The sequence below is a fragment of the Xiphophorus hellerii genome, chromosome 5 (genome assembly GCF_003331165.1).
Source record: "Xiphophorus hellerii strain 12219 chromosome 5, Xiphophorus_hellerii-4.1, whole genome shotgun sequence".
NCBI lineage: Eukaryota > Metazoa > Chordata > Actinopteri > Cyprinodontiformes > Poeciliidae > Xiphophorus > Xiphophorus hellerii.
The window spans coordinates 23800213-24087673 of NC_045676.1; the positions used below are offsets into that span (position 1 = coordinate 23800213).

At 40.1% G+C, this 287461-nt stretch overlaps 12 protein-coding genes across 24 annotated transcripts; 7 read left to right on the forward strand and 5 right to left on the reverse strand.

Annotated features, from left to right (window-relative positions):
* Window positions 1–3519: 3519 nt before the first annotated feature.
* sid4 (secreted immunoglobulin domain 4) lies at window positions 3520–8737 on the reverse strand. Its single transcript, XM_032561913.1, has 8 exons — window positions 8631–8737; window positions 7899–8045; window positions 7674–7808; window positions 6070–6242; window positions 5787–5973; window positions 5541–5720; window positions 4613–4879; window positions 3520–4514 (listed from the first exon to the last, which is right to left on the reverse strand). Exons 1-8 carry the CDS (start codon window positions 8677–8679, stop codon window positions 4510–4512), a joined length of 1143 nt encoding a protein of 380 aa, XP_032417804.1. The 5' UTR covers window positions 8680–8737; the 3' UTR covers window positions 3520–4509.
* Window positions 8738–9483: 746 nt separating this feature from the next.
* On the forward strand, window positions 9484–15421 carry mvb12a (multivesicular body subunit 12A). Its single transcript, XM_032564180.1, has 10 exons — window positions 9484–9616; window positions 11146–11235; window positions 11525–11608; window positions 11712–11811; window positions 11904–12033; window positions 13330–13473; window positions 13551–13660; window positions 14345–14403; window positions 14480–14542; window positions 14629–15421. The coding sequence occupies exons 2-10, from the start codon at window positions 11146–11148 to the stop codon at window positions 14692–14694; spliced, it is 846 nt and encodes a 281-aa protein (XP_032420071.1). The 5' UTR covers window positions 9484–9616; the 3' UTR covers window positions 14695–15421.
* A 1316-nt stretch (window positions 15422–16737) lies between these two features.
* LOC116720424 (transcription factor AP-4-like) lies at window positions 16738–25927 on the forward strand. Of its 3 annotated transcripts, none has more exons than XM_032563687.1 (7): window positions 16738–17114; window positions 20371–20536; window positions 20661–20759; window positions 21983–22153; window positions 23176–23328; window positions 23439–23603; window positions 24372–25927. In XM_032563687.1, the coding sequence occupies exons 1-7, from the start codon at window positions 17026–17028 to the stop codon at window positions 24525–24527; spliced, it is 999 nt and encodes a 332-aa protein (XP_032419578.1). In that variant the 5' UTR covers window positions 16738–17025; the 3' UTR covers window positions 24528–25927. The 3 variants fall into 3 exon arrangements, with proteins under 3 accessions (XP_032419578.1, XP_032419577.1, XP_032419579.1); XM_032563686.1 differs by having other exon boundaries at window positions 16739–17114; window positions 21983–22165; XM_032563688.1 differs by lacking the exon at window positions 16738–17114 and adding an exon at window positions 17239–19388 and having other exon boundaries at window positions 21983–22165.
* A 9329-nt stretch (window positions 25928–35256) lies between these two features.
* Window positions 35257–51485, forward strand: LOC116719356 (sarcalumenin). The gene is made up of 9 exons (XM_032561854.1): window positions 35257–35281; window positions 38180–38326; window positions 43634–44476; window positions 45402–45494; window positions 46217–46312; window positions 47046–47162; window positions 47245–47478; window positions 47614–47963; window positions 48914–51485. Exons 1-9 carry the CDS (start codon window positions 35257–35259, stop codon window positions 49412–49414), a joined length of 2406 nt encoding a protein of 801 aa, XP_032417745.1. The 3' UTR covers window positions 49415–51485.
* Window positions 51486–59280: 7795 nt separating this feature from the next.
* Window positions 59281–104795, forward strand: LOC116719875 (adenylate cyclase 9). The gene is made up of 11 exons (XM_032562637.1): window positions 59281–63363; window positions 87380–87570; window positions 90325–90432; window positions 90554–90831; window positions 91622–91724; window positions 93107–93324; window positions 94575–94728; window positions 96458–96600; window positions 96892–96921; window positions 98101–98374; window positions 98493–104795. Exons 1-11 carry the CDS (start codon window positions 61491–61493, stop codon window positions 99453–99455), a joined length of 4335 nt encoding a protein of 1444 aa, XP_032418528.1. The 5' UTR covers window positions 59281–61490; the 3' UTR covers window positions 99456–104795.
* Window positions 104796–106737: 1942 nt separating this feature from the next.
* crebbpa (CREB binding lysine acetyltransferase a) lies at window positions 106738–145259 on the forward strand. Of its 8 annotated transcripts, none has more exons than XM_032562414.1 (31): window positions 106738–107659; window positions 113777–114492; window positions 119226–119405; window positions 120324–120588; window positions 123048–123161; window positions 123969–124238; window positions 125937–126036; window positions 126188–126325; window positions 126403–126520; window positions 126628–126799; window positions 126964–127026; window positions 127662–127774; window positions 129269–129475; window positions 129757–130068; window positions 131654–131833; window positions 132427–132598; window positions 133125–133243; window positions 133343–133582; window positions 134409–134497; window positions 135128–135208; window positions 135445–135501; window positions 136208–136285; window positions 136373–136440; window positions 136640–136790; window positions 137625–137771; window positions 138686–138799; window positions 138904–139069; window positions 139171–139338; window positions 139714–139875; window positions 140470–140751; window positions 141570–143852. In XM_032562414.1, the coding sequence occupies exons 1-31, from the start codon at window positions 107572–107574 to the stop codon at window positions 143850–143852; spliced, it is 7413 nt and encodes a 2470-aa protein (XP_032418305.1). In that variant the 5' UTR covers window positions 106738–107571. The 8 variants fall into 8 exon arrangements, with proteins under 8 accessions (XP_032418305.1, XP_032418303.1, XP_032418301.1 ...); XM_032562412.1 differs by having other exon boundaries at window positions 106739–107659; window positions 129754–130068; window positions 141570–145259; XM_032562410.1 differs by having other exon boundaries at window positions 106740–107659; window positions 120321–120588; window positions 129754–130068; window positions 141570–145259.
* Window positions 145260–147513: 2254 nt separating this feature from the next.
* slx4 (SLX4 structure-specific endonuclease subunit homolog (S. cerevisiae)) lies at window positions 147514–172612 on the forward strand. Of its 4 annotated transcripts, none has more exons than XM_032562747.1 (14): window positions 147514–148276; window positions 150796–150991; window positions 153081–153299; window positions 153390–153604; window positions 154569–154861; window positions 156117–156312; window positions 156443–156582; window positions 156774–156920; window positions 159452–159621; window positions 160442–162072; window positions 162731–162830; window positions 164196–164471; window positions 165212–165595; window positions 171231–172612. In XM_032562747.1, the coding sequence occupies exons 1-13, from the start codon at window positions 147871–147873 to the stop codon at window positions 165570–165572; spliced, it is 4350 nt and encodes a 1449-aa protein (XP_032418638.1). In that variant the 5' UTR covers window positions 147514–147870; the 3' UTR covers window positions 165573–165595; window positions 171231–172612. The 4 variants fall into 4 exon arrangements, with proteins under 4 accessions (XP_032418638.1, XP_032418637.1, XP_032418636.1 ...); XM_032562746.1 differs by lacking the exon at window positions 171231–172612 and having other exon boundaries at window positions 147514–147669; window positions 147758–148276; window positions 165212–170071; XM_032562745.1 differs by lacking the exon at window positions 171231–172612 and having other exon boundaries at window positions 165212–170071.
* mcrip2 (MAPK regulated corepressor interacting protein 2) lies at window positions 169183–184374 on the reverse strand. The gene is made up of 5 exons (XM_032562750.1): window positions 183875–184374; window positions 183680–183749; window positions 172763–172899; window positions 170475–170576; window positions 169183–169639 (listed from the first exon to the last, which is right to left on the reverse strand). Exons 1-5 carry the CDS (start codon window positions 183927–183929, stop codon window positions 169569–169571), a joined length of 435 nt encoding a protein of 144 aa, XP_032418641.1. The 5' UTR covers window positions 183930–184374; the 3' UTR covers window positions 169183–169568.
* A 4201-nt stretch (window positions 184375–188575) lies between these two features.
* Window positions 188576–195443, reverse strand: gde1 (glycerophosphodiester phosphodiesterase 1). The gene is made up of 6 exons (XM_032563253.1): window positions 194949–195443; window positions 193786–193961; window positions 193433–193538; window positions 192489–192581; window positions 191371–191582; window positions 188576–191216 (listed from the first exon to the last, which is right to left on the reverse strand). Exons 1-6 carry the CDS (start codon window positions 195201–195203, stop codon window positions 191069–191071), a joined length of 990 nt encoding a protein of 329 aa, XP_032419144.1. The 5' UTR covers window positions 195204–195443; the 3' UTR covers window positions 188576–191068.
* A 66-nt stretch (window positions 195444–195509) lies between these two features.
* On the forward strand, window positions 195510–197006 carry tmem186 (transmembrane protein 186). The gene is made up of 2 exons (XM_032563255.1): window positions 195510–195822; window positions 196227–197006. The coding sequence occupies exons 1-2, from the start codon at window positions 195811–195813 to the stop codon at window positions 196875–196877; spliced, it is 663 nt and encodes a 220-aa protein (XP_032419146.1). The 5' UTR covers window positions 195510–195810; the 3' UTR covers window positions 196878–197006.
* A 55-nt stretch (window positions 197007–197061) lies between these two features.
* Window positions 197062–201518, reverse strand: hmox2a (heme oxygenase 2a). The gene is made up of 7 exons (XM_032563254.1): window positions 201453–201518; window positions 200775–200891; window positions 200572–200689; window positions 199572–199739; window positions 199104–199427; window positions 198892–199024; window positions 197062–197592 (listed from the first exon to the last, which is right to left on the reverse strand). Exons 2-7 carry the CDS (start codon window positions 200864–200866, stop codon window positions 197465–197467), a joined length of 963 nt encoding a protein of 320 aa, XP_032419145.1. The 5' UTR covers window positions 200867–200891; window positions 201453–201518; the 3' UTR covers window positions 197062–197464.
* Window positions 201519–242033: 40515 nt separating this feature from the next.
* On the reverse strand, window positions 242034–254775 carry cxcl12b (chemokine (C-X-C motif) ligand 12b (stromal cell-derived factor 1)). Its single transcript, XM_032563795.1, has 4 exons — window positions 254636–254775; window positions 252355–252472; window positions 246680–246763; window positions 242034–245223 (listed from the first exon to the last, which is right to left on the reverse strand). Exons 1-4 carry the CDS (start codon window positions 254700–254702, stop codon window positions 245184–245186), a joined length of 309 nt encoding a protein of 102 aa, XP_032419686.1. The 5' UTR covers window positions 254703–254775; the 3' UTR covers window positions 242034–245183.
* Between the last annotated feature and the right edge of the window lie 32686 nt (window positions 254776–287461).

The following is a 287461-nucleotide window of genomic DNA, read 5'->3' on the forward strand; positions in this document are numbered from 1 at the left end:
GGGGGAGGAGATCGATCTTTTCACAGATTATCTGTCTCAAAGCATACTGTCATGATATCCTCCTGAGACCCAGCAATACATTTTTGTCCTCTGTGGAGGACATAGGTTTTTTTGTTCATAACTCTGAAACCATACATGCCACTGTGTTAAATCCTGTTGGTCCTTAGAGAGGACATCCTGGGCCTCAAAATGTGTTCATATTTGACACAAGAGAGTCCCGATGTCCTCTCCAAAGGACATACTGTAATAAATAAATAATAACATGTTTTGAAACTTTTTCAATTGTAGTGATGTTTTTTCACCCCAAAGAGTCATGTAGTGAAAAAAAAAAAAAATTCAAAAACTTTTTTTTTTCTGGGTCTCAGGAGGTTATGGTGACATGTAAAATAACATATTTTGTATAAAAGTCACATAAAAAAATACAATATGTGACAGAAAAGTGAAAAGTGTCCAGCAGAACAATAACAGTAAACGTATGATCAGAGTTACAATGAAACGTTTTAGCCCAAAGCATGTTCATGTGTTTCAGTGGCCTAGTCCAGACCCGGTGTCCGGTCAGGTGTGCCACATGAATCAGATGAGAACAAGAACAGGCCTAAAACTTGAAGGACGCTGACCTTTGACAACTGGAGTTGGACAGCATGGTCAAAGTCCAGACCTAAGCCCAGATAAAAATCTGCAGCAAGACAGAAGAATTTACATCCCGACTTCCTGCCCATCGAATATGATTGAGCTAAACATTTTAGTCTGCAGATGTGCAAACAGAGACATAACCCAAAAGACTGACTGCTCACCACATTTGAGCATCAACCATCATTTTAGCTTTTAAATCTAAATCCTTTTAATTCATAAAGCACATTAAGAAAACTATTTGATTCACTAACGTGCTGCACAGTACGAAAACAGATCAAAATACCGCACTGTATTATTTATAACCACTTAAAAAAAAAACTCAATTCAATTATGCAAGACTTTTGAACAGCACTGTCCAATAAATTCAGCTCCTGTATTTTCCCTTCATCCCCGGCTTTCCTCCCCTCCCTCGGCCTCTCTGTGAAGTGAGGGGGTGGCTTAAAGGTGACAGAGGGCAGATGTTTCCTCTCTCTAGTTTTGAAGTGCTTTGTAAAGGTGGAGATAGTGGAAAGGGATAAATCCACGGAGGCTTTTTTACGAGGGAGGCCACAGTCACACGTTAGGCCCTGCCGTCTTTGCTCTGGCAGCAGCACTGGAAAGCGCGGCTCCGCCGTTCCAAGTGGTGCTGCGATTACGAAACCTGAGCTTTCACCTTAAACCTAATATAATCAAAGCTACTTCCAGCAGCCGAACCAGTGGGGGCTTGCCTGTTGCAACATATTGGTCTGGTCAAATAAAACTTTGTTCAGTGGGCGGATATAATCCCCATGTAGACAGACAGCTGGGAAGACAAGAGAAAGCGCTCTGTCTTTTGTAAACGTTAGCATTAAGTCAAGTCATCTGGAGAATCATGCCTCATCTGTCCAGTGCATCTGTCCCTCCATTTATTAACTGTTAACAGCTAGGATAGTTTCTTTGGCCTGCGGGTATATGACTGCAAGTGTCAGCTCCCTACTGCCACCGTGTGGTTAGATTTAGTCATGCCGAGATTTTAGGTGATTTCAAAAACAGTCATTAAAATAAAAATAAAAGCGAATTGATTGTTCCATCAAATATTCTGACGATTAATCGATTAATTGGATAACAAGTTAGCAGATTTTTCATTTAACCCCTTAAGCTGTTGTTGTGCAAAATTTGGAATATATTAAAAGATGCGAATAAACAAATAATGGAGTCCCTTTATAAGTAGGAAAATTAACGTGTTACTGTATGAAATGCAATAATATATTATTCCTTCACTGTATGGAAAGGATCTGTCTGCAGATAATTTTTAAAAAATCAGCAGTGTGATAAGCTCAACCCTTTCAGTTTGACTACCACTACAGTGCAGGGCATGGATTTTCTGGTTCTTTTTTTAATTAACCTATCAATAATTGAACAGAAGAAGGTGTTTAGTAAATTTTTGTCTGCAGAATTTGAGCCATGTGAAGCTTAAACTAGGCCACTTGAGGAGTTTTGGGTAAAACATATTTACACGCAAAAAAAGTAAGTTCTTTATCGTAAAGGCAAAATGGATTTTTTTGGTTTGTTTTTTACAGTTTTGTAAAAAAAAACTGTGTGTGAGTCTATGCTCTTGTTAACAGTTAGTCGATTACTAGTTGACTATTACTTCAACAATCGATTAATCACAATCAATACGATTAATCTTTTCAGCCCTAATTAAGACACTGTAAGTCACTTTTCTTTTTTTTTTTGCGTAACCCCGAACAGAGAGAAATTGAAAGCAACAAGCCCCATGCGGTTACAGTCTGAAGTTATGATAACTGAAACATGCTGCAGTGTCTTGTTAACTCTTGCTAATGGGGAGAGCACATCTGTTTCTATGCTAAATGAGCTGATCGGCTCATTTTGACCTTTTGACTGCTTATGCAGACTAAATGAAACCAGGCACAGAACTACCACAAGACGGGTGTGACATTTGTCATGTACATGGTGTGCACTTCTCTGTGTTGTGAGAACTGTCAGAAGTGTTTCCTGGAATGGGAAGATACCAAGAAACAATGAAGTTACAGGAAAAAGAAAGCAGACTCTCTCTCAAGTGTGAAACAATAAAAATTACCCAATCTTTTACAAGGTTGTAAAATTATTTTAATCTAACCTCGTGTGTACAAAAAAGAAAGTTGGATTAAGTTGCTCAGAAGTTCTTCTAGAAGCTGTGACAAGTAATTATTTAGCCTAAGACTTCATCTGTCTCACTTTAGGTCTTTGTATCAATCAATCAATCAACCAAATTTTATTTGTACAGCACATTTCAGCAGCAAGGCATTTCAAAGTGCTTTACATCATATCAAACACAGAAACACAACGCAACATAGAATCAACAATCAAAACACGACATTAAGTCAGGTTCCATCAATAAATTTGTAATTGATTACATTTCAAATACAATTCTAAACAGGTGGGTTTTTAGTTGAGATTTAAAGGAACTCAGTGTTTCAGCTGTTTTACAGTTTTCTGGAAGTTTGTTCCAAATTTGTGGTGCATAGATGCTGAAAGCTGCTTCTCCTCATTTGGTTCTGGTTCTGGGGATGCAGAGCAGACCAGAACCGGATGAAGACGTTTTGATCAACTCTTTGTTTGTAGCATTTCCTCAGTTCCAGCAGCGTTGTTGTCAGGTTGAGGGCTGAGTGAACATTGCAACGTCTTGATTCTCTTCCCTTTTTAACCTTTCTTCTGCAGACTGGCTTCTGTATCTGAGATGACTTCAGGAGCCGTGGCCAAGTTTTCAGTAGAAACACAGGGAGATGTACTAGCATTTCTGGGTTGTTAATTTATGCACCTTATTGATTATTCAATAATAAATTAAATATCCAATATACTCTTCCCTTTCACATCTTGTATTAGCATTTAGCTTTTTTCATGTTTGATTTATTTCATTTTCTGTCATTCCTTTGGCTTTTTATTCCTTTTTTTTTTTTGAGCAGGCATGTTTTCATCACGCTGCCCTGAACCTTTACCCCGTCGAACTTAGCCACTCTGAACTTTCAGTCTCCCCCTGGGCTGTTTGTTGTTTGCATTTCAGTCTGATCAAGATAACAACCTGGTGCGTTTACAGCCACAAGGAGGAAACATATATTTAGTCTGTTTCTCTCTTTTGGATGTATTTTTTGTCTCATTCCAGAATATTTTTAAAATAGCTATGTTTTATTATTGCCCTTTTACATGTGTTTGGATTATATTTCCTTTATATGTTTGCTGCAAAATGTCTTCCTTTTTGGTCCTGTCTATGTCCTTTATATTAAGGGGCTACAAACTTCTCCGTAGTATAAAATTTTAAGCACTGCTATACATAGCATACTGCTGTCTCTGTCATATAAACACTCATGCAGTGCGTGAGTGACAAAAGTTTCGTTTTTTCTTGTTTTGTCACACCTAAATGTTTCAGATGATCAAAATAAATTTTGCAACCAGACAAATAATCAGAGTAAACAAAGAATGTATATTTTAATATGGAAATATAGAAGTGATATATTTCCAATATTTTCTCACATCACAAAGTAGATCTAAAAATTTTTTTTGTTATTATTATTTCAGTCTTATCATTATGTTACTACTTTGGAAAATTAACATGTATCAGATGGTTTTTCTCATACAGTGCACTTATGTTTGTCTCAATTAATTTCCTTTAATAGATGATTTTAAGTTGAATTTTGTCCTGAATCCTGTACAATCAGAAGGAAGAACCTACTGTACTACATAATGTTCAACCCCATTCAGCTTTAGTTCTCAATAAGAGCACAAAATCAAACTGATGTTGTAATTGTTGGATGAGGATTACAAAACAAATGTTGGCTTTTATTCTCCACAATACATGGATATATTAAATAGAATCTTTGCTGCAGGCAATTTTTATGCCGCCTGTCGGTCCACGCTTACTCAGGCTGTTGTGACAAACAACAAAAAGAGAAATCGGGAGATTAGAAATATAACAAGCGAAGCAAGTTATTAATTTGGTAGCTTCTCCAAAAGACCAGCTCACCTTTTATGATGACTTTCGCCACGGCCTCGCTCGAACCAACGTGGTTGGTGGCCACACACTTATACGTTCCTCCGTCGCTCTGTTTAACACTGGCTATCATCAGCTTCCCCTCCCTGGTGGTTTCTGCTCCAACCGGCAGACTGCCTCTTCCCACCCGGCTCCAGGTGAACTGGATTGGGTGAGAGCCGTGGGCCAGGCACTGCAAGACCAGAGAGTTTCCAGGCTGGAGCCGGACCTGGTCGGGCATGCAGGTGGCGTACGGAGGAGCTGCATGTGGACGACAGCCATTAAAGGGATAGTTCAAGATTTTTTAAATGAGGGTCTGTTGAAAGGAAGGAAGCTGTGCAGACAACTTTATTGGTGCCTTAATTTAGTCAAAATCCAGCTAGTTGGAGAGACAACAAACAACGTTTTTACCATCTTACTTGGCCTGGAAAAGGTTTCCATATTTCATGTTCTGTAAATGTTTCACACAGGAAGATCATACTGGCCAAACGGCCTCAAGCTGCCAATTTCCTGCTTATTATCTTACTTTTCAGTGCAAATGACAGGATGAAAAATTATACAAGAGCTTCAAGGACATCAGAAAATATTGATGGATTATTGGTGAATATTGCACTAATTAATCAGCTATGATAAGTACGCACTTTTCTTACTCTAGTTTTTTGTTAATCTGCCTTTGCCCGTTAACATCTGGTGTAAATTGATGGTGTAATTTATCATGTATCTGCTCAAGTGAGATTGAATAGTACAGGCTATCTTTTTGGAGTGCTTAAGACACTTGCAGTGTATCGGCCAATAATTATTACATTCCAAAACAGCCATTTGTGATGTTAATGTTGCAATAATAGCCATAATATATTCTATTGCAAACTGGATCCCTCGTCAAAATTAGCAACAGCAAGCACACCCATCATGCACTACTCACTGTCCACCTCCATGTCAGTGTACGCCTCGCTGTAGCCGTGTATGTTGGTCGCGTTGCATATGTATTGTCCCGAGTCTTGGCGCCCCACGTCGGTCAGCGTCAGGATGCCATCAGCTACTGCGTGCTTCCATGGCAGTGGTGCTCTTAGCTTGGACCAGGTGATGACAGGGGTAGGGGAGCCTGGAGGGAAAAAATACATTAACGATGGAATCACAATTGGGGGATTTTCAGGAAAAACAGGCTTACCCGTAGCCTTGCACTCGATGGTAACTGTTTGTCCCTCGATCGCTGTCATCTCTTCGATGTTAACCGAAGCCACTGGTGTTCCAGGTGGACCCACCACGACGAGCTCGACCTCTGCCTCGGATTTCCCCACGTTGTTGTCAGCCTGGCAGACATACACTCCGGAGTCCTCTGGGCGTACGGAAGGCCACTGAGAAAACAGTCAAACATTTTGTTCCGCTTATCTGAAGTGTATAAAAACAAAAAAGATTTAAGTCTGACACCCTTTCTTTCGCTAGTCTTTCACCTTTATAATGTGGGCGTCGTTTATCTCCTGAGTTACCAGCTGAAGGGTGGAGCCTCTGCGTTTCCAGGTGACCGTGGGGCGTGGCCTACCGGTGACATGACACTCCACTGCCACAGACTCTCCTGTTCTGATAAGCAGGGGTCCTGCTGGTGTCAGCTGTACTTTAGAAGGAGCTACGAGAGAGATGGATGCACATAACCACACTAAACTATGGAATTTACCAAGGGGCGACACAAAAAACATATATATCTAAAATTGCTTCCAAAATGAATTTCAGGTCAATCTGGCATTGGTTAAGGTCAGAGCACTCGCTACGTCAATCACTTCTTGGTCTTTTCTTACCAAATCTTTTTAGGGTACAAAACTGTATTTAATAGAAGCCATTATTAAATTTGCATCTACCAGTTTGAAGTGTTTGGAGTGTACTTTTCTAACTCATGACAATTTAATAATTGTTCTTTAAAACCTACAGTCTACTGTGAAGACATAAATTGACTTGATTCCAATAAATATGATCTACCACCAGGAGGGATCTTAAAGGTCTTTTGAATTTGTAAATGGGTCTTAATCTTACCCTCTTGTATTATGAATCATAATAAGTAAGAATACAAATAAAGATTAATACAATGTTTTCCCATGGCAAAATGTGATTTAAATAGATTATACATCTGATCTGAGTATTTTCATAAGCATTAAACCATATACTGTGGTTTAGTGGTTTGCTTACAGAGAGGGAGCTCAATGCATAAGTAAGAAATGGGTGTAGGAAGGAGCAAACCAAACCAAAGTTGGGATGGGCTCAATTTAGCAGAGACAGAGAGAAGTCTACATGATATCGAAAGTGTAAGAATACTTACAGACTATCTACAGCTCAAAAAATCTGGCAGTAATATTTAATGACCTGTTCAGTCGTGACTGTGTTATCTCCAAAATCACATCAGACATTTAACGGAGGACGTCCAACCTTTGAATGTCCTCCGTTGATGTTATTCTGCACTGTGCAGATATATGTCCTTTCTCCTTAACAGTGTAATAGATGAAATGAGGTTGTACTGTATATTTACAGTACATTTATTGCTTTGACTCTGGGACCACCTGCATGTAGACTGGTACAGTCTGCTAGACTGTAATCCCGGACAAGCCCCCAAAATTTGTTGTTTCAAAAGAATCACTAACACAAAAGAAAAACCCAACTTGTTTAAATTTGAGAACTTAATATGAATAGTAGGACATGAGAATTATTGTTTTTAAGAGTTTGTTAATTTTATCTTTAAACAACAACAATTGTATTGACAACTCCTGAGAGTCACTGGGTAAAGATTTACAGATCACTGCCAACCTAAAATTCAACAAAAATATTTAACTAAGCTTTAGTCAGTTCCAAATTGTGAATGGATGTAATCTTTTTCCAACAACATTGTGCAGTATAAAACAACATTAAAAAATTGACCACTTACATATTAATCAATATTTGGTAAATATTGATTAAATGGAGGTTGGCTTCTTAGAAAATGCAGCTTCTCTTTCAATAAGAATTGGATCTACTTTATCTTATTTTAGGGGAATCTCATTTTCCAAATCTGAAGTGTAAAGACAAAACTCACATTTGACATTCAGCACAACGTTGGCAAAGCTGCGTCCAGCGGCGCTGATGGCCACACAGCGGTACTGGCCGTGGTTTCCAGGTCGAGCGTTTGCAACCGTCAGCACAGACCCATCTGGACCAATCTTTACATTGTCTGTATGGGAAAAAAGACATTTCAGAGAATATTTGCAGGTATTTTTTTTTTTTTACAAGACAAACAGTTTTAAGTGTAATTCCTCCTGACCTGGCAAGGCCTGATTATTGGCTCTTCTCCACTCCAGCTGAACGGGTTGGACATTGCTCTTCACCTGGCACCTGTAGCTGACAGACTCTCCCTGGCGGATGGTTGCGGTCCGAGGCTCCACGGTAACGACTGGAGCCTGAGCTGCCACTGATGACGGATACACAGAGGGACAGAGGTGTTACATGTGAGGACAAACACAAGTACGAATCAACTGTGTGAACCTTTAAACAGGCCCTGAGTGACACTAAGAGTAAACAAATGACCACTCCAAAGCAAATATATCATGATGTGTGTGGTGACAAAGTAGAAATTTAAACCAAAAAAACTGTCAGTAACAGCGCATTACAAACTTTGTTTCATCTGATTTTGAAATGCCTGTCTCCAGACCAGTTTAAAGGGGAAGGAGCTGTGGACTATAAAAAGAAACATATATTTTTAATCATCTTGTTTCCCCTCCCCTTTTTTTTCTATAATGTTTTGCTCTTTGTTGTCTGTGTAAAATATGTTGCAATACAATTGGGACACCCCCTAAAGTGGTTAAAATTATCCCTTTTTGCGCAGTTTGAATCTGAACTTGTGTCAAAAGTATGGTTTTGTCTCAACTAAGATATTCGGCAAACAAGTAAAAAAGTAAGGTTACTGTCCTTCACAAAGGACAGGAACCTTTGTAAAGCCTGAGGTAAAATAAAAGGAATATATTTTTTCCTCTCTGAATAAAAACTGAGTTCTTACCTGAGCATATCAGGGAGCAGAAGATCAGAGCTGCAGCATATGAACCCATGATGAGCAAAAAGCAGTTCCACTGTCTCTGCTCTGCACTACTTTCTCCGTTATCACTTTGGCCTTTAACCCGTCCTCTGTGCTGACCCCTTTTCCAAATAGTGTCTGTGGGTGCCAGTCACGTATTAAAAGCTGTTTATTATATATTCTGTCTGTTTTTGAGCTAATGACAAAAGTGTTTATAAAATAGTTTTATAAACACTTTACACAAATGGAGCTTGTGAATGAAAAACAAAATGCTATTTGTATCTTGAAAGTCAACATTTCCCATCAAAAATAAATGCAAATAAAATAGTTTTGTTGCACTGACATTTGAAAATGAAAGACTTGTAAAGACGTTAGCTAGCTAGCACTAATATGTTTCTGGCTGGTAGTTGTTAATATTTAACATTGCAAGTTCGATTGGAATCCATTCTTTCCTTAAAGTATTTTTCTTCAGAGATCTAAAATGTTCGTTTGAGATAGAAAAAAATGTACTCATGAAAACCTGGAGGTTAAATTTTAACATCCACAAGAGTTGTTGAAAGAGTGACATTTGTCCTTTCCAGAAGAAAGCTTAAATTGTGTTTTGTGTTTGTAGTTCTGAGAGGAATTTAATTATATGACAAATCAGCTTGCCAAAAAAAGGTGAGTACCATGTAAGGTAAAATGTGTTAATATATTTTTCTTACTTGTGTAAACACCCGGCTATTCGTCTTTTGTTAAAACTGTGTGCCGCGGTAATAAAAATACCGCTGCTGCCACCTTGCGGTTCACTTCGCAAACTTGCTCTCTCGTCATGACGTAATGCCTCGGGGTCTGACGGGAGTTGTAGTTGGGATGACCTGAGAACTTCCTGCTTCCACGACTACGACCGAGATATTTCGGCTAGTAGCTGAGAAGTTCTTTATTCTCCATAAAAGCCGCCGGAAAAAAATAGAAACGGATTCACAGACAAGGTAAGTGTTTCCACCTTTGTTGCTTGTATGTCACTTTATGAAACAAGCAGCGTTTGTGCCTTTTGGGCTGGAAACATCCAGGTTTCCCAGCTGAACAGTCGAGTGTAAGGTTAGTTCAGCTTTTACTGTTTAAATTAGTTTTTTTTGTCTGGATAAATTTGGAAATGTGACACATAGCATTACTATACGATACGTAACTTTATTGGGTAATGTTAAAGGAGAAGGTTGTTGTGAAACCGACTGGTTATCTTTAGAGCTACGTAAAGAAAGAGTTAATGTACCTGAATCTGACGTGTTATTATTGCTCCTTAAAGGCAACACAATGAGAGTACGATCTTTATTTGAAGAAAAAAAAATGTATCTAAAGTATCGCCCGTAACTAAATAGTTGATTAATTACATTTTAATTAATTAAAATTAATTAATGGTTGATATATGGGGGAAATACCTTGTTTTATATTTTTATATGTAGTTTTTTTTTTTTAAAGCTTGCTTCTTTACGTTTTCAAATTACAAGACATACATTGGAGTTTGTTTGGTAACAGAGGTGACGAGGAGAAACGTGTTAATTTTATGAATAAGTCTTGTGTTGAGAAGCAAATTGTGGCCGTCTCCAAATCAATTCATTCCATTTTTAACGCAAATTTAAGCTAAATATAAAAGAGCTTTACAGAGGAATGTATGTAGAATGTAGATCTGATTAATTGCAATACACTTTGATGTAAGGAAGACCAGAGAAATAGACAGACGTTGAACATGTACAGTACGTTTACCCTGAGACAAATAAATTTAGATAAAATACAAAATTATATTTATTTTATGAACTAGAACTAAAAATAATGAAGGCCAGAAAACAACGCTGCTTTAAATCAGCATTGATTTAAAGCAACTCGGTGTTTCAGCATCTTTGCAGTTTTCTGGACGTTTGTTCCAGATTTGTGGTGCACAGAATCTGAAAGCTGCTGGTGTCCTCAGATCTTCAGACTGTGATAGGAGAATGAGCAAAGAATCTAACACAGTTTTTTTTTTTTTTTAAAAAACACATCTCTCTAGCAGCTGTATTTTGTAGCAGCTGTATTTTAAGGAAACCAGAAAGCGCAGCATTTCTGTCTGCACTTCGTTAGTGTCAGTACTGCGTGTTCTAAAAGCATTATTAAAGTCTCTGCTTTGGACTCGAGGAGAAAAGCCACTTCCTTTTGCTGTCAGAGCGACATTTCTTTCTCTGAATAGTTTCTTTCTGTTTGGCATTGTCTACTGAGAACTCTGCAGACTGAATGAGATCTGGTTGTCTGAAACAATGGACTCTGCTGACCTGAGTGATTTCCCACTCGCTGTCACATGGACATAAATAATTCGCTTTCTCGGTGCCAAAACGTCAGGAAGTCACTGCAAACGGGATTTGAACATAAATCCATTGCTAGATTAAGAAAGTGTTGTTATTAATCTGTAAAGTTCTGCAGTTTTTAAGGGTGTTGAGTGTTTTTAAATTAATTAAAGATATAGTTTTCCCTTTTGTTGTTTCTGTCACAGATGTCCTTGATGGAGTCGGGAAAAGTCCTGCCTTTGACGGCGGTGGCTTGGACATCCAACACCGGCTGCTGCCCCAAAGATTTCACCCTGGTAGGAAACGGAAATTTGAGGTGCAGCGTCGACTGGCCTTATTGCTTCAGTACAATTAGTCTCAGAAGGAAAGGTTTTTAATTAGTTTGGCTGGAGAACTGGTCAGCGAGTGACAATAAGCTCAATACTGTAAGGTTAGCATGATTTAAAAAACGAAATTCATCTCTCGCTTCTGCATTTAAAGTTACCCAGAAAATACGATATACATTTTTGTGACTTTAGCAACCGGCTACATGGTAAAAACACAATCTTCTTGTGCAATTTTCTTCATGTTCTCCTCCTCCTGCAGATCAGCATCACAGTAGACGGAGTGGCGGCAAACTTCACGCGTGGCTTTGGCATGAAGTCCGGATATTACCTCTGTTACAGCAAGGTGACTCGCAGAGAGACGTTTACTGCATTTGACGAGTGTTTTAGGTTACGCCACTCTGTGGTCTTTTCTGCTCCATGACTCAACCATATTGCTCTCCTTTTAGGACCTGAAAGGCAGTGTGGTGGTTTCAGACATTCAGGTCATCTCGGACAAAGACTCCATTCCCCACGGCTACAGCTACATTAGAGAGTTCCTCGATTCAAGTGCGTACAGGCTTGCTCAGGTTTGGAATGTTGACGTATTTTCGTTTTTGCTGCGTTCTTGACAAGCGTTTTGTGTGACGCTTTGTGTTCAGAGACCACTGTGTCTAAGAAGAAGCGGGTGGTTGTTCGCACGTCCCCGGTGGCCAACGTAGAAACGGCTGTGTTGGACATCAAACTGACAGCCAAAAGCAAAATGCTGCTGCAGCACTACACTTACGTGGGGTTAGTAGCATCCATTCGGGCAGCTCTTCATCTTGAATCTTCATGAAAAAGTGTGTTTGGACATATATTCCTTTATTTAAAGTGAAATGCTTGTAGATTTGTTACACACACAGTGATACATTTCAAGTGGTTGTATTGATAAGACCAGATGTTTAGAGTGATGTATCTAGGCATCTCAGTGGAAAGTTGAGTGGAAGGAAAAAGTGTGGTAGAAAAAGGTGCGCAAGCCAACAGAATAACTGCAGCTTTTGGAAGGTTAAAGGGAAACTTAAAAGGTGAGGGAAGTCAGCAAATTCAAGAGCCAACACACACAGAAATATCCGACATTTGAGCCACAGCTGCCCTTCTCCTTATGATAAGCCACTCCTGAATAAATGACAATAGCATAACTGTTTATATTGGGATAAACAGAAAAATGCCTCTTTTCTCTTAAGAGTACATCTTTCACTTCATTGGGAACTTAATAGTCTGGAGGAAGAGTGCAGAGTCACACAATTCAAATTGCTTGAGTTGTGGTGTGAAGGTTTTACAGATATTGGTAGGGGCGGGCGACGTGGACTTAAAGTTTTATCACGATATTTTTGCGGTACTATTGTAATGATAAAACTGACTATAAGAAGTATCTATGACGTCTTTTTTGACTGTGTGTGACAGCAATCATTTCCCCACAAACGCAAATATTTCTCTTGAAAAACATTCCTGTTTGCAACATGCTTCTTTAGGACACCAGCCACATAAAAAAGTGTGGTTTGTGTCACTGAACTCCACACAGTAACTGTATTTTCATATTTTTTGGTATTTTTTATTAATGCTTTCATTGAGCAAACAGTGGTAAAACATAGCAAACCTAACAATCCTGATAATACAGACAGTTTTGGGGGATTTTAAACATCATCAATTGGAATTTATCATGACAACGAAGAATCGAAACTCTTATTGTAATAAGAAATTTATCACAATAAATGATAAACGGTACGATAAGTGTAACTTGGGAACTATGGAAACCATCATAAATATGCTTGTATCAGTTTCTGGCCGTGCCTAGTTTACAATGATATCACAGCCCTTGACTATCCAACCATCTGGCCAGACCTAAACGCCACAGAGAATCTTATGTTTCAAGAGGAAAATCAGAGACACAAAACCCAACAAGAAGGCCGAGAACCTCCACGCCATCCCACCTTGATGCAATAAATCATCATCGCCAGAAATAAACACCTGACACACATCATTACTAAAATAACTTTTTAACTTTTCATAAGTAAGTTTTTAACTTGTCAATGACAATCTGTGCAGCGACATCAACGGCTACGTGCTGTGGTGCAGGAAGGGTCCTTTCTCCAGCCCCGCCCCCAAAGCTAAACCTCGTAGCATCAGCTTAGAGATACGCAGTCTCTCTCTGGAGGAACCGTCCGCTCCGGCTCTTCCTCTCCGGCCCAGGTAGGCATCCAGAGTGAGACTCAGAGACATTGTACAGGTTGGATGCCGCACGTGTCAACGTTTGGTTGTTGCTGCAGGGACCTTCCTCCTATACCGCAGCAAAGCCGGCTGAGTAATCGCCGGCACAGCCTGAATGCCGGGGACGTCCAGAACACATCTGCTGACAGCAGTCTTCAGGCAATTACAGGTGACGATGGAACAGGTTTTTTTTTTTATTTTTATTAACGGTTCCCTTTCCACATGACTAGAATGTTTTGTCTTGGATAATCGGGTCGACTGGAATGATGACTGTTCACACCTGAAAGTAAAATGTGTCCTGACTCATCGGACATCAGGTTTTATTTTACAACGTTCATCAAACATTTATGTCTCTGGCGGATGTTTGTCACCTCTTGGAGACAGTTAAATGACTGGAGGTAAGATGATCCCCGGTCGTCTTACATCTTTACTTCACGCTGTACACTTGTGACTTTCTCACCAATTACTGTACGTTAGCATAGGGACTGAACAGAGCAGGTTTTAATGAGAGATTCAGTTCTTCAGACTGAAGGTATACACTTTAGACCAGTAATGTATACAGGCTTTCATTTTGTCCAGGGCCGCAGCTATTTTAGCAATCGATTATTCTACTTATTGTTCTGACGATTAGTCGATTAATCGGATTAAAAACCATTTGCACATTCGGCAGATTTTTCATTTAACCACTTGTGCTTATTTTATATAATTTTAGAAATACGTTTAAAAAATACAAATCAATGAATGATTCCATGCTCTTTTTCAATAAGAAAAAAGCGTTTCAGAAATGTTTTGTAAGTTGCTGTTGTCGTTTTTTTAACTAATCAGGATCCAAATTTCTTATTTTTTTCTGCAGCTTTAGATGGAGTTCCCTTCAGCCTGCACCCGGATTTCGATTTGCAAGCAAATGGCACGGTAAGGTTGTTCTCTTTAGTTTGATGTTTTTGACATTGAATTGCATATTATTTGTTTCTTGCCATGCTTCTCTTAGGCTCTCCAGTTGAATTCCCAACTAAACATCCACATAAAGTCTGTGAGAGACATTGAAAATGAGGTAGGTTCAACTGTGATCCTTGGATTTAAATCACGCGTCCTCAAGCTGGAATTAAAAACGCACTCCTTTGTTTCTTGGCTTTTCAGTACAACTACACGTTTACAGTGGAGGAATCCGCTGCCAAGAGGATCCGACCGTCGGTCTCAACATAAACTGTTCAGTGATCGTTACAATCCCATTATATCGATCAACCATTTCTGTTACTTTACTGTACGTTTCCACGGGGTTTTCCAAGGTAACGGCTTACTAGACGGTGGAAATCAAGAATAATCATGTTCATATTCTAGATTCATTTGTTGAATCTACCATTCAGGAAACCTAAAAGCCATTTATTTGTATGTTAAGTATGTAAAATTGAGGATTTGTAGAATTCAGTTTGCTCCAGGAAACTCCTGGTTGTTTCACTTCACAGGGATAAAGGTGTAACTAGTTTTATAAATCTCTGTATCTGCTAGTTTGAATTGAACATATGTTGCATCAAACCCAAGGTTTATTTGGTTTTACTTGTAGATTTTAAATATTTAGTATTTGTATCCTAAAAAGGAAATGCACTTTGTCACTACAGATGTTTTCTTTGTGCTCTTTTCTGTTTCCTGTAACATTTCTCTGTTCTATAGCTTTAAAGTTTTTTGTTCGGATTTCTACAGAGCTGTAAGCCTCGTTGATGGCGCAAACTTCAGGCCTTGATAGACATGGTCCAGTTTTCTTGAAAGAAAAGCAAACTTCTGTTGATACTTTTGATTTTATATGTGCTTTTGCACAATAAGACGTTGGCATTTTTTTGTTGGGACCAAATATTTGTTGTTGAATTGTATTTTTTTTCCTTAGCTTTACTATAAACTCTGACAGATTTAAAAAATAAAAACCTGCAAAAAATAACTTTTGCACGTCACTTTTACTACCGGTATGTTAAACATAAAGATGTGTGCTCTTTACATAAATCAAGACTTTGCAGAAGTTTGAAACAGCCAATGATTTCCTTGTATGTTGCTTTAAAATAGAAAAATTTAATTAGAACATAATACGTGGTTTTGATAAATAGTACTGCAATTTTTTTCATTAAACTTTTCAGTCCAGTCCTGGTGCCAGACCAAGCTAGCATACTATGAGGAGAGGGGCTTTCTGCTTCTTTTTTTTTTAAAGAAAGTAGCCAGTGTTAAAGTCAGAGTTTTTGAAAACATAAAATTAACAAAGATTGCAAGGAGGACTTTGACACAATATTATATTTGGATAGTTGGAGTTTCTGCCTCGTCAGACATGAATAATGCTTGATAAGCTGCTTCAAGTTGGACTTGATTCAAAGGTGAATCGAGTTCATTTCCACTTTAAAATGATCTTAACCAAATTTAGGGTGTTTCATAAAGCTAAAAGTCAGTTCTGAATTTGTTCACAACAATTTCTCAACACTTGAAAGCGCACCCTGATTGGTTGAAAATATTTCTGTGAAGTACTGCCACCTGCTGGACTAAGCGGGAATATTCACACTTTCTACCTCCGGTCTTCAATGCTGCACTTTTTAAGAGCCTAAACAGAGACAACAAAACAGTCTTAGAAATATCCAGACCAATATAGTTGCTCTTAGTTTTCCTGTCCATCTGTCAAATCATCCCCATCGCATGATGCTGCAACCATTATGCTTCACTAGCAACGGTGACGTGCTTGGTTACGTAAAGGTCAAAGGAAAAAAACAAAAAAAAACATCTAAAGATCAAAACTTTGATGATATATCGATCTTAAATAAAAACTCAGAGGTCTGCAGAGAGCTCTTTGACATTGTGCTTGGCGTTTCAAGGCTGTGAATAGTTAAGCAAATATATTTTGCTGTTTTTAATAAATTTCCAAAACACTCAAAAAGACATCCACACGGGACACAATAAAGTACTTTCTGAGGTGTACTGGATATATATATATATATATATATATATATATATATATATATATATATATATATATATATATATATATAGTGTTTCCCCTTTGTTCTCAGTGCTTTCTTTGTCCCACAGACGGTTTCCCAGTTGTCTCCTGCAGTTCTGATCGGTACTGTTTGTTCAGTCGTGGCTAATTTGTAGAACTGCAGTCCCTGCTGCAGAGCTTCAACAACAGAGCCCTGCTTGTTCGGTTTTCCGGAAAACCAGCTCTGATTCCAACCAGCTGTTTCCCGCCTCACACAGATCAGCTGCGCACACACACACACAGAGTCGTAGTAGGCGGAGGCTGGAAGGCAACACACACACACACACACACGCTGGAGGGAACCCCATCAGCTGTGGAAAGAAACACAGCTCGATTTTACTTTTCGTTTTTTTCCTTCCCTCCTTCTCAGATTGAATTTTAGAGCGGGGTTTTAGGATCTGCGCTGCTGTGGGACGCCTTTGCGGGTTCCGCGATATAGACGAAAAACACAATACTTCAACGAGAGCACACGAGTGGGAAGGGGAAGAGAACAGCAAACACGAACTACAGAAGGTGGTTTTGAAAGCATGGACTATGTCAGGATGCCGACAGAGAAGATAACATCCCTGCAGCACTTCAAGCGGACGGAGAAGGATGTTATCGGCGGGCTTTGCAGGTGTGTAAACCGCGTATTAATAATTTGTGATGCGGCCATACCATGTGCGTGAAGGGCTTTTCATGTGGCCGTAGCGTGTGTGTATGTGTGTGTGGTGCAGAGGGGACTTCAGGTAGCATGCTAGCTGTTAGCTGCTGGCAGCTGGAATGTGCTTGTAGAAATTAGCTGTTTTTGTCACGTTCGTGCCTGCTCTGAACTATTATATATTATTCTAAATTTAACCTGTGTTAGATGCGTTATTTGTGTAGGCGACAGTATGTCGACGGGATCTCCGTGAGACAGCGAGATGGAGCGAATACATTCATGTCCAGATGGACGCCAACCACGTGGTAGTTAACACGGTCGCCGCTGCCGCACCAAATCATGTTTCAAATCACAATAGTTTATTAAAACCCAACTAGTTTCCACTGAGCGCCATTAATAACCACTTTCTGGATGGATGGATGCCCTTTGGATTCGTCCAGCAGGTTTTCGGCGTCGGTATTTGTGTGTTTAAACAGCTGCTCCCTGTAGCGTGCGACGTTGTCATGTGCTAAAATTAGCTTAGCTTGGCTAGCAAGTCATATGTCGCTGCGCACTTTAGTAGCAACCGTGTGGACTGTGATTGGGTTTCTTTAAACCTGTGTTCACGACATTTTTATTATTTAAATATGTCGCTCGACACAAGCGAGGGTGCACACATGAGTATATCTGCCTCTAACTAACAGCAGACAAAGCCTTAGCTCGATGCTAATGGCGTACAGCATTGTTCTCGGTGCCAGGGGGGCCTGCTGCTTCTGCAGGTGGTGTCACATTTCACTAACCGCTACCGTTCGAAGACGCGCCCCCTAGCGGTAGAAATGAAAGGAAGCGCATTTCTCCAGAATGTGACGTCATTCCACAGCTGGCTTGTTGTTTTTAATCTCTTTTCTGAGATTGGTTTCAGCCAAGTTGGTTGTAATGTTTTTGTAGTTATTCTGAACTAAACATGCTTTGTTTATATTAGCAAAACATTATATGAATAAACTGTCTGATCTATTTATGGATGTAAAACCTTTTAAAAGTTGTAATACTGGCAAAATTGCCAACTTTTAACAAAATGTAGGTGTTGCCATAAAGTGTTGGCACAATATGTGAGTCTTATACCTTCGTGGTTAGAGTAAGTCTCAGTTAATTGACCTGGAACTGTTTTCATTGCATTTGTTACTGTAAAATATTCACTGTTTAAAACGACAACAGAAATTGAGTGTGCATTATTTTTCAAATGAAACAGTGTTGTTGCTTTGAGCTACAAAATATTCAAGTTTACTTTTTACACAAGTCAGCCATGTTAGGTTTTGAGGTCAAGGTTGGTAAGAAACCAATTCTTTTTCCACACACAACTTCAAAAATCCAATATTTACTTTTTCAAATGTCATTCAGGGCGATGGTACTTGGCAATCTTATTCTAAAACAATTGAAAAAATGTATGTCGAATATCAATTTTTATGGATTTTGTTGTTGTTGTTTTTTACAGGTATTTGAAAACAATGAACCAACAAACTATGGATGATTTTTCTTTTAAACCCCAAAAGAAACTTAAGCAAGCTTCTGTTGCACCAGAATTCAGAAATTACACAAAAATGCAATTTGCAGCTTTAATTCCCAAGGAATAAAATACAACTCAAAGGTACAAATATAAAAAAATTGCTTATTGAAAGTGTTTTTCACAGAAATTCTCCGGTGAGGAGAGTCTCTTTAATCAGTGAAGGTAAATGATTGTAGGTGGAGCCTGATAACTACAAGTTTGTCACCTGCTCACTCTTCTTTCTGAGGAAAAACCCAAGTTAAAAAACAACAAACAAACTCAAATTCACCTTCAAGTTTTTGTCTAAAACTTTAAGAAATGTTCCTTTTTTTTAAAACAACAAAAAAACGTTTAATTATTCCAGATTTCCCTGCTGTAGAAGCTACTTGATGTCAGTGAAACTGAGGCCTGTATTAAAAACCGACTGAAGTTTCTCACTCAGACAGCAGAGCGCGGCTGCTCGGCGTCGCCCGCGAGCTTTTACAGCCACGTGAACCGTGTCGCTTCTGACCTTCTGACTTCAACTTTGCAGATCCGGTTCTTCAGGTTTGTTGTGACCGTTTATGTCGTTAGTGGTGCCCCCGCCCCCTCACAGTAAATAAGAGCGAGGCTTTTTACTATCCCGGCGCTGTGAGCTCGAGAGGGGCAGCAAGTTCAGCCAAACTCGTGACCTCTGGAGCCAGACGTCAGGAATGTGAAGAGGTCACCATCAAAGTTATAAGTTAAAGGTTCGAAGCATCACATTCAGACTAAGTTTATTATTCCTCTTTCGTAGTTGTGCTTTTTTTTTTTTAGGTAAAACTAATGCATAAATTGGGATATGTACCAAAATGTCTTTTATTTCCCCGCTTTGTTTCAACGTTTTTTCACTTAAAAATATACTTAAACCTTTTTTTAGGCTTACTTTGAAGGGAGATGAAACAAGGCATCAGTTTTAGGACTTACATGGTTTTAATTTGGCCACACTACATCCACAAACATGAGCGTATTAGTTTTTAATGACAGATTCAGCTCCATCTTCATATTCCATCTTCCCACCAGCTGCCCAGCTAAGCTCTAAAGAAAAGTCTGGTCAAGTTGATTCGTACAGCACATTTCAGCAACACATCAGTTCCAAGTGCTTTGCCCCATACAAACATAATTCATGAGACATCACCTTTTGACAAATGGCATCATCAAAACCATCAAGCAAACATGCAACAAATATGTTGATCGATGTTCCATGGACGAGTTTTTCTAAGTCTTGCTGCTGGGACATTAGTTCTCTAATTCTGGAAATGTTCTTCAGGTGACAGAAGGCCGACTTTGTAACTGTCTTTATGTGACACTGGAGGCTCAGGTCTGAGTCCATCCCCACAGCCAGAGTTCGGGTCTGACCTCTAGCTTGTAGCTGTGGCAACTGAAGCTGTGCGCTGATTCTGTAGGTCCAAAGATGATCCCCGCAGTATGATACGGCCACTGCCATGTTTCAAGTGGTGGATTCAGTGATTTACAGTGTTAGGTTTCACACGTGTACTCTGTTGACTAATTAGGGGGCTTCTTGGTTGCACTGTATTGTATTTGGGGGTTACATGAGATGCATGTCATTCTTTGGATTTGTTTTTCTAAAAAAAAAAAAAAAAAGTGCTGAGGGTGTACAGATGTAGATAACTAAGACGTTTTGTCTCTTCACGGGAGAACATTTTTAATTCTCCTTCTGATGTCTTTCAGCCTGGCGAACATCCCCCTCAGTCCGGAGACGGCCCAGGACCAGGAGAGACGGATCCGTCGGGAAATTGCCAACAGCAACGAGCGGCGGCGTATGCAGAGCATCAACGCTGGATTTCAGTCCCTCAAAACACTCCTGCCACACACAGACGGGGAGAAGCTCAGCAAGGTAGATTCTCCTGTGCTATAATGAGCAAATCCGGGTCTTTAAAGTCTCTTTTTATTCCTTTTTCACTGACAATATTTAGAGTTTTTCAAGCCTAATTTGAGCTGCTTGTTTCTCCTCTACCTAGGCCGCCATCCTTCAACAAACAGCGGACTACATCTTTACCTTGGAGCAGGAAAAAACCCAGCTGCTAACCCAGAACAACCAGCTCAAACGCTTCATCCAGGTTAGAACGCTAATTGTGGATTTTTGCATGTGACCGGAAACGTTGTCTCATTGGTTTTAAACCTCCGTCCTCAGTGTTGTTGTATTTTTGCCTCTTTTGACATTTCCTGCATATCGAGTTTTCATGTACATATTTGCTTGCCTCACTGTGTTGCTATATCAGCATCAACATTGATATCGGCCGACGTTAGTCATTTTCTAACACGCTGTTATCCGCCCGATAAGTAAAACTGGGTCAGTGTTAATAATAAGGGTAAGGGTGGCCGCGTATCCTTAAAAAGTTAAAATCATGCATCTAAAATTAAGGCCGTAATGTCTTAAATTAAATTTTTTTTAAATGTCACAGGTCCTAAATTTAGCCTTGGCAGCACTATTCCATCTCGTATCCTTTTTTTTTCTCATAGAAATTTTTTTTATTTTTCCAGGCAAAGATTTGAGACATCCACATTGCGTTCTGTGACACAAGGCAGTTGAGGCTACCGCTAACTAGCTTCTAATATACCCTGTCTTGCTAGCTGGCATTTTTTGGTTTTATAATAAATTATTACAAATTTATGGCCACTTGGCTGAAAGAAGTTTGTACAATTAAGAGGTCTTAAATTCCATTCATAGTGGTCTTTAAAAGTCTTAAATTTGAGTTGGTGAAACCTGCAGAAACCACGAAGCTGAATATGTAACATTGGTAAATGTTGATGTCTGCAACCAGCCCAAGATTTCAGAAGGGCTCCCATCTAAAATGGTGATTAGCAGAATCATTTTATGAATCTTTATATTGATTTCTTTATGTCTTATTTTGATTGAAATCAAAATTAAGACCTAAATTTCCCAGCCTCTTTAAAAATGTGGTATATGACATCTTTGGGTAACTTACTCTATAGATTTTTCTCAGCCGGCATTTTAATTATTACAAAACAAATGGAAGAACTCAGCAGACACCACTAACTAGTCTGACGAGAACTTGGTTGACAAAAATGACGTCCGGTATTTCACCTTGAAAGCAGGTGTTTAACGCCTGAGCAGCATGTGGTGAGGTGTGTTTTATACCTGGAGGTGTTGTTTTGTTTTGTGTTGTTTTGGGCTTTTCTTGGTTATTTAGTTCTGCCTTATAGACGCACTTTCAGCTCATTTTAATTCTTTTATTCTGCCTCCAAGCAGAGTTCTGGTTCAATTCGGTCGCTCAGTTAGGAATTGCGTGCTTACAACGTCACGTTTCGTTTCCTGCAGGAGTTTAGCGGCTCCTCGCCCAAAAGGAGGCGAGCCGAGGAGAAGGACGAAGGCATCGGGTCTCCGGACACGCTGGAGGAGGAGAAGGTGGAGGAGCTGAGGAGGGAGATGATCGAGCTGCGGCAGCAGCTGGACAAGGAGCGCTCGGCTCGCATGCAGCTGGAGGAGCAGGTGATCTCAGCTGTGCGTTTAACTATTATAAACTCTTCCCCATGTATTTGAACGCTGTCCTCGATGTTGAGCCAATAGGGCCCCTAAGCCACGCTTTAGGAGAGCAAACACTCAAACACAGTGCTGATTGTGGCGCCGACACATTTATCAGCCCAGCAGCCAGGTCCTGATTGGGTCACATCCTGGATCTACCTGAACAGCAGGTGCTGCACACAAACAGGAACTCGAACAAGCAGGTTGAACAAGAGGGAGGGGAGGGGGGGGCTAAACACTGACGGCTGCTTGAGCGCAATTATAGACACAGCTGACTCGACCAGAATTTCACCGCCGCAAAGTTGGAGGAGTCGCCAACATCTTGAGAAATAGTTTGATCTCTTTAAAGCGATCTCATTTTGTCACAAATCCAAAGCATTTCTTCCTGTTTGGAGTTTTTACACCATAATTTTTAATGAACTGTGTGTATACTTTAGTGTAAATTTCCTCTTGAGTATGTGAAGCTCAGAGCAGCTCCCAAATGTTTATCTGAACACTATTTAACTATGTTTTAAATTAGGGATGTCCTGATCTATTGTAGACATCAGAAATTTGTTGGATATCAGCATGCATCTTAAACTAACTTAATTACGTGTGATTTTAATTCTATTTCTTATTTAATGGAAACACCACTATTACAAATTTGTGTGTTTTTTGACGTTAGCGAAATATTGCAATAGTTCTGCGGATGTTTGTAGCGGGAATATTAGGGAATGTATTTGCAGGAGTGCTGAGAAAAAGTCTGGTTAATAAAATCTAGCATTTACTGTAGAAATGTCTGGAGGCTCCAAGCAAGCTCTCTGGGTGCTTTTATAGAGCCAGTAAAGAACAAAATTTAGTTAAACACTTTATTGGAAAAACCTTAAATTAGAAGTCCCCTTTTTTTTCCTGTAATTGATGCATGTTGTGGGTAAAATACTGTGCGGTCACAAATACTCCACACCCGTCTTGTAAGGACGTGCTCTAACTGGATTGGTATCTGCTCGTAGGTGCGGTCTCTGGACGGCCAGCTGCACCCAGAGCGTCTGAAGGTGATCACCCAGCAGGTGGAGGAGGAGCAGGCCCTCATCCAGAGCCAGACGCTGCTGCGGCTACAGCAGATCCACGCCGCCGCCGCCGACAGACAAACACACAGTCCTCAGGTCTGAAACGCTCCTCACTCCCGGCGGTCCCTGTGCTCCAGATAGATGAGAATCATTGGAGGGGAAATAAGATCTGGACTCTGGTTTCAATTTGATCTTCTGTCTTTCAGGTGCTGGCTCCGCCCACTCCGCCTGCCCCAACCCACCACCCCACTGTCATCGTCCCAGCTCCAACACTAAACCAACACCATCACGTCACTGTGGTGACCATGAGCCCATCTGTCCACACCAGCACCGTGTCCACTTCCAGACAGAACCTGGACACCATTGTGCAGGTTGGAGCTTGTTCTAATGTGCGCCAACGCTAAAGCGCTAACTATAAACATCGGTTCTGCTAGCTCTAATGCTACCTATAAAAGTTAGTTACGCTAACACTTAAGCACTAACTATAAACATTGGTTCCACTACAGCGCTAACAATAGGCATTAGTTCTGCTAAAACACTAACTATAAAAAATGGTTCTGCTAGCTCTAAAACACAAACTCTAAAATTGTTCTGCTAAAGTGCTAACTATGAACATTAGTTCTGCTAACTCTAAAACACCAACTTTAAACATTAGGTCCACTAACGCTAACCGCTAGTTATAAAAGTTGGTTATGCTAACACTAACCACTGGTTCCGCTACAGTGCTAACAATAGGCATTAGTTCTGATAAAACACTAACTATAAACAATGGTTCTGCTAACGCTAAAGCACTAACTATAAGTATGAGTTCTGCTAAAGCGCTATCTATAAACATTAGTTTTTCTAATGTTGAGGGGTTACACTATCATGGTTTTTAGCCGAAACTAATGCTAAAGTGCTAAATTCAACCACTGAACTTTATTCAATTGAGAGCTTACAAAACAGCCGAGAAAATTATAGCGTTTTACACTTTGTCCAGGGGAATTAATTTAGGGGAAGCTACGCGCGCTAAATGTTTTGAAAACTAGCCAAAATGCTAAACGGCTAAGCAAAAAAAACTAGTTCCGCAGTTAGCAGATTTGCAGAAGTGTGCCCACCTCTGGTAACGATGTTACTGTTTTTTACCCATCCCCTCCCAGGCCATCCAGCACATTGAGCGCACCCAGGAGAGAAGAGGCAGCTCCGAGGACGAGCAGAGGAGAGCAGTCATCGTCAGCCCCACCCACGTCGCCATGGACACCGCCTGCTCGGACACAGACACGGACACGGAGGGTGAAGACTGTTTGATGAACTGACCCGCCCCCACCCTGAACTCCTTCCTATCCCCGCCCCTCCAACACGCACACAAACACTTAAGACACCCTACTCACTGTAAGATTCCCTCCAGGAGCTTGACTACTCATGTTAATCTGTCTTTGGCATTACCTAAACTCCTAAATCCAGTGGTTTAAGCTCTGCGTCAAGTTTTGTACTGTAATTTTTCAGAGTATTGAAGAGGTAGGAAGGTCAGCGTGCAGGATCCGTTGGATCTCTGCAGCTACTTGAATAATCAAACGGTCTACTTGTAGAAAAAAAGAAAAAAAAAAGGCTGTCTGCCCCGTTGTTTCTCGTTTGTGCGTGCTCTCCATATAGTCCCAGAATCATCGTCGCCCTCTTTCTGTCACTCCTGACAGTGCAGCTACAATCTAATGGAGTCAATTTATCAGAAAGATGAATGTAACGACACAATAAGCAAGGAGATCCTTATTCACATGTTTTGTTTGTCGTATATTTCTGGTGGCTGTCAAATCTTAAGCTATTAAATACTAAATTTAAAAATTTGAACCTACACATAAAATCTTTCTTACTTGAAGAAAAGAAAAAAAGCTGTTTTTAAACTCTAAATAAGCCTTTAGAAATAAGCTGAATTCCTTCTCTGGTCTTTCAGTTTAGATGTTTATATATATATATATGTGTTTATATATATATATATAATGTTGTTTTTTTTTAATTAAGTGTCAGGGTCGCCAATCGTTGAAGGTTTTGTCCTAATTTAAAATTAGTCGACTTTTCTTTTACCATTTTTTTGTTTGTTTGTTCTTAACAGGAGGGAGGAGAAAAACGCACCATTACGTTTTTAACTTGATGTCGGCTTGTTGCATGAAAAACATTCAGGTGCCGCATTTTTGTAAATAAGCGATCAACCCGAGACGGTTTGACTGAATCAGACTCTTTGGAATCTACAAATATTTCCATCGAAGTTCTGAAACAGATGGGCATGAATCATGTTTCCAGCATTTCCCCCCAAGGGCCTGAATCCACCATCTGGTCTTGGTGACTATGCACTAGAGATGTTGGGATTTATGCAATTCCATCTTTTGTACATTTATTGTTCTTTTTTTTTTTTTTGTCGCTATCATTTAAACATAGGGTGAAGTTCTCTATGCACCGTGTATGAAACTTGACGTGTTTAAATGGAAGAATGTAGTACTTAAGAGGTGCTTGTTTTAGTCGTCACCGTGGCGATCTGCAGGGGCGCAACGAGCCGAGGCCAAATGTACCTGCAATAAGTCACCTTTCCTTTTGTTTTTGTTTTGTTTTTTCCCCCCAGAGATTTAGTCAGATATTATGTTGAACTCGACAACACAGGAGAAAATTTCTGGTGTCGTGTCTTTTCAACAAAAAAAAAAAGCAAATGCCACAAAGCAAAGTTTAACCAGCAATAGATTCCCATAGTTTGATAACGTTGAGTAAAAATACAACGGTGTCACAGTTTGTGCAGAATGTTTCTTTTTTAAATCTCAAAACAGAACAGCAATCCCTGCTGGTGAAAGGTGCAAAATTAGACTGTTTTATTTTTTTTCTGACCCGAAACAAATGAGGAGTACAAGAGTCTTCTTTAAGCCAGCTGTCCGGCAGAGCACAGCAACGGGTGGAAGGACAGTCGGCCATATATGCGTATTATTATTTTATTTTATTTTATTTTTTTACACGTACTTTGGCTATAGTAGAGAACTTTATTTACAAACGCATCCGGTAACTTCAGCGACTGTGGAGGCACCAGGCACGGAAGAGTTTGTTTGGTAGAAACTGTTTTATGTGCTTCTGTTTACAAAAACAACAGCAGCAAATTATTCCAGCAGCTGCTAAGATAATATATTTATCCGTTATACTTATGATGAATAATTGTTTGTTTTTTGGGGTTAGGGAGTAAATGGAGAGGTTTGTTGGCGATGCAAGCAAGAAGAAAGGGAGCGATTTCCATTTTCATCCGGAGAAAACTCAAGTACTTAACGTGGCAATTTATTAATAATACATCTAAAGCACAGGTTCCGCATATTGGAAGAATTTTCTTGTTTTTAGATGGTAACGCCTCAAACTTAAATATTCCTTTCAACGGATAACCGGCCCATGCCTGGTGCCTCCATTTTCTGAAGTTATTACTTCCAAGAAAACAGGAGTCGGAGTGTTTTTTTTTGGGTTTTTTTCCCAGCTAATGTACAAACATAGACTGTAACTCTTTAATTAATTTAGGGAAACAAATTTACAAAAGAGACAAATTTAACCTTACACGGCTTTAGCGGGAAAACCGAAACCCGAGCATCAGAAACACTAACAGCGAAGTTTTTGACGTTGAAAAGCTGAAGAGAATTGCAGATGTGCCACACATATCCCCCCCACTGCGCCCGCGCAGCCCCATCTCTCCTGGTTTTCTTTTTGAAATGCCCCCGTGCACCTCATGTTACTTTGCTCGTGTTTCTGCTGGGACTCTGACTGGAACCTCCCCCCCCCCCCCCCCCCCCCCCCGCCCCCCGTGCTGCAAAGCCTCTGTCCTGTCATACTCGATTTGAGTCGCTGATTTGATGCTGTAAACATTCCTTCGTTTGGATTCGTTCCTGTCTATTGATGTTGTGTGTTCTTTTGCCAACCAAATGCATCTTATTTTTTTTTTATTTTCTTGTCTTAAAGTAGGTTTTTGTTATGATTTTTTTTTGCATTCTGTGACACTGTCTTGTGTGGGATGTTTGGGTTTTGTTCACTCACTCATCAGCTGGTTAGAGTAGTATTTTCAAGCCAAACATGGTTGGGAAGACAGGGAGGGAGGGGATTACATATTGATTGTGAAGCTTTGTTGAAGGGTTTAGTGTTGCGCTGATCTCAGTTGATCCACAGCCTAAATCTCAGGTGTGGTTATCAGTCGGAAAATCGCTTCACCCTTTCATGTTTCTGTACATTTTGTTGGCAGCGCGGCTGTTCTTTTGATGAATTATATATATATATGTATATATATATATATGAAGCACTTGTTCTGTACTGCCTAAATCATTTTTTTGTTTCTCTTTTGCTGCCTTTTATGTTTTCTAAGCTGTTTTCCGTGATGCAGTTTAACCTCTGTCGTTTGGCTCTTTAGTCTTTTTTCTTTGTCTCCTGTTTTCCATTTATAGTGACAAGACTTTTTTTATATATATTTTGTGTGACTTAAATTTTTTTTCTCATCAGTCCAGGGCGATGCCAAGCTGTTATATTTTGTTTATTAAAAAAATGGATGAACCGGCCTTTGTATAAAAAAAAAAAAAAAGAGTAAAAAAAAATAAATAAAATTTGTACTTTTTTATTACACTCCCTTGTTTCAGTTTTCTTTTTACATATACAACTGTCTGGCCACTAGGTGGCGACATTTTTTGCATTTTTAAGAGTTCTATTAAAGTTGGAATTGATTTTATTGTAGTTATTTGTTGGTAATTTAGCAAAATATGAACCAGTGAATCAAACTGGGACTTATGGAGCTAAAACTGTCTCATAATTCACAAATGCACAGCACGAGATTCACACTTGTATATCTTGATTTACAAGCTGTTTCTGGCCTGTGACTTACGCTGAGACTCCCCTGACGTCTCAATCCACAAATGTCTTTTTTTAATAAATGGTCTATCTGATTGGATGATCAGCAACCAATCAGATAGCCTCCTTGTTTCACCCAATCATATGAACGAAGCCCCACGTTGGGGTAATCTATGTTTCAGCCAATCACATTAACCCATTCCAACAGCGCTGTTGCCATAACTACAGCACCGACAGTTTAGACCTCTGCCTGGCTTCTGGCAGCGACAGAGGAGCTGTAAGTGAAATATCTATGTAATGTATTTAGCTATTTATCCCCACGTTATCATTATTAAAGTTAATCGATTTAATTGTGCAACTATCATCACAAGCTAGCGATCTAAGTGAGTAAGCTGTGCTACCGAGCTATGCTAGCGCATCTGCATGCTAATAGCGTCAGGCTAGTGTCTTTTTGTTTGTTTGTTTCCCTTTAGGGGTTTTTTGTGGGCTCTAGTGTCCCTTATATAAAAGTAGGCTGACAGGAGAGGGGGGAAGACATGCGGTAAATGTCGCCGGTCCGGGAATTGAACCCGCGTCGAGGACTCAAGGCCTCCAAACGTGGGTCGTGCTATCTCCTACGCCAATGGTCCCCAACCACCGGGCCGCGGACCGGTACCGGTCCGTGGACCAATTGGTACCGGGCCACGCAAGAAATAATTAAATACTTCTGTTTTATGTATTGAGTCTGGAGGATCTTTTATTTTGAAAATCCTTTAACCGGATTATGCCGGTTACATCTTGAACCCACAAGCAGCAGAATGATTTAGATACAACAGGTGTGCGCGCAATTTGTGGCTGCAGCAAGTGTGGTTTGAACATGCTCTCAAAAGAAAAAGGCAGTATTTCTGTGATAAGTGGTAGTTCTCATCATCTATCGACAGATAAGGAAACAAAAAGAATTTGGCTAAAAGTTCTAAACTTGATGAGAACCCAAAATACTTTATGTGTGCTCGCTTCATTACGTGGACAAAAAGCCAACAGAAGAAAACCCGCATCTGCAGCCGAAGCAACTGAGTCAATGAAGTAACTAGACATGCTAGTGCAGGTTTCTTGTGGCCACTTTTTTAAGTCACCAACCCACCTCTCTCTAGCTGGAGGTAGCAGTAAAACAATATTGCCACGTTTAAGCTGTGATATCTAGTATTCCTACATATTTTATAGCCTAAAATCTCTGAGGTAAGCCGGTTAGCAAGGTGCTAACATGCAAACAAATGACGGTTCTGTCGCACCCATAATTCACGCAAAGCCTCATGGCGGCTAGGAATAAGGTGGATAGATTTATTTAGCTTGGACTTTCTTTTGTCACACCTAAATGCTTCAGCTCACAAGAAACATTTTAGCGCCATACCTCGTCGGCCTGAAAAATGACCTAATTCAGGTTCCTTCGTTTGGATTTGTACGTTTAAAACAAAACGTAGCTAGCTAGACCACCTGGCTCGGTGAAAACACATTTCCTCATTGGTAAATTATGAATTACACACGATTACCGACATTTTTTGCAAAGCTGGGGTCAATTTTATTGGCACCATGCATCCCTACTGCCAGGTCCAGTTTATTTAAATAGCAGATATCATACACAAAGCAACACAATGTGTTTTCCATCAAAAATAAAAATGCAATTGCAAAGGAAAATTGTTCCTAACATCAAAAGGGTGATAAACTTTGGAAACGTACATTGGCAAAATACACACACTATGACATTTATCAAAAACAAGATGGTCCAAAATGAGATTAAGACAGTGAATTTTGTGAAAAAGCTCGATATGTTTGTCACTTACTACAGAGAGTGATTTACACATGGGATTATATATTTGAAGCCTTTATTTCTTGGCTTACAGATAACTAGTAACTAGGATGCTCATAGAAAACTTAGTGGAACAAATATTTTGGTAGGAAATTCTGCACCAGAAACATTAATATTTCTACTCTTAGGTGGATTATAAAGCAAAATACATTAAATAATTTGGGGAAGCACATAAGCGTAACTTCCTGAAGGACTGCTGTGGACAAGTCCCCACCAACTTTGGCATGACGGGGACAGTCCCCACCAATATTTCATGCACCTTTTTTTCTTTATGTGCCTGCATCTATGTAACTCGGCAGCAGCTGCACGTTGTATTCAAAGCTTTAACAGCCAGGTAATGCGTTTTAAAATTCCTTTGGAAAACGTAAACGGCAAGTCTGCTCAGTGATCTAGTGGATTGGACGTGACTTGCTGTGCGCGCCGTGGCAGTGCGCCACATGCGCTGTTGCTTTGCATTGAGTCAGGAACATCGGTGGTCGGGGAAATGACATAATCACTGACCAATTGTTCCTAGAACAATGGGAAAGATGTGCAGTCAGGGAATAAAATCTCCACATCCTCCATATTTTGTATTTGTATTAATTTACATATATTTGTTTACAAAGTACTCAACAATTTTCACCTTCAATCTGTTTCTCTCTTCAGTCACTGAGCGAAGGTGGGACTTTATCAAAAAGAAGAGGTCTTTATTCAATGTACAAATATTGAGTTATTGCCGACATTTTGATTCTGCTGCAGTACAAGCTGATGACGTCAGTACAGTGCTTTCTACTTAGCCTTGATTTGTGAGATCAGACACTGATGTTTGTCTAGAAAGCCTGGCTTCTACAAGCCAACAGAAAACACAGACTTTATTAAGTTGAGGTCAGGACTTTGTACAAACCAGTCAAGTTCTTTACCACATTTTTCATCCTACTCTTTGTGGACTGTTTTGGGTACTGGTGACCAATGAAGCTAGGCAAAAATTCAAACTGGAAGACTTTCTCCATCTCCCCTGCTCAGCCAATCACATCATCCTTCCCAGCCTATCGGGCCGGTCGTCTGCTCTTCTCCTTCAATCATCAGACATCGCTCCCTTGCTAAGGTCCTGTCTTCACCTACTCCTCGGCTGAGCTTCAACCCTCCTCTACCCCTCTGCCACCTTCAGCTCTCGACTTTTTCCAATATCCCTTCATTCTTTCGGTATTCTCTTCACCACCAGTGTCTGGACACTGGGGGAAGCCCTCTCTAATTTTCATCCACAGCGGCTCATCCGCTCTGACGGCAGTTACTAGCACCAGGGATTAAAATTAGTGCTTGCCAATTAAAGTCGCTAATAGCTACTTTCTTTCTGTGTGAATCTTAACAGGTTGAATTAATGTTGGCAGAGAAAAGGGCAACATCTGAACTGTTGCCAAAAAATTTGGGAGCATAAAATTTCCCAAACTGTCTTGATATGCTGAAGCATTAAGAGTTCTGTTTACTAAATCTAAGAGTCTGAAACCCAGCTGCTAAAAAAACAACAGCACAGCATAATCCACTCTGCACCAAACCTTTTACTTAACACTATGCGATGAGGTAAGTGATTTTCACCTGGTTACTGGTAAACATGTAGCCTGGCCATGGCCTTCCTGTGCAATTTTGCTTGATTCTGATCTCCCTTCAGTGCCCCGTGTGGGCTGTCTTCCATTGATCGAGATTTTTCTGATAGAATTTCTACCAGGCCAGTTAACGGACAGAAGGTGAAGTTATCAACGATAATGTCGATTTTCTGCGCTGTTTTATAATTGCATTTTGCCCGTAGTTTTAGCAATGGCAGTGGAGGAAGTGAAATAACTAAATAATGAATTAACAGCCGCCTCATTCAGCCTGGCTCTTCTCTCTCCACTGTGAGGGTTGGTTGTTTACAGCACAGGCAATTTCTGGTAAGCTCGTACTGGCGCATTTCATATGTAACGACCAAACGTCAGCAATTAGGTAAAATTTAAAACTTCAACAAAGTCAGCAAACAATCGTTTCTCAATAGCCGAGGGTCCTGACCCTCTGTACAAAGTAAAGCATAGAACAAGGGGCAGGTTGTTACCAGGCTAGCAAACCTAGAGTTCTCAGCTGGATAGCCTGGCAGAGAATCCTGATTTGTTACTGAAGTTAACACATTTTAGCTGATCTATGTTCCAGTGGTGGCGTACTTTACACCCATACAGCTTCTGCTGTGCAGTTGTCTTGGTGATGTAGGGCTGGTTAGCCGTGCTCTGTGATTTTACAAAACACTTTAAGGGTAAAAATTTTCCATTGGAGTTATTCCAAAGATGGCATCCTAACACAGTACTAGACTGGAATTCTCTGAGCTAAAGAGCTACCAACGTTTTTACACAAGTTCGTAGAAGCAGACTGTTTATACCGATGTGTTATATTTTAAAAACTCTTGACCCTGGAAGTGGTTGAAAAACCTGAATTCAGCAACATGGAAAGGTTAGTTAGCACTATTGGCACTATAGTGTATTCTATGTTGTAAACACTCTCCAGAATTTGTTGTGCGTCAAAATTACTGACTATCTGCATTAAAAGGCATTGTTCAGAGACGTGTGATCTCTGAGCCGAATTGTAATGTACTGGTAAAATGCAGACAGGTCCTCAACTAGGACCTGTCTGCATTGGTGGAGGTTACTGTTGTCAAGGTTACTGACGGCAAGCAACGTAAATGATAAGACCGAGCAGAAGAAGAGATAGAAGTCCAAAGGCAACTGTGCCAACTTTGTACAGTTGAAGTCCTGTGTATAAACATATGTGATATAAATCACCTCAGAGATATAAACTTCAAATATAACGCATAAAAAAAATTCCTTAGAAAATACATAAAGACAACAAAGCAAAAAATGTTCTAAGGAAATACAAAAGATAAAACGTACAATCTATTCAAAAATTAGAAGAGCCTGCTGATTATTTAAAATTGTAGTTACTGGGCAAATAAATAGGCAAGTTTAAATTTTACTACATTATTAATTTTTCAAGTCTTTATTGCTTTATGGTGTTAATGCTTCACTGAAATAGAAGAGAATAATTTGATGAAATATGGGTTAAAAACATATTTCAAACAAAATATTTGATGCAAAGATTTTCAGCAGCTGGTTTGACATGACCAAGATTTTGCATTACAGCACCAAAACGTTTTAGTCATTTTTTTTATTGGAAAAACATCATATATAATCTGCTTAACAAACACTCCCTCACTTTTCTCCCCTTCTGAATCAACTAAAAGGTTCCTGAATGGTTCTCCATCTCTTTTGTCCAAAAAGACTCTCCAGTTGGCTTCAGAAGAAACTGGTTGACGTCAGCCATTACAAGAAAAGAGGAGAAAGCATGACCTTAAGCTTCATGCACTGCTGCAAGTGCAAGTGAAAATGTATTTATATAGCACCTCAAGAATATAAAAACTGACATAAAAGGCAGCAGTCTAGTCAGCCCCGGCTCCACCAATGTACCCCACCTCCAGACCTGGCTCCAGAGTGGGGTCTGGGCGAGGGAACAACGTCTCCAAGGGTCGTATTCATCATGAGGGGTCTTTGGCCTGCACTTGGTCTGGTTCCTCACCTAGGACCTGTCTGCATTGGGTGACCAAACCAGGGGCATGAAGCCCCAGACAGCATAGCTCCTTGGATCACTGGGACACTCAAACCCTTCCACCATGGTAAGGTGATAGCCCTTGGAAGGGATGTGTAGGTGTGTGCATGTTTATATACAGTATGTATGTGTGTATGCATTTATATGTGTCTATGTACTGTATATATATGTGTGTGTATGTATATATATTAAGTAACTTACCAATTATTTAAGAAAAAGAGAGATAAAGGAACAAAGAGCTGTATTTTTAATTGGTTTTGAACATGAGGAAACGAGTACAATGTTCAAGCTTCAATTTTTTCTTCTTTCCATCACATGTGGATTCAGCGTCTGGATTGTCCAATCTCTCTGGGATGGTTTCTCCTTTGATCTCCTGCGATGTTTTTTGCTTCATTCTCAGCTGTGAGTGTTGGCAGGCTGCAGATCCTCATTTGCTCTTTCCAAATGAACACTTTTCTCACAACTCATCTCCTGCTTGTATTTTTCTGCTCGTTCTTTCAGTGCAGCAAAATCGGTTTCATACCTGCAGTTTAACTCTTGGTACAAACCTTTAATCCTCTCCAGTTTGACTTGTGCATAACTTTCCTTCTCTTGCAGGAGTTTAATCTCTTTACTCGTATTTTCTCGGGGGGGACATTCATCGCTCTCGCGTTGCTGAGAAGCTCCATATCTTCCTTTGACTTCTGCAGATGAGTTTTTTTCTCCTGAGTGATCTGCAGCTGAAGTTGTTCCACCTGTTGCTGCAGAGATTGGCTACATTTTAAATGTTTCGCCATCTCCCTGAATTTCTCCTCCAGCGTCTGGAACTCTTTTAACATTTCTTCAAAGAGACGATCCTTCTCAGCTCTTAGTTCAATTTGCTGGAGGTCCTGGCTTGCTCTCTCCGAATTGGCTTTTCTCTCCCGGTCCAAGATGTTCTGATATGTTTCTACCTCTTGTTTCAGTCCAGAAACTTCTTTTTCATACTTGCTGTTGAGTTGTTTGTATGAAAGTTTGATATGGTCCAGTTGTTCCTGCAGACTTCTCTCAGTGTTTTGCAGAAGTGTGATATCTTGTGACATTTTTTGAAACACATCGTTTGAGATGGTTCTTTGGTTCTCAAGGAAGCTAGCCCTCACTTCACAAAACTTCTGCACCTCGGCCTCCTGCCTCATCAGCGCAACGTCGTCTTCAAACCTTCTGGCTCTCTCCTTTTCCAAAAGAGAACCCAGTCTTTGGATTGCACAGGAGGAACCTGCCTTGGGGAATTTGTTGGATCCCCCTTCTTGCCATCATTCCGTTGCGATATCTTTGAATTTGATTAAACATTTCTCCCTTAAATACTTTCGCCAAAATCTGTCAATTTATAAATTACCTGAAATGTCGATTTCAAAGTTCTTTGCGCAGTGGTATTGTAAGCAATGATACATATGTAGAATTCTGTCAAATAAATATATTTGGTGACATCACACTGACTGCCTCCTTATCTTTGCTGGTGGTGTTACATTATTCCACCACCAAATATACTTTTTATGTTATGTTATGTTATGTGCTTTGGGCACATTATAATTATTTTTGTTTATTTTTTTCTAGATTGTTTTGTATTGACTTTAGTTGAATGACTTTTTGTTTAATATACTTTGGAGTTTGGATAATTCCTTTTTGTAATTAACTTGGTCTCGTTAATTTGTGAAGCTGTTGGACCGCCTATAAATAGGCTGGGTTTTGACATGTTTGAAATCGGCCCTACCGCCCTTCTGCTCGCTCCACCACCAGCTAGGATGCGTCCTGACGCCGTGCGCACACGTCTCCAGTAGCTGTAGGCCGCAGCTGACGTCTATAGCCTACCATGTGGTACTTTTTTGTTAGTCTTTATTTGTTTGCTGTTTTCATTGTGATTTTGGCCTGGTGGGACCGGTTGTCCTGTTTTCGGTTCCTTCTTTGCAGTAGATTATTTTTTGCTATAGTCCGGTACTAGTAAGATGGCCCTGTATAGGGTTGGCCCCCTGCTGTACCATTTTGTTCTTTTTGATCGGCTCACCAGGTTCAACTTTCTGTTAATACTTTTGGGATTTTTGTTTTTTCCTTTCTTTTATTTTTGGGACACAGGGAACTGAGGATATTTAATTCTCTCTCTTTTTTCCTCCACAGAAAATCAAAGCAGCTGAACCAAAACAAAAGTTCAAGAGAGTTTTAAAATAAAATATATATTTTTTTAACCCTCAGTATTGCCTGCGTGTCCTCAAATACTGTATGTTGTGCCTTTGTTGGACGTAGCATTTTATGATGCAGCTCGCACGACCCTCAAGGAAATAACAAGGCCAGGTGATGATTTTCCTGTTCTTTAAAAGAAAGATTCAGCTAACCACTTTCATAGGTGTGTTCAGATAGACTGATGTAGCATATACACTGCCTGGCCAAAAAAAAAGTCGCCACCAAAAAATGGTCACACTCTCTAATATTTTGTTGGATCGCCTTTAGCTTTGATTACAGCCCGCATTCGCTGTGGCATTGTTTCAATAAGCTTCTGCAGTGTCACAAGATTTATTTCCATCCTGTGTTGCATTAATCTTTCACCAAGATCTTGTATTGATGATGGGAGAGTCTGACCACTGCGCAAAGCCTTCTCCAGCACATCCCAAAGATTCTCAATGGGGTTAAGGTCTGGACTCTGTGGTGGCCAATCCATGTGTGAAAAAGATGTCTCATGCTCCTTGAACCACTCTTTCACAATGTGAGCCCGATGAAACCTGGCATTGTCATCTTGGAATATGCCCGTTCCATTTGGGAAGACAAAATCCATTGATGGAATAACCTGGTCAATCAGTATATTCAGGTAGTCAGCTGACCTCATTCTTTGGGCACACAATGTTGCTGAACCTAGACCTGACCAACTGCAGCAACCCCAGATCATAGCACTGCCCCCACAGGCTTGTACAGTAGGCACTAGGCATGATGGGTGCATCACTTCACCTGCCTCTCTTCTTACCCTGATGCGCCCATCACTCTGGAACAGGGTAAATCTGGACTCATCAGACCACATGACCCTCTTCCATTCCTCCAGAGTCCAATCTTTATGCTCCCTAGCAAACTGAAGCCTTTTTTTCTGGTTAGCCTTACTGATTAGAGGTTTTCTTATGGCTACACAGCTGTTCAATCCCAACCCCTTGAGTTCCCTTCGCATTGTGCGTGTGGAAATGCTTTTGCGTTCACAATTAAACATACTCCTGAGTTCTGCTGTTGTTTTTCTTCGATTTGATTTGACCAAACGTTTAAGTAATCGCCGATCACGATCATTCAGGATTTTTTTCCGACCACATTTCTTCCTGGAAGACGATGGTTCCCCACCATCCTTCCAGTATTTAATGATGCGTTGGACAGTTCTTAACCCAATTCTAGTAGTTTCTGCAATCTCCCTAGATGTTTTCTCTGGTTGATGCATGCCAATGATTTGACCCTTCTTAAACAGACTAACGTCTTTTCCACGACCACAGGATGTGTCTTTTGCCATGGTTGTTTAAGAAATGAGGAGTTACTCATTGCATCAGCTGGGGTTAAATAACTTGTTGCCAGCTGAAAGATAATCGCCTATGCAGTACTTATCCAATAGGAGGCTTGTATCTATTTGCTTAGTTAAATCCAGGTGGCGACCTTTTTTTTTGGTCAGGCAGTGTATGTGTGTGTGTGATTCTACAAAAAAAGATAAACAAATGCAAATTACAATCCACCATGTACACCAATTAATAATTTTGTAAGCTACAAACGTATTATAATCACATTACTTGTCTTTTAAGCCTTACCACTAGGCCCAAAGGCCCTTATAACTTAGCTGTATTTGGTAAATAAAATGAAACTTTCTTCTCATTACTCCAGTCTTATCTTTCAGTTGCTAATATAGTTAAATAAAGTAAAAGAGAGCAAGTAAACATAATAAGATTCACAATTTTAGAGTAGAACTTACCGGTAGCTTAGCTATCGCTTGTTCTGGAAAAATTGAGCAAACAGAAAATGTCCAAGGTAATAAAATACACATATTATCCTACTTAAACATAGATAGACGGTAACTTACCAGTCTCTCATAAAACCACAAAACTACCTACTAACACAACTTCTGCTGACCTGCACTGCTTCTTCAACGGCATTTTGAACAAAATATTACTCACAAAACGGTCGCGCCACCTAGTGGCAAAGCTAAGAACTACAATACATTATTCAGAACATTTTATTCTTGTTTATATTCAAGTGTTACAAAGTGTGGACTGACGGTGGATTGGGTGCATCGAGAGCCACACATACTACACGTTTCAGAGACAAATCCTGACAGAATCCTAATTACATTGATTACATTACATTGATTATGTAATCAATGTAAGATCAATGATCTTACATTGATTACATAAGATCAATGTAAGATTACATTGATCTTATGTAAACCAGTACATAAGGTCAATGTACTGGTTTATTGATCTTATGTGATTTTCTAATTTATGAGACATTAAATTTCAGGTTTTCACTGTAACCCATAATCATCCATCCATCGTGCACATCAGTGTCAATGAAGCTAGAGCTAAAGTTTCTGTCTTGGCTGTTTTAGATTGGGGCCTCCAACTCACTTTAAACTACAAGCGTTCAGCCCACCTTTTCCTGCTCCGCTCCTATCAGCACTCCCGATTGGATCGGGCAGCTGTTCTGACACTCAATGAGACCCCACCCCCAACGGCGTGCCCTCTGACCTTCAGCCGCAGTGGTATATATACCCGGAGGGGATAATCTGCAGTCCTCTGGCAGCCAAAATGAAGCTTCTGGCGACTGCGTGCTGCTTGCTGTGTCTCCTGGCTCTGTCGGCTGCAGGTACGGAGGCCGGATGAATGAAATAACCAGATTTAGAAACAAATGAACGTTTGGTTTTTGTTTGTAACGCTCTTGAACAAAAAAAGGACTGATTCAAATGAAATGTCCACTTAATGTGTACGCATGTCACCATTTTGGTAAACTTCCTAACAGTTTTGGTAGAATTTGCTGCTTTAAATCTGAATCAATCAAATCATTTTTTATACTGGCTGCTCAGTGCAGACCTCCAGTCTAATGTGTCAGTCTTCCTGCTTCTGGCTTGGACGAGCTTGAACTGAATTTGTTGTTTAGAACTGCCTGGTCGTTTTGCTCCATCTTATGCCGTTTTGGGGTCTTTATCGACTCTCCCTTAATGTCGAGGCGTCTTGTCCGTCCTTGTGCCGATTCATTTTGACCCCCACTGACCAGGTGTCAGGATATTATCAGACAAAGTCGTCATCAGATACGGTTGTTAGACTGATAATGATCTCTTCCAATCTCTCGGGAATGCACAGACATCACATACCCAAATGCAAAGATTGTTTCTGTGACGTCTTTGTAAGAACAAGACAAACGTCAAGTCATACACTTAGACTTAAATTTCACAGCTACACTCTAAAGGAAATGAATATTAAAAAAATAAAATAAAAAATCCTGGCTGGCAAAAAATTACCAGGACATTTTCTGCTAAGTGTATGAATATTTCCGTCCCAACGCTGAAACTGATTTTTACCGTAACTTAACAGTTTCTCATGGCAAACATCTGTTCATCGCAAACTGAAATGTTCTGGTTTTTTACATCTTACGGGACATTCACAAACATTTGTGTTGTTTAAAAATGTAAATTTTCTCTATTATTGCAGCATATCACTTAGTATATTCACAAACATTTGTGTTATTTAAAAGATGACATTTTTCATGTACACATCTTCTTGTACATTTCCAAAAACTTCCCAAAGACTTCAAGTCTGCATTACATATTGAATATATTGCACTTATACTGTAAAATATATTGTATTATTACGTATTCAATGTGTTAAACACACTTAATTTTGAAACAAACATTAAACTCTGAATGCAATCAGTGCCGAGTCAAACATCTCAGCAGGGCTTCGTCTGCTCCGCCTGCAGAGCCTCTAATCTGTCATGCACTCACACACAATCAGACTCTGTTTCACTCTGGCTGCTATGTTTAATTAATGCCATATGCCGACTTTATGACATCTTGATGTATTTATTGTTCTTGGAGGAGACCCTGAGTCGTTCACGGCTGGAGCTCCTGCAGGAGCCGGAGCTCGGCCTCATGACAATCGCAGAGAGGGCGACGAGCGTCACGCTTCCTGAAAATAGAAGTGGAATTATCCCTCCTTCTTTTCGCCCTCTGACTCATTGTGGGACTATTTCTGGGAGCCCAGCACCCAGGCACCTGTCCCGCTCTGTCCCCACAGGCCTGCGCTCTGCCCAGGCTCCAGCGTCAGGCTGCTGCTGCTGCTGCTGCTGCCTGGGAGTCAGGGAGCATTTCTGGCAACTGATCTGCACCACAGCAACACGTTGCCATTAATTGTATTCCAACGCTCTTGAAGTGAGGATAACCCGCAAACAGAAGACTTAAGGTTTAACGTCTCTCGTTGCAGACTGAGAATGTCCGACATTTTTGCAAAATGACTCCAGGTCCAGTCAGATTGAATGGGAGGATCTGTTAACATCAAATTTCAACTCTTGCCATAAATCCATACTTGGATTTAGGTCTGGGCTTTGAGTGAGTCACTTTACCAGACTGTCATCTTTTTATATATATAAAAAAAAAAAATATATATATATATATATATATATATATATATATATATATATATATATATATATATATATATATATATATATTGTATATATACAATATACAATATATAAATATATATATATATATATATATATATATATATATATATATATATATATATATATATATATATATATATATATATATTTATATATTGTCCTAATTTAGCTAAATATCTCAAGTCAATTAGTTAGTGTCTGTAGAAAAGCATTGCTGCTGAAGATTCTCATTTAGGTTTTGGCCTGGACTTTAACCGAACCAGGACAATTGAGTAACGCCCATCCTGTCTGCTTTAACCTTGTACTGTATGTACCATAAAATAATAATAATAAGCTGACATTAATACTACAGAATAAACTATACATCTTATTTTCTATCAGAGATTAAATTAGGTTTATCAAGAATGGTAGCAAACAATTCTTTGGATGGAAAATATGTTCTTAAATGTTGTTCAAATTTGTGTTTATGATTCCTCAAGAAAGATGCAGTCTGACTTTATGCTGTCATAAACAACACTTAGTTATTTTGTATTTACAAAAATGCAGAAAAAGTGTGATAAAGTCTTGTTATAAATGCTGCAAATGTTAAAGTAGTTACCAGGTATTCTCCAGTTGATGAGTCAGACAGTTATTTAAAATGGATCTGAATGTTTTTCATTCAAACTGGGTAAAGTGTTTTGCAAAAGTATTCACATACCTTGAACATCTCCACATAGTGTCAAGTAACAACAGCAAACATATTTTTAAAGGTTTCCTTTGATAGGTTGTTCTTTGGCTCATGTTAGAACGCAAACGATGCCACTGCACCCGTCTGGATTGTATCCAAAACTCCCACATGACTCAGGCAGATCAGAGTTGAAGCTGTACAGACATGGATCAGATTACTCTTCTTCCTCTCTTGAGTCATTCAATTATAGACACCTACGGTACACGTAAGTCTGCTCAAGATGGGTATTATAAGACCTTGGCCGAGAGAGATTTCTGCTCCGTTACTGTGCCGCTCTTGATATTTTTACACAAAAAGCAAGCAAATCCAAAACAAATAATGTGTGAATGTCTGGGTATCTAGAGAGGCTTAAAAACTGAAAGATGAAGAGATATCTAAAGATGTCCACAGATGTTTAAATGTGGTATAAAAGTTGTTGAGTTTGGTCAAATTACAACCTCTGCAACTTTTGGCTAAAAAAGGTCCACTTTCAATTTTCTTTTCTGACAAACCTTTGAAAACCATTGAAAAAGATGTCATCAAGAGTTTTCATTCTTTGAGTTCAAGAGGTTTTTTATGGCTGACTGATAAACAGAAACAGAGGGATGCAGTTGCCGGCACTGGTTAGAGCAAAAAGGTCTTTGGTATGAATCCGAGCTGGGACATTACTGAATGTTTTCAGGAAAGTGTGTCCTCCAGAAGGTAACATGAAGAGATGAGGGATGGCTTAAGATTTTGATGTAATGCTAAGAATTATTTCTAAAGGTAAACAATGGATAGTGTAACTTGGTAAAACAAAACAAAAATAATAGAAGCTTCACATTTTTCTGCACTGAATGTGTTAAATTTACAGAGTGTTTGCAAACACACTCACAATCGCGGCTATTCAACGTTGGACCTTCCGTGTCTATATGTAACAATTAAATATGGTGTATAACTGGACTTTTCCTGTCTATAGGTTTCAACCAAATTTGGCCTAAACAAAGATGTTGAAAATCAGACGTGGTTGGCCTATTTGATCAATCCCAACCCTCTTTGAGCCCCATCAGGACATCAACAGATTTCTTTTGGCTTTGCACTTTTGTCATTTTTTGTAGCCTGAAGTCAACATCTTTTTTTCTATCTGTTTCCTATGGAAATTTGCTTTCGGGACTCCTCGAACTCTGAAAATTCACTTTTTTTTTCTTCACAGATATTTATTAACATAACAATATGACACTATGTGGCCCCTTAACTGTACTTTGGACTAAATTTTATTTTCACTTTTGGCAAAGTCTGCATAATAACGCTTCATAACATAACAACATTACTGCAGTATTGTATTTTTTTTTTATGCGATCAGTAGCTGTTGAGGCTGACTACCCCACTGGGAGGTGGTAAGCCAAAAACTTAGAGCCCCAAGAGGCGACAACAACATGATGGGAACACGTTGGACATTTCGTAAGTTAGGGTCGGGGACAGTGCTGGACAGTCCTTTGGGGGACTGGAAGGTACATATTGTTCTAATAAATGACCTCTATGACATCTAGGTGAGCATTGGCTCCCCTATAAAAGCTGAAATTATACAATTTCTTAACTAAACGGTATCAGAAGAACCTGATTATATGGACTTTTAAAAGTTGGGCACCTAATAGAAAACAGTTTCCCAACAAGACACTTGATAAAACCCGATAGTTAAGTTTTAGTTTGTGGCACACAAAATGTTAGAAGCTCGTTTATTTATCAGTACACAATTCCACACATCTGATGTTGGCAACAAAAGATCAGACAGTTTGAATACTAACGGTTTGGTAAAATTAGGTTTAGCTAGTAATCTCTTAGACTTAGTCGAGTCTTTAAGTACGAAAATCACAAACAGTAAGAAAATGAAGTTTAATTACCGGAGGTCTACTTGAGTTAACTGCCAAAAGTCAAAACAAATATTTTCAACAGGATTTTCTTTATTAGTGACAAAATACTTAACAAAACATCTGATGTCTTTGACAGCTGCCAAAACCTTTTAATCCTCCTCCCTCGCAGTGAATCCATCTTGTAACATGAACTGTAGGCATCCATTTAAGTGTCTCACATCACACTCTGTACCACAGGCAGTTAAATTTAAATGCAGGTCACAAACCTTTGCTCTTTGTCCATCATGGCAGTCAAGGATATCCAGCGCGTCTCAATCTATTGGGATGCCAAAAGAGTCCCCTGTTGTTAGATATGATTTTATAGAAGTCATGGTAGCTGTATTTGATCCATAAAAGCATGGTAACAAAGTTTAAGTGTAAGAGCAGCACTAAGTGCAGAGAAAGTAATAGTTTAAAAAAAAAAAAGCATTTTAGTCTAAAGGCTGTTCTGTAAAACCTCTGCAGATGGTCCAGAATACCTCAGCGTGTCTGGTCTTCAATAAGCTGCTCTTTGGTTCTCTGCATCCTTTTCAACTTCCTGTTGCCATGGCTACGCATCATAGCAATTGTCCCGAAGTTACAAAATGAGAACAAAAAAAAATCCTTCCAGCTGCACAGCATCCAAAACTAGAGGAAATAATTGCTAAAAAAAAGGCAAGCAGAAGTCTAGAAAAAGAACAAATCAGAAATAACAGAGCCACTCCAAAATGCGGCTACAATATGCTGCGCAATTCTGGAACCATAAACAACTCTAGAAATGGATGCATATGCAGGTCAAGTCTCTCGGGGGCAAAGTTATGATTGATGGCGAGCAGGAAAGGAGATTCATTATTATTATTAGAGCAGCCCTGTGAGCTCATGTTTGATGTTCTTTAACACCTTCATTTCTCCTGACAGAGTCCTCCATCCACGAGGAGGAGCATCGAATGCGTCTTCAGCTCCAGCAGCCAGACGGAGACCTCTTCCCCTGCGGATGTGACACAACTGATGCCAGCCAGACCTCGTCCAATGACACCCCGGCTCCAGAGAGAGCCGTGTGCCACCCCTGCAAGCCCCTGTCGAGTAATGAAGAAGAGCTGGTGGCCGCGTTGGAGCAAGAGGTAGAGGAAGTACATCCAACTGAGGACGATTCTTCTGTTGAGGAAGTTGCAAGTGAAGAAAGGAGCCTGGAGGAGATTGCAGAGGAACATGAAGATGCGACATCTGGTGCTCAAAGCAAGGAAAAGGAAGTACCTGAAGAGATCATTGTTGCTGAGGCAGAAGAGAAGACACCTGAGGAAGAGGAGCGGGAAGCACTAGGAGAATCATCTCAAGTAGAGGAAGAAGACGCGAGTCAGCACACTGCAACTGATGAAGACGAAGTTGGGGACTCAGAGGGCGAAAGTGCAGAGGAGGATGAAATGGTGCCTGAACCAGAGGAAAGACCCCCAGATTTGACAGAAGACCCCAAACCAGAGTCACAAGAGCTACCGGAGGATAGAGTGAAAGAGCCAGAAGTGACAGAACAACCTGAAGCAGAAGCAGAGCAAGAAGTCACTTTAGAGCCTGAGCTGATTACTGAGACTGACCCACAACCAGAAATCACCCATCAGGCTAACCAGAACCCTTCTCTGGAAGGCACTGAGGATGCTGCAGTGGAGGAAACTACAGAGGACACACCAGAGTCTGAACAGGGTTCTGACCAGGAGGTGAAACTGGAGGAGGTACCTGCAGAGGAGCCAACACAGCTTCAAGCTAAAGGTACGAAAAGTTGTTGAAATGTGTAATTAGATTGTTGGACTTGGGAGGGAGAACATTACTGGGTTTTCTCTTCAGTTTTTCAATCCCCTTCAGTAATAGCTGATAAGATTGGACCCTGACACTTTGACAGCTACTTTTTGTATAGTTAGAGATGAGCTAAGAGTATCATGCCTTCATAGAAATGTGATTGCCGATGCTTCGTTGCATGCAGATTGTTGGATATTATTGTGACGATTGGATATATTTGTCTCCATTCTACGTCAGAGTATGAAAATCCTGATAATATGATCTTGTGATGTACAGAAGTGATTTGAGTATTTTGGGTTGCATTTATTTTTGATTAATTAATTGATTCTTACTCTGTTCTTAATTCTTAATTATGTATTTGTTTTTGTTTTATTTATGCCACCCGGAGGGAGGGAGGGTGTTGAATTTCTTTAAATAATAATTTTTTAAAAATACATATTTTCTTAATTAAGCTCTTCTTTAAACTAAAAATGATAAAGTTATTTAAATCTGAAAAGAAAAGATACTCTAATAGTCGTTTTGGCACGCATTCAAATCATTCCATGTGGTGGAAACCCACCCTGAACACTCCACCTACAAAATGTAAGTGGTGGTGACAGAATCATGTTGTGGGGAAGCTTTTTTTTAGCAGGAGGAAATACCTAAATACGAGGCAATTGTGGAAGAAAACCAGATAGAGGTTGCGAAACACTGGAAACTGGAGCTAAAACAAAACAATGAGTTAGATCAATTGTTTACATAGGAACAAATCATGGCAAATCTATGAGGCTAGTACTTTTACTCATATCGCGATATGAGAAAGCTGTTTGGTAGCGAAGCATAGCTTGTTTTGGTCGCATTTAGATTGGCTCTCTTTTATTCACCTGCCGACTCACTACATGTCCATTCACTCTCACAGAGGATGAGGCCATTGGGTCGGGCCTGAGAGACCGCTCCCACATTGAGGAGATGCTGCGACTGGCGACAACTGAACCATCAGCAGAGTTCTCTGGTAAGGAGCAAAATGTCGGCCCGGTCAAACTGACGAGAAGAAATCTTTACAAGGTGCACAAGTTCCCTAAAATAAAACAGAATATTAGGGCCAAAATTACAAGAATAAAGTCATGATATTATGAGAACAAAGTCACAATAATATGAGAATAAAGTCATAAAGTTGGGCCTAATGCTCCACCATACCCGAGAGCTGATGGGAAAGACACTCATCTATTAAACACAGTTAAAACACATTGCCTCTATCCATCATCACCACTGGTTACGTCTGTTGGACCTCTGCTGTGGAAATGAAGTCGTGACTTGAACTACAACAGCGTCTGAATGTTTACACCTATGTTGTCAATGCAAAGGAAACCAGATGGGCTCGCAGGAAAATGTGTGCCTGAGATGGTTTTTTTGCGTCGTCGTGCCGCAGCCATTCTGATGATTGCTTCATGATGTCTGGGCCAAAGTGTGTGCGCATGTACCATACGAGTGCGTGTGTACAAATGAGGGCGATTAATCAGACCAAATGTGATGCTGTCTTGAGCATGAAAGCCTCTACAGTTTGTTGAATCAGAGCGGTTCCTGTTAGAAAAGTTATGAGCTACGGCAGAGCAGGCCTTTTATTGCCTCCGATCTGTACAGTAAATTTTATGGGGTCTTTTCATCATCTACAGCGGAAGCAGGTTTTGGCATTAGCTGTTATGGGTCTGTCTCTCTCTGCTTTTCTCTGTTTAGGCGCCATAAAGAGACTGTTAAACATCTACCATAAGTCCATCAAGCCAATGGAACAAGTCTTTAAGTACAACGAGCTCAGGCAACATGAAGTTACAGGTATGTACTGCTGGCTCTTCCTTTGGAGAACAATGGCGAGACCAAAAGTGACTTAAGCTAACTTTTACCAATCAGATCAATCTGTAGGAGCAGTGCCTTGCAAAAGTGTTCATTACCCTTGAAGTTTTTCACATCTAGTCCCATTACACCTACAAAACTGGAGGATTTATTGGTATTTTATTTAAGAGAAAACACAAAAGTAAAGCATAGTTTTTTTTTTGTTTGTTTTTTAAGGAAAAGGACATGTGGTTTTAATCAAACTTTTCCCTTTTTTCCAGCATCATTCTGTGGAGATGCTTTTCTTTAGGACAGGGAAGCTGATTGGAGTTAATAGAACGATGGAGGAAGTTTATAATGTTTTATAATGTTTATAATGTGTGGCACCATGTATCACACACTAATGAAAGCTCTTGTATCAGTGTTGATATGGGAACCTTACTTAGTGTGTGCCTCTATTTCAGTGTTTTTCTCCATTTTTTGGTCCAGCACTGAATCCAGCTGAGTTTTGGATGCAACTTTCAAGGAATGTACATAAAATTCACCAAATGCTTTAATGGAAATTACGGGCAGGTGGTTTAGGCATGTTCCAGAACAAGTGCCTGTTAACCAACAACTTCTACGCTTGGACTGCATCATGTAGCGGATTAGGGTTAGGGCTGGGGTTAGGATCTGTGGTGGTTTCTTTTTTTTTTCTCAAACCTTCCTCCTACCTTTTATAAACACTCACCTACAGATGGTGAGGTCACCTCAAAGCCAATGGTTCTGTTTCTCGGACCCTGGAGTGTTGGAAAGTCCTCGATGATCAACTACCTTTTGGGTCTCCATGGCACACCCCAGGAACTTTACACAGGTTAGCACAAATAAAACCTGACAGTTTCTGATTTTAGTGCATGCACCGGAAGAAAATCCCTTTCTTTTCATCCCTGCACCAGGTGCTGAGCCCACCACATCTGAGTACACGGTCATCATGCACGGGGAGAGGTTTCGGACCATAGAGGGCATTGTGATGGCAGCAGACAGTTCAAGGTCCTTCTCTCCGCTGGAGAAGTTCGGTCAGGGCTTCCTGGAGCGACTGGTCGGCATCGAGATGCCCCACAAGTTACTGGAGAGGGTCACCTTTGTTGACACACCAGGCATCATTGAAAACCGCAAGCAGCAGGAGAGAGGTAAGGATCAGTCCAAAAATCTGTCCTCCATAGAAAGGTGGATAGAGGAGAGATATTGTTTGAAGAAAGCCATAAAACTTTTAGACTTTTCCATAGAAATTGCACAGCCGAAGCTAACCTAGCTCAAGTTCACAGGTTACCCGTACAACGACGTGTGCCAGTGGTTCATCGACAGAGCCGACCTCATCTTCCTGGTGTTCGACCCCACCAAGCTAGATGTGGGCGGCGAGCTGGAGATGCTCTTCCGCCAGATGAAGGGCCGCGAGTCCCAGATTCGCCTCATCCTCAACAAGGCTGACAGCCTCTCTACGCAGGACCTGATGAGAGTCTACGGGGCCCTCTTCTGGAGCATGGCGCCGCTCGTCAATGTCACAGAGCCACCTCGCGTGTACGTCAGCTCCTTCTGGCCGCAGGACTATGCTCCAGACACCAGCCGAGAGCTCTTCATGAAGGAGGAAATCTCCCTGCTGGAGGATCTCAACCAGGTTAAGATCATTCCTCTCTGTTCAGTAACCTCAAGGTGATTCTGTGAAGGGCTGGTTAGCTGTTGAGGGTCTGTGGGGAGTTTCTCAAAGCTCCATTTTTGGGCCGCTGTTGTTGAATATCTACATTTGAAGCCAGAAGTTTTCAAAAAGACACACAGCTTCCTTTTTTTTTTCTCGCTGTCTCAAGTTAAGACAGACCAAACGTTTTTTGTTTTAGGTCAGTCAGAATCACCAAAATAATTTCTGTTTGCTTAAACAATGAGAGAAAAGCCCAGATGAGGTGGTCATGGCTTTGGGAACTTCTGATAGGTTAATTATTGTGTTTATTTATATCCTTTAATGCAGCGTTTCCCAATTCCGGTCCTCAGGCCCCCTTGCTCTGCATGTTTTAGATGTGCCTCTATTCCAGAGCAGCTGATTCAAATGATTGCATGACCATCAAGTGCTGCAGAAACCTGTTGATCACCCATATATTCAATCCAGGTGTGTAGCAGAAGGGAAACACCTAAAACATGCAGGGCAGGGAGGCCTGAGGACCGGAATTGGGAAACGCTGCTTTAATGTACTTCTCATATTGTATAAAAAAGGCTTAAGTGGTTAAATGAAAAATCTGTGAAATGTGGTAATTTTATTTTAATCAGAATAGTTGATTGCCAAAATAGTTAGTTGTTGCCCTAATTGGCGGGTGTTTTTAATTAGCAAAAGAAAACACAGTGTCAGCGTTTGGGTACAGGTGGAATGATGATATTTATTCTTCCATTCAGTTTCCATACCTGTTTGATCCTTACAGGGTGGTGTTAGGGCTAGTCGTCGTCTCCTACTGCCAATGGCTAAAAGGCAGACTACGCCCTGGACAGACCACCAATCAAAGCTGTATTCTCCTACGAGTTCTTGTTTCTTGCCTTTGCTTTCTTATTTATGTTCCTTAAACTTGCCTTTTGTCCATGCAGGTGGTTGAGAATCAGATAGAAAACAAAATCGCCTTCATCCGCCAGCACGCCATCCGAGTACGCATCCACGCTCTGCTGGTAGACCGCTACCTTCAGACCTACTACGACAAGCTGGGCTGGTTCGGAGACCCCTACGAGGTTTTCCAAGACGTCGTGAACGACCCCGATAAGTACTACATCTTCAAGTCCATTTTGGCCAAGAGCAACGTCAGCAAGTTCGACCTGCCCGACAAGGAGGCTTACCAGGACTTCTTTGGGGTCAACCCCATTTCCAACTTCAAGCAACTCTCCCAGCACTGCAGCTGGACTGACGGATGTCTGCTGGAGAAGATTGAGAAGGCTATCTCGCACGAGCTTCCGGCTCTGCTCAGCAGCATCACCAAAAGCTCAGAGGCACCCACCCCGGCAAAGGCTGCCCCAGCAAACCCGCCGCCTCTCCCCGGTACACGCGAAGGTCCAGAGTGTGAGGAGAAACCCAAAAATCGCTGGAGGAAGCAGTGAGATGGAAAGGAAGAGGACCGGAGGCAGCCAAGAGAGAGATGAGGCAGAGGGCAGCCAGATAGTTTCCTGAAATAATGTCCACTGTCGTGGATTCCAGGAATAGCTCCAGGAAGACTGGAAATGTGCAGAAAACCAGATACAGAATGGACTTCAGGATATTTTGTGTTACTACTTAAATGGAAAGAATATTTGCCATACATGTTCTGTTAGTTGTATTTGAAAGCAGAGGAAAACAATATAGGGCCCTCTACATTTATTAGGACCCTTTATAAAGACGTGTAAAAATCCCTAAATTAATTGTGTATTACTCTACCATACATTTATACAGTTCATTTCATTTACCTTGCCTTTAAATTTAAATACAAATGAGAAAAAACATCTGCTCTTTTTCACCAAATCATTGGTGCCACACTTATTTGCACCCCTACTTCTATTATAATATTTCACAAGTTTTTAGCATACAGACCATATTTTAGACCATTCCTCTTCGCACAAACTCAGTAGATCATCCAGTCTTAAGTTCTCTACTCTCCAGCTCCCCCACCTGGGCATCTATAGGATTTACATCTCAGGAAGTGAAGGAAGGTTGATTTAGTTACTCGTGAGCCATTTCTGCATCCATTTAGCCAAATTGTCCTGCTCATTTTTCACTTTAAAAACCCAATGACAATTCAGTTTTCAGTATTCTAGCAGAGATCCACTGATTTTTATTTGAAAATCTAAAACAGTTCACAGTGCAATGCACTCTAACTAGATTTCCAGACTACTTAGGAGAGATACAAACCTAACACACATCACAGAACCTCCTCCATGCCTAACAGTGAGAATAAGGTACTTTTCTATGGATTAATTCTATGTTACACATCAGACCCAACTCTTTGTTGCACTCATCAAAGCAGCTAGTTGTAGTTAAAGTCCCAGTAGAGTTTGCCAAACGGCTTTTACATGCATGATTGTTAGGGCAGAAAAGGCTTTTTTTCCTGGCATGCTTCCCAAACAACTGGTTGGCATTTAGATAGCGTCTAACAACAGTCGTCCAGCGCCGATGGGTGAATTACCTCCTCAACGCTTCACTAACGTTTTTTTTTTTTGGGAAGTTTAGGGAATCCTGATTGGTGTGGCACCAGTGATTTTTTTTATCTTAATAGAAGGTTTTTCATACAAACCTTCAAACAACCTTTTACCAGAGGTGCCAAGAACTGCTATATTTTGATATTGCTGGTGCAGAATTTTATTTGTTTAGCATTGAGCAAATGACTTCACTAATTGTGGTGATTAAACTGCTCCTTAAATTCTTCTCCGCAACAGTTTTAATTTTCAACCTTTATTGAGTATCTAGAGCATAAATATACTTCAAGGTTTATGTTTTAGAGAAATTATTTTTCAGTTTCTTGTTTATGTTCCTCGTTTGTTTATTTGTTTTAATCAGAGGAGTCATCAGGAAGCGACCACACTGCTCCTGGGATTGAAAAGGAAAGCTCACCTTGTAATATTTAATGTTTTCAGATCTGAAACACTGTAATTCAGACAAACAGCAGAGTTTTGTGATAACTTGTTCTAATAAAATAAGGAGAAGGGTTCTCACTCTGTTTCCAGTTGTATTTTGCACTGTAACTTCCCTCTGAACTATGTTTTGCTCTAATACATATACTTTACTTTTTTTTTAACATTTCCTGAGAAGGTTCGGATAACTGAAAGAAATAAATGTGCTACAATTTCCTAGCTTTGTGAACTGTTGTTTAGTTTCACCTCAGTTCTGCCTTGCACCATATTGGCATTTTCCATTAAAATACACTCTGTCTGCACTCTGTTGGGTCCTTAATCAGTATTTACTCTGTTTAATATTGTCCTTGTTTTGTGTGATTCATTGTCACTAAATAACCAGGATACGAAAACAACAGCAGCACTGTTTCCTTTGTGAAATCCCTTTGACTAAAGCCTAATGTTCTGGTATCAATACTGAACAACACCTGAACATGTTGGGTAATGTGCAGCTTATTGAACTAGAAATTATTTCATTGTTATCAATTTGCCTTACGAAATGTTTTATTAAAATATAATTTAAAAACGATGTAGTTTCTGAAGATTAATTTCGAGGGCGGTTCGGTTTGCTTGAACTTTAACTTGTAGGAGTTTCCCTGCAGGTGTGAAACCCTTCAGGAAAATGACTGTACAAAATTACAAGTCTACAACAAACAGTTGACAATTGTTGGACAGAAGAACCCAGGAGGATTTTCCTTGGACAGATGAAACTGAATTCTATTTCCAGAACTAGCTCGGTGAAAACCAGTCCTTTGTCCTCCGCTTTCCTTCATACACAGGGTCTGGACCCTCGGATGTTGAGAAACGATTGTTTCCTGGAGGCGGGGACTCTGAAGTTTTAAATCTTAACACAATCATTGGCAGAGATGTATATAATGCGCTAGCTCGATGCTATGAAGATAACCGGAAATAGCCTGCCCTGTAAACAATCATTCGCCACTGTGAAGATGAAGCAAAAAATGATGGATATTAATTTAATTCGCTTTAGGAACATGGCCAATACAGACTGAACGGCTGTCTTCACTTCCTGCGTTGAAATTGCTGAAACTACAGGCAGACTGCAGATTCAAAATAGCGCAGAAAATCGTCGTTCTCAACTTCTCTTTCTGTTCTATGTCCCGGTAGACATTCTACCGGAGAAATCCACTTAAATGGCAGAAAGCCCAGACAGAGCTGTGAAGATAAATCAGAATTGAATGGAATTGCTTAGGAAGGCAATGCCTAAGCTAAGGTTTGGTATAAACCAATTGTGAAGCATAGAGGGGCAAGTTTCAGTGTTTGCGGACATTTTGCTGACCTAGCCAGTTCTCCATAACGGAGTCCATCATAGATTCTACCGTGTATCAGAGGGTGTTTGAGAAAAATGTGTCATCAGCTGTAAAAGCATTTAAGCTGAAGTAGAACTGGACCCTGCAACAAAAAAATTATCCAAGCATACCATTAAATCCACGGCTGAGAGTTAGGAAATGAAAAGTCAGTCCTGGATTGATTCAAGCCCAATTGTTGATCTCACTGAGATAATGTGATGTGACTCAATCTAGAGTAAACAGGGGAAAAAATGGTTAAAACATCAAAAAGCTGCAAGTGACGAGTGGACAGAACAGTGGACAAAAAGATGGCTGCAAGAAGTGTTTCGAGAAGTGAAAACATTTTCACCAGTGGGGTTAACACTCACTCTTAGGAGGTAAGGTATACTAACTGTTTTTTTTTCTTACCAACAAATCTAGACATCTAGAAAGAGTAAAATGTTATTTTCAGGGGTGTGGGAGTTGTTTTTTTAGAGATAAATAAAAAATGATAATAATAATGGGTTTGACATTAATGTGAATATTTCTTAATAAAGAACAAATAATAGTTTTCACAGAACTGTAACTGTGTAACAGAAGAATGGTATATATATATATAGCACAGCATATATATGTATATATATATATATATATATATATATATATATATATATATATCCCTATTATTGAAATATAACAGCTATGATTCCTTATAGCTGTTGGTCATTTTCTTCTGCAGTGACTAAAACTTGACACCAGATGGCGCTTCGGTTCAATGCGTCGATTCAAACGATTTACAAAAGTAGAGAATGAAAATAAGTTTGGGATTACTTTTCTTCTTATTTAAATGCAAACAGGAAGTAAAATCTCGAAATAAATAATATATTGTGCAGGGGGAAAAAAGATAAAAGTAGCATGTAGCTGTTTATGCAAATGAACAAAATTTGCGCTGGATTTACACATTCATACCTCCCCACTCTGTTCTGAACATATTTGATGAGCTGGTTATAATCTCTGGATCACTGCAGTTTAGTGAGTCAAAGTTTAATTTTCTCTGAAGATAAAGCTGCATGAGCTGAAACTGATTCAAGCTTTGGAAAAGCTAGAAAAATTGCTGATTTTATGGTCCATATTTTTAGACAATTTACATTTTTTTTGTAGAAATACGTTTTTGTTTTGATATTAAAGGGATTTTCTTTTTGTCGAAAAAAGCTACATTTTATTGATTGTGACTGATTTGCAACAGCAGTAAAAGGGTGAAGCATCCAAGGTGGTGAGTACATTTTATGGGAACTTCATTTCTTCTTTTTGATGCAATATTTTGAGCCAAAATACAGAATGCGTCAAACTCAAGGCCCGTAGCTTTTTGTGTGGCCCTGTAGATTCTAGACTAAACACTAAGTGTCCATAAATATTATGTTTTCAGTCAAATTGAGCCATTTTTTATCTGTTTACTGCCAAATTATATCAATCAGTCCCTCCAGTTTCTTGAGAATTATTGTGGAAATTCACACAAAATCAACAAATCCCCGCTCTTTTTTGCACTAATAATTGGAAGTTTATTGCAGATTTTTCTAAAAAAAATTGTCAAAAACCTTCTTACTTGCACTAAACATCCGATTCAGTCTTAACCTTCTCACATAGGCTGCTCCAGCTCCGCTGTCGTAGGGACAGATACAGGAAATCCTTCCTGCCACATGCCATCTCACTGTACAATAAAAGCTAAATCATTGTTCTGCACAAATCAGTCCAATTTCACACAACTGCACTGTGACACACTTGCTGTACATATATTTACATATACATACTGTATCTGCATTTTGGAATCTTTGAAAGGACTGCTCTAAGCTGCTTTTTATATTGACAGCATGTTATATTTTATTTTTATTTTATCTTGTCTACAATTGCTACTCAGTGGTGGTTGTTGTGTGTCTTGTCTCTATGCTGCTGTAACTGCAAAATAATTTCCCTGCTGGGATGAATAAAGTAATTCTATTCTATTCTATTCTATTCTATTCTAATTGATATCAGATTATAGTCCACTATCCATACAGTGAGTAATAAAAAGCCACATTTACCGTTACAAATAAGCACAAGTATTGCAAATATTTCAAAATTAGTACAACAAATACTTTGATTTTTATTGCAAAAAATCACAAAAAGAATCACAAAATCCTGGAGGGACTGAAAAGATGTTCAATAATAATATTTAATTTTAAGAATTCATTGATTTTTTTTAACAGTTTGTGAACAGGTTTTATACATTCTGCACAACGGGCCCTTTATGAGGATCTATGATCTTGATTTGGCCCAAAACAAAGATGAGTTTGACATCTTCGTTTTAGGTGAAGATGCTGTTACTCTGCAGAGTAACAGGTAAAACTGACATTGAATTGTTCCTTTTTAGTCAGCCAGTCTACAATCAGCTGCTCTGCAGAGAAGACCCTCATAGCAATGCAACTGTAGTTTTTAATATTACCGTACCACGAGTAAAGAGTTTCCAGACTTAATTATAACAGTAAACCAGCTTGGAGGCATGGCCTTCCTTTCCCTTCTGGCTCATTTTCGACTTTACATGACTTCACCTGTGGATTTGTGAATAAAACTTACACCCTCAAACACGTTTGAGCTCTTGTCGTCTGTGTTTGATGAGCTGAGCCACGGCTCTCGAAAGCTCTCGGCACAGTTTCAGAGCAGACCTATCAGACGGGCTTTATCAAATCCCACAACAGTCCTCACTTTGTAAGCTCTCAGCGCACCACCCACATGCCAAGCTCTCTCACAACAACAATGCATAGAGATCACACATCCCTTGTGATTAATATTCAAATTGTACTCCATCTTCCACAGTAAAATGTAATTAGAATAATATATTAACAGAAAGGACTGGCGACCTGTCCAGGGTGTACCCCCGAAATGTCTCGCTGGAGATAGACACCACCAGCACCCCTCCTGACCCCACTAGGGACAAGGTGTTAGAAAATGGATGGATGGATATTAACAGAAAGACCAGAAATCCAAGATCTTAGTGTGCAATGAATGAAAACATCAACTGTGGTCTGAGTCATAAAGGATATCTGTGTGACTTTTTAAAATGTTTTTGTAAATGTTTAAATACTTCTACAGTGCTGTACCTTCTGGGAACTCAGAACTGCTTTGTGTGGCTACAGCGGAAGGCCTGTATGGAGTTAAACTTTGATTTATTTTTTGTTTTCCAGTTTCAAATTGTATTGCTATTATTTTTTTTAGCAGACTTTATGACCCCAGTTGAGCTCCGTATACTTACAACAAGGTTGAGATCAACTTAAATTGCGAGATGAGGTAAATGAGGAGGTTAAGAGACTTGCTAAGAGACATTGCAACAAATGAGGTACATACAGTATGTCTATATATATATGTATGAATATATGTAGCATCAAGAGGTATATATGTAAGCATCTATGGGTCATTATTGAGCTGGTGTTCGTCAGAAAAAATCCATAACAAATGCAAACATTTGCATCAAATTCTTTTTTCTTTTTTTTTAAAAACATAGAATTCCCACATCATATAATCACTTAACCCAGGAGGAACAGGTGAAACAATTAACTAAGAGCCAAAGAGAAGTTTATTCCTTTAATTAGTGTAATTTTTAACCAGAAATGACATGGAGGTCCAGGTCAGGATTAGAAAAGATATGCATGCCAGTGGTTCTACAAATGCCAAACCTTTAGGTCTCTCTGTTTTTTTCTGACATTTTGTGATATAGAAAAGAACAGTGTTCACGAAAAAGCAAGGGAAAAAAACTGAGACGTTTTTTTAGTAGCCGTTGACACTTAATGTAACGTGGGCGATGCAAACTAAAACTAGAAAATTTCGGAAGAAATTTAGCCGGGGCCTGCCAAGGCGCGCCCGTCGGGCTTGGGCCCGGCGTCGTCACGCCACAAATCGGCGTCGACGCTAAAGAACGCCGCGACGTAATCAGTGGCACGCGGAGAACCGCAAGAACGTTAAGCGAGGCGGACGTGCACCATTCAGTATGATTTAAAATGTTGTCAAGGCTTTTATTTTGGAAGTTTTGTTAAACTTCATTTCAAAGGGCCAAACTAATCCCATGCGTAACAGTCATTGGGTTAAAATAGTTATATAATGCTCAAAACACAAGTAGCTGATGTAAAAATATTCAAGGCTTTTATTTTGAAATGTTTGTTAAGCTTCATTTCAAAGCGCCAAACTAATCCTATGTTTATCAGTGCTTTGGATGAAAACGTCAAATAAAGCCAAAAAGAGCAGTTACGTCATGTAAAAATATTCAAGGCTTTTATTTTGAAATTTTCAGTATGCTTCATTTCAAAGGGCCAAACTAATACCATGTGTAACAGTGCTTTGGATGAAAAAGTCAAATAAAGCCAAAAAGAGCAATTACGTCATGTAAAAATATTCAAGGCTTTTATTTTGAAATTTTCATCAAGCTTAATTTTAAATTGCCACACTAATCCCATGTGTAACAATTGCTGGGTTAAATCAGTTATATACAGCTCAAAAGAGCAATTTTCTGATGTAAAAATATTCAAGGCTTTTATTTTGAAATTTTTGTTAAGCTTCATTTCAAAGGGCCAAACTAATCCCATGTGTAACAGTTACTGAGTTAAATCAGTTATATAATGCTGAAAAAGCAAGTAGTTGATGTAAAAATATTCAAGGCTTTTATTTTGAAATGTTCAGTATGCTTCATTTCAGAGGGCCAAACTAATACCACGTGTAACAGTGCTTTGGATGAAAAAGTCACATAAAGCCAAAAAAGAGCAATTACGTCATGTAAAAATATTCAGGGCTTTTATTGTGAAATTTTCAAAATGCTTAATTTTAAAGTTCAAAACTAATCCCATGTGTAACAGTTACTGAGTTAAATCAGTTATATACAGCCCATAGCAGCAATTAGTTGTAAAGGCCAGTTCAGTCAACCTCTGTTTCAACTGAGCGGTCCACTATAGATAGAACTACAGCGATGCGTATTCGTAGTCCAAACCAGCAGCCAATAGCCTCTTGAGATCCGTTGCTATGGCAAATAATGGTCTCAGCAGGGTGTGAGCTCTGAGCTCTGAGCTGTCAAACACACAATTGTGTGTTTGAGCAAACACGTTTTACTGACAAAAAGCATTGGAAACAAATCCTTCTTGTTCGGGAACCGTAATACATATTCGAAAAGCGTTTTAAGCGTATGACAGTTCAATATGTCTTCTGCGATAGTCCCGAGATTCATATCTGTACCTCACTCAGAACATTTACAGCGATGAGAGAAAGAAATGTTGTGCCCAGATCTGAACCGAGATCGGCTGTCACTGTAATTTGAGCAAAAATGAGAAAGTTTGGGTCGCTTAGAGGCAAATTGTGGACAAACCGTAACTGGTATCGACGAGCCGTCTTCACTTTCGAAGAGATCACAGACGTATCTACAAAATGAAATTTGAATGGCATTTCTAGGTGAATTTGTGACGACACAGCAAATCCTCAAAAATAGGGTATTTCTAGGATTTTTCCCATTGAGTTATAATGGGGTTTTTTTCGTAGTTTTTTGCGAATTATGTCGCCACGTTAAGCCCAAATCCCACCAGAAGTAATAGCTCCAATGGCGTGAATTTTCTGCACGTTTTGATACCTCATTTGTAGGTGTGCACCCAGCGGTACGAGCCGCATTAACGGTTACGGAAGAAAAATAAAGATTAAAGAGACGCTTCTCTCCGACAATAGTAATAGGTTCCTGCCATTGCTTTGCATGGCAGGCCCCAACTAAATGCCCAAAGCTGCATTTACAGGTGAGTAATACTGACAACAACCTGTCAAGTCGAACAAAGGGAAGCATATAGAGATCAGAAGTTGAGTTTTGCCTTCAAATTAAAAGCATGTTGCTTTTTAACATTGATTTGAAAGTCGAATAGTAAACACAGTTTAGCTAGCTTATTTTCTTTTTTTTTTTGTTGGTTATACAATTATTTTATTTTTTTACAAACATTTGTTCCTTTGTCTATTGGTTGCTAAACTGGTGGAGTCTGTCGTGGCTTGTAGTTACTTTTTAACCCGATTAGGACTAAAGCAACTTGTACATTCAAGCCCTAGATTTAACATTTAACATTAAACCATTTTATTTTCAATACTCACCACCCTTATTAGCTTCATTTTATATTTCCATATACATCAGTGTAATCGACCATTTATGAGCACAACAGTCCCAAATCTCAGCATTGGCTAATTATAAAGACATTAATTTTATAACTCCATTGGCAGACACAGTATATATATATATATATATATATATATATATATATATATATATATATATATATATATATATATATATATATATTCCTAAAGTATGTTGCATATGTAATCAACCAGTTGTCTTCCTATATAGTAAAGATAAACCCAACTGTTTGCCTTGGAGAATAGTAGTGAACAAACAGAATCATGAAGACCAAGAAAGACAGCAGATAGGTCAGGGAGACAGCTGTGGTTAGTTTTTAACATCTCAGAACAAAGGTCTTGGAAATGAAGTTGGAGGTTTCAGCAGGGCAAAGACAGTCAACGTACAGAGAGAGGTAGAAAGGTCCAGGTCGGAGCATATTTATCGGTTGGGACTGCTCACTGAATGTTTAGACCTAAATCCACTTGAGAATATGTTGAGAGGCAGAAAAACTAAACTGTAATGAAATGAAATGACATGATTTTTTTGTTCTACTATTACCAGTAGAATTTAAATCTGAGGTATGCTATATTTTTAATTGTGAGTCTTCCTTATGATTGTCATGCTCACAAAATAACTTTTCACTCCTCAAGGTAATTTTTTTCATTGGTGTGATGTAATCATCAGGTTTTCTGAGAAACTGAACACTGAAGTTCTCAAGAACAGAACGCCATTACTGAGTCTGTAAGAGATTCTCGTTGTTGAGTTGAACGACTAAAATTAATTTCGATCGCACTGAATTATATGGTGATGCACCAGTAGAAGACCTCCGGTCAAACATGTTATTTCTCTAAATGCACTAATCCTAAATTGTCCTTTTTTTTTTCTTTTTTTTCTTTTATATGTAGGCCCAAAACCGGAAGTAGTGTTCTTGAGGATCACAGTTAACTTCGCAGACTGCCTGGTCTGGCCAACCAGCACCGCCACAACAGCTGGGGAAGGATTTCCGACCCACTTGCAGTGAAGATGGTGGCAGTTACAAGAGTGAGGAGCTTTCTGTCGCCCGGACGAGACGGAGAAACAGACAGCCGTCTGTCTTTTTTGTTTTCATCCAGACCCTAACTACGTCCGAGAGCTAAGACAGGGAGGCGCGGAGGTGTGGAGGTGGGGGGGAAAGGGTGGCAACCAGCCACCGAACGGACGGAAGAGGACACACCACCGCCGGAGCGCACGGCGTTGTGTTTTTTTGGACACATGCATGCCAGCGAAAACTAGACCTGAGGAATTGCGATCTGGAGATAAGGAGAGTGCGTTCTCCCACCTACCCCGTTTCTTTCTGGATAATCCGAACGAGGATCACCAAGAGCCAGAGCCGCTCTGTGGATTTTCTCCCTTCTTTGCTACAAGGGAATGCGAGAGGAGGAAATCCAGCCTCATCTCCAAATAAGCAGAGACTCCTAACTGGGTCTCCGCTCCAAACGCAGGAAATACGGCCTGGAAGCGAGAGAGAGAAAGAAAAGTTCGGGACTTTGGAGGCTTTGGAGGCTTTACCGTAACATTTTTAGCCTAAGCAATCCTCGTGCTTCTGAGAAGAAGTTCAAGAAAAAAAAGCATTCCCTTTTTCTTTTTTTTTTTTTTTACATGCAGCGGGGTGGTGTTATTTGCAAGAGTTTTTATCATCACTATTTATAGCCCAGCCTGGTCCGAAGCGAAGCCGTTCCCCGTAGCTGCATGTATGTTTTGCCAACTGCGCGCAACAAGTTGCAGGCACTCCCAGCAGAGGCAAAACACACGCTAAAAAAAAGAAAAAAAGAAAAAAGAACTGGGGCAGTGCATGGAGAGTTATTATTTTTTCTTTCTTTTACTAGTGCGGATCATGCGTCTGTGAAAAGGGGGAAGTAAGGGAGGGGGCGCAGACCCTGAGACCCTCTCTTTGGGAAAAGCGGAGAGAGAGAAAGAGAGAGAGAGAGAAAGAAAGAGGGGAGGGAATAAACAGAGGAGATCCGGAGCTGGGAGTTCAGGAAAGGACGGGGCTGCATCCGTGGGAATAGGCCTGGCTGTCAGGGGCCTCCTCTGTGAGTCGGGTGTCCAAAAACAAAATAATAATAATTATTATATAAAATGGAGGGGGGCTGCTGCAATAAAGATGACAGGGGAATCTTGGGAATGAGAAATGGAAAGCCTTCGCGTACTGAGCCGTGCATTAGAGTGGATGCAGTGGGAGGTAATTACAGCTCGCACACTTTTTAATTAACTGCTTTAAGACTTTTCATCCGTTTGAGGTCGCCGTTCTCTTTTGATAAGCTGTTAATTTTTTAAATTTTTTTTTTGCATTTGTATTATTTCTAATAAGTGCAATTTTATGTATTTTTTCTTCTTCGTAGCACCGGTTGCTGCTCGTACATGTAGTATTTTATTCGTGGAAAAGGAGTATAAATAGAGGAGCTATGCAGGGTGTTGCAACAAGGACAGCGCAACCTTTGTAACCAACTGTTGACATCTATTTTATTATTATCATCACCGTTATTATTATTCCTCATTCAAACAACCCAGTTAAGCGACGACGGGAGAAACTTTCTAATTGCGCACATTCAGCGGCTGATAATCGCCGGTCGTGCACATTTGAAGAAGAGAAATCTGTTGCACCGCTTCCATCAGCCGCTTGCCGAGAAGGATGCTGAGTCCAGGAGGAAGAAAACGTGATGATGAGAATGTTTGCACCGCAGCTGGAGAGCAACACCGGACAGCCTCTGTGGAGAGGGATGCGTGCAACGCGAGTACTGACGCAAAGGCGAAGATACAGAATCGTGTTCTGTGAGCGTCTTAATGTGAGTGACTGCGCGTAGCCGATTCGTCTGTCATCCCTCCCCGGTCAGTGTTAATTTTCCGTCAAAAACCTTTTTTGTTGTTGTTGTTCTGCCTCCCATGTTGGTGTCTGTCCTCCTCCACCTTCCCTCATTTGACTCGGCGGCACCAGAGTAAATTACTGATTGACTCAACACCTCAGTGACCGCCTCTCCCTCCCGCCCCCCGCCCCGCTTACCCCACTCTCATCTCCCGTCGCCTCCGCTCGTCAGCACTAGTCAACATGGCCACTCTGCAACATCACAGGCAGCTTCTTATGCACGGCACGGAGGTGAGCTGCGACTCAGCCAGGGGTGATGGCGCCATCACGGTGCGGATTGCCAATAATTCCACCCGGATGCAGCAGCAGCAGCAGCATCATGAGCCACTTCGGGTTGCAAAGAGTGAAGGAGGAGGCGGCGGAGGAGGGGGTGCCAGTAAAGCGAAAACTGCCCTCCACAAGTACAGCATCTCCTCCAGCTGCAGCTCAGCAGACTCCAGACCCGTCATAACTTACACTCCCAATGTGCAGAAGAAGGCCCCTTCACTGTTTGAACGCTCCGCCGCCCAGTGTTGGGACCCCAAGTTTGACTCCTCAGTCCTGGAGGACGCCTGCCAGGAAAGGTGCTTTCCACAGAAGCAGAGGCGCTTCCGTTATGTCCTCTTCTACCTGGCAGTGGCTTCTATACTCTGGGGGGTGTACTTTGGGGTGAACAGTGACCGCTGTCGTCCCGTGACCTTCCTCGCCCCCACTGCCTCCTTTCTGGCCTTGCTGGTGCTTTTGTTTTTGTTCACCTTTACCAAGCCCTACATGTGGCTGTACAACCAAACCTCCCTGCTGCTAATAGTCCTTACATTTGCCATCACTTTGGCTCCACAGATGCAAACTGCTACCTATAACTGGGCTGCCGAAGTGAACGCCTCTCACACCTCTCTGAACAAAGAGATTCCGCCTCAGATGTCCTGCATCTCCCCCGTTGGCACCTTTTCCCTCTGCATCGAGGTCCTGTTATTGGTATACAGCGTCCTCCATATCCGTCTGTATGCCTCAGTGATGCTGGGCCTCCTGTATTCTGTCTTATTTGAGGCTTTAGGATGGCTGCCACTGCTTCAGAGGAATTATGAAGCTACTGGACAGGTGTCAACTTTGCAAAACACGCTCCTTTGGCTTGGCCCGGGTAAGGGTCTACTCCACCTGTGCGCGCACGTCATTGGCATTCATCTTTTTATCATGTCCGAGGTGCGATCCCGCAGCACCTTTCTTAAAGTGGGCCAAGCCATAATGCACGGCAAAGACTTGGAGGTGGAGAAGGCCTTGAAGGAAAGGATGATCCACTCAGTCATGCCGAGACGAGTTGCAGACGAGCTGATGAAGCAGGGCGACGATGAGGGCGGCGGCGAGAATTCTGGCAAGAGATATTCCTCTGGAGCCTGCTCAGCCTCGGCCGTGGCAGTGGGCAGCGGAGGGAGCGGAGGAGCTCTCCAAAGCCAAACTGTTATAAGTTCTAAGAATAACCCTCATAGCAATCACAGACGTAAAAAGACTTCGATACCCCGAGGACAGATAATATTCAGACCCTTTAACATGAAACGCATGGAGCCTGTCAGCATCCTCTTCGCCGACATTGTGGGCTTCACAAAAATGTCCGCCAACAAGAAGGCGCCGGCCCTGGTGGGTCTCCTTAATGACCTGTTTGGACGTTTTGACAGACTCTGCGAATTGACCCGCTGCGAGAAGATCAGCACTCTGGGAGACTGCTACTACTGCGTCGCAGGGTGCCCCGAGCCCAGACCAGACCACGCGTACTGCTGCGTCGAGATGGGATTGGGCATGATCCAGGCCATCGAGCAGTTCTGCCAGGAGACGTGCGAGACCGTCAACATGCGGGTCGGTGTCCACACGGGCACCGTGCTGTGCGGGATCCTGGGAATGAAAAGGTTCAAGTTTGACGTGTGGTCGAACGACGTCAATCTGGCGAACTTGATGGAGCAGCTGGGCATGGCGGGGAAGGTTCATCTGTCCGAAGCTACTGCCCGGTTCCTGGACGACCGCTACCAGAGGGAGGATGGGCAGGTGGCCGAGAGAGCAGGGCAGAGTGCAATCGAGAAACTGAAAGGTAAGTGGCTGTTCACCTCTGATTTCCTCACCAGGTTGCAGAATGAACTCACTTAAAATGCCAAGCCAGCTGAAAGATGCATAAGATCATCTTCAGAGTTGTTTTTGGGTTGCGATGCATCACAAAAAAGCACTTGAACTGCGGTAAAGGCTTGAAAGATTATCACAGTTCAAGAAAATGACTCTTCAAGAGGTTATATAGGCTGGCAGTACACTGAGCGTGTGCACTGATCAGGCCTTCCTGGTGTCGGTGCATGATTAGACAGAGCTGAACGATGTTATCTGACCCCCTAATCCAGTTAAAATTAAGCAGAGATCAAAATATAACTCTCAGATTGGAGCACCTGAAGTGTAGGCAGGTTTTATTTTTAAACGTTCTGGGTGTCATTCCACATTTCCTAGTATCTGAAAATAAATCACATGGTCTATATTAGGAGCTTTCAACAGATGTATTTAGGGAACGTGGATCACCCTGTTCTTTTAAAATCTGAATTACACCAAACGGTGGTTTTGCGGGGATCTGTGTGGTCTTGACATTCTGGGGCACGGCTCTGCAGATGTATTTTGAATCATGCATGCTCGTGCCACTGAGATTAGAACCGTTAATCTTCAAATATTACAAATGGATTTTGAAATCCTCGATGCAGACGACTGTTTGCAACTTGCACAATAACAACATAAATGGATACCGACAGCTCAAGGATCAGCAGATAAAATTACATTTGGAGAGAGGGCTTAGATGTATGACTGTCAGAAAGCTGGTGTGTGTGATAAGCTTGTTTAGATGCAGACAAGGTCGTGGCCCTCTCGCTGGATTTTGTTTTAGCTCTCTTTTTGGCTCATGCTCCGGTTGTGTTCTGACGCCGTTGCTGGGCGGTGTGAGCTGAGAGTTTGCTGTCGATAAGGCGAGGGCCGACTGGATTTACTGTTCTTAGATGGGCTATTGCGGTGGGCTTCAGTAGATTACACGAGTGCTCATCATGCTGCGTCCGCGAACTTTAGTTAAAGGCTGAAGAGCCCAGAGAGGCGGCAAACAGACAGACGTCTGGCATTTATACAAGTTTGAAATCTTGTCAGACTCTTCTGGTTTGACAACCACAGTAATACGACAGGTGCTCGTATGTAACCCAGATTTCTATTTTGAGTTTCTGTTTAACTGAAAATCACATAAAAATTGAACAAAACAAAAAATGCAGCAGGTTGTTTACATTGTGTAGCGAAATGTAATTAACAAGTAAATACATGAAATAATTAATTAACCTTTTAACTGTCACCCCAAAAAACAGTTTGTCCTCGTGACAGTTGAGGGTTTTAAAACATTGCAATTAGAATAAAACTGCAAATACAGTAGTTGAGTGTTTTCACAGTTATTAAAATTGTATACAGCGTATTGAATTATTAAGTGATTAATTAATTAATTCAGTTCACTTTATTTGTATAGCTCCCATTCTCAACAAATGTCATCTCAACACATTGTTCTATAGAACCTACTTGAGCAAACTTAGAAAGTCAGAACAAGAATCCAGAAAAACTCCTACTAGTTTATAACTGACAGACTTTGTATTCTTGTTAAACATGGGAAACCAATATATAGATTTACACTTTTTCTTTTCTTTTAGTTTATCCAGGTAAACTCCTGTTAGTTAATAAATTGTGGAGTTTTCTTTTTCTTTTGTGACTTTGTTTCTAATTCATGTAAAGCACTTTGAACTGCCTTGTTGCTGAAATTGTGCCATATAAATAAAATTTACTTTACCTTACTTTAGGAAAAACATCAAATTTCTACACATATGTCGTCAGTTCAATCGTGCTGATGGAGTCAATTACATACGAGCTCAATTTCAGCTATTAATGCAGAAAAGTTCATTTTATCATTCAGGTCAAAGAGTATGGAAACCTGTCAGATTGTATCGAGTCAGTAACAGCGATCAATCCTCCTCAATTGGAGCAACAGTCAGTTGGATTGAGTCTTTATCTCCCTCATACTGAGCATGCATGTAGAAACAGTGGGGAGGAGAAATCCCCTTTAACAGGAAGACACCTCCAACAGAACCTGGCTCAGGGTTAGCGGCCATCTGCTGCAGGCAACTGGGTCGGCTTCAGAAGTCGAAACGTACACACACAGAAGCACTGATCCAGGAGTACTTTCTATGTAAAAGAAAAAGGAAAGTCACTGGCAGCAGTAGGTCCTTTAGACGCCTCATCTAGGAGAGAAACACAGCAACACAGATTAGCCCTGAGCTAGCTCAGCATCGCTCTGACTTTGAGCTTTATGTAAAATGACAGTTTTAAGTTTGGCCTTAAAACGTAGACAGGGTGTCTAAAACTGGGCCCTGGTTCTACAGAAGAGCAGCCTGATGACTAAAGGGTCAGCCTCCCATTCTACTTATAGAAATTCTAGGAACCAGTAGTGAACCTGCAGGCTGAGAGCGAGGAGCTCTGTTATAGGAACACATGGACCAATCAAACCGCTGACGTATGATGATTCTTGATTATTAAGGGATTTATATGTGACCAGGCGTATTATGGATTCAGCAGAGAGCCAATGAAGAACTGCATGATCTCTGTTTTTAATTTCCATCTGAGTTTTCAAGTAAATTTTTCTACAGTAGTCCAGGTTAAAGTAACAGATGTATTGGCTAGTTTTTCTGCAGGACAGGATATTTATAATTTTCACCGTTTTGTGGCGGTGAAAGAGGAAAGCCCTAGAAAACTGGTTTATATGGGATTTAAATAACAAATCGTGGTCAAGGATGACACCAAGGTTCTTCATTTTTTTACCAGATGCCAGCTTAATGGTACATAGTGCGGTGAACCAGTCTGCTTCTCAGAGGATCAGCTCCAAAGGCGGCAACTTCCGTCTTGTCTGAATTTAAAAGCGGAAAATGTTCAGACATCTAGGTTTTGTATGTCTTCCAGACATACAGTACCTGTAGTCTACTTACCAGATCAGATTCTGTGGGATTTCTGAATTTAGGCGAGTTTTACCAGCGAAACAGTGGAAATTTATCCCACACTGTCTGACGATTTTACCAATTGGAAACAAACATGAAGTACAGAGAACTTACTGAATGAACCCTGTGGAACTTCACAGAAAACCCCGGAGTGATGTGAAGATTTATGACTTACATGAACAAATAAATCTGTTTGGGGCGAGTGATGTTCATTTGAACCCGACAGCATGTTGGAGCCTTTCTAAGGAAATACTGTGATGTAGCTCTGAGTGGGACAAGTCCATTATCTTTAGCCATGCAGCTTTCACCAGTGCTGCCTCGATGATATGATGCCTTAATTTATTATATTGTAAAAATCACATGTAGTTAGTTTAGTGTTTATTTAATAATTCCCTTTCAGCTGTCCGTAAAATAAAATAAACTGTTGCTGGAATCCGATTGTTTAATCACTTCACACCGATTACATTACTACAATGTGACTTTGATTGATTGTAAGCTGGCTTATAAAATAAACTGATGTTGTGCATTCCCTGATTTCAAGCTGATGAATTAAATAGTGAAATTATGTTAGTACATTTACAGCAAACACATGTATTTTCTTGTAACAGAGTAAACAGATCTATCAAACTGAACAGATTAAACACTTAATCAGTGTTTAATCTTAAACAGTGCAACAGATTGTGCAGCGTGTCGAGTAGAAATGTGGTAAATGATTATTAATTACATAATTTAATGACACCTACTACACATAAAAAAAATAATTAAACAAACAGGTATTTAAGTACAATGCTGTAGATTCAGTACTTGAGCATTACATCTTAAAAGGCTGACTTATAAAGAATGTGGACATGAAATAATCAGATGTATAGTGATGGATTTATATGCTCTTGTAAATAATACAACTTTATTTCCAATTTGTTTTGTGTTTATTTTGAAATTCACATTGATATCACGACTTACTAATATTTTGTTAAAGAAACTGTCTGCATGGCATTTGGAATATATTTAATGAATTCTGACAATTGTAACCAAGATTTACCTTTTTTCCTTTCTTTTATCAGATAATTGCATAACAACAGGGCATCTTTTAGGAACTGCCAAAATGATCTATAATAACATGTTGTGAAGTATAAAACATAGATTTTCACCAATGTTTCATGTAGACACGCCACAAAAAAACCCAACAAAAAACACCACACACACACACACACACACGGAGTGAGCTTGTATCACAGAAACTAATCTCTCCAGCAGGGAATTCCTCGTGGGATGTCTAATCTTAGGTCACTGGTGAAAAGAAACTGTCTGCTCTATTGTCGGGACTTATGTCAGAGTGTATTCACTCTTGGCTCTAAATGGTGCCATCACTCTCTGTTTCCACGCTGGCAAACAGTGAACGAGAGGGATATTGACAAGCAGCTTTTGTTGTAGGAGAGAAAAGCGGAGATTGAATGGCATCTTGTTACTCCACTGAAACGCAGAGCAGCAGTTTCCTGTTCAGAAAGGGAGAGAGAAATGAGGCTGGGATGCGGATTCTGTTTTGAGGAGCTGGAACTGCGTTAAAAAATTAATGTAGCTTTAAATATATATATACTAATGTTAGCAAATGTCAGGATGTTGGAAGTGTTTTCTTTCTGTTAGACTGAAGAACTTATTCAGCAGGAATGAGAGAACAGGACGGTGTTTGTAACTATCGCCACTCATCGCTGTCCTGCAGTTCTGAATATGCAGTACACTATTCAAAAGTTCAGTTCACTGTGGGAGTTATTTCTTTTGTGCATTTTTGGATCATTTATTTTAGGGCTGCAACTGATGCTTATTTTAGTAATCGATTAATCTATCGATTATTCTGACGATTAATCATATCCAAAAATTTCATTCAACAGATTTTTCATTTAACCACTTAAGCCTTTTTTTTAATACAATGTTAAAAATGTATTAAATGATACAAATAAACAAATAATTCAGTTCCTTTTTTTTTAAAACATAAAAAATAAACATTTTATTGCTTAAAATGCAATACCATAGCATTCCTTTAGTAAATCTGAACCTATACCACCCCAGTAGTTTTGGCAGTATTTACAGGTAAATGTGTTTATATCTTATTTTTTGTACAGTTTCACCTTATTAACACTGAGTGTGTTGTATTTTTCCACCAAATGGCTTCTTTTGAGTCAGCACAAGCCAATTAATGATTAATCGATCACTAAATTAATCGATTATTATCGCAATAAACGATTAATCCGATTAATCGTTTCAACCCTGAGTTATTTGTACCATTTATTTTTCTGCTGTGGACTAATAGTGCAACATATACTGTAGTTTGAATAATTTTTTGAGGCAAGAGATTTGTTCTCAAGTTAGAAATAATTGTGTTGATTTTTACGCTGGTTTCCTGCCGAGGCCTCTGCTTTTTATCGTTGTCTCAAAATGTCGGGTTGAGGTCAGGGCCGTCCCTGAAGCCTAACGGTGACCCGTTTTACCCATTCCACTTTCCTGTTGGAACAACGACTAACCCATCCTGAAACCATCCAGCTGTTCAATCAAGGTGGAGCTGTCTGGTGTATCAGGGCCACTGGCAGCATGCCAGACCCTCAGCATGATGGTACCACCACCATGTCTCACAACAAGAAGTGTTCTCTTAAGTTTAAAAGCCTCACATTGATGCCTTTAAACATGCAGGTTGTCAGTAGCTCAATGTTTGGTTCCGTTCAAGTCAACACTTTTTCTCCGAGACATTTGGATTGTCCACCCGGGGAGCTGCATGTTTCCATCGAGCTTGAAGGTGTGAAGTTTTGCAGCAGGGCCCCCCCTCTCAGCTCATGGCCATGTGAAGTTGTTTTCACAGTGAACAGTGACACTAGTGTTGCTGTAGTTTCCACTCCATGCTGGTTCCTGGTTTGTTCCTGAACATTCACAGAACATTTATTCCAGCTGAGGCAGACCGTTTCGTACCAGATGGTCAAAACACGGCAACATTTGAGTCTTCCGAAAAGAAAACGATCTCAAGCACACAACAAAATAGCTTTGGAAAGCTTACATTAAGGCTGATGGCAGCTCCAAAGCTATTTTTAAAAAAGCCACATGTTAGTGGGAGTGTATCCATACATTTAAATGCCAAATGTGAGTATTTTTTGTCAAGTTTTTTGGCTTATTTACTGCTCTCGGCGTTGTGTTCTTTCAACAAATGGCCTCACACAGAGTCTGTATACTCCAATTAATAATTAGCAAGTTAGTTGACGATTATTTAATAGTCGATTAATCACAATTAACCCGATCAACTGTGCCAGTTAGATTGAGAGACGAGGTACAATAATAGTTTCAAATCTGTTTCTAACTTTCACTGAAGTTGTATTCAGTATAATCATTGCAGCCCAAACTAATAATAGCCCAAATGAAACAATGAAATTCTCGAAATCAATGAGATTCATTCCCATTGTGAGTGGATGTCAACTTCCAACTGGAGTTTTATTCTTAATCTAAAGTCAGTGTTTTAATTATAACAACACATGAGCTTGTGGGATTAGTGATAAATTGTGTGTCTCCCGTGTTTGTGCCTGCAACACTTTGAATTTTCACATCCTTCCCTTTGCTTTTCCTCACTGTTGCTATCTCTCTCGTTGCCTCAGTCTCCCACCTGTCACCCATGTCTGTATTTGCGGGCTGTTGTGTAACACTGTTTTTGTGCTGTTTGTCCGTCTGTCTTTAGTCAGAGCTTTGCTCCAGATCTCCCTGTGGGCTGAATGAATCTAATCTCAGGATTTGAGTCCCGTTTTATTAGTCGCTCAGTTCCCCTTGTGCTTCCAAGGATCAACAACCAAGCCACTGAGGGACTATTTTGGACAATGCGCAACATGCATATCGCAAAAAACTTCTTAGACTGCAATGTTGCCTAATTGTTTAAGACTCCATTGATTAAAACATGTATTTGCTTTAACAGAACATAAATGTTTTCATCTTGTTTGGCTGGAGTATGTTTTTGTTAGCATTGGGTCTCAGACTCTAGTCTTCATGAGCTGGTGTCCTGTAACTTTTAGATCCATCCCTGGTGCAATGCACCTCAACCAAATGGCATTCAGTCAAGTTTCTGAGAGTTCTTCTAATCATCAAATTATTTGTTTCAAGTGTTGTAAGGCAGAAACACATCTAAAAGTTGCAGGACACCAGCCCCTCAGTACTGAAGTTTGAGACCCCTAGTGTAAATCATTATTATGTACAAAAGTTTGGTCATTGTTAAGAAGCTAACTGGTATGAAAAAGTGAAAAACTAAATCCCCTTCTCCATTGTCAAGACTCAGTCTAGCCGGCTAGTGTGTTTCGCTTGGTTCTAACCAAGTTGGGTGTGTCTGCATTGACAGTGTGTTCCTCACTATGTGGGCGTGAATATGAACAGGAACTTGGCTGGGATCGTGGACCAGCCATGAGTGCACAGGAGCTGTGGTCGATGCTCCGGTCATGTCATTTTGAAGGTGTACCATTGGGTGACTGTCTTCCCGAAATTTCTTGATGCTTATGTGTGGTGTGGTGGGTTCCAATGTCCAGTTGACGGTGTTCGCTCTTCCACCAGAACTGAGCAAAAGGTCTGAACATCAAGGTCTGGACATCAAGGTTTGAGCATGAAATTATCAACTTGCATCTCTACTATGTTCTCTGTGGATTGGTTGCAATCTTGTTGTTTGAGGAGAAATCAACGAATGCAGTCTGCTGCCAATCAAAGCTCTTGCGCGCACAATATCCGGCTTGGACCAGCGTGTATCACCCTTGAGGTGGTTCCAAAAAACAGGGACGAACCTCGCAGGAAATGGAGACGAATGTAGCCAGGGCTGACTGGAGAAGAACTGGTTAAAGCCAGGCATGATGAGAAAGGGTTTAAAAGTTAGCTAATGCATCTGCACTTGGAAGCACTTGCGTAGGCACAATCATTGATCAGTTTCCTACTGGGAAGTCACCAATTAAAGGGGGTTATTATGAGAAATTGACTTTTTAATAGCTTTGTACGGTGATATGTCATTCCCTCATCAAAACTATACATGGTGTGTTGCTTTGACTCATTCATGCATGTTTGAGAAATCCTTGAATCTCCTGTGAGACAGTCTCCCGTTCTTAACGCTTTCTCCTGAAAGGTGCTGCCTGTTTACCCAAACCTCAGCCTTGAAGGCTAAGTCTCCAGCTGAGCTTCTGCCTCACAGAGCTCCCTACTGCCACCCCTTCCCCACTCAGTTCCTCCCGACTAGCAGCAGCAGCAATTAGCAAACACCAGGTGGAACTGCACATCTGCTGAGCTCGTTATAGAAACTGCAACGCTTCTAAGAACAGTTGTAAATGACGATGGAGAAGCATTGTTGGGATGTCATACTGAAGGCAGAGTGTCAGAAAGGACAGGAGGTTCTCTTTAAAGAGACAGAGGCCCAATTTCAAGCCACCAGATGATTTTAAAATCAAAATCGTCCGATAATAGTCACCAGCCAAAATCTCAGTGTGTTTCCACTGCTTTTAACTCACTTTATCACAGTAAATTCTGCTTTGTCCTACATTGTCACACCACTCACTCATCAATCTTCCAACAAATATGAATAAAAGGAAAATGCCGTCAGCGAAAGGCTGCTCTTATGGCAGCTGCCAAACCCAGATTGAACCATTGGATTATTAAACAGCGAGGCATGATTTATCATGTCTCCCCATTGCTCTAGAGTCTCGTTACTGTGTGCTTTGCACCACTGCTTTCAACACTGTGTGTTGCACTAGATGATTTAAGGCTCGAGTGCAGCTGTTCGGCCGTGGAAACCCATTCTACGAAGCCCACTCCACACTGGTCTTGGACTAATCTGAAGACCACATGAAGTTTTGAGGTCTACATCTCCAGATTTCAGAAAGTAGCTGGCTTGTGCATATTATGCTTCTCATCATCAGCTGATCACTTTGGGGCTTAGTTGCAGTTGTTTCAAATCACTTCCACTTTGTTACAATACCACAAGTGACTGAAGTATGAAGTTGTGAAGACATTAAATGACTGTAGTTAATGCACAGCTGCTCCCCTGGAAGGATGAGACGCTTGAAGTAAAAGACCTCCTGAGACCAAGCCCACTTTCTCAGAACTGTTTGAGGATAGGGAAGAACTTCAAATGAATTATTTCAACGGCTGAGCATCCAAATAATTGCTCATCCATTGTTTTGGAAATACAGTGCATCGATTATTAATTAATTATTCGTTATTAATTGTTGTGCAAGAGATTTATCCAAGACTTTGTGTTTGACTCGCCATGTCCGATATAGGACTACAACTAATGATTATTTTAGAAACCGATTATTCTTGTTTTGATGATTAATCGATTAATTGGACATAAAAACTGGCATATTCTGCAGATTTGTCACTGAACTACTTCAGTCTTTTTTATGCAATATTAGAAATACATTATACTGCAAGATTAAATAAGTCAATGATTACTAAATTTGTTGACAATTATATCTGCAATCGATTCATTACGATTAATCTGATGTGTCGTTTCAGCTGTAGTCTAATCTGTCTTTTTCTAGCTCATTAACATATTATGTCTCTGTTGCTGAGGCCATTTTTTTGTTCTACGTTTGTTCTGAGTTAGTTGTTATAGTGCATGATAATTTTCTAAGCTGATGCTTTTTAAACTTTCCTGGAGTATATTAGCATTAAAAAAAAAGAAAACATTAGCGTTGCTTTCCGGTTGTTTTCAGGTCACACGTCTGTCTGTAAAAGTTTTCTTCACCGTTTGCTCCTCGGCGTTTCACAAACACTCGCTCTGCTGCGTACTGGCTTGACTTAAGGTGAACCCTGAACACTTCTCAGGCTTTCATGGCAAAGCGCAGACTCCTTTTCAGTTTACATTTGTGTCATCTAAAAGTACCACTTCTGTGTGTGCTCATTTGTGGGTGTGTGTGTGTGCGCGCCCCCACACGCAAGAGTCTTTCTCTTTTCTTGTGTGTGTGCATACAGCCGTGTGAGCACAAATAATCCGTGCCACTGTTGCAGTGAGACACAGCGCGATCCCGTTTCCTCAGGCCAGCTAGTCTGTGCTAAATCAAACATGCCACCCAAAAAGGCAGCTGCAGATGAGAGATCCCGGACTACAAACTGACTGGAGCTGTTGTGTCATGGCTTTGCTATTCTTGACTCCGTATTTGGCTTTAGTGACTGTTTTAAGGTAAAGACAAGCAGAACCTTGTCTGGAGACTGAGCTCGGGAAATACTTTGCTGTTGATAGTGAACAGCTTAAATATTAAGACTGAAATTAACTCTCCCATTAAAGAATCAAAACAAAATTCGCAAAATGTATTTTGTTTAATTTCTTGAGCTTCTTGTTGAAAATGCAACATTGTAGTTGGTGAAATTTTTTATTTATCTTCTTTGAATTTTAATTTTCATACAATCTGCATGAAGGAGTTGATGGTGAACCGCTGGGGGTCTCGTCACATGTGTCCATGGGGCACAAAAAAGGCTTCTTTAGGTTGACAGTAGCGATTCTACAAGTCAACATGTTTCTAAATTTTCAGTTTTAAAAAAAATCTAAAACTTCAGGGTTTACTATTTGCAACGACAGTAATGAATTTTCAACATTTTTGACCATTTAAATCCCTGTTTTACAGTAGAAGATTTTTTTTTGGTTCTTTTGTTTTTTTTGCAAGCCAACAACCAAAATTTCATCCCTCCGATCCCCAAAATATATACAAATTAAAAAATTTTCAGATGAATGTTACTTGAGGTTGGGATGGTGAAAAAATGAGCAGAAACATTGATCCTACTGAATGTTATTTTTTGTGTATAGTTGTTTTATAATTAAGATCTTCTTATGTTTATCGTCTCAAAAAATATATCAATAAAAATATTCACTTTACGAATGCCATTGTTAACTTCCGTTCTTGTCACAATGACAAATTTTGCTGTGCAATAAATTGTCACGTAAGTTATTGCGATAAACGATAATAATATTGTTTTGAGACCATTTTCAAGTAATATTATGGCAATGTCATAAGAACACATTCTCAACGATCAATAAACTTTCAATTCTAATAAACATTTAACACTGGAACTGGAAGAAATTTTAAATATCCAAAACAAATAAACACAAACAACAGAAGCAGCTAGTAAATTATGAAGTCTCTGTAAACTAAATTCTCTTTAGTTGAGACCAATGAAAAACGTCTCCTGTCAAACTCAATCAATGGAAATTATTGAGTTTGTTTTATTTTATTTCATTTATCGTGCGATTAATTGATTTATGGCTTATTGTGACAGGCCTAGTCAGATATAATAACATTTCTGAAACTTTTTAGCCCCTTTAATTCCAGTGTCATAAAAGTTTCTCTTTGTCTTTTTATTAGAAAAAAATAAATATTTTATATTTTTCCCATCATGTGAATGCAAATAGGAACTTTGTCGGAAAGGATATTATTCACGAAGCAGCACACTGACTTGAATAAAGGTTTATTTTTTGTGCGAAGTACCAATTTACTTCCCTTGTATGCGAATTGGTAAATTTACAGTAGATGGAATAATATAGCTTCACCAAGGGTAAAGCAAAAATAAACAAGAAATTTTGAAGGGATGAGGAAAAATGTAATGATCATGTGTTCAAAAAGTCCAGTTTGAATTGGAGTTAGTGGCACAAAAAACTGCCAAAGAAACACACATTTCTGTATTCGGCTTCAAAGACTACGCAGTTTGTACCTGCAAAGCCAAAGTTATGCAAAGATAATAAAAGGGCCAAAAAAGACTCAGAAAGGTGAAAGCAGGAAGTGACCTTCACCTCCCAGTGTCGCCTGCACTGATGCATTGAGTTGTCAAACAAAGCGCTTGTTAGTGTCTGTTTTATTATAAAGATAAGGTGTGAAGGAAATAAAGCAAAGTGTCTGTTGAAAGTATTTGTGCCCTGATTACTTTGGCACACACACGTGCTGTTTACACTGAAAATCATCTCTGTCAGGTGACCTGACAGCCGGTATCGGGTCACTTCAATGCCTTTTTTTGCTGTTAATGCTGCGCCTGTGTTGATTTTGTTTTTTAATGTTAGGTTTTCACCTAATGGATTTTTTGCCATCGCTTCAGTCGGTTTGTCTTTGCTTCAGTTCGTTGCAGCAGTCCCCCTTTGCCCTGTCAGAAGAAAACAGGGAAGAATACAAGAATTTCACGGTTGAACGACAGGAAAAAGAATGTGTGTTTTTTTTTATATGCGAACGTATAAAACCAACTTTTGTTGGTTTTATATTTGTGATTTTACCATAGAGTGTGTAGTTTACTCAAAACGTATTTATCCTGAAAGCCGCCTTAATGTCTTGTGAATCATTGTCCTGTGGGAACTCTGGGTTGTGTTCAGGTTTTAACTATCAGCCATCAAGAATCTGGACTCCTCCATCCCCATGTCTGAGACTTGGCCCACTCTTCTTTGGGTTGAAAGTCTCACCGTGACTCGCAGGCATATTAAACGCCCAAGCCCGACCCGATCAAGCAAATAACTCAGGCCTGATTTCAGGTCGAGCTATGGGCAGCAAATCTAAAACTCTGTAATCCAAAAGACTTCCCAGTTTGTGAAAATGTCTCCTCCTCTGACCTCCACATAGTTCTGATCTTCCAGTTGTTCTGAGCCGGGATCGGTCCAGTTAGCAGTGTAAAATGAATTCTTTAAAGAAATTACGTAACGCAGTCTTTCATGACTCAGAGACGGTTGGAGCCTCAGACTTCAAACTTGACTTAGACTTTTGTGCCTTTAAGACTTTAGACTCGACTTTGATAAACACTTGTGAACATCTCTTGCCTCCCCACAAAAGAAGTGTTAATAGATCACAGCATAGCAAAACACACTCAAGAGCTCCTTATTAAAAGTTTTAAAACAAAGTTATGTGTCCACTTGAGCCTGTTTTTCTTAAATTTGTGTTGATTCCAGGAAATTTCTGATGAATTGAAATCAATGAACCCACATGTTGGTTTTGAAACGCATTCCTCTTGTGTATAGCCAAAAGGAAGCACTTAAATAGATCCTTAAAAGACCCAGGTGAGAGTTTTGTAGGACTCTCTTCATGAAGTTGGACCGGTTTACGACGGGCTGTCATCAGCCGTTCAGCTCCAGTTGTTTTCCTCCAATAGCAACAGATCTGGGACTCCCAGTGGACGTTCAGTAACTGTTTTCATTATCCTGAATGTTCCTCTCAGTCTCTCAAAAGATTTTTTGTAACTACATCTGTCATCATCTGGATCTCCGGCTCTGAATAGATCTGTAGTAACCCTCAGCCAGTGTCTCCCACACGGACATCCAATCAACTCTGTGTTTTTTCTCTCTCTCTTTTTTCATACATCCCACACACTTCACTTGAGGTTTGTCATTTCTGTTGCTCAAGAATGTCATGAGTCAAGTTTGTTTGTATGTGTGTTGGCTGTTGATAAGCCATGCTGTGCCCCGTCCCTGCCTGATTGCAGATACATAGCACACCCTGACCGCCTTCACATATTTCTACTCCCACCTCCATAAGGACGCAAACTAACAGAACCATTAAACAATACAATGTATTCAATGGCAAAGTCCAGTAAGCTGTTTAGCACTTTGTAAGGTTGCAAAAACAAACTTCAGTGTATTTTTTTTTCATTTTCAGATTTTACAATGAATCGGCACAACGAATGTGAAAACTTTTCCTTTCCAAATTAGCTGAAGCTCAATCGGATTGGTGATGATTCCCAGCATAACTAATTTCCAGTTTTATTTTATTTTTTGTTGCGTCTTTGTCTTTTTCTGTCTTTGTTTCTTTCTCTTTTTTTTTTATTCTTTCTTTCTCTTTCTGAACAATTTCACTTTCAACAAAACAAATACGAGAAAAAAACATGGAAAACAAAACAACGTCGGGCTCAATACATATACAGAGTATTATTGGTAAAAAAAAAAAAAGATTTTGAAAAACCATGTGTGTTTGCTTCTCAAAAATTATGCACCTCTTGCTGTTGATTCATGTGCAAGTCCCTTTAATACGCGTTGAAGTTTACGGCTGTGAAGTTTGAGTGGTTTGAGTTCACAAACAAACCTTCAAAGGTGTGTTTGAAAGTCCAGGACAGTTAAACATTCATGTTTGCACAATCTGTTCACGCACTTTTCTGTTGTTGTTGCAGAAAAAGTTCTATTTTTAGAAAGCGCTAAGCTTTATAATTGTGTCCAAACATATTATCCACCTGCCTCACGTGTCATCAATCATTTAGTTAACCGTTACATAATGGGTGCTCTGATACAGTTAGTGGTACGCTTGATGATTATCTAATAGTCTTAATGATTACCACGTGACTCTGCGTAATGGGTCGGACTGGTACATGATTTCTAACCGGCTCCCACAGCCGAGGTGTGTCGCTAACGCTTATCCGACTTCATAGCTACCTTTGGCGTTGTGAGAACTTGTGTGAAGTCAATTTTATGTGAATGCTTTGGGGAGAAAAGAAAAGATCCTATCCAAGACGTCTGGTTGTTGTTTCAGCTTAAAATAATACAAAAAAAATGGGATGTTTACCTAGGGTTATTGACACACAAGTCTATTAGAGTTCTTAAAATTATGAACTCAGTAAAATACCAGGACATTTTAAATAAAGATTTAGCAGTTTATACCGGTAAGCTGAAACCGGGGCGTCGTCAGGTCTTTCAGCTTTACAAAACGTAAAACCAAAACAACACACAAATGCTTCACCAATCAACCTTTTTTTCCCCCCCACTGAGAAAAAAGGAAACCAAAAGTTAAAATTGGATTTCTTAAATTGTCTCAGAATCCCATCATGAGGCGAGTTTTTCACACAGAGAGCTGAGTACGATTGCCTGATCCAGGCATCAGGCGTTACTGCTATCTGCTGCAGGACGCTCTGGGCTTTTACACTTTGCTGATATTCTTTTAAAAAAAACAACAAAAAAAACTCCTCATGGAAAGAGGTTGCTTTTCATGTTGAAGACTTTGACTTGATTTTCCTAAAATGTCTCTCTGGGGACAATAACTGATCTTTTAAGGCTCCTGTTCGGTTACTAATGAACCGACTCGCACACTGTGCAGTGAAAACGTATCATTTCCATCTGATCTTAAGTGGATTAATTTAGACTTTTTTTAGTCTGGGATGTGTGTGGGAGACATTTGAGGTCATAACCCAGGTGTGTAAGGACTTCACAAATACAAATAGGTGACCAACAGAGACGTCTTTAACAAAATGAACTAATTTAAACACCTGACTGGCACCCTAACTTGTCATCATGAGCCGACAGCAGGTTGTTTTTGCGGATAAGATGAAAGTTGACGACTTTACAATCCAACTCAGGTTGCACATGTTTGACTTTTCCACAAGGTGTGCAAGAAGGAAGCATTAGGAAAGCATAAAAGCCAAGCTGAAGTTCAAGTTTACTGAAGTTTGTTAGATATACAAAGACCAGAACTAGTGCGGTGTGAGTCTAAAAGTAAATCCTTTAGACACCAGCAGAGAAGAGCTGTTTGGCACTTGTTGCCTTGCGCCTCGTCAAGGCAACAAGTCAAGTTAAGGAGTCTCATTCACAATTTGCCACAAGTCATGTAGACTCGTATCAAACCTGTGTGTACTCTGGTCAAATGAGTGCAAAAAAATAGCGAAATGATGGCGACACTTTTCAGATTTAAATTTGTAAGCAAAATGTTGAAAAGCTTGTGTTTTCCTTTCACGTTTAAATATGCACTGTTTCGTGTTGGTACGACCCAATAAGGTCCGATAAGTTAAAGTTAAGGTTGCAGCCGGAAACATGGGGAACAGTCCAAGGGGTGTGAATACTTTTGCGGGGCACTGTAACAAACGTTTTTCTACAATTTCACAATCTGATTGCAAAGATACAAGATGGTTAGAAATTTGGAAAACAATGAGAACGAAACAGTAAGTTGTCGTTTTTGGTTAGGCATACAGAATTCATAAAGTTTTTTTTTTTATTGAAATGTTAAATGAAGAGATAATTGACTGAATTCAAATGGATTTTAATTTCACTGCCATTTAATCAGCATCAATCAAGTAAGTTGGCCTGTGTTCGGTTTCACGGTCCACGCATGATCCGCCAGACCGCACCAGGTTGTTGCTTGAATCAAATTTCTTATTTGAATTGGATGCAATGTCTTTTTTTCCTCTGTGGAGAGAGGGATTTGTGTTACACCAGGAGGGAAGGAAAAAAATGGAGAGAGAGAGATAGAGAGAAATGGTTGAAAGATGGAGCATATTTTCTGGTCATGACCTTTTTCCAAGGATTTCCCACAGCCTAACTTTAGGCACCGAGTGTGTGGACTTCAAATCCTTGCTAGACTGCAGACTGATTCACCCAAAGCAGCAAACATAAAACTTACATAAGGTTCTATGTTTTTCATTAAGAAAAAAAAGTCTTTCAAACCCCTAATGAGCCTAATTATCTACCTCTAAAATCAACGGGTTGTAGACTCCTCCGCTGACAGGCTGCGACCTCCCCGAGAGAAACCCGAAGAATCCGGGAACACCGACTCCAAAAGTCCTTTTTAACAGCTGCGTGTCTGTGTATGTATCGAGTATGACGCAGTGGCAGTCGGAGTCTGCGTCACTGCTCCAGTCAGCTCGCTGCACACCACAGAAACACTTGTACGACCTACTGAGGAAACAGATTGGTGATTGCTCAACAAGAATGGGGGGGGGGGATCTGCAAAGCCGTATTGTTGACATCCCTGTCCGATCTAATCATAAATACCTGTGTACCCTCAGGGTGAAGCCATAAAAGTCTCACGTTTGACCCCAAAACCCAAGAAGCCAGGCTCAGTCATCCACCAGGCTCCCCAGAGATGGATCATGAAATCCCTTCTTTTGTAAAAAAAAAATAAAATAAAATAAAGCCAAAGAAGATGTGGGAGGGGGGAGCAAGTAACAAAGTCCCTTGGCTGAGATGATGGCAGAAAGGAGGGATTGATGTAGACATGGGGAGGGTATTTGAAGGAGGACCGTGTGAGAGCTTCGTCCCCGGGTTCCATCAGCGTGTCCAAATATGGAGGCTTCTGCTATTGTTGAGCCGCGTTCTCAAGACCCACCAGCGACCAGGGAGAAAACTGGAGAGGAAGGGAGCTGGTGTGTGGGTGTACCGAGAAGGAAAAAAAAAAAAGAAAGAAGAGCGTGAACTGTGGGAGAGAGTTTAAGTGAGACGGCTAAAAAGGACAGAAGTAGACAAATTACCTGATGGCGACTCAAAGCGAGAGAGCTCTGTTGAAATGTGAGGCTTTGTAAAACAAAGTAGAGAAATTCTGAACAGATGGAAGTCCTTTGAAAGGGGAAGACAAAAGTTTAAGTCTATCTTTTTTCTCTTCCAGTTGTTTATTCTCTAACTTTTGCAAGCAGCGAGATGAAAGTGCTGAACGAAACGACTGTGGTGTCGGTCGCATGTATTTCCATGTGGCAGAAATGTTTAAAGAGTACATTAAATTTTTATCATACCAGCTGAATTTGGGAAAAATCCAGACTTTAATTTGAATTTATTTACTCAGTGGATGGGGAGAAAAAGTCCCATTTGCTTTGTTTTGAACAAGATAAATGTGGGGTTTTCTTTCATTTCCAATGTATCCTGCATTATAAAAGTATCAGTAACAAAGCACCGGCTTGGTTGACGAGGCTTGTCCTCCATTCATATTCACATGTAAGTACACATTCATATGTGTGGGACCAGAAGGGAGGCGGCGATCTTTGGGTCACTGGGGATGGGTTTGATCATGTGGTTGTAAGCTGCCACAAGGTTAAAGGGTATTTGTCAGGAAGTGCGGAGTTGGGGCTGGGATGACCCTCCGGGGATAATCTAAAATGTCAGATTTTAGCTGAAAGCATTCGCTCTTCCGGCGGCGCTTTGGACTGTTTTGTGATTTTTATTTTTTTTTTGAGCTGTGTATTACGTCAACAATCCCAAACACTGGTTTTCTGGACTTTATGAATATCATTTGGAGAATTGGAGAAAGAAAGAATGAAAGAAAGAAAAGCAAAAGTTAAGAGTGTGTTTGTGGAGAAGCCTTACTCTGCTGCGTTTGTGTCCAGTTAGTGGATGGTCTTCGAGTGTGCATGTGGAATGTGACGACTCAGCTGCACTTCCTTTTCATTCCCCCTTGTTTTCTTCACCAGCAGACGGACGGATTTGTTTGAGTACACACCTTTTCAGATTCTCCCCAGTGCATGTGAGGGGTTGTTCACGTAGAGTTTGTTTGTTTCTAAGTGTGAATCAAATCTTCCTGGGTCGGACGTCAAACCCTAGATTGCTTTAAACGAGGAAAGTATTCCCAGAGGAAGCGGGACATCCCCGTTTTAATCAGGAGACTTGTCATTAGTTGATGCTAACACTTGATTGACCGTCTCCCATGAAAACTATTTGCCACCGAACAGATTCCTCCTGTCTTTGCTTTATTGTGTTACCAGTTTTCAGCTGGTTTCGTGTTTTGAGAGGAAAACGTTATCCTCAGCAACTCGGGCTCATATAAAAATATTGCTGTCACCCATCCTAACATAACAAAAACCATCGAACACTGTTTTAATTCTTTTATTAAATTATAAAAGAACTGACACCATGTATTAGTCAGCTTCCAATTAGCTTCCAATTAGCCTCCACAGCCATAAAAGTCAAATTGATTACTTGAGTTTGTTAGCTAGAGCTCAGTCAGAGTTCTGGATGCACATGCATTAAATATGATTTCCCTGAAACCAATACAATTATTCTCACACACACAGATGTTAGTTTTGCAACTATCCAACACATGTGCGATACAGTAACTACCGTCCAACAAACTGAGAGCATCTTTGGTGCACTTTGCTGTCGGAAAAGGCCGATATTTCCACTGCCTGCTTTCTCAAGCTGTTAAATGACCTCAGATGTCAAGGTTTGTTTTCCAAATTCATGGCTGATAAAGTAAGACAGGCTGAAGTGGACATAGATGAAGAATGTGGGTTATGAAAGGCATGCTGGAAATCCAAGCCTTCAAAGCACATCTGCTCTCTTGCTCCTATTTTACCATGTCTGGAGCTTTCTGCCTCTTTCCACTATCTCGTCTTTGTGTTTGAAACATGTCAGCCTTTTTTGCCTGTTTTGCAGCATGAATGCTGTAGTTTAATCCGTTTAGATGGAAGAAATATGGCAAATTTCAATTGACGCCATGTTTGACTCCATCAGGGCTCTTTCTCTGTTAAAGGCCACTTCTCACTTTGCATAGAAAACACATGGCTGACATGTTTCTGTCACGTGTTTGGAATTTAAAGAACTCGGCCATTGGAGACCAAACGACAGGTCATAAAGAAACACCTGTTAGAATCATTAACAATAATTGTAGAATGGATGACGCAGTGTTTGTGTTGGGGCGCACGTCTTGGTATTTTGTGACCTCAGAGTATAAAGCGTTTGTGTAAAAATAGTTAGAAGGTTTCAGAAATGATTGAGGTTATGCACATCTTTAAGCAGTGGCAAAGATATGGCTCCTTTTTGGCTCTACTGCCATCATTTAGTTGAGTTCTATCCAAATCTAGTCTTTATTCATTCATTCATTCAACAGTTCATTAGTCACAATCTTTTCTGTTTCTTTTCTGGAATGGTAACCGAATGAAATCGACCGTTGCTTTGTGATCCTCTGGAGTTGCTAAAGTTGTTCCTGTTCCTTGTGAAATGTTTTGACCACACTTTTTTCCTTCCACTCAACATTCTATTAATATGTTTTGTGAAAGCATTTCTTTGCAATGACTACATGAGTGCGTTTAGTGAAAAATCTTTTCAATTAGATTTTAATTCATTGAGATGCCACCTTTGTTTGTTTAGGTTACTGTAATTTCTAAAGAACAAAAAGATTTAATGGTTTTACTGTAGCTGTCAGCAACAGCTCAGGTCAAGGTGAGGAGGAGAAGGTCCTGTTAATGTACGTGGAAAAAAGCTAATGGATGGCATGAGAGCAAGAGCGAACCCTTTTGTGAGAGAGCAGACGATCCTGGAAGTTATTAGCCATGCGCTCTCTAATGATTTATTCATTTCTGCAGACAGAAAGTCTACTGTTCATTAGAGTTGTTGATTGGCCGACTGTTTCTACTTTCAGCGCAGTTTATAGTGGACTGCAATTATTTTTGCCTCAGCCCAGGCAAGTTCTTGTAACAAGGTCGGGTCGATATGTTTTCAAGCAGGTCCCTGTGTCGCTTGGCATATTGAAAGAGCCCCAGCGATCCTTTGGCGTATTACATGCAAGGCTCAGACCTATGAGGTGAACATCAGGACCGATGCGGCTGTGCGTTTTGTGTCCCGTGTTTATTGAAGAGGCTACTCTGTTATTACTCGAGATTCAGATGGTATTCACTCACTGGATGGTGAAGGAATGAAAAATATGCTATGCGCGTGTGTTTGATTCGCTAAAAATGCTGCAGATATTCTGTAGTACACAAACTAACGCATGAATGCACCCAGCTAGCGTCAGACTGACGCACAAAGGTTTTACACACACAGAGGTGGGGTGGTTGTCGGTCGCAGCTAAAGAGCCTCTAACATTGCTGCCTTTTTTTATTTGCTTCTGTTTAAAAAAGAAACTTATCAGGGGAATCCTTTCTTTGAGAATGCCTCTCAAAGAAAAGGTCCTTCCTTATCTTGACTAAAAAGCATTTAACATTTTCCTAAGCCAGTTCTAGCCAGTAGCATACAACAAAAGGAGACCTCTTTTCTCGGGCGCTAAAGCTACCTAGAAAACGTTTGACGCTGCCACTTCTATTAGCACAGAGAAGAGCAGCATTTGGTGCGACACAAACTCTGACGTCGGATGTTTAGTGAATTTTAAACACCAATCTGGGCTATTAACGAATTTTGTTTTAAAAAAAAAGTTGTTAGTTTGGAGAGAAAGCTACGGTTCATGATGGTCTCTAAAGGTTTTAAGTTTGAGTTAGTGAAAGCTGTAGAAACCCTGATCTCAAATGCCTGTTCCTGGTTCTTATTCTCCCTTCGCAAATCCCATCTCAGTGGAAAACAGTGACTAAACGAAATGATTGAATGAATGAATGAATGAAGAAGCAGTTAGAGATGGGTCGCCCTCTCATATTTCTGGTCAAGGTTGCAATGCAGACTCCTGGTCCGCCTCCGGTTGTCTCTGAGCTGTCAGGGACAGATCCGTTAGCCGAGGCCAGCTAGCCGGGTTACTGTGTGTTTGGACAGGCTGATATCAGCTGGCTTCGAGCCACCTCTCTAATCCTCTGTTTGTGTATTTCCTTGTTGGCTCTACACTAGTGTGAACAGGCCAAAGCCCTGGGCTGATATGCAAACATCGTTGGTGAAACACCCAGTGTTGCATTGCTGTCTGCTTGTCAGCATGTGTATGCATCACTATGGCTGCCTGATGGAAGTAGAGCCCCTTTTTGAAGAATGTAATGTAAATGAACATGAATTTTGTTTATGTTTTTGGGATTTCTTTTGCTTTGATGTCTTGGATAGATTTTCAGATTATTTTAAAATACCGTAAATGCAGACGGAGAATTACTGTTTCTGTATATTTTTCTTATTTTTGGGGGTTAGATCATTTGGAGTGGATAGTATCCCTTAGACTTTCTGTGTTCAGCTGTGATTTTATGCAATTTTTGTGTTATTAACTACTCTGTTTTGTGTTCTTTAAACTGCGTTGCTGATGTTTTGTCCAGTTGTACTTTGCTAAAACATCAGCTATAGGACAAACAAAGCAATGGGTTTAGATAAAGCAGTTAAATTTTAACATGTAAAACCAGAATAAATCACAAACCAATGTTGGATGCATAATAAAACCAAGTTCATCATATCTTTTAGCACAATAAAAAGTAATATTTAAGCTGTATGTTCTGCTACAGCTTAAAGCATCTAGACGGGTTTGTCCCATCTGGACAGAATTTGGTACACATACTGATCAATGATGGGTTGATCATTACATGTGCCATTAAATGTACCATTACATTTTCAAGTATCTGCTAAGTCTATTCTTCCCAATGAAGGGAACTGATGGCATCAGAAAGACTTCTGGGAGATTCAGAGGGAAATAGAGAAAAATTATTATCTGTTGTTTGTACTCTGCACCATTTGGTACCAAAATGATCTAAGTGTTAAAGGCGACTCCGGACACCTATAAATGGTCAATGGTCAGATTCAAATTTAGGTTGAAGCCTAATCTTTTTTTTTCCAGTGAGCGTAAATCATTGATCATTATGACTCTGTAAAGCAACAGCAGTGAATTGGAGCCTGTAGGGTATGTCTACTTCACGTCTTGCACAGAGAGGGTAATAAAAGTACACTTGTGCAAGTTATCTATTGACATAGCTTTTTAGTACATTTACAATAGACTTTCATCTCTCGCCTCGCCTTGGCTCATAGTAACAAATTAATTTGGTGAGCGTGCAAACCAGAAATTTTAGATATTTTCATTGTTACATTTTCTTAAAACAAAGAGGAAAACAGCATCAGGTTCAGCTGCTCTTGGATATGGGACACAAAAATTAAGAATTATATTGCGTGTTATTTCTGAAAAAAGATTTGTCTTTCTTTTTTCATTTTGTTGTCGTTGTTTATGCAAAACCCCGTATTGCACCAGATACGCCCGCTTATGCATTCCAGCTGTGCACATCTTAATATTTAATAGGATAGCTATTTTGATAGCTTGTGGAATAATTCATTCATACATGATGTAATTTTGTACAAGAGCCTAAGCAATGCTTCCTGGGGTTGATCATGAATTGCTTGTGTTGGGACCAGAGGCGACATCACACTGTGTGAGAGAGAGAACAGCTGACGTTACACAACTCTGCAGATAACCAGGATTTGACTATTAGGTCAAAACAAAGACAAAAAGAAAGGTAATATTTATCATTAATGCTGGCATTATCCCAGCATTTACGATGGGTAGTTTGAGTTTAGCATGATTTGCAAGTTAGCATTTACAAAGCTATCTTTGCTGGCCTTACTTAAAAGGTCAGTAAAGCCTTAACTGTGAGATTTCAGCACGTTCCATTACTGACCAGATTGGATTTTTAAAAAGGATAAAACTGAGCAACTTTGCTGTGACATGCTCACATCTAACTACCATTTTAGGTTTAACCGAAGCGTAAATTAATGAAAGTTTTCTTTTGTAGAAACTAGATATACTTTTTTTTTTTTGCTTCCTCTGTTGTTATTTAAGCACCTTAATGATACTAATCTCCTGGTCACACTATTGTCTATCCGCTTTTCTTATTATTTGTTGTAAGACATGAGGCCACAGGAAAATGATGCTCCTAGATTGCATTTAACCAGAAAAACCACACAACTGTGACTCAACAAATATCACAGCAGTGATGCAAAAATATTGCGTAGCCTCACTCTATGCTATGTGGATAGTTCACTCATCTGGGGAGACTTTATGCCTGTATTGTTCATCCTGTCATCCTGCATTACTTTATTAATTTAGATAATTAGCTGACTTTTCTAAGGAATTTACAGAACATTGGAATTACAGTCATAAATGGTCAGGCAATGCTTTGATATGAAAAAAGAATATAGCGATTTCACAAGAAAGTAAGGTAGCTAGTTTTAGCGCAGAAGAACACTGTGAATTATATCTCACTGATCTCAACACTCACACATTGGGCTGAGCAGGAAGTACATTAGCTCCACGCTTACTTCACAGGAGTCGATGTGCAAAAAATTCACTGTAATTGCTTCAATTTAAGACTCTCAAAGTGAGATATCAAGCAGTTTGACAACAACTTAACAAAATCCATCTCCGGACCTTCTTCCATAGGTGAAAACTCCCAAATGTTTGGTGTGTCCTGTGATTAAATCATAAAGTCGATGAAGTTAACTTTGCTTTATGCGTTTTACATAAAGATTAACTGTTTTTCCTAAATTTTTGAATGCCTAATCAGTAGAAAATTGAGTGTATTGGCATTTAGACCTGGTAACTTTGGAGCATCCCCATCTCTATTTGCCTTTTCTTGCAGTATTATTTTCATGTACCACTTTCTTACTGTTTGCGTGTTGCAGATTTTTCCATCTTTCTGTCAGAGTAAATGACAAAGTAATTATGGACTCCTAAATAGAGAATATCTTGTCTCTTGTCTTTTTGCCAGGAATGAAAACATACCTGATCTCAGGAAGGAAGCCAGATCATGATGTGCAGTGCGGCTGCTCTCTGCCTGGAGGGGAGTTTGTGGGGGTCAACGTGCCTTCCTGCCCTCAGCCTCGTACACCGGACCTCATCCACGGAGCAGCACAGGCTGCCGAGTCCCTTCTGCCTCACAAACCATCGGACAGAACTGTGGTGAGTATGTACTTCAAGAAAACACTTTATTTATGGCTTATTGATTTTTGTCCCATAAAACTGGTCACATTAAGGAAATCCCCGTTTGAATAGCTGTGAAATAAGATGGTACGTACCATCCAACTCGAGAGGGTTGGATGGTACGTACCATCCAACCATCCAACCATCTGTCCCAAATGTGATTCATCTTTTATTTTGTGTCTGTATGTGGTCGTATTTATTTCTGAGACTTAATTATAAGCAACATAATGACAAACTTCAGGAAACTCCTTCTCCTTCTTTGACCTGGACCACACAGGTCATGGGCCTGAAATAGCACCTGAGCTGTCGCCTCATTGGCTCAAATTAATACTTTAAGCTAAATATATTAAGTATTTTTTTTTTAAATCTGTATGAAAATGGGGAATAAAGAACTAAATTTAGCATGCCGGTCATCAACGTTTTGTACAGAAGTCATCTTCTGCCTGTTAAGCCGGTTGCTGACAGACTCAGGATGTAAAGATGCAGCGGCTAATTTTACTTGATTTGTTTGAGAAGCTGCAGCTAAAACACTGGAACTAGCAAAAGGCGTGAATAACGTTCTGAAAATAGTAGCGTCTTCTTTCTTTGTCATTGCCATATGTTTCCTCACAACAATTAATGTGGTTAGTAGATAATGTTCCTATGCAGAGAAGAGTCGGGGCGATGTGAGATAAATAAAATAAAAAAGCCTAAAAAAAGCAAAATTGTTCTTGTGGTTTTAAGAACAGTTTCTCTGAATATTTGCTGGTCATTTTAAACTGAGATGGGTTGATGTACCTTCATTTTATGGATTTAAATTTTCCCACCAAAATGTCCGTTTTGCACATTGACGAGACGGGCAACAGCAGCAATGACTAAATTTACTTTCATTAATTAATTTAAAAAAGATATTGGTAAATAGTTTTGTCCATTTACCGAAAAGATATTAAAATAATATTAAAATAATACTTCCATTTTCTTATAATTGAGTAGAAATATAAACAGCTGCTTATGGGTGACACTTTGCAGATCATGTTCAAGAATCGCTGTTCAGGGAGACTTACTGTATGTCTGCCTGAAATGCAAACTATGCCTCGGCAGAGTGAATGTTTCAGTGGCATTCAAGGAATGAGTTCATGACACTTGGAGTTTAAAAGCCTCCAAATATTTTACTCCATGCAGTTTTTTTAGCAATTCGTATTACAAACTTGAGGCTGGTGTGAGATTTCCATCTCATACCAGCTGGTATGACATTCTTTAGTAAAAATACAGCATTTTCTCAGTGATTAGGGGCAGCACTGTATTGCTGTATTCTAGATACAACTAGAGGAAATTTAAGTAACTCCACTGCTTTTTCTGACATATCAATATGAGGATTTTAAATTGTACAAACAATATGACAATGAGAATTTGTAAACTTAGCTATGTCCTACTTTACCTATAACCCAACCATGCATATAGATTCTATGAAAGTTTTTACTTTTGATGAACAAATATATATCTAAACAGCTGACTTGATCTTTCTTGTAAGCGAGGAAAAAATATGTAGAAGTTTTCTTCTAGGCGTCTCACTGACTGTAGACAGCAACTACGGGGGAAGGTGGACTACTGTGCTACTACTTGATTTATAAACTGTCCTTCAGCCAGCTGATAGGCAGTGTACAACAGCATGCGAGGAAGGGGAAGTTCTGCAGTGCTTGAAAATTGCTGTACTTTCTCCAAAATCTCTGTAACCACCCATTATCCAAGGCAATACCCCTTCCGCTTATCCAAGGTCGGGTCACAGGGGTAGCAGCCTCAGTAGAGAGGCCCAGACTTCCCTCTCCCCAGCCACTTGAACCAACTCTTCTGGGGCAATCCCAAGGCGTTCCCAGGGCCCACTTCACTGTAGATTCAGGACCAATCCGCCTATCGAGCTCCCACTCCCATCGCCCCTCAAGACCCACGATACTTAAACTCCTCCAGTTGGGGTGGGACCTTGTCCCCGACCCGGAAAAAGCACTCTACCCTTTTCTGCCTCAAGACCATTGCCTCAGTTTTGGAGGCACTGATCCACATCCCGGCTGCTTTGTATTTGGCTGTGAAAGCCTGATGAAGACCGTAGGATCACACATCGTCTGCAAAGAGTAGAGACCTAATCCTAAAGTCACTAAATCAGGTCCCCTTAACACCTTCTTTTCTGTCCAATTGTGTTCACCAGTTATGAACACAATTGGTGACAAAGGGCCACCATGGTGAAGTTCAACTCTCACTGGAAACTAGCCTCAACTTACTTATGCCAATGCGAACCAATCATGCAGGGACCTAAAGCCTGTATCAAAGAGCCTGGTTTCTCATACTCCCAGACATCTCCTTAACAGGGCTATAACTATAGGAAAGCAGATATTTACATGTAACAGACATAGTGGGTGCAATAACAAAAGTATTTTCAATGTTCGATGCAGCCCCAGGCGACACTTCAAACTTTGGGCCAGAAAAGGAAGAAGAATATGTCCTTGAACAAATCTGCCTAAAAATCAGTAAGAAAAGTGTGCTGCAATTTTTGACAGAAGCAAAAACATATTAAACCCTTTTTGTTCCTGCTTCATTTGAAGACATGTGGTAGTCTAAGTCTGCCACAATGATTGTCTCTTAGGACAAAACCTTGGACAACTATGATTTTCACTAATCTGTACATAAAAATCAGTGTTGTGCTCCTGGAACTCGAGCAAATGTTGTAATTTGTGAAACCCCACTCCCACTTTCTCTCTCCAGCCTCCCTGTGTTTTCCATGGTGCCGTGCGCTCGTCCATGGCGGAGCAGGACGATGATGTGGCTGTTGTGAACGGCTGTCAGGAGGAACACAAGGCCAGCGGTGCCAAGGTACGGCCCACATTAACGCCGCACTTATCGCCTGCTTCTACTTCTCCTAGCGCTTCCCTCTTAATCTACTCAACACGCAGACCCTCTACCCTTTTATCGCCTTTTTGTCTCCTCTCAAAAGTTCCTACCAGGCCACAACCCGAAAGTGGTCAACGGTCTCCTGAGCCCCCCGCTGGAGGACGCCGCCGCACGTGCCAGCCAGAGCTCCCTCTGCGACATCCTCCAGGAGAAAGAGAAGAAGACCAGCACCAGCACGGGCACCGGCACAAGCCTCGGCATGGCGGCGGCGGTGGCGGCGGCAGGCACGGGCATGGATCACTCTGCCCTCATCCAGCTGCGTGCCAAGAACTTCAAACGGAAAAGCGACGCCCACTTCGTGGACGTTATCAGGGAGGACAGGTGAGGAGGCCAGTTAAAGGTGGAATTTATGAGCTGATAGCACAGCGGAGAGCAATAAAGCAATCTGTTTTTATAATGATTTTTTTCATAAACTTGTCTGCTGGTAATAAACCTTTGAACTGAAGAAATTCATTGAAATAAAGATTCATACTGTGCCTTGCATAGGTATTCACACCCCTTCAATTTTTTTTTTTTTACATTTTGTCACCTTACAACCACAAAGGCATCCCTGCAGAATGATGCTGCCACCACCGTGCTATTGAAATGAAAGATATGTCAGGGATCACAGTCTTGCCTAGCTGGCTATTTTAACTAGATGCCCATGTCACAGAGGTTGGTTTCCATTTTGGATTTACACTGAGATTAAATAACACACAAGTGGACTTTTTTTTTTTTTTTACCAATTAATGAACATCTAGGTAATTTGTCACATTGTATTTTACTTTGGTGTACCTTTAAGTGTTTCTTTTCCCTTTTTTTATATAGTTTTGTTTAAATGAATACAATCCCAATACGATACATGGAGATTTGTGGTTGTAACTTGATGTAGCATAAAGTGGTTCAATGGTGGGAACTTACTGTTGGCTTATTTCAGAAAAGTTGATATTTTTTCTGAATTTTTCCAGTGAATAAGCTACGCTTTGCATTCGGGGTGGTTCAAACAACAAAGATTATTCACCTGAATTTGTTTGTATTTGTTGTACAATTGGGTGATATGAACAGATGGTCACTTAAAATAAAGAGGTATCTATCTGACTCAGATTTAGTTCTTTATTTGACTTCTTTGCAGTCTGATGAAGGACTACTTTTTCAAGCCGCCCATCAACAAGATCAGTTTGAACTTTCTGGAGAGACCTCTGGAGAAGGCGTATCGCAGCAGCTACAAAGAAGAGGTACGCAGACTTCCACACACACCTTCACTTAGACCAGGGGTCTCAAACTCCAGGCCTCGAGGGCTGCTGTCCTGCAGTTTTTAGATGTGCCACAGGTACAAAACACTGGAGTGAAATGACTTAATTACCTCCTTCCTTGTGTAGATCAGTTCTCCAGAGCCTTAATGACCTAATTATTCTGTTCAGGTGGTGCAGCAGAGGCACATCTAAAAGTTGCAGGACTGTGGCCCTCGAGGACTGGAGTTTGAGACCCCTGACTTAGATAGAGGATTTTTGTTTTCAGCTCTTGTCTTGTGATTTTGCAACTTGCTGCTGTATCTAACATGAACATGTTTTTCTTTCCTTTTTCTCTTCCACGTTCAGGCTTTCTTTTTAAGATAACTGAATGATTAATGGACAGGAAAAAAAATAACTTTCTTTGTAACACGTCATAACTCCATGCCACAGTGAAGACTCTTACTATAAAGACCAGTTCCAGATGTCCTCTGCTGACCCTGGAGACTTTCAGCCCCCTGCTGTTCAATACGTGTTACTACAGCCTTAAAAAAAGAGCACATTGCTTCAGTTTCAGCGTCTCTTTGTTAATTAATTTTTGAACTTCATTGATAAATTCTAGCACCAATATACATCTCATATCTTCTAGCATTATACAACCCTGCGTTAAACCTGAAGTTAGGTTCTTCCAAACATTGATAAGCTAAACTTATCAATGTTTTGCTTATAAAAAACAAACTCCTTCATATCATTTAATATTTCACTTTACGGGTGCATTCAGCTTTAATCAAACTTTAGTTGGTTCATCTAGAAAGTCTGGATCTGCAGCCCCCCTAAAAACCTAGATCTCAGTTTGGCTGAAGTGAACTATGGAGCGTATGTGAATGCCAAGCAGACTGGAGATGGATCCAAAAGCAGAAAGTGGGAACTATGGTGCAGGGCATTCTGGGTAAATTCTAAGAAAACAAACGCGAGAATCTAGTGCTAGCGAGAGAGATGACTCTTGATTTTTTACCAAAGACAAAAGAGAAATCCCACAACCGCTAAAATCTGATGCTACTCAGTTTTTGTTTACATCTTGTGAAGAAGGAAGTTGTGCTTAGTGACTTCTTCGGGCGTTTCATTGAGTGGTGGTTGGTTCAGCGCCGCCGCAGGTGGGGGCCGGGAAACAGGTTTATCGAAGAGTTCGGATTGCTTCACACAGTCCGGTGTGAAAGGGAACCGCACCCAATCGAACCGAGTCTACCGGACTATCTGTTGTGAAAACACGCTTAAATTCTTTCAAACGTGATGACGTTTTTGCTCACACAGACACACGGTGGTGAAACGCCGCCTTGCCTTCATCTCAGGAGAAGATCGAATCTATTTCAATCGTCTCGTCTGTTCAGGTGAAGAACCAGGTTCCGGTGCAGACGTTTGCCAGCCCCACTTTCAGTTCCTTCCTGGACGTTCTCCTCAGCTGCTTCGTCTTCCTGGCCTTGACCGTGGCCTGCTTCCTTCCGTCTCTGGTCGACCCGGCCACGGCGGGCCCCCCGGCGCTCGCTGCCCTGATCCTGGCTCCTCTGGCTGGGTTGTTAGAGATGGCCTCACTGGTGTTCTCCGTACGGTGAGGCTGGTTTAATCAGACAAACTGCAACATGTGAATGTGCTTTTTATAGGGGTGATGGTGCTCATAAGTCTGACATCAGGAATTATTTGAGGATAAACTAAAAAAAATTTGTTTTACACTGAACATAAAACAGTCCCTGTTTTAAAGCGTTTTGCATTGCAGATGATGAAGGTATGTAAAATACCTTAAAGTAAGGTCATCTTTCATGTCAGTAGCCTTAATATCAAACTGGTAAAAGGATCAAATCCATTCTATATTTTTTGTACATTCATTCTGCTGCAAAATAAAATTAGCTAAATCATTTTTTTAATGTACTGTATTTTCCAGACTGTAAGTTTCACCTCTTTTCATAGTTTCGTAGACGGGGCGGCTTATATATGTTGCTATTTTCCTCTTTATGACGCAGTTTTTGACTAATGTAACTTATACTCCAGATTGAAGTATAGTCCAAAAAAGAAAACACATTATGTTTATTTTTTTTAAGTTGATCAGATTTCTGGGAATTTTTTTTGCCATTGTTACAGTGTGGAACAAGTAAGGAATATGTGCAAAAGCACCTCCTGCCCACTGTTAAATGCAGTTTATGATTTGTGTGGGTTTGTTTGTCTTCCAATGGTCCAGGGGATCTTGTGTGCAAGGTATCTCTTCCAATACGATCCATCTTGGAATGGTCTGTTCCATCTCTCATATGCTCCCACTTTACAAAATTACATTTTCCCCACTGAAAAAGAATTTACGGAAATGAATGTTTGTGTTTTGTTTGTTACTTCTCAGTGACAGATTAAGCTATTGAAGTCAAAGGTGACCTCATTTAATGGCGTTTTACCATCAGTGCAAACAAATTTGTCAATGTCTGGATAAATAGTTGACTTTTTTTTTTTTTTTATTTCGTCTCTGCCATCAGTTAGCCGTTAGCGTATTGGTACCAAGTTCGGATTTGAACCCACCCCAAAACACTGCTAGCTTTTCCAGCACTCATTAGGGAAGAAACTTTGCAGTCATACTTTGGTAAAAATGTGCAATTAATCTTGAGCAGCAGGGTTATTTCACCAGGGTGTGTAATGGCAGCACCCTGCTGCACTTTCTTTCATTAAAACCAAACATGGGATCTGAAGAAAAAAATATGTGTTTTATCCGAGTTTATTTTGCAACTTCAACTTTTTGGGGGCTACACATCCAATAAATGCTGGAGTTTTGCTGTTTGAGATTTTTCTCTTGATTATTTGCCTCCCTCTCTCTTCTTGCAGCATGACCTTCTACCTGGAGGAGTTGAGGAGATGCACTCGCTCCCTGGCCTTGCTGGTGTCCGGCTGGGTCTCTCGTCATCTGATTGGTGCGGCGTTGGTCTCCCTTCCCGCCGTCTCCGTCTTGTCCCATGTCAGCGTCCGCCTTCCGCTCCAGGTAAATCCATTTGGTTGGCAAGAACATCATTTATAGTCAATTGAGGCACAGAAATACTTTCTTACAGTGAAAGAACTTAAATATCTACCAACTAAATAAAGAAACAAGATAAAAGAGAACTAGACTAAATCTGTGTTTAGCGTAACAGAGGATTGGAAGTAATATTAAAAAAGAGATAACGGTTTTTTTTTTGCTCACATCAGAGTCTAGTCTTCTTTCAGCTAAGATTTCGACATGGAAGTACGAGCCAACAGGTGGTTGCAAGACGTTTCTGCTTTTTTGTTTTCTTGGAGAATTGTTTGATAAAATTCGTGTTTTCCAATCTTTCATATCTTTGACATTTTTAAGAAGCATAAAGGATTGAAGTTGCAGGAGCGCATATGAAATGGGAGGACCAATAGATAGAAAAAATTAGGCATGAAAGGTTTAATCTAATTAAGGTGATTATCCATGATATTTGATTGTTACAAATCTCCGTGTTGATATAGTAAAATCCCTTCAGCATCTTGGTTTTAAATCAGCTGTTTTTATTATTTTGAGTAAGGAAATTGCATTGAAGCATCTTGGAGTTACACACAAATGTATATTCTAGAATAGAGGCACAATCACTTTTAATAAAAACTGCCTTTTTGTGAAAATACATCATTAAATGCAAGCCATAAAGAAGAAGTAGTTATTCTTTTGATTAGTTGTATTTTTCAGGCTTCAGTATAAATTGACAGCAGTGTTGCAACACAGACTGTTTAATAGCCAGTGTGCATGTTTGATCATTTTAAGAGGTGCCAAAGTACGGAAGAAGGAGTCAGATCTCATTTCATGATCGTTCATTGCATGTTGCCTAGCAACAATGGGTAATTAAACAAAAAGAGAGTTGATGATTTCTACAGCACACTTGTCATTCATCTACCTCTGGTGAACATAAGTAAAGAGCCTTAGAATTAATTCATTTTCTTTAGTCCAGTGGCTAAATGCCAGACTGATTTTTATTTTCTTCAAATGTTTATTTGATTTTAACGGGTGAAAAATGCGCAGATTCTTTCAGTTGCTCAGTTACTGATAGCTTTGTGGGATCCCTTTAAGGTTCTCTCCTGTAACATTTCAAAGCATTGAAGAATAGAGAGAGTTTTTTATTTTACAAATAAAATAACAGATGCAGACCTGCTTTTTAGCTGATACTGAAACAAAAAGGAAATCTGATCATAAATTTAAATGGTAAATATATGGACATGGAGAAACTACATCTACCCTACAACTCAATACAATATAAAAAAACCCTCTATTTTTAACAATATTTATAATAATTGAAACCAGAAGTTCCTCGCTGTCTGACACTAAATCAGACTAAACTTGTTTTGTTAGGATTGACAAAATTATTTCTTTTTTCTCAATACTAAAATATTAAGAAATGTTTTTTTTAATTACTTAAATTAAGCTATTTGCATGATTCCTTATTTAGTATTGTTGCAGTTAGACACTATGACTTGGCTCAGACATCTCAGATATCTCATAACAGTTTGCTGGAATTTCGTCCCATTCCTCCTGAGGCCAAAGTCAGTTCAACATTTCAAAATCTCTTTACAAAGAGACACTTCCACGTCATTTGAGAATTTCTGATCGCTTTTGATTAGATTTACTCAAAAGGCGTTACAGATGACAGTAAAAACTGAAATAATTACTGATGCCTTTGTTGCTTAGGGTAAGCACTCTGATATTTTACCCGCCACCCCAGGTGACCATGTTCCTGTGCTGTGCCACCATCTTGGCCATAATTCAGTACTGTAACTTCTGTCAGCTGAGTTTTTGGATGAGGTCCGTCTTCGCCACCATCACCGGACTCGCTCTCCTGCTGATGCTGTACAGTCCTGTTCACAGGTACGGCTACACCTCACCTGCACGTGCACTCACTCGCTCACCAAGTTATGTAGCCGTCATTAACCATTACGTAGACAGGCTGTTCAGATTTCAAGAATTTATCAGTCTCTGATGCGACTAAAACAGAAATCAACCAATTTAACCACATAAGTTTGAATATCTAATTTTTGCTACACTGAACCGAAGCATATATTTGGTGTGTGTGTGTGTGTGTGTGTGTACGTCTTGGTGCGAATGTGTGTGACTGACTAGTCCTTTCTCCTCGCTGACATCACTCTCATCTCCTTTCAGCTCAAGTAATAACGCCGTGCCAGTTCATGGGTGAGTGTTTCCATAGAAACAGAGCGGTTTGATCGAAGACTGACATTTGAGGGGGTCAACAGGAGCGACAGCTCCGTTCTGTATTTCTCATTACTACAGCTCTGTTTGGCTTTTGCTCCTTTTTTTTTGGTTTCATCTGCTCTTTATTGTGCTGTCTGTCTCTCTCTCTCTCTTTCTCTCGCTCGCTCTCCGTGCAGCAGTAGTAATGGCTGCTAAGTGCCGCTCGTGGTGAAAAATAACTCATCCAGCTCAAACTGGCTTGAACTTTTGTGTTCGAGACACATCGGAGATTTAATTAATCGCACCGTCTGGAGAAGAAATTGGCATAGTTCTTCTTTAAAGGAGCTCATTTCATTACACCTGCTGCTAGATCGCAACATTATTCCACACTTGAGAGAGATTATAGCTGGTTAGTTATAGTCGTAAGATTCATAAGATTGTAGGATTTTGGTTTTTTTATCTGTAAAAGAACGATTCCTAAGAAGATGGTTTTCATCGACTTTATGAGATATGTTGCATAGCTTGTAAGCACTTGTGTTTTCTTTGTGCAATTTTTCCGCCTTGAATTCTGAAAAGTGTGTTTTATTATCACACGTCGAGTTCATTATACAGACCCAATTCAATGAATCTGAATATTATAAAAATAGTCCATTTATTTGAGGAACTTTATCCTTAAGTGAAACACGTTATATAGATTATTTACACACAGACGGATGCTTGAAAGCCTTTCATTCTGTTAATTATGATGATTTTTTTTACTTAGTCAATGAAAACGACATTTAAAATTAGAATTAATACAAAAAAAATTTATACAAAAGTATGTTTAATACCTGCTTAAAGGCTGCCAACTTTGGAAAGGTATTTTGTAATGTGACAAATGAGCCTATTTCCAGAAACCCTGAAAATAGTGAAAGCAGTGGATCCCTCTTAGAGGAAGAAATAAATATTATCGAGGTTCTCTTTGTTGTTTTTGCCTCTTTAATATTGATTTTTTATTTTTATTTTGTATTTCATCAATTGTTGTCAACATTTAGTTGTGAAATCTTTTGGTCAGTAAATATAAATGGGGTACGTTATGTTATGGATCTTCAAGGTAACATCTGTCTCTTCTGATCCAACCGTGCCGTCGGTGTTTCACGTTTGTCGGTCTGATTTTCATCCTGTTTCCTCCCCAAACAGGTTGAACGTCTCCACCTCCAGCGACGGTGTGTCCGAGTTGAGCCCAGACACGTCAAGACTCTCTGACTTCCTGGTCACGGAGGCGATCCTAGCCTTCTTCCTGCTTCTCCTTCTGGTCTGGTTTCTCAATCGTGAGTCCGAAGTCAGCTACCGCCTTCATTACCATGGCAACGTGGAGGCTGACAAGCACCGCTCCAAAATTCAGACGATGCGAGACCAGGCTGAGTGGCTTCTGGGCAACATCATCCCCATCCATGTCGCCGACCAGCTCAAGGTCTGCCTCGCTTGCTTGTTTAAATTATTATAGATAATGAGAAGAGGTCCTATAATGATTTAAAGAGTGAGATTGTTTTAATTTGTTCTGCCCCTCCCCTTTTTTCTTGTTTGCCCAGGAGACCCAGAGCTACTCCAAGAACCACGACAGCGTAGGGGTGATCTTTGCCAGCATCGTCAACTTCAGCGAGTTCTACGAAGAGAGCTACGAGGGCGGGAAGGAGTGCTATCGCGTCCTGAACGAGCTGATCGGAGACTTTGACGAGCTCCTCCGCAAGCCCGAGTTCAGGAGCGTGGAGAAAATCAAGACCATCGGCTCCACCTACATGGCAGCGTCGGGGCTCAACGTCCAGCAGACGGGGGACGACGAAGACGAGTCTCCCCACGCGCACCTGAGGGCGCTTTTCGACTTTGCCCTGGAGATGATGGGCGTCCTGGACGACTTCAACAAGAATATGCTGGGCTTCGGTTTCAAGCTGCGCATCGGGTTCAACCACGGGCCGCTGACGGCTGGAGTGATCGGCACGACCAAGCTGCTTTATGACATCTGGGGGGACACGGTCAACATCGCCAGCCGGATGGACTCGACCGGCGTGGAGTGTCGGGTGCAGGTGAGCGAGGAGAGCCACGCCGTCCTCAGCGCCATGGGCTTGGAGTTCGACTACAGGGGGACGGTCAATGTCAAGGGCAAAGGCCAAATGAGGACTTTTCTCTACCCGAAAAGCGGGGAGAGCTTCTGCCAGGAGCAAAGGGAGCCGGCAGCTGGAGTTGGACCGACGATATTAACTTCTTGTAAGACTTCCTTCTCTCTTCCCAATCAGTCCCCTCCGCCCCAAAGCGCTGTAAGGGCTGCAGGCGCAAACTCCGAGCCCAACCCAGCGACGAGCGTAGAAGAGAGGGATGAAGGTTACAGGGACTTAGCACACATCCCTGAGGAGTCCCCCGACAGAGACTTTAGCAGCCTTGCAAGTTCTGAGACAGTCCCTGCTACACAGACAGATCCCGCTCTTCTCACGCTTCAGGAGGAGGAAGAGGCGAACGAGCTGTCAAAACTCAACGAGGAGTTTTACGCTCGTCTCTGATCGTAGATCCCGCTATTCCTCCGTCTCCTTCTCCGCCGCTTCCACCTCTTTAGGACCGATTACAGATGCCAGCAAGGACGTCTCTTCCTTTCCCTCTTTGGCACGGAGGAAGCAGCGGATCGTTTCAACGCACACCGCGGCTTGAAAACGGGGCCGGGGGGTCCGCCGAATATCTTCTATGGGAGCGTTGCCCGAGCGCTATAACGGTGGATTTTCGAGCTGTGCTGAGCACAGCGACTTATCACGATGAAAAGCATGAAGAAGGAGGAAAAAGGAACGTTTTTAAGGTGTTATGTCTTTTCTTAATATTTTTATTAAGTGCCTTCAGGACTAGAACAGTGAACGAACAAATATGAAAAGTGAACAAGAATTGAACAACCTAGACTACAGATCATGCTGTAGTTTCTTATTTCATCCTTTATTTTTTTAATGCAAGTATTGTTTTTTTTTGTTTGTTTGTTTTTTTTTTATAAATCATTACCGTTGTGCCATATCAATCGCTAAGGGAAAATCATTTTAGTTTTTATGTAAGTGCCAACGCCGTGTTATGGGCTTAGTGGGAAATTAGGGGAAAATTGAGGGAATTACACAAAGCAGTGTTAATATTACACATACTGCTTTGACATAAGGGCCTAAATACAGTATTCATTTATGCCCAGAGATTCACTTATAAGAGGATATGCTGCAAAAGCAGGCTGCTTTGATGATTTTTATTTTTATTTTAGCTTGTGTAGCAACTTGATGAACATTTTAAGCACAGTTCTTGCACAGTGTTTTTGTTTTATTTTTACCACTTGTATTTAGCCGTTTTTACAGCTTGATTGCTTCTTAGAGACTCTGGGGAAAGATCTTACAGTAAAAGCACAAAAGCTTAGACACATAAGGGAAAATAGGTCTGAACAAGATGTGTTTCTGAAGCAGGGACACCATCAGAGAACAGGAAGGCACTTTAAACACCTACAGTGCCTTGCAAAAGTATTCAAGCATCTTGAGCTTTTTTGCATCTTGTCATTTTCCAGTTTCCTCAATGTATGTTATTGGGATTTTATGCAATAGATCAATACAAAGTAGTGTAAAACCAGTACAAATATCGATGAGAATGAGTGAATGAAATCTGAAAAGTGTGGCGGTCATTTGTTGTCAGCCCTCCCAAGTCAATCCTCTCGTAGAACCAGGATTTTGTTGCAAGTCTCTACTTCCTTTATACATCTAGAGACTTGCATATTCTTCTTTGCAAAAACGACATCAGCTCAGTCACACTGAGAGCTTTAGTAAAAAAAGACAATTCTAAACTCTTGCACTGATTCCAAGTCCAATTTTCACTTTATTTAGGTCATTGTGATATGACCACGCTTTGGCCCAAACAGTTCCTTTGTAGCTCTGGCTCGGTGTCATGCTGAAAGGTGAACCTTCAATCTTTGTAAACTCCTAACAGGTTTTTCGTACAAGATTTGGAGCTGCTTGCTCCATCCTGAAGAAAAACATTCCCACAGCATGATGCCGCTGCCACTATGTTTCACCATGTTGATTATATATCCAGGTTGATGTGTAGTGATCTTTTTATTTTTTTTTATTTTCAGTCACGAGGCATTTTGAATGTAGACCAAAAAGTTCAGATTTGAGTATCCTTGGTGAAAATGTGAATTATTCGTGTTTTTTAAAAATAAGTTAGTAAGCGATTAATCGTTAAATGGAGAATAGAGACTCAAAAAAAAAGAAAAAGAAAACAACAACATAGTCAAAGGAGTAATTAAGCCAAAACTTTACAAAAGATGCATACATTTTGCATTTATGATTTAAAAAAACAAACGTTTTTTATCAGTAAATATATTCTACCCAGAACTTATCAAGTGACACAGCGTTAGCTTCATTTTACTCAAATCTAGTAAAAAACAATAAATAAATAAATAAATAGTAAATAAAATCTCCTATTAAGTACCTTTTTCTATCCAATTATTGATTGGCTAATCCGAAAAAATAATCAACAGATTAGCCCTACAATTTATTGATTAAGTCAGGCTGAGCTTTTTCACATGTTGATGTTAGAAGTATTTTTTTTTTTTAGCTTTGCTACAAATGATCAATCACTAACAGAATGCTATGTTGTTGCATTTAAGGCAATAAAATGTCTATTTTTGTATTTTTAAAAAAAGGAATTAAATTATTTATCTGTGTTTTTAATGTATTTCCAATATTGTTTGAAGTAAGCGTAAATAGTTCAATAAAACCTCTGCAGAATTTGCCCATTTCCTCTGTCTGATTAAACATCAGGATCGTCAATAGAATAATCAATTACCAAAATAATTGTTAGCTGCTGGCCTATCCTCATCTCATCGAGACGAATGGATGCACACACCTGTTAATTCTCCACCAATTTGCGCTGGTCTGTCGCATGAAATCCCACGCTTCGCTTCAGCACATTGCGGTTTCTGCTTGCAACATGACAACATGTGTAAAAGCTCGAGGACTTCTGAAGCGTACTGTCCGGTGAAACCATGATCTGCTTTTCGAGGATGCAATATACTCGCTTCCCTCTCCTCCCCGGATTGAGAACGCGAAGGAGCAAATTCAAAAACAAAGGTTTTTAGTTTGCTTCTCCTGGAAGCTTGTCTACAAGTGAGGTGGGAGTTTAGAAATCAAATCAACTGTGGGGTGTTGTGTACCTTTATGTTGTGTACCTTTAATTGGGAACGTGAGGAACAATCACAGTCCCCATTCGCCTGTTCTGTGTCAGAGCACAGCTCATCTACTGTTCACTGTGTGTTAAACCTCCGAGTCAAACTGTGCGATGCTCCGTTGGTCACCTTTACTGCTTGAAACAAAGGAACAAAAAAAAAAAACCTGAAATAAAATTAATATAATTTCCCTACTGTGGGACAACAAAGGATACTTCTATTCTGTTTAGTTAGCTGAATTTGAGTTTAGCCCTACAGCTTGCTGTTGAAGCGTTGTGACATTTCAGAGCTTCTTCCCTGGGGAAGGAGCCCTCTACTGTATCAATATTGTGCCACTTTAATGAAGTGGTCTGTAAGTGAAGTGCAACAATAGCTAGTTGATTGTTTTGTGGTGCCTAAAGTTGTGGCTGTTTTTTTTTTCTATTTCAGTATTTTAGTACACCTTTTTTTGTTTTGTTTTTTTACATGATACATTTTTCATGAGGATGATTTGATTATGATTGTATGTTTTAAGAAAATCAAGCTGCCACAACGTTCGCTGCAAGTTTGAGTTGACAGATTCCTCGCCGTTGAAATCCGACGGGGTTTCGCATTGAATCACTGCCACAGTTTGCTCTTTTGCCCTTTCACTTCCCGCTCATGTTCGATCTCTTCTCCTCAAAGCACATGTCTCTCTCTTGTAGTGTGTGTGGGTGTGTGTGTGTGTGCGTGCGGGTGTGTGTGTGTGTGTGTATGTACTGTGAGACATCTAACTTTTACCTAAAGTAAATAAGAGGAAAGATGCAAAAGGAAATCCTCGAGATTAGCCAATCTTCAGTGTTTCATTTCTTTGCTGCTGCTGCTGCCGCCTCCTTGTTTGTACAGGAATTACATTATTTACATTTCGCTGTTAGAGCCGGACTGGGAGGGGGGAAGAGGATGTGTTGTCATTTCAGAAAAAATGTAAAAGGGAAAATCGTCTCTATTCTCAGTACCTGTCAGGAGTATTTATATCGCCTAGACGTTTTCACATTGTGTCTCATTACAACCACAGACTTGAGTGTACTTTATCGGGGACTGTTTGGGAACAATTTTCAAGTCTTTGCACAGATTCTTTATTGGATTCAGGTCTGGACTTTGACTGGGCCATCTTAGCACATGAATGTGCTCTGATCTAAGCCATTCCATTGTAGCTGTGGTTATTAGTTTTTGGGTTATTGTCCAGCTGGAAGATGAACCGTTGCCCCGGTCTTAGGTGTTTTGCTTAACGCTGCTTTTAACTTCTCCTCAACATTTTCCCTCAACCTGTCTGCTGTTTTTCTTGGTCATTGTGTGGCTGTTTCTTCGCTAAAGTTCTCTAACAGCTGGATTTCTACTGAGATTAAATTGCACTCAGATAGACTCTTATTTTATTATTGGGTAATGTCTGAATGCAAGAGTGAGGTGCAGTATGTAACTTTTTTGAACAGTATGGTTTTTTTGGAGGGGTTTTTACCCATTTACCATATTTGTTAAAATTGCGACCATGTAGTGTAGTCATTCATGCTCATGTACACGCTGCTAAATGTGCGTACATTCAGTACATTTAGCACATTTAGCACCGTTGCAGGAAAATAGTTAATTGGCCGTTACTGGTGGCTGTGCTAACTAGCTTGAGCATTCACAACAGGCTTCTGTGTGGAGGAATGTAACAGAGAGCAAGGGGGAGGGTTTGAACTGGGTATACACAAGGATGATTGACAGTGCTGAGACCCTCCCCCTGGCTCTGATTGGTTGTTTCTGCAGATGACAGTTGGACCACAAGCAGGAGACAGTGGAGTTTGATTTTTTATTTTTTTTTCCACATATTACCGTCAAATCATAGTGACAGTTTTAATAAATATGTGTAAGACATATTGTTTTTAAAAGTTACACACTGCAACTTTAAAGACTTATCTAAAAACAAAAGAAAATAAGACCACGTATCATTTTCTGATCACTTCACAGTTATGTACTACGTTGCATAACGTCCAGATAAAGTACATCAAAGCGTGTGGTTGTAATGTGACAAAATTTAAAAAGTTCAAAGGCTGTGAATACTTTCGCGCGCCACCGTATCCATCTGCCTCATCTGTAGCATAGAAAAACGTCTGGTTACCTCTGCCACTGGGCATCCCCACATACACAATCAGTGCCTTTTTCTTTTCTTTTTTTTTTAGTTGGAGTCCTTTTTTTCTGAAATTGTTGTGTGTGTGAAGTGTGGTTATAGTGTCAAATGATTTAACCCTAGTTGCATTAATACCATGAGAATCCAAAGAAGCATCTTCAGCAGGTGTCACAGTAGCTAGAGACAAAAATATTTATGTTAGACTTCAGTCATAAGCTCTCAATGTTTTATTTCTTTTTTGTACACCTGTGATCCATGTTCCCAGATTGCTCGCTTTCGATGAGCCACAGCACAAAAAAAAAAAGGTTGGACGAAATACCAGGTCTTTTGTGAAGGAAGGTTTCACACACGTACGCACGCATTTTCTTGACGACCTCAATGCCTTATGTTGCTAAGTAATCCTGTGTGAGTTTTAGGCCATGGCAGCACAGCATACAAAGAAAAAAAAAAAGAAGAGATTTCACAAGTTGACAAGTGCACCACCTTTCCAGTAGCACACATCTGTATACAGCCACAAATAAAACATTACATTGAAAACTACCGAGTCTGTGATTTGTGATGCTGTACCAGAGAGAGGCGTTTGTCTCGACTGCATGCGAGTTCATTTGATTCTTCACTATACTCACACTGTAATTATTTCTGCACTAAGAATGAAGAGTTTGTTCAAAGGGAGTCAGACGATCCAGTCACAGACTTACTTCTATGATTACAGCGATCAATACTCAAAGGTAAAGAGCTAATCCCATATCATGACACTGCCTCCACTGAGCTTCAAATGTGGGTTAAGTCTGATGAAATCTTTTCAATATCCTTTTATTTTTCATTTCATTTCATCACTGTGTGTTGGAAAACCCTCAGCATGCATCAGAAATACGATTTCGTTGTGTAAGAAAACTAAAGGAAGCACCAGTGAAACAGCATAACTTCATTGTTCGTTTAGATGATCACATTAAAGCAGCTCCCACAAACATTCTGGCATGTTCCAGAATAGCGTTGATTGATTTTGAATGCATTTGCAATATTTTCATAAGAGACTCACAATGTATTATTTGAGTGCATTATCTTATGCATCTTTTATCAACACATGGTCCTGAAAAGCACTCATTGTTTGTACATCTACGCATTTAATTCGTTACATTTAATTTGAATTTTTTTTTGTTTTTTTTACATGTGCATGTGTCAGAAAAAAGGAAGGGATGTTTATTAGCAAACTGTTCAATGTGTGTATTGGCTTAAGCGGGAGTCATGGTGTAATCCAGTTCTTCTTTTTTCCAGTATGTAAGAAATAAATGTTGAAGTGGAATACTGCAGCTCAAAATGCAGAACTCAAGATCAACAATATGCACACTGATATCTAATCAAAACCTGCTGCTGTCATGTGTTCCTGCATTGTTTTAAGATGCCTTGTTAATATAACAGACTCCTTCTAACACTCGTTGTTTGTTGGCCTATGGGCTTAAGGGAATCAAAAACATCCGCAGCATCCTAACATAATACTGAAAAAACTTACAATGGATCTTTAGTATATAGAATGGAAAGATAATATTTTGTTTCCCTTTATCGTGCCCCAGAAGCACTAGCATACCCAAACTAACATTTAGAAAACAAATTGAATTATGCCATATTGTTTAAGTATTAAAACCAAGGTATTTTGCTGCTGAATGAATGGTACGGATAAATAGACAAAATAATTGATCTAGTTGTTTTTTTTTTATATATTTGTGCCTCTCAGTGAGCTACAAGACAGTAATGGTAAAACATAATTGGGGATGGAAGATATGTTACTGGATAGTTAAAGTTGTACAGATGTTATGTCTAGTTCATAAGCAATGTTCATTATAAAAAGTATCAAAGTATTTTACATTTTGTTCATGACAATGTAAATAGAAAAGAAAAGAACTTATTGATGTAATCACAGAATTCTTGGTGAGAAGTTCTTTGCCTGATTTATCTATATATATATATAATTAATTAATAAATTAGATAATTGCCTATTACTCTAGGTTTTAGAAAATTAACATGAGAAAAATAATATACAATCCTTTCAATAAAATATTTTCACAAGGTGAAATCTGAAAAAAGCACAAGTACATACAAAAGTATAATTATGAGAACATTAGAAAAAATAACATGAAGGATCAAAAGAACAGTACATATAGAAAAGGAAAAAAACAACAAAGGCAGATTGTAGTAAATATGTTTATTTTATTTCACAGGCGTGAGGTTCTAAAATATTAATTCTGTTCATCAGAGAGCCATACAGGTTTGTATGTTCAATATTTCAAAATAAACATTTTTCCCGTGGTTTTTGACAAAAATGTCATTCACTTTATTTAAATTTACAGCAGTAGAAAAAAAAATTAACGAGCAATGAACTGCTTTATAATGCATAGTGCTTGAGCGCCCCTAGCGGCGCCCAGCGGCAATGTTTTTACGCAGGGCGTGATTGTGCGGCCCCTCCCCCTCCACAGTCGATCTGGAAAAGAAAAAAAAAAACTTTTTTGTATCGAAGGAATCAACAGCCGCCATCTTGTCGTGGCTCGGAATTGGGATTTCGATCCAACACTGGGTTTCGCGTAGAAATACAGCCCCATTACCTGGCTATGACAGCGTCCTTCTGTCGAAAACGAAACCTTAACGTCGCTCCCGGAACGTTTTGTGCAAAAAAACTGGAATCGGAACGGTGGTCGTCGGGCAGAATTGCTCCGTATATCTGATTTCCCCTTCAGAGTGCGGCGATTCGAGCCCCCTGTCGCCCGTTCGGGAGCAGCATTGTTTACCGTCGGCAAGCGGAGGACCAGGTCGCGGCTTTCGGGGAGGATTTTTCAAAAAATTGCATTTTCGTGCAAATGTGCATTTTTGCGGAGCTTCGCGCGATTTTTGCATGAAGAAATTTGACGTCACGCAAAATGGGTACTTTAAACATTTAGAAATTACGACTTTTTGCCCGGTATGCAGCAATCTACATGATTTATCTGGATTGACTCGCTGAAGCTCGATTTTTACATGGGGACTCTTTTATTTTGGGTTATTTAATGGTAATAATGTGGGTGTTGGGTGTTGGATTATCATGGGGTGAATGGCGGTGGCGGAGCGGGGCGCTATTGCATCTCTTTTGAAAGACGTTGACTCTTAACAGCGAGGAGTAGCTAACAGTTACCAGAGCTGGTAGCAGGCAATTAGCCAGTTAGCTAACTAAGCTGCCAACTTGCTAATGTGCTAACTGGGAAGGCTCCGGCTGATAGAAAAAAAAAAAAACTTCCCTGTCATAAGTTAGTGCAAAAATAAAGAAGCCCGACAGATTCTGAAGACAACTATGGCTGAAAACCTGCTGGATGTTGGACCTCCCAGCTCCAAGCGACCGAAACTAAATTCACCTGCCCTATCAGCGTCTGATGGACAAGGTAAGGCCCGAACACGCTTTCTAAATAATAAAATAAAAACTGTTTTGACGATTCGCACTCACTATTAGACCCTCTGGTATAGCTCACTAACTCCTCCGTATCAACCAAGGGGAACAGTTTCAGATTTAATAACAGGTGAGTTAGGTAGACTGGTGGGCTGGCTGGTTTACGGTACTGTTATGGTTTCGTTCTGTCTGTACAATCCCCGTTTACGTCGACGCGTTGTTGGGTAGCATGGCATTAATTCAGTTTGGCAGACCTGCACAACTCCACTCCTGGACATAGCTGCAGTCAATAGCAAGCTTCCTGTGTGTTGTTGGCCAGCTCGGTCCGTTCGGCTCGTGTGTCAAGAGAATTAGACAATAAACCAACAATAGTTATTCCCGCATGCCTTTAAAAGTACTGCTATATGTGCTCAAACAAAAATGTCTACAGACGTGTCAAAATAAAACTATTTAATTTGAAACATCCATATAACAACTTTAAAAGGATGCTAAATCAACTGTGTTGGGTGAAAACCTGTGATTCTAGGGTTGTTTATCTCCTTAATTAGCATTGCAGCCTTTGAAAACTTGATTTAAAAACTTGATTAAGCTAGATTATGCATTTTTTTGCAAATACCACTTTCTATTAAGTCCAATGCTACTTTAGACCAAATCTGTAAGCAATATAACAAATGCAAGTAAAATAAAAAGCCATGTGGAAAACAAGGATTTTAAAATTTAAAAAATTATATTCTGGGTATTTGTGCCTTATTACAAATTCTACATACAGAAATGTGCAGAAATGAAAAAGCTGTTGCTAGTTTAGAGGGGATAATACAGTCAGTAGCGTAATTACTAATAAAATGATAGGAGCGCAAACAGAAGCAGCAAACTGGCTGATATTAGCATCCCTTCTCTTAACTGCAGCTTTATGTGTTTTTCTCAACATGTGCTTATAAAAATGTAGGGTTAGAAGCAATGTTAGAAGTGTAGGAACTTTTCAGAAGAGTTGCACTCTAAATTTCTCTCCTAAAGAGCAATACACAAACTCTCAAGTGATGCCAAGATCAAATGTTTAAGTTCTAAATGAACATTTTGCCTTGACACTGATGCTGATTTCAGTTCTCTCCAGGAATACAGATGGGTTTTGTTGCCTCTAAGTACTACAAATGTATGAAAAACTAAAAATATGTGCAGCCTATTCTAGTTTTGAATCAAGCAGAGAAAGAAGGAATCCCAGGACGATCACTATTCTGTTCTGTTCAGCCTCAGTAGTGAGACTTTATGACATACTTGATTTGTCATAATCGCTTTATTCAGCAGATATCATCCCGTTCCTTCTTGTAGAATATTTTGCAATTGAAATCGATAACAGAGAATATATACTTTTTTTTAAAACAAATACTAAAACTTACATACTTGTTTACTATAAAGAGTGTAAATGCTGAACTTCAGACAAAAGCATCTACTCATTCATCAAATCACTTGATTTCTGGGATAAAGGTAGTTGAAAACATGACCTAACTTAATATTTGGTTGATTTAAAAACAAAAAAAAGTCTACTTGCCCCAAGTAAATTAAATAAAAAACCTTATCCATAACCCCTTTCTATGTTGCTGAGAAATAGTCATCTGGATATAAGAGCTGCACAATATATCAAATTGCAATCAGCATCACAAAGTCAGTTTACAGAATAATGCAAATAACAGCTTGGAGGCAATATTTGGTGAAATACTCCATTTCCAGTGACTGGCATTCACACTCTGCATATTTTAGCAATATATTTGCCAGTTGTATGGACTCTTAAGCACCCTTAATGCTGATCTTTATGTTTATTGGCTGAGATGCTGAAGCTCCCGGAGAGTAATGTTGGTGATTGTAAAGAAATAAAAGTTAGAAAAATGCATTTCAATCATAAAACCATCATTGCAATTTTCAGCAATAGCATTGTAATTTCATCCCAGCCTCGCAGAAATGGTTCCGCTGATGACAGATGAGGATGTTTGCCGTGAAAGTTGTTTGAAAAATGTTGTGCTCTGTCGGAGGACGAGGTTACAGGTGTTGTGAATGAGAAAAGGGCTCAGTGCTAGAGCTTTGTGTAGCCTCTGATTTTTAAAAACTAGACATGTCTGTGTGCACAGGCGAACCAGATAAAAGCAATCCACAAGTGTTGTGCCTGCATTTGCACATCTTCAAAATATACACTCAAAGAAATTGAAGGAGAGTTTGACAATCTCCTCTTTGGTGTAACTGGTGTGAGCTGCCTCCTTTTTTAAGCCTCTTTTTGCTTGAGTTCTTCCAAATGCCTCACACTACTTTTCTCTTTTTTTTTTTTCCTGCAACAGGCATCTCCTCTCTTGAAATGCAGCATTAAAATCTGCTTTGTGCTTTGTATAGAAGTAGTTTGTAGTTTTCTCTTACAGGCAGTGGTCTATTGGAGGCATTCATTTAAATCCCTTCTTGCAGTTTGCCAGAATTCGATTGTGTGCAGAGATAAAAAAAAATAAAAAAAAAATTTGTGCAATAATTCACAATGACAAAAATATGTTTTTGAGAGCTAAAGACAGATTCTTGTATGAGACGGCCATATATTCTGTTGCCAACACGTACGCATCAAATCCAAATAAGAGATGAACTGTACGCTCCTGTAGAAACACCATTTAAATCGCTGCCTGCGGGCAACTAGAAAAACCACGAGAAAAAGAAATGGGAAGAGATGAGAGGGATATGCTCACCACCAATATTTGTGTAAATTGGCTTTAAATGCACCATGAAATGGCCTCTAATTTTTCTACTTCTACATCAATATCAAAGCCTTTTGCCCACACATGTTGAAGGCCTGTAACACTGTTTATATTGTTCGGGACCCTTTAGAAGTTCCTCTGGGAAAATCTATACCCCGACGTTCACACGGATGCAACGGTCTTTTCACACCTAAGATATCTAACGTTATTGGTTGTTTTATCAATCCCGTAAAGGAACGACATCACACCCTTAAGCTGTTGTGTCCCCTCCCAAAAATGTTCCCCAATGCTCTAGTAAAAGTGACAAAACCGCAGCATAAAGGTAATATTAATAAAGCCAGGAAATGAGTGCAACCTTTCTGTTCCAAAGAGACATTTTTGTGTCCGGCCCTCCTAAGTAAAATTTGTCTTTAGCTAAAAACCCAAGATGACCCCAAGAACAAAACGTACCGTTACTTTGCAAGTTTTAAAAATTCATACTTTATAAAAAAAATAACTTCTCTTGCTTTGATGACATTAAGAAATAAAATCTTTTGTGGGGTTCCGGTAAAACTCTGACAATGAGGAGGGAGGAGAGATATAAATGTATTATGTAGAAGAAAGCCTGCTCAATCTTTCCCAACTCAATGACACATGAAATACGTCAATAAACAAATCATGCACATCATTTGCAGAAAAAAGACTCGTTCCATTGGTGTCGTTTTGTTGTGGGAAACAATGGACTAATAGAACGTTTTGTAAATTTTTTATTTATAAAAACGGTCACCTTATACGACTTTGGTTAATGTTAATAAGAAACAGACAGTAGACCGCTGGTCTGTGGGAGAGAGAAACTATTTCACTTTACAGCAACAGACTTTGTATTTTGAGATTTTAGGTGATAGACGAACACAAAGCTGTGCAAAGTTGTGAATTAAAAAGAAACTGAAACATTTAGACGTCCTTTTGGTTTCTCTTCTTTTATTAAGGGTATTCAACATTTATTTGGTAACAAATGTAAAGCCTTCGCCATTGATAACTTGCTACTTGTGTTGGTCTGTATAAGAAACCTTAATAAGGTACCATAATGTTTGTGGCTGTGACGTGGAAAGGTACGAATTGTAGATGTGAAATCATAATGAAACAAAAACAAGAAAATGTAACTTTTCACCCTGTGTGCCATGCTTGAATTACTCACATCGTTCAGAAATTTCCCGTTAAATACCAAACTGACCTTTGTAATCTTGTTTACGTAATTCTCCTAGACCACTGGCACAAAAAAACTCAAAGAAATAGAATAATTCTGAATATTTCTGGTCTGGTTCCCCATAGAGAACCAAATTCTGAGATCAGATCAACTTACAATTGAGCTTTGTTTGGCCATAAAACAAGAGGAAAAGGCACAGTTTGAAAAACAAAAAAACCGTTAATTACTTCAGCAAACCTACACTTTATTCCAAACTAGCAGTTTGATTTGGGACACAGACAAAAAAAAAAATCCACTAAAAATAAAAAATGTTTGTCACATTTATTTGACATTTATAGGTCGCTAGGCATGTTTGTTTGCACTGAAATAGTTTAGTATTCGTCAGTGCAACTTCTGTTTTGTTTTTTTTTTCTACTTTTATATTATTTAAAACGATACACATTTGTATGAAGTTTTTTAAAATCAAGAGTGGTCTTTAAAAAGACTAGAACTTGTTATAATGTTAAAAGCCTGAGTTCTTCGTTTTTCAATTTGGGAAGAATGACACTCGGTATCTGATCTAGAGCTACTGTTATTACCTGTTCTGACATCTTGATCACATTTGCTGCTTTAACGCTCTGAGGAGCTTTTGAGCAGTACAAGTAGTACCCGTTTGAAACGATCCAATTCAGGGCGCGACAGAGAAACTTTTCTGGGGTCTAACTACAGGATCAGAGGTTTTCAGAGTCGAACATGGGCCAGTAAGGCCTTAGTGTAATAGAGAGGTGCCACATGGGGGAAGGGGGAATCTGTGCTTTATAAAGACTTGTTTTTGTTGGTGTGATCGCTGTGATTTGTTGTACTTGCTATCTGTCCTGTTTGTCCTCTAGTCGCTGCTTGTTGACTCATCTTGGTGACGTGATGGAAACAACCATAGAGTCCTTAAAAAAAGTCCCGTTCAGTCTGCCTAGCCCCAATTCACAACTGAGTTCACCTAAAAAACTTTTAAAAGACAAACAAATCTCAATCATATCCAGGTATATAAAATATGTAATCAATTGAATCTGATTCATACCAATGCAGTCTAATCGCACGGAAGTGGACTCGGTCAGTCAATTCAATTTAATCGCTATTCTGTTACAATTAAATCTGGAGTATGGAACTTATATGAAAAAATCTTTTTTCACATTTGTTTAAAATGTCAGCATGTCATGACAATATAGTATAAGACAGATAATCTATGAAAAAAAATCAATCTCAAGCACCCTCTCAAAGTTTTACTGCTGTCTGCAAAAATATACAGCTCCCAGTCAGAAACAACCAATCAGAGCAAGGAGGAGGGTCTTAGCGCTGTACGCATTATTATATTGTTTTTGGGATCATTTTGAGCCAACATCGAAATTGGTTCAATTAATTGCACAGGTTGAGCTTAAAGCTCAGGATGAGTTTACATCCGGGAGATGAGAGGACAGAAAACAGGAAGGTGGAAAATATAAGAAAAGCTCTGCTTTAGGAATCTGTTTGTTTTATCAGCTGTGCTTTGTTTACTACTTCGCTCAGCATTTGAAACAGCATTTGACATCTCTTGATCTCATAAAGATGTCAAAATCTAATTTCATATGTCCTAGAAGAATGTGTTTTTTTTGTTGTCATTTTTAGGGATCTACTTATCTAGTTTTAAAAACCTGTCAGCTGAACTGAGACAACATTGTAGCATAAATTCTGCTTCACATGCAGGAAAGGGAGACGCATTGTCTCTTACCTGATCTAGCTTAATTTAAAACTTATAGCCTTTCACTATTTGGGCAAAACATCAGTAAACTGATTTTTAATAGAAAAGTTGTTCTGTCTGAACACTGGCTACGAGTTACTATGCCTCCCCAGGCTAACAACATTATGCTCACTTTTATGATCTGTTTTTTTTTTTTTTTTTTTTTTGGTGTATATCAAATGTTTGCATTAAAGCAACAATTTGCAACAGTTTGTCAAAAATAAATCTCAGCTTAAATGTTTTTTGGTCTGGATCATTATAATACACTAACTTATAAAGGTGAAACTTTGTTCCATTCTCAAGCTTTTTACAGCCACTTTCAGGTATTTTTTTTCAGTATTGCCTCGGGTTTTAGCTCTACCCATCCACTCCAACCTTATTGTTCTGACAAACGCAGAGAAATTGTTCATGCCTTACCTTTCTGTTTTTCTTTCCTTTTGCATCCTCGTGTAGATCTGGGGTCTTTGCCCTGGGATGATTTGGAAAACGACCTTCCAGATGAGCTCATCCCAAACGGAGGAGAGTTGAGCCAGTTAAGCGGGCTGCCTTCAAATGGCGGCGCGACACCTGGCGGCGGACCTGGCGGCACCGCAGGAGCTCTCGGCGGGGGCGCCGTCATTGTCCCGGACGCAGCCTCCAAACATAAGCAGCTCTCGGAGCTCCTCCGAGCTGGCAGCACCTCCAGCATCACGGGCACAGGGCTCAACTCGGCAAGCCCCCAGCCAGGCAGTATGGCCCCGCAGCTCGGTACCCCCCTGGGCAAGAGCCCCCTTGGCCAGGGTTCTCCCAACAGCCACTCGTCGCCTCAGGGCCAGAAACCGGGAACGCCGACTGGAGTAGTAGGACAGAACAGCAACAACAACGCCGCAGCTATGGGTCTGAGCGCAACAGGGTTCAGCCAAGCTATGATCAACAACAGCCCGGGTCACTCGGGACTGCTGGGTCAAGGAGGGCAACCTCAGCCCGGGCAGGTGATGAACGGCGGCCTCGTACCCAGCGGCGGAAGGGGACGGGGCGCCGGCATGGCGGGGTTGCAGTATCAAGGACAGACGATACCGGGAAGCGCTGCGGGACCGGGAGCATCTGGGAGCGCGTTGGTAGAGACTCTTACCCAGGGAGGACAGCAGATGGGAGCGCACGCCGCCCAGCAGGCGGGCAATATGAACAAGGTGAGTCACGCTACCGATGGTCCCCCCCAAAAAAATCTTAAGTTTGCACATTCATGTTGCAGCTGCATATTTAGGCAAACATGCAATATGTCTCCTTCTGTGGTTTATTTGAATAGTTGTTAGTCATTCATAGGTTATTCGCAGTGGGTTGTGGGTGGAAAGTTTTAAAACGGAACTCAGTTTACCACGACTTGGTAAAAACCTTTAATGACACTTGGTAATGATTTTGTGCTGGATGACATCATGATTAGTTAAAATCATCCTAATTGCTACTGGAAGCTTTATAAACTCATGATGAGACATATTCCATGATTTTATTTTGGAATTTGAACCTTTGAAATCATGGTGTTCCTTTTTTATTACCAAGAAAAGTAATAAAAATATAATTACATCACGGCAAAAACAATCAGTATATGAGAGATTGGCACCTCTTTAGAAAGTCATATAATTCTAAAGGGCTGCTCTGCTGTACAACCGAACAGTAAATAAGGTAACACTTAGCTGTATTAATATCCTTTATGGAAGAATATATTGGATTCAGTTTTGCAGTTAATTAAACATTTATTTAAACTAAACTTGATTGCATTATTATTTGTATTACCAGAGGAATGCATGGAGGGGCTGTTAGTTAGACTTAAACAACTTTTTCCAGCTATAACCTGATCTTTTTTGTGGTAATTATTCCATGGGGAGAGTCTTGAGTGTTTGCTTTGTTAAACTCGGCTATATTTTTGGATGGGGAGTTGATTAGACGTCTCCATGCGGTTAGCTACGAATTTCAGTTGAGCTCGAAGGTGTTGAATTTAGAGCAGGAGCTTCTTTCCTGGGTCAGTTGGGCAGTCCAATTAGACGACGATTCCAAGCAGACATCCAAAGTGCCTTTGGATCGACAGATCAATCTAACGTTAGAGCTCCGGAATAGGCAAGAACCAGCTACTGGTTTCAAGGCGAGAACAAAATCCACTCTGTTATAGAATACTTGGGCTACTGGAAGAAGACAAATGGCAACATGGAGGAAGAACGTAGCCCTACGTGCAAAACATGCTCACAGATCGCATCACTGATTGGTAAAGTTTATGCTGTCTTGAAATGAACTAGCTGCCGTTAGCGTCTGGCATTCGTGAAACAAATATCACCGTGTTCCTGTGAAATAATTGTGCTGGTCACAACTTGTCTGCATGGGTGTTTAGGACTTGTGTACTTGATTAATTTAAAGTGAAGGCAAAAGTATCGAGCTCCTCTGTAGCGTTACATCGTTACTCCTTTAACAGAACATGCATTTTGCATACAAGCGTTCACATTTGTGATTTCTGTCATTTCTGTGTTCATCCAATTTAAATATATGGTCTGCTTTACGTCAGAATCTAGAACATAATAAAAACTCACAAACGTGATACATTATGCCAATAAAAAGACTGTCGCTGCACAATGTATAACCTGATTTGTCTTAACTATTGAATTAGTGTAAACACAGTTCATCTATTGGAGCTTAACGTCATCAGTTTAGCTTAATTGTGTCTTCTTATCTTCTAATCTTAAGTATGAACTCACACGAACCTTCAGCGTCACACACCTGTGATCTAAAAACAGCTTCCAAAACCAATCAAAGTTGACCGTGACTATAGAGATCATGTTGATAGGCTAATTCGGAATTCCAGTTAAATTCACACGTCTGTCCTCATTGTTCTTTTAGAACAGCTGTGGCTGTTTTAAGACAATCAAGAAGAAAATCTCCCATCCATTCACACCGCAGTATTTTTTCCTAAGGTTGTCATACCATCATGATTTCATACCAGCCCAGGCCTAATCTGGAATGGGCCCCACCACAACTGCACCAGAAGAAGTTTGGATTAGAGAAAATCCTGTCTATATTTGACGTTTAGGATCACATTTTTGTTTTCAAATGACAGTTCTGGCCTCAAAATTGTTAAAATCCGTCTAATCAAAAAAAAAAAAATTGACTCCCATTTTGATGAGTGTATGTAAACTGCTCTTCACGTCTTTCTCTAATGCGATCACACACCTTAAAGTTTAGGAGCAGTATAAAGCACAGTCACATAAGGTGGTTTACAAGATGGTCTCCCCACAGCTTAAAAAACACAAACAAAAAAAAACAAAACAAACATCACAGGTCTTTATTGAACCTGAACAGCATGTTGTAAAAAATCTTTTGGGTGCTCCTTCCCAGCACATGCTCTTTTTTTTCCCTCTTCTTTAAAGTATTCCTACAGGAGAAAGTAATGCCGTTGTGCCCACCAGCGCTCTCTTGTTTACCGGCCGGCTACTTTGCCGCATCACTGATGTGGGGAGAGACGGATCTTGTAAAATGAATCGCTAACGACTACAAATGACTTTCATGAAAAGATGTTGGCCAGCTCCTCCTGAAAACCCGGTCTGGCAGCAGAGCGCTGAGGTGATGGCTTCTGTGCAGTCTGCCAACATGTGGAGTGTGTCTGAAGGGGGCGGGTAGGGTCTGAATGGGAAGCGTGACGGAGGGGAGGGGAGTGTTTTTGGTGTGTGTGTGTGTGTGTGTGTGTGTGTCCTCCCGCTCAGCTGTGTTGAAAGGCTGCCAGTGTCTGGGCGTCTCAGCTGGGTGTTTTTTATCTGGTCTGTTGGAGCGGTGTCAACAGCCTGAGGAGATACGGCCTGGCATGGCAGACTCTGCTCTGGTCTCCAGCTTCATAGATGAGAACAGCAGCAGCAAGTTAATCGGAGTGTGAAGCAAGGCAGTCTGGAAAATTATCCTTAAGGGGTTTTTTTTTTTTTTTTTTTTTTTTTTTTCAAATTCAGATTTTTTCTTCAAATTCTGGTATTTTCTCAATTTTATTGTTTTTCTGTCCATTTTGTCCTAGAGTATTAATGCATCCTTGAAAAGTCTTAAATTTGTGTGTTTAATATTAAGGCCTTTAAAATGTCTTAAATTCAATTTAAAAAAAGGTGAAGTTGGCCTTAATTTTAGTTATGAAAGCACTATTTAATCTCATATGGTTTTGTTTATTTTTCTCACTGGATTTTTCTGCCGCTCTCCGACATCTCAGTTACTCTCTGTGACTCGAGGTGATTGAGGCTACCATTAACGAGGTGCTAATAATAAACCCTTGCTAGCTAGCTAAATTTTTATGCTTCTCTCCCTATTTTGGACAATTGTTTCGACACACGGGGAGTGATGAACGACAGCGACAGTTGAAAGTCCAGACACGGGACGGAGTAGTGCCAATAAAAGCTGAACATTTTTCAACGCGTCATGTCACAAAATTTCCCGTTAATGAACGAAGAGGGAGCGACGTCGCATAAGCCCAAATTTATCACCAGTTGGCAGGGTGATGTTCGTTTTCGGCATTTAAGTTTGTCATTATGGAGGTTAAGGCTGTAGAGAGCCGTGTGCAGTGTGAGAAGGGAAAATCTGCTGCGAAGAGAAACAAATTTTACTATTCTTGACTGCAATACTGTAGTATCTTCGCTCCTTCCTCTACACCCCCTGCGTTATATCTACCCTTTATATTTCCAGTTTTTTTCTGTCTTTAATTTGATTCAAGGTGGTATTAAAAATGTCTTAAATTCTGAAATTTTACTTGCCAAAATGTGTAGGTAGCACATTTGATTTTTTTAAAGGGTTTTTTTTGGCTTTAGTGGCTTTTATTTGAAAGTGCTAAGACAGGAAAGTAGGTAAAGAGAGAGAGAGGGAAGACATGTAGCCGGGAATCGACCCTGCGACATCCTTGTCGAGAACTGAGGCCTCCTTATGTGGGTTGTGCTTAACCCCTGTGCCACCACACCACCCCTAATCACTGGTCTTAAAAAAAAATCGGACCTGCCAGTACTGGCTTTTAAATTTTTTTAATTATTTTTTTGGTGCCAAATGTAGCAACAGTGTTTAAGTTGGCAACAGTGGTGTGTTTGTTATTAATGCGCATGGCGCCTGGGGGCCGAGTCTGTCAGTTTATAAAAAACTTATCTCTACCTATTAGTTTAAAAAAAATAAATGTTCTTGTAAATTGTAGATTATGCATTTATATCTGTATATTATGAGTTTCACTTTTTCAATTACATTAAATAGAATTTAAGTTTGGGATGCAATTGTAGATGATTACATAAATAAAAATGTTGAAAAATTCCAGTGTAGAAATCTGACCAAAAAAAAAAAAATCCACAAGTTTGGTTTGGAAAAGTCTAAAAGGAGAATATGTACTACAGAAATATGTTCAACAACCGACGCAACTAAGCATTTTCTAAAAGATCTTAAAGACTCCAGCCACGCTGCTAATGTTTTTGTGGTTTTCATCTGATGGAATCGCTCCAAACTTGTCTGTTAACTTCCCTGACGCACAGAGCAAAGAGGAGGAGGAGGAAGAGCAACGTGTGGCGGTTCAATTGTGAAAAGTCGATTCCAGTCATGCCAACAGCTTCAGTCACGCTGAGCTGTCATGGCACCCGAGCATCTCCGGACTAATTTTGGCCTAATCGGGGACAATTACTTTGGCACGGCTACGGTAGCGCTCGTTCTGGCGTGTGACATCTTGTAATGACAAATAGTGGTTGGTAGGGCAGCGGAAAACAGTTATTACCCCAAGGGCCCGAGCCAGAGTGAATGTGTGTGTTTAAACTGATCAATGTGAATATTTGTTGCTCAGAAAGTTAGCCGTTTTTTAAAAAAATAAATAAAAAGTAGCTTATATCAGAAGGTAAACGGTGTTGAATAATATCGTCTTCTGTGTCTTGCGTGTCGTCTTTAGATGAGCCTGGGTAGCAATGGAAGTCCGTTTGGGGCTCAGCCTTATGGTCAGGGTGCTGCTGGACCGGGCCAGCAGCTAAATCCCCAGCAGCAGCTCCAGAACAAAGCTGCCCTTGCCAGCAGCCTGCCACCATTCCCCAATGAGCTCAAAGGGGCCACTGTCACTAGCGGGCCAAATATGGTTTGTCCTTTTTTTTTTTTTTTTTTTTTAAATAAACTCACATATTTTTGCTTTTAAGCACAGCATTTATGTTATTATTTATATTTTAGAGTGATTAAATAAAAAAAGTAAGCCTGTAAAAGTGTGATGATTAAAATTGTGATTTTTGAGTTCATCTAACTTTTGTGGTGGTTCTCCTGAGCAAAAAAAAAGTAGCCTACCTTTAAAAAAAAAAAAAAGCAGCGTGAGCTATAGCGGGGTAGTTTACATTAGAGTATATTCACGTGTTGGGATGGCCTTGTCAAAGTTTAGAGCTAAATGTCATTGATAATCTTTCGTGAAACTAAAATAAATGGAGTTAAGTCGCCTTTCTTCCAATTTGACTGAGCCTGAGCTATGTTTCAAAGAAAATGAGCCGAACGTTCAGTTACCAGAAAGCTGTAGAAGCTGGAAATGAAACGTGGTTCTAAAGAGGCCAAATATAAAGACACACCACACTTTTCAGACTTCTACCATCTATAAATCCTGATATTATACTTCGTCATTGTGTATACAGAGGAATGTGCAGATATAAATTTTGACCATTCCGAATATAAAACAAAGATTTCACAATTATGCTAAAAAGAAATGACCAAAGCAATTTAGCCTTTTGTTTGAAACTGAAAAGCAGAAATAATTCTTAGTGCTTGTAAAATTCTATAACATTATTAAAGGTGTTAAAAGGTGATGACTAGTGACCACCTGCTAAACAATCATGTTTGGAATAATACGGTGGATAAATGGTGTGGTTTTGTTGGTAAAATGTCGTCCTCTCTGATTATCTGTAACCGACCCGAGCCAAGGTAACGGCACCATCGTAAAACATGTCAAGACGAAGGATTTTTACCGTAATTTGCCAAAAACGTTGACATCAGTCTTACTCTCCTGTGCCCTCAGCAGCTCCAGCAGCCTCCACAGCAGCAGTCAGGGATGCTCCCGCTGGCCAACAGCGGAGGCGTGGCGGTGTCTTCGGCGGGGCCAACAGCTGACCCCGAGAAGCGCAAGCTTATCCAGCAGCAGCTCGTCCTGCTGCTTCACGCACACAAGTGCCAGAGAAGAGAGCAGGCTAACGGCGAGGTGAGACAATGCGCCCTGCCCCACTGCCGCACCATGAAGAACGTCCTGAACCACATGACCCACTGCCAGGCCGGCAAGTCCTGCCAAGGTAGGTTGCAGCGGTGAGAAGACGCGGCAAAGCGAAATCGATACCGACCAGATGTTTCTTGAACGCACCGTTTTGCTAGCCGAGGGTTTAAGTCCAGTTTGATGTCACAAGTCAAGAGTCGGGGTTTATACGGGTTGCTTGAAATCCTTGAAAATTCTTGAATTTTTAATAGGTGTTTTCAAGGTCTGATTTCTGGTTGATGTTTTTGAACATGCAGCTTTGTTTTCATTAGAAGCCTAAAGTTGAAACCAGATATTTGAATTGTAATAAGAAAAGACAACCCCCCAACCCCCACCCCACCCCACCCCCCTCACTGTCTAAAGTTAAACCAGACTAAACTTGTTTTAAGTTGGTCAGAATTACCAAAATTATTTCTATTTGCTTAATGCCAAAAAACTTAGATGTATTTTGTAATTTTTTTCTGACCAGTCAGGTGTGTAGGGTGTGTAAAAGAGACATTTCAAAACATCAAATCATGTTATATTTTACTTTACATTGTCCCTGCTGTAGAATACTATCATGAGATATTATTAATGACAGTGATAAATGATATTATTAAAGAAGTGAATTAGAACTGGTCTTTAGTTCAATTGTATTGTTTTTTATTTCCAAAGCGTGATGTGGGAAAACCTGAAAAACTGATCTTGAAGATGCTTGAAAAGTCCTTGAATTTTACTGTTTTAAAGGTGTACGAACCCTGAAGAGTTCATAAAAGCCACAAAGAAAAATCTGCTACACTTATTAGAAATATAGTTTATTTACTCGGTAGGATGGCGCCTAATAACCGCAATAGCTAGTGACACACACCTGGAGGTGCTGTTACTATGCACTGTCATGTCCATAAATCCATACTATGCCGATGCGGGATGAGCAAGAATCTGTCAGAAAAATGTTTGTAGCGTTCTTGTATCTTAGTTGATTTCTATCAAATTTGATGTAAATTAAAGCTGAGAAAACTGCTGATGCTTTGATACGTAAAATATGTTTTCAGCCTGGATATAAATCTCTAAAAAGTTTGGTTTCCGTCAAGATTCAAGAGAGGATTGTTAAAATTTCTCTTAATTAATTTAATTTTACATAATTACCGCTATAGGACACATTTTGTTATATAACTTATGAAATATTTTGTTCTGAATAGTGCAAATTTCAATGGAAGACCAAAAAAAGTTAGTCCAGTTTTTGTCGTTTATTGAACTTTCGAAAATTCCATCGGCTGCGGAGCGCCGCAGTAAAGGGAAAACGACTCAAAATCACTCGTAATCTTCTTCTTCTTTTTTTTTCCCTCCTTGTGTCTGCTTTTCTCCACACGCACACCCGTTGCCGTGGCTACTGACGGACAACAGCTCCACTGGTTGACAATTACACTCAAGTGTATCAGGATTCAACACCGAAAAGCACGCAAACATTTCCCAAACGCAGAACAGAACATAAAACCCAAAACAGAACATTCAGTCCATCGCAGTTTTATGCTTTCAGGCTTGACGTTTATTTTGCAATTATGAACAAGTGTTCGCCTGAACACGAGCGGCGGTTGATTATCTAATTCAAACACCTGCTCCACTAATGGGCCAAACAAATTGCCTTCCGGGGGGTTACATTTGTCTTTATGTATTTATTTTTTGTGTATTTGGTGAATGGTAAAGATATGCTCAATAGGGCTGCAACTAACGATTATTCTGTCAATTATTCTGACGATTAATTGGATACAAAACCTGGAACATTCTGCAGATTCTTCATCTATGCCCGGGGTTTCTTATCCAATATTACACTAAAAGATGCAAATAAACAAATAGTTCAACTCCTCTTTTTAAATATGAAAATGAACAGTTGGTCTAAATTGCAATAACCGGCGTTCCTTTAGTGAATGTGTTGTTACTCACTAACAGATGCAGGTGCACCCTTTCATTTGTAGGAAAGAATGCATCTGCGGCGAAAAAAGAAATGCTTTTAAAAAATTTTTTATTTCAAACAGGTTTCTAAAATCAAAGAAAACGAATAACGGGTAGGACTAGAGAAAACACGCGCATTCTTAAGCAAGAACAAAATAACAAAAACGTGAAAGACTCAGGCCTTTCTGCTTGACTTAACAGTAACACAGCGGAGAGCTGATCAGTTTGTGTTTTGGATTAACCAATTAATAGTTGGATAAGCGAAGATGCTTAATAAGAGGGAGTGGGGGGTTTCAATAATTGATGCAAAAAGGTTGACAATGTAGGTGTTTTTTGTCGAGTACAGTTTCCGACGAAAGTTTTCTTTTTCTTTATCCGAAATGAAAAATGTATGTTTTTTTGTTTTTTTTGTACAGTTTTGACTTTGCGGTGTTCTTTCAGCAAATGTCCGTTTTTGAGACCGTATGCTCCAGTTGGCGATCAATCGATTACTAAATAAGTTGACACAATCGTTTTAATAGTCTGATTAATCGTTTCAGGCCTAATGTTCCACCTCTTATTTCTGTGCAGTGGCTCACTGTGCGTCGTCCAGACAGATCATCTCCCATTGGAAAAACTGCACACGACACGACTGTCCGGTCTGCCTCCCGCTGAAGAATGCGAGCGACAAGCGAACCCAGCAGCGTGAGTCTAACTGCCCTCAGACTGTTGTCATGGTGTTTTCTTTTAATTTTTTTTATTATGATGACCAAAAGGCACCAAATTCAGAAAGCTATGGACGCTACAGTCTGAAAGAGCCAGTTGGGTAGACCTAGAAACATTTGGCTTGGCTTTGCAAGGATTACTGAGATAAAAAAATTTTATGGTTATGGAATATTATGTTGGCATTCTCACTCTGAAGCCCCACAATTAGGGTTGTGACGGCTTGGGGAGGGAAAGGGGGTAAAGTATTGCCATGAAAACGTTTGGCAAATAGTTGATGTCTATGGTCTACTGTAAGACTAGAGTCCCTTTGGAGATTTTATTCCGTCACAGTGGAAAGTTGCAGATATGACGAAGGAGGAATGGTCCAACGGAGCGATTTAGCTTCGGAGTTGTTTACAGCTCCACAGTTTCTCCCTGGAGCTGCTTCCCGTTCTGTTTTGATTTTTAGGTCTCTCTTGTAAATATTGCTGTAATATTTTATGACCCATGATCATTTTCTCTGCCCCTGACTAATTAGAGCAGTTGCAGAAACTTCGCTCATTTTCCTTCCACTCTTTAGTCAGCATCTTTCCAGTGTTTATCTGTCTCTCCTTGGCTTGCTTGGTGGAGAACATGATGTATGATTTTGTGCTTCTTGCATACAGAGGTGCTTTATGTTTTCTGCTTACTTCCTCTTTTCTCGTCGAGGAGCTTTTTATCCGTTCAAACTCGATAAATGATCCTCATCTCCTGTCCCCCAAAGCGTATATTTATAACATTTGGACTAACTTCTTCTTCTCTCCGCAGCTCTGCTGAGTTCCCCAAACACAGGCCTTCAGAATCCCATGTCTACAGTTGGCATGGGCCAGCCCAGTACTCCCACTATCAATACCTCAGCCCCCATTGACCCCAGCTCCATGCAGAGAGCCTACGCAGCGCTCGGTCTGCCCTACAGCAGCCAGGCCGCTGGACAAGCTGCGGCTCAGCAGGCTCCAGGACAAGCGGCCGGAGCCCAGAACTCGCAGGCCCAGCAACAACAGCAGCTTCCTCAGCAGATGAGACCCATCAACACCATCGGTAATGACAGCCTGGCATATTTTAAATAAAAACCATTTTAAAAAGCGGTTATCGACTACTTGGACGATTAACCAAATAAAAAATTGGCACATTCAGCAGATTTTTTATTCAATTACCTAAGTCGCTTTTTTTCCTTAAGAACATTAAAAATGCCAATAAACACATAATCGAGCTTCTTTTTAAATATTACCTAAAATGCAATAACACAGCATTATTTTAGTGTAAGCAGGATCATTTGTAGATTAATTGATTCATTTTTACATTAACCGATTAATAACTTGTTTAAAAGGTGCATAATAGGAGATTTTTGTTTTTCTTTACAGAATTTGAATCAGCTAATGCTAAAACTGTGCTACATAAGGAGGTCTGAGTAGAACAAGTTACAATGCTTTTTTTTTTTTTATCTTAAATACAAATCTACATGTTTTTTTTGTACAGTTTTGGCTTTAATGCTGCTCTGAGTATGTTGATCTATGAGCAAATGGTCTTTGTTTGAGTCTAAACTCCAGTTAATGGTTAATCTATTTCTAAAATAATGAGATTATTTCAATAATAAACTAATTTACAATCACAGAAGGATTTACATATTACAAGCCATTAACTTTTATTTATAGTTTATCTTTTGCACACCTCGAAATACATAGAATGCACAATATGGCAAGAACTTGTTTTTCTGCATGAGCATTTCAACGTAAATAGTGACGTTCAGCTTAATTTATTAGAAACCGATTTATCTGCTAGATGTGTTGTGTTATGAAATCATTGAGTCATTTATTGTAACTATACAGAAGCCTTTCTGTAATCTTTCATTTGTCGTCTCTTTTGGGAAAGAGGTGACGTCACACTGTGTGTCTACACATCTGTCCAGGTTGAGGCACTGTCACAAAAGTTTTAAAACAAAGAACATGATTACATCATTATAATGTGATTATAATTATATATAACATAATTAACATGATTACTGAAGCAACATCTTAGACTTTCTTCTGCTAATCGCTAATATGGGACATGTTACCAATTAATGCGGTTAGCACTACTAATTGTAAACTTTAGTCTCTGTGTATTACCTATTTAGTAAGTACAATCTTACTGTCAGATTTCCAAAGGATTGCCAACATGTCCTAATCCAGGATGACAGAACTGAAAATGTTAAAAAGAACAAATTTGCTGTACCGATTTAGCCTTCCTGTTACCTGCTGACGTCTTCTTCCTCTGTTGAAGTTGGTATTGGAGCCCGAATGAAAAGTTGTACTGTTTCCATAGAAAATACTTTTTATCTTCTTAAAGCACCTGAAGTTTTTGTGCTTCCTTTGACTTCTTTTTTTTTACTCTTCTTTTCCTCAGTAACAACTTCCACACCGAAGGGGTTTAGTTATGATGTATCCAGCTGGTTCATCTCTGACTGTTCATGGAAAGTCCGGGGTCATTTTAATAAAATAAAACCTTTTCAACAAACGTTTCTTGCAACCTTTTCTTTCCATTCCTTTGGATAAAATATAACAATAGATGATTGACTGTAGTTCCAGTAATATTAAAAGATTAAGTGTTTTTTCTACGCAGATGTATTTATTTATTAAAATGTTAAAAATGCAGGCTGTTCAAAATAAAATATTAAGTAAAATGTGCAAAAATATGTTTAAACTGTTTATATTTGAGGCTGTTGTCGTATTTTTATTTTTGGTTTTTTGGTGTGAGCAGGTCACCAGATGGCTCTTGGAGGCGGGGCGATGGGCGTGGCGACTTCAGAACAGACAAACCTGCACACGGACTCCCTTTCCAACACGCTCAACACTAACAAGTCAGTCTCTGTCTCCTTCAAGAGAACCATAAAACACATTCCCGTGTCTCTTCGCGCATATGTGCTGTTGTGTTACCCAATCTATTAAAAGAAGTCATATTTGTAAACTAATCGGGTTTTCTTTATTGTTATCCCCTTCCCACACCTCCAGTCAGCTGCTGTCGGACGGCTCCGCTGTGGGCCAGATGGGCAGCCTGCCCACAGCAGCGCCCGTCTCGTCCGCAAGCGCCAGGAAGGCCTGGCATGAGCACGTCACTCAGGACCTGCGCAATCACCTCGTACACAAACTGTAAGTGTCGGCCTCGTCTTCAGAGAGCAGAGCCGGAGGTCATCCATCGCTTTAACATTGTGCTTCTTACTCTGCAGGGTACAAGCCATATTCCCCACCCCTGACCCGGCTGCTTTGAAGGACAGGCGAATGGAAAATCTGGTGGCCTATGCCAGAAAAGTTGAGGGGGACATGTATGAGTCGGCGAACAGCCGGGTAAGATGGCCAAACCAGTAGCTGACTTATATTATTTTTGCAATATCAGTTAATGTGTACAGTGTAAGACCTTATAAAAGCAACGTCTTATTTTGTTTTGCTTTTAGGATGAGTACTATCACTTCTTGGCTGAGAAAATTTACAAAATCCAGAAGGAACTCGAAGAGAAGAGACGTTCGAGGCTCCAGAAGCAGATCATCAGCCAGGCACCCATAGCTGGCCAGGGGACACAGCAACCTGGCCTTCCCCAGCCCAACGCATTGGGCCCCAGGCCGCAGAGTGAGTACTGGTCCCACAACATGTCAGCTGCAAGAGGCTGGGTGCAGTGGTACATAATCCTACCTAGTCTGAAAGTTGAGAGGCATACCTTTTATATTTTGAATGTGTGAATTAAAACAATATATTTGTTAATTTGATTAATACGTGTTCTTTTTGTTGCACAGATGGACCGGTTTCTCTCCCGAACATGCCAAATCAGATCATGAACCGCATTCAGGTTCCTCAAGGTACAGATTCAATGTTAAAGATGCATCTAATCTCACGCTGTGTAATAATGTAATAAAATCAGGATTCAACATGTAATAAAACATCACCAAAACCACATTGTGTAATAATTGATTCAAAATGCAATATATGCATTTTGTAATACTTTCTGCAGCATCTGTAATAACTTTATTACATTTTGCACTGATTGTTACAAAATGCAGAAATAGCTCTATTTTTAGAAGTGATAATGTATTAAATGGTCACAAACCGCTGTGTGTTCATTCTAATCATTATGCTTCTAATAACGATCATATTATAGATCCCAAGCATTTAGATTGAAACTTTGGCCAATAAATCCAGAACTTTTGGTCATTTAGTTGCCTTTTCAAACTCGTTAGCAAAACCCTCGGTATTAATCTACATGCCATTTAAAGTAAAACAATTCAAAATGACTTCAAGGTTTTTACTACGTTTTGCGTCCATTATTCAGCCTTAATGACGTTTTATTGCATTTTAAAACTCGATTTTATTACATAATGCGGTGCTACGTGCACACACAAGTTGAATGGAAACAGTCTGTTTCGCTGGACTTTGTTTGTATTCCTCTACACACGTTTGATTGTTGCTGAACATTTTGCCTGTTTGTTTGTTACAGGTATGAACCAGTTCAACCACATGACTCTATCCAACGCCCAGACGTCGATGGGACCCCGAGCAGCTTCTCCTATGACCCACCCACAGCAAATGAACATCAGCTCTGTCCCAGCGGTAAGAATCACACAGGGAGACTGTCTTGGAGCATTTAGTCTTTATGCACGTATAGCCTGGAAGAAATTTTCAGAAAACCGAAAAACTGCTGAAACACAGAGTTCTTTTATATCGAGACTAAAAACCCACCTGCACAGAGTTGCCTTTGCTTAAAAACAATTGGAACATTAATGATGATTACTCTTGATTATTTTGATGATGTCATTTGACAAAATACGATTGTTGCTTGTTTCATAATTGGTTATGAAATAATTGGTTTATTTTATTTATAAGGCACTTTGGACTGCCTTCTTGCTACATAAATAAACGTAAAACTTCAGCATGTTAGAAGCCTCAGCCAAGTCCAATTTGTTTGATTTTTATGTTGCGAATGACTAAAACAGTGGTAGTTATAATTATTGTATTTTCTGAAGAGTAAGTTGATCTGGAGTACAAGTCTTCCTAATAAAAAAAAAGCATCATGAAGAGGAAAAAAAGCATAAGAGTCTCACCTGACTATAAGTCACATGACCAGCTAAACAATGATAAAAAAGTGTGACTTGCATAATACGGTATGCCAATACTGCCACTATTACTAAGTTGTTTTTTCTACTCTTTCCAGTTTGTAGTGGTAGTTCTTGTACATTTCCATCACATTTTAGTCACATTAATAAATTCTAATGAAACCCTTGGTTAGGCCTGTCACAATAATCAATAAATCAATTAATCACATGTTAAATTAAAACAAACTCAATAATTCCCATTGGCATGATTTATTGTTTATCACTTTTTTTTCTCTCTTTCTACCTAAAACTGGATGATAAAAGTCTTAAGTTTGTTGTTTTGGTCTCAACTAGCCCTTATTTTGAAGGACAATTTTGCTTACAAGTACTTCAAAGTTAATTTTATTTGTTTATTTATTTTGGATATTTAAAATATTTTCAAGTGTTAATTGTTCATTAGAATTTAAAGTTTACTGATCTTTTAGAATGTGTTCCTGAATTATTATTTTTCCATTACCGTAATTTTACTTAAAAATGGTCTCAAAACATCAATATTGTCGTGTATCGCATTAACTTCTGGAACAATTTATCGTCCAGCAAAATTTCTTATCATGACAGGCCTACCCTTGGTTGCTTATTTCTTGTAGATAAATATTTTCAAAGCAGTTGAATTTTATTTTGGACGTTTAAGTCTTTCTAAATTCTTTAGATATTTTGTCTGTAAATCACTTGACTCGCAGTTTATTTTTATTGTCTAATGAATTAGAAAAAAAATCACTGTTCTTAAAAAAAGTGCAGTACAAAAAAGGATTTGTTGGATATATTGATGATTTTTACAAAGGCTTGTGACACCAAATTTTGATAAGCATTCAATTCCAAGTCTAAAAATATGTTTGGCATGTCAAAGCTTAAAAATGAGTGTTTGTGGTTTTAAATTAGTCCTGGTGAAACTCTCAATGTTTCTCTTGTAATGTTCCTGTGCTCATCGTAATCTTGTGCTCTGGCCCTGCAGGTGGGGATGTCTCCCTCCAGGATGCCTCAGGCACAGGGCATTATGCCTGGACACAGCAACATGGTGGGCCAGACGCCCAGTCAGGGACAGTTCCTGCCTCAGACCCATTTCGCACCCGGATCTGGTGCCGTTTCTGTGTCCAGTGCCATGAATGTTACCGTGGGTCCGGGCATGGGCCAGCCTCCGGCGCAGGCTCCCGTCACTCAGGTGAGACGCAGGATGTGGAGTTGTAGTGAACTGATCTCATGACTAATTTGACATTTTAACCTTTTCTAAAGGCGTCATAAAGTCACGTTAATTTCAGATTATTCCCAAAAAAACTAAAATAAAAGTAACTATTTTCTGTTTTCAAATGGTCATACCATAACAGTGCGCTCTCTAAACCCTGTGTTGTTCGCGGTGTTGTCCGTTTGACATGTTGTTGTGCGTTTGTCCGCTTATCTTGTGTTTTTGTCCGTCCTGCTCTGTGTGTCCTTTTTCTTCAGCAGCAGCAGCAGCAACCGAACGCTAACCTCCCCATGAACGCACTGGGGCCCCCACTGGGCCCTCAGCTAGCCTCCTCCCAAACCCCCTTGCGCTCCACGCCTCCACCCGCCGCTTCCTCGGCCTCCGTGGCTGGGGCAGCCACTAACCTGCCGCACCCCCAGTCCTCCAGCCGCAGCTCCACTCCCACCCTCCCCGGCCCCGTCCCGGCCCCAGCACAGGGGGCCGTCCCGCCCTGCCCCTCTCAGCCCCAACCCCAGGCGGAGCTCCCTGCGGCGGGACAGACGCAGCCCCCTCCTCAGCCCCCTACCACGCCGGTGAGACCGAGTCCCTCCGCATGTGCCCTCGAATTTTTGACCCTCGCCTTCCATCCCTCTGAATGCCATCTACCCACCCACCCTTCCCATTCACGTCCACCTTTCTGATAACTGCATCCTCACCACTGTCTGTAGCCGCCATCACAAAGAGAATTTCACACATTTTGTCTTAAGGGAGCAATGGTGAACACAGGAGCCTTGTTTGTGTCATTAGCTGCAACCCTGCATGCAGGAAAAGCGGGTGGGGCGGAGGGTTGACCATTGAGATAGATTACTGGATTGGACATCACGTCATTGCTATGCATTGAGTTGGGAATATGGGTGGTTGCGAAAATGACACAATCATGCAAAGAATCTGAAAGAGGGACACATTCTTTTGCTATTAACTGTCTGAACCACACCAACTAAAAAGCACAGTGTCCATACAGCCTTGCAAAATCTTAAATTTAAGGATCTAAAACTAAGTCCTTAAAATGTCTTAAATTTATTGGAAAAAATAAGTGAGCAGGTCCTAAATTTTGTGGCGGCAGGACTATTTAATCTCATATATTCGATAATTTCCTTTTTATTCACAGGAATTTACTGCTACGCAAAACTTTGAGTCATGCACAGACATCTTCGCTGCGTTCTGTGACTTGAGCCAGCTACCGCTAACTAGATGCTACCCTATCTATCTAGCTTCAAAGTTGGCACGACAGATAGCTAGCTTTATTCTTGTTAGCTAGCTAGTTAGGGTAAACCTTACCAGCTTTTTTACGTCCGTCACGGGTAAGTGCAAATTTATCGCCAGTTGGCTGACCGGTGTTCATCTTAGCCATTGGCTTACCTCTCTTGCAAACCCGTGCAATTTAATTGGGATTTTCCTTTGTACATTTCTGTCTCTAACGGTTTTAAATTCCACTCATAGCGGTCTTAAAAGTTTTCAAAAAGTCTTAAATTTGTGTTGGAGAAGGTTGGACAAACCCTGTCCAAGGATATCTCATTTATCAGGTCAGTAAAAAAATAAAAAAAATCAAGAAAATAGGAAATAAGTCAATTATGCTAGCTTGACTTTGATAACCTTAACATGTACCAGTGCTGCAGAGTTCAGTTTGTTTTGGCCATTTATTAATAATCCCAAAATAAACATAAATAAACAGGAAAACTAAAACTGTGACGGACTAAATGTTCTGTTTGGGCTTCTTACATACTTTCTTTAGTGTGGTAAATGTTTGCGTGGTTTTTGGTGTTGTATCCTGACACAATCTCTTCTCTGTCGGGTAGTGGGGCTGTTGTCAGTCCGTATCCATGGGAACGAGTCCATGTTTGGGGTAGAGCTGACATGGGGAGCAAAGGGGGAATAAAAAGAATACAAGTGGTTTTGAGTTGTTCTTCACCAGATTCCTGCTCATCCCGCATTGGAACAGCAAGGTGTTGTGACCATGACTCAATGCATAGTGATGTCGCCTGCAGGTGTGGGTCACTAGCTACAGCGGCTAACAGGCACAGTCCTATCCAGTAACATATATTGATGGGCTTGACACTGGTTTGAAAAGCTTCATATTTCCCCTTCCTTCATCATCTCCTTTGTCTTTTCTCGTCTCAGCTCTCTCAGCCGGGGGCCAGTTTGGACAACAGAGTGCCCACGCCTGCCTCCGCCGCCAGCGCTGACCTGCACTCACAGCACGTCGGAGCCGACCTGCCCGCCCAGGATCTCAAAGCAGAAACGCGAACAGACCAACAGGAGTTTGAAGCTGCTGGTGGGAAAATTGAACCCAAGACAGAGGTGAGTTTGAGTAGCGTGTCTAAAACTGTCAGTGTTGGGGCTGTAACTCACAACTTTATATATATATATATATATATATATATATATATATATATTTAGACTTTTACTAAATTTAAATAATAAATTTTCCTCTGGTATTTGCTCGATTTTATGCTTTGACCCCACCCAGAAATTGTTGCGATAAATGATAATATTGAAATCAAGGTATTATCATTTTGAGATCATTTTCAAGTAATATTATAGTAATGGCATAATAAAGCAAGTTCACCCTATCAAAAATCAATCAACTTTTATTTTTAACAGAAATCTAACTGGACCTGGAAGACATTTTAAATATCCAAAATAAATAAACAAGACAACTCATTCAGTATTAACTACAAATAAAGTTAATAATGAAATCCTTCTCTTTTCATAAAAAGGTTGAGTTGAGACCAATCCATCAGACTAAAGCTTTTTTTGTCATTCAGTCTTTGGTAGAAAAACAGAGACACAAGAAACAAGCAATCATACAACTGGAAACGATTGTGCTGTCATGCATTTAATTGATTTATAACTTATTGCAACAGGTTTAACGATTGTTCTCTCGACTACAGGCTGAGAACGACTCTGCCTCAGCTTCAGTGAAAAAGGAGGAGCCTGAGGAAAAGCCAGAGCCAATGGAGGTGGAGGAGAAAAAGCCAGAAATGAAGACGGAACCCAAAGAGGAGGAGGAGAACGGAACTAACGGCACGACCTCCTCGTCTCCTTCCCAGTCACGGCGGAAAAGTGAGTCTCGTGCATCCGAGACTGATGTATCTAGGAAAATGTTCAAGGCCTTTCGCTCCCAACTGGGCCTTTAATTTTTTTGTTCTCCATCTTTGTACTTGCGGTCCACCTGGCTATTTTGACTACGTCCATTTCAAAATAAGCCCTGACTTTAAAATTATTTGGGGACGCAGAGATCCTACATTGTGGTAAAGTCTTAAAGTATGGAATTTGATTCAAGTATTTTCCAGGTCTTGATAAGAAAAAGAGGTATAGAAGCAGATTCCCAAAACGTATTTCATGTCAACTTCTGTTTTTTTTTTTTTTCCTTGCGATTAAAATACACCCAAAGCAAATTCTGATAGTTTTCTTTTTTAAATTTATATCAAGTGCAGCGTTATAGCAAAAGCTGTAATGCTCCACCTGTGAAAATTAATCTGCTTGGCTTCTTCTTTGACGCTTAACCAATTCTGAGTGCTATACTGTCGGGTGGGACAGAAAATGTTTGTATTTCCAAACCCTTAACTTATTGTATTGTTTATTTCAGTATTCAAGCCTGAGGAGTTGCGGCAGGCTCTGATGCCGACTCTGGAGTCTCTGTACAGGCAGGACCCGGAGTCGTTGCCGTTCAGACAGCCTGTAGACCCCATGCTCCTCGGGATCCCGGTACGAATCACAAAAACTCCCTCCGTGTCCGGCGCTATTAGTGGACACACTTGGCGCCATTTTGACTCGTGTATACTTTTCCTTCCCGTGTTACTCTAGGACTACTTCGATATAGTTAAGAACCCCATCGATCTGTCCACGATAAAGCGCAAGCTTGACACGGGACAGTACCAAGAGCCCTGGCAGTATGTGGACGACGTGTGGCTGATGTTCAACAACGCCTGGCTTTACAACCGCAAGACGTCCCGCGTCTACAAGTACTGCTCTAAGCTGGCGGAGGTTTTCGAGTCCGAGATCGACCCAGTCATGCAGGGTCTGGGATACTGCTGCGGGAGGAAGGTAAGATTCATCCTGTGGTTAGCTTGATTCCTCCAATGTTTTTTTTTTTTTTATCTCATTCACACTTAAGTCATTTTTACATTAAAATCTTCTTTCTCTTACTATAAAAAGAACTACCTGGCATTCCAGCAATAATAATCTTTATACATGTTTATAACTCAATGTAGACTTAAGATATAGTACTCATGTTTTATACTCATGATTGATATTTTAAATGAGTGTTTTCAAAATTTTTGTTTGAGATTTTCATGTTAAGAGCATTATACATTTTTTATTATACTAGTTTGTGGAAGTGCTCCACAAACTAATGCTAGTTTTTTTTTTTGCTCTGTTTTGATACGACTTGTTGATAAATGTGTTCTTTTATAAATTTCAGTGTGTGGAAAAACTAAACACTGTTTTAAAACAATTCTTACATCAAAACTGTTGTAAAAATGGATGTATGGCGTTAAAGCCATCAAAATCTGTCTCTTTGGAGTGAGTGTTTTTAAATGGTAAGAAAAACAACAACAAAACATGACAGAATTTGAAAAAATATAGATTTGTGGTTGGTTTAAAAATGCCTTGTTCCAGTATGAAATGTACATACATATTGTGGATTGCATTTGTACTGCTCTGTTTTCTCTGTGCTTTGTTTGAGAATTAGTAAAGCAGCATGAATAGGGTTTGATGCGAACTGTTTTTCTTTGCAATTCTTCGCGCCACTCCTCCAACATATAGAGAATTGCACACAAAAAGTCAGAAAGTTGAATAATCAGACCAGTTTTTCTGCTTCCGATTGAAAACGCTTGCTGATAAATTTATGAGCCGCTCTTTGTTTCCGCAGTACGAGTTCTCCCCTCAAACTCTCTGTTGCTATGGCAAGCAGCTCTGCACCATACCTACCGGAGGCACCTACTACAGCTACCAAAACAGGTACGTCTGCACCGTGTTTTTTTTCCCCAGAATGTTTTAGTGTGTTTCAAATCCAAGCACCTTGAAAAATTCTAACTTGTATCTGCAGGTTTACTTCATATTAAATTGAGGCATTTGAACAGCCTTGTCCATACTTTGCAGCCAGGTTCTGTTCGACTGATATGTCCTTCTAGCTGTTTCTTTTGTAACGATCAAAAAATAATCTTAGTTTAAAGCTACAAACATCTTCGCCCATCATTACCTGCTGCCTAGCAGCTGAGATGTGGCACATTTTCACTCACATTTTGGATTTCTTCCTCCCCCTGCTGCATGATTAGCGCAACTACAACTTTTTTCCCCCCCCCTTCTTCTCACTTACACAATTCACTTAGAGCGAGCAGCAGCGTTAGAGAGACTGCATCAGACTCTTGCAGCACAGCTCATTTACACTCTCAATGGGAGCTCCAGGATTCCCCACCGTCTGTCAGAAAACATAAAAACACGCTGTAGTTGGTGCACACCTCACTTGGGGAGTCACAAACAAGTAGCAAAACATCAAATCATCGGGGTTCCAAAGATGTGCGTACCGTACGACGACCTTTTTTGGTTGGAGTTGCATTGAGAGTATGGATGTGTTTTATTCCCCTTCAGGTATCATTTCTGTGAAAAATGCTTCAATGAGATCCAGGGAGACAGTGTGACGTTAGGAGATGATCCCGCACAGCCGCAGACGTGAGTGAACGCTAAATTAATTCAGGCACCGAAGCAGCCATGTTTGTTGCGAACACGGCAATGCTCAAATTTGTGTTTTTTGTTGTATTTTCATTAAATTAGATGTAGAACTTTTAATCCATAGTTATTCCACATGTAAAGTTTCTTTAAATGTAAGAAATGATTTATATTTACTTGAGACATTGTGTTATGATGGTAATAAAGTTTTTTTGCTCTTGTTTTTCTCAACTCTTCAGAATGATATCAAAAGACCAGTTTGAACGCAGGAAGAATGATGTTCTTGACCCTGAACCGTAAGTAAAACAAATACTTTCATTATTTTCCTAAAGTTGCTGTCTTTAAAATGAAATTCTGTTTTTAGTAGGTTTCCCTGCACATCCTTTTCCTGAGAAATTCATTTAAATCAAATGAGTTTGATTTAAATTCCCTTCACACACATCAACCTTAGGTTGCTTTTTCCTGTCGTTTAGATATTGTTAATTTTCAACATTTTGTCTCATATTAAGTGTTTTTAATGAATCAAAGTGCTTCCAGAGTGTGTCCTCTTGTTATGTTGTCTTTTATTTTTTAGTAAAACTCTGGCAGCATTTATTTCATCTTAGTTTTATAGTTCTAGCTGAGGAATTCAGATTATTTTTTTTTTTTTTTAACATTGTAAAAAACTAACAATATGCTATTCATAAAACTTAATGTGGGCTGTTGATGTTGGCAAATTTTTCAAAGCATTTGAATCACACAGATTTTATTTGTGACTTTACTAGCATCAATCTGAAACCAAAGATATTAAGTTGTCTTAATATATTTTTTCGAAAGTAGTCTTAAATTGACCATGTGTTCCTGAAGGCTTTTCATTCTCGATCTTTTCAATGGACTCTGAAGTCATTAGTAACCTTTTATGAAATGAGGCTAAATTTATCCAGGACCACCTCAAAAACCTTTATCTAAAACATAAAATCCTCAGATTAAAGATGTTTAATTTCTGGGGTTTTTTCCATCCAGATTTGTTGAATGTAAAGATTGTGGACGCAAAATGCACCAGATCTGTGTTTTACACTACGAGGTTATTTGGCCATCAGGGTGAGAAGTTCTTTCTTGCTGTATTTTTCTAAATCTCTTATTTGTGTTCAGATAAACAAAGTGACATTTTTCTCTTAATGTGTTCAGATTCATCTGTGACAACTGTTTGAAGAAAAGTGCAAAATCACGGAAAGAAAACAAGTTCACCGCTAAAAGTAAGCACACCCTATTCTTAGCCGTGATGGGTTTTTTTCTGCACTTTCATTAAGATTATTGCATTAATCTTTAAGACTGTGCTACTTTTAATGGCGACCTAATGTTTGAAGTCTCGATGAAATTCCTTCCTTTTTTACAATCCGAATAAGTGCCAGAGTTGGTTTTTAAATGTTGCTTGAATGTGCTGCTTCGCTTCAGGGTTACAGTCCACCCGACTGGGAATGTACATAGAGGACCGTGTGAATAAATACTTGAAGAGGCAGAACCATCCGGAGGCCGGGGAAGTGTTTGTGCGAGTGGTAGCAAGCTCTGACAAAACGGTGGAAGTTAAACCCGGCATGAAAGCCAGGTGAGCTTGGAACGGGTCGGCCGACCTCAACCCCCCCCTGGTTTAAGAAACGGGTTGTGTTTGTCTCTGACTCGACAGACTAACTGTACAACCTACATGTTGCACAAAATGGGTTTGACTCACTGCTACTGCAAGTCTGCTTCGCTCATTCCCCCCTGAAAGGAACACAATCCCTGATTGAACAGCTTGTTATCATCAGGTTTACTGATTAATGGTGTTTGCTCCTTATTGATTAACACAATCTTCCTCACATGACCTTTCAGTTCTACATTGTAACCTCTTCAGGCGCTCCTTCCGTGTTTCTGTTTAACAGAGTTTCTATATATTCTTGAAAGGTATGAATAATAATAGACTTTCTATGCCATAATAAAGAATAAAATTAAGAGTCCAGATTTCTTCATTTCCATAACCTAAAATATTCAAATTAGATTTTCCTAAAAACAGACTTTTAAATATTTGATTTATTTTTAAATGCCATCCTCTGTCTTTGATTTTCTCCCATTAAATTTATTTTTTGTAAGCAAACAAACAAATGCGTTCAGAATTTAAAAGGGTTTATTTTTACCACTTTCTTTGCCACTATGCGCTTTTTGATAGTCTTTTTTTACATTTTTTTTTTACAAGATGTCTGGTTCAAAATAGTAAACCTCGCTTCTTTATTTTATAAACAATTATTCAAAAGCTTCAAGAAAGCATCTTTGTATACCAGAGGACACCAATTACATTTGACTGTTACAGTGTGTGAAATTATACTTTCTAAGAGGGCAAAATATACACCATCGCCATCATATTTGTGTACATTTTTAATATTTTTTTATGTTCCTTTCATGTCAGGTTTGTGGACACGGGTGAGATGCCCGACACCTTTCCCTACAGAACCAAAGCACTTTTTGCATTTGAGGAGATCGATGGTGTGGATGTTTGTTTCTTCGGCATGCACGTGCAGGAGTACGGCTCCGAATGCCCATTTCCTAACACTAGGTTGGTTTGTTTATGCATATATAGATGAACCCAAATTAATTAACAATTAATGTGTTTCAGTTCAAAAACTAAATGTACATGAATTCGTTACACCCAGGGCTATACATTTCAATAGTTTCTTTCAGAATTTTTAGTGATGCATTTATTAGAAAATTTAGGCCAAATATCAGATATTAGTATTGCTTTTGTGACTGAAAATGGATATTTACCAATATTACGTGAATATTTCACTACTCTTTTGACGCTTACAAAAAACAAAACAAAAAAAAACACAACCACACGGCGGACTCCACATAGAAAAATTGATTTTGTGGAATTTGTGAACTGCAGCAGGTGCATAACACCCAGACGTAAACCCAGGACATAAAAACAATACAACTGTTGTCAGAATCTCCTGTGAAGAGAAAAAGGACTGGACTGTTGGTTAGAGATCCACAAGTCCTGTTTTCAGAAGAAAACTTAGCATTCTTTTGTTTGCATCAAGGTCCCAGAGACTAGAAGAAGAGTGGAGAGGCGCCATGGTGATCATGTCATCCGCTGGTGTTGGTCCACTTTGTGTTCATCAAGTCTAAAATCAATGCAGCATTTTAATAGGATGTTGTAATGCACTTTATGCTTTATGGAGAAGCTGTTTTCATTCTCCGGCAGGGCTTGGTACCTGGAACCAGTTTGGTATCCAAACTGCCAAATATACAAAATATTTCTAAACTAAAGTTTGGGTTTTTGTTCTCTCTCAGCCATAATCATCAGCACAAATTCTTGGAATGCATCACTTTGTTGGAAATAAACCCAAATTATTTATACATTTTCAATTTAATTACGGAAGTGAATTTTAAATGATCTTGTACTTAAATGGTCTTCACCTCTAATTGACTTAATCTGTTAAATTGACATTGTTCTTTCCGACTTTGCAGACGGGTCTACATATCATACCTCGACAGTATTCACTTCTTCCGACCCAGAGTTCTACGAACAGCGGTGTACCATGAAATTCTCATTGGCTATCTTGAGTATGTCAAAAAACTTGGGTAAGTCCTACATTTTTTATTTGATAAAATTGATAAAATAAATAAAAAATGTTTCCTACCGGAGCTGCTTAGTGATATGAGCTTTGGTCTGTGCGGTTCTGAAGTTACACGCAGGGCCACATCTGGGCGTGTCCGCCCAGCGAGGGAGACGACTACATCTTCCACTGCCATCCTCCAGAGCAGAAGATCCCCAAACCGAAGAGACTGCAGGAGTGGTACAGGAAAATGCTGGACAAAGCTTTTGCTGAGAGGATCTTGCATGACTACAAGGTAGGTAAAGGTTCTTAGAGAGGACGACGTTAATGGCAACACTTTATGTCAAAATCATCATTTTTAATTATTGATCAAAATTTCCTACGTCTTTTCCGCAGGACATCTTCAAACAGGCGACTGAGGACCGGCTGACCAGCGCCAATGAGCTGCCGTACTTTGAAGGCGACTTCTGGCCCAACGTGTTGGAGGAGAGCATCAAGGAGCTGGAGCAGGAGGAAGAGGAGAGGAAGAAGGAGGAAACCACTGCGGCCACGGAAACTCCAGAGGTACCGTCGCTTAGTGAGAAACTTACAAATATTTGAACCTTAATCCCTTAAATTTCTCTTTTGAATTGATGAAATTATCGCTACAATTAACGATTATTTTGATTATTGATTGAGCCGTAGATTATTCTGACAATTAATCGGATAAAAAAATTTGGTACGTCCTGCAGATACTTCAAATAAGCCTATATTAGAAATGTATCAATAAAATGGGAGTAAACAAAATCCTTCTTTTAAAAAAGAAAAAAAATTTTGCCTAAAATGTCAGAAAATGTGATGGTTTATGCATCGAACATCAGTAATGAACAGAGTAATGGTGGCATGGAGAGGTTTTTGTGATCAGAGTCTGTCCTCTAACGTCTAAATGTTGTCCCTCAGGGTACCCCGAGTGACAGCAAAAACGCCAAGAAGAAGAACAACAAGAAGACGAATAAAAACAAGAGCAGCGTGAGCCGAGCCAACAAGAAGAAGCCCGGGATGCCGAACGTAGCGAATGATCTGTCCCAGAAGCTGTACGCCACCATGGAGAAGCACAAAGAGGTCAGCTTGTTTTTAAAAGGTTTTCTTACCAGATTGATGCTTAAATGCTCTCTGTCCAATCTGACTGGACTTGAGCCATTTTGCAGAAAAAAAAAGTGTCTTCTGAAACAATCCATGGAACTGGATGTAGGTATTTCAGCTTGATATTTTTTCCTATTATTTAACATTTGTAAACATCTTGTAAATTTCCTTTTTGGGGAGCGGGAGGGTTTAGTATAGAAAAAAGGTAAACTGGCTGGCTGCTCACAGAGCGGTCTCTAAGCAAAAAACAGAAAGTTCAATGAAAAGAAAATTTGTGATATTGTGTCGTAACTTACCTTTTAATTTAAATTTGATAAAATTGATATCAAATTTTATCAAATGATTAACAAAAACATTTAAATGTTTTTGTTAATCCTTAGTATTTGTAGCATTTTTATTTTATTTGCCTTTTTAAATTAAATTATTGAAAAAACCTCCTAATATAACTCAAATTCATTGCAAAACTAAGTTAAGACTCCAGCTGACGGCGCTGTGCCTTTAAACGGCAAGTCTGTACTGTTTTGGATTGATTTCCTTCTTTTCCTTTACGGATTTTTTTATTTTTATTTTTAGGTGTTCTTTGTGATCCATCTTCACTCTGGCCCCCTGGCCAACACCCTGCCGCCCATCGTCGACCCGGACCCCATGATCTCCTGCGACCTGATGGACGGCCGGGACGCCTTCCTGACCTTGGCGAGGGACAAACACTGGGAGTTCAGCTCCCTGAGGAGGTGCAAGTGGAGCACCATGTGCATGCTGGTGGAGCTGCACAACCAGGGACAAGATCGCTTCGTCTACACTTGCAACGAGTGCAAACACCACGTGGAGACACGCTGGCACTGCACTGTGTGTGAGGTGGGTCACTCTTTTGTTTGTTTCTTTACGTCTTGTTTCAAAAAGCGTCCACAGGAAGCAGAATTTTGTTTGAGGTTAATGTGCCCCTCTTAACTTAGAGACTTTAACATGCTTCTGTTAGTTTATAAATCACAAAATGGCTTAGAAACAAAACATTTTAATGTTCTGAATACACAGGAACCAAACATGCATTCAACTTCTATGCACCACAAATCTGGAACAAACTTCCAGAAAACTACTAAACTGCTGAAACAGAGTTCCTTCAGATTAAGGCTAAAAACTCACTTGTTTAGAGTTCCTATAGATTAAAAACAAATTGGAACATTGATAAATATATTTCATGATTACTCTTGATTATTTTGATTGGCATTTGACCAAACGTAATGTTTGCTTGCTTCATAATTGGTTATTTTTATTTTTTGTTATACAAAGCACTTAACAAATAATCTGAACACTTCACCATTTTGGTAGCCTCAAACAAATCCAATTTTCTGACTTTATAATGGTAGTTTAAGTTATAGAAATTGTGATTCCTGTACTTTCTGAACTACAAGTTGATCTGGAGTATAAGTCACACCAGTCAGAAATGTGCCACGAAGAGGAAGCAATATGACTCAGTGTGGCTAGTTGAACGAGCGACTTATAGTGCAGAAAATATGGTATACTAATACTATTTGACAAAATATGTTTGTTGCTTGTTTCATGATTGGTTACTGTATTACGTTTTTATGATGTAAAGCACTTTGAGCTGCCTTGTTGCTGAGATGTGCTGTATAAATAAACTTGACTTGACTCGCCTGTTATTTTCTCTGCTTCAGGACTTTGATCTGTGCATTAGTTGCTACAACACGAAGGGCCACGAGCACCAGATGGTGAAGTGGGGTCTCGGCCTGGACGACGACAACAACAGCCAAAGCGGCGAAGCCTCCAAAAGCCCGCAGGAGAGCCGGCGTCTGAGCATCCAGCGCTGCATCCAGTCTCTGGTCCACGCATGTCAGTGCCGCAACGCCAACTGCTCTCTGCCGTCCTGCCAGAAGATGAAGAGGGTGGTGCAGCACACCAAGGGCTGCAAGCGCAAAACCAACGGGGGCTGCCCGGTGTGCAAGCAGCTCATCGCATTATGCTGCTACCACGCCAAGCATTGCCAGGAGAACAAGTGTCCGGTCCCGTTCTGCCTGAACATCAAGCACAAGCTCCGACAGCAGCAGCTGCAGCACCGGCTGCAGCAGGCGCAGTTGATGAGGAGGAGAATGGCCACCATGCAGGGCCGGACCATGCCGCTGCCGTCCCCGCCCGCTGCCGCCGCGCCCAGCACTCCCACGTCCCACGCCCAGCCCAGCACTCCTCAGACGCCGCAGCAGCCGCTGTCCAACCAGCCGCCGACGCCCAACTCGGCGGGCGTCACGTCCCCCGCCTTCCCCGGCGTGCCGCGAGCGGGCCCGCCGCAGGCGAGCGTGTCGCAGGGCAAGCCGGGCCCCCACGCCTCGCCCCTGCATCAGCAGCAGTCTCCTCTCCCTCAGCCGCCTCAGCAGCGCCAGCAGCAGGCACCTCTTGCCGCCATCAAGATGGCGCACCACATAGAGATGATGGCGCAGGCACAGCAGAACCAACAGAATTACAGGGTCAACATGAATGGCCTACCCATGACCCCCCAGCAGACGCAGCAGCAGCGCATGGCTCAAACCATGCAGATGGTGGCGGGGCCCCGCGGCCCCCAGGTCATGCAGCAGCCCAGTTTGGGGCAGTGGCCCGCAGCCGCCGGCCCCATGCCAGCTCAGAACCAACAGCCAGGCGTGGTTCCAAACCAGAACACGCCGCAGCAGGCCATGAGCATCCAGCGAGCCATGATGGCGCCCGGGCAACAGGGTCAGCAGAGGATGCTGATGCCGCAGCAACCAGGTCCGCGGCCGCAAACCCCCCAGAGAACAGGCACCATACCCCCAAACGCCCTTCAGGACCTCCTGCGCACCTTGAAGTCCCCAAGCTCCCCGCAGCAGCAGCAGCAGGTCCTCAACATCCTGAAGTCCAACCCGCAGCTAATGGCAGCTTTCATCAAACAGCGGACAGCCAAGTACCACGCAAGCCAGCCGCAGCAGCAGCCACAGCCGCAGGCTGGTCAGCCGCAGCAGCCTCAGCAGCAGCAACCCGGCATGCCAGCGATGCAGACCATAGCCATGCAAGGCGGGCCGGTGCAGAGGGCGGCGATGCCCCCTCAGCAGCCGCAGCAGGCTCCGGTGCAGGGCATGGCCCAGCTGGGCTCAGGGCAGCTGATAAACGCGGCTCACAACGCCAACCCGCAGATCCAGGAGCTCTACCGCCGGCAGCTATTGCGACAGCAGCAGCAGCAGCAGCAGCAGCAACAACAACAGCCGCAGCAGCAAGGGGTGATGCCGCAGGGTCACCTCGGTCAGTTTCCCAATCAGCCGCAGGGAACTCCTGTGATGTACTCCCACATCCGCATGCAGCAGCAACAGCAGCAGATAGCCATGCAGCAGGCGGGCGCTGCTGGGGCAGGGGGCGTAACTATGGGTCAGCTCCCACCAATGGCCCAGATGGCCCAATCCGGGATGAGCATGGACTCCGCTCAGAACCTGCTGCATCAGCGCATGCAGCAGCAGCAACAGCAGGCGCAGCTCCCCCAGCAGCAGCAGGCCGTCCTCAAGCAGCAGATGGGCTCCCCGGCCCACCCGAGCCCCATGAGCCCCCAGACCCACCTGCTGGCCGGCCAAGCTCAGGGCGCCGCCCACCTCTCTGCCCAGCCAGGACTGGCCAACGCCCTCGGCAACCAGGTCCGCTCCCCGGCACCCGTCCAGTCGCCTGCGCAGCAGCAACAACCGCCGCCACATTCCAGCCCCTCGCGGCAAGTTCAAAACCAACCGCAACCCTCGCCGCAGCACCCGGCCCTGCCGCACTCGGGGTCGCCCCACCCGGTGCTGGGCGGCCCGCTACAGTCGCTGGAGCAGGGACACCTGGGGACACCGGAGCAAAGCGCCATGCTGCCGCAGCTCAACACGCCCAACAGGGGGGCACTGAGCAGCGACTTGGGGCTGGTGGGTGACGCCACCGGGGACACGCTGGAGAGGTTCGTGGAGGGGTTGTAGCATTTTGTAACTGGGAGCAAAAAAGAACTCTTTTCTCTCCCAGTGCCCCCCTCACCTCTACTCCCCAGTTTCCCCCTCGGACTCTTTACCCCACCAGAGGGCTTTGTTCGTTTTTTCTAAGATTGAGAACGTTTTCGTTTTGTACTGACATGTAAAAAGTTTCAGCTGTTTTTGGGGGGAGGGCGAGAGGTGACTAAAAATAAACTCGGTCAAGAAACAAACTGTTCTTGGGAATGTAATAGTTTCCTAAACCCGAAGCGTCGGGTTTGTTTTTCTTTTCCTTAAAATGTTTGAGGAATTTGCAAGTTTTCTTCATAAAATAAAATTAAATCACAAAGAATATATTTTTGGTTGAGACCAAATGTGTTCCGTACTCAGTTTATTTTCATTTGTGGTATGATTTCATGCCTTCTTTTTTTTTTTTTTTTAGAAAAATGTAAAATTGCATTATACCTTTCATATCTTTTATTTTGTACCGTTTTTTTTTTCTTTTTTGAAAAAAAAGTCATGCGTTTTTGTGTTAAAACTGTAAAAATATCTTTTTTGTCTGGGAATCGGGACAGGTTTGTTTTTTCTCTTCGCGAGCCGTCATTCCTGGCAATTGTAATCTAGTATTGTACCATTACTGCGAGACGATGCATTCAGGGACGGCAACGGCTCCCTTTTTTTTTTTCCGACTTTTCGTTGTGCGTGTTTTTGAAGAGCACTCGGTCGTATTAACGTAGGAGCTGGCCTGCGGCAGGCTGCGTATTCGCTGGCATGTATGCAGGCGCACATGAAGACACTGATGCACAGACCCTCACCGTCACTAATAGGAACACTGCTCTGAATGAGTTTTCACAGAGGACTGCGGACTTCAATCTCAAATTGGAAAAAAAATATAAAAAAATTCTTCTGCTGGTGTAGAAAGTTGTTGGGTTTGACTAAAAAAAAATAAGAAAATTGTCATACCTTTTTATTTTTTATTTTATTTTTTTCCCTTGTCATACAAATGTAAAGTGTAAAGAGAGCGTGAGAAAGAGACCAGCCCCCTAAGCTGAGGTGGAATGATAACAGGTTGTTTTGCAGAAAACGATCTCAGATGATTCCCAAAAGCCCCAGGTTTTACACTAAAGTTGTGAGCTATCAACGGGTGAAAGGGCAACATTTGAGATTCACCGTAAGGAAAGCTTCATTGTCATCAACCGTCGTTCCTCTCACAAACACTTGAATTTGGGGGGATTTCCTTTTTCTCCTATTGTAAATCAAGCTATTAAGCAAAATACTATAAATATAAGGAAGAGAGAATGAAATCACTGTATAAACTGGTAAAAGATTCATTTCTTACTTATATACCATATTGTTAAATAAACTGTGTGCAACAGAAGAACGCCAGTACTCTGTTGACTGAATGAGGCAATACTTTTACTGTTGGTGTGTGTCATTCATTTCAGTGCAACTTTTCTGTCCTTTAGCATCAACTTTGGCCACATACCCCATATTGAATCTTCTAATACCTAAACCATTGCCTATTTCCCCCTCTTTATAGCTGTATACTTAAAAATATACATTTATATTTCTTTCCTTCAGAGTTTAGCCTAGTGTGTAAATGCTCAACTCCTCCATAATTAATTTACAGGTGCATTTAAAAACACTCGACGTCAAAAAGTGAACTCATGTTTACTATATGCTGTGTCTTATTCCAACTGTTTTTAATTCAGTTTATCGGGATTTTTTTATTTATCGGCATTTAAACTATTACGAAGATGTTAACTTGCACACTCACTTTTTCCTTCCACTAAACTTTCTATCAATATAAAGTTTTACAAGTATTTCAGGTTGGCTTAAGGCTGAGGGGCCCACATCTGCAGGAGGACAAGTCTGGAGGTCTGTGATTCTTCCCCCACAGCCGCAGGGTCCAGTGTAGCCGATTAGATGTTATGTTTAACAGCAGCCATGTTGTAACTCTGTGCCACTACCCTCATTTCTTTCGCTTTTATTTCCATCTTCTTGCTAATAGCAACAGGAGAAAACTGGTCTTACACCAGTTAGCCCACTTTGTCAGGATTGACCAATTTGTGATAAAAAAAAAAAAAGTCTTCTCATACTTGTTCTGTTTTACAGCAGCAGTCAAATCGAAATTAAGTACAGACAAAAAAATATATAATGTATATAAATGAGCTAATATTGGAGCCAGGTGTGTTGAAGCAGAGACATCTAGTTGCAGGACACTGGCCCTTGAGGAATGCAGTTTGGGACCACTGGCATAAAGTACGCACCACTGCTAAGAGGAATTGCCTTTCGAGGTTAATAAACTACCGATTATCAATTTGTCTAGCCATGGTACTGTCGCAACATTAATGATGAAGAGCCGTTTAGGAGCTAAGAAAGACCCGGTTCTTGTGTGTCTCATCCAAATTATCTGGATCTCGAGAAAAAGCCGCAATTCCCATCACTATGAGAATCATAAACATACTATTAAATATTGGTGAACAGAGCCAACAGCCGAAGGCTTCATGGCCCTAAACGATAAAATTAGTTAATTAGTGACGCAGTTATTTTATTGTTAATAGGTTGCGGCTTGCACATGCTCTTTCTGTAAAATTGCTCATTTGGGAGCAATTTTCTGTTTTTTGAAAATCAGCTTAACAATCTGACTAACGTTCGCGCACGTGCTCCTTCTAGGTGTTTTTGTACTTTCCGTTATTTTAGACATACTGTAATATTTATTATATATTTATTCAGATTAAACAAATTATATCAGAAAATACTCACCAGAGGATATTCAAGAACCAATTTTCAAATGACAAAGGCCATAAACTAAACTTGGCTCCATATTTTTCAGCAAGTAGGGGGCGCCGTCTCGACACTCATTGGATACTATGGCGACTTTTTTTTTTTTTTTTGTTACGTGTATAAAATAAAATAAAATGTTCAGGGCTCAACAAAGGGTTTTTTTTCATCCAATGCTAGTGTGTATCCTTTCTAATGCTACCCCGGGCTAATGCCTATGTGGCCCATATCAAAAACCCCGAACCCATATCTGAACCCATTTCTTTTTTTTTTTTTTTTTTTTTTTTTTTTTTTTTTTTTTTTTTTTTTTTCTCCGAAGAGTTTTTGCGGCGCTAGTGGCTCGTATTTTTTCCACAGTAGGCAGACAGGAAGGAGGGTGAGGAGAGGGGGGAAGACATGCGGCAAAGGTCGTCGGGACCGGGAGTCGAACCCGCGACGTCCGCGTCGAGGGCTAAGGCCTCCAAACGTGGGGCGTGCTAACCCCCTGCGCCACCACAGCACGCCCCCTGAACCCATTTCTAACACAATATGTCATTTTACACATCAATTCTCAGAAGGTTTCGCTCACGGTTGGAGGTCTAGATTTTATTTTATTTTTTTTTTACTTCCTTTTCCAGTGGAGCAATTATTGCATTCATAGTGAATTGGATATTTTTCATATGAACGCAAAATAAAGCTGGAAACATTAATTAATTAATTAGTACAAAAGCCAGTGTAGCTACAGAATTTGAGGTTCTTGTTCAAGTCAGAAAATCTGTCGTCGGAAACTCGGTATTTATTCTATTAAAATATATTAAATATTACGTTATGTTATTTTACAGTGAGTGACGTCAGCGAAGAGGTCGTCTGAATAATCCCTGTTTATTGGTTAATTATCACGTGACCGGACGTCAGGAATGGAGCGGTTTTTGGTAAAAACGTTTTGAAACATAAACAATTTCTTCAGGTCTTTCTGTTGTTTGTCAAGCAGTGTTACGTAAAAATAAACCTTCCTAACATCAGCGAGAGAGTGCTGAGGCAATGAGGGACCTATCAACGAATCTCAGTAAGATTTTGATTAGCACAAATAGCTAGCACACCAACTGCTGTCTGCCGTGTTGTGTTTAAGGACCTTGTTTCCCATCCGTTCCCAGGTGAGGAAATGGGTTTTTATTCTGTTTTCCGTGCCTCGCTTGGCTGTTTTTGCGGGATGACAGCTGGAACCGTGCTGCTTTGGCACCTTTAATGCAACACTACTGACGTCGCCATGGATGATTCCGAGCTGGATTTTGTGGACCTCTGCTCCAAGTTGCTGAAGCGCGTCCGCAAGAGAGAACCAGCAGGCAGACCGAGCAGGAAGGCAGAACAGCAGAGCTGCAGCAAATCAACCCCGGGGGACAAGAGAGCGGTTGATGAGCAGGATGAGGATTCTCTGTCCGGGTTTTCAGCCACTGGGTCGGAGGTGGTCTGTGGAGGAACCGGGCGTGACTCGGGGGATGCTGTTCAGTCTTCTGCTTTTCCTCCAGCAGACGCAGACCTGAGGGCAAAAGACAACGTACTCCTCAGGATGCAAGAGTTCAAGAGAGCCAGCCCACAGAAGATGATGCACAGCAACAGAATCGAGCCAGCAAAGACCGACGGCTGTACTCTGACTGCACAGCATCAAAAAGCAGGTAATGCAAACGATTATTCCAACCCAAACATCGCCATGTAAATTATGGGAATGGTGCTGGTTGTTAAATGCTCTCCTCCGTCTGTTTCCGTACACAGTTTTATTCAGATTTAGGTCTAGACTTTGACTGGGCCATTCTAACAAGTGCATTGATCTAAGAAGCTGTGTCCTGCTAGAACATGGGTCTGCAACCTTTACTATTCAATGACATCCAAAGCCATTTTTGACCTCAGTCCAGCTAGAATATAACTGCCTTATCAGCACAAATACTGCACACTGAAAAAGAAAAATCTACTACAGGAATCCTGTTGCAAAAGAACAATTGTTAATGTTGTGGCCACTTATGCAAACGTTTTGTAGTTTATAATTTCTACCAATTTCGTTTTGTTCTTTGGGTAGTTAGAATATATTTAAGTTAATTTAGAATCAAAATTTGTAATTAATTTTTAGATTTGGAATTGTTTAGATTACGTTGTTAATTGTTAGACCCTCCCATTAATTTGAGTAATTAAGAACACACCGGTAGTTGGTGGAGGTGGATTGTTTGGTAAATGTCTGGTGTGGATGGGAGGTTTTGTAAAATGATTTTTTGACCGCTTATTTACACTTGTTTACACCTTTTTATACCTTCAAACTAGTGATGGTGAGATGAAGCCTCATGAGGCATTGAACCACTTGAGCCAACTGGTTCGAGAAAGGGTTCATTTCTTTGAAGCTTCATGTGCACACGAAACCACCTACTGGCCAGGTGTATAATCACAGCCAGCTGTATCTTAACACGTGTGATGCATTGAATTTTTGTCTATTATGGCTCTTGGGAATGACTTCACAAAAGGTGTAGGACGAAATCATTTGTCTACATAAATTATGTATACACATATGTGTATAATAAAATATTGTTTGAATGTATTCTCTGTGTGTAATTATTCCCAAAATAGTAGTGTCATGTGATATGGCATGTTGTGTAATAAAGTTTTTCTGTGACTCTAGAAAAATGGCATGGGCTTAATCAGGCAGAGGACAGTGAAAGTGCTTGTGGAACTAGGGAGGGGGTAGTGAATAGGCTAATGCTTGTGTAACTTGGATGATTTCATGCATTTTTATTAAGAAACAACAATTTCTCCACAGTTTTTGGTTTCACACGATTTCTCTTTTTTGACACTACATGGAGGAGGTGTTATTATTGTACCCCAACTCCTTGGAGCACAATAAACACCTCACCTTTACAGAAAATAAGAAACAGTGAAAAATACAGTTCCTCATAAGCAAACGTAATGCATCTGCAAATGTTCAGTTCACCTTACCTTGTTAGGGCTTATCAAATCGAAATGTTCCCACATAGGGGAAATCCTCCTCTTTCTCGCCGGCTCCATCCTACTCCTATCCTGTCCTCGCGCTCCTAAATCTCCCATCCATCCATCCATCCATCCATCCATCCATCCATCCATCCATCCATCCATCCATCCATCCATCCATCCATCCATCCATCCATCTATCTATCTATCTATCTATCTATCTATCTATCTATCTATCTATCTATCTATCTATCTATCTATCTATCTATCTATCTATCTATCTATCTATCTATCTATCATCTATCTATCTATCTATCTATCTATCTATCTATCTTGCTTGCTCCTAAACTCACCAAACTAACTGTCTCAAACTAAATAACCACTATCCAAACTCTGCTATCCAAACTATCAAAACTCTATCCACTCTCTCAACTGACCGCAACTCGCCTACAACAACCCACATTTTGAATGGAGCCTGTGGGGTTTCTAAAGCTGTCAAACCCCGCGCCAACATCTGAGCCACTTCCCGAAGCAGTCACGTGGTACAGCCGGGCAGCGAGGCTTCGGACGTCATCGTTTTCGGCTCCTCCCCTAAACGAAGCAAGCTTCGATACGCGCTTTACGGAAACGCCCCCTCCATTACTCGACACACGCCTCGAAGCCTCGGCACATCACGTAACATCACTACTTCAAACATTAAATTGAGATTATTTTTCATTTCGACTAAGTTACAAGACCTTTTTTGGTCATTATTTTATCTCTACTTTTACAATAAATGAATCAATTCGAAAGTGCGTACAAATCCAAAACCACCTGTTACCACCCACAGCCTTTATTGGAATTTTTGGCTTTTTTGGAACGGAAGGCTGCGACAGTTAATATTTTTGTTTAAAAAATTTTAAAAAAAGGACAAAACTTTCTTCTTGTATGGGGAAGTTGACACTTGCAAATAGTTTCTAGCCTAACAGTGAAAAATAGATTTACATAAAAATGACTAATACTTGTAGTGTCATTCTGTTGTTGAAATTCAATGTAATTATTCACTGAAAAAGACTAACATTATTTCTAAAACGTCTGTTGTTTCTTTATAATTTTAAAGTATTTCATAGCGATTGTGGACAGTCCAAAGAGCCACTTCTCTAACAATCTTCTTAGGAGTGTCATGGTAAAGGGGACGGATAAAAATGCAATGCGCAGTTTTACTATGACCCACGTCTGTCCTCAGATAAGGCGGCGGCGCCCCGCTCTGGGCTCCCAGAGAGTGACGAGGCGCTGGCCCTGCGGCTGCAGCGGGAGCTGGACAGGGAGGCAGCAGAGGCCCAGATGGTGGACCTGGAGGACGGAGGCCTTTTCTTCTGTCAGATCTGCCACCGGGACTTGTCACACATGACCCCCGACGGGCGCACACAACACCTCAACAGGTCCGGACATGTTCTTCGTTTGTTGTTGTTTCATGTTGCAAGCAGAGGCGGGTAGAGTACCGATAAATTGCACTCAACTAAGAGTAGCACTACTTCAACGTATTTTTCACTCAAGTAACAGTGAAAAAAGTATTTGGGGGAAAAAAAGGCCGAGTGACTGATCAAAAAATCAGTCGATTGATATTCAGAAAAGACATCATCAGACAAGCCAAAATATAAAATTACGAAAAGAATTCACATAAAGAACATAATTACAAAATCAGACATAAGAATAATTTTTCCAAATCAAAGCTGCTTTATTCATTCTGAAACCATTTGACTTGAACAACTTTGAAGTAGTAGTCTTCAGTTGTTTTACTGAATTCGTCTCGTGTACGAACACGACCAGCAGCAAAGCGATCCGTGGCATCGCCACCATCTTACCCAGTTAATGGGTTCAAGAAAATCTGCATATTCTGTAGATGTTTCATTTCACAACTTCAGCCTTTTTTATACAATATTAGAAATACATTAAAAGACAGAAATAAACAACTTAACTTTTTTTTTAAATTAAGAAAATAAACATTTAATTGCCTAAAATGCAGCATCAAAACATTCCTATGGCATGTACTTAATCATTTGTAGTGAAGGACACATTCTGAAAACTGAAAAATAACTCACAGCATCAAAATGTGAAAAAAAATCAGACCTTTCTACATGACTAGATGATTATCCTTTTATTGTTTTGATTAACTGATTACTTTTGTTTCTTTTTTTTACAGGATTAGTAAATTTTGGCTTAATTACTGCTCTGAGTCTGTTGTTCTTTCAGCAAATGGCCTTCTTTTGAGTCTGTACCCTCCAGTTAACAATTAACCCTCCTGTTATGTTCGTTTCTAGGGTACAGCAAAAATGTTCGTGGGTCAATTTGACCCAGGGAGTGTTTAATCATGCAATAGTGTCAGAAACCAAAAAATTCCTCCAAAACATTTTTGTATCTGATTATTAACTCCAATACTAACCATTTCAATCAATATTTGTGCAATGATGTTTTATTATTTCTCAGAAATTAAGGATCAATGACGACAACCTGCTCATTTACTCATTTAGACATAAAAAATGGAATTTAGATTTTTAATGTCCACTGAAAAAAACCTAGACACAAAAAAACAATAATTTCCTTGAAGTTGACCTTTGGTAAATTATTTTATATTATACTTTTTTTTTTTTACCAAAGGGTGATCTTTATAATTGAACTTGAGACACACATACTGTTCTGGGTCAAATTGACCCGCTGATTAAAATCAAGATAAATGAGTCATGCAGAGAGTATTTATGTTTTCATCCACTTCTGCTGAGTGTCACTCAGAGTGGGTGGAGTTTGTCCACAGGAACAGAAAAGATTCCCGTCAAAGGTTGTGTGAACACCTGCTTTCTCGCAGTTTCCTAGTGAAGTAAAGAGAATAGTGAGAAAGTGGGCTTGTGTGTGTGTGGTTGCGTGTGTTTGTGTGTGAGTGTGTGTGTGGTGAAATATGGTTCATAACTGCAAGGAAACATATAGAATTGGACATTTTAAAATCTTTTTTTGCACTTTAACCTGACTGCCGGGTCAAATTGACCCGAACAGTATCGATGTAAAAAGTAGACCTAGGGTTTGGTACAAATGTGTAACATGAATAAATTTTCAACTTATGTCTAGAGTGCACCTATTAAGACAAATAGAAAACGTTTCATGCAAAAAAAATGCTTCTATTTTTTTTTTTTAATTTGTAAATTTTAAAACGGGTCAATTTGACCCGGAACATAACAGGAGGGTTAATCGATTACTAACAATTATTTCAACAATTGATTCATCGCAGTTAATCATTTCAGCCCTGATCCTGTCCAATTTCCTTTCGTCTGAGGATGACGGTTTAGGTCAGATGGTTGAAACTTGAACATTATTATTACGGAACAATTATCAAAAAAACAAACAAAAAAAATAAAAACACACCAAAACTGCTTTGAATGGACAATCTGAGCTAACTGAGCTCCTGAAAAAACTCAATCCTCAGCCCTGCTACAAATTTACGGTCTGCGTTTTAAAAAAACGTGTTTGCTTTTCTCGCAGGTGTTTGGATCAGAGCGAACAGAGCGCGCCGTCTCTCCCCCCGCCCTCCGCTGTCCCCAACTGTCCCATCTGCGGCAAGAAGTTCAAGAGCCAGAAGAGCCGCTCGGCCCACCTGAAGCGCTGCTCCGCAGACATGGGCGTCTCCCCGACCGTTCTGCTGCAGGCTCTGCAGAGACAGGCCGAGGAGAGCCGCAGTTCTGCCGTCGCCGCCAACGCACAGTGAGCGCCTCGTGGTGAAGGATGCGTCCTTAACGCCGCGGCCCCTTGGTGCATAAAGCTGAAGAAACTGTCCCTGTTTCCTCTTCCCAGCCTAGAGACGGGCGGCATCAAAAGGAAAGGGCCGCCTCAGCCGGAGCTTCCAGCAAGGAAGAAGCCCAGGAAGAAGGCCGACCGGCTGGACGAGGACACCATGGTGGCTCTGGCTCTGTCCTCCTCCCTGCTGGAGCAGCAGAAGGAGCAGCAGGTTCAGAGCGGTTCGTCTCACAGCTCCGTGACGCCACTGCTGACGTGGAAGCCAGATGCTGGTACGGTACCACCACTAAGATTTTCTGGGACCTTTTGGGACGAATAGACTGTAAAGTTCTTGGGCTTGGAGACTTTTTAATATTTATGTCCTCCCTTTGACGTTCCCTTTGTTTTGATCCGAAATTAATCACTCATCTGCAGTTGTATCAAGACAAAATCTGGGAAAATGTTGTAGTTATGAAAAGAGTTGTGAAAAAAAATCTACTTCTCACTGGTTTGTTGAGGTTTTTGGTTTTACTGTAGTAAGCAGGTTTAAAAACAGTATGTACCCCCCTGGATGTTTTATTCTTTTTTTAATTGCTTTTAATGATGTAGCTGAAGACGTATTTTCTAAATACTGACTTGAAGGGTGTGAATATTTGTTCAATCACCTATTTATGTTATATATTTTTAATTTAATTGTCATTATTTTTTATAAATCAATTTTCACTTTGTCTTTAAAGGGATTTTTGTACATTTTCTTTGTCAAAAAATCCATATTTTGTTGTTCATGGCTTGTGAAAGCCATAAAAAGGGTAAAATATTCAAGGGGTTGAATGCCTTTTATAGGCATAGTATGCGAGAAAACTCTAAAAGTTTAGTAAAACATTTTACGACTAAAATAAACTTAAATAAGAGTCCACCTTATTTAAGGTGAATTTAGTTGATTCTACATAATTTTACAAATGAGTTCAGTTGTCTATAAGAAAGTTCTTTTCAAATGTAAGGTATGATTATGGCATCTTTTAAATTTTTTTAAGAAATCTGCAAAAATGTAAAAAAAGAAAAAAAGGAATCCATTATAGAATCCATTTTAGCAAAACATGGAAAAACAGACGAAACAGTGAAAAATTTCCAGATGTACTTCACTTGAACTCTACTTCTTAGATTTAAAGACCTTTCAAACATCTGGTGATAGATCAGTCTGGGGAATCTCATAAACTCCAACTCGCCTATCATTTCTTCTTCTCTGGTTTTGTGCAGCTAAAGGACGTGTCAAAAAGAAAAAAGTAGCCGTCCCTCGTCCTCCGCCACTCCTCCTAGTTCAGGACGCAGAGACGGCCCTGGCGAGGCTGCAGGAACGAGTCTCTGCTCTGCTGCTTCGCCGCCGGTCGCCCTCTCCTCCCACCCCGACGCGACGCCCCAGCAAGCTGCCCGGCTGGACAGGTGCTGCCCCCCTCTGGCGGAAAAGTACACTGCTGGGTGGAGGCTCCACCTGTCCGTCTCAGTTCTACGCTGCGGAGCTCCAGCACCTGTTTACGGCGGAGTTATCAAAGGTAATAGAGGAAAACAAGGATTCATTTTCGTGCTTTCTTGCTATTTTTTGTCATGTTTTGAATTGACTTCAATTATATTACTTTGCGTTTCGTTTTACAGACCACCTTAAATCGGAGCACAAGATTCAATTTGTTCTCAATAAACTCGAAGTCCAGCATGTATACAAGATTTCTGCCGGCTTCACCGACTCAAATTTAAGACATTTTAAGACCATAACGAATGACCTATATTTCCACAAAAATGTATGAACTTCATCCAGCCAACTGGCGGTAAATTTAATAGACGCAGGAAAACTAGCTAGCTACTAGCTAATTACCCTTTTAGCTAGTAGCTAGCTAATTACTAGCTAGCTAGCTAGTAAGGGTATGTTAGCGGCGAGTTAGCGGTAGCCTCAACCGTCTGAGTGACAGAACGCGGTGAAGATAATTTTTTTTAAAACTTATTCTCAGTTAGAAAAGCCATAAATAATGTACAAAACAAGTCAGGGAGGTAAATTTGACAATATAACAGTTTTCAGAACAGACCGTAAAGTGTGTAGTTTTTGTAAATGAAAAGAGGAAAAACGGTTACAGAAACAAACAGGCATTGGCTAGACAGGTTTAAAACTGCAAGGACTTGGCAGTATTATGGTAAGTCGTGGTAGTTTTCTTATTTGCATTAGAGGGATATTATGTGATTTGAAATATTCGTAAAAAAAAAAAAAAATTTTGTTCAGACATACAGTCAACAATGGAGTGCTGTTTTTCCATTAAAATAAACCACCATAAACGACAAAATTTATGGTCATGATTAAAATATTAAAGCAACTTCCATCCATCCATCCATCCATTCTCTTACACCCTTGTCCCTAGTGGGGTTGGGAGTTGCTGGTGCCTATCGGGGTTCACCCTGGACACGTCGCCAGTCTGCCGCAGGGCAACACAGAAACAGACAGGACAAACAACCATGCACACTCACACCTAGGGAGAATTTAGAGAGACCATTTTACCTAACAGTCATGTTTTTTGGGCTGTGGGAGGAAACCAGAGAACCCGGAGAGAACCCACGCATGCACAGAACATGCAAACTCCATGCAGAAAGACCCCAGGCCGGGAATCGAACCCAGGACCTTCTTGCTGCAAGGCAACAGTGCTACCAACTGCGCCTCTACCCTAACCCTTTTTAATGATACACAGACACAATCTGTTTCTGTTACTTACATAAGCACAGCTCATGTATCGTTCTTTAATTAATATCCTCCTGTTCCACTTTAAGCCAGATCCGGTCTTCTCAAGCAGCAGCAGCAAGCCGGAGTCTTCTGTCCCACCTGCCCTGCCCTCCCAGACGGCGTCCTCATCTCCTTCCACTCCAGGGACGGGAGAGCTCCACGTGGGAAGCCAGGCCCTCCGAGACCTGATGGAGCTGGCTGAAGACGGCATGACTCTGACCCAATACGGATACGCGGACAAAGGTAAACCCTGTCATGCAATTTTATTAGGAGAAAAATGGCAGGTTTGACTGAGCCGTGTGACGGTCGGCAGAGATGAGAAGGATGCTGTGAGTGAAATCTGACTAAATCTTGATTGCGTCCATTTCTGCAGCCAAGCACCCGAGCGGTTTCATCCAGGAGGAAGAGTTGGAGGATCAGGCCGAGCCGTCGGACGACACCGCCAGCAGCAGCCGGGCAGTGAGGAGGTCAGATCAGCCGGAGGCAGACCGAGACGCAGCCAGACATGAGTCGGTGAGCAAAAAGTTTTCAGATACTTAAATTGACCTTCATATTTGTCAAAATATTTTATTGAAGTGTTTTTTTTTTGTTGCTTCTTGTGTAAATTACAAACCAGGAAGAGTTAAAAAAAAAAAAAAGAAGAAAGAAAACAACTGTCATGTTTGTGGTAAGCTTAATCTGTTGTTACGGTGTTTTCCCTGTAGGTGGCGCTCTCCAAGCTGGCCTCAGACCTGAGCAGCATGGTTAACAACCCTCAGCTCAGTGATGTGCAGCTCCAGGTGGACAGTGGTGAGGTCTACTTTGCGCATTCCTTCATGGTGTACGCTCGCTGCCCCCTGCTGGCTGAAATGGTAAAATGATGAACGTTTTAGACGCTTTTTGTTATTATCTTTAGTAGTTTGTTCTTAAATAAATAACGTCATTTACACCCCATATCTAAGGTGGCATAAACGAGCAGGAAGCAACTGAAATATTTAATATGTAACTCTTTGTTATGATTATTACTCCTTACTTGAGAAGGATGATTTTAATTTTAATTTTGGTCTTTCAATAACTTTATTTTGACTTCTCTTTTTCTTAGTGTGAACCAATCTTTCAATTATTAATCTTATGTTAGATTATTATGGATTTTCCTTAATCCAGCCAGAAGATATATACAGACTCAGATTTATCAATAATAGTTAATTTTTCAGGGTTTCTATGCACTTTTTGAAAATCCAGAATTTGATTTGAAAATTTTTTTTATACCCAATGAGTATGGCGAAAATAAAAATGAGTCCGAAAATTATTAGATTTTCCCAGGCTAAATTATTTATTCTGTTTTTTTTAAAATAATAAAACAGATTTTTTTTCTTTTATTGGATATTTTGACTCATGGAAAATTTGGGAAAAGACCAAAAAAAAAAGAAAATGGTTTGTTTTGTCTTTTCTTTCTTTTCCTCGCTTTTCTGAGATTGCATTTTCAACCGGATATGTGGCTAGGTGTAGTTTAGGTTTGCATTTCGTAAAATAAAGCTATTAAAATTATTTGTACTATAAAAACTCACATTTGTACTTTTTAGTTGGGGAATACAGAGATATAGGTCCGCTTATGATGACCATAAACTGACCTATATCCAGTGGTGGGAAGTAACAAAGTACAAATACGTCGTTACTGTACTTAAGTACAATTTTCATGTATCTGTACTTTACTTAAGTAGATTTTATCTTGGATACTTTCGACTTTTACTCCACTACATTTTACAGTAAGTATCTGTACTTTCTGGTTCACTACATTTCTACAAAACCGTCGCGTTACTCGTTACATCCAAGTCGCATCGCTCATTTTTTCGTTAAAATGTGAAGTTCAGTGACTTAACGTGGCGCTGTAAAAACCAAGCAATAACGCGACGTACTAATTACGCGTGTCTGTTGTTACCCATCGCCTCCCCCATCGCTCCCACGCGGCGCTCCAAGACATGCGCAGTGGTTTCCTCTGAGTGGGAGAAGATGTCTGTCTAATCGTCAATAACAGAATACCGCTACATAAACCATCAGATATGGCGACATGTAAAATCAGCAGCGCTTCGCTTTCACAGACGGTGGGGACTATGTCCAACTTTTATCGTCACTTGGAAAAAAAGCTTAAAGAAAGGTAAGCTATGTGAACATGATGTTAGCAAATGTTGGATGAAAAAAGTTGTCACTCATCATTGTGCTGAATTGTTGTGCAGAGGTGTTGACTGACGTGTCGCATATATGGGACAACGCTGTGAACAAAAGTCTGCAATATATATTCCTGAACGATGCGATTCTTCTGAACGGCTCTTACATTGCAGTAGTTATTATTATTTTATTTAATTAATATATATATAGATTTATTTAATTGGCGAATAAATAAAACAAGAATGTAAGAGCACGCAGAGCATGCTCATTGCTCTTTGATTGTTTTCGTCACCTGTCATGGTGGCAGATGTTACAGCGGGAGAGGATGAGAACAGTCATGATGCTCCTTCTGCCTGGTTACTTCTTGCTTGTTGCGCCGTGGACAGTGTTCATAGTTGAGCGTTGTTTAGCATTAGGACATTGTCTTAATTGCTATGTGTAATGTTGCAGATAGTTGTGGTTTCTGACATGGGCAATAGGGGCAACCGCTCAGGGCGTTATCTTGTTAGGGATGGCATGAGACCACTGCGGTTTGTAGCACAGAGATGGAGGCAAAGCAGAATGAAGAAGAGTTTGAATTCATGATATTGGTTAAACTTATTTCATCTCCAAGTATGGGAATGTAGATGTTTCAGATTAATTTGAGAAGCAATTTTGATCATATTTCACATTTTATTGTGTCATGTAGCGTGGGGCGCTGGTCTTGGTCTTGAGGTCTTGGGTCAGGTGGTCTTGACTACGTCCTTGGTTGCATGTAAATCTAGATTTAAATTGTGTCACAGAGAGTAAACACAATAAAAACATGCTTTATCTGTGGCATTGTTCATTAAATGTATTGCTGATGTATTGAAATTAAATATGATAGGTACACTTAATGACATAGTATTAGCGATTAGGTATTACATTCAGCAAGTAATTTTACTTTTAATACTTAAGTATTTTTAAAAGCCAGTACTTTTTTTATTTTTACTTAAGTACAAATGTTAATGTGGTACTTTTACTTTTACTAGAGTCCATTTGTGTCTGTTTATTTGTACTTTTACTTAAGTACATTGTTTGAGTGCTTTCTCCACCACTGCCTACATCTCAAATAAATCTGCATCCTTTAACTGTTTCTCAATTTTTGGGGTGAAAATTTGGACCAAAACTCGTGAAATTGTGCAAACTTGTGACTGTCTTCTGCTCTGATAGATTAAGACAGAGTTTAACTTTCTGTGATCTGTCACTCCTCTTCCAGGTGCATGAAAGTGGGTTTGGTGTGCAGGAGGAGGGCATGGCCGCAGCTCAAAGGGTGTTGCTAAGCGACGTGCCGGGTCAGGCGGTGCTGGCTCTGCTGCGGTACCTCTACACCGCCCACTGCTCCGTCGCTGCGTCGCTGCGGCCTCACGTGCTGGAGTTGGCGTCCAGGTCAGCTCCACACACCTAAAACCACAAACTCTGACATGCTTAGTTTAGATTTTGCATGATAGTCAGTGATTTATCATTGCTAACATCGTTTTCAAAAATGGAAATCCAACAGTGTGATGTCTATTTGAATTCAACCCACTAATCATACGTGCGATGATTAAAATCCAGAGCAACAAGTTGTCAGCTAAATAAATATGGAGTCCAGCTGCTTTTTCCTCTTTTTAAAGTTAGCAATAGTCAATGTCGGCGGCAAGATGAAAGAGCTCTGGTCTTGACCAATCTATTCTAAATCTACACAGATACAATAGAAATATTTAAATCAAACCATATTCCTGTTTTACGTCGGCCTGTTCCAAAGGTCTGTGACGTCTAAAATCCAAAGAGTCATTTTTTTCCCAATCAGTCCACTTAAGTAGAACTTGTTTAGAGCCACCAATGTCTCTGTTGATAAAAAGACATCATTTTCTGATGTATAATTTAGGAAATTTGTCATATTACAATTTTATTTCCAGTTTTAGGGCTTAAAGTAAAGAAAAACAAAATGTTTGCAAAAGGAGGATGCATACATTTTCTTCTATGGATTGTTGATACATGTGGAAAATTCAGTAAAAAAAACCCAAAAACAATATCATTGATACTTTTGGCATCTCCTAAAACCTGTCTGTTTATTTACATTTAAAACATCAGTTGGTTCTTTACTTTTTCTTCAGCCGTAGTTAAGAGCCACTTACAGCTCCAGAGCCTCAGGTTGTGGACCCCTGGTCAAAGTTTAAACGATTTAAGTTTTACTCGCGTTTACACTCAACGTCTGCGTCTCCAGGTTTGACCTGCAGGAGCTGGAGCGGCTGTGTCATTTCCAACCGGAGAACATGGCGGCGGGAGACGACAGGCTCGACGTAAACCAGGAAGAAAACGTCAACAACCAAACGGACCAGACCTTCGTGGAGCTCCTTCAATCCATGTGGAACGAGGAGGACTCAGAGGGAGACGCCGGGGACTCGGACGGAGGAGGACGGTCGGAGGGGGATCGGCCAGAGGACGAGGTCGCTGCGGGTGACGGAGAAATCGGCGAGGAGCGAGTGAACGAGGAGGAGCTGGAGGAGATTTATGAGTTTGCCGCCACGCAGAGGCAGAGGGTAAAGGAGGAAGAGGAGAAAAAGGAGGAGGAGGAAGATGCGGAACGAGAACCCGGCTCGGACCGCAGCTACGGTCGGCTTTTCTCCCAGTCCTGGGGCGTCTACCAAGATGGAGAGGCTTCATCCTCGCCTCCTCTTCTTCCTCATGAAGCGGCACCCAAGCACTCTGCCAGGACTCTGCTTCAGTCGTCAGCAAGTTTCGCCGATGAATCCTCCCTCAACCTTCCCTTCCCCGGGCCGTCTCCGTGGCGACCAGCTCAGGAGGACGGACACAGGAGAGGCGAAGAAGCCGCAGCAGAAAGCCGAGCTCGTCGCAGCGCCCTCCCTTCGCCTGCGAGGAGAGACGAGGCCGAGCTCATCGTTCTGTCCGACTCCAGCGAAGAGGCGGAAGCCGATCGGAGCTTCACGGGGATCAAACCCGGCCAGAACCCGAGTCCCAGAGAATCGGTCTGTGGTTCCCAGTACAGTCCCGGTGATCCCGCCGGGTGTTCGCCGGAGCTTTCCTGGCTCGTCCCTTCCACACCTGTCAGGTCTCCGGTCGGAAACACGAAGACCGCCTCCATGCAGACTGACAGCAGCATGTGCAGGACGCGGCTTTTCCCCAGAGTGGACCTCGCCTCGCCGTCCAGGAACACAGTCCCGACCTCCAGCACTCCTCTTAAAGCCTCCCCAGAACGCAGAGTCTCTCCTGACAATCGAAAGAGTACTGAAGTGTTTGCAGCCCACCGTTCCGTTAGAGATTCCTCAAAGTACGAGGCTCCTCTGCAGCCGCGCAGCATCAGCAGCACGCCGCTGCATGCGGACCCAGAGAGGCAGAGCACGTCTGGTCAAATGAAAGCGGGGACACGTGTGTCCAACCGTTCAGGTCAGCCCTCGTCTTCTTCTCCAATGGAGTCCAGTTTGCAGCCTGGCGTCAGCGACATGAACGAAGAAACGTCTGTCCCAGATGTGAGGGACTCTAGTTTCCAGCAAAGTTTCATGGATGAGCCTCCTATAGCTTTTAACGATTCCTGGGGCCTGGACGCCTGCGCCGACGGCGACCCGGGCGGCTTCAGCCTGAAGCTGGACGACACCGAAGAGTCCAGCTCCGGAGGGAGACCCGGAGTGTCCGGTCCAACAGCTACCAGCAGCGTCCAGAACCCTGCTGGAGGTCCAGGCCCGCTGACCACGTCAGAGGACCACAACGGCCTGCTGGACTCCAAAATATGGGGCAGCTGGGAGGGCGATGGAGGAGCAGGAGAGGAGGAAGACGAAGAGGAGGAGGGTCTTCCTCTGTCTCAGAGAGCGGACCCGGCGGCTCAGCTCAAAACTCCAAGTAGGTGTTCAAATTTTTCAATCAGTAAAATCAGTCAAACTGTGGCAAAATTCAAAGATCTTCAACGACTTTATTTCAGAGAAAACTATTTAATGCTGAAAAAAAGGTTTTCATATTTGAAACTGCAAAGTCATGTTTGCGATTTTTAATAGAAGTTACTGACTGCAGCTTTAAAAACCATTAAAAAGATTTTCTGGATGCAGACATGTTGCTGTGGGTTTCACAGTCATGAGGAAACCTGCTGACTTGAAATGGGGGTCAGTCACTGATGCCCTATAAAAGGAGGGAGCTGCTTTTGTTAGTGGAAAGTTGAGTGGAAGCAAAACGTGCTAGAAAAACCCCCCAGAAATAAAGCTTTGAGAGGTGTGTGAGGCAAAGTTTCTAAGATCTAACTTAGAAACTTCTGAAAAATGTAATTTCAGTTTTTATTAACTGAGCCATGAAAATAAATCACAATGAATGTAATTTAAATTTTTTGAAGCGAGTTAGTCAAATTAATTGAGCGCTTGTTTTTTAGCTGCAGCTGTACTTTGGATAGTTTACGATGCCTTGTCTTGGAAAGACTAACCGGCCCACAGCATCACTGATCCTCCGCCATACTCACAACATGCTGCACCATCAGAAAAACCTCCTTGCTTACTAACTATTGCTGTGTCAGAATTGAGGAAACAGAAACGGTTTCGTCCGCCGGTGCCCATCACCCCCACGCCTCACTACTCTGACATGGACACGCCGGAGCTCAAGAACAAACTCAGCAGGTCAGTCGCACTTCCTTCATCATCTTCACCCTGAGCAAAGTTTACACAAAGGACAAAGGTTTTTTTTTGTTTTTTTTCTCCCTCAATCCCGATCAAGGTGATTAAGTGATGAACCAATCAGATTACTCTCGGCTAAGTCGATCTCAGGCTGCTTTTTTTTTTTTTTCTCCTGTCTCTCCCGACCATCTGCTCGCCTTTTTTTTTTCTTTCCTTTATTTAACCAGGTAAACCGCGTTCAGATCTAGATCTCATTTTCAAGAGGGACCTGGGCAGAAGTCTGCAATGCAATAGAAGTCTGGTAGTTTTCTAGAGTGAAAAAAACCATTGCTTTTGTCTTATCCACATTCAAAACCAACTTCAGAGTTTGTAAGCGGGTTTGAACTACATTGAAAGCAGACTGCAAATACTGCATTGCCTGTGATAGTGATGTAGAATAGCAGTAAATTACTAAATCATCTGCATAAAAATGATAAAGCATTAGACAAATTGTCACACAAGTTATTTATATAGATAGAAAATAAAAGTGGACCAAGAACTGAGCCCTGTGGTACACCATTTAAAATAGTAAGAATAGAAGAAGTGAAGCCATCGAATTGAACTCTGGGTTCTGTTTGACAAATAATCAGCTACCCACATGGTAGCTTGATGTGAGAGCCCAATCCTGTGTAGAATTTCAATTAAAAGTGTGTGATTTACTGTGTTAAATGCCTTCGATAGATCAATAAACAAAGCAGCACAATGTTTTTTGTTACCAAGAGCCTGGAGAAGATCATTACAAACCTTTAAAGTGGCAGTAACATTACTATGGTTTTTTTTTTCTAAAACCATACTGTACATTTTGTAAAACACAATTTGAATCTAAAAAAATCTTCAATTGATCTGCAACTAATTTTTCAAAATTTTTTGCTACGATACAGAGTTTAGAAATTGGTCTGTAATTGTTACAGACCAATTATGAATCATCTATTCAAAGATGATTCCCCACCTTTGAATAGAGGCAAAACAAATGCTGATTTCCAGACACTAAGGATTTTGTAGAGATTAGACTTAGATTAAAAATATGAGACAATGGCTCTGCTATAAACTCTGCAGCCAACTTTAGAAAAAAAGGATCCAGGTTATCTGGCCCTGCCGATTTTCTGGTGTCTAGGCTTTTCCATTCTCTGAGAAGCTCAGCTGTACAAATAGGGGGAAAGTTAAAAGTGGTGGAGTTACACTCATTATTCAAAAACAGCTCATCAGTATTTACATTTTGGCCGAATGAATTTAAATCATTAAATAGAGAGCCTACAGAAATAAAATGCTCATTAAAATAATTTATAACTTCTAATTTATCAGACGCCTTTAACGTTTCCCCTCATGCAGCTTCGGCGTGCGGCCTTTACCGAAGCGTCAGATGGTCCTCAAGCTGAAGGAGATCCACCAGTACACCCACCAGCTGACCAGCTCCGAGGAAGAGGAGGGGGAAGAAGCGGGGCTGCCCCTCGGCAGAGCGGTCTCCTGCGCCCGGTTCAAAGAGCCGACGGCGCCCGCTGCTGCCGCATCCCCCGTCAGAACGGACCAAGAGGAAGCCGGCGACCCGCTCTCTGCCTCCCAGGGCTCAAACGCCTCCTCCACCGCCGCCAGTGACGAGTCGGAAAGGTGTGTGGCGTGATCAGAGCGCTTCTGTCTCTACAAACTAAAAAACGCGTGCAGTGGAGAAGTGTTCAGTGGACGATTTATCAATTTATAGAGATGGGTAGTAACTAGTTATATTTACTCAGCTACATTTACTGGAGTAACTTCTTGAAAGAAAAATTACTTTTATTAGCATTTATGCTACGCCGTACCTTTTGCTTTTAGTTAGTATGGCTTGAATAAAATTCCTGAATGCTCTACCCACTGTGAGTGACTTCACTGAACGAAGAACAAACTTGTTTTAACCAAAAATTCACCTGCAGTTTTTAAGATGAGTTTCATATTGAAAGAAAGTGATTTGGAAAAATGCTTATTTTGCCTGATGTTGTAATTAAGCTATTTATATGAATTATTTTCATTTTGCTCTTTTAAAAATGGCAAAATTTTCACATAATTTTATATTTCGGTCTGTCTGATATTGCAATTTTCAAATATTAATTCACTAATGTTTTGATCAGTACTTATGTAGCCTTTTTACCAAATATTTGTTTTACTTGAGTAAAATATGTGGAAGTAGTGCTTCTCTTACTTAAATACAATTTTTGGGTACTTTACCCACCTCTGTCAATGTTATGGCTTTCCAGCTGCAAAATATATTTCATTAGGGATTTCTTACAAACAGAAAGCAGCGTTTACTAGTATAAGTGGAAGAGAAATGATGAATGGTTTTCAAGTTTTTCCTGTGACATCCTCCCCGTCCGCAGGTCCAACCCTGAGCTGGCTCTCTCCTCCGACGGCGACTCAGACAGCGACGTGTCGTCCTCTCAGGCCGCTTCGTGCCTCCAGGACCGCCTCCAGGCGGTGCGCTCCTTCATCCTGTCCGACTCCGACCTGTACAGCCGGATCCTCCAGTACCAGCCTCTGGTTCTCTCCCAGCTCCAGCAGCAGCTGAAGGCGGCAGGGGTCCGCCTGAGCGCCGCCAAGCTGGTGGACTACCTGGACTCCCAGTGCATCACCTTCACCACGGCAAAGCCGGGCCACCAGGCGGCCGGCCGCAGGCGGGGAGCGTGGACAGGCCGGGGGGCGAGAGGAGGCGGAAGGAGGAACGGAGCTTCAAAACGCTAACGGAGAATTTTGATGTAGAAAAGGTGAAGAAAAAACAAATTGTAGATTTTACTTGTGGAGCTTAAACGTCTGGTTAAAACTGTTTTTTTTTTAAAATTCTGAGGCATTTACACCAATTTAAACTTTGTCAATACTTGATTCTTTTTTTTAAGAGGTTTCAGATTTTAGGAGTTCACTTTTCATATGTTGCATTGTATTGTTAAAATAAAACGAAAGTTACGTATGTAACTACGGTTCTATGAATCCCGGATGACCGCCAGAGGGCGGTGCTGAAAGCACTGAATGTTCCCTTCGCGCATTTGCTGTTCGAGTAATAATACCAACAGAGTCACACCTGTGACATATCGGATGATCAATCAGAGGCTATATAGCATGACGTCATCTGAATGCAAGGATTCTGAGTGACAGAGAATCTCTGGCGGTCATCCGGGATTCATAGAACCGTAGTTATATATGTAACTTTTGTTCTATTTCATCCCTACTGACCGCCAGAGGGCGGTGCTGAAAGCACTGAATGACTAATACCAGCGATGTCACAAGGAATCCTGAGCACATACCTCACTGAGAAGGCCCAGAGGACCCCTGCAAAAGAACCTGGTCCAGAGGATGAGAGGAGGCCACATTCACATTGTAAAATCTAGTGAACGTGCTTGGAGAAGCCCATGATGCAGCAGCACATATAGCTTCCAGGGGAACTCCTCTTAGGGCTGCCCAGGAAGTGGAAACGCTCCTGGTAGACTGTGCCTTCACGCCAACTGGCCAGGAGCGGCACCCTGCAGCTTAGGCGTAGAAGATGACATCCACAATCCAATGGGAGAGACGCTGTTTGGACAGAGGACAACCCAATCTAGGGCCCCCATAACACAAGAACAGCTGGTCTGAGCGTCGTATAGAAGCAGTGGCTGCAATATACGCCTCCAGTGCCCTCACTGGGCACAGTGACTCAGAACTATCACCAACGTCCCCTGATGTAGGCTGAAAACGCGCCAATCTCAATGGTTGGTTACAATGAGAATGAGAAAATACTTTAGGAACAAAAGCCGGGTTTGGCCACAAGGTAACACCAGAGCCATCTGAACTCCATCTGAGACATGATGGGCTGACAGAAAGGGCATGTACTGTAGCTCACTGACCCTCTTAGCTGAGACAATAGCCAACAAAAAAGCAGTCTTACATGACAACCATTTGAGGTCCGCCTGAACCAAAGGTTCAAATGGAGGGTGGCATAGAGCACTGAGTACCAAGGGCAGGTCCCAAACTGGTGCTCGCGGAACCGTTGGCAGGTGCAGTCTACGAGCACCACGCAAAAAAAGAGAAACCAGATTGTGGCTCCCGACAGTACAGCCATCAATGTCAACATGACTAGATGATATAGCCGCTACATATACCTTAAGCGTTGAAGGAGAGCGGCCCTTATCAAGAAGAGACTGAAGAAACTCCAAAATAGTGGGCACTGCACAGGTGACCGGATCATCATTATGGGCAAAACACCACCGGGAAAACAGACGCCATCTGTTTTCATATTGCTGACGAGTGGAGAATGCGCTGGCACTCAAAATAGTGTGCCTGACGGGACCTGAATATCCAGTCAGCTGCTGTTCAAGCCTCCCAGTGGCCACACCCACAGCCGGAGGCGTTGAGGATCGGGATGCCATATCTGACCCCCCAACTGAGGCAGTAAGTCCCTCCTAGTCGGAAGACACCATGGGACCCCGTGACACAGATCCCATAGAAGTGGGAACCATGGCCGTGCCGGCCAATACGGAGCCACCAGCAACATCCTGTGGCCCTCCTCGAGAACTCTCTGAAGAGTTGGCCAAATCAGAGAAAGGGGCGGAAAAACATGTAGAAGGACCCTGGGCCAAGGATGGGCCAAGGCGTCCTGGCCCAGTGCACCTGCGGCCCCTGTAAGGGAAAACCATAGAGGACAATGAGTCGACTCCTCTGTGGCGAACAGGTCGACCTCTGCCTGACCGAAAAGGTCCCAGATCAGGCGGACTATGTCGCTGTGGAGGGACCACTCTCCCGGAGCTGGCGCCTGTTAGGAAAGGGAGTCTGCTACCTGGTTGCGCAGCCCTGGCAAGTACACCGCCTGCAGGGTGGATAGGTGAACAGATGCCCATTTCAGGAGATGCCGGGACTCCTTCAGAAGCTGCGCTGACCTGGTGCCACCTTGGTGGTTGATGTGGTAGACAACAGAGGTGTTGTCCGACCGAATCAGGACATGTCTCCCCTCCAGGTGGGGCAAAAAGTGCCTGAGAGCCAAATGCACAGCCTGCAGCTCCAGCACATTTATATGCTTGGAGCGATCCAGTGGACACCAGCGACCCTGAACTGCCCTGTGTTGCCATACAGCGCCCCATCCCATGGAGCTGGCATCTGTCGTGACCACTTCTCTGCGACACACTACCACCCCTATGGACACACCCCTGGACAAATAAGCCCTGTCTCTCCATGGAATCAGGGCATGAAGACATGGCCACGTTACCACAAGTTTGCGATTCCTGTGTAGCTTGGCATCCAGGCGCCAGCTGTTGATCCACCTCTGCAAAGGGCGCAGTGACAGTAGACCTAAGGGCACAACCCGAGTAACCGACGTTAGTTTGCCCAGCAGCTGCAGGAAGGCAAAGTAAGGAAGCTGCCTGCCCAGCCTGAATCGACTCACAAGCTGGAGAATGTCGTCCACCCTCTGGACAGATGGGTAGGTTGTCATGGAGGGAGAATCCAAGAGCACCCCAAGAAAAGTGGTTGTCTGCGATGGAATCAAACAGCTCTTCTCCAAGTTCACCTTGAGGCCCAACTGGGACACATGAGCGAGCAGGCGACTCGTATCGCGAGATGCATTCTCTCGAGACGGGGCGCAGAGAAGCCTATCGTCGAGGTATGGCAGAACCTTCATGCCGTGGGCCTGCAGAGGAGAGAGGGCTGCCCTCACGCACCGAGTGAACACCCTCGGGGAAAGGGAAAGGCCGAACGGGAGCACACCAAACTGCCAGTGGCGACCCTGATAGGCAAACCTGAGAAAGCGGCGATGTTCCGCCGCAATAGGTACATGAAAGTACGCATCTGTAAGGTCGATCGATGTAAACCATTCTCCCTTTGTCACAGCCCGAAGAACCTCTGCCGTCGTGAGCATGTGAAATGGCAGGACCTTTAAATACTGATTGAGTCTCCTGAGATCCAAAATGGGACGAAATCCACGCACACAGTCTTCTACACCACCTGTCTTTTTGGGCACGAGGAAATATGTTGAATAGTAGTCTCTGGGATGCCGCAGAGGATCCACTGCCTCGATTGCACCCTTGGCCAGGAGGGCAGAAAGCTCCTGGTCCAGGACTTGAGCTTTCACCGGGTCGGTGATGACAGTCACCCTGACCCGGTGTGAGATGTGAGGCCGCCGTCGGAACTGGAGCCGGTAACCATGGGTCAGAGTGGGAACCACCCATGGATCCACAGCGAGAGCAGCCCAGTAACTGAGCTGCTGATGTGAAAAATATCCGACGGCTGGCCTGGCAGCCTCACTTTCTCTCCCCACGACCCATGGGGGTTCTGGGGGGACGGCGGCCAGAGTCTGCGGCCCGGGCGAACAGAAACCACACCACACAAAAAGTTTTGAAAATGTTTTTTTTTTTTTTACTTTTTCAAGCTTAACATCCAAACACCCAAAACGTACCCAGAGCTGTGCGTGTTTAAAGACAAGAAAAATCTCCCAGCTTCTCATACATTGTTCAAGTACAGAGAGGTGTCCCTTAATGCAGCACAACATGAGGTCAGTTCTGTCAAGAGTCCACATTCAGGTCGCCGCTGCTCCGCTCAGGGATTGGAGGGGACAAGTTTATATTGCACACCCAGGTTCCTCTACAGCAGCGTAAAGCACGGTGCTTTAAAATCAGATTCCGAAAAAAATACACACAGCACCGCGGCCCCAGGGAGACGGGCTCGTCTCCGGTCACCTCGCGGTCGGCGCCGGTGCGGGCTTGCTTCATTTTCGTATGGTTACGACAGGTTGGCGATGTTGGCGAGGAAGCGCTGAGCCCACCACTCCTCCAGGTCTATAGGCACAAAGTCTGGGCAGAGGAGTGAAGAAAAAGGAGAATCAACTTCTGATCAAGAGTTTGTTGTTTTGTTTCAACAGATCAGTTTAAAACTGGAAGTCAAAGTAATAAAAAGCCCTTCCTTTTTATTTTTAAAAGGATTTCAGTGAATGCACCACATTTCAAGCAGAAAGTGTTTGTGTGTGTGTGTGTGTGAGCAACAGATCATGCTCAGTGTGAAGGTGGTCAGTCCATAAAGAAATTACTGGGAAGCTATTTGAAATGTTGGTACATGAAGCTTTTGTTGTTTTTTTTTTACATGTATGATTTGAGCACAGTCTTTGGGACATTTAAGACTTGGATTTTACTGATTTTTTTTAGGAGAGAAAAAAACGTGAGCAACGATCTTCTACCGGAAATTCTGACCAAACTAAAAGGCTTAAATAAAGCAAATGGATATCAATATCTGTTTTCAGTTATATAAGCGTGCCAGCTACTTAAGTTAAAAATAATCCATCAGAAATGTTGCAGCTACAAAACTGGAGCCAGTTTATCTGGAACAGCCAGAATCTGTCAAACTGAGCGGTGAGTGAAAAGCCGTCCTCGGACTGTGATGAAGGGAAGACAAAAAAAGAAAAAAGAAACACACACAAACACAGTGGCGTTTGAGTCAACCGGGGTGATGAAAGCAGCGCTTCCGAAATCAAGCTAATAAATCAACACACGGTGAGATTACTGGTTCAAAGTTCTGCAGGTCACCGAGCAGGAACACAGCCGCCCGATGCAAATCAGACGGGAGATCGGCTTTACGAGGGCGGCTTTGCTTTGCTGTGCGAGACGCCGAGCTGGAGAAGTGGAGGTAACTCACTCTTCATCACAGTGCCGGGGGTCTTCTCTGCATACTGAACTGGCCCCTTGCTGTCAGCTGACTCCCCTCGGTCTTCCAGCTTCTGCTCCACTTCCTGCCATACTGCACACAGTCAGACACACACAGGACGTCAGATGCTGAGACCAAGACACACACACACACAGCTGGACTTCTTAATGCAACCGATTGCAATAGATTTTTTTTATTTTTATTTTTTTCTGCAAAAGAAATTCCTTTCAGTTCACAACTGGGCACTACTTTAAAATCACAGTGAAAATACATTACAATTTGGGCTGATTAATTGAGATTAGCTGATGATTGAAATAATCGCCAACTAATTTAGAAACTGATTATACTGGAGAACATTCTTAGCAATAATTAATCCGAACCTGTACAAAAAAATATTTACATTTAAGATTAATAATAACTTGTCTGTAAAAACAAAACAAAAAAAATCTATCAAGCATCTATTGCTCTTCAATTATTAAACGTAATCCAAGAAATATGTATATAAACGACTTCAATGAAAAATCAGCAGAATGAGCTCATTTTTCTTATCCGATTAATCAATTAATCATCAGAATAATCAATAGAATAACTAAATTAATCATTAGTTGCAGCCCTAGTTGAAATAATTTGACAAATTGGAACAAAAGGTCTCAGTATCTGCCAGGCTGTCATATAAAATCCAAATCCCAGTGACATTACTGCAGGAAAACTGGTTAAGGGACTGGTTTTTATTTCTTCTTCTTTTAGATCCAGCAATAACGAAGAGCTGAAATTTGTGGCAACAAACAACCACCAGAGTCACATCTTTCCTGGCGAAAGCCCAAAGGAAACAGAAAGATGCTGACTCAGCCGTCCAAGCTGTTATTTTCCCACCGAGGGACAACGGGTCGGCGCTGACCCACATTAAAGTAACTCGAAGCGACCTTCAGTTTCTGACGCGCTGTTGAAAAATGGTGCTTAATCATCGTAGACGGGACACATTGAAATTAACTTGAGAACCTGTTCTGGGTTAGATTTAATTACGCTGTCTATTTAATGGAGAATCCCAACATGGCGTCACAGTGAGAAGAGAAGAGTTCCTCTGGGCTCTTTTTCTGAATGGAAATAAAAAGTTTGCCAAAGTCCCTCATAAGCGGGAGAAAATTCAAGAAAAGAGGCTCGAAAATGAGATGAACCTCCTTCAGCTTGAACACACTTAGAGTGAAGCGGAAAAATATTCTCCCACTTGCAGATTTCTAGTTTTTGGTAAGACTTTTTGGAAGGAAATACACAAAATACACCATTGTGGAAAAAGTAATTCCACCTAATAATTGGTTTTGCCTCGCTTCATAGAGACATCATAATCCATTTTATTTATGGATTTACGTGCCTTTGCTTTTTTCTTTTTTTCAGTTTTATTTATTACTTTTGGTTGTGTTTTATTTTGGATTATAATACGTTTCAATTCCAGAATTACAGTTTATTGATCTCTGTGAACTTGCATTATTGTGCCATCATCAGTACGTTTCTTGAAAATGCTCTCAAAACAACAATATTATTGTTTACCACAATAATTACTGGGACAAATCATCATCCGGAAAAATCTGTTATTGTGACAGGCCTGTGTATTTTTTTTTTTTTTTTGAAAGATCTCAGAATTTGTTTCATTCATACGTTTCATGATGCCACCAACACCATGTTAGATTGTGTGTGAATTCTCTGAAGCGCTGCGTTAGTTTTAGGTCAGACGTAACAGGAAGCTTCCAGAAAGTTACAGTCCCGTCTCTTCGGTCCATGGATTTTTCCTCATTTTTGTTTTTTGACAAATACGAGATGGGTGTTTCTAATGTTTCCGGTCAGCAGTGGTTTTGCCTTGAACTTGACTTCATAATGCTTTTTACATGCATGTCAATGACTTTGTTTCTTTTCTGCATGATACATCTCTCTCTTTGAGATCTTTGGTTTTGCTTTGCGTAGTTTTTTTAAAATATATGCTATGGGTCAGGTATTCATTTAAACATGAATTCATGTTTAAATAAGCAGGAAAGTTACTTTCTTAACCTGAGGTCAGGTGGGTATATGGACAGCCCATGTCTCATGTTTACATGATATCAAATTTGAAATGCTTAATAACAGACGATATCCGTTTCCACGGAATCGTTCATTCCTAAGCAAAACCGTCCCGCGTCCGATCTTCTCGACCTCTGACTTTCACACACTCTGCTCAACAAGATCTCTGTCGGCTTCGGGATTAGACCAGGACGTCTGACCCCGCGGCCCACTGATCCGGTGATCCTCACCTTCGTAGACGAATCTGACGTTCTCCTCGTGCGCAGGGGTGAATCCCTCTGCGGCCGGGCTCTGGCTCTTCTGCGGGGCCGTCCCGTGGTGGCGCTTCCCGTTGAGCCGATTGAAGACGATCTTCGGAGGCGGAGAGCTGCGGGGAGGACGGCGCGCCGATCGTTAGCCGGAAAATGAGAGAAGCCATATTTGTTGAGGCATGGTTAAGCGAGTTGAGGCTGAGGTTTTAACCCACTGCGAGCAATCAGCAGCTGGGAAACTGAGGTAAAACATGAGGTTGCAGGGGTCTCAAACTCCAGGCCTCGAGGGCCGCAGTCCTGCAGTTTTTAGATGTGCCACAGGTACAAAACACTGGAATGAAATTACTTAATTACCTAATTATTCTGTTCAGGTGTGTTGCAGCAGAGGCACATCTAAAAGTTGCAGGACTGCGGCCCTCGAGGACTGGAGTTTGAGACCCCTGCTAGAGTCTTAAGTAGGTTCATGTATTAATTTTTTATGAAAGGTAGTCTTAAATCATCTCTATTTTTAATTCCATGGAGCAAATGTTGAACTTGTCTTGATCAATGGTCATCTAATTTCTCAGTTGTTTTTTGTTTTAGTGACCAGCAGTATGCCATGTCCTACTGCTGGTCAAAGAAATATCGGAAAATTACAACCAGTTTAGGCTCTGCTGGAATTGAAGTATAAATTCCTTATTATTATAAGAAAATAATCAGGCCAAATTTAAGTTTCTGTCCAACAGAAAAACAGAAACAGATTGTATCTAAATTCCATATTTAAAAACAATTCACTTTATCTGATCATAACATCCAATAAAGAAGCATAAATTATTAGAAATATTCCTTGTTAATTTGTATGGTGTAAAAAAAACAAAGTATGGAAGCCCATTTCTGCCACTCCTATGATTAAAAAAACTTGGATTTCATTATCACATAGCCAAGTCATTATTATGAGAAAGTATAACATAATTGGGGCCTGCCATGCAAAGCAATGGCAGGAACCTATTACTATTGTCGGAGAGAAGCGTCTCTTTAATTGGGGCCTGCCATGCAAAGCAATGGCAGGAACCTATTACTATTGTCGGAGAGAAGCGTCTCTTTAATATTCTTTATTCTTCCGTAACCGTTAATGCGGCTCATACCGCTTGGTGCACACCTACAAATGAGGTATCAAAACGTGCAGAAAATTCACGCCATTGGAGCTATTACTTGTGGTGGGATTTGGGCTTAACGTGGCGACATAATTCGCAAAAAACTACGAAAAAAACCCCATTATAAGTCAATGGGAAAAATCCTAGAAATACCCTATTTTTGAGGATTTTCTGTGTCGTCACAAATTCACCTAGAAATGCCATTCAAATTTCATTTTGTAGATATGTCTGTGATCTCTTCGAAAGTGAAGACGGCTCGTCGATACCAGTTACGGTTTGTCCACAATTTGCCTCTAAGCGACCCAAAGTTTCTCATTTTTCTTCAAATTAGAGTGACAGCCCATCTCGGTTCAGATCTGGGCACAACATTTCTTTCTCTCATCGCTGTAAATGCTCTGAGTGAGGTACAGATATGAATCTCGGGACTATCGCAGAAGACACATTGAACTGTCATACGCTACAAACGCTTTTCGAATATGTATTACGGTTCCCGAACAGGAAGGATTTGTTTCCAATGCTTCTTTTCAGTAAAACGTGTTTGCTCAAACACACAATTGTGTGTTTGACAGCTCAGAGCTCAGAGCTCACACCCTGCTGAGACCATTATTTGCCATAGCAACGGAACTCAAGAGGCTATTGGCTGCTGATTTGTACTACAAATACGCATCATTGTAGTTCTATCTATCCTCAGTTGAAACAGATCAGGACTGAGAACTGGCCTTTAGAACTACGTGCTGCTATGGGCTGTATATAACTGATTTAACTCAGTAACTGTTACACATGGGATTAGTTTGGAACTTTAAAATTAAGCATATTGAAAATTTCAAAATAAAAGCCGAAATGAAGCATACTGAAAATTTCAAAATAAAAGCCTTGAATATTTTTACATCATGTAATTGCTGTTTTTGGCTTTGTATGACTTTTTCATCCAAAGCACTGTTACACATGGGATTAGTTTTGAACTTTAAAATGAAGCTTAACAAAAATTTCACAATAAAAGCCTTGAATATTTTTACATCATGTAATTGCTCTTTTTGGCTTTATTTGACTTTTTCATCCAAAGCACTGTTACACATGGTATTAGTTTGGCCCTTTGAAATGAAGCTTAACAAAAATTTCAAAATAAAAGCCTTGAATATTTTCACATCAGAAAATTGCTCTTTTGAGCTTTATATAACTGATTTAACCCAGCAATTGTTACACATGGGATTAGTGTGGCAATTTAAAATTAAGCTTGATGAAAATTTCAAAATAAAAGCTTTGAATATTTTTACATCAGGTAATTGCTGTTTTTGGCTTTATTTGACTTTTTCATCCAAAGCACTGTTACACATGGTATTAGTTTGGCCCTTTGAAATGAAGCTTAACAAAAATTTCAAAATAAAAGCCTTGAATATTTTTACATCATGTAATTGCTCTTTTTGGCTTTATTTGACTTTTTCATCCAAAGCACTGTTACACATGGTATTAGTTTGGCCCTTTGAAATGAAGCATACTGAAAATTTCAAAATAAAAGCCTTGAATATTTTTACATCATGTAATTGCTCTTTTTGGCTTTATTTGACTTTTTCATCCAAAGCACATGGTATTAGTTTGGCCCTTTGAAATGAAGCATACTGAAAATTTCAAAATAAAAGCCTTGAATATTTTTACATCAACTACTTGCGTTTTCAGCATTATATAACTGATTTAACCCAATGACTATTACACATGGGATTAAAATAGACTGTTTTGCATGAGCAGCAGATAGATCCTCTATTGCACATGTGTCAAACTCAAGGCCCGCGGGCCACATGTGGCCCGCTACGTCATTTTATGTGGCCCTCTCCCCCCTACCACCGTTTTACAGCCCCATTGATTGACTTAAAATAGGTTTTGAGCACGAATGGACTACAAACTACATATCCCATAATGCCTTCCGATTCTTACCAACCAACATTACGGCTTCTCGCCACTAGAGTGCAGCAGAGTCACCTCAAGCTGATTATTAATTGTTTTGAGCACGAATGGACTACAAACTACATATCCCATAATGCCTTCCGATTCTTACCAACCAACATTATGGCTTCTCGCCACTAGAGTGCAGCAGAGTCACCTCAAGCTGATTATTAATTTTCCCAGCGAATAAAACTGAAACATCGACAAGCTAAGAAGCTAAAGAGCGAAGTTCCGTGATGTTTCAATCGAGGACTTTTACTTTTACCGTCTACTGCCCCTGATTTAATGCCGCAGCTTCGACTCCACGCAGCTCGTGTTTTGTCCACGTTTGGAAGCACCTATCTGTGCGAAGAGATGTTTTCAATAATGACTTTAAACAAGACCAAGCACAGATCGCGCATTACTGACGAAAACCTACACGCCGTTTTGCGGATTGCCACAGAATAGAACAAAAAACCAGACATCGACGAACTGACCAGGGGGAAACGGTGCCTGACATCCGGCCAGAAAACATTGGTAAGCACAAACAAACTACATTTAAATAGAATGAATGTAAAACCAAAACTCAGTATACTGGAATATGCATATAGTTTATTGATTTTGCTTGTGTTTTGTTTATTTACAGAACACAACACAATGAGGATGTGTGTGAGTTGGTGACAGGGTGAAGAGGGATCAGCGTTGTGTTCAAGGACAGGCAACGTCACCTCATTGTTTTGTTCTTATGTGAAATGCATGTTCGTTGTGTAATAAATAACGAAAAAGTTTTGTGAATGAAGTTGAGAGTTAATATCAAAACTTGTTTTTTATTATTTGTCTGCTTATCTTCAAAGCAGACAAAGAATAATTTTCCCAGCGAATAAAACTGAAACATCGACAAGCTAACGAGCTAAAGAGCGAAGTTTAGCTGAGCAGCTTAAAAATACTGAGCATATTTTTAAACTGCTCAGTTTAAAAATACTGTAATTTTTAAACTGAGCAGTAATTTTACATCCATGCAAACTCAAATGTAATATTTAAAACTTGAATACATAAAATCAGTTATTTAACAATATGAGGTGTTGTTTAAAAATAAAAAAGATAGCAATTTCTTTTTATTGCAGAGACATTAGATTCTTAAATTTATGGTATTCTTTAAATGTTGTAATTTTGGTTCATTGTAAACTTTACCTGTAAAAAGTTTGTAGAAATCTTTAACATAAGGTCAATATATATTTTTAAACTGTGATATGTTGTGTGTGTGTGCGTTATTGAAAATTTATATTTGTGACAATCATTAGGTAAATGCTAATGAACTGCCTTCCTGCAGTTTATGAGCATTGAACTGTTACTAAACAGTTCAATGCAAGGTTCATTAGCGTTAGCATTTTAGCTTCAATAAGCTATTAGCTATTTATTTTACTTTTTAGCAATGTTTAGTATACTGAATGGAGTAAATCAATTACAGAAAATATCCTAGTGATTTCCCACATGCTGATGAAAGGAATGACGCTAACATTAGCGTTTCTGCTGATTTTAGCTGATATACTTACTTTATAATACTGAACGGTGCACGTCCGCCTCGCTTAACGTTCTTGCGGTTCTCCGCGTGCCACTGATTACGTCGCGGCGTTCTTTAGCGTCGATGCCGATTTGTGGCGTGACGACGCCGGGCCCATGCCCGACGGGCGCGCCTTGGCAGGCCCCGGCTAAATTTCTTCCGAAATTTTCTAGTTGGGGCCTGCCATGCAAAGCAATGGCAGGAACCTATTACTCTACACCCAATGGCAGGAACCTATTACTCTACACCCAACAAGCGTCTCTTTATTATAATTCTTTATTTTTCTTCCGTCACCGTTAATGCGGCTCATACCGCTGGGTGCACACCTACAAATGAGGTATCAAAACGTGCAGAAAATTCACGCCATTGGAGCTATTACTTTTGGTGGGATTTGGGGTTAACGTGGCGACATAATTCGCAAAAAACTACGAAAAAAACCCCATTATAAGTCAATGGGAAAAATCCTGGAAATACCCTATTTTTGAGGATTTTCTGTGTCGTCACAAATTCACCTAGAAATGCCATTCAAATTTCATTTTGTAGATACGTCTGTGATCTCTTCGAAAGTGAAGACGGCTCGTCGATACCAGTTACGGTTTGTCCACAATTTGCCTCTAAGCGACCCAAACTTTCTCATTTTTGCTCAAATTACAGTGACAGCCGATCTCGGTTCAGATCTGGGCACAACATTTCTTTCTCTCATCGCTGTAAATGTTCTGAGTGAGGTACAGATATGAATCTCGGGACTATCGCAGAAGACACATTGACCTGTCATACGCTTAAAACGCTTTTCCAATATGTATTACGGTTCCCGAACAAGAAGGATTTGTTTCCAATGCTTTTTTTCAGTAAAGTGTGTTTGCTCAAACACACTTGTGTGTTTGAGAGCTCAGAGCTCACAGCTCACACCTGCTGAGACCATTATTTACCATAGCAACGGAACTCAAGAGGCTATTGGCTGCTGGTTAGGACTACGAATACGCATCACTGTAGTTCTATCTACCCTCAGTTGAAACAGATCAGGACTGAGAACTGGCCTTTAGAACTACCTGCTGCTATGGGCTGTATATAACTGATTTAACTCAGTAACTGTTACACATGGGATTAGTTTGGAACTTTAAAATGGAGCATAATAATAATTTCAAAATAAAAGCCCTGAATATTTTTACATCATGTAATTGCTCTTTTTGGCTTTATCTGACTTTTCCATCCAAAGCACTGTTACACATGGGATTAGTTTGGAACTTTAAAATTAAGCATACTGAAAATTTCAAAATAAAAGCCTTGAATATTTTACATGACGTAATTGCTCTTTTTGGCCGTATATGACTTTTTCATCCAAAGCACTGTTACACGTGGTATTAGTTTGGCCCTCTGAAATGAAGCATACTGAAAATTTCAAAATAAAAGCCTTGAATATTTTTACATCATGTAATTGCTTTTTTTGGCCGTATATGACTTTTTCATCCAAAGCACTGTTACACATGGGATTAGTTTGGAACTTTAAAATGGAGCATAATAATAATTTCAAAATAAAAGCCTTGAATATTTTTACATCAGGTAATTGCGCTTTTTGGCTTTATGTGACTTTTTTATCCAAAGCACTGTTACACAATGGAATAGTTTGGCCCTCTGAAGTGAATCATACTGAAAATTTCAAAATAAAAGCCTTGAATATTTTTACATCATGTAATTGCTCTTTTTGGCCGTATATGACTTTTTCATCCAAAGCACTGTTACACATGGGATTAGGTCGGAACTTTAAAATGGAGCATAATAATAATTTCAAAATAAAAGCCTTGAATATTTTTACATCATGTAATTGCTCTTTTTGGCCGTATATGACTTTTTCATCCAAAGCACTGTTACACATGGTATTAGTTTGGCCCTTTGAAATGAAGCATACTGAAAATTTCAAAATAAAAGCCTTGAATATTTTTACATGACGTAATTGCTCTTTTTGGCTTTATTTGACTTTTTCATCCAAAGCACTGTTACACGTGGTATTAGTTCAGAACTTTAAAATGAAGCATACTGAAAATTTCAAAATAAAAGCCTTGAATATTTTTACATCATGTAATTGCTCTTTTTGGCTTTATTTGACTTTTTCATCCAAAGCACTGTTACACATGGTATTAGTTTGGCCCTTTGAAATGAAGCTTAACAAAAGTTTCAAAATAAAAGCCTTGAATATTTTTACATCATGTAATTGCTCTTTTTGGCTTTATTTGACTTTTTCATCCAAAGCACTCTTACACGTGGTATTAGTTCAGAACTTTAAAATGAAGCATACTGAAAATTTCAAAATAAAAGCCCTGAATATTTTTACATGACGTAATTGCTGTTTTTGGCTTTATGTGACTTTTTCATCCAAAGCACTGTTACACGTGGTATTAGTTTGGCCCTCTGAAATGAAGCATACTGAAAATTTCAAAATAAAAGCCTTGAATATTTTTACATCATGTAATTGCTTTTTTTGGCCGTATATGACTTTTTCATCCAAAGCACTGTTACACATGGGATTAGGTCGGAACTTTAAAATGGAGCATAATAATAATTTCAAAATAAAAGCCTTGAATATTTTTACATCATGTAATTGCTCTTTTTGGCCGTATATGACTTTTTCATCCAAAGCACTGTTACACATGGTATTAGTTTGGCCCTTCGAAATGAAGCATACTGAAAATTTCAAAATAAAAGCCTCGAATATTTTTACATGACGTAATTGCTCTTTTTGGCTTTATTTGACTTTTTCATCCAAAGCACTGTTACACGTGGTATTAGTTCAGAACTTTAAAATGAAGCATACTGAAAATTTCAAAATAAAAGCCTTGAATATTTTTACATCATGTAATTGCTCTTTTTGGCTTTATTTGACTTTTTCATCCAAAGCACTGTTACACATGGTATTAGTTTGGCCCTTTGAAATGAAGCTTAACAAAAGTTTCAAAATAAAAGCCTTGAATATTTTTACATGACGTAATTGCTCTTTTTGGCTTTATTTGACTTTTTCATCCAAAGCACTCTTACACGTGGTATTAGTTCAGAACTTTAAAATGAAGCATACTGAAAATTTCAAAATAAAAGCCTTGAATATTTTTACATCAGCTACTTGTGTTTTGAGCATTATATAACTATTTTAACCCAAGGACTATTACGCTTGGGATTAGTTTGGCCCTTTGAAATGAAGTTTAACAAAACTTCCAAAATAAAAGCCTTGACAACATTTTAAATCGTACCGAATGGTGCACGTCCGCCTCGCTTAACGTTCTTGCGGTTCTCCGCGTGCCACTGATTACGTCGCGGCGTTCTTTAGCGTCGACGCCGATTTGTAGCGTGACGACGCCGGGCCCATGCCCGACGGGCGCGCCTTGGCAGGCCCCGGCTAAATTTCTTCCGAAATTTTCTAGTATAATTCTTTATTTTTCTTCCGTAACCGTTAATGCGGCTCATACCGCTGGGTGCACACCTACAAATGAGGTATCAAAACGTGCAGAAAATTCACGCCATTGGAGCTATTACTTTTGGTGGGATTTGGGGTTAACATGGCGACATAATTCGCAAAAAACTACGAAAAAAACCCCATTATAAGTCAATGGGAAAAATCCTAGAAATACCCTATTTTTGAGGATTTTCTGTGTCGTCACAAATTCACCTAGAAATGCCATTCAAATTTCATTTTGTAGATACGTCTGTGATCTCTTCGAAAGTGAAGACGGCTCGTCGATACCAGTTACGGTTTGTCCACAATTTGCCTCTAAGCGACCCAAAGTTTCTCATTTTTCCTAAAGTTAGAGTGCGTCTCTGGCTGCTTAGAGTGAGAGATGAAGACAACTTTTTCAGCCCAAATCATTTTTGAAATCGCCATCACGCCCACAAATATCGCACGATTAGTATCAAAATCGGTCCTGACATTGATACGCCTGTCTGCTCCGGTAAAATGTTTTCGAAATTTATCTAGACCGTACGGTTTTCTGTCACGGTGCTTCAGAGCAAAGTCATGCAACAGGATTTTCTGAGGCTCTCAGGCTCTTTCACTAACACTTCACACCTTGGTGTGAAACTTATTTAACATAGCAACGGATCTCAAGAGGCTATTGGCTGCTGGTTTGGACTACAAATACGCATCATTGTAGTTCTATCTATAGTGGAACCCTCAGTTGAAACAGATCAGGACTGAACTGGCCTTTAGAACTAATTGCTGCTATGGGCTGTATATAACTGATTTAACTCAGTAACTGTTACACATGGGATTAGTTTGGAACTTTAAAATTAAGCATAATGAAAATTTCAAAATAAAAGCCTTGAATATTTTTACATCATGTAATTGCTCTTTTTGGCTTTATTTGACTTTTTCATCCAAAGCACTGTTACACATGGTATTAGTTTGGCCCTTTGAAATGAAGCATACTGAAAATTTCAAAATAAAAGCCTTGAATATTTTTACATGACGTAATTGCTCTTTTTGGCTTTATATGACTTTTTCATCCAAAGCACTGTTACACAATGGAATAGTTTGGCCCTCTGAAATGAATCATACTGAAAATTTCAAAATAAAAGCCTTGAATATTTTTACATCATGTAATTGCTCTTTTTGGCCGTATATGACTTTTTCATCCAAAGCACTGTTACACATGGGATTACTTCGGAACTTTAAAATGGAGCATAATAATAATTTCAAAATAAAAGCCTTGAATATTTTTACATCAGGTAATTGCTCTTTTTGGCCGTATATGACTTTTTCATCCAAAGCGCTGTTACACATGGGATTACTTCGGAACTTTAACATGGAGCATAATAATAATTTCAAAATAAAAGCCTTGAATATTTTTACATCAGGTAATTGCGCTTTTTGGCTTTATGTGACTTTTTTATCCAAAGCACTGTTACACAATGGAATAGTTTGGCCCTCTGAAATGAAGCATACTGAAAATTTCAAAATAAAAGCCTTGAATATTTTTACATCATGTAATTGCTCTTTTTGGCTTTGTATGACTTTTTCATCCAAAGCACTGTTACACATGGGATTCGTTCGTAACTTTAAAATGGAGCATAATAATAATTTCAAAATAAAAGCCTTGAATATTTTTACATCAGGTAATTGCTCTTTTTGGCTTTGTATGACTTTTTCATCCAAAGCACTGTTACACATGGGATTAGTTCGGAACTTTAAAATGGAGCATAATAATAATTTCAAAATAAAAGCCTTGAAAATTTTTACATCATGTAATTGCTGTTTTTGGCTTTATATGACTTTTTCATCCAAAGCACTGTTACACATGGGATTCGTTCGGAACTTTAAAATGGAGCATAATAATAATTTCAAAATAAAAGCCTTGAATATTTTTACATCAGGTAATTGCGCTTTTTGGCTTTATGTGACTTTTTTATCCAAAGCACTGTTACACAATGGAATAGTTTGGCACTCTGAAATGAAGCATACTGCAAATTTCAAAATAAAAGCCTTGAATATTTTTAAATCAGATAATTGCTCTGTTGAGCATTATATAACTGATTTAACCCAATGACTATTACGCATGGGATTAGTTTGGCCCTTTGAAATGAAGTTTAACAAAACTTCCAAAATAAAAGCCTTGACAAAAATTTTAAATCATACTGAATGGTGCACGTCCGCCTTACTTAACGTTCTTGTGGTTCTCCGCGTGCCATTGATTACGTTGCGGCGTTCTTTAGCGTCGATGCCAATTTGTAGCGTGACGACGCCGGGCGCAAACCCCACGGGCGCGCCTTGGCAGGCCCCGGCTAAATTTCTTCAGAAATTTTGTTTTTCTAGTTATGAGAAATACCAACCAGGTATGCAGCCATCTGTACTGAATAATAATAAAAAATAAGTAAAATCAGAACTTGGACCTTTTTTCATGGAAGCCAATTTCCACAAAACCCCCCAAAACATTATTTATTATTAGTGAGTGGCGGGAAATGGCTAACATATGAACATAAGAAAAGGTGGGTTTACAGGTAGAACCAGATTTTACAACCGATCATGAACGCCCCACGAAAACCATGTTAACGCGTCAAAATGTGACTCTAAAGTAAATGTAGACAAAGGTTTGACCTGAGAGTCTCTAAGGGGAAGAGCGGGTCTAAAAGGAAAAAAAAAAAAAAAAAAAGATAAAGACGCAGGCCACGTCGAGGCGTTACATGATCGCACTGCTAGTCCACGTGGGAAGAAGTATTTTGGGCCCACGCGGCTGCCAGCGCGAATCACGTAAACAAAACTCCACAATTACAGGTAGAGTAACAATAAAGACGGAGTGTACTCACTTTGAGGCGAGCCAAGAGGTGGGCTTCAGCTTCAAGTCGCTGAACTTGCTCTCGACCTGCTGTGTGGGACCTGAGGCGAAATCCAACTGTTTAACCTTGTGCAGTTTTAAAAATAATAATAATAATAAACTCAAACGAGCAGCAAACTTTCCTCCGTGAAGCTTCATTAGATAACCCGCGCTGCCACTCACTCACCTGTCCTCCGTTGTGTAACAAGTTTGCTGGGACCCCTGGTGATTGTGTACATCATGTGATGTCAGGAAGCAGTAATGAACCCTTCAGAGTGCGCCTCTTCCCCGGTGACCACCTCTAAACTCTTCCCCGTAAACTTCCAGCTCGCTCCTCCGGCCGCAGCGCGTCCTGCTTTGCGGTTTTTGTCGCCCGGGTCAGCCGCTCTGAGGTCGGCCAGAAGCCTGCATGGGACTCGCTTTGCTTGGCTCCGTCAGCTGCTGTGTTTTGCAGCAGAGCGCTCCGAACCGGCTGCTGTCCAGGTGCCAATGGGACCACTGCGCGTTCTTTAGGGCGGTGTGTAGGTCATTCAAGGAGAACCCGGGTCCACGATGCCGGGGACTGTGCACGGGAGGAGGGATGAACGCTTTCTGACGCCCGAGGAACTGTGACTCTATGAGCCGGACACTGTGTCTGCTGTACACCGCTGCAGCTCCGAAGATGACTGCAATACGCCCGCTCCTCTGACAGATCACAAGGGCGAAGCGCACTTTACTTTCATAAGGACTAGGAACTGCCACGCTCGTACAATGTGAAGCTGCCCATTGAGAATTCTAAAGCTTCCGGTGGCGAATTTCAAAATAAAACCCTTACGCTGCAAGTAAAGGTTGCACCATCAAAAGGTACATCGTTAATACGCTCATCTAGAGGAGAGCCTAGACATTTTTGGAGTCCCACAGGGGTCAGTATTTGGATCAGTATTGTTTATTATACACTGAAATTGTTTACTGCACAGTGGCGCAGTTGGTAGCACTGTTGCCTTGCAGCAAGAAGGGCCTGGGTTCGATTCCCGGCCGGGGTCTTTCTGCATGGAGTTTGCATGTTCTCCCTGTGCATGCATGGGTTCTCTCCGGGTTCTCCGGCTTCCTCCCACAGTCCAAAAACATGACTGTCAGGTTAATTGGTCTCTCTAAATTCTCCGTTGTGCATGGTTGTTTGTCTTGTATGTCTCTGTGTTTCCTTGCAACAGACTGGCGACCTGTCCAGGGTGAACCCCGCCTCTCGCCTGGAACGTAGCTGGAGATAGACACCAGCCGCCCTCCCGACCCCATTAGGGACAAAGGGTGATGGATGGATGAAATTGTTTACAAGACACTTTATAGCCTTTTTTATTAACTTTATTTCATCATCATATCTAAAACAAACAAACAAACAATTGAAACAACAAACAACGTAAAACATCTGAATACGTTATTTGAAATGTAGATCTTTTTCTCTTTAAACAGTATCTGATCAAATATTGAGGTAAAAGTATGTAATTAATTAAATAAAATCAGTGATAAACAAATGATGCATGTACCGTGAATTGTTTAAATATGTTATTTTAGTACTGATATTTTAGCTTTATCTTTTTTACTGGAACGTTGTGCAATAAAAAACCCCCCCAGATATTTACATGGAGTGACGTGCGGTGAGGTTCATAGCTGGTGAGGCACTGACCTAATCATAATCATATTTACAAATATAGACCCCCTGCATGTTATTGTTTACATGAGGAAATTTCGCGCATGCGGACAACGCTGGAGGGCAAAAAGACTATTTTTTAACATGTCATGCAAAGCCGCGCTGCCGCCGTAGAATAATTCCGTTAACTCAATCAAACTTGGACATGTAGATATTAATAATTTCGTGCTGTGCTCCACAGCAAAGAGAAAAACCGTTAAAGTACAACTAAAAACCACATCTGTCTCTCTGTATCAGCGCAGCTACGCGCAGACTCGTTGCCATAGCAACTGACAACAACGAAACAAAAAAAACCCCACTCAAATATTTCCCACACAAAGAGCAGAACATTCAGTCTGTTGCAGCAGTATGGTTTTAAGCTTAATGTTTATTTTGCGATTATTAATAAGTGATTATTGTGATAAGAGGAGAAAACCATAAATATATCGCTGCACTGGACTGTATGGCTAGCTCCATGGCTAGCTCCATGGCTAGCTCCATGGCTACTGTCTCTTACTCTGCAGCTGTGGAGTCACAATGTCTGGGATCATGAGCGCCCCCTGCCATGAGGCAGGAGAACTGCCTGCCTCACCTCGAGTCTATTCTCTGCCGTTTCTGATCGCTCCTCAGCACACGAACACAAAAAACACTGTAGATTATATACAGAAGATAGATTATGGAAAATCAGTTTATATATTAAATGTATTTTAACCATTTTATTGGCGACGTGCAGACAGGAGGACCATGCTCCCATAGAAAGGCCGCCAGTGCAGTTAGTGAGAGGTTGATTATAAGGTGAGCCTCAGCCTCGCTTTGCCTCACCGGCTTCGCTTCCGAGCATTTGAATGGAAAAATGCGAAAATTCGGCGATTTTGAAGAAAAACAAAATAAAAAAATCAAAATTGGTTTAGCTAAATGAAAAATAAATACTTCATAGTACAAACAACAGGGTGAAAATAGCAATATCAATAATTTTATCATTATGTATTATTTTTCCATGATGACCGCACGTCACTGTTTATATTTTAGATGCATTGTTGTACTGTTTGAGGTTGCTTAGCTACACTATAGGTCTTTCAGGTTATTGTTAGTGAATTATAAAAGCGCTCTACAACATATATTTTAAGCAAGTTTAATAGAAACACTTGTTTTAAGATTACCCTTAATGATAACATAAAACATTTTTTCACTATGCTTTTATGTTGTTGTCATGCTGGCGTATATAGCGTAGGCTTTTATTTTGAAGTTGAAAACCCTTGGTTTCCGCTCGCCTTGTTTCTCTTTAATCTACGTAGGCGGAGCCAAGCGTTCACCTTTCACCTAATAAACCACTACAAGCAGAGATGAAATGTTTTCCAGTCTGGGTGGTTGTCAATTAACAAAGTTTCACTACACAGTGACTCAGCATTTCGTGATAATTTAATAACTGCTCTCCGGTTTCCATGGCTACTTTGCTCTACGGTGGCTTAATTGTTTCTAGCGGGGTCCGTCAATAGCATCACCCTGGGATCTAAGGATCGTAAGCACAGGTAGCAGCTGGTGCTCCGGTGAACAAAACCACCCGAGTGTCAGCCGACTGTCTGCGTTTAGCTCCTGGAGATCAGCGGACACAAGAAGCGGCTCAGACGGGCTTATCTGCGGTGATATCCAATACTACCGCCTCCCCCTTTCATCCAGACTATCTGGGTCAGACAGCAGCGAGTTAATCATCCACAATGCTGCAGGCCTAACATTAACAGCAAAGTCAGAAAACATTTGCTGGAGGAATGAATGACACCTCCTTAAACTAAACTTCTTCAGGTCCAAAAAAATCACATCAGAACTTCAACACGTTTAAAATCCCTTCATTTCTGCTATCTGTCCACCAAGAGCCACCAGGCGTTGGCATCTAAAAATGAATAAAAGCTGGATATTAGTGTCGCAGCTCCTATTATGTGGTATTTACCTACAGATTTGGTCAAGTAGAGCTTTTGTGACCCAAGTGAGCAAAGTTACTTTAATTTGCGAACAACAGGCTTTAGTTTATATTTAGCCCAACCAAGTCAGAAAGTCTTCTTTGCAAATTGCTCAAGCTCAGATCGGATGGATAGTGTTAACATCAATGGACTTTGACTAGAACATTCTAACATAAATTTGGCTTTAGTCTTAAACCATCACATTGTAGCTCTGGCTCGCCCTGCTAGAAGGTGGAATTTGTCCCATTTTTCCCCCCCTCCCAGTCTCTAGTTAAAGTTTTCCTACATTTATCCATTTCTCCACATGGACCAACTTCTCTTTTTCCACTGAAAGAAATAACAGTCCCCACTGAACGATGCTGCTATTGCCATGTTTCACAATGTGGTTGATGTACAAACGGTGTTAATTTTCCGATACACATGGTGTTTTAGGTGTACCCCAAAGGGTTTTATACATTCTCGTTTGCCGACCTTCGACAACTTCTTCCACATGTTAACTTATTTCAACAACGGCCTTTTTTGTCGGGTCATGAACTGGAGCTTAGGATATTGTTTTATGCTCGCTGTGTTCTTTGTGATGCCGTTTGTTCGATAACGGCACTCCGAGGTCATCGCAGAACAGCTTTATTTGCACGGAGATAAAAACGAAAAACCAAAATCTCTCCCAAGATTTCATTTTCTGTTTCAATTGGGAACATCTATCCAATAAAACACATCAAAGTTTGAGGTTGTGACATGAACAAATGAGTTATTTTGGGGGAAAATGGAGAAGCAGCATTCAGCAGCTATACACCACTAATCTGGAACAAACTTCCAGAAAACTGCAAAGACGCTGAAACACTGAATTCCTTTTAAATGAAGGCTAAAAAACTCACCGGTTTAGAGTTGCCTTTGATTCCTATTAAATGAAACACTGATCAACATATTTGATTGATGATGGTATTTGACAACATTTAATTATTTAATAATTGGTGAATACATTATGTTTTTATGATAGAAGGCACTTGGAATTGCCTTGTTGCTGAAATGTGTAACACAAATAAACTGGACTTTAGTTATTTGACAATGTAACATCTGTACTATTCCTTGTTCTTTAGAGAGTTTTGCCTTTTTACCACAGAAGAGTTGTCTTCCTTCTTGTAGAGGAACTGCGGGATTGCTCGACAATCAGATCAACCGAGACGCTACAAACTGCATCTCGGTAAAAACCTGATCCAACACGAATCCGTTTCTGCTCCATAAACACCTTCCACACATAAACAGAGACATATTCCATCAAAAGAACCCAAACATTGTTTTATTTTAGGACAGACAATGAAATAGGCATTCCACTTTATGACCGCTTACAAATCACTTTCTGTGCAGAGTGTAAAAGATGTGAGGCTAGTAAAACACAAGCAGAAATATAATCACGTGCTCTGAAATACTCAAGCATACATTATCGGTTACAGCTGCAGTCTAGAAAGATGTCTCACTTATAGTGATTTCATATATCACACATGTAATTGGCACGGCTCGTTATTTACAGTCCAGCTTCTTTCCAGGTTACTCAATCTGCAGATAGAGACCAGTTGCCTGCTTACATATCTGTACAATACCGTTTACTAAACATTAAAAACACATCTGTTTGACAGTTTCTTGTTCTCTAAATGGACATTTCTGGACTCAACAGAAACAATCTGCAATATAAAAAACTAATCAGCTAATTAAAGATCTAAAGCAGTTTAGAAATGAGTGGGAATAAATATCTTAATGTATCTATTCTGTTTAATTTCTCTAAGTAGGTCTACTATAAAAGCAATTTTACCAAAGTAAACCCAATCGAACCAAAAGTAAATCTTTTTCCTTTATCCATAATGTAACTATCTGATAATTTAATAATTAACAAAGACAAACTGAAAAACTGAGAACAAGGATCGCCGGATGTTTTAAAAACAATTTCCAAAGATATTTGTTCCCTTAGGAGATTTTAACTCCACACAAACTTTTTGTTTCTTTCAACATTTCTAAGTTTTTTCTGCTTATGCCCTTGCTTGGTTACTTCCACATTTGGTTATTTATTTTCATATTTCACAGTATTTCAGTGCCACTCCCACCATTCTGAATAAAAGGAGATAAATTACTTTGACCAAAAAAAAAAGAAATATATGATCGCTTATAATCACAAGTCCTTTCATACATGAGCGTAGAGGAAGACTGATCTGCATTAAACCAGTGCACTGACTCTCAGTCATTCTTGAACATTCATAAACAAGACATATTTACACTCTCCCTTTTAGTGTGGAAGGACAAATGTTGCAGGCATCAACAATAAGCAAAATAAAGACAGGAAACAAACAACTTATTAAAATCCTGAGTACAGAAGTCTTTCTGTGCAAAAGTCTTAATTTGTCATTTTCTCCTCCGTTTTGTTTTAAATGGAAGTTCTCTTGCGGTTCTTTAATCTTTTGGACATTGGTTGTTTTCTTCATGGTACATTTTAATCAGATTAAAATGATGTCAAAAAGGTGAATATTTACTCAGTGGAGACTGAAAATGCAGGATTGTCCTGTATTGGATTCAATACAGGACACCAAAGCTGACCAGAACAGCAACCCCTCAGAATGAAGCAGGTTTTTGCAGTGGGGATTGTTTGTGTCTTTTTTTTAATTCTGTTCCTGCTCATTGTTCTTTGTAAAAGAGCTCAAGTAGTAGAGCTCAGAGTGGTATTAAGTATGTGTTCATATGTGATCTGTTACCACCTCGTTTGTCAGAAGACAGAAAATAGAGCTAATCAAGGTTCAGCACCAAAGGTAAAAATTCAAGGGATCTTTTAAAAGTCAACGTCTGCAGACACAAAACTGTTTTATTCCTTAAGTCGAGAGCTTTTCATGGTGGATTTGCACTTTAAGTGGCCAAATCAATAAATTCAAAGGATTCTTTAAAAACCGTCAAACTAAACCAAGTATTAGTTTAATGTTAGCAGCCATTGTCCAAAGATAAACTGAAGAGCCCAGAAAAACCTGTAAAGACTTTTGCACAGATAGTCTGAGACGAGTCCGTTTGAGACAAAAAGTACAAGCACGCTGTCTGAAAATCTCTGTATGCACCACATGTGCAACTGAATTTATCATATTTATAAAGTGTCTAAAGGAACATAAAACCTGATACATGGCCTCTTATTACAAAGTTAGAAATAAAAGTTTAAAAAGTTTGAAAATCCACAAGTAAAACTCAGCGTAAATTTACAGTACTGGAACGTTTGATTTATCCGACCCTCTTCACAACAGATTGGGATCGCCCAATAATCTTCAAGACTATTTAAAGTTTGCTAGATTGTAGCAAATTTGGGGGAGGAAAGAAAAAAAAACTTGAGTGGAAAGTTACTGCTTTTTTATACCATTCTGTCAGAACGGTATCACCATTTCACAATGAAGTTTCCTTGCAATCTGAGAAAAATTTCTGTAAATACGATAGGTTTCTGCACCTCCACCATCACATTCAACCACCGCAGCAAGCTGCATATGTGCAGCATGGAGGTGTTTGTGTTTTTCTAAAAGCAGAGGGGGAACTCTAACAACAAAAATCACACTGTGCTCCTGGTGCACCACGGTAGATATTTCCGTTAAGTTTTAAAGTTGTCACATGGTCTTACTCTGGTGAGAAGAGGGCCTTATCTGTTGACACCGATAGCTGAGGAGGAGTAATTAGTCTAAACATCCTCTTTCATTTTAAGGATGTTATCTGATATCGAGACGTTATGGGCAGCTATTGGCCGTGTGTCTCAGTAATGAGGTTCACAATCTTCCACAAGGCTGTCTGTGATGTAATTGATGTGTAGCACCTCCTGGAAATAATCTTTCTCCAATTTTGTGTTGACGGTCCAGGCTACAACTTCCACTCCCCTTTGAGCCCAGTACTGGACATAGTCCCTGCAGACAGAAAGACACATATGAGGATGTGTTCATCAGGAGCGTATGGAGAACACGTCGACGTGATAAAAACGTAAGCCTTCTGGATTGTCTTGGGGGCTCGACGTCAGAGCAAGTGTTGAATTTCAAAGAAAGAGTGACTGGCTCAACTCACTGTGACACGACGTTTTTCTGGATCAGGAAGGCGGAGGTGCCACACAGCTTCCACAGCAGGTGATGATGTGCCCAGTCCAACAAGATGTCCATCATTCTCATCCAGTGATGTTGCCATAGTGATGAAAAACGTGGCGTACCGTCGCCGAGACAGCTCAAGCTCCACGGCCTGTGGGTCAACGCTGTGAGCACTTCAGGGTCGCTCTGTCTCATCTGGACAAAACGAAACAAACAAAGAAACAACAAAAACAAAATGTCTGAAAGGCTGAACTGCAGCAGCAACGACAGTTATACGTGACGGGAATGATCTGCTAGAGGGAACCACAGATTTTACTGCTGTGAATTATGTATCAACAATACGAAACCGAGGTTTATATCTTTTTTTTTTAAGTTAAAAGAAAGCTGTGTTTCTTTTAACTTGTACAAAAGTTGAAAGAAATATAGCTGGCTGAGATAATTTAAGATTTCTCAAAGTGCAAAGGCATTAAAGCATGCAAAACAATCAAGCTAACCAGCAGATATTTTGTCTTAAATTCTGAATCATTCAAGTTGCATTTAAGTAATAAAAACCTTTATGTATCTAAAATAGTGGTGCTCAAACGGAGAAGCAATCTAGCAATATATTGTAGCAATTTTAATATTGGCTTTTCATATTTGTTCATCCTGAATTGAAAGTATGTGCAGGTCAGAAGCAGCGTGTTCTCAAACACGGTGAGAATCATCAACACAAGTGAACAGCTGCCAACGAGAAAGAACGCAAAAGTAGAAAGGGAAAAATAAATACAAATGTGCAGGCTTAAAACAACTCGGCTCAAGTAGATTTACGGCTTTTTGTGATGCCTTCACAGGCAAGTGCGAGTGGAAACTTGTTTTGGAGGGATGGATTTGAACTTGATTGTGTAACTGTAACGTTTCACAGCAAAGCAGCGAAGCAAACGTCGCTCTAAGGAAAACGGATCAAGGTAACACAAAAACGACAAATGTAATCTTTTGGGAACTTGTGTGGCCATGTAGGGGTTGGTTATAATTAACTAAAGGCATATGTAGCAGTGCTGAGTAACCCTGCAGAAACTCTAAACCTCCTGCTTCAAAGTTTCCAGAGATCAACCATGCTCTTACCCTATAGATGACTTTGGGTTGGAAGGAGCAGACGATGCTGCTGTTGTAGAGAACCGGGTATTTCTTGTACAAGTCTTTAAGCGCTGCAGCTGACTGGACGGGAAGGAAAAACAGAGGGGTGCAGAAGGTCAGGCAGTTTTTTTTGTTTCTTTCATTTTTTTTTTTTTTTTGCAGTGAGTGTTTTTGTTTGTTCTGTTTCCAAACAGCCACATGGTGCAAGTACAGACACACCGCTGTGGGCCCTCTGCTGAAAAAATGTCACAACCCAAAAAGATAAATAAACTGAAAACATTCAACACTGCATCAACCAACTTAGTTATCAAGTGCCTAAAATCCTGAATACAAACTGGAAACACAGAGTTCAGGATCACATGTGCATCTCTCTCACACTTAATAATAATAACAATAATAATAATGAAAAATCACATCAAGTGATTTTTCTTTTTTCAAAACAAATTTAACACCTTCAGTATTAATTCAAAACTCAAGTGTGACAAGATTCAATAAGCTTCTTTAATTTGATCTTTATTGCTATATATAAGCAATCATAGTATATTTGTGTCATATCTGCACCCATTTATCACTAATTATTCTCTTATTCTATGTTGTTCCGATGAAGCCTCTAGATCTGTATTAGTTTTTAATAAAGATTTCATTTCAATCATTGTCTCCATTGTGGGACCTCGTCTTACAGTGCCTTACAAAAGTGATACAAAGAAGTATTTAACTATTCTTTCCACTTTACTTCAATCTATTACACAAAACATTTTAATAATATAAATCGCAGTGACCGAACGTGGAAGCGTTGAAGACAGGCAGGGATATTTCTGCAACGCAGAGGAGAGGCCCAACATCCTTTTGCGCTTTCACCTGGATGTAAATCAATAAAACCGGCTGACCGGCTGCACATCATCAACTCTGTTTGTTAGTTTTGATGGCTGCACCTCATCTGGATGACCTTTGACATCAAAGTAGATGGTGAGTTTCAGCTTGATGCACTCCTTTACGGCCTCTTCCAGAGTTGGGATCTTCTCGCCAACAAACTTGGACCTAGTGAGAAAAGCAGAGCTCATTCATAAGTCAGGCTTTAGAAACAAGGAGTTATATTCTGATTAGATAATGACCAAAACAATACATTTATATTCATCTCACAATAACACGTGTATTTTATAAAATAATTGCTACATTCTGTCTGCACCGATGCAACGGGAGTACGTTGAATTCAATCATTTTGTTACCCAACAGCATGTGCACAGGAGTTTAGATTCGTCCGCATTCTGTTTTGTCCGTTCCTCACCTGAATCGATGTTTAGCAGATGCATCGAGTTTGAGCAGCTCGGAGAAGCTCATCTTGTTGAGTGGGCCCGAACCGTTGGTGGTCCGATCCACGGTGTCATCATGCATGAGGATGGGGATCCCATCTGCAGAGAACTCCAAGTCCAACTCAACACCGGTCGCACCATTCCTACTCGCCTATGAGCAGAGGAAGAAATGCATACATTCAAAAAGAAATAATCTTTCAGAAAAAAAAAACATGACAAAACTCATTAAAAAAAGTTACTCCATTTGGTTAAGTTTATTTAACAGGTTAGTTAGGTGCTACAAAATCCTTTGAAAGAGCGATGCTATAAGAACCAGCGGCGGCGCTGACGAGGCTGATCTCTACATCCAATTTCTCTGAAAACTCCTTTAAGTTACGTGTAGGAGACGAGTTGAGCCACTAGGTGTCACTGTTGCGTCAGAATGTATAGGAACTTTTATTTAGGGATCAATCGGTCCTTCAAATGTGAGGTTCAATGCTGGGTAACCATATCCAACTTAACAGCAAATTTAATCGTTATGCTGTTAAATTTGTTTACAAACACAATAACAGATATCCTGAACTTGGAATTTGAGGTTTAAGTTTTACAAATTCGTTTTTCACTTGAGGTGAAAAGTCAAACTAAAGAATGAATAGACTTTTTTTTTTCTCTGAAGTCAAACTTGCAAAACAAGTTTGGAGAATAAGTTTAAGATAATGGAAAAACCTCAGGAACATGCAAAAAATTAAATGTCTTTGACTCAATCTATACTGTTCAACATATTTTAATGTTTATCTGTGATTAAAAAAAAAGTTCAGCTCACTTCCAGTTTTGTTGATCAATTTGGTTAAAACTGAGAAGTTTGGGAAAAACTTTGTTTACGTCATAAATAAAAGGGAAGTAAGTTTGTATCTAGAAAGAACTATATAAGTATTGGTTTCAAAATCTTTATGTGAATCAAATTGTGTCATACCACAGATATAAAATCTGCAGTGAATGACTGTATTACAAAAAAATTGCAGTGAGCCCTCTTTACTCTGATGCTCAAAAATAAAACCCAGTAAGACCACAATTTTAATTAGCGGAGTTTTCCCAAATAAACTCCTTCACAGACTAGAGGTAAGTGGAGAGTTCTGTCTTTGTTGGCAATGACTCTCACCTCCCGAATGGCTGCTATCGTGTTCTCCGGGGCGTCGTGTCCACCGCCTCGGTGAGCGACCGCGGCTGCCTTTCCCGCTGCCGGGTTCAGCACCTGCCGTGTCCTGCTGGTCGCCAACTGCGGAAACCTGAACATGGCTACAAACAGATAGAGGGAGGTCGTGAGGGCGGTGGACCACAAGGGGCTCCGGGTTCCCAGCAGGACCAGCACGAAGACCAGCGAGTAGAGGGTGACTTCATCTCCCAGCTGAAGCATGGTGGTTCTCCTTTTTTCCCTTTTCCGTGTCCTCTTGAGTTTCGAGTCGGAAAGCAGAAATTACCTTCAAACTGCAGAGGCAAAGTCGCCCTTGAATGTGACATTTATTGTCCTTCAGCGGTCATTTTCCTAAAATACGGCTTGACGCAGGACTATATTCCACTCATACGGTATAGCGTTTTAGAAATGTTCATTATAAGGTTTAGAGCGATACAAATGCCCGCAGACAGCCGGTGGGACATTTAACCCGGTTGGACGGACAAGCGGAACACTTTGAGGTTGCACCTCCCAACCGGATGTGGCCGTCCAGCAGTTCCGTGCTACCTGCGCTAGCCTGTTATGTTATTTTATATATGGAATAATGGCAGCAGTAATAAAGCAGATAACATCGAATATATTTTTGACTTTATGTCTTTACACAGGGCCATAAAGGGGAAAAATATTTGGATAATCAATGACGGCTTGTTTTGTTAAGTTCTTCCGGGTCGGTCAGTAGGTGAGCTTCATATTAGCATGCTCCTAGCATACTCAGGTTGACTTTGGTCATCTCTCCTTTTGTTTTCATTTTCGTTTCTCTTAAAAAAAAAAACTACGCTCGTCAGTCGTGATGAGCATCATGGTGAGACATTTATATTATTTTAATAATATTATTTTATTTAATTAGCAACAAAAAGTAAAGTCCAGTTTATTAGCTAAGTCTAGGTTAGCATCTCATTCATAATTACAAGTGCAGCTTACATAAAACTTTGCCTTTCTACCGAATACTTCATATTTTTCTAGCTCTTGTCTTAATTCTTAATGTTTGTAGACCATAACGTAAAATGAGTGCATGTTGACAGTCAAGTAAAACAAGTGATTTTCCCATGAAGGTTTAGAGAATTAAAAATCAGCCTTGGTTACAAGCTACTAGCTGTTTCATCAAGGACTACTCTAGATTTGTGAAGGTTTTGCTTTAAATCGGGCATTTTCACAGTTGGGCTACACAGTTGGGGTTTTTTTCTAATAAATGTTTATTTCCCACAGATCAGACCAGTATTTCTGACCAGGTTCACCTCTCAGGCCCTGACCTGCACCAGAAGATCATTTCTTCTCTCGGGCTGCTATCAGCCTCGTTCAGCTCACACTCCGTTCCTTCAAAGCTGTCATGGAACCCTCACGCCAAAAATCACAACCCTGGTCAGATACTCTGACCTATCAACACAGAAATACTCTATGATTTACACCCTGCCTCATATTAGGCTCCTGAGAGCTATGTCCAGGCTCAAGCTGTTTCAGACTGCAGTCACTTTGATCCTCTTGCCCCCGGTGTACTTTCTCTACTTCCAAGGAATTGTCTCCCTATTTCTAGTCAGCTACTCAACTGGGATTGCTCTTTTTGCTGGTGGCATGCTCTACATTGCCAGTCACCTCTTCAGAAGAGTTGTGGGAATGATGTACCTGGACCCATCCCTAACCACGCTCAAAGTTTCTCACCTCACTTTCTGGGGTAAACGTCAAGACATCTACCTTCCTGTGTCAGACGTTATGACCATTGCGGATACTGGAGACTCTGCAAGTGAGACTATACTGAAACTGAAGAGATACAGCAGTCCAGACACATTTTATTTCTCCACTCGTTTTGGACGAGTCGTGGATAAGCAAGGCTTTGAGAAAGTTTTCGGAAGTTTTCAGTAGTTGCTTGCATAATCGATAGGACAGTAGGACTGGACTGATGAAAATGGAATGAATGTACAATCACACATATTGTTTGCACTGACTGTTATTGAAAATAAATAGTATAAAGATGAAAATTCTTGGGGATTTAGAAATCCTATCAGTCTCTCACCATTTTTAAGAAATAGCTTGTATGCTGCTGTAGTGGCATTTAAGGATTTTTACTTTTACACATGCACACACATTTGCACAGAACATTTTTTAAAACAACATAACACTCTTCATTATTTTACAACTAGTTTGCATTAAATACAGTTTATGATTTTGGATATGTCACAAGTTTAAACTTTTAGCTGTTCTCTAGATGACAAAGTTTCTCATAATTGTATGCCCACAGAATACAGGATATAAAAAAAACAAAGCACCATGGAGGAAGAACTCACTGTCATGCGACGTGTAATATCTTCTTAGACTAACTCCAGTCCTACAAGTGAAGTCGCTCAAAAAAACAAAACAAAAAAGTAACTTGAGTTCACACAAATTTTACATGGTTTAAACAGCCATTTTATCCTGAACTTTTTTTAAAGGCTGAAGAAAGTTGCCTGAGCTTACAGAAGGTACCAGGCTGTAAAGCCAGCAAAGATGGCAACCCAGGCAGCCAGCGCCACCTGGCAGGGCAGATGACCCACAAGCGTCTTGGCTAACTGGAAGGCATAGGTTGGATTCCCATTTGCAGCTGGACAGAGGAGAGGGGGAAGGTTAGGCACGGAGAACAGACAGTTCAAAAATGTCAAGTAAATAAAGAACTGTTTATATAATAGATCTTCCACCAAGCAGTAAATGAAACAACTGTTTTAGTCATCCAACATCACTTCAACATTGGGTCGAACAATAAATCTAATCTGCATTGAGGAGGAATAAACCACATTGACACTCGCATTGTTTAGTACTTTAAACTATCTTGTCAACATTCAATACCCCTTTAACTTTTCCGTCTCCACAGCATGATGCTGCCATCACGTTTTACCACGGAGATGATGTGTTCAATGATACGCAGTGTTAACTTTCTGCAAAAGCATTCACTTTTGAATGAATAAAAGCAGGGTTCCTATACATTTGCTTTAAAACATGCAGGCATTTTTAGACACTTTTGAGAATTCTGAGCTACATTGAAGCCATTTGAAAATATAACAGATATTTTTACAGGGGTCAAGTTTCAAGTATGTGTGGAACAAGGACAGAAGGAATGGCAGAACACAAGGAAGGAAGTAAAAAAAGAGGAGGGAAGACAAGGAAGGGAAGATGAAACACAGAAGTTAAAAAGGCATAGTGTGGGAGGACTGAAGAAGGGAATAAATAAATGACACTAGGAGGGCCAGAAATATGAGCACAGAAAGAAAAGAAGGAAAAAATGAAGAACAAGAGGGGAGGACACAGGAGATATTGGCAGAAACAAAAGAATGAAGAAAATGAGAAACGAAGTAAAAAAGTTAAAACAGAAGGAGATAAAAAACAAAGCAAACAATAAAAAGAGGTATAAAAATGAACGAATGTCAACATTTAAGACAATGGGATAGAAAGTACAGCTTGGAACTACAACTGTTTTCAAGACTCATATTTTGTTTTTCCATATTTATCCACAACTCCAAAATGACTGAAATCTAATAAATTGTGTCCTTTATTCTAAGAAGTTTTAGAATAAAGGGGGCTAAATAGATGAGCTGCAAACTATTTAGATTTCATTTAAAATTATGCAAAAGTTCTGTTTTTTTCTTCTGTTTTGTTTTTATGTGCTGCTTTATGTTATTCTATCACATAAAAATGATTGTTGTACTTTGAAAATAGTTTGCGGTATGAAATTTTTCATAAGGCTTTAGCTATGAGGACTAGCTAATCATTTTGGAAAAGTTACACTTCAAAATAAATTGCAGGAAAGAAAGTGCTTCAACTGAAGTGATGTTTATTCAAGGCTGTGTGGTGATTTCTATTGGCCTGTCTTATCAATTTACACTAAAGAACAGCAAAGGCACCTTACCCATTTTAGCTGCATAGTACGGGCACTTGTTGAAATCAGCCTCTTGAATGAGCTCTGCATGACCATGCCCAAAGCCGTCCTCTTGGACTTCCTCTTCGATGGTGTTTCCAATTTCCTCGAGCTCTGAGAAGACCTGATTAAAGAATTAATAATCCCCCCGTTAACTTCAGCCTTCTAGTTACAGCTTCATTGGAACCATCCTGCTCACCCACCATCATGTTGAATCCAAACGCCCTATTGGACTCATTTACAATCCTCTGTTTGGCCTCCAGGTCCAGCTCCAGCTCATTCATCCTGCTGCGGTAAAGCTGCTTGAAGCCCCTGTGGCTGGTGATTCCTTCAAACTGGTAGAAGTTCAGACCCTCTCCCGATGCAGGCAGCTTCAGAGCCCTTTGGGCCACTTTCTTCAGGATCTGTCCTCCTGAGAGATCCCCCATGTAGCGGGTGTAGGAATGGGCCACCAACAGAACCGGGTCTGCCTCTCCCACCTCGTGGATCCGGTTCACGTAAGGCTTGGTGCCTGCAGAGAGGCTGATCTGCCGGAGAGAATGCCACCGTGACAAGTTTGCTTTTCAGTGGTGAGAGCTTCCTGATAGAAACACAATTTGCTGCAGAGAATTAATGTTCCTAATGAAAACAAGCTACATAGAAAGTGAACTATAACTGTGCTTTGTGCTCACTTGGCTCTCCCAGTCTGCTCCATAAAAATACTCCAGGTCCCGGGCCAGTGCCTCGCAACGGTGCAACTCCACAGGAAAATAGATTGGAGCGATGTGAGGGTGATCCTTATTCTTCTCTATCTCCTCCTCCATCGCTGAATAGACGAAGTACAAAGCTACTGTGCCTCTCTGAATATAAAGAGAAAAAAAAGAAGCGCACAATTGCTTTAAACTCTGTGTGTTTTCATAGCTGATAGTCCAACAGACTATCAGGTTTGACTGGGGACCATAATTACTACATTGAAAGTGGTATGGTTCACTTTCCCACTGCATTGTGACAAATTATCCAAACCCTTGAAAAACTTGTCCACCCCATGGTCTGTGGTACCAAAAACACTGAAGGAAATGACACAAAAACCTCTGAAGAAGACATGAGCGCAACCTCATTCTTCACAAAACATAAACAAAAATGGAGTGGCATCAGATTTTAGCACTTGTACGATTTCTCTTTCGTCTTTGGCAAAAGACCACGACCAATTTCTCCTGCTAGCACGAGACTTGCATAATTATTTTGGTTGTATTTACCCACAATGCTTCCAAGAGCAAAAGAAAGTCTCCAGTCCGCTATTGAACCGCACCACAGTTCATTTCAACCGAACAGAGAAATCAACTGTCCACCTAGGTGTGAAGGCGGACCAGAGTTTGATTGCGCATTCACCCCTCCCTAAACGAACCAAAATGGCTTAGTTTCCAAAACTCAGATGTTTGAAAACTGATCTCCATGTTTGTTTGGTAAACCAGTTTGATGGAGCTTGAGGTATTTAAACTTGCACATAGCTCAGAACAACTGTATGCAATGACAATTTTAATAAGTTCTGTATCTGAAATGTAAATACTTATATATGCAGAAGTGGTAAAAAAAACAAAAACAGACATGGTTCTAAAGGAAAGTACAACCATTTTCAATCACAGGGCCCTGTGTATTTTGAACATGTCAAGCATGTGTACTTTTCAAGCCAACCTTAAACACATCCCTGATGATGCGACCCCTGAGGAAATCTTTGACGAACTGACAGTTCTCTGCTCGATCATGGGACTCCTTGGTGCCCTCAGCTAACATCTCAGACAGGTCGGTTGGACTTGAAACACAGAGACATAATTAACACGTCAAACATCTCACCATAGTGTAGGTATTTCAGATGAAAGGCCCTGTTAGGACTTTACCTAAGAAACTCATCATTGTCATCCACAATGATCCTGGCTCCTCCTTTCTTCACTCCATTGGATTTGGGTTCAGAGATTGAATTGCTATCCATCTTTTCTAGTTTTCAGAGTTGCCACCTTATTGAGACAGGAATATAATAATATAACACTTAAATATGTGATTTCACAACTCTAAAGTTTGAATTACAGAACAGTCAAATTGTGCCCAAATAATTCCAGGACATCATGCTCTACTACTACCTACTACATGCTACTGCAGTCAAGTGAGCAGACACAACCGGCTTGCTTTAGGCTAAAAATTAGATCCGTTGTTTGTGGTGTATTACGGTAAAGGAACTCCTGAGTGTCGTTTTACATGGCTGCAGTTTATTCAGGTTTATATAAGCTGTGGGGAATTATTGTGTTGTTCCTGTAAACTACATGTGTGATAATATCGTTGTTTGGCATTCCTTCAGTATTGTGTTAAACTGTTGCAGTGTAGTGGGCATTACATGAGCAGCACCTCACATTTGGGGGACAGTTACAAAACTGTCACTGGACGTCATGTTGAGAGCACATTAATAAGTCTGTTAACATGAAAATTGTGCAAAAAGTAACTTTCATTCGTTATCTCCCCAACACGTGAAATTCGCCCTAGCGTGTTTTGCAGAAAATATGAAATTGAGAAGCTTTGTTTACCTTGTCAGTGCGCAGCCTGCCTATCGAGGAGAAGGAAAGGCAGATGGAAGATGATTGGTTAAAAGCTATACCAATCACGAGTTTCAGCGAAGAAGTTTAGATGACGTGACGCATCACTTTGTCGCCTCGCCGGCGTGTCCGCCATATTGTGAGTGGCGATTCCACCAAGGTAAGTTTTGAGAATGAATGTATGGAATGAACAATGGTAAAATGTCCCCACCAGCTAATACAAATGGAATAACAAGTGTAGGAAATATTATTTTGATCTTATTAATTGTGCAAAAATAAATAAGTTGAATACACTTTTTCTGAAGATGTGTCTATCAGACCTAGTGAAGTATTTGCTACCATTGACAAATCCACAGTAAATAAATTTGGCAGCCAGGTTTCTGCAAAATATCTTACACATGCCAGTGAAAGGGTTCTTTTTGCAAATCTTCTGGATTTCTGAAACATGACTATATGTACAACTAAAGCCAGTCAGCCATGGTAAATTGTTTGTAAAATTTAAGAGCAAGGTGTCCCCTTAGAATCTTAAAATATCGGTATGCACACAAAACTATGCATTTTGCATAATTTATGATGATTTAATTCAGAAATACTTTACTGATCATGAAGGACATTTTGTAAGTCATATTATCCAAGTTTCTCCCCCGTTGCTCCATAAATCTCCAGCCTTCTTTATCTGGTTGTTGAGCCTTTTAAAGTCTCTGGTTCTGATGCTGCTGCACCAAAAGATTACAGCAGAAGAGTCGACTCTCTCAATAACAAACTTATCAAAGATTTGCAGCATTTTGCTGCAAACACTGAAGGACCTCAGTTTCATCAAGAAGTTCATCCTGCTCTGTCCCTTCTTGTTGAAAGCTTCACTGCTGAGTCTCCAGTCCAGTCTGTTTTGCAACTTAAAGAAGGAAAAGCCTAAGGGGAGTTTTAAACGATGCATTTAGAATTTATCTGAAGCCTCCCCCCTATAAGAGAAAGTTGTACTGTATGTTTGCGATAAAAATCCAGGAGCAATTGTGACATTTAAAGTTTTTATTGTTTAACAAATACACATTTTTCAGAGCATCTTCAGACAGCCTCACACTCTCTTTGTATATTGATATAAAACAAAACTACTTTATGTTTAATGTTTTTCCCTCAATAAATTTGCTAACAGGCAACATGCTCACTCACCAGCAATCAGTAGTCATAATCCCTGATGGCCTCATCCACAATGCTCAGTTTGGTCTCCATCTCCATGTCATCCTCATTCAGCTTGCTTCGGTAAAGCTGCTTGAAGCCCAGTTCTCTTACTCCAGAGAACTGGGCTTTTTCTCTGCCTGTCTCTCTGTATCTGTCCTGTCCATTTCTAACAGACAGACAGGAGGACAGCTACAATGAAGGAAGGTCAGAGAGAGTGTCTGTCCACTAAATCTGTCCTTTTCATCCGGTCTGTCTTTAACTGACAGTTTAATGTGCTGCTTATCTCATGTATTAAAACATGTTTTTCTTGCTTTATCTTCCAGCAACCCTTTGATGGTTTCTGGAGAAGTTCAGACCAACTCAGAACTCATCCATGTTGGTATTTACTTATGGTAAATAGACTACAACATGACTATTTACCGTAAGTAAATAGACTACAACATGACTATTTACCGTAAGTAAATAGACTACACTCTCGTCTTTTCAGGAAGCCTTAATTTTTGTGCCCTGCTATCAGCCAGCTTCCATCCTCTTATATCAGCAATGAAAAATTAGAAACACACACTACGTGTTGGAAAACTGTGTTTGGTGACTTACTTTTATTTGTCAGGCTTAAGTGACAAAAGTTGGAAAAAGACCGATTCTCTTGGGGTTTAAAATAACAACACAAAACAGCATAAGAAGACCTCGTTTATTTATTTATTTTACAATTTTGTTATTGCTTCTCAAAACAACAGCTGCCAATTAAACTGAATGTTACAACCTTGACATGATTATATGAGTTGTTTTACCGAGAAATCGAGCAGAAGAGCCGTGAAAATGGTCAGATCCGCCTCTCTGGCTGTAATGGCGCTCCCAACACAGGGGGAACAGATTTTCACAGGGGAACAGCATTTCGTACAAGACCTCTTAGAAAGAAAGGGGGAACTTATTTAATAAGGGTGGTGGATGAGTTTGAAGACGACCATGTTTAGGTAAGCTAATTTTAGTTTTTATCTATCTATAGGGGACAAGTTACATGTATCCTTCTATCTATGGATATGAAATTTTCTCTACTGTGAAAACAGTACAAGAAAGAAAGTTATGAATTCAACTGCAAATATCACTTTTTTACTAATATGTTTGCTAGCAGATATAGAAGTGTGGCTTCTCCTTAATAATAACCGGAAATTAATTTTATTTTGAATATTCAGATCCAGTTGTTTGTATTGTATGCAAACAATGATAGTAATGCATATAACAGAAAGAAAAAGAGGATGAAAATGAGGCGTAAAGAAAGGCAAGAATCCAATCAAGTTCAGCTTGGAGTTGATTCAAATCCAATCCAGTTCTCTGCTTGCTCATATTCATAATATGATGACATCAAGCATTCCAACACTTCTATTTGTAATAAAAATAATCAGAAGTATGTACGTATATATACAGTATAAGGAAATCTGTCTATCTCCCCGTTAGCTATGAACAGTGTTTTCCTTTGCGTGTTTTGACCACCAGGTGTCACCAAACTCCATGACATAAGGCGACGCCAGGACAGCACAGAATCATCTAGAAATGTTCTGTTTTTAGTTCTTTAAACTTTATATTACATAAAAGCTATGCGTGATTGTGTCTATAGGCAAAAAAACACTGCATCAATTTCTTCAATTATGGTTCATTTCTCATATGTCCAGACCATAGAGGGAGCCGCATGCATTAGTCAATATTTTACCTCTATTATTAGCTACTACTATTGTTGCTCTGTTAATTTACACATCTTCATTTGATACGTGTTTTGTGTTATTATGTAATTCCAGTCGTACCCTGGATGAAGAACCTGCACCATTTGCTCAGGGGGTCTTTAAAAAACATTTGAGAAGATAAACAAAGAAACAAAGGTAGTGGGGCTGGGACTTTTTCCCCACCTTTTTTTTTCTGTGTATTGAAATGAATTTTGGCAGCTACAAGTACTTCTTTCATGTCTCGAAGCCCATTGCGGTCCAGAGGAAAACCTTTTGGTTGTCGATGTCCTGCACCACAACATTCATCTCCAAACGTCCCACCTCTGTTTGTTTTTGTCATTGTTAATAGCTGAGACAAGCTTCCTATGGTCAACAATATTACATTGACCTCGACTCCAGAGCAGCATGACTGATTTTGCCTTCAGATTCAATACAGCTTCCTGTGTTTATGAATATCTTGGCTGCTTTTCTCTGATTCATTAGTCAACAACAATATGTAGGAAGGTCCGTGCAGCTTCTAGAACCGATGCGTAATATTCTAAAGCGGGCCGAAGTAGCGTGTTTTGCAAAAGTGGTTATTTATAACAGTGCAACCTAGATGGTGTGTTGAGCTAAAATCATTGCACCCTGGGGTTTATACTCCTGTGACTAAACTCTTCGCCCTCGCCAAGTCCTGTTAATCACACTAGTATCATGAGGGTATCTTGTTCCTTTCCGTTGTTTATCACATTCCTGATTCATTCTGGCACTGTGTTTTGAAACATTATTACACAGAAGGGAAACCCTCCTGTCTGTGCGGGATTTCCTCTTGTTTTCAATAATAAAAGGGCTCAGACTAAATGAATACAGAACAAGATGCAGCTGGTTTCAGTTCGTAATTCAAAAGTTGAGGAGAACAACAGCCACAGAACCGAGCCGTGATATTTTGTGAATTAGTTTTTTTTTGTTTTTTGTTTTACTAATTAAAGTAGGAAAACTTTGTAGAGCAACATATTTTTGCCAGCATATCTCTTTTTATTTATTTTCATGGACATTTTTTTTGCAAAATAGCACAAGCTCACCCAGATTTCATCCATCGCTTAAGTGACCATTAATTGTCAAAGGTATTTAGTAGGGGTGCATCGATTGGATCGGTTTTCCGGTCGATCGCCAATTACCGATCTTTTAAAAAGCTTAACCTGCCGACTCCAATTTTGGCCGATACCAAATTTTTTTTGTCTGAAATGTTGCTCAATATAGCAAAATAGTTGTTGAGTCTGCATGTAAACATGCAGACATAACTTGATGGGCCGGTCGGTCAGTCAAACCTTCCTCACCGGAGAGCAAAAGAGGACAGTGGTTGATTCTTAGACCTTTGCCAAGCTAGATAAGATCAGTGGATAAGATCGGCTTCAAATGTAAAAATTGGCCGATCACTGATCTCCCAAAATGAAGGGAGAAAAACCCCTAGTATTTAGGTGAAGACTTTGACTATGGTACTCTAAAGCAAGCATGCCGTTTGTGATAAAAAGACATGACACTGTAGTGAAGGCAGATTAACCTTCACTACAGTGTCATGTCTTTTGCTGCTTGAGTTGTTTTTTCTTCCTGCATTGTCTTTTATTTAGCTCCATTCATCCTTCTACCCACCACTGTCCTTCCTGTAGAGAAATATCACCACCATCATGATGCTGCTACCACCATGTTTCACTGCTGGGAAAGTGTATTGATTGTAAGATGGTTTTTTGACATAATATGTTTTCCATAAATGTCCTGATTTGTGAAGGAGAAAATGTTGGTTTAGTCTGCACTGGAGCAACCTTCTTCCACGTTTGCGTAGCATTTGACAAACTTTTAAGCAAAACTTCTGATCTTTTTTTTTTTTCCAACAATGTATTTCTTCTTATCTGCCCCTACATTCAGGCATGCACATAAAAAAAGATGTTTTTTTCAGTGAATATTGTTCAGTAGTGAAGTAATGAAGTGTGCCAACTGAGTATCTATTTAGAACCATTATGTCAAACAATGGGTTGATATTTAAGTCTTTGATTTTTGGCAGTAGAAGCATTTGGTTTCTTTCTAGAAGTGAAATGAAGTTATCGATACTCCCAGATATTCGCTTGGCGTTTAAGCAAGTAGTAAAACTAAATGCAGCACCTCCACAGTGCACTACAAAGAATGTGCTTTGAACTCTGTAGCATTCACTTGTCACCGTATGTCGTCTTTGATCACGAAGAAACTACAGTGGTGGGAAAAAGTGTTTGCCCCTTCCTGATTTTTTCCTGTTTTTTTGCATCCACATTTCAGCGTTTCAGAACATCAAACCCATTTAAATATGAATGAAAGACAACATAAGTAAACCACAAAATGCTCTCACTGTGATTCTCTGGAGTCCCAAAGCTTTAGAAAAGACTTTGTAACAAGATCTCCATCACTTTCTTTCTCATTTGTTCCTGATTTTTTTGGATCTCTTTCCACTTTTTCACATAAGAGGCATGTGGGTTTGGATTTAGTTTCTTCCAGAAATAATAAGCATATTCATTTGAAAACAGAATTTTGTGCTTACTTGTGTTGTCTTTGTCTAATATTTAAATTGGTTTGATGTTCTGATACACCAAAATGTGAAAAACACGCAGAAGCAACAGGAAATTAGGAGGAGGGAATATAATTTTTCACACCACCGTGGCAGGGATTGTGTAACGCTCAGTGTGCTTTCCAGTTAGGTATCCTTTAGTCAATTTGCGCTCGATAACACTGACACATCTTCATCGGCTTGTGCCAACATGGGAGCAGGTTCACAGTCTTCCTGTAACTGTACTCCGCTAATGAAGTAGTTAACGTCACCCCAGCGAATTACTGAGTGTCCTCAGAAAGATGTCAAGAACTTAAGACATTAGTTTTGTAAGTGTAGTGTTGCTTTCCAAAAATAAATTTTCTGGGCAGGTTGCAGCTGTCGCTAAGGCTCTGAAGCTGGCCGAAAAAACAACAAAGGCCCAGAAAATGTTTTTATGTACAAGGTTTAATCTTTTTACATTTTATTTTTCACATTTTTCTGGTATCAAGTTAAATACCCGCTGACTATGAACTTGTCTGTTTTGTTGTTTGTTTTTTTTAATCAGCCACCCACCCTGTTTCCAGGCTTAAAACAAAACCAGCATACGAATTCCTCACGTTGTCACCTCCATCCCTGGCTGTCGGTGTCCAGTTAAGAACTCATCTAATTATAGTGGATCACTTTTGACATAGTAAGCCACACAATCTGCTGACAGCCTCTGTCTCAGCCCATTAGTCAAGCAACTCAAATGCTTCTAAATGCAGAGATTTTGATCTGACCATTGCCGTTGATTGGTAAACAAAAGTTTGCTCCCTGAAATTCACCTTAAAAAGGCATAAAACTTTTGAAAGTTTATAAGGTTTAGATAATTCTCCAATTTCTGGCATATGACTATTCAATTCTCTTCAAAGGTAACTAAGTCTGAGGTGTTGCGTTAGAGCCCCGGATGTACAGAGGATATATACTGTATATTCCCGAACGCAACCGACCCGGGATCGATTCCCGACCCGGGATCGATTCCCGACCCGGGATCGATTCCTGACCTTGAAACTGTTGCTGCATGTCTTTCTGCCGTTTCTCTCTATCTGGTAACTGTCAGAAAAGGTTAAAAAAAAATCGAAGAAGGAGGAGGAGGTAACTTAACAAAAATTATAAGAGCCATTCTTAGCAGATGTAGCCTATAGCTTTTTGGCTCATTAGGATGACACTTAGGTTTTATCTCCACTTAAAAATGTATGCATTTATGAACTTTAGACCTAAAAAATAAAAAGATGCTCCCAATAAAAGACTGTAAATGCAGCAAAATTCTCTTCTGTGGTTTATTTTGGGGAAGAAAAATATTTTAAAACCCATTCATCATTTCCCCTTACACTCTGCAATGCAATGCATAATATATAGAAGTTCAGGAAGTTATGGATACTTTTGCAAGCTACTATTAATATAAAGTAAAAAAAAAGCTTTACTGGGAAAAGAATCTGCTTTTTATTTCTTCTTTTACTAACAGGTGAATATCAATGGCTAGCTGCTGTTTTTGACAGGTAAAAATGCACTTAAAAGTAAATACAACAAAAGCAATAATAATAATAATAATAATAATAATTAAGCCGAAATGACATGCACCTTTCATGGATTCCTGCAGATTTCTCTTCGAACCCCCAGACAGACTCAGCGAAGTAAGTGTGTGAGTGACCCAGCAGCCATGCTTTCCTGATTTACAGTCGCAAAAAGTGGAAACATTTTCTTCCCCGGCGGGATCCAGGGGTGGCTGCGTGAACGTTTGTACCATTAATCTTGGTGGCAGTGGTGGCCAGTGGAGAGTGTGTTTAACCCGGGACAAGGCTTATAATTGGAAGCACACCTCCCTGCATTCATCTGCAGGAAGCAGCCCGGGCCTCCGTGTGTGAGCGGGAAGCTGCGGGCCGACAAAGAGAGGAAAGTGCATACATGGGGCAGGCATGCGATGTGATCACAGGGCGGTTTTTGAGGGCTGCGATCACCTCATTAGAATGTGCAGGTGGATGGAGGGCAGGATGGAGAGACAAGGCAATGAGGCAAGCTGAGCAAATAGTCACTTATTTGCTATGTTTCAATCAGACATTGATAAACCATGAGTGTGCACAACGGACCCACCGCTTAAGGATGACTCATCAGTGAAACAATGAGCTGTAAACATTCCAGCGCGTATATATTTTTTGTTCTAGGAAAATCTGTGCTCATGCGTGTCTGCTGCAACAATTTAGGAGGCCGAAAGGCCATAAAATGCGCCCTCCACATCACAATTTTCTTTACAAAAGTTAATCTTCGTCTTACATTCCTGCATCTGCTGCTGCTGAATTGAAGTTCACGGTGACCGTGGAAGTTATTTTTCAGGAGAATCCGAATCTGCACTGCTGCATGTTTGTGTTTTGTGCCCTCTGACATCCCCGATCCCCTGTCCGCTACGAGCCGCTTTGTCTCCGAGCAAATCAGAAACACATGGAGTTGAGATGAACCTGGAGACTAACTAGAACCTCTAGGAAATCCTGCTTCGGCAGAAGTGAGACCGGTGAAAATTTGGTGGAAACAACAGAACGAAAACCGACCGAGATAAACAGAAAATAGATCAAACCTAAATTCAAAACTAATGAAACTAACAGAGTTTGGACAGTCGTGTAGTTCTGAAAGAATGCTAATTACACTTTCCATACTTCAAAATCCATCAATATCAAGACATGCCACACCTTTCTTTTTTCTTGTATATTGTATATTATGAAATATATGTAATATTTAACCCCCCGCCCCCACACACACACAAATGTAATTAAAAATTTATATTCTAAAATGTTTTTGACTGTAAGATCATGGAACGTAAACATAATTTCCAATAGACAGACAGGAGTTTTGTATGTCTATCCTAGCTTGGAAAACTGCTATTGGAGAAGCATAATGCTGTCTTGTACTTTTGTAAAATGGGTATAAAAACCAAAAAACCAAAAAAAAGATTGATGAGTTCACCCTTTGTTTTCTCCTGTAACAGTAAAACAGGCGTGTTGTGGAGGGTAATGCAGGGCGAGGCAGGGGGATTCTTACAATGGACAATGGGAAATGTGCATCACAACATCCATTGTGTTCTCAAGTGAAACGTCTCCCAGTTTAATCCATGGAGTCAAAATATTTCCACCTCTGAATCTGACCCAGGATCGCATGTTTTCTTGAACAGAGTAGCATTCCTTCACCCGGGAATCCACAACAAAAACCTTCTATTTCTGTGTCTTGACATTAACCCAGCTTTGAGGAACGACCCAAGATCTGATGATTTTGGAGAAGAATAAAAAAAAGAAAAGAATGTACACTAGACCAGAACATCAACTGTTTGAATTTAGTTTTTCCAAGTGTCACTGCACAGAATAAACCCGCATATTTAGAAGAAGAAACTAACACGCTGTCATCCACATGGTGAAACACGGTAGGGGCAGCATTATGCTTTGGGAATTCTTCAGCAGGAATGGGGAGGCTGGTCAAAGTTAATGAGAAAATAAATTAAGCTCAATCCTGGGAAAAAAATATATTTAAAAAAAACATGAGAACACTTGAGATCCCAGTGGCGAGACAAAACCTCCAGACTCACAGCCAGAGTCACAATGGATCGGGTTTACATCAAAGCACATTCATGTGTGTGTGCGTGTGTGTGTATGCATGGGGGCATATAGGGGTGTAGGGGTGTGTGTGTGTGTGTGGCCCAGTCAAAGATCTGACCAAGTGAGAATTTGTGGCAACACTTTTAAAAAATGCTGTTTACAGAGCGCTTTTATCCAATCTGGCTAAGTTTGAGCTACTTAGCAAAAGGAGGATGGGTATAAATGTCCACCTCTAGATGAGCAAATATGGCAACGGGGGGTGGGGGCTGGGGGAGGACATAAATACACTCCACACTTTTGAAAACCATGTATAATAATGCACTATGTCATTCTATCACATTAAATCATGATAAAACACATTGAACATTGTAGATGTAACACCATAAAGTCAATAAAAGTGGAGAGACTATGTTTGCAAGGCACTGTGCAATAGAGGATCTACGATAAACAAAGCCGTGCACCAGGAAAGTCAATGGTTAATGTCTACAATGTTAACTATTTGTGCAGCTTTCGTACAATTTAGCTCCATTAAATAAGTTCACACACTGCAAAAACACAAAATCTTACCAAGTATTTTTGATACAGCTCCTAAACCAAAAATGACAAAACTAACTTTGAAGTAACTTTTCAACAAGACTTAGGAACTTGGCTTTAAGTCAATATTTCCTCTATATTGATTTTTAAAAGTACTAGTTCCACTGGTAGACTAGTTTACTTATAACATGGGAAAAAGTCTTATTGTAAGTGAATAAGTGAACCAGTAGATTATTAAGGAATTATTAACTTAAAACAGGTTCCTAGTATCTTGCTGAAAAGTTACTTCTAAGTTAGTTTTGTCTTATTTCAAGTGTACTCAGTGATTTGCAGTTGAAACTGGACCAAAAATACTTGGTAAGATTTTATGTTTTGCAGTGTAGGTACTTTCCCTCCTTCGGTTGAGTCTTTGTCATACGTTTCCCTCCCCTAAAACAACATGTCAAATCCAGCATGGAGGACCTGTTCTCACACACTCGGCCGCCGTGTGCATTTTGGGTTCTTTGAAAGCGCTGCCTCTCCCAGCGGGGGGTTCCTGCTTAAACGAGGAAAGCGTCTCAAACTTGGCCTCAGAGACCAATACAGGATAAATCAAGGAAGCCTGCTTTGCTCCCAACATTGCATGAGACCCACCCACCCGTCAGCGTTCCCAGTGGCAGTCCCAATCTAGCATTACATTCGAAAACAGCCTGGATCCTCATCAGGAGAAGGTGTCAGGTGGGCATTGGGGGCGACCGATTGGCTGATTAACAAGTGTTTGCTTTGGCTGCACCCGTCAGACTGACGGTCTCCACTTTGGACCAGCGGGGGGATTTCCTCAAAGTTAATCGCATCAATAATGAACAATACCACATTTCTGCCTGAGGGAAGCAGGTAGCAGGAGGGTGTGATGGTGGGATGAGGTGGAGCGGTAGGTGCCAGCTGGGTGCTGACTGATATGATCTGGTCAGTTATTGCAGCGCTGCCACTCATGGCTTTAATTGCTTACCTTGAATAGAGCACAATGTGCATGAGAGGAAGTCCGTGTTTAGATGTCTATCAGCGTTTGGCAGGTTTATAGCGTAATTGTGCCCTTATCAGCACTTCTATTGTGGAAACTTCTGTTTATGAGATGCTGTTAACAGTATGGACCTCATGTATGGCAAGAATAGCTGTTGTATGCGTTGAATGACCTTCCTTTTTATGCAGGAATATACTAGGAAAAGGTCAAGCAATATGTCAGACCAGAAGGCAGGCAGCCACTCAAATATTTTCCAAAAGGATATCTAAGTCTTTATTTACTCCTCATTCTATGCCTTTACTGTTTAATCTTAGGTGAACATTCCAGTTTTATTAATTTAATCAGATACATTTGAACTGTATTAATTGATGAGCTACTTAGTTTTACGTATCAAAAATCAGAGTCTCGTTAAGATGGTTTGTTTTTATAATGTCTCCAGTAAACACTCCTCTGTCAAAAGGTAATATAGTTCTAGTCTGGAGGCTTAAACCTCGCATAGGAATAGGTCTAATAATAATTTTATTATCAAAAATATAAAAGAATATACACTCATCTATTGAAAATTGGGTGATTATATTGGCTGTAGTCACCTAACAATGCATATTAAATGTATTTATAATTCACATTAATATATTTCTGTTTAAGGTTAAGCAAGGAAACAAGACTCACACCACTTGAATTAATGACTTAATTACATGGGTGAAGTATGGTTTCTATGCACAATAGAGTTTTGTCCTCCCTTTAGGAAAGTTTGGGAAGCAAAGAGGTAATGATGCCAGAAAACAGCTCAAATATTGGAAAGGAAGACAGTACCTCAATGAACCAGCTGGAGCTGTAACCGGCTCCCAGGTACCGTCTGCCGCGGTAGATCACTTTAAAGCTCAAATGTTGTTTATCTCCTTTGAACTGAGGTGAAATCAATCAAAACAGATGTTGCTCGCCTCATTGTTCACAGCTACATCAGGGGACTCCTACCCAACACACACGGATGCCAACTCCTTATTGACCGCACATAAATAAAAGGAATAGAAGAACTGTTAAAGTCACAACTGATGGATTGGTTTTATCTGATGCTTGTGCCGCCCTTTTCTAATGCTGCCCTGGGAAACCACCCATATCACCAACTGAACTGAGGTTGTTTAACCCAAACACTTTGTCATATCAAAAGGCAATCAATACTTAATCATCTATCAGAATATCTTTTCTAAATAACTAGTCAAGGTTTGCTAAGTTTTTTTTAGCAAAAACATTTAGCAGAAGAAAAACACCTTTACTTAAAAGACCATTGAGTTGGATATGTATTGAAAACCATCTAAGCTGCATCATGACAGCCTCATAGTTGCATCTGGATAATCTTAGGAGCACAGTACGTGGAATAGAAATATGCTACTTAATTATAAAGCCACATATTCTGTTCATAGGTAACTTAAATCTACGTTTTTTTTGTATGTTTCTTAAAACCACAATTTACCAACAGTTAAATTGGCGTAACTTTAACTGTTGCTGAGTAATTGTGCCAAAAATTAAGTGTTTTTTTTCCCCCCAATCTGGACCCCATTATCCAATCTTTTTAAATAAATAATAAGGGGGAAACGTTTGGGAAGCCATTGGGTGAGTATGTTTTCCTCTGGAAGTTCAAAAAGGCAATTACAATCACTCCTCTCAGGATGAAAGCTATTGTGTTTTCTGCCAAGTTCAGATGCTTACAACTGTGTGCCACATTAAAGACTATGCTAGAAAAATCCCTGATTTGCCCAGAGTGCCTAAACGAAACCAGGTTTTTGTGAAGAAATGTTGCTCTCTGTGGCGCATTGACACCTTTCCAAAGCTGAATAACAACCAAGATAAATATTTTAGGTTTCAATACGTTTCAATAAGATTTGATGTGACAGCAGCCATAAAACAAAGGGATTCTTCTAGAAAACCTCTGCTGAACTCTTGAGAAGATGCTGGAGAAGGACTCAGAGAAGGGTGGAGGTTCATCTTTCAACACTGCAGCGCGCCAAAGTTTGGTTTCAGTTAACAGCGGAGAGTTTTCACACTTTAAGAAAACCGCAGAAGCACAACATTTACAAAAGAAAACAAACAAAACTGCTGGTGAGATGTAAGAACAAGAACTACAAGCTCTCCATGTATAGCTTGGTTATAAGTACAACGTACTCACCTATACACATAAATGTAACTAGACAAAAATACACAAAAGGAGAGGAATGTAAAAACAACAGGACGCAATCATTAAAAAGACATTGAATGGAATTTAATGTACATTAATATACAATTTTAAAATAATAAATACAAACATCAGTGCATGCATCCAGAGCTACAGACTCAACCTGACTGAACTTGGAAGAATCCACAGAGGAAAAATGGGTGAAGAAACAGCAATAGTGACACAGAAGAAGAACTAAGGAAGTGATTTCTTCCAACTAAGGTAAGTATAAGTGTGAATATTTATGAAAGACTGGATTAGCAAGCTTTTCAATTATGAGACACATTTATACATCTTTGAGGTAAAAAACATATTCAAACTATTAAATGATAAGTCTGTATTGTAACAAATTGTGCATACAGTGGCGCAGTATACTTGCCTTTGTTTTCTAGATTGTGCTTTTGCAAGGCAATGAAGTTGATCTAACTTATGGCTTGAATTGTGAAATCTGCCTGCGCTGCTTTACGCATTTTTCACTGTTTTTCCAACATCCTCTGAGAGAAAGTTAAATCTCAACATGGAGTTATTTTTCTCCCCAAACTCCATACTGCCAATGACTTCTCTGATGACATTCTGCAGCTGACGGGTGAAAGAATCCCCTCAGACATAACTTAATGCCGAGTGTATTTTAGAACTGCTAAGCTACTCCCACCACAACCAAAGAACTGAGCTGTCTACGTGAATGTGAATCATAAATAGATTAAATATGCATTGTTAGGTGACTACAGCCAATATAACCACCCAATTGTCAATAGATGAGTGTATATTCTTTTGTACTTTTGGTAATAAAAATTATTATCAGGCAAGAGTTCAGTCTGATATGATCTATTAATGTCATCGTCTCTATCTGACCCGCTGCCCTTAACGAATGACAATACTAAGATTATACAGAGATTCCAAAGAAGTGATTAATGTTTGCTTTTAATAGTCTGATGAAAATCTAGAGCTGTTATAAAAAGACTTTCTACAGATCATTAATTATTAGTGTTTTTATATGATCAGATTATAAGGTGCACAAAGCACATCCATCTTTTGTAGCTCTTTCAGAGGAATGTGGTTTTTAGTAGGTTGTGATACCTTTGTTGCTAAAAAGATTCACACTTGTGAACTTTTCTTTTTAATTCTGCACCTTTATACAAACTTCATTCAGCAGATGTTGGACCTCGTTATTGGCTTTCGTGACTCGTAGCTTCAGTAAATACAGCAAATTTGTTATATAAGCAACTTAAGCGACTGGGTTTAAACATTGGTTTTGATGACTAAAAGGTTTTCTTTTGTCCAAGTCAATATTAACTCAGCTGATTGGAGCAATCTGATGTGTTTTTGAGGAATTCAGATAAGATCTTGGGAGTTTCAGGTCAGACCCATTTGTTTGACACAGACAACACCCAGCTTTAAGTAGCATCTGGTACCAGTCGTTTATTTTTCTACAACAGCCTTTCTCTGGTGGGATTTTGTTTTTTGTGTTATACTGAAGACTGAAAAGACAAGCTCAAGGTAGCTTGTTGCTATGCAGTGGAAAGAATGAAAAGTAGGTTTAATGATTTTTAATTATTTTTCTACAAATAAATATCTAATCATTACGTTATAGATGAGCTTTCATTGCAGTTAAAGTTGTAAAAGGTTTTGATGTATGTCTCTAATAAAGTGTATTACAGTCCTTCTGCAAAAAACTGTCTCAGGGTGTGAAGTGAACTAAACACCAGTCCTGTTTAGTCCACTTTAAACAAACTCTTGTTTGTTTGCCTAGAAAGTTTGGTTCGTTTGTGGAGGTGTGAATGTGCAATCAAACTCTGATGCGGACCAAAAAAAACGAACTCTGGACCGTCTAAAAACCCAGGTCTCAATTCAGCTAAGTGAACTCTGTCGCTGCTTGAATGCATCTGTGAACGCCAAGCATACCGGGGACCGTTCCAAAAGCAGGAAGCAGACTGCAGCACAAAGCATTCTGGGTAAATACAACCAAAACAAATGCAAGAGTCTAGGGAGAAATGGCTCGTGGTCTTTTACCAGAGACAAAAGAGAAATCCTAAAATCTGATGCCACTCCATTTTTGTTTCCATCTTGTGAAGAAGGAAGTTGAGCTCATGTCTTGTTCAGAGGTTTTTGTGTCATTTCCTTCAGTGGTTCTTGGTGCAGCGCCACCACAGGCGAGGAGGAGGAACAGGTTTTTCAAACACCTCAGGTCATTTGACACAGTGAAAGCAAACCATAGCAGCTGAAAATGTAACAGTACAATTTAATTTCCCTTCAGGAGCATCAATGACAGTAGGGAAACTAGTCCAAGTACATTTTTTAAAAGAACCTTTCTGTCATTTCAATGGAGTATTGATTCACAATCGCAAGTCTTGTATCTTCCCATCATCAGCACTGGTCTACAGCCATTATTTAAGCATATTTGTTGCTACAGAAATATTTACAGTACTGGTTGGAAGGGTTAGGACATCAGGTATTTAAGACCTTATTTAGAAGTGTTATGTTGCCGAATGTTAGATGAAGATACCATCTTTGTATCCTAAAAATATCCCTGCCATACTCTGTACGACAGACTGGCGCTTGGAGCGTCTCCCACTGGGACTCCTGACTAAGAACAGCACACAGTCAACAAGCGTGTTGCCTTTTTGTCATACCAGGGCATATTGGAAAAGGACAGCAAGTGAGCCAGAGACAGTTCCTCCTCCAGATTCTCAGGCCTCGGCAGGTCTGTCTCAGAGGCAGGTTCCTGTGTTTGTGCCTGTTCCTGTCTCCCGCTGTCACACCGAGGCGCGTCGCCATTGTTTCCGCGCGAGCGCCGGAGGTCAGGGCTTCTCTCTCTCTCTCTCGCTGGGGCTGTTTCTCTGCCGACCACACGGCCCAGCCAAGGGAGGGGAGCCTGGAGAAAGCAGAAGGCAAAGCTCCAAACAAAGCCTGCCGACTCCTAAACTCGAGAATGGAGTGTTGAGGTGTTGATTCTGGTAGTGCATGTAATGCACTCAGCTCCCTCACACATGCACACGTCCACCTTTTGTTGTACTGGAAGGGGATTCCAGGTCTTCTTGTAAACATTGTGCAGGTAAACAGACTCCCTGTCTGGCACATGGAGATTAGAGACAGGTCATTTTGCTCCTTTCTTTTTTCTTCTGAACGTTTTGCTTTGTTTTTCATACATTGAACCTTGGGTATGAGCAGAAATAGGTACTTGGATGTTAAATTCTTTGCCCCAAAACAGAGGCAAACAAGAGAACCTGTAGCTTCTTTGGCAAAACATCTCATTTACTGAAGACACACACTTTTATATTTCTGTGTCTCCACATAAATGGTTGGGACCAGATGGGTCATTATTTCTCAAACATGCAATAAGCAATTGGGACTCAATGAAACTCAATTACTCTAAATGCATTTTTAATATTTACATAAAGAATACATAAAAATAGGCAGAATAAAGGGTTTCCTAACCAAACAGGGCACCGAAACGTAGGCCAGCCTCTGGGGCCTTTAAGGTGCCACGTCAAAAACAAGATGAATGCTTTTGGGTAAAATTCAGCTCAGATTTCTGATTAAGCACAGATTTCCGTATTCACTGCATCTTGGCAGATTTGTTGGATTAAGAACGTCAAATTTATATGTATTGCAGAAATTGGGGGCAATTTACACATGAAATTACCATGATATTTGCTCTGGCGTATAAGTCTGAAACATTCCTCGCCTTCCCAAAATAAACTGTTCCTGTGTGGCAGCCGATAGGTCATGTCTTACTGTTTTTAAAGTAATTATCCTCATAACTGTGTTAATTGTGCATTAAGAGCTCAAGGTTGTTAAGCGTACTTTGCTCCATAGCTTCATTACAGAAGTAGCACTGAAACCTCTTGGTGAGAGAATACGTCAAACCTTTTATTTCAAACATTTGTTTGTCCAGCAACTTTCCACCGTACACATTTTGTTAAGGTTTAGCTCTCTGGCACCTTGTTAGACTCACATCTGGGAGTAACCGCAGATCCCCTCTGTGTTATGCATAGTGATGAAATCGGGGTGGTTGTAGCTGTTTTTTCTTTTTCTTTTTGAAAACCGCCTTAATTCTCTCTGGTTCTAAAGAAAAAACCTTCGTCACTCAGCACGGTTTCAATGAATCTGTCCATCCAGACCCAGAATGAAACAAAAGTCTGACTGAAGTGCTGCCAAGATCATGCTATACTCACCACCCCGCCCCCTCTCCTTCATTCTTTAAGCAGAATCAATTATTGCGGCAGATAGTTGCACCGATTATATTTCCTACTGCCAACTACCACAGCGAGAGGAACATGCTCACGTACAAGTCGTAAGAGATTAAAGGCGACACTGATTCCAAAACGTTTCCTTTTATATTAAATATTTTCAGCCGGAAAGATTTTCCTCTAAAAGTTGGCTTTCTTCTACAGACTTTCACATGATGGAGGGGCCAAAACAAATCCAATAATGCTGAAAGAAATCTGTACGTGAAGGAACACAATTGTTGGCACGAATTCTGCATGGAACTTTATGTCTTGTGCGCATTGTTGCAGTGAAAGATGTGCATGATTGCAGAAACTTTAGGGTTAATATTTGTGTTTCACCAAGGCGCAGAAGACAATCATGATGAAGAGAGTGACCAACATCCTGGCATGCAGCTCTGTTTGCTGCTAAAGGTGTGTAAAATATCAAAATATCTTTCTGTCACACATTTTGGAGCAAGAGTGATGCAACTCAATAAATTTGAATATTACTGAACAGTTTTATTTTTTTTCACAAAGTCGACACATTATATAGATAAATTACATTGAGACTGAATTGTGACATTTAAATAGAGTATTACATCACACCAATACACCCAACATCTCCCCAAAAAACAAAACAAAAAAAAAGTTTGCTTCATAAAATGCTTAAAAGTTATTATTTTCAAATAATTTTAATTTGAGAAGTGAGCCTAATCAGAAAACATTACTCTGATTTATTGAATATGACTGTACACAGTTTCGAAAGTAAGTTTTCAATTTTATCAGAATGATTCTGGGTAATGTTCGGAGCCACCCAATCAGAGTCATGACTTGAATCTGGTGGGGAATCTGTGGAGGGAGACAAATATTAGGGTGATGGTAAAGAGGCCCTCCATCCTCACTGCCAAAGATAAATTATTAAATTACCAGAACAGATTGATCACTTGTTATAGGAAAAGTCTGGCAACAATGACCCATCTCCTTTTAAATCCGGTCCTAATGATGCATGCATCCAAACTTCTAATCAGACCTAAATGAATGATAAGAATTGTTTCTAGTATCTATAAGACACATAAATAGAGCAATCCCCTGTAGGGTTTCATATGATAATCTCCCTGAACATTATTCAGCATTGTTATAATAATATTTTTCCACTTTGATGGTAAAAATCCAGACTGAATCACATACATTTCTAATTTCACCCCCTCTGAGCTCCGAGAGCCCCTATCGTCCAACATCAGCCCCATTCTTCTAGATTCACCAGCACTCCTTTTGTTAAAGCTTTGGGTTCAGCCAAGTTTCAAAATGCAACGATAAACTATCTTAGAAAGTGCAAAGTGTTAATGGTGGCAGATGAATGGGCCGTGAAATGTTAGGCAATCCACGGAGTTAAGAGGTGTACACGATGTTCACTTTGGAGCAATCATATACCAACTCAGTCCTCTTTCCATTCTCCCTGATATTACCCTCAGTGCAAACAGTGAGTGTAAGCATCCTTTATTTGGCTCCTCATCTCATTTTCTTTATGTGCCGTGTGACCCAGCTTTTCTCCCGTGGCGTTATTTGCTCAGCTGGCAGCAGAGGTCTGAACTTTCCTGACTGCGTTAACCTTCAGCGTCCCTGCTGGCTTCATGCGTTACGCTGACTGACGCCTGAAAAGACATTTCCAGCCTTCACCTAAGTGTTTTGCATACATAAACATATTATACCGCAGCGGTAATAAAAAGCTAAAAACACAACAGAAAACTCTGCATGGGATGCAGACATCTTCTACTTTTAATCTAGGCCCATTTGGCAGAGGTCAGAAAGTGTCTGCGCTTCGCTCTCGTCAACGACAAGTAGCAAAGTCCTGCAAGGCTTCGCTCAGGCCGTGAAATCCCACATTTTCCGGCTCAGATCAAGTTCTTAGCTAATGGCTTGTGTCATCTGGTCCTGATGAAGAAAGGAAACACGCGGCGAGCCTCGCGTAAAGCCTTGTGATTTCACCGTTCACGGCCCGAGCTGGTTTGTCCAAACAGAGGCAGAGTGTCTGCGACAGATTCCAGCCATGATAAAGAGCTCTGTTGACATTATGAGCTTAAAAATCTCAAAGCAGACACGAGCTGCAGTGCCTCATCTTTATGAAGAGGTAATGAATGGGAATTTAGGTGAAAGATAAACACAGGTGTAGAGGATTTGACAGCTTTTATTACATGCTAGCATAGTTGAAAGGGGCCAGAAACATCGCTGCTGGTGGAAAACCGCATTAGGGCTATAACGATTCATCGAATAGTTCGAGTAGCTCGATTTCTGCCTCCGCCTCAGGCTTTGTGAAATTATGTTTTACTAATTTAGCATGCTGTGTTTGAGCCAGGCGATTTCTTTTCTTTTGTGCCAGTGAGTTGTTGACGCGGACAGAAAGAAGCGCCACCGAGATAGACTCAGCTCAGAGCTAAACGGAGTTTCACAATAGCACATCCTCGATGCTGTTACAGCTCAGCGGGGGGGAAAAAACTGAGTTTAGATCAGGCTTTAAAAAGAAAATCCACCTCGACCAAGCTCATAAACATTATGTGTGAGTCCTAGCCAGTCCAACTAATTACTCTGGAGGCACGAGGCCGAAGTCAAACATAATATCTTAAAGTGTCCGTTTAAAATACTTCCAGACCTCTGACTTTGCTCTCTGCAGGCTTATTAGTGTAACGTTTACTTGCTTATCAAGAAGTGTAATTATGTGAATAAAATAATAGAAATAGATTTGAAGTATAAGCTTTCTTTCATACTTTAAACTTGAGACTGAATCGCTTTTATTAAGAAAAAGGAACTGAATTGCTTACTAGCATTTTCTCCGTCATATATTTCTGTTACTAGCTTAAGTAGCTACTACAGAAGGGAATTTTTCTCTTATTCAATTGGTTGCTTAATCGTTAGAATAATCAATAGATTATGGGATTACTAAAATAATAACCCACCACAAGGACTTACATCAGCTTAATTAGAGAAAAATGCATATTAAATAAACGATGGCTCTCTTATCCAGGCATTCATTATTCACAAGGACAATATTTCACAATTCAGAGCGAAACAATCCCACATTAAAGCTCAGACTTAATTTTTAGCAGCTGATCTGTGTCCAGACTGGACTCTGTGATGGGGGTTCTGGACGTGACGTCTCTGCTGCCTGTGGGTTTTAGCCTTTGTTTGACTAAAGTGGAGTTTTTACACGGACAGCCGGGTGCAGCCGCTCCTGAGGGACGCATGGGAACAAAAGCTGCTGTGTGGCGGAGCTTTTCATGTGAACCTCGCTGTTTTAGGTCCAGCGAACAGCACAGCTTGCGATACTTGAAACATTTTACTGCTCCAGATTTCTGGAAACCTCAAAAAGTTAGTCCCATTTTGGTTTTTCAGTCATTTGAAAGCTATTTCAACTGCACTATAGCCTCAGTTAAAAACGCTACTGGTTGTGAATTTGGCTTCCCAAATGCAAAGCCGTCAAACTGAGTTACAGCTGCGCTAACTGTCACGGGTTGCATCACAGCTCTGGTGAAAAGAAAAGAAAAGAAAAGAAAAAAAAAAGAGTTTGTTTTCACGAATAAGCAGAACGGTTTCAGAGCCTGTTGTTTTCAATTAGTACCCGAGCCAGCCGCCTGTGCAACATGCAAAAGTTCAAGACTAGTTCAGCAAACCAAAGCACTCCTCTTGTTATCTGGTTTCAGTCTCAAATACTGATCATGCCATACATCTGTAGGTCAGTATGATTTATAAAGTAATATCAATTGCTTCTTTATCAGCAGTTCTAGTAGCTTTTGGCTTGCTTTGGAAACCTACACTGGTCCAGCTTGCATAAAATGTAAGTGAGACAGACACTGAATTAGGAAACTTTAATACATGACGATGACACCACAGTTATTACTGATGATGTTACAGCCAAGAAAAACCTGGGCTTTATTCGAATTGGACGGCATTTATTAAGACAAATGCACTGATCTCATACTGATTATGTCAAGATCCTGGGGTGTTTGTACTTTGGTTTTCTCTTGTCCTTGTGTTTTAATAATTTCCTTGTGGATTATTTATGTTCAGCGGGTCTCTTTAACCAGAAGATCCCAGAGAAGAATGTCTGACCATCAGTTTCTGCTCAAGCTCACCTGAGTTACACAACACAGATCTGAGCCAGTCCACATGCAAATTGAAAACAAAATAAATAAGCTTAAAGGAGAACTGAAGCGTGTTTTTAAACCACTCTGGTGTTTTTGAAATATTTTTTGACCCCTATCCCGCAATATGTGACAACTGGTGGTGGAACATGGGCGCCACACGGTTGCAATTAAGTTTTCGAACCAGCCAGAAAATGCTACTGGAGTTTATATTTTCAGCTTCCCTAAAGGTAAAAACTGTGTCCGGCTTGGATGAGTAAGTTGCAAGACCAAAAAATGACTATCCGAAACTAATAAAAAAAAAAAAAAAGCACATGGAGAGGAGGACGTTGCCACAGACGAGACGAAACTTATCTGAAGCGAGAAGGGCGCTCATGTCATCCAGGTATGTGCTGCACATAATTACCAAAGCAGAAATTCCTACTAATGCACCAAATCCAGAAATCGTGCGCTAGAAATGGTTCTCGCAATTCCACGTTCGTTCCCAACTCAGTCTGAATCAAAATCAAATCTGAGGAAGTTCTCATTGGATTCTGGATCTCCAGCTGCTAGTTCAGGTTCACACTGATAGGATTCTCTATCTTTTACTCCAATAAAGTTTTCCTGCATTTCTTTGTCTAAAAGAAATGACTCCCCCCCACTTCCACTAATAAACAGATGGACAGTAATGTCATTTTAGTGGCTGGCAAGTCATGCACCAAGGATGTAGAGGATAATAACTCCCCACCCTCAAAAAAATTATCCTACTTTGGCATCTATTGACACCAACGCTAAAAACAAGTTAAAGTCTTAGGGAAGCGAAATGGGTTATTTGGTATTTCACCAAATAATACACAATATTTTGAGATTTGATTTTGGTTCTCCTTTAAGTCCTTTGTGATGCTGTTGTGTGGCCTGGATGCACAAAAAGCCTCCAATAAAGAATAAACTGATAACAAAAATTGAGTGTTTTTTTTTTATCACATTAACTTGAATGAGAATAAAACAAATAATCAAACAAGAATAATTAAAGTGCATGAAGTCAACATCAGCATCAGTTTGTGAAAGAGTGAGTGTGCAAGCGTGTTAGGTAACATATTAAAAAGCCAAAACATTTCCAAAAATCCAGGACTATCCGCAATGAGGGGCAGCCGAGAATACAGCTAAAAAGACTGGGAACGCTGGGACCAAAAAAGACTGGGAACACTGGGACTGGATGTTCCTGTCAGCAGCCAATCCTTCACCTGAAAGGCGAAGGAGCAGGAAGGTTTGGATAAGATTTAACTGTTGATAATTGAGATCATGTTTCAAAAACCGATTTGTATTTAGTCTATCAGATATTAAATGTGTTTATTATTCTGATGCATTAAAGTGTGAAAAAAACAAAAGAGGAGGAATCTGTCAGCATTTTTAAAAAACATGATACATTTTAAAAAGGTAATTCTGACATGGTTGATAGAGGAAGTTTAAAATTTACGCAACAGAATAAATGACTGAGAAAAGACGTCTGTCTGTATACCAATATAGATCCCTGAGAATCTGCTCAGATCTGGTTCACAAAACTATTTAAGGAACCTCCTGTGGAGGAAAAATAACACTCTATCATAGATTTAAAAAAATTTGTTCTGCAGTTATCGCGTAACCGTTTTTAAAACAATACGGTAAAGGAATTTGAGTAAACATTTATCTTGTTTGGTTTAGCAACGATAAAGCAGTTTATCATGACTATCTGTTGAAATGCGCTGTAAGGAGAGGGCGTACTTACTTTGGCACAAATTAGCATTCAGCAAACTGTGTGGTTTGTTTGAAAGGCACCTTGTTTAGTTGCCAAGTACGCCCCCACGCAAACAACAACATTCTGGCGGGAGGGGGGAGGAGGAATTATTTTCATCAGCATTATTATTATTATTATTATTATTATTATTTTCACACACAGTTCTTCAGAAAACCTGAGGAACATTCACACCTCCAGAATTTTTTAATATTTTGCCATCCTACAACACCCTAAAGCAACGGATGTCAGTGAATTTTACTGGGTTGTTATTTAATAGACCAGCATCAAGTGGTCTATTATAATTGTGAAGCGGAAGAAAATAAAAAAAACAAGGTTTTCAAATGTTTACATATAAAAAAGTGTGATGAATTGCGAACAACCTTTTGCTTAGAATGTTGTTTTAAAACCCAACCCTGATTTGAACTGTAAACTTCTCCTCTACTTTCTTTGTTTTTCATGCTGCTGTTTGTTCCCTAATGTTTTCCAGCAAACCTCTGAGACCTTCACAAAACTGCTGAATCTACATGGACATGAAATTACTCACAGGGTACTCCAACTAAAGGCACTCATTAGACCACCTCTAAAGACAGTTGTGGCATTTTATTTGTCAGTCAGTTGAATGGGAGGGGATGCAAAAGCAAACCACATTCAGACTTTCATTAAATAGATGAATAAATTAGGCACCCTAAATATTGGGTGACAACATAAATGTCCAATAAAATGCACTGAAGTTTACTATTCCAGGAATCAGGAAATGAAAAGGACACACCTGGAGGAAATCCTGATGTCTAGAGAGTTCATTTATGTATGTCTAGAAAAGTCTCAATTGTATTAGATTATCTAATTTTCAGCTTTTTTTAAGCCTCTTTACTCCATGGTATTTTGACATTCTTGGACTGTTATCCTGTGGACAGTGTGAAAACACATGTGCCCTACTTTCCTTGCATTACACTGAATGCAACTTGAGTTTGTAGAATCTGACTCACAAAGTTCTCCATGTGGGATGTATTGTCAATGTCATATTGTGTTTTTTGAGAAAAAAAAAATTAAGTTTCCAGAATGGCCCCTTAAGGAATAAAGCTAACCCTACCCTTTTCCCTTTCAGCTAGATAATCAAATTTGTTTTTAATTTTTTCTGTCTTGCCCTGAACTCTCCTTTTATTTACTGCTTCTCATTAGATTTCCACCTTTCTTCTCTAACCAGGCTGTGCAGTCCTGTCTGTCTGCGGCTCCATTCATGCCGCAGTGTGTCTTCAAACAGCTTGTGTATTATCTGCTCTGCTCTGCTCTGCGGTCAACAGTTGCAAGTGATAAAGACAACAAATCAAGACTAATGACTTTTTAACTCCAGTTTAGCTTTCTCTCGGATCCTCCCTCCTCTGATAAAGCGTGTGAGCGGTCTGCTATGTTGACAGAAGTGTCGACAGATGCACTCGGCCCCGGGCAGGCATTCAACCTGTGGTTAAAAGTGCTGTCATGCTGACTGCGATGCAGGGACGCGCGTGTGTATCTTCATCCCTCCGGCTACACACACGCACACACACAATCAGTGGAGAGCCAACCGAAGATACGGACCAGCGTGTAAATTGGCCTGGGAAGCTGCAGATGCGGAGCAAAGTATCACATCTCAATTGAAAGAAATGGCGGTCGTGCTGTTTGGAGCTGTGGCGACGAAGAGGCAGCAAAACAACTTTACAAGGACAGACTGGTTTGGATTGAACAGGAACTGGAAAAGGGTTGTAACTCTGTGGTCTCCCACCACCGTCCCCTAACCCGAACCATATGCTTGAATATAACTAAGGAGACATCTTTACCGAGTGTTGCTCCCTTCGGCCTTGTCTCTCCTTGCTGCTTAATCCCTTTAACAATCCTGGCTTGCTAACACATAAGCAACATCATGCCTGATGATAATCTCCATGTTAGCATTGGCAGCGCATTTCCCTCAGAGCAAAATGTGCAACCTCCACGGATTACCCTCTGCTTTTCTTTTCTTACTAGATGTGAATTACACCAACATCTGGCTTTTGTCTTTGGAGTCCAAAAGGTACAATTGACATTATTTCCCAGGTTAAAAGGGAGTGACGGGTTTTTATCAACTCCAGCGTCGATGGAAACACGACACCTCCAAGGACATGTGCACTTTTAAACTTTTTGCAGTTCGCTCTGATGTGAAACGAAAAGAAAAATTCTAATTTTTAACTTTTAGGTGAGGGGTGGAAAGGTCATGTCTTGTCGCTTTATATTTTTTTAATTTTATGTTTCTTTCTATGAGTAGAAAACAAAATTAATTTATTCTTCCCTGACTAAAAACAGTCATTTCATGGTAGTTTGATTGGAACAAATTGATTACCAACATTATAATAATAATAATAATAATAATAATAATAATAATAATAATAATAATAAAAAAAAAAAAAAAAGACTACCAACTGTAATTTGATTTGAGGACAGTTGGCAATAAAATAAATTGGATTTTGTCTCTGGGAAATTATTTCTATGTGGATTTAGCCATATGTTTTTGATAATTGTCTGACAAAAAAAAAGGCAATCCATTTTTTTCTGAAAATGTCCTGGTATTTCCAAGAGTTTATGAAGCCAAGGAACCTAATAAGGTTTTGGAAGAACTAGAGTTTTGTAATAAAATGTATTTCTTTTTGTAGTATTCAATTCCTTGTTGAAGTTATTTACTGATTGTGCTTTTGTGATAAAAAGAAAGTTGACATATTTATCGGTTGTTTTCCACATTTTCTGTTTATTATTTATGGTACTTTGGTCATGTGTGGATTTTTACAGTGCCCTATAAGTAAGGCTGAACCAAAGTGGAGCTTGAAATCGATGCTATTATGTGCGAAGAGTTTTGTTTATTCCAAAAACATTAAATAAAACAAAAAGGCCTCTCCCAGCTCAAACATTAAATCATCAACACAAGAGGAGTTTTAAGACTCCAGATTAACATTGGGCCAGTATAAACACTCCCATAAAGTTCACATCATGTTTTCCTGATAACAAAGTGCAGTACTAAACACTTACTTGTTAAAATAACTGACTTTTTACATGCATTGTGTCATGAAATGCTAAAGTATAATACTTTTTTTTTTTGGTGAAAAACATTCTGATCACACAAAGGTATTTTTACATTTCGTCTACTTTCTTTTGTACCATTTTCAGGATATTGCATTGATCTCGTCTCTTTCTGACATAAAGTCACTATTTTCATTGAAACAAAGGCTGCATTGTTCCCTAACAGTCTCAGCAGTGACCTATAGTCCCATTTAGCATCCAGATACACATCTCCATTCTCTTGTCCCAACCTGATCGGCTACCTCCCTTGAATTCATCAGAGAGCTTTCTCTAATGCGCCACCGAAACAGGCTTATGATCACACCAGCTGTTTACAAATGACTTTCAGACCACCTATTGAAGACTGGACAAGGCCCAGGCAGTAGGGGAAAACACCAACAGTACGGTTTAGTGGCCTCCTGTGGCCTCTAGAAAAATCCCCGTACACCCGCTTCACCCCGCCTGCAGGCGCCCTCCCCGCTTGTCTGTTCGCTATCTGGGGAGATGGTTCGATAATTTTTCTGTTTATGTTTTGTGTTCTCTGCAGAGGTCTTTGTTGTGTACCTGTATTGTTAAGGACACATCGGACATGTCTGAGTTTGTGTTTGCACACGTACACCGATTCGCAGGCACGTTCCAAATGAGATAAACTTCTTTGAGAAGTTTCCATTTTACGGTGGCGAACGGCGCAGCAGAACTGAAAGGAACTGCAAACAGAAGTGACAACCAAATGCAACAGAAGAAAGGACGCAAACAACAACAACAAAATGCTTCAGTAACAGAAAATAGAAGCAAACAATCAGCAAAACAAATACAAACCAAAAGGGTACAACCATAAATAAAATGCATCAAACACACACAAAGACGAAATGCAAACAAAAAATGTCAAAAAAAAAATCTATCTATATACAGAGAGCGATATGTTTTATCTTTTTACTTGGAGTGTGTAAATATCTGGTTTCAGCTGTTCCTGTGCATACCATTTTTTTAGGTGGCCATGTTTTGCCCTTTCTATGGTTAAAATCTGGGCATGAATTATATTTAAATTTTTTTTGTGTAGTGCATTGAGCTTCAACAATTATTTTTATCTATCACTAGGAGCAGACTGAGCAACTGAATTTGCAGCAGATGCAGCGAGTGTTGGAGCAATGTTTGGCATGTGATCCAGGCCTGATTTTTCAGGTACTCAGCCGTTCTGCTGCTCCTCCAACACCACTTCCTGTCCCCAGCCAACCATCCTGGTGTGTCTGTCAGAGATGCAGAGAGACGACGCCTTCTGTGGTGGAGAGGAAGCGTTGAATGCAACAGCCACCTTGTTGCAGTTCAGCGTTACCACATATGGTACCACATTCTGGTTTGCTTCAGTTCATACATCAAAATGTGATAATGGAACGACTCCAGTTCAGCCGTTGACCTATTTTTTCAATAAGACTATTTAGATTTGATCCATTCTTTGACAAGGTGTAGGAGACATGACAAGAAAAATAATAATCATAATCATACCTCAAGTGCCAGTACTTGTGAACCTCTTTTAGCCAGCGTTCATTGAGAATGACTTCAGATAAAGCCTGATGGGAACCGGACCCGTTCTCTTTCCACTCCTTGTCTCTGTGCTCCTCCAAGGGACCACGCTGGCAGGGCTCCTGGGGCCACTCATGCTCTCCTGTGACACGGTGTTGAAGGCCTCGCCACGTGTCCTAAATCAGAAAATGAACCTAACAGTTTGAACTTACTTTTATTATTTTTAAATGTACATTTTTGCAGTGGTTGCATCTTTCCCCCCCATATTTTCCCACAATGCATGTACAATGTAAATGAATTGCACATTTACAAATGCATTGTAAATGTACAATGTAATACGTACAAATGCATTATACATATTGTAGCAGACCCCCCCAAATGAAGGATTGTGGCTGTACTGATGAACAGTGAAGTTTATTGGAAGTAAACCCTGAGATTCTCCGTAAGAGCTGTATGCACAAACACACACAGAAGACAGAGGGTAAGCTACAAAAACACGCTCTTACAACCGTAACGTCCGAACCAAAAAAATAATGTTCACTACTAAAATATCAACTCTTATTCAGAAACTATACCAATATTCATATACAATAAAACAAATTCACAATTTCAACCAATCAATAATAGAAATATTCTTATTTACAAAATAAACATACCTTGTGCCTCTATCAAGTGGGCCGCTAATAACCAGATACATTTTATCACGTTATTGCAACAGGTAACGTAGGTATTTGATTGTGCAATAACACAACACTATGTGCCTGGAAAATACATCATACTGGCCATTTAGGATATATCTGATTTATCTTGCACAATAGAACCATCTTATAAACACAAAATACAAATGGTTTCAGTGTTAAATTAAGCAACGGAGCAACACACAATTGTCATTTGACTTTAACAACTTCTAAAGCTTTGTCAGTAATCCCATCTTACCTCAAGCATGGAAGCTCTCATGGTGTTGTCAGCGATATCTTGTTCTAGAGCTTCTCAGACAAGAACCGAGGACCTGGACCTCCATGAATGATCGACGTGGCAATCATCCTCCCAGCAAGAACATATTCATCATCTTTAGCAGCTGTGTAGATTTTGCTCACCTCAATCTCACATTCACCAACAGTTGTCACATTCTTATTTTGAAAATCTGAAATGTCTGTCTTACTGACATCAATACCTGCTCTGTCAAAAGTGACACATTTCTTTTCACCCGGTCCGTCAAAGATTCTGCGTGTTCTCAGCAGTTCATCAAAAGGGTAAAGAACTCGTGCGTGGGACCACCGTTGTCCTCTCCGTCATGCCTTTCATGTTTTTCATTATAATTTTTTTCTTGCGGTGTTTTTGATTGCTCAGTATTGTATATATTGCTTAAAAGTGAACAGTGTTAACTTGGACATAATTGACACAATTACACTGTCAATTACATTGTCAGTGTAATTGTAATAATTTGGATTTGATTTTGATTTGTTGCATAAAAGAACAAACTAAAAACCATTTATGTGTGAATAGGTTATTGGGACTCGACATGCACATTTGGAGAAGGTCGGCCATAACTATCCATGAGTGTCAGCAGATTTCCCAGCAGCTCGTTTCCAGAACGCACCGACGTTCAGCAGCAAAACGTCGGGGAAAGTTTGAAGTCGCACTGGGATCATTTAAAGATGGACGCACACATGTTTCAATCTCCTTGTCTATTCTTTTGCTCGACTCATTCTTCCCAAGAGACAGCTTCGCAAAAGGAAAGCCAAACCATGCCACCCAGGGTAGTTCCCCAACCTCCGACCCCTGGTGTCACCCGTCCGTCTCCGTCAGACCCTGTGAACTGTCTCACCACAGGAGGGAGTTACAGCTCAGCTTATTTTCAACGCAGTGTTTTATTGCCCATGCCTTCAAACTCAAACATGGTGAGCTCTCAACACAGTCTGTCCACTGGCTTCAAAAAAGAATAAATAAATAAAAGAACTCCTGTGTGATTTGTGTTATTTACTTTTGAGAGTTGAGAATTTTTCTCATGGCTGATGGTTTTTGGACAAAAAATGTCTTTTAATTTAAAGCCGGCTTTGGTTGCCATGAAAGGTTGTGCGCCTGTGTGTTGTTGCTACAAAGTGAAAATCAACATCAGATATTTAGTTTAAATGATGTATGCTGTATGGGATGCCTGAAATATTATACTTCAAAAATGACAGGAAATTATAAGCTTTTTTTTTTTTAGCATAATCAAATTGTCACCAGTCTGATAAACTGATGTGAAAATCCTTTAATCCCCTCAATCTCAAATGTACTTATTTACAGTTAGCATTGCACAGAAAGGTTTGTTGTTTGCATGGCACAATACACGAGATGACACATTTTATGTTTTTGTGCATCCTGAAAGTATTAATATACATTTATATTGTCTAGATTTCCCACTCTCACAGGAATTGATTGTGTTTTTTTCCAGTTATGGCAGTGAAGCTGTATCTGCAACCTGGGTCAGTCAAAATGAGGTGAAGTAAGATTATTATAAAGTTATTTTAGTTGCACTAAACTAATCTTTATGAGATTGAAATAAATGTAACTTTATATGATTCGACATGAAAACAATAATTAAAAGCTAATTTAAGTTACTATTTGATATGTGTTTATATTGTTTTATTGTCTTTGAAGAGCTGCCTGCCTCAGTTCCCATCAAATACAAACTCACCGGATGAATGGGAATAAAAGCACATCTAAAAATGTCAGGGGTTTGAATAATTTTGAGGTCAAACATAAGTTTAGCCCAAGTCACCTGCATTTGATTTTGTTGTGATCCAGTGTGTGTGCACAGAGATCTGCGCACGTCTTCATGTAGTAATGAATGTAAAAGGCCGACATTACACCAGCGTCCTGTCAGTGTCTGGATCAAATTGCAGGATTCAGATTTCTAAAAGGAATTTGGAGAAATATTAAACCAGTTTAAAAGAAGAAAAAGACTGCAGCAAAGGAAAAGAAATTACAATTTGAGGTCGCAAGAAATGAAAACTGAAGTTTGTGAACTATCAAAATGTCAAATCGCCAAAGATTCTTGGCCTTTAATGTTTGTGGACAGCCCACCTAAGTATATCGTCAATCCAGCTGCATGTAATTCAGATGTGGGTCATGACTTCTAGATTGTGTTACTCTTTGCTCGAAAGAGCCATTGAGTTTCCGTTTCATTTGGCATTTATCACATGTAGCTAAAACACAGGAAAGCCGTTAAAGTTATTATATGATGGCAAAGGATTTCTGCGATACTGGACCTTTTTCCAGACATTTTATGTGAAATGTTCTACCCCCGCATTACTGGTGAGGAAACACCATCGTTGCAGAAATATCTGGATGGTGTTTGGGATTAAGTTGCAGGATCTGAAGCTTTTATTTCTTGGCTTTTGTGACTGGCAGCCACAAACCAGAAATTCATAAATAAATTAACAAAAAAAGAAAAACTCTCCACCTCATTTAGATTTTTCCATCCAGTGTTGAAAGTGACAGGAAAATATTACAAGTGTGTATAAAGCCTGTAATGGCTGTTTTAAACTTTTGTATAAAAGTGACCAGTGCCAGTAAAATCCATGAAAGTGGTCTCAATCTGGAGATAAATTTGACTGAATTGGCTCTTTGCTTTATGTATCACCAAGGCTGATTGTGACAACATTACAAAACAAGTAATGACAACCTTCCCTTTGATGCCGTTGCCTTATCGCACACCAAGCAGCTGCTTTCACAACAAACACGCTGTCCACAGACCAGCTGGGCTGTAATAGATGGGCATTAGGAGCATCGTAGATGATGAAACTGAGAAGTGTTATGGTTTCCATTCACATTCTCAGGCAGCCAAGGGGATGTGAACCGATGACATCACAGTTAACAAGCCTGTATCTCCAAATAACATGCTGATGCTGCCCTGTTTAAATCAGCTGACAAAAGAACGATGACAGCAGCTGCATAATTGGTTGACTGAGTAACACGTTGTGACTGTTGACGGTATCTCTGAGATCTTGGCAAACCCACTTTGTGACCTTGCTTCTACTTCCCAGTTTCTGGGATGCCATAAAAAAACCCCCAGAAATATTCCCACTCCTTGAACTTTTCCACATTTTGCTGCATTACAAGCACAACCATCAATGAATTTTATTGGATTTGATGTGACAGACCGACCGAAGTAGTGTGTGCTTGTGAAGTGGAAGGAGAATGTCACTTAATTTTTTTTTACACCCATAAACGTGTAAAGGGCTTTTGTGAGTCAGTACTTTTTTGAACGACCTGCTGCTGCTGCGTACGTCTCCATAAACTCCACATAGCACTGCGTCTGAATAATTTTACCCATTCTTTTTGCGACATAGCTCAAGCTCAGTCGGATTGGATGGAGAGTATCAGTTAACTTCAGTTTTTAAAAAAGATTTTTTGCATATTTGTCAAAACTGTCACCATGTCGTCATCCACCTCCCTCCAGTGCTACTATTGCCTTTGGAGAAATACACCACCCTCGACGAAAATACCCAATCAGTGCCAGAAGGAAGGTCTTACTGCTGTCAATCAATTTTCTCTGCTCAGTGTGCTAATAGACCCTTTTCACAGTTACGTAACACAACGGCCGTTATGACTCGAAGCAGTGTATCTTTACTTCCGGTGTAATTTTGCCTCAGAAAACCTGACTGAAAAATTCACGGATACTCATTATCTTAAGGCTATAATTAAAGGTAAGGTTAATAACAACATTTAAGTGTTAGACAGCCGTTATCAGTCACGGTCAATTTAACCATTCTCCAATGGTAAATAAAGGAAAAAAGCCTCCAGTCGGAAAGTAAGCCAGCTAGCAGCAGCTTTAGCCACATTTAGGAAAAATATACACCGCTGTCTGTCAGTGCTATAACGTTTAGAGGTTCACTTTCTGTATTAACTTTAATAAAACAGTATTTACGTGTTAGATAGCCGTTATTAGTCATTGTCAATTCACCATTCTCTAACTGTGTATAACAGAAACAGCCTCCGATCGGAGAGTAAGCCAGCTAGCAGCAGCTTTAGCCACAGTTAGGTAAAATATACACCACTGCCTGTTAGTGCTGTAATGTTAAAAGGTTCACTTTATATATTAACATAAAATCACTGACATCTTTCGACACTGTTGTTTAGAAAAGCATTTTAAATATTGACTTAATTGCTATGTGCCAAATAATTTACATATTCTGAGGTGACTCATAATTTCTCTTCTTGTTCTGTTGGTGGATTCATGTCTAAACTTTGACTAGATCTTTTTAACACATGGTCATGCTTGGATCTAAACCGATCTGTTGTTACTCTGGCTGGACGGGGAATCTCTGGCCTAGTCTCAGGTTTTGCTGCTTCTATCAGGTTTTCTTCCAGGACTGACCTGAATTTAGCTCTGTCCATCTTTCCATCAACTCTAATCTTCCTCTCTGTTCCTGCTCAAGCGAAACATCCCACAGCATCATTCTGCCACCACCAGCCTTCACAGAGGAGACGGTGTGTTTATTATGATGATCAATATAAATCAGCATGTTGGCTGTTTTGGTCAAAAGTTTCCCTTTTGGACTCATCTGACCAAAACTTCTTCTTCATACTTGCTATGTTACCTACTGTTTGGGTGAATACATTCTTATACTTAATATTAAGTGTAAAATCTCATTTAAATACTTTGAAGTTTGCGCTTGTAAGGTAAGAAAATGCCTTTACGGGGTATACAGCATGAAAGCATTCAGCGCTGCATCTTGTGCTGAGTGTCAGGCACGTGTGCCCCATTAATTTGACGTGATTAAATGACTGGGATTTGTCAGCTGCCTGGCACCGGTCACCGCCGGGGATTTGGGTTACATGAGCTTACATCTGGTCACTTCCTGCGGCGTCCACACTGCGTATTTAACATCACACCTGCAAAATGAGGTCTTCAGAGACAGAGGCTTATGAAACACATATGAAGACTTCACTTTGGCCTCCCCTCCTCCAGCGCTACCCCCCCGTCCAACTCCAACAGAGCAAGTTCAGAACGGCTATGAGAAAAATCTAACCTCTCCTGGGTCGGTCCAGGAAGTCCAGTCCAATATAGCCTGATGTCTCACTCCAATCACCGATCTGAAAACAAAACGTTCGCTTGCTTGTTTGTAATCCGCACAGGGTCACAACTGTGGAGGTCGTGTGAGTAATCAGGCTTGTCATTAACCTGCTCAGATTGCTGGTTTTATAGGGACTGACACAGTTGGAAACATTAACTTTCGTTTACCTTGGCTTCAAGCCACATCGAATTCACTGCTAAACATCTTAGGATTGTTTGGAGTAGAACTAAGTAGAGCGTATTTACTTTTGAACACCACGGAAATATTGACAGTCTTTTCAAATGGCAATTTAGAGAAAAGAAGAGCAATCGCTGGGGATTCGATTAATTGTTGGCACAGACAACATTTTAGCAGCTCGTCAGCATCAAACTGATGAAGAACTTTCTAAAGAACCAAAGGTGGTAAAACAAACAAACAAACAAACAAAAAAGCTGTTTTCTCTGTGACCTAAAAGTCTTTCAGATGTGTGAGAAAATTCAACAGACGACACGGCGGATGGAAAATTTAACGGTACACAGAGAATAATGGTAAACAGAGAGAGGAAGATGAGAAAAAGCAGAACCTCGGTAGCGACTTGTGATGTACGTTCAGGACACGCTGGCAGATTCATCCAAACTCTGCTTCCTATCGGCCGCTAGGGTTCAAAGAAATCTTTCTCTGGATTTACTGCCGAGAGAATTACACAAAATGTTTTCAATGTGACAGTCTAACATTCAACTTATATTTAAAAAGTTTGATTGTAGTGGAGTAATTGGAGCAACAAGACGTGTCCACTAAACAAAATGTGCGTTTAATGTTCTTTGCAAAAACTTCCAGGGGTTTTCCATAATTTCCGTGAACTGAAGAGACAAGGGAAGCTACAGACAAATGAATCAATCAGTAAACTGGTTTTGCTACAGGACTTCATCCATTTCTGCAGCAGTGATTAACAATCAGCTGTTTCTATAAACATTGAAAAAATAAAACTGCTGTGGACAGATGAACTAGTGCTGTACTGAGTGAATGATTCATCGGTTGGAGTTCAGTGTTTCCCCTACAAATGACCAGTTTCTGAACTGAAGATGAATCAAACAGCAGGTAAAACCAAACTAACCTGAAAGAAAAAAGACATTTGAAAGACCTTCTGAAACCCAGATAATAATGATTGATTAAAATGCTTTTAAAGTATGGCTCCTTGAAAGCAATAAATGAGTAAATGCAAGTCTTTAGCACAGATTTGTGCCTAAGCAAGATGAGAGTAAGGAAAATATTAAACCAAACATAAAAAAAATATGTTTTCATTGTCACCTCACAGTTTCTATAATCTTTTAGATTACATCTGAAATGCTCAATTTGTAATGATACTGTTTCAATATCAACTTCTTGCAGGTCTCGCCTGTCTCACAAAAGGAAGTAGCAGAGAAGTCAGCTCTCCTCTAAGTAGGTGGTGCTGGTCGGCTGAATGCATGCAGAGGTCTGTGATAACCAGGCAACAGAGACACAGGCTGCCTGGTCCCGCGTCACAGAGGAACGACTCTTTAAACGGGGATTCTTGTAAGCCTTTTTTGTTCAGGATGTCTTCCAAAATGGATCATGAATGAAAAAAAGCATTTACTTTTTCTTTTCAGAGCTCGTATTTGCAAACAAGTAATGATATCCATCTTTCTGGTCTCTTTTGTTCTGCTGTTCTGCTTTGTCCCCCGAGTCAGACATAAAGGATGTCTGCAAATGGAAACTACAATCAACATGTTTGTCAATGTCGTTTTTTTTTTTTTTTTTTTTTTTCTAGTGTTAGGTTGCAGAAACCCTGAAAGTCTCAGTTGTGATCGATTTAACAACATTCCAAAGAGCCCATGAGCTAATTTCTGTCAAGTTGATGCTGAATTATTGCGGGTTATGTGGAGTTTGTGTGACATTAGTTATTGTGAATTGCCTCATCCTTCTTATGTTTTTCCCCATGCAAAGCCACTTTCAGTGATAGAAACAGAGGCTAAATGGAGCTAAAATCCATCGAGGTTTTGGGCGACAACTGCTTTTATGTATGAAGAGAAGAAATTAGTTTAAAACAGAAAAAATAAAATCGAAGGACAGTTGTCTTGGTAAAATTTCTATTTAATAATCCAAATAATGGAATGGATTGCCTGTAAAACATAAAATGATTCCTTAGGTAAATTTAAGAACCAGAATAAAAACACTTCATACTGCAGCACTTTACTGTAAGACAATAGATTCTATGTAAAAACTATTTTCTGTTGCCCCTTGCCAAAATTACTATAGAATTATACATCATTGCTTACAAAGAAATGTAAATATTTTTGCCTGAATTTCTAACAGAGGATTTTATTTAGCTCAGATTCTATAGATAGAACTAATTATGCAAGAAAGTTTAAAAAGAAAAATTAATGTTATCTTTCCTTATGTGACAAATTGCTCAAGATCTTGTAGGTCACCTGGACACAAACACTATAAAAAGAAAGTCTGAGCAAAGTGACGTTTTATTTATTAAATTGACCGAGGAGAATGAAGATGCTAAGGTAAATAACGGAGAAGGCTATTAATGTTTTGTCTTCCCCCCCAATAGGCTGACTTTAGATTGATTTTCTAAGCTATTGAAGAGCAAATATTAGTGATGCACTGGTTGAAAATTTGAGCCAATATTAATATCTGATATGAATTCTGATGCAGTGGCAGTCCTTATCAATATTTAGTGATATTATATGTATTTCCCTACACTTTTGACACTGTGTGAAAGCCACCACACCAACTACATTGTTTCTCTGCTTCAGTTTAACACCCATAATCCTCTGCTGCATCACTATCACTGTCATGGCCGACCCTTTCCTCTCTCCCTCCTGAAACACAAACTGAAACGACAAGATGAACTGATCGGATCCCGATACGCTAAAAAATGACTAGTATCGATGTTGATACTGATGTATTGTGCACCCCAAGTAATTATTTATATATTTATTTATTTATTTCCAGAGATTTTGATCTATCTGCAGTTTGTTCTTTCTAACCACACAGAGAAGGCACACTTTAAATATGTTAAAGTCTTTTGGTTTTTTTTAAAGAAAACAGTATGAATGGGCCAAAAAATCAAAAATATGATTGCAAACCTCCTCTGTGACCTTCAGCTTATTAACATGGGAAAATAAGATGGATGTACGCACCTTCACATGCTTTCGCCCTCATTGTAGAATTTGTCTGTATCTGTAGACGGTTAATTGCTCGGCTATGTTTATGCAGGTTTGTTCTGTTAGTGGCAGGAATCAAAAACACACAGTTTCATTTCCCTTGGCTGTCCACTAAGACAAAAGACAGACACACATCAGCACACCCACACACCTCCATGTGGACCAGCAGCCAACATGTTTCCCATTAAGCAGGCCGGGTATTAGGTTGCTCAAAGATGAGAGCCTTAAATCACAGGATTACACACAACCTCAAGGATCAAATCAGCTGGGCAATTTGCTGTCCTGTGTGATTATGTTCTCTGTTTAAAGTGAATTTAGCTGAAGGCTGCCGCTTCCTCTACCGCTCTTATTTTCAGGATGCGTTTATTGAACGACTTGGCCGAAAGGTGAATGGAAAACTCTGAATTAGCATGTAAAAATGATGTTTGAAAAGGTTAATGCTTGAAAACGTATTCATTTCAGATTCAAGCTTGAAACTAAAACAAAGGTGGATATTTTGCTTTAGCAAAAATGATAAATAATTCTGTAGTAACTTTTTTTAGCGGGCAACAGAAAATGTTTTCGCATCAGATATTTTGTTTTACAATATAGCAAAATATCAAATAGGTCATCTACTTCAAGTCGGACCAAATTAGTTCATAATGACATAATTCTAACTTTTTAAAAACATTTGTTGTTTATCGGTGATGTTGAAATTTGGCCCCCGATTGAACTGGACTGTCAGGTGTGACAACGCTCAAAGTCTCTGAAAGACGAATCAAGGCAAAAACATAAAATAGCCCTTCCTCTGGAAACAAACAGGAGTACACCTGATTTGGACAACAAAGCCATAATAAGTATTACAAACAAAAAAAGATCTGGCAAATGAAAACCTGCGGCTGTAACCTAACAAGCAAAACTGAACAAGAAGACAAAATGAAGCAAACAGACAGAGGGGGAAAAGAAATCAAGAAGAAAGCAAAGATGATCCATGTGAAATCTCACACATACCCACAAAATATGAAATATTGTAGAGAAGAGGAAGAAACATCAGCCGAAGCATAACAAAATCTCATGGCACGAAACTCCACACCATCTATCATCTAGCAGAATAAATAAAACGATTGTTGCGTTTAGGTGTAATTTATTACATGGAGTGAGCGCGCAGTAATAAAAATTTCTGCTGGAGAAAAACTTTGAAGGACATTGCTTTCTTTTTTTTAAAAAATTTCTGTCTGCATCACAGAAAATCACAGACTTGGGGGGGGATGCCATTCGATCATTTAGGAGGGGGGGAAATGCAACCTGAAGGAATAAAAACCCACGGGGAGCATCTGTGTTACAGTAATAACTCTGAATCCAGGCAACTTTCTGCATGGAATAAAACCACAAATGCAGAGTCGGGGGAAGAAAAAAAAACAAACAGCACATGTCCCATACAGCTTTCTTATATTTTGGCTTTTCTCACCTGCAGGTGTAAATGAGTTGGGCGGGGCGTGGCCAGCAGCAGCTTATTTGGATTCAAAGTGACAAGAGGCCCTAAAACGACTCATTCAGAAAGGAGATCAACACAGTCAGAACTGAGCAGACTAAAATCTCATTATATAAGAATGATTTTGTGCGAAAGATCTAATGAACATGTTTTGTACAGCCCACAGATCCACCCTAACCTACCCTTCGAAATGTGGACCAAAATGGTTCCCATTAGCTTGTTTGAAGCAAATTAGCAGAACGTGTGATAGCAACAGAAGGTGGGATGAAAGCTACATCACACAGGGCTGCAGGAGAGAGACAAGAGGCCAAATCAACCTCTTGAAAGGAAACCCAAATGACACCAAAGAAATGATGCAAAAACCAAAAAAAAAACCAGTAGTTTCCTAGAGTACAGCTGTGTCGCGTGTTACATGTTCCTCTCCAGTCTTCTGTGAGGTCCACTTTCCACTGCGACATTTTTGTGCTGCTTCGTCTGTTGGTGTGTCTCCTCATCAACCTTTGCTTTTATTGTTTTTGGTTGGACAGCGTACCTCCCATTCAGACTCTAATGAGCCCTCTGGAAATATTTTGCATGTCCCAACTGGCCCCTAATTCTTAATTTAGCTTTATTGAAACATATTTCATTCTCCTACTCTAGGCCTTACTGTGTTTGGTTTGACTTTTTTTTTATAGGTTGTAAAAACACTTCAGATTCCTTAGTTTAGAGTGATGTATCCCTGAAACTATATTTTAATAAACACTTCTTACTCTCGTCGGCCACCTCCGGCACGCCTGGATCTCAGCTGAGTAAGCATGGTACAGAAGAAATCGTTTCTGAACCCCAAAGACCTAAAACATGCAACTCTGACCCCGTAAGGCGCTTGGTCCACGTCCAAATCGTGTCTCTGGTTCCTCGTACGCCTCCGCACACAGATCAGAGGAGAAAGCTGTGCCGAAAAATTAATCCGCTCCATTTGGTTCCCCGTTATTGGAAGTGACAGCGTCATAAAGCCACTCGGGCTCCCTGGTGCTGCGGACGAACGTACACAAGAACGCCGCCGAAACCTCCGGTGTTAAAATTTCAGGCTGGGTTTACGTCTGCCTTTTACTCCTTGACTCTTTAGTGATTGTTAAGCAAGTTTCGTTTCTGTGGTGGATAATGTAAAGTGACAGTACCTCATGAATTATTCACTCAGCCTTCAGGAGGCGATTCTTCGTACCAATGCCTTTTGAAGCTTTGGCTGGCTTTAGTTAGTTTTTTTTTAAATCAGAGCTTGTTTTTGTGTTTTGTGAAGCGGGGCCTCAAGAGTTTTTATTTTCCTTTGTTGTATGGTTTGTCGTTCAGTTTGTCCCGCTGCCTGACTTTTGTTATTATCAAAGTGAGTAATTCCAAGCGACAGCTCCTGATTGTAAGAGAAAGAATCCAGAACAGTTCAGAAGCGCATCAAGCTGCTCTCAGCGCACATTTTAAAAATGTATATATGTTTTTGAATTGACAAAGAATCAATACTAGCATGTTAGCTCTCATCACATTATGTACTATAGGGGAGACTGGGACGAGTTGAGCCAAAGGGCAAGTAACGCCAATCCTTGTTGCTAGGAAACAGTAAAAAACAAAAAGGAATCTGACCAAACAGTCAGTGAAGGCAGGAAGTGCATGAATATGGTTGTTAGACTTTTATTTATTAAAACATGCTTTTCACTCTTAAAAGTGAATTTCATAGGAATTGTATTTAGACCCCAACAGGTATTTTAAAATTTATTTAATATATCCATTATGCTGCGTTTGAGCTGCAACATGCCATCATAAACCGAAGGTAAAAGTGCAGCATTTTACCTGCGGGCTCAAATAAAGTCAAACTGGAAGCTCTGGGGTAAAGTTGAGCCATGAGACAAATCTTTTTGCTATGTTTACACTCGTTCCGAAAATCATGTAAACCAAATAAATAAACAAATAAATAAAATTGGTTAATGTTTATTTTCACCATTTTTACAGGCCTGGTCACCCTGTGAACATTTCTGAGGGCGCCACGGTTTCTAGCTATTAACAGCCATTATTGTTAATTATTTGACGTATGGTGGAAGAAGACTGATTTCATGTCAAATTAAAAGGGGGCGAATAAAAAAAATGTGCCATTATTTTTGCATTTTTGTTTAAAAATAGCTAGAAAGCCCCTTATTCTTTTTCTTCCAGATTAGAGCCACAAAAGGCCAGTTAAATACAGTGATATTACAGGTTGTTGTGCAGGAAAATTAAACAATTATGAACACTTTTACCTAGCCGTGTGATTTCTTCAACAAATTGCCAAAAAAGAAGAAGTGAATCTAGTTAAGTCACAAAAACTAACCTTTAAATAAGCAATAAATTCAAACCAAAGTCATCTGGGATGGATGAAACACATGTAGTCCACTTATTTTTTATCTTATTATGCTTTATTGAAAAATGGGCATAGATATAAAAATAAAAACAACAAAAAATAAAAAATACAACCTCTTGGCTTACAAGCTGTGAAAAACAGGAAGTAATCTTCTAAACCATTACAAAGGAATAAGTCAGAAGCTGCCACGAGAGAAACATTTTCACATTGTCTTGGGCTCCGAAGTAAAACTCAGTTTGATTAATTTAAAAATACAACAGTAGAGAGCAAGAGTTAAGCTGAATGCCAATTTCGGCAAACAAACTTAAAAGATGTTAAAAATGTTAAAGGTGAAAGAAAGAGAAAAAACACAGTTTAAAATGGCTTTTTGTCAATCAGTTTACATTTCCTTACAGAGACATTTTGCTGAAACTCATTATCACCGTGTTTGATTTCCCTAAATTCATAGTTTCAGTGCTGGTGACCCACTACATTCTCCACGTCCACAGACTGAACACGAGAAAATGTCAGCAGTTACAAATTGTTATTATTTCTCTTGACCAATTTCAATGATCGGAGTAGTTTGGTAATGAACAACAAATAAAAAAACCCCCAAAAACATTTATCTTTGAATACCTCATTGAAACACTCTGTTTTCTGAGCAATGTGTTCATGTAATTTAGTTTAATCCTGCGTGATTTATGAGAGATTAATTACAAGGTTATTGCACCGTTTGCTCCAAACTGGTAAGAAGAGCACAGAAAGCAACAGAACAAAACAAACCAGCACAAAATGAAACACAAGAACATAAAAAACAATGATCACAACCAGCTGGTTCTGAATGAAGAGATTTGAGTAAAACTGAGGAAAGGCTTTTGGGTGCTGGCAGATTGAAAGCACATGCTGGTGGCTCTGATCTAAGCTGAGCTTTGGTTCTGTCGCGGCTCATTGGCTGTTGACGCGTCATACATCGACTAAAGTAAAACAATAAGAGAAAAAAGAAAATAAAATTGTTCAGTTGGTTTGACTCGAGCTCAGGAAGCTTAGGGCTCAAAAGCAATTTCAAAAGCCTTCTTTAAGAAAAAAATATGTCAGCTTTAGCAGCTCTGACATGTTAGCATCTCGTTTTGACTGGTAAAGAAACATTAAGAGAGACAAAACAAGACATTTAACATAAGCAGTCAAACAGTGATGGTGTTGTATTTCTTTGCATACAGGATTATATGATCTTTATTTGTGGTAAAGAAGTTTAATACTGAAAAATCCACCTTCATTTAGTAGCTCTTATCTACCTAACATAAAAAAACAATTAGTAAGATTCCACATATAAAAAGAATAAAAATACACTAAAGGAAACATCTGATAATAAAGTGGCTCAAATATATATAGATGTAAAAAAATTTTAAAAAGTGGATAAACCAAAACTTCCCTTTTGCCAACCTTAACATTCCCTCTGTGACATTCATGACCCAACTAATTTTGACAATTTATTAGCTTTTTATTCCTAAAAAAGGAATGGTGTTGGTATAAAACACTAAACTTGTGATTGTAGAGCACCCGCGCACTCAAAAATGTGTAAAAAGCCTTAAAAGAAAATAGATTTGTTTTTGTACGGCAACAACAAAATCCCACGAACAGCTGCCACACAAATGCAACCGAAATCTTTTATTACTTTTATCTGACTTTTTTTAAACATTTTTTCTGAAAGATCAGAGATTTTCATCGTGACGTTTCGCTGAACATGACCTGACAGAGGTCAGATCAGCCGTGTTTCAAAGTTGGAAAGACAATGTCATTAACGTCAGGCAGCAAAATATAGTGACTTACTAAAATCTGCCAAATTGTTCAGTCAGAGCAATAAAAAAAGGTTGGATCTAGTTCATCCTGCCACCAATTAACTTTTATTCAACTGCTGCAAATTATTCAGTGTGGGATTATGTTACAGCAACATGTAATTAATGCCTGTTAGGACTTTTTGCACATCTTCAGCAAAAGTGCCAATAAAGGTGGATGGGACTCTCACTCTCTCTATATATATACACAACTCTTTTCACTAAAAAAACCCCTAAACCTAAGATCATAGAGGAATGCAGGATTTTTGAGGCGGACATGTTTTCTATTGCTAAATTGTTTCAACAAAAATACGTTCTTTCCTTTGCATGGCTTCAACTTCGTCTGGCAAAAGTCCCGTTATCAGTAAATGCTTAAGACTTTATCTCATCTCCCAGTTGTTAGTAGATGTTCCCTCTTACATAAAAGAATGAAAAACAAAAAACAACGATACACAGCGATGAACCAGTCGTATAAATGGCTCTGACCCCTCTTTGTGAACATACAGCACCATGAGGCCGGCGCTGGCGTCGACAGAGAGGAGGATTCCTCTAAAGGAAGCAAGGCTGGCCGTTTACCTCTCCATCAAACATGGACGCCAGGCTTGCCTCTGATCATCAGCAGCGGAGTTCGGCTGTCATGTCTGGAAAACCCACATTCTGTGTCAAAGGAGGAGAGGATGGAGGCCAGAGAGGAAATTTATAGGACATGGTGATGGAGAACATGCAGGTGATTTTCGTGACAGAAGAAGTGGGAGGAGATGGAAACCTGGGGATCTTTGTTGAGGTTGAAGCGTGGTGTATTTTAGTAGAAAAGGAGACACGTTGCCTCGCATGAGTTCCCTTTGGTGTTCGCAAATTAAGCACTTCTTCATTTCACCAAAGCGCAACTGATGCGTCAGTGCGTGAGCGTCCTCTTGGAGACATTGTTAGTGTTCAAGAGGTTACGATGTTATGAAGCCACAAAGCTTTTGTGTGAGTTGGAAAGCTTGAGGTTTCTCTTTACAGGCGTGTAAGAAAAAAAAAAAAACATCCCTGACTATTTACAGTCACAGAAGCAGAGTTAATTCAATTGATCCACGTTCAGAGACACTTTCTGTTTGCATCCTGCTGTTTCAAGGTTTCATCACTGCATCTGGAGCTTGTGAGGATTTCAGAAGATGACTCCTTGCCCAGTTGGGTTGGGGGGAGAGGAAATGACGGCGGTGCGGTCAGTGCAGGTTTGGAGGTGAAGTGCTGCTTCTGCAAGCGGTCCACAGAGGTGGACAGGTAGGTAGCGTACAGCGTGTTTGCATACATCCAAAGCAGTGTCAGGGAGGTTTGACCTGGGGGGGTTCAGATTCGGAGGCAGTGCGCTCCACGCCCCTTTCTCTGGAGTTTAGACTTTCTTGGTATTGCGTCTCTTGGATTTTTTAACCCTGGGGAGATGAGTAGAGGTGTGAAAAGGTTAGGGTTTGGTTTTTGTGATGTTACTGCAGTGTGTAGACAATCTCATTTTATTCAGCAGGACGTAGCAGCAGGAAAACATCCAGGCTGTCTGGATGGGAGAATGCTGCTTATCTGGAAAACCTGAACCAGAAATGGAGATAGCAGAAGCTGCCGTCACCAATAGCCACATACAGCTTCTGGTTACCATAGAAACCAAATGTGGCTAGCTGGAATAACATTGCCATTCTGAAGTCAAATTTAACAAGTGACATTTTTGATTCGCTACATCTGAAGGAAGATACTAACCTCTGGGAACAACAACTGCTATTTAGCTCCATTATATAATTTCACACACTGTAAAAACACAAAACTTTAAGTATTTTTGATCCAGTTTCTATTGCAAATATCTTAGCACACTTGAAATAAGACAAAACTAACTTACAAGTAACTTTTCAGCAAAAGACCAGAGTTTGTTTTAAGTAAATAAATGTCTAATATTGATTTTTAAAAAAGTACTAGGTCCACTAGCAGATTATTTTACTGAGACAAGACATTATTCCAATGTTGTAATTACTCATATATACTGTATATATATATATATATATATATATATATATATATGTATATATATATATATACACATATATATATATATATATATATATATCTTTTTATCAATTATAAGAAATTATTGACTTAAAACAGGATCCTATATTTTGATAAACAGCTACTTGTTAGTGAGTTTTGTCTTATTTCAAGCGTACTAACATATTTGACCTAGAAACTAGACCAAAAATACTTGGTAAGGTTTTGTGATTTTGCAGTGTAGGGGTTGTAAATATGCTTTTTTTATTATCAATTAATTGTTTGTTTAAATTTAAATTATAATCTATGATCTACAAGAATTTCAAGTTATGATAATATATTTCGAAGCTTTCATATTTGCCTTTGTTTGCTGGCTGGGAATTGCTTTGGAAAGTGTTTATAATGTTTCAGAAAACGGAAATTTGACAATAAATTGAGGTTTAGTTGTTTCTTTTTGTCAGGTGACGTCAGACATTGCAAAGATGCACTTCATGCGCTTCTGATAACATGCAGTTGGCGAAGATATAAATGTGGAAATATGCAGGACAAAGGTAAACACTGAACATCTGCTTTCAAGTTTACATCTTATGCGAAGTTTGGATCAAATGTTTAGCAGGTTTGTGGAAACAAAGGCGCGCGAATCGCAGTGGAAGATTTAAGTCGACTCATAAATTAGTGGAAATTATTTCTCTGATAGCCCGTCTGCTGCACGTAAACAATTTCAGAGAGTAATTGCAAGCGGGAATGTGAAAGGTTTATTTCTTTTCCTTCGACATCTAAACTCGTGTGAGCAGAGCTGCATATTTCTTGTTTTGTGAGGGATCATTCGTCAACAGCAAAGAGTTTTTTTTGTGTTCTTACTTGTTGATGGCGTTCTTCAGGTATCCTTGCAACCACTTGGTCTCGGGGTTGATGCAAACCTCCCTGTTGTTCTTCAGTTTAGCACTACGGAAGAATAAAACCCCAACATAAATTACATACCATTTGTCTGTGATTATTATCATTCGACACGCAGATGGACATTTACTTCTCCAGTTTCTCTGCTAACACGTGCGTATACACAAAGAGATAGAAAGGACGTTTTTGAGTCTCATCCAAGCATGCGTTTTATAAATCAGCTTCAAGGACATCATGGAGGGATATTTATGCTGCAGGACCTTCCCCCCCCCCCCCCCCCCCTGCATCTTGGTGATGGTGTGCAGCATAGAGGTGTCTACAAAAGATTAGTTTAATCAAAGTTACACAAAAAAAGAAAATCGTTGCTGGTTTATTAATTCAAGACGCTCGCTTCATGTTTTCTGCTGGGTGTGTTACAAAAACCTTCAGTTAGATCTTGTTGAAATGAAACGGATATGATGAGTAACGGCAACCCTAATGACGTGCAGCGAGTCTTAAAATGAATTTATCTTGGCGGTGAAGTCCATTAAACATTTTTGTTGTCAAATGTTTAGTTTGAGTAAACTAAAGAAAACTAAAGAAAATTCTACAAGAAAAAAAAAACAAAAAACCTTCGACCCACAACTATTTCAACCCACTAACAACCCGAATTAAATGCAACAGAAACGTTTTATTGCTGATTATTTTTGCTGTTTTAAAGTTGCTCTGATAGTCTGGAAACTTTCCCATTGTGGTAAGACCAATTTGTCTTGGTTATACGTCATTTTTGTTAAGGCAAAATTATTTTAGGGTCTTCAGAAATCTGGGAAATGCTCCAGAAATCTGCTTGTTTGTTCATGTAAGAAGCATAAACATGCCCATATCTCCTTTAAAACACCTGAAACTGTGACTAACAAAGCCTTAGATTGCTTAAATTGCTCAGTTTGTTGATCATTTTTCAAACCTCCCCTGTAAAAATAGGATTACTGGTTGTTCTAAGATGTTGAAGGGGAAATACTAAATTAAACCTTATCAGTGTTTCATTCAAAGAACAAGGAAGCAGGACTTTTCTTATCAGTTGATTAAAAACTGATCTATCCAGGGTTCAAGTTTAGCTGAATAAATCGAAGGGATTTTAACACTAAATTGCACGTGAAGTGCCATAAATATGTCTCACGTGGTTTTGCTCCAAAACACCTCGTCTTTAAAGAATCTCAGCACATCCTGTAGCCCGTTTAAACGAGACGGATTACATTATTACAGCAGGTTTCTGCATGTTTGGGGCCGAGGGTGAAAAATCGCAGCTTTCTGTTTCCACTCAGGTTCTCACATCAGTGATGACACTGAGCTCTCTCTGCAAAGCGCATTAAGCATCCTCACAGATCTGGCATCTACGGATCGCCTCTGTTTCATTTAAAACTTTCTTCTGTTTTGGTTTGGTGTGAATTTCTTACATGAAATATTGAATTTCGCTTTTTACTTGTAGACATTACGATTTTTGCTGGCTTGAATCCAGATTATTTTATTTAATAAGAGAAATACGGCTCCAGCACACACGCTCTTGAAATGTAATTAAATTGACATAACTCGTTTAAGTTCATTCCTGCAGTTCTGATATTTATCGACTAAACATTTAGAGTGAAACAGACACTATAACTCAAACTGTTGACTCCTTTGTTTGCATAATTTGGCATTAATAAACCATTCCTCAATACATCAAAATGCTTCTCACACTATTTTTCTGTGGTGTGTTCAGGTTCTTTAGGAAAAAAAAACAAAACACAAGTCTTCTTGTAATGTTAGTTCTCAGTTTGCCTCCAAAGCTCCTACTGGGATTTATAGTGGGAACCATTGCTGGCCAGGTTTAAAACGTTCCATCTCCTCTTTAATCACATTTCCATGCTCTTTTGTCTGCTGCTTTTACCGCCGGCGGTCTGCGGAATGATTTAACTATGAACCCGAGTTTACAAAAATACACAGAGATGCTTTTGTATTATCTGTTCAATCCCTTACTTCCTCCAACAACGGAAGCATCAAAGCCGACCAGCAGTCACACACAATCGGATCTCCGCCATGTTTTACTGTAAGCAAGTTGCCCCTTTTTTTTTGTTGACGTCGTTTTGTCACCTTCAGACAAACAGATTTTCTGCGCTCTGGTTGTTTTTTTAATCTAGATTCCTCATCCCATCAAATATGATGTCGTAGAGAAGCTTTTTTAATACATGTTTTCACTTGCAGTACTTCCAGTTTCCTCATGATGTTATCATTACTGCGTCAAATATTTGTCAATGAATTTTAGCATTGAAAATTGTTCATTTAGATGCATAGGAGGCATCTCATCTGTAACCTTTAAAGTTAATTCATGCAGATAAAAACAGAAAACTGTTTCGCAACACGACTGACGTGTAAGGAACAAAATATCACACTAAAGTCTTATTTCAGGAGCTTTACAGTTTTCTTTTAAATCGTTTTTCTCACCATCCTGCTCCAAACATGGAGGTAAAATAAATGTGCGCTTTCATCCGCCCTTGAATTTCACAATTCAAGTTGTTTTAAACATTTAAATTTTTGTCTGCTGATTCACGAGAATTTACACACACAGCCTTCCTGGAATGCTTTCTCTTATCTTTCCATTTCGAAGAGAAATAATTAAAGGTGACAAAGGGCTTGGGGGGAGTTAGTAACTTTTGTAATTTTATTCCTTGAATATTTTTTACAGCAAACAGCTCTAATACACAATAAACTAATGTAGAGACACTTTTGCTCACAGAACTTAGTTCCTTAAACTACGTAAACTCCGTTTATTCATCCTAATTTCTTGGTGTTCCTGGTCTGTCGGTGAAAAGGTGGTGAAGGGATTAGTTTTCTTTTCCGGTTGAGTTTCAGATCTGACTGGTAAAGGTAAAGTAATTTTATTTATATAGCATGTTTTCTGCAACAGGGCAATACAAGGTGCTTTACAGGATTTAAAAGGAAATACAAACAAAATAACAAACCAAACAAAAGAGCAAAAGAAGAAAAAGCTAATAAATCCAAAGTAAATAAACTAGATACTCCTACTCAGGGTTGTATAAGTTAGTGTCCTCTGGTCTAATTTCTTTTCTGGTTTGGAAGAACAGGAGTCTAAAACATACTGTAGTTGCTAAGGTAGTTTTTCTGGGTTCTAGGTTCTAATCCCTGTTCTGGGTTGCTAAATAAATGTAAGTAAGTAAGTATCTTCTGGCCTTCTGGGTTGCTAGATGGGCAGTAATGGGGGGGCATCAGGCTGTAAGGTTTCACCTCCTCTTAAAACATGTGGCTGATTTCACACCGCGGTGCCAAAAGGTCGCGTATGTCAGCTAACAGCTCGGAGGTGCAGCACCTCTCTGCTCCGCTCTTCTCCTCCCTCTGTCTCTGTCACACAACTGTAAATTCAGCCCGTTCCTCAGACTGCGACCCTCTTCCCCGCTCACCACTTTCCCTGTCCCTTCAACCCATTCAGATGCTCCCACACACACATTAGCAGGAGGAACGCATTGCCCCTTCGCTTACAGTGCCCTCCAGGAGCGTCAGTCCGAGCATCAATCTCAAATCCCTCAAACCAACACGCGAAGCCGGGAGGCCGAGTGGCCCAGAAACCGGATCTCTGTTTGCTTTTCCTCAGGGGATGTCTCCTCTTCTCCCCCTTCCCTTTCTTTTACATTTCATTAGGGCTTGCCAGATCATCCATTCAGAGGCTCTTCATGGTTTGATGAGTCTCCCTTCGGTCCGGTGTGGAAGACGCTCAGAGAGGCTGAACCCTAATTGACTTGGCTGGAATTTGTGGGCCGGAGCTCCAGCAGCAGCAGGTAGTAATTACTTCACAGCAAGTTAATATCAACAGCATGCTGAGGTCCGTGAGGATGATGGCACACAGGGGAGGACTTTCTATTTTTTTGGAGGTGTAGTGTGTCCAGCTTTCCTACATCTGCTCCAACAGAGATACCCTGGACGGTGGATTTGAGACGTTTCTGGCCTGGCCAGAGAGCAGCTTGTCCTCTGTGACATTTTGCCATTTGGTCACCCCTCATCTTTTATTTTATTTTTAATCCTTCCTCCCTCTTTTTTTGGCAGAATCCCTGAAGCTTTTCAGCCTTTTGGCTGTGAGGCTTCTGCTGTCCACTCTTCTCTAGCCAGGAAGTGATGAGACTTTCTAGTTAATGTGTCCCAGACCGGTGACATTACATCAATCATCATTGCTGAGCAGTTTCAGACGGGAAATAAATAACAAAAAAGAGAGGATAAGGGACACAAGGGGTCAGCAGTAATACAAAGGTAATCTCTTTGACCCCTAATGATTGCTTCCTTTACAAACATAAATGGTCCCCTCGAGCTCGGCCTGCCGCGGCCTTCCTCTCTCTGAGTGGATTGTGTTGTTTTAATCTCTCTTCATACAGGAAGCGAGTCAAAGGATATCAACACCAGGCCTCACATTTACCCCACACGTCAACACATGTGGATCAAAAATAGTGAAAACACACGAAAACCGCTTCGTAACTCCTTTTCCCTACACTGATGGGTTTATACTGTTGCCACTTTAGCATTGGCTTAAAAATTAAAGCCCAAGTTTGTTGGGGTGGACAGGAGAAGCAGCCTCATCATTTTCTGAAACTTTACAACAAGCTGACCCAAGCTTCACTGAACAGCCACAGGATGGAACAGGAAATGGTAAGAGCACAAAATGATGCTGTGTAATCGTGTTATGTTGGTGTTTGTAGAGATAAGATTTGTTCTGACTACAGAACGTGTTTGTACGCCTGAGCTAGCATGAACGTTTTGACCAGCTAGTAGAGTGCTGCTAGCTTTGTTCAACATTCACACTTTATTAATAATAATAATAATAATAATAATAATAATAATAATGGATTGTTTTACAGAATTGGGCCCATTACAGAACAAGTTTGCACATTTAAGCTAACATGAGTCGTTTACTTGCTAAGTAGTTAGGGCTAAACTAGTAATAGCTATGTGACCTTTTGACTAAAAATGTGGATTTAAATTGGTCATAAAATTTAGGTGAGAAGTTATATTTATTTCCATCTTAAATTTTCTTGCAATGCCTTGCATAGCCTGCAGGAGGCTGATTGCTAAGTCCAAAAATAAGGTTTCCACAATAAATATGACTGACAGTAACGTATATTGCACAAGTTGGTCTTTAACGTTACTTTCATGGAAAATTCTAATTCAATTTCTTGAACTTTAGTGAACATTGTTGTGCTCCTGGTTTAAATAATATTTTAAATATAAGAAATAATGCAAATCCATGAAACTCTTACATCCTACTAACACACTTTGTTTGGGCCAGAACTCAGACGTGTGCCAAGCCAGATGAATATTTTACCCCTTTCTTGAGAACTCGGCATAAAACTAAAGCATCAAAATCCTCTAGAATGATTTATTACTTAAATGCATAAGCTGCTTTAACCGTTCTTCACAGAATAAAATAACAATTTCAACTCCATCCATAAATACACTCTGGTTTGACTATACAGTACTCCCACCAGATTACCTGACGCTTAAGTCAGCAGACAGACAAATGCGCATTAATACATAGAAATCTGTACAAATTAGTGAGAATATCAGACAATTAGAAAGTGGGAAAGACATTTCTCAGAGATAAGCACTCCGTATCATTTACTTACATGACTTGGAAGGGGCAGTTGGGGGTGTGGAGAAACTTGAGCTCCTTGATGGAGCGCTGAGAAATGGTGTTGAGCGTGGTGCGACACCAGCACCGCTCCACCAGACTGATGGGCTTGGCTGCAAGCAACACAAACCAAAAACTCATCACAAAGCTGCAAGCAGGCAACAACAAAAGTCAATGAAATGAAGCGAATCAGCAGCAGGCGCTAAAATTAAACTGAAATAAAATCATTTACGTTTCAAATTCAAGCATATTAAAGTGTCTCTTTCTTCAGTGAACAAGTTTAATCTACTGTAACAAATCTTCACAAAGCATGGAGGATTTATGAGTTTAGCTGCTAACTTTTTTTTTCCAGGACATGTTAATTAAAAAGAGATTAGCCCTTTATGGCCACATCTTTTCTTTCTTTCACACAACCACAGGTGCAGAATTTTAGCCTTTCATTGCAGCGGTATTTAGCCTGGGCACTCTAAAGGGAAAAGGGTCCTCAACCTTTTCCAATATTCCTCCCTCTGTGTTTCTTTTTTGTTTTTCTTATAAAAAGTCCTCTGGAGCTGAGACGGCATCAGCAGGCCGTGTGGAAATCAGCTCAAGCGCATTTTTAAAATGATTACAAATCAGCACTGTGGATTCCTGCTGAGCGCCGAGGAAAACAGACATGCAACTGTTACTGCACGTAGTTGCTCATTTGGCTATTTTTTGTAATTTAAACAACTTAAAAATGCATATGAAAATATACAAAAAAATAACATTTAGCCAACTTACAATAGATAATTTCACATTTTAAACATTTGCTGTGGGATTCAACTCACAACCACTTATATATATATATATATATATATATATATATATATATAAACACCAAATGTCTTTCCACAAATGGCTAAATATCAGCCTAATGATTCACACCCGTTCAGACTTCTTTCTCATGCAAACTAAGGGATTATTATGCAGCATGCAGCACCGGGGCCACAAGCAAGGGCCCACTGCTTTCCCCACTTCACTCTTTATCCCTAATTAGAAACTAATTATAGGAAAGCAAAGAGTAAAAGACAAACATACACTCATACATAGACCCGAGACTTTAATATGCTGGAGGGGGCTGAAACTACAAGCTCCAGCACAAAGTAGCTGCAGCAGCAGCTGCAGCAGCAGCAGCAGCAGCGGGCGACTCGGCAGCTCAGAGGTTAACTCGAAGGAGATTAATGGGGGGTCAGCGCGAAGGCAGCACTCAAGATTTAAGATTCTAGACTTTATTTTTACTGTGGAAGTGAAGGCAGGAAATCACATTTAAAATAGTGTTTCAACCAAAAATATTGGACATATTGATTGTGTTTCTGTATTCCAGTTAGTAGGACTTAGAATTTATATGGGTGTTAGTAATTATGTTATTTATCTTCTTATCCATGTTTTTATATTTCATATGTTTTGCACTTTTAAGCCCCTAATTTTGTCTTATGAATTAATAAAACGATTTAACAGCACTTTGTGATTCTATCTTTGAATATAAATAAATGATTTCGTCATTAATTCATTCAATTTATAAAACAAAAATCTATAACCTAAAACATTAATATCATACATAATGAAATAATCCTGTTGCTACTTAAACAAATAAAGTGAGTTAAATTATCACGACAAACTCCATCAGACCATTTTATCACCTTTAGTTTGAGATAAAACTTTAAGAACCAGTGGATCAATTTGCCCCAATACCAGAGAAAACAGTTTGTGAAAAAAAACACATAATTATAAAACAAAGTGGTCAAAATTAATCTACAAAAGATTGAAAACAGGTAGAAAAACTAATATTTTAAACACCTTCCATCATCATTTATCACTGCAACACGATTCAATATTGTGGAAAAATTATGACAGAATTCTTTTAGAATAAAAGTTTGCCACCTAAAAACTAAGATTTCTTAACATTTATCACAGAAAGAGCATGAGCTGCAGTAATATTCTGATCCAAAAGCCGTGTCTCGTGTTTGCAGCGAGTGAAAATAATTAAACAAATGTGTAAAATCTGGAAAACATGTTAAATTAAGTACCCAGATGATACATGCTTCACATTAAAATGGAAACTCGTTTTTCTCATCCAGATTGAAACCAGAGAAGTGAAAGTTCCTCCATGCCAGGAGGCATTAAATCCATATGTCCACCAAATCTACATACTGGATAAGCTTTTCTTTTTTTTTTTTTTACAAAGAAAATAAAATCAAATGACCAAACCAGCAAAGTGACCTGAAACCTCCCCAGAGTTCCCAGTCCAGACTCACCGTTTGCAGTGGGAACCTGCATGGCCACGGCCAGCAGAGTCATCAGCGCCAGCAGCTTGACGTCCATGGCTTCAGGAATGGCTTGCTCTCTCTTCCTCCTCTACAATCCAGCGCACGACTGTGTCCTCCAGCTCCGCTGCGGCTGCAGTTAAAGCTTCAGTGGGAGGGAGCAGAAACGGAGAGGGGGAGTCCCACTTTCTCGGGAGGGCGAGGCGTGGGTCCCAGGAGAGGAGGTGAGAGCAGGGGAGGAGAAGAAAAGAAGACTTCCCTGATTGTACATGTGTTGGCTGGGAGTCAGCGAACAGCTTCTGTCCTTCATGTAATGTTTCTTTTCCAGATTTCATCTTTTTGTATCTTTATTTGATCTCTTCCATCATCTGTCTCTCCGGGGTTTCCTCTCCACCACACACATAGAAACGCCACACACTGAAACCAGTACACCGGCAGTTTGCCCACCAGTCAGACCCAGCCCCATTGTGAGCGGCAGAGCTCCCTACTGCTGGGCTAATAATGCTGCATGCTTCAGCTGAGTGTTGTGTTATTGTTTGCTAGGACACAGACTGCTCCCCCCTTTTCCTCTCTTCGTCTCTCCGACTCCTCGTCCTCTGGCCCGGTTCCTGTCCTCTACGCCTGGTTCATGTCCTTAATAGGCTCCACGGGACTTTCATTGTCTGCTCCGTGATTAAACTATTACGAATCTGTTTAGACCTCACATCTGGACCACAATTGGGAGGAAGGAAAAGTTGTGCCGAAAGAAAAAAAAAAAAAATTAATGAATAAATAAAATGAGAGAAACTGCAGATCTTAAAATTGACTTCTGTGATTCTCCATTTCTTGTGCGCAAGGCAAGCCAAAGAAAAATCAAGGAGAAGCTGAAGTTTGGAGGTTTCTGCAATCAAGGGTCGGATTGTGTAGTATTATATTTCATCAGATCTAAAATGCATAGTTAAGTTTGAACCAAAGAGAGAAGAAAATCTATTGTTTCTTTCAGTACACAACTGTTTCCAACGTAAAAATTTTGCTGTCTGCCGCAGTTTGTTTCCTTATGTTTGTGTCCATCTCAAAGATCTTTGTAACTATGACAACCTGTGTTTAAAATAACTTTCTTTCATCTTTTTTTATCCATTTTGATCTTGTTTTGCTTTGAGCAGAGGTTGTAATATTTAATTTTTTTTTGAAGTTTTGACTTAAAAACAATCTCAGGTATCTTACCATAATCAATAGAAATAGAGATCAATATAAAGTCTTTCAAATCAGTGTGCAGTTTAATTATATGTGATATTTACGTACTTTCTATGTAGTTACAAAATGGATGGTGACAGACAGCAGATTTGTTTACGTTTTTTAAAATCAGTTTTGGGACATTTTTATTCGATTCTCAATTGTAGTAAATGCGAATCACAACTCTTAAAATACGTATTATGCAAAGTGGGATTTGTGAATTTTAAAGATGATGATATTTCTTTGTTTCAGCTGAATATGATTTATAAAAGTGGAGTGGCCAGCATTTTTCCAGGGGCCTCGTCCCCCCACCAGCCACCTTTTAGGGATGCCACTGCTTAATAGCATTAAAACACACATTTCTTTAAGCCCACATTTCTATATTAAAAATATTTCAAAATTTGACCAAAAATGTAACCTGATTTCATTTTATCCACCACAAATGGTCAAAGTGGTGCTCTGCTTCTTTTTTTTTTTTTTTTGCCTGGCAGTCAAAGAGATGTAGTGATGAAGATTTGGTGTTTTATAAGATCCATAGATGTACCTCTATATGGGTTGAAGCATTTTATTTAATCAAGTATGTTCTTCCAAGTGACATGGACAGGATGTTGCAGAATGAGGGCTGTAAACAAAGCTTGAAGGGACAGATGCGAGTCCTCACGTCTTCTGCAGCTCTCCAGGATCTGATGGAGAGCCTCCAGCTTCACATCTTGATGAGCTGAACTGAAACAGAGCTGTGCGGGTGTGGCATGTGGGCACACGTCTCTCAATGTACGCGGGACTCCAAACAAGCATGTAACTACGCACGTTGTTGCCACTTTTTTTGTTTTGATGCATCGGATGTTAAACTGGAACTGGACTTCCTGCCAGAACAGAATCCTTGTTCTGCCAGAGGATTTGGATCCCGCCGCACTCCGACATGGATAATGAAACCGTACGCTGCGAAAAAACACCAAAACTGCTCATCCATCCAAGGAGCCTCTGCTGTGGTTTCCAGACCCCACAACGCAGCGGCATGCTGAGAGAGCCCTTGCATGTCTCAGGCCTGCTGACGGCCGTAAAGCTCAGAGGCTGTTCACTGTCAGCCAGAGATGAAAGTGAGAGAAACGCATTGCACCTGAGAGAAATCCAGTTATTACTTCTCTAAAGAAAAACATGCTTTTCTACAAATCAGCAGTGTGGCTACAGAAAATGCATTTCCCAGTTTCCAGTGGTAAAGGTCAAAGTCGAGTTTATTTGTAAAACACATTTCAGCAGCAAGGCATTTCAAAGTGCTTCACGTAATAAAAACAAAATACAGCCACCAATTATGAAACAAGCAATAAACATTACATTTTTATCATCATATATGTTGCTCAATTTTCCACTTGCTACTAACTCTGTGAACAATAAAGATACATTTAAAGTAAAGTTAGGTTATAAAATAATGTTCCAAGCTTTCAACAGAGCAGTGTTCAAACCATTGCCTGACAAAGCAAACCTGCAACACCTTGTTTCCGTAGCACAAAGCATGCTAAAACATTTTAGATCAAATGCTTAGCATGAAATTTTAAAGCAAGCTTGCCATCAATGATTTCTCCCAGGTACTTGTAATTTGTAGCTCGATGGTTTTATCTTGGGCAGTCCTTATCAAGAGGATTTTCTCCGAGGGGAGAGATAAAAAAAAAAGAAGCATTAGTTTGGGATTTTCAGCATAAGTTTGAGACTGCATGAAAAGCAAATTGTACAGATGTAAATATATGTGGGGCTGAGAGTGAAAAACAGCAAACAGAATTATCTGCAGTAAAAAGACATAAAACTGGAATGGAGGACAAAATAAAGTCAGAATACAATCAAATTTCGTTTAGAAATCCAACTAGGAATTACTGGCAAAACTTGATAATTCATGTTCAGAAATACTCTGCGCAGTCCGTCCGTTTTTGTTTCACCTCAAAAACATGAACTTAGTCTTTTAAACTTAAAGACCACCGAAATGTTGCAAAAATTCCAATTTTATTTCAATTAATCCATTAGTTTCTATTCATAAAAAATGGATAAAACATGCCTTTCAAAGATTTTCATTTTCTGAGTCACAAGCATGAATGTCAAAAGTTTTCCAGCGCCAACATGCTGCATCAGTGACGCTAATGGGAATATGCTTGAAACTTTTACTCCGACCTGCGGGACAGCACTGTTACTTGTAGCACACGTTAGGTCAAAGGTCAGCGTTTTACGTCTCTGCTTTGGGTTAGAGGGTTTGATCTTCCAGGTTTTTGTCTTGGACCGTTCCTGATAGAGGAGCACGAACAAACGGCTGACCCGACGAGGGATATGATGGAAAACAGACAAGCGCTGGGTCCAAACATGCAGCGCCGCACAATTAGAAGAAGGCGAGCGGATATGTAAAGGCCATTAGGTTAGTTATTCCATTTCTCACATAGCAGATGTGACGGCTGCTTGTAAGATCTGAGGTTGCGGCTGTTTGGGGAGTAATGGGGCTGTAAGTGAGAACACAAAAACATTTAACTGCCCCGCTCTCTTGGTTTGCTTTCACTTGTTCCTCGTAAATTAACACGGTAAAAGGCTTTTTTTATTTTAGCAGAAAAAAGTTTGAACGCAGCTTCATATTGCTTTGTGACGTAAACTAAAACCAAACTGGATTTTATCCTACCATGAAAGCTTAAGAGTTTCCACTTCTTGGCTCTTCTTTCAACAGGAAGAGTCGCTGCATGTTAAACAAACCAACGCCACACAAACACATCATTAACGTCCTCTTAAACCTTTACTTGCTAAAGTGAGACCAAATAAACCACAGAATAATCTGCTCAGTAATCTCCTGCCTGACAGCAGAGCCCTGCTTCCTTTTGCAGATCTATTTCAGCAGATTGCTCAGGGTTTATTGTGCTTGTTCGGGCGTTTGAGTCTGGTGATAGGTTTTATTTTATGGTGGCTGACCAGATGAAAGGCTTTCCTTAGACAAACAGTAGTTTGTGATCACGGCCTGGGCTGAGTGAGCGGTCCAAAATGTAAACACACTTTAGCTAACACGGGGACAAATGTGAGCCTGAGTAACAGCTTCTGGATCATTAAAAGTGTTAAATAAAATCACTTTTATGTAATAAAGGATGAAATGTAACATTCTGTGGAGAAAATGTCACCTGGAGTTTAATAAAAAAAAAAAACATGTATATTTGTAAGAGGTATGCAGTTCCTGCCTCTCTGTGTTTTGGTTTTATATACATAAAATGGGGGCTTAAGATGTGTGGTTGGGTGGGGGGTAAGTGGTGTTTTCGGGGGTCGCCTCTATCAGTTAACATGCTTGGTTTCAACATCTGGCTTCTCTGGGGGGGGCATCACATGAGTAAGCAGAATGACGTTTCTGTTAAATGATTAATTACTCGAGTATCCTTAACAGTCTGAAGTAGTCTTGTGATGATTTATTATGGATCTGTTCAGAAGGTTGTGCTCACATTTCTAAACAGTCTCTTCAATTGGGCAAGTACTCATAGAAATAAAAGAAAGAGCGGTTGTGTTGCTTTGTTTTGCTAGGAAACAAAGCCATTATGTTGCACTTTGTGGTTAAGCTTAGGTGGTGCAATGCTGCTGCTGTCCAATTTCACTTTTTATTTTTGTTTCTGTGCTGAATTTATTGCTCACTTCAGCTTTCAAACAGTTATTGTTTGAATTGTGCTCAGGGTCTTTGCTAAAAGTCCTGCATTTCGAGTCTGTCTGTTGGTTGACGTTGGGTTTATGGGCCATGATGAACATTAGGCATCGTCCATTTGCTGCCGGTGTTGATCATATTATACCAAGGTCTTACAAAGCCATGGTTTTAAAACAGCAAAAGATTTTGGTCGCGTCATTCCTACTTTTCAACCTATTTTAATAAGACGCCAGAGAAAAATACAAGCAAAAGCAGCAGCAAGTATTATAAGCAAGCAAATTTTCAGAATGGCATGGGACATTTATATATATATATAGTGTATATGTAGAAGGATGGTGGTCATTTTGTCTGTTTGACAACTTTTCTTTGTCAATTCTGACATCCAGCTTGTTTAGTACTGACCACACATTAATTTGTACCAGCTAGGGGGAAGTTTTTGTGATTATCACTTTACAAATTTAAAGTGATTTTCTATGTTTTACTTGTATACTGTATGGAAGCTGCATTGTGACTCTGATCAATAACTAAGTACCAACAGGAGGTCACTCAAGGTTAATTTAGTTTCGGGAGTCAAAATATGTCATATTTTGAGAATCCGCTGCCCCAAACTGGGATCTGGATAAAAATTAATAGAATAGAAAATAATATAATTTCAACTATACAGGTGACACGACAGTTGATCTTAATTCGGAAACGCATGGAAGTTATGAAAAAAAAGCTGTCATGAGTTGGTTGTGAGGTAGACGCGGTGGACCCAGGTGGAAGTGAGAGAAATGATTATTTAATTCTGAATAACACAATCCAGGCAGCACAGGTGAGCAGAGGCAAGGAGCTCAAACACTTGTAGCAGACTGGTACAAATTTCCAGACAGCACAGGTGAGCAACAGCAATGACTCTCACACTGGTAGAAACTGGCATAAAGGCAAAGACATGTGACACGATAAACGACAAGGACCCAAACACTGACCCAGGTGGGACTAAATAGACCAGGGAGTAATCAAAGGGAAACAAGAGACAGCTGCAGACAATCAAGGGGTAAGCGGGACAACACAGAGACTCAACTGAACACAGAAACCTAAATTAACACAGAAAAAACAAATCTTCACAAAAGCTAATATGAAATAAAGGTATGAAGTGGTTTGATTAGGAAAAAAAATGGCTGCCAAATGGTGGCACAGATCGACAGAGGTGTGACCAACTAAATGGAAATGTTGTAGCACATATGCTGCAACCTTTTATAGATTTGCTATGAAAAGCAAATCTACAGGCTACACTTGATCAGACCGTAGATTGGTCCATTTGCATTAGTTTTTATTTAGTCCTTTTAGACTGTAGCAGTGTACTAAACCCAAAAAACAACAAAGATTAAAGACTCGGAAAAGGAAAATGCATTAAGGGCTCTTCACTGAATAAAACTCTTGAATATCTTAATCCCCCTTTACATGTACAGCACATACAGTCAAAAAGCTACGCAGACCCACAGAGACCGACGCTGGAGACATTTCCATTTGAATGTGCTGCTGCTTTTAGGGCAGCAACGCAATGAATGCGTTTGAAGTCTTCGGCTCTCCTTGCCTGTCATCAATGGAGAATGGCCTCTCATTGACAAATCCAGTTTACTTTGGGCCGGTTCGAGGAGGGGAGAATCTGGCATAACACCAAATGCCACTCAATAGATGCTTCCACCAAACAAAGGCGAAAAGTGGCCGCCCCTCCTCTCCTACCACTCTATCCTTGTCGCCCGCTTGACGGGCACATTGAAATCTGCCTCGTCTTTGTCAAGGGCGCAGTTTGCATGTGATCCCGTTGCCATAGTTTCTGCCTCTGTATAGGGAAGGACATGTGTTTACTGTATATATTAGAGGATGCCAGAGAAAAAGAGAGGGTGGATTTGAGTGCCTGTGTCTATTGGTGCTACATTTAAGTGTGTGAGACTGTGTTTTTAGGAGCTGGCAGTCGTCGGCTCTTTTTCTCAGCTAAATGCAAAGAGCGGGGAGGCCGTGTAAAGGGACAGACGTCACAATGCAAACTCTAATTGGGTGGGATGCACCGTGAATACTCTGCAAAAATAAGTGTGTGGTTGAGCCATTTGAGCAAGGCTGCATGAATGTCTGTTGCCAGATATTAAGGTTGCGTGTTTTCCCCGTAAGATCAGGGAAACGTGGGTGATAAACCAGTCTTAAACGTAAAAAGAGACGTAAATGTGTTGATATTTTTGTACTGTTAAATTTAAGTTTTAGCATTTCTTGTGAAACAAGTTTTTGTGGTCTTTTGGTAACCAATGGAGTTGACTTACAAACCTCTACAGAGGTGCAAGGTTTTCCAAATCTTTATCCTTTAGTTTAATCATGACCTCTGACCTTAACAGAAATAGATGAGGCACACGGTGCTTTAGTTGTTGCTTGCAGTTCTTTTGGGACTTCCTGGTTGAGCCTTTGATGCACTTTTGGACAAATTTTGGAAGTCCGGTCAGTCCTGGAAAGTTCATGATTGTTCCGTGTTTAATCAAATTGTGGATAATAGGAAATATGTGTTCCTGTGTTTCTGTTTCTTATTGTATTTGATCTTGAATTACTTTAGACTGGGACGTTGTGGGTTGCTTCAAAGAGCTCATAATCTACTTCATGGTAGCATTTATCAGGCCTAGTGAAATTAAACCCAGTTTTAAAAAATATGTGGTTAATCACTGTTAGTTTATCATTCAGCAATGAGGCCTATTGCTTGAAGTCATCAGTCGCCAACACTGTTACAAGATCTATGAGACAGTTACTCAAAAAAGGCATTTTTCTGTCTGTGAAACAGCAGAAAGATCTAATCTGAATCTCCCTGTTTTCTTGACATAATCCCCGCCAAAGAAATGAAGAAAAGATATGTAAAAAAGAAAAGAAAGATTTTTCTTGGTGCCATATCTTTGAAAGCCTCTCCTCCTCATGATATCCCACGGTGACATGGGTCGCTTTAACATTGACAAGTTAAATTTCCTCTAGTTTGTGCCAAACCAGGGCCAATGGAGGCCATGGGGGCTTGGCAGAAAACGAGGAGAGAATCTGTAAACACCAAATCACATGGCCTGGAGTCAACGAACACATGCCTCTGTTGAACGTCAGAGAGCGGTTGTTTAAATTCAAGCTGAATTGGCCCAACGATGTTCCTCCAGCTACGGCTTTTGATAGCAACCGATCTAAAAGCAGTTTGTTTTGAGTTCACACGACGCTCCGCTCGAGACAAACCGCCGCGCTAAAAAGCTGCGCAGTCATGGATGCCGTCTTTGTGATGTAAATCCTTGATGGTCTCTGAAGGCTTAATGGGTTGAATGTCTGGTGCATGAGGAACAAATGTGTTGGCTCAGATACACACCCCCACGCCCTCACACACAACTTAATTTAAACACCACACACAGACACTGAGCAGAGCAGAGCGGCTGTGAGGAGGCCAGATCTGAGCCAGGCCGCGGTGAGATCTCTGAACTGGACTGGGTGGAGGTCACGACCCCAGCAGATTGGACAACCAGCGTTGGAGTGAGACTTAAGCGCTTCTTTCAGCCTGGCCGGCCCTCACACTGCGGCAGGTGGGAGGCATGCAGTATTTTCACTTTTACAATTGTTAAAGCAACAATGGCTGACAGTGTTTATGCTTCTACAACCCACCAGGACGGCTACACTGATAAGTGTTCGGTTCACTTTGCATGAAAATGTTTGACATTGTTACCATGATACCTATGGAGTTGCTAGAATTAGTCTCTAAATAACCTCATCTGCACAATATTGTTGACAACCAACACTTATTTGAGGTTAACATACTGCATAGCCACTTTTTGTGCTACTAGTGCAATAATACACATGATGCATTAGTATTTTGTTTGTCACAAACAGTGACATTTTCTGTCCCAATCAATGGTCTGTGCTGTGAGACTCCAGTAGCTTCACCCGGATCGTTCCGCACCATCGTCCCACAACTGAAGGATCATCATCTTCACAAGACTGTCATTAAAAAACAGAGAGTCTTCAGTCAGAGGCTTCTTCAACACCGCTGTAGCACAGACCTCTACAGAACGCCAACACCATCCACAATAACTCTCAAAAATCGTGAATGATTTGAGTAACATTTAGTTTCCCTTTGGGATCAATAAAGTACATTGAGAAAAGAAAGCAGGTGATCCAACACAAAAAAATGTGTTTATTTTTTACTCAAATTAAGTTTATCCAGGTAAATATATTACGTTCTCATGTTAAACAAACAAATGAAGTCAAATGAGTTAAAAAGTTAACTCATTTTTTTAAAGTTGCAGTTCCATTCTTTTCAGTGTATTTTTGAACTTAATTGAGTTGAATTGTGCAGTACAAATTGATTGTATGGATCGCATTCACAACCAAAGCATACAAAATGGCACATCAAACTAGTCTGTGCAGTAATTATTAGTAGAAATTAAATATATGGAAGCAAAATACAGAAACTAAAAGGATGGCCTAAGACTTTTGCACAGTCCAGAAGGTCTAAAACCACTGTATTTCTGTGGGTTAAAACACCCAATGATTGTCACTTCATGCCTGTTTGATGTCTCAGACGCCCTTTTGGTCACATTGCTCCTCTTTTCACCAGCGACCTCTTCGGATGGTGTTTTGTCACATTCCTTGGCCCTCTTCTAGTGTTACCAGTCATTTATTTCATCCATCTTTAGGTCACGACCAGCTCTTTGTTTTCAGAGTATTAGAGCCTGTTCCCACTGTCAGCACCCGACTGGATCTACGAGATGTCAGCAGTCGCTCCGTATCCAGGAGCGAACGTGTGAGGCCAACCCGACCGGTTCTTCAAACAGAAGCAAACATCTACAGATGGACCCAACACTCAGGTCACACATGAAAGTATTTACTGGCATACCATCTCCTTAGCTCCTGTGTTTCCATGGTTTAGTAGATATTCATTTCTCAAACAGTATATTTCATTACATGAAATGTCACATTTTGGCAGCGGACTGCGGCAAAGCACGGTGTTGAGTGTTGAAAACTAGTTTAGCAACCTCCAAGAATCAGTGCTGGAGTTATGTTGGACGCATCACGCATTTTTCACTTCTGGTTCTTGTCCATTAAAAAAAAAGAATAAAAAAAGACAATGAGTAATTAGGTAGAACCAAACAAGATGTTGTGCTTTTTGGCAAAAGTCATGAAGGTTAGATTTCCCACTCGTTTTTAGTTGCTTGGCTGGAGCGTAAGACAGATTGCATTTGAATTATTGCTGCTTTTTTTAAAAAAATTGAGAACAAAAGGACATAATTAGAGGAAAGAAAACATTTTTGAAAGTGAAATTGATGCTTTTGTCTTCTGCAACCTTTTCTGTACCTTAACTTTGTGATTATATCTAAAAGAGAAGTGCTGTTTTTCAGTGCATTGCAAATTTATCCATAACCCTAGGATTTTTCCAGGTTGATAGTTAAATGACGCTTTTTTTAAGTTTTACAATTTACAAATAACACTCTGAAGGTGTGGTTAAATGTAAAACACCCCACAGATGGCAACAACCCTAAGCATATACTGTAGCCGTAGCTATATGCCGTAACAGATTTAGACAAAATAATATTCAAGGCAAACTCCTTAGGAAGAAAAGTACACAGTAAGAGGCAAAACAGCAGAAGACAAGATGTAAAAACAACAAAAAAAGTCTTTGAAATGAAGAGAAGCATGTGCGAGCTTGTCTGTAAGATAAATTGCCTAAGCCACGCAACTATGGTCTTCAAGTATTACAAAAAGACAACATGAAAGAACGCAAACGTCTGCAGCACTTTGGATTTCTTGCAGAGAAGCAATATTGCAGCGATGGACTGTCCAGGAGATCAGCATGCAGAGACAGTGAGCAGACGTTCACCCTGACCGAGGATCCTGTGTGAATGTCGCTTCGTCCCTCCACTCTGCTTCCCACTCCAGCGTTGATTTGCAGAGAAAATTTCCAAAAGTATATTACTAATGTCATCACAAATTATTTCACTTCATTCATCATCTTTCTTCTACGTCCTGGCTGGTTAACGGTCTCTACTGCTCCGACTTCTCGTATATTTTCCATCTTATACGTCAGAAGAAATGTTAGAAGCGGGTGCCAATTTCTCTCAAGTCCCCTTCACACCCGGCCAGGGTCCAATGTAAATGCAAAACCTTTCTTGCCAATAAGTCAGGAAAAAGCATGACATTTATAAGAAAGAGGTGAGAGTGCATGCAGCAGCTCATGAAGGCCATAGTAGCAACATGTGAATTCTGGTGTGATGAACGTAAAGTATTTAATAAACAAATGATTTTGCAAAACTTTTGAATTTAGTGGGTTTTTTTGTATGTGTCTCCCTGCAGGGCATGAGGCTTGATTTCTGTTGTTTCAATTTTAAAAGATGAGGACTTCTTAGATATAAACTCTTGATATTTTTGTCCTTTTGAACTTTATTTTGGTGAGAAGAGAAAAATATCTTCAAATACCTCGTATCTTGAAACTTGGATCTTTCTCTGTCTCATCTAGTCATGACTTCAATATGAAATAAATACTCTAAACTCAAACATCTGTCTCAAAAGCAAGTCTGTCGTCTCATGGAATATTTTGTGAAATGATAGGATTGTTTGTTAGTAATTGTTTCAAAACTACACACGTAGCAGAATAAATGAAAAGGCTGATCGTTAATCGGTGCATGTTTTGTACAGGTAGACAGTAGAAAGAACATGTGAGAAAATCGGCTCGATTAAGAGAAACAGAGGCTTTATATCATGTATTCAAAGATTTCTGACCTGCTGTCAAACATTTCATGTTTAATTTCCCAGTGTTGTAGCATTATCTAGTGCACAGCCTATTTTCACATAAAGAGTTAGGTTTCTAAGACGTCTTTCTGATCGCTGCGTGTGCTCAGCTGTGGCCCATTAAATGCCGTTGTAGGTCCGTAACTCTCAGCATCACCAATTTATGACCTGCCTGTGAGAACATGACAGCACTTTCTGCCTCCGTGGTGAAACGGACCACTGGAGGCAAGCTTAACCGGCTCATTGAAGTCTCATTAAGAGGTTTTCCAGACAGAGAAGACTAAATGTAACACGGCTAATAAAAGGCCACACGTCGCCTCCTTCTCAACGCGGCGGCGCAGGCTGGCTGTCGATTTTTGACTTGATCGTTGCGCTAAATAAAAGCGAAACAGGAGAGGTAGGATCAAAGATCACAAAGCCGACTAGGCCTCTGTCAGTAAAGTGCAAAAATGTTTATACCTGGGGCGTGCCGTGGTATAAACACGGCACGCCGTGTTTATACCGCGACCCACATTTGGAGGCCTCAAGTCCTCGACGCGGCTGTCGTGGGTTCGACTCCCGGACCCGGCGACATTTACCGCATGTCTTCCCCCCTCTCCTTTCCTGTCAGCCTACTTTGAAAAAAGGGACTCTAGAGCCCACAAAAAAAGACCCCGTGGAGGGGTAAAAAAATGTTTATACCATTTGAGCTTCTTCACGGATCCTCATTTTGAATTTCAAAGTATTTTATTAGAATTTTGCTTTTTCTTCTTTTTTTACAAATGTCAACAAAAATCATTGCTTGTATGAAAACTGGAAGAAAATGACACGATTTTCACTTTCTTTTCCCACATGCATCAGATATCTAATGAACCAGGTGTCAACCCGTTTCACTTCGATATCCCGAAATAAAAAGCAATCGGTTTCAGACGTTGTCTAATTAGGAGCCAAAGTTCACCTGGGTGTAAATTAGAACTTTAACTCAGGATCATTTTCTGATTTTCAGTGACAGTAAATTTTGGAAAACACATCATTTTTTTTGCACTTCTAATTTGTTCACTACTTTTAGTTGCTCTGTCTTGTAAACCCTCCCCAAAAAATACAGTTGAACCCATAAGTTTACATACAGCGAATCAAAAACACACATTGCTCCTTTTTTTTTTCTCACTGGCTGAAGTTAAATCACACCAAACTTGTCTTGTTTTAGGTTAGTTAGAATTACCATTATTTCTATTTTATAAATACTACAGTAACAAAAGAACGAATATGTCAGAGATTTATTTATTTAAGTCTTCAAAATGTTTTTAACATTAAATTAACATTTTCTAACTTTATGAAATACGCCGTTCGCCTCCCAAAGAATCTACATTAATGTACTGATGACATCCTGCGGAGGATCGATATTCATCCTTATTCTGACAGTCAGTGCAGAAGTTCCCACGCTAATGAGCCTGCTAATAAAACAGCAGGGTACAATAACAGCACGTGATAAATCTCTTTGTGCTTTTAGCCGACGCAGCTTCATTTAAACTAAGTGAGAGCACTTACATAATGCCGCGCAGAGCCTTTTACCGCCTGCCATGTCAGCAGAGGATCAAGTCATAAATCCAGTTGAACTGTCCAATTCTAATGTCCCAAAACCAATATATTTGTTAAACTATGCATCGTTTTGCATTCCTCCATCCCATCAGGTTTGGTTTTCTAGATTAAAGGTTAATCCCTGGAAAGTGTGAAATATAAGCCCTCTTAAAAAAGAAGAGACTCAGAAATAACTCTAACTGCTGTATTTTTTTTTTAACGAATGCTAAAAGATTTCCTGTGAACGTTTGATGCTGTTTTCTGACTCGTTTTACTCACGCAGCGTTTTGTTTGGGTGCATTTGGAGAACTTCCAACATCTCAGCATGTTGCAGCTTTAATGAGCAGAACTTTGAATTTTCATCCAAACGTCTGACTTTTCATGCGATTTTTGTTTGATCAAAACAATGCTCTAGTTCTGGATGGGGAAAAAAGCGCATTATACATCCACAAAAAGTGTATATCGGGTTGATATTCCAGTGTAAATCCTTGGACTGACTGGTGAACAAAACCTCTTCAAACACCTGCAGATATGTGGTTCCTGTTTTCAGTGGCCTTGTGAAGTAATTCTGTAAAGTGCTTCTGTAGTTTTTATCTGTTATCTTCAGTGTTTTTTCTCATTACTGCAGTAAAAAAATCAAAGACTGAACTCTGACAACATCAGCTGGCAAATAAGGGGGCAGACACATTCACCTAAAGCACGTGTGTCAAAATCTGGCCCGTCATGTTTCCCTCTGGATTCTACAATATTATGTTATCAATGCGATCAATGCAGTTTTTATCTGTTTACTGCCAAATTATATCAATCAGTCCCTCTGGTTTCTAGAGAATTATCGTGGAAATTCATGCAAAATCAACAAATCACACATTTTTTTGTGCTAGTAAATAATTGGGAGTTTATTGCAGATTTTTCTCAAAAAATGTTCAAAAATGTTCTTAAGTATACCAAACAGCTTCCTCAGATTTATTCTATGTAAAATTATAGTCCATCATTTATACAGCGAGTAATAAAAAGTCGCATTTACCGTCATAAATAAGTGCAAACGTCGCAGATATTTCCAAATTAGTACCACAAACACTTTCATTTTTATTGGAAAAAAATCACAAAAAGAATCACGAAATCCTGGAGGGACTGAAAAGATAAAAATAGGATAATTAAATAATGTTATTTAATTTTAAGAATTCATTGATATTTTAACAGTTTGTGAACGGGTTTTATCAATACATTCTGGCACAACCGGCCCTTTAAGAGCACTCATGATCTTGATTTGGCCCAAAAAGAAAATGAGTTCGACGCCTCTGACCTAAAGGGTGTTGCAGCTCCACCACCCAGATTGATCTTTCCTTTGAAATCAATGTGTAGAGACTTAAATTACTCCTGGTCGATGAGCAGACGTTAACACTTTTAATGAAGGACCGAGCGTATCGATCTGCTGCTTGTGTGTGCGCTGCGTTTAAAGATCTCCTCTTGTGCGTGTGTGACTGATGGACGTGTGAATGTGAGCGGACAAGGCTTGAGTGGAAAAGACACAAACACATCACACAGTTAAACACATCCTCCTCACTCACCTCCCTTTGTATACGTAACCCCCCGGTCTTGAAAGATGCCGATAGTCTGGTCGAGGTGTAAGGTCTCAGCAAACTGTTTGAAGTGTGTTTGGGGTGTGTGTGGGTGCGTGTGTGTGTGTGTGGGGAGGGAATGGCTGTCCAGCTTGGTTATTGTCTGCTGTGACACACACACATTCACACGGTGACCTCCAGAGCCAGGCACCGGTCCATAGACGCTGCTGAATAGAGGAGCAGATGGTCCAGAGGTGGCTTTGCTGAAAACTGGAAAAACTGTGTGTGTGTGTGTGTGGGCGTGGATGTGCACTGTGTGTTTTAGTGAAGGCTTTGAAGGTTTTCCCTGATTGTGCCTCCTAATCTCCGCTGAACTAGTCTTGTTATCTCTGAATCTCTCCATTCAGAAAACGGACACTTAAACCTGAGTCCCCACAGCCACTCTCCCAAACACACACCCCCACAGACACACACACACATCGGAGGTGAGTGTGCTTAAGCGACGTGTGTCTCGCTGAATTCCCAACAGTGCAACGTGACTACCTTTATGTTTGCTCAACTTATCACTTTCATGGTATTCGATTTAAGAGATTGTCTAAACAAAAAGGCAGCTTTTAGCTAGTCATCTGAAATCTGCTAATAGTGCGCAACGATGAAACCTGGAGCCTAGAGGACGGCAGTACGGACATAAACGTTTCATCACGATATTCTGTGGTACTGTTGTGATAACAATAAAAATATTACTTATTGTTTTAGGTAACTGTATGGCTCTGACTCCATAAAACAGTAATCATAACCCCACAAACACAAATACAACAGTCACTTAAAGAAGCGTGATTGATTTGTGTCATTGAACTGTTACATTTATTGATATGGGGTGTTGTGGTGGCGCAGGGGCAAAGCACGACCCACGTATTGAGGCCTCAGTCCTCGTGGTGGAGGTCTCAGGTCCGATTTCCAGCCTGGTGACATTTGCCTCATGTCTTCCCTCTCTCATTACCCTGTTTCCTGTCGAACTGCTTTCAAATAAAGGCCACTAGAGCAAACAAAACCTAAAAAAAAAAAAAAAAATTATTGATATGTGTTGTTATTCTCATTGAACAAACAGTGGAGACAAAGCTAAAGCTAACAATACAGACAGTTTCTGGAGTTTTTAAACAAACTGGAAATTATGGTGACAAATCAAAGCTTTTATCGTGATATGAAATGTATCACGATAAATAATAAACGATACGATAAATGCCCACCCCCACTGCAGCCTCACGGTTTATCTGTTTGATTCTTATAAATCACATGGATTAGCATAAAACGCTGGTCAGACAGCGGGGAGGCGTCTCCAAGCCCCTTCAAACATTTCCTCAATGTCTCGTGTCGACAAGGACATGTGGGCCTTTTTCGTCTTGGCTCCTGCACTCAGCAGCTTCTATAAACAGATCCACAAGTTTCCACTTGATTTGTGACTGATAAGCCCCAGGGTGCAGAGCTATGCTTCAGATGATAATGTGCCTAAAATAGTGACCAGCACTGACCTCGGAGCCGCCTATTGGTACAAATTTTCCATGGCTTTGGCAAACCTCAGGGGAAATTTGCGTTCCCAGTTAACATGATTAAGTCTTCTATGAGTTTCTGGGAATGAAACCACTGATCACGACGTAAACATCCTTTGTGATTGAAGGAAAAAAAAAATTAAAAATAGAGCAGGACTCGAGGTTACATGTCTTAAACTAGAGTAACAGGGCATCCTCACAGGGATCACAGTATGTAAAATCTCAAAATATGCAGAAATACAACAAACTTCTTGAGATCCTGAGGATAGAGGACTAACCCAGATCTTCAGATTAAGAATTTAACCTAAAGGACGCTTTGTGCATGAAGTACTACTTCCCAAATATTTGACATTTTCACCACATTTTATTCAAACGTTTCTCTGAGCAAGAAAGTTTAAGCAGGTTTCTAACGTAAATGTTATTGTGACCTAAATAAATTCCACAAAATATTGTGTTAAAATTACAAGTCGGTATTGCCCATTCTTTATTTCACAACATGACTCTGTGGTCAAGGCAGAATATATTTCTAATCAGCTGAATGTGTCTACAAAGAGTTAACTGTTTTTATTCAGTCATCAGACTCACAGTGTGCAGTAACAAGTGGGGGAGGGGAAGCCCTGCTTCACAGCATTCTGGTTACTTCAGCACTTTATGTCTCTGTACCAGGATTTTAAATCATTTATAGTGGCATGAAAAAGTTTGTATGCGATTCATGAAATTTTGTTCCACTTTATTTTAAACTGGAATTTAATTTTGTTGAAGTAAAATAAAATTAAAGTGTTTTAAAAGGGCATTCAAGGAACATTACCAGAGACATCAGTGGTAAGCACAGATAAACTTTACAAGCTCCTACAGACGTGTTGCTGTTTGTGCTTCAGTCTGAAATCAGGCCCAGAATGAAAATCAGGTGATATTGAAGAGACTGATACAAAAGGATCAGATTTGCAAAAAATAAAATTGAAAGAAATTGTTTAAAAATCATCATCATCACTGCCTGTCCAAGTATATTGTTCATGAATCGAACTTGTGCTATTTTAAACCTCGGTGTTTGATGGTTAGACCTTTCATAGAGGTGAATGTGCAACTTATTTACTGCATTTTGATTGGACTGTCTGTCACTGTACGATTGACTTCTTTCTGTTTATAGCCAACCAAAAGTTTTGATGAGATTCTTGACCACTTATTGGGATTATTAGCAAAAGGAAAAAACTTGAGCAGAGAGGAGAGGCAACACCTGGATTTATTTTCACATCTTCAACTGAATCAACAGGATCGTCCATCTGGTCAAATCACTCTAGTGGAGCCGAGGTCACTGAAGTGTGACATGGAAGAAGAAGAATGAAGGACTTGCTTTGTTTGTGTTTGTATATAAGACTCTGTTTTATTTTGTCAGCGCGTTCTTGTCATTAATAAAGAAAAATCAGCTCTCGCTGTATGAAAATAAACAGAGAATGAGGTGTAAATACGACATTTGGCGAGGACACCAAGGAGGTTTAGGTCTTTATTTGGAATATTTGGCGAAATTCAGGCAAGTTGATGAGTTCCCTCGTAAATAAACGCACCAGGAAACACTCGACGTGTTTCAGCATCGTCGACGTGACTTCCTTTGACATCGGGAAGCATTCGTGTTTACCTCTGAGACAGAGACGAGGAGCCGATGTGTGGGGTTTGCTTGTGTGTTGAAATGTGTGCCTACGTGCTGATTCGTGTGAACACAACCTGCGTATCAAGAGAATCTGGGAGACATTATCGCCACCCAGCCATGCCCACACCGGGAGGCACTTAACCGTGTAAGACAATCACCGCGGGGTTCACGAGGTCACCGCGTCAGCCGCGCAAGCAGCAGGAAACAAAAAAAAGAAAGGATGTCGAAGGTTAACGCGGGAGCCGGTAGCCTTGAAGACAGCACTTACGCAGACGTAATGGAAAGAGAAAATAGCTGGATTACACGGTTCAGCTGAAGGCATGTTTGCACTGCGGGCGTCAAACTATTTCGGCTTCCCAAGCGGCAGCATTCTGCTCGTCTTTTTGTGTCCGTCACTTTACCCTCTCAAAAAAATTACCTTCTTCTTTAAACGATTAAAATTAAAAATATTGCGAAAACCAAAAAAGGTGAGACGAAGTTTTAAATTGCAACGCAACAATTTCCAAACCCATGAAGCTGATGGACAATTTGAAATGTTTATAAGATTACAAAGCTAGGACTCCATCCTAAATTATTACAACTTGCATTTTGGGGGGAAAAAAAGCAACAGTGAAATGTTTCCCTGCTTCTTTACTTTCTCGGCACTAAGGAGGAAGCTCCTGCATGGGGGAAAACAACAAAATTAATTTTGAAAACGCAGCGGGTTACCCGTCTGTGCCGCACGTAGGCAGCCGTGGCGCCTGTGCTGCTTCACGGCGGAGCTGCCCGGCTGCCATGGAGGCGCATGAGGGTTTGACCTTTCCTTTAAAAAAAAAAAGAGATAGCAGCATGTGTCACTCCGGAACCTGTTTATGTAGTTCAGTATCGCTTCAGGCATCAGGCGCTTCTTCAAAACATCTCTGTGTTTACACAAACGCTGGCTTAAGACAGTTTATCTAATCTCGAAAACTCGTTAGAAACAGTGGAATAAAAGAAACACATGAATTTATGTAATTATCCTCAACCGTAAATGAAATGTACAAAACATTTGTAAAAATACAAGACATGACAAAGGAAGGAGAAAGGAAAGCCACAATCCTTTTAAATCTCTGAGTACCTTTTTATTTCTACTGATTGATCTTGTTTTGTCACGTGACGTACTCCAAATATTCACTTTTAAGTGCAAACTGGAGAAAAAAAAAAGTGCTGATGTCTCACAAAAATTGGAAAATGTGACCGGCTCCCCGATGTGAACAAAGAAAGACTAGTTTTGTTTACAGACGGAGTAACAGAGCGTGTAGGAGAAGATACGAGAAATGCTCCCGAAGAGCACTTCTATTCTTGGAGAGCGATGAGTCAATTTCTGCAGAACTCTTTATTTTTAGAGGAAGAAAAATAAATCTTTACTATTGTTTTATGTTTATTTTAGCCCAAAATTATTCATATCTCTGGCAGATTTAGCTTTACCTGCATATTTCTGTGAATGGAGCTAAAACCTAGGGTGATGGCAAGAGCTAAATGTTGCTTTTATTTTCCTTTTTTTGCAAAGAAGGCCTTCAAATCTAAAGGACATAAATCGTCAAAATAGCCTTTTGGAAAAATGGATCAATTACAACAAGCGGTAGATTACTGTGATGCCAGTAAAGGTTTTGTCATCGACTTGGAATAAATTTCTACATGCCTATTCTTAATTCTTTCTCTTCTTTAACATAGCTTTGTTATCGTCTTCCCATCAGAAACAAGCGATTTAGTTAAATGAAAACAATTTTACATCTAGTAAATTAGCATTTGGGCTTAGTTGTAAATAATTTACGGTGTCGATGTTAATGATGGCCTCCCCCCACATACGTCAACCAAAAAGACAAAACAGGCTCTTACCGACGAAGATGTGTGACGAAAATGGTGTCATTTTGCTAGCAGAGAAGCTATGAGCTTTTCTCAGCTGCCTGAATATGGAGCCACATTAATGTTCGTATGGTTGCAGTGGAACATGCATTTGAGTAAGAGACGCAGAACATTTACGAGCAAAACTAAAATGTGAAAGTCTACGCTCTGTTATGTCCTTTTCAACATGAGCAAATAAAGCAACACCAAAAGAAAAATGCATTGAAAACGGAGACAAACCAGAGTCTGCAGACTCCCAGCTGCCGTAGGAATCAGCGGTTTGGGAAAAATTCGCTGTTATGTGACTAAAGTGACGACAGAGAACGGAAGGAAAAAAACAAACAAAAGCTTTCTCTATGCTACGTTCAGATTTAATTTCTTGAAATAAGATCATCCAAATGTAAGTAAAAGTTGCAGGAAAACAAAAATGGTAGTCAGTTTGTGGTCTGCCATACGCTTCTTTTTTTGATAGATTTTTTTATTTTTTACCATTTTGTTAATCTCATTCCAGCTATTGAATAGAACATTTTCTGAGGCACAATTTACACTAAGGAATATGAGATAGGATAACTTCTAAAATATACTTATTTTTCCTCTTTTACTTTTTAATGAATCATAATTTCCAATTTCATTTTCCCCCCCAGATGTACAGTACAGACCAAAAGTTTGGACACACAGTTGTGTCCAAACTTTTGGTCTGTACTGTATGTGTAATATTATTTTAATAAGGATAAAATTAACATAATATAATGACTCATGTTGAAAGCCAACTAGCCATTAAATGATCGAATTGTTTGTTAAACAAAAGGACGGCACTGCAAAAAACACAAAATCTTCAATTATATTTGGTCTAGTCTTTAGTCCAAATAATTAACTTACAAGTAGCTTGTCATTAACATAAAGGAACCTGGTTTAAGTCAATGATTCCTTAATGATATTGATGAAAAAGTATTTTTCCCTCTGGCAGATTATTTCACTTATAACATGGAGAAAATGTCTTGTTAAAAGTGAAATGATCCTCCAGAGGGACTAGTAAGTTTTTGTTGTTAAAAAGTTACTTGTAAGTTATTTCTGTCGTATTTCAAGTGTTCCTGAAATAAGACAAGTGTTATTTCAAGACATCTGAAACTCAACCAGAAACACTGGTAAGATTTTGAGTTTTTACAGTGTCGATAAAACGTAGCTTCCTGAAACCTCATTTAGTGGTGAAGCCTGTTAAGGCTCACACCTTTACTCTTTAATCGCTAAAGCACGGCTGGTTCTTAAAATGAACTCGGTGAACTTCTGAACTCTCAGTCATTCACTCTTTACGTCTGATCCGTGTTTTGACGATGCTTCGTTAACTTTGACTCTTTCGAAAGGAATCCCCTCTGAGGGAAGATTTCTTTCACTTTCAAATCTGATGAGCAGGTTTACATCTTGGCAACAACCCTCAGCTATTTTTATTTTTTACTCATATTTTGGTTTGTCAGGTTGAAACGATCTGAGCAGGTTGGGACGGACCTGCTGCCCAGGTGCGGGCCACAGCCGGGCCGGCTGCAGACTGAGTTAAGAAAGGTGAGGGAGCTCTGTGGGGCGCCGGGAATCGCTTCGCTGTTTATTTACACTCCGGTTTTAACGAGCTTTATGATTCATAAGCCGGCACTAACGGCCTTTAAGGGACCAAATATTTATGTAAGTCAAGACTTCTTGTCCTAAGTGAGGAAACTCTCGGAGACGCACACATTCACTGGAACCGAAGGGCTCTGTTTCTGCCCAGCAGCAATTTCTCACTACAAACGCGTGGCCCCGAAACACCTCAAAGCAGACAGCTGAGATTAGCTGCTGATAAATTGGCTAAAATGCAAACCCCCGTGGGAAGTGTGGGTATGGCGGAAAAAAAGGTAGACGGGGGGGATTTTTAAAATTTTTTCAAAGCAGAACCGAGGCAACAAAAGAGACAGTGTTGTAAACCCCTAAGAAGGATGAGCAGCGCTTGAGGACGGGGTCGACTGGGACTGAAGCAAAGAGTGATGGAGTGACGCACTGAGAGAGCGATGGCGCTTCTGTCTTCACTGGTGGCTTCGTAATTAGTTCAGGAAGTTCTGGTTTCCATTATCGCAGCTTGTTCCTCGGGAACGCCGATGCGTGAGGCGACGACGTGCGCAGCGGGAGCCCAGAAGAACGGGCCGACTTCCACAGTGCCCTTTCACTCTTGTTAAATATTTCTTAAAAATGTAATTGTATTTACATTAAAAAATACATAAATAAAAATAAATTCTGATACAAACGATGTGGAAACGAATCGACTCAGGTCGATTGGGTAACCAGAATTTAAACAGTTTTACATTATGGTGCATTAAATGAACCAAACCCTTTGAAAAAACTTGTGCTGAGGCTGAAATCTTTTATATTTTGCTTAGCAACACAAAACAGAAACATTTTAGTTTATGTACTTTAGATCAACATTTGACTTTTCCTTGTTTTTCTTTTCTCCCTTTTTTCTTTCCTTTGGTTTATTGTTTTGTTTGTATTTTCTTCTTATTTGAATCGCCTTGTTGCTGAAAATGTGCTGTATACATAAAATTACCTTACAGTCTTTATCTAGTGTTATCAGGAGTGAAGGAAAGCTACAAACATGGGTAACGCTCTGCATATTGTACTGCGAAAGGACGTATTTAATTCATTAGCCAGTGATGGCTGGCAACCAAACAACATATATTTTTCAACGCTCTAAAGCTCTTTTAATAGATTCAAAGTTCAAAAATGAAACAAAGAAATCGCATCGCACCCGGCATTGATTTAAAGCTCTCGGAGTCGGGATCCTCTTTTTAAATCCATCGAGCTTGAACGCAGTCGGCACAGAAACGTTCAGATGGAAAACGCCGAGAGCCTAAATTGCTAACACACCAGTCAAATCCTGAAATAAAACTTAAAAGGATATTGGGTCAGTTTTCCTACTGGAGCAAGAAAGAGGCAACAATGGGAAGGAGAGGAAGATGATGAGGAGCGTACGGATATTTCGACATCCAGATTTGCCTCCTCCAGGCTTTGAAAGGAGACTGTTTAGACGTTTAGGCTCAGGCTTGTCAGGTTTGCATTAGACATGTGAGGGTTTTCTTCCTCCTCTGCCTCACTGTGATGAGGATGAGAGCCCTTGGTTTGATCCTAAACAGAGACAAAATGCCAGATTTATCTTTGTTTTACAGCTGCGGCCTGTTTTTATTTGATTTGCTGTGCTTATTCTTTGAAATATTTATACTTTGGTTGTTTGTTAGATATGAAGTTGTAAGGTGGGATACATAAAGCAATTCAAGTCATGATGTAAGGAGTTTGTTGGACTGTGTTGTGTCACGATGAAGTTCTCTGTTTTCTTTAAATAAGACCTAAAAGATTCAAATAAAAAAAAATGTTGCCACCAAGATGGATGTGTTTTCGCGTAGAGAAATAAAGTTGTGCGTTTATTTTGGCAGATAAAGAAATAGTTCTATTAACTGTGTTTTGAGTAATCAAAAATAGAAACTTGATGATGTAATTTGTGTCCTTTGGTGCCTTGCAAAGGGATTTTATTGTAACCATAAATGTTTGTAAAAATGTAAATTTGAATCGTCGTGTGCATTTGTATTCAATTCTGTTTGATAAATCGGAAAAGGTGTGGCAGAAAAGGACACGGCTGTCCAACTAAACAGACTAGCGAAGAGAAAAGCCCATGGTTACTCTGGAGGAGCTGCAGAGATCTCCCTAAATACTTTTTTAGCGGAAGAGAGGAAAGAAAGCAGCTAGAAGTCCAGTTCTGGACAAACTCTTTGACAAAGACGGCTTATTTTTAGCATAAAGAAACATTTTGTAAAACAAACATCAGTGAGAAGCTGTAAATGTTGATCAAGACGCGTGAATCCTCTTGGAAAGTAGATTGTTACTTTTGCAGCTGCTGCCTTTGAACCCTCTATCGGCTCATTTTGATGACATTATTAACTAAAATACCAAAGATTCTTTCCAGCTGAAATAATATTTTAAAACGCAACAAGCTTCCACTTATAGTAACATTTTGCGTAAAGCAGCATTATATTTAACAAGTTAAACAAAAAGCAGTGATCGACTTTATAGCAATACTGAGTCACTATCATAAGAGTGTTGAAAGCTAAAGATGAAAACAAACGGTAGACGTAGCATCAATTGAACCGTATTAGCCCTTTCATGCATAGTGGTCACTACAGTGGACAGCTGTCTAAAAGCCATTTTCTTGTGCTTCCTGTGGATTTTTATGTTATAAATGCACACAGACCACTGAGGTGGACACTAATGCATCATAAAATATACCATCAACTACTGGCCATCAGCTGCAAATGCAAGAAATTATTTTTGTTAAATACAATATGGCCGACAGACAAAAAAGCATGAGAACCGACCCGGTCCCTCCTTCTACTGTAGACGACTCTTGCAAGTAAAAAAAATATTGTGACATCAGATAACCCCTAAGGAACAATACTACTGATGTATTTTTCAAATAACAACTTTGTATTTGGACAAAATTACAATTGATCACATAAAAATAAAAAAAATAAAAAAAATAATTTTTACAAAAAAATGTTCCTACCTTTTTTATGCCTTAAGAAAAGAATTTTAAAAAATGGAAAAAAAATTCTGACACAAAGGATCATAATTCATGCATCAGAGGGTTAGACCAGCTGGGTTCCACTGTCTGGTTTTTATCATAAAACATTCATCTGCTGGCGGCTATCATCGCCCGGGACAACAGATTTCATTTAAACCAACAGGAGAGTTGCTTACTGGAGTGCTAACCTGACTCCAGCGCTGTGGTGACGTGGAATGTGTTGACTCGAGTTGCAGTGTCGCCTAATCTTCTCCAGGCCTGTCTTTTATGGCCTTCCAGAGCTCTTTATAATCCTTTAATAACACCAGAGCGGAGGCCTCTTCATGGCTTTAATCATGATGGCCTGGGTCAATCCACTTAGCGCCGTTACCCCCGTCACTTCCTTCCTTTTTCACCTAGAATCATCAACATCAGCAGAGCATGTGTTAAAAAAAGACAGAACACGCATCTTCTTGTTTAAGTTTCCCTTTTATCCAAAAAAAAAGTATTGCATAGTTGGTTCAGGTCCATTTTGAGCATCGATTTAGTACCAGAAAGCCTACAAATGTTGACGAGACCAACGATAATCAATCACGTATCCCATTAAAATGTCCAGACCTGTAGTAGTACCTACTGCATCAAATGTTGTCTGATCATTCATCAAATCTGTCCCTACCACTAAAATCAACCCCATCTAAGAGTTTATGGAAAATAATAACGTCTCTCAAGACCATTTTCCTTCGGACACATTCATGCACAACACACTTAATACCAAATAGCAGTTCTCTTTGGTTCAGTACGTTTTCCATCCGTAGCCTCCACCTTCTCATTGGGCGAGAGTTACTGTCTCTCGAACATTATGTCTGGATTTCCTTTTGTTCTTTGGACAAAAAAAATATGGAAACGTCTTTATGTTATGCCACAGTTTGTTGGTCAAAATGTGAGGCTTTCAAAATGTTCTATTTATAAAGTTACCCTTTCTATCCTCATTTAACATTTAACAATATTGGCCGTGTTAAAATTGAGTAACTGATTATTAAACCAATTAGTTTTTAAAGAGCACCATATTTTTCTCTTTAAAGACGTCCAGGACTTTGGACTTTTTCCATAATCAGTGAAAGGAGCATATCTTCAAGGTGAGCATGTTCACTCCTTCCGAAATGAGCTCTCAGAAATACATTCAGCCAAAGAAAACTCCCCGAGCAATAAATCCTATTCCTTTAACAGAGGAGCTATTCCCAGAGCAGCCGATGGCGAGCGTCCAGAAAGGAAAACCAAACATCCAAACGCAACAACTGACTCCAAACATCTCCATCAGTCTGTCAATCTATTTGTGTGTTGGGACTTTCATCATGTCTCCATGTCCCAGGATTATTGGGGTTTGTTGGAGTCGAGGCTGTCCAAAAAGGTTTTTTTTTTTTTACACTTCTACAGAGCAGGGGCTGAAATCCCCGCCATCATGAGTTTCTTTGGCTCCTTACCTGAAATCAATGACTCTGTTTCGCTGTCAGTTTTCCCTCGTGGTTCGCGGTCATCGACATTTACGGGGGAAAACCTCGTACGTTCATCTGCGTTTTGTTAAGTGAGTGTTTACTAAATGAGTGAGGTCCAAAAAGAGACTGAAAAAGAAGAAGGTCTGTAGGGAGACATTTTAATATCCGATGGATTATATAAAGTTGTGTTGTAATAACAGGACAGTATTAAACAGGGAACTCCTCATTGTTTTAACTCAAGACTCACATATTTTACATCGAAAAGAAACCGAACGAGAACTTAATTTTCCCCAGAAGGACGTTGACCTAATTACTCGCAGAGACAAAAGCGTTGGCATCGAACGAAGCTTCTCCCTCTTCAGGACGTTAGTTTTCTAAAGTCTCCAGACGAATCACAAACAACAGAGCACTCTTTTGCTGAACTTCCCTCCCCCCTCCTAGATTCCCCACTCGTGTCCACATTTTCACTTAACCCAACCAGACAGATGTCATTCAAAACCAATCTCGTTCCAGTGATCGAGCCTCAAAGGCTGAGGAGAGAAAAAAAAAAAAGAAGTAGAAGAAAAAAAATATCCAAGCAGAAGCAAAGATCTCACTTGTGCAGGCCAGGGCCGGCCCTCGAGCGCCGGACGATGAATGCACCTTTAGTGACGTTCGGGCTTCGCAGGAATGTCATTAATTACATCTTGAGCTTCAGCTGAAGTCTAAAGGCTGGTGAAGTTCAACTCTACCCGCTTTTTCAAGATGAGTCGACTTTTTTCTTTTCACTACCAGCCTGGTGTTTTTGCTCATCCAGAGTTTCCATAGCTCATTTGTTAAAACGCGCTTTCAGTTTGGAAGAATACTTCAACGAGTGATTCTTTGGTTAATTGACATTCCTTTCTGGATGCTTTCCTGCAGCATAATAGAAAGCAAATCCATTTGGATTTGCTTCGAAATGCAATAATGATTTTATGAATTGAGTTTTGCGAAGAAAATGTTTCCGTAACAGATTGGCTGCATCGTTTCAAAGCATCTAGGCATTGCAAACAAAAAAATCATAGATTACACAGAATCAAAAAAGCAGATGTAAGTTTTTTTCATTCCAAAGTTTATATTGTTAGATTTCTGTCAAGGTAGTATTGTCATCGGAAATAAAAAAAACAAACAGTTTTTTCTACAGCTTCAACCAAATGTCTTAAGATTAATAAAACTCTGAAATTAATTAATATTAAAATGGTTCTCACCACTTTATCATTAAAACTACTAAGCATGTAACAAACATGTGCCTATAAAAATCTAGTTTTATTGCCTTTTCCAATCAATCTGAAGGACGGCATCGGCTGAGATACGTTGCAAACAGTTAGGCGTTCTTCTTCTACTATGAATTTTTTATTTATTATTAACGCAGAAGGTATTCCTCCTTCTTCTTTTTCTTTTTGTGCATCTGCTCTGTCTTCTCAAAACCTGCAGTCTGTCGTGGCAGACGGTCGCTTGTACTGAGCCAGGTTCTGGTTCCGCTGCAGGTTTCCTCCCGTTAAAGGGGAGTTTTTCCTCTCCACTGTCACTACATGCTTGTTTGGTGTGAGGGATTGCTGTAAAGTCAACAACACACAACACAAACGGTTTTCCATTCTCGCTGCAGGTGGAGGAGTGAATGCTGCAGGTCAATGACCCGAAGCAATCTGCTGGGTTTCATTAGACATAAAACTTTTTGAACTAATTTGAATAATAATCTGAATTCACTGCAATGCTTAATAACTAGGATCAATTGGAAAATATGTTCAACTGTGTTAAAATGACTTTTTTTGTAAAACCAAGATGACATTTGTTGACAAAATGCCGCTATTTAAACAAACTGAATTGAATGCAATGCTAAACATAAGAGAAGTACATTTGGTTTACATACGGAAGCTGCAAATTTCACCTCAGAAAGAGGAAAGAGGCTACAAGCTTTTTAGTCATGTACAAAATGTCAGCATGCTGAAGCCATCTTATTGTTGAGACGTAAATTAATCTCCATTTTTAGAAAGTTTTTAGTCCTAAAAGATTTAACTGTAAAAAAATAATAATAAAAATAATTTTTGGTGTAAAGTTTGTTCATGGATCCTATAAACACACAGATAAACTCTGCGTTTGCTTCAGTGCTTCAGTCTTTCGCACTTTCAAAGTAAATGTGGTTGCAGCGATTGAAAAACAGTCGATTCACTGCTATTCCCAACAGAAACCCAACTATAGAGTGTAAATATGCAAAATGCATTTTCAAATCTTTCCCACACCTGAGCTTGGCCAGTGTCTGCTTCCTCTGGCAGTTGTGTCATGAGGTTTTTTTTTTTGTAGTTCTTCTGGTTTGAAGGAATTGGTTCACGTAGCTCACGTAGCACACACTCCTCAAACTGGTTGGCATTTTTTCTCTCATTCTTTCACTGTTGTTTCCATTCTCTGGTACCTTTATTTGTTTTCTTCCCATGCGTATCGCCTCATTCCATCGGCCCTCCGACACACAGCTCCGTCTTCTTCCATCAGTGACTCCATCTGAGCGCAGTCGCCCCGATCGCGATCCCTGCAGGTGCGACAGGGAAAAGACGACGCCTGATTTCATACCTATTAATTCTAAGTTTGGGGAACGTTGTGCAATTGTTGAGGGTTTGAAAGTTGGCCAGATAACACAAATGAACAAATTAAATGTTTTATAATCACCGCCTTAGCAGCCGAGCACCTTTTCCTGGGTGACGTCTGATCTCAATTATCATTGCAGGAAACTTTTCGTAAACATTTACAGTTTCTGTTCCCCAGCTCTCCTCTGCCTGCCTCGCGTCGGCTCGTCCATTTTCGACTTGCTTCCGTCGGCTTGTCGTTCCTCTCTTCTTATCGACAAATCAGCATGGCCGATAAGCAGCTCTGATTGGAGCAGATAGCGGCAGAGTTAACGGCGCTCCGTCATCTGACCCTGGAAAGCACATCAAATGACTTTTAGACGAGAGTTATGGTCCTCTTACAGGGAGCAAAGGGTCAGGCTGTGGGGCACACGCACACACACACACTGTAGTACTTAGAGAAAGTGCTATGAGGAGCTTGTTTACCACAGATTTAGTTAAGGGATGGCTGGATTATGTTCTGACAGCTGAGGTGCTGCTGTATCAGAGGCAGCTGTGTTTCTTCAGCGGCGATTTTGTTTTCTAAAGAAATGCAGCATTGTGAGCAAAGATCAAAAGTCAATCATCAAGAACCCAAATGTTTTATAGACAGTTAATTATTTTTGAAGCATTGAGGTTTTATCAGAAAATAGATTTTTTTTTTTCACCAATTCTTCAACTGAGAGATTACGAACTCTGATTAAATTAAAAATAACTCTGAACAACATTAACTGGATTATTTATAGGAATATTTATTGGATTCACATAACCACATTTATCTGCAGTACAGGCAAGTACATGCCTGAACTGTTACAGAGAAGAAAATAAAAGTTGAAGTACAAAAATTGCAAGGATCAGTACCCAAGTTTTCATATGAGTTGACTCCGAGTTCCTTATGTAGTGGATTTAGTTCTTAAATAATAGTTGTTTCTTTAGTTGTCTTCCAGGAAAACTACGTGTTTCAGTTTAAACCAGCTGCATCAAGGTTAAATGAGGAAACTAGTACTGACAAAACTGACCCAATGGGACATAAATTTGGACTTTTTAACATCCCTCATACCTCACAAGAAACATTTTTATCCTCTAAAATAAGTTTTGCAGCTGCAACTTGTAATATACTAAATGTTAGTAATATTTAGTATATTGCATTTTAACATTTTGTAAAAAAGAAAAAAGAAAATGACTTATGTGCAAATTCAGTCCAGAGATTAGATTTTTATATAATGCTTAAAAATATTTTCAAACAGATAATAATATTTATGAGTTAGACTCTGTGCGTTTATATTTAATGAATTCAGTCATTCTTGCATTTCCTAAACACACATTTAAAACATCATCATGGATGCATGCATGCTCAATGTAAACACATTGCGTCACATCTCTGCACATTCAGGACAATCCCATTCTCATTCATCAAAAAGAAAGTATCATTTGTAATAAATAGTCCCACAGAGGGAGTACTTGCTTATTTTTACAGCTGCAAGAACCTTGTTTAAACTCTGAGTTACTGCTGTGCTAAAAGCTCCCCAGGATGGGGTGTTTTTATATTTGAAGAGAGGAGAATTAACTCGTCCTGTCATGCAAAGAAAACAAGTGAATTGACTTCCTATTTCAACACCGACCGGGGATCGCTCAATCTCCTCTGGCCTCACACAGACACGGAGGGACTGGACTTGATGGTATTAGTGGTTTATTCCACCTCTTTGAAAGGTCCGACGGCCCGTTACTGCTAATGACACCAGGAAGCTGTCAAAAATAAAATATAACGCAAAAATAAAAGCTAAACGTTTGGATACACCTCAGGGTACGACTTGTCAACAAAACGGGAGGAATTACGTGTTTTTTTAAAGAGAGGAGAAAAAATATTTTTGTTCCATTTTTATTTTAAAACAGTGCAAAAGATCTGACGTCATTCCTGTTTATCAACGTTGCTGAGAGAAGCCAGGATTGTGTAATATATGACATTTTTGCTCTTCTTGCTTTCCTAAAGACGTTTTTTTTTCCTCTTGAATTCGTCTTAGCAGCCTGCCGGTTTTCAGAAGAATGTTTTTCCTGGCCTGTGATTCATGTAGGCATAATGATGACCGATGGACTATAATTCAAGGGATGGACCGATGCTTTGTCTAATCATAATAGCAAAGGGGAAATTTTTTAAGGAGATTTTTAGGAACTTTGTGACCAGCAACGAGTGCGTGTTCTCGAACTGAGCAAGCTAGGCTGCCAGCTAACATTAGCGTGTTTGTTCTCTGCTTTAACACGACTTGCAGATGATTTGGTTCATATTTCAGTGCGTCTACAATTATGTCTGGAACCAGTATTTACAAAAGAACATTGGTTTTTTTTATTGCAATATTTCACTGGAGTCATTAAATGAACTCAGGAATCCAGGAGATGTCCCTGCGAACTGTATAAGTCGAACTCTGGTGACCTCAGACATTCTGCCCGCCATGAGGATGACTGATGGTCAGCAGGCAGCTGGAGGCGAGATCCTGAAGTAAGACAGGAGGAGCACAGTTCCAGAGATCAGCCTGAGGGCACGGCAGAGTAAGGAGGTGCTTCTGTCTTTCATGGAGGAGAGGCATGAGAGACAGATAGACAGACGTAACTCTGGATGCGGGGGATTAACCATCCGGCAAGGCCGCCTGTAGGTCGAGGTGACAGTCCGATCCATCGGAAGATAGAAACAGATTGATGAGGCTACTCAGGAGTTTTGAAGACCAAACAGTGAAAAGAAATGATTAAAAACCCTTAAATTGGGACAGTTTTCATAGAAGGTAGAAGGCCAAACAGTAGCAAGCTGCTCCACATCCAGAGCACTTGATCAAATAATCATTGGCAAGTGTGAGCATCTCTAGCATCGGCTGTTTTGACAGTTTACTGGCCTGCAGAGTTGCAGGAGGCGAAGTTGAGAAGGAAAGGCATCGCTAGAGAAGACGGTTTGTCTTTGACAGATTGCCGGACCTTTCCAAACAATTTGGAAGCCATCGTTCTTTGAGATGAAAAATGATTCACGGGAGTTAAACATTCAACACAGCTACTTATCTTCTGAAGGCATTCATCACAAAGTCAGGCCATGAAATGCTCAGGAGAAACGGTGCCAATCCCAAAGAGGCACAACTTCTACAGGCCTCAGCCGACACGCATCACCCAATAAGAAACACGTCTTCAAATGACTGATGAGTTTTTATCTTAAATATTCAGCTACAAGATAAAAAGATGTTCCTGGCAGTAATTACAAAGGTCCAAAAACGTACCTGGGATTCAGTTACATGCAACAAGTTTCTCAATCTCTTGTGTTTTTCTTCTCATTTTGTCTGGTTAAAATGACGAGTTTAATACACACTGTTGGGATTTTATGTGCTAAGACAACAGAAAGTGTTGCATAATTATAAAGTGGAAGCAACAAAAGGCACATGTTTATCATGTGTTAGAATGGCCCATTCAAAGTCCAGACTTAAGTTCAATTGAGAGTCAGTGGCAAGAAATCGATGCTTCCAGACTCTTTCCAACCAAACCTAACTGAGCCCGAGATTTTTCAACTTTCAGTCGTGAGATCTGCAAAGCACAATTCAAAGAGTCCTTGTTGCTTAAAGTCGAGAGTGAAGTTTCCACAGTCAGTGTTGATCTGGGCTGCCATGTTACCTGTCAGTGTTGGTCCACTGTGCTTTTTGAAATCCACAGTCAATGCACCACTTGTACATTTTAAAGCACTTTATGTCTCCTTCTGCTGACTTGCTTTATGGCGATTCTGGTTTTCTTTGCGTTGTTACCACTCCACAGAACTGCTCTGATCACAGCCACAAACAGGTTTCAACTTTTCACATTTTTGCAGATGTAGCTTTACACCAAAGGACTTGAAGCTAAAATTGCAGCAGGCCGACAGAGGGGGTTTTATTCTTAGTGGAAAGTGAATTAGAGAATGATCTTAAACCCCTGTGAGTTAACACACGTTTCCTCTCTCTTAGCCGTAGCTCTACCGTCTGTCAACGACACCATAACCATCGATGTAAACCTCCCTCAGTGACCCCACACGCTGGTTTTATGGGCAGCAGTGACCACATTTAGCCGACCCGTCTGAAAATGTCGCCTCCAATTTGTGGGCCTGCAGGTAAGAAAACAGTATGACCATGTACCGTGTTTGTTTGATGGACATTACGAGCCACAAGAGGTCAATCCTCATAAAAGCTGACCACGGAAAGGCATAAAATACAAGGTGAGAGTACGTAGCGTAACATGTTTCTGTGTCGTAAGATGCTGGTGGTGAATGTGTGCAGAGAAAGACAAAAACAAGCAGGAATTAAAAGGAAATAGAAAAACAAATGAGTAAAAAAAAATCTCATCC

What these genes read in the sequence shown, in the direction of transcription:
- sid4 (XM_032561913.1), bottom strand. Translation starts at nt 8,679, where the DNA reads ATGGGTTCATATGCTGCAGCTCTGATCTTCTGCTCCCTGATATGCTCA. An exon ending in CGTTGTGCTGAATGTCAAAT is followed by an intron (nt 6,243 to 7,673) that starts GTGAGTTTTGTC and finishes TCTCTCTCGTAG; the next exon opens with CTCCTTCTAAAGTACAGCTG. An exon ending in ACGACGCCCACATTATAAAG is followed by an intron (nt 5,974 to 6,069) that starts GTGAAAGACTAG and finishes CTGTTTTCTCAG; the next exon opens with TGGCCTTCCGTACGCCCAGA.
- mvb12a (XM_032564180.1), top strand. Translation starts at nt 11,146, where the DNA reads ATGTCCTTGATGGAGTCGGGAAAAGTCCTGCCTTTGACGGCGGTGGCT. An exon ending in GCCCCAAAGATTTCACCCTG is followed by an intron (nt 11,236 to 11,524) that starts GTAGGAAACGGA and finishes CTCCTCCTGCAG; the next exon opens with ATCAGCATCACAGTAGACGG. An exon ending in TAGAGAGTTCCTCGATTCAA is followed by an intron (nt 11,812 to 11,903) that starts GTGCGTACAGGC and finishes CTTTGTGTTCAG; the next exon opens with AGACCACTGTGTCTAAGAAG.
- LOC116720424 (XM_032563686.1), top strand. Translation starts at nt 17,026, where the DNA reads ATGGACTATGTCAGGATGCCGACAGAGAAGATAACATCCCTGCAGCAC. An exon ending in GACAAACACACAGTCCTCAG is followed by an intron (nt 23,329 to 23,438) that starts GTCTGAAACGCT and finishes TCTGTCTTTCAG; the next exon opens with GTGCTGGCTCCGCCCACTCC. An exon ending in ACCTGGACACCATTGTGCAG is followed by an intron (nt 23,604 to 24,371) that starts GTTGGAGCTTGT and finishes ATCCCCTCCCAG; the next exon opens with GCCATCCAGCACATTGAGCG.
- LOC116719356 (XM_032561854.1), top strand. Translation starts at nt 35,257, where the DNA reads ATGCGTCCTGACGCCGTGCGCACAC. An exon ending in CCTGGCTCTGTCGGCTGCAG is followed by an intron (nt 38,327 to 43,633) that starts GTACGGAGGCCG and finishes TTCTCCTGACAG; the next exon opens with AGTCCTCCATCCACGAGGAG. An exon ending in TGCTGGAGGATCTCAACCAG is followed by an intron (nt 47,964 to 48,913) that starts GTTAAGATCATT and finishes TTGTCCATGCAG; the next exon opens with GTGGTTGAGAATCAGATAGA.
- LOC116719875 (XM_032562637.1), top strand. Translation starts at nt 61,491, where the DNA reads ATGGCCACTCTGCAACATCACAGGCAGCTTCTTATGCACGGCACGGAG. An exon ending in TGCAATCGAGAAACTGAAAG is followed by an intron (nt 63,364 to 87,379) that starts GTAAGTGGCTGT and finishes TCTTTTTGCCAG; the next exon opens with GAATGAAAACATACCTGATC. An exon ending in ACAAGGCCAGCGGTGCCAAG is followed by an intron (nt 90,433 to 90,553) that starts GTACGGCCCACA and finishes TCCTCTCAAAAG; the next exon opens with TTCCTACCAGGCCACAACCC.
- crebbpa (XM_032562410.1), top strand. Translation starts at nt 107,572, where the DNA reads ATGGCTGAAAACCTGCTGGATGTTGGACCTCCCAGCTCCAAGCGACCG. An exon ending in CGCAGGCTCCCGTCACTCAG is followed by an intron (nt 129,476 to 129,753) that starts GTGAGACGCAGG and finishes CTTTTTCTTCAG; the next exon opens with CAGCAGCAGCAGCAACCGAA. An exon ending in TACTACAGCTACCAAAACAG is followed by an intron (nt 134,498 to 135,127) that starts GTACGTCTGCAC and finishes ATTCCCCTTCAG; the next exon opens with GTATCATTTCTGTGAAAAAT.
- slx4 (XM_032562747.1), top strand. Translation starts at nt 147,871, where the DNA reads ATGGATGATTCCGAGCTGGATTTTGTGGACCTCTGCTCCAAGTTGCTG. An exon ending in CGCACACAACACCTCAACAG is followed by an intron (nt 150,992 to 153,080) that starts GTCCGGACATGT and finishes CTTTTCTCGCAG; the next exon opens with GTGTTTGGATCAGAGCGAAC. An exon ending in TTACGGCGGAGTTATCAAAG is followed by an intron (nt 154,862 to 156,116) that starts GTAATAGAGGAA and finishes TTCCACTTTAAG; the next exon opens with CCAGATCCGGTCTTCTCAAG.
- mcrip2 (XM_032562750.1), bottom strand. Translation starts at nt 183,929, where the DNA reads ATGATGTACACAATCACCAGGGGTCCCAGCAAACTTGTTACACAACGG. An exon ending in ACCTCTTGGCTCGCCTCAAA is followed by an intron (nt 172,900 to 183,679) that starts GTGAGTACACTC and finishes TCCTCCCCGCAG; the next exon opens with CTCTCCGCCTCCGAAGATCG. An exon ending in CCCCGGCACTGTGATGAAGA is followed by an intron (nt 169,640 to 170,474) that starts GTGAGTTACCTC and finishes TCCTCTGCCCAG; the next exon opens with ACTTTGTGCCTATAGACCTG.
- gde1 (XM_032563253.1), bottom strand. Translation starts at nt 195,203, where the DNA reads ATGCTTCAGCTGGGAGATGAAGTCACCCTCTACTCGCTGGTCTTCGTG. An exon ending in TCAAAGGTCATCCAGATGAG is followed by an intron (nt 192,582 to 193,432) that starts GTGCAGCCATCA and finishes CTTCCCGTCCAG; the next exon opens with TCAGCTGCAGCGCTTAAAGA. An exon ending in AACCCAAAGTCATCTATAGG is followed by an intron (nt 191,583 to 192,488) that starts GTAAGAGCATGG and finishes CGTTTTGTCCAG; the next exon opens with ATGAGACAGAGCGACCCTGA.
- hmox2a (XM_032563254.1), bottom strand. Translation starts at nt 200,866, where the DNA reads ATGGATAGCAATTCAATCTCTGAACCCAAATCCAATGGAGTGAAGAAA. An exon ending in GAGCAGACTGGGAGAGCCAA is followed by an intron (nt 199,428 to 199,571) that starts GTGAGCACAAAG and finishes TCTCTCCGGCAG; the next exon opens with ATCAGCCTCTCTGCAGGCAC. An exon ending in GTACTATGCAGCTAAAATGG is followed by an intron (nt 197,593 to 198,891) that starts GTAAGGTGCCTT and finishes TCCTCTGTCCAG; the next exon opens with CTGCAAATGGGAATCCAACC.
- cxcl12b (XM_032563795.1), bottom strand. Translation starts at nt 254,702, where the DNA reads ATGGACGTCAAGCTGCTGGCGCTGATGACTCTGCTGGCCGTGGCCATG. An exon ending in GCAGGTTCCCACTGCAAACG is followed by an intron (nt 252,473 to 254,635) that starts GTGAGTCTGGAC and finishes TGTTGCTTGCAG; the next exon opens with CCAAGCCCATCAGTCTGGTG. An exon ending in CTGAAGAACGCCATCAACAA is followed by an intron (nt 245,224 to 246,679) that starts GTAAGAACACAA and finishes TCATCTCCCCAG; the next exon opens with GGTTAAAAAATCCAAGAGAC.